This window comes from Tachypleus tridentatus, chromosome 9, assembly GCF_004210375.1.
Source record: "Tachypleus tridentatus isolate NWPU-2018 chromosome 9, ASM421037v1, whole genome shotgun sequence".
In the NCBI taxonomy this organism is placed as follows: domain Eukaryota; kingdom Metazoa; phylum Arthropoda; class Merostomata; order Xiphosura; family Limulidae; genus Tachypleus; species Tachypleus tridentatus.
In genome coordinates this window covers 14,775,973-15,060,134 of record NC_134833.1, presented here as the reverse complement: position 1 = coordinate 15,060,134, position 284,162 = coordinate 14,775,973, and the positions used below count along the sequence as shown (strand labels likewise).

General features: G+C 33.7%; 1 protein-coding gene and 1 pseudogene across 6 annotated transcripts; both read right to left on the bottom strand.

The window, feature by feature from the left end:
- Positions 1-46,510: 46,510 nt before the first annotated feature.
- LOC143227003 (voltage-dependent T-type calcium channel subunit alpha-1I-like) lies at positions 46,511-87,120 on the bottom strand (annotated as a pseudogene). The gene is made up of 16 exons (XR_013014823.1): positions 86,887-87,120; positions 80,562-80,659; positions 74,076-74,250; positions 71,078-71,360; positions 68,225-68,310; positions 65,775-66,011; positions 65,460-65,586; positions 64,633-64,763; positions 62,686-62,775; positions 62,251-62,434; positions 60,339-60,490; positions 59,623-59,726; positions 57,800-57,921; positions 54,588-54,740; positions 51,443-51,564; positions 46,511-46,964 (listed from the first exon to the last, which is right to left on the bottom strand). The product of XR_013014823.1 is annotated as a voltage-dependent T-type calcium channel subunit alpha-1I-like (transcript).
- A 1,902-nt stretch (positions 87,121-89,022) lies between these two features.
- On the bottom strand, positions 89,023-248,835 carry LOC143224772 (guanylate cyclase 32E-like). 5 transcript variants are annotated; one of them, XM_076453044.1, is made up of 21 exons: positions 247,804-248,835; positions 200,592-200,901; positions 193,813-193,959; positions 183,802-183,977; positions 172,688-172,823; positions 171,168-171,322; positions 168,540-168,630; positions 165,011-165,089; positions 162,192-162,300; positions 159,699-159,878; positions 157,479-157,583; positions 155,826-155,897; positions 152,978-153,149; positions 126,812-126,961; positions 121,916-122,096; positions 120,108-120,248; positions 117,222-117,345; positions 114,757-115,000; positions 108,298-108,396; positions 103,897-103,988; positions 89,023-90,075 (listed from the first exon to the last, which is right to left on the bottom strand). In XM_076453044.1, exons 1-21 carry the CDS (start codon positions 248,185-248,187, stop codon positions 89,473-89,475), a joined length of 3,750 nt encoding a protein of 1,249 aa, XP_076309159.1. In that variant the 5' UTR covers positions 248,188-248,835; the 3' UTR covers positions 89,023-89,472. The 5 variants fall into 5 exon arrangements, with proteins under 5 accessions (XP_076309159.1, XP_076309161.1, XP_076309162.1 ...); XM_076453046.1 differs by lacking the exon at positions 247,804-248,835 and adding an exon at positions 203,754-204,067; XM_076453047.1 differs by lacking the exon at positions 247,804-248,835 and adding an exon at positions 203,936-204,067.
- Between the last annotated feature and the right edge of the window lie 35,327 nt (positions 248,836-284,162).

Below are 284,162 nucleotides of genomic sequence, written 5' to 3'. Positions count from 1 at the left end.
GGGGCTGGTGGTTTTGAGGAGAAATCGTATTTTTCAATGTTTGGAGAAAAAAAAATCTGACCGCCATCTGGGAGGCAGTCTCGTTTCGTCTCGTTGGGTCTCGTGGTCTGGTATCGTGTGCATACCAGACGATAAAATATTCTCTACGCTCCAAAGAAACAACAGCGATTGAAATGTTTAAAAGGAAAGATGTTCATTTTGATCCTGTAGACAAGAGAATGTGTAAGGACATAAGATCAGCAGCTTCAAAGTATACCTCAAAGCTGAGGGAGAATCAGAAGAAAAGGGCAGAAAGGCTTGAGGCCTATGGTTCTGTGAAATCTGGCCCAGCCACCTTGGCTAAAGAAAAAGTCCAGAAAGCCGCAGAGGCACAGAGAGCTGCCCATTCAGAGAAGAAGAGAGAAAAAGCTCGGAAGAGAGCACTGGAAACCCTTGTCTCGAAAAAGAGGAAAGTAGCCAAGATTGATTAAAGGAAATTAAGTGATTTGAAATTTGACTGTAATTTATGCAGCAGAGCAGAAGTTAATATCAGTGACTGAAAAACATTTTATTATTATCTGCAGCATACAGTGCCAGTGGTTTATTTTAAAGCATATCATTAATTTTATTTTAAAGCAATGTCAAAGCTTTCCTTGATTTGCTGTTTCAGTTTGTATTGTGAAAGAATGAAAAATATACTGATATTGAGGTACCAGTAATTAACTGACAAGATTGTATAGATGAACAAGTTTTACTGTAGGTAGTCATGTAGAGTAATTTTAATTTGAAATTTTAATGGAATACATGCAGCAGAGCAGTAGTTGTTGATGTCAGTGACTGTACAAACTTTAATTTCTGAGGCATATCACTGATATCAGTAGTTTAATATTGAACCATATCAGTAGTTGAATTTTTAAGCAATGTCATAGCTTTCCTTCATATGCTGTTTTAGTTTGTATTGTCAATTTGTGAAAGAATGGAAAATTCACTGACATTAAGGTACCAGTAGTATAATGACAAGATTGCATAGATGAACAATTTGAACTGTAGGTAGTCATGATTAGTCAAAAGAGTAATTTTAAGTAATTTGAAATTTTAATGGAATATATGCAGCAGAGAAGTAGTTATTGGCAATGACTGTAAAACATTTAATTGGCAGCATACCAGTAGTTGATGATGATGATGATGTTATTGATGACAAAAAGGATAATAATGAAATGATTTGTATTTGAAATATTTACTGAGTTATTTTGGCTTTATTAACTCATATTACTAATATATTTTGATTTAGAAAAAAATTAAACTGAATAAATAGCAAATAAACAATCTGAAATTTCATTTATTTACTTTTTATTTTATTTGTTAATTTTAGATATTTTGATATATCTTCTGAAAAATGAATGCAAATTAAAGGAATAAATCAATCTGATAAAAACTGTAAATGAAAGTTATAGTTTTTATTAGTTTGATTTAGTCTTTTAATTTCCTTTTGTTATTTTATATGATATATATTGTGTACTTTTCCAACATTGCAATGTCAAAAAACATAAAGAAATTATGTCCCAGGTTGCACCAAATCATACCAAATAGCATCCTTTTTTTTTTAAATTTCCCGGGGGGGGGGGGCATGACCCCGGACCCCCCTAATCAGGTGGAGGGCTGCGTTGCGCTGTAGCGCCTCTGGCGCCAGGCTATATACCTTTTCCTCTTTTTTTCATAAATGTCATTGGCATGCTTGACTTAATTACTATAACACTTATCATAACTTTCTTGAATATAGTGTAACCTGTATATATATGTATGTATGTATGTGTTTCTTAAAGAACGTGTTATCAGATAAATATTAGTTCCAAAACACACAGAACCGAAGTAATTCTTCGTGCTTATTTGTTTGTATTTAAGCACAGAGGACATCTGTGCTGTGCCCACTGCGACTATCGAAACCAGGTTTCTAGGGTTACGTGTATGTTGTGCCGCTGAGGGACAGTTCTTAGATATTTTTTTTAATGTGGTACGTGCACACTGTAAACAGTTCTCCTGGTTTTATATAGATTTCAGTTCATTAACTTTTTTTTTCTTATTTTAAGTTTATTTATAGAATAAAGCTGATAGTAGGCTTAGAACCTACGAAACGTAGCTCAAAACTAAAACATTTAATAACTGGAGTTATCAGTTTTCTTTCTATATGGATTTTGATTAAACAGTAAGTTGAAAATTCGTCTTCATAAAAAATATAAAACTGGGATAAAACTTCAATATTAAAAAAATACATTTTATTTGAATCTCAAATGCGTAATACATCATGAGCATTCAGTAGTGTCTTTGTATTAATTTTAAGTATAATCTACAATTGGGTTGCAAAAAACAAAAAACAACAGCACAATGAAACTATAAAAGTGACGTCATTTTAAACAGTTTTGTGTAACGAATTTTAAGGGACGTATACTTAAGTACCTACTGATGTACGTTACATTCACATTGTATGTTACGTTCACATTGTATGAGATCACGTATTAGTTTTATATGTAGTGTTATCTGCTAAAGTAAAGTATTTTTTGTGTACAAATAAAAGTAACTTATAACTTTATGACTTTAAAGACAGCCAATTTATAAAGGAATATATTATTCATTAGGATTGATGTCATGAGATCTCGTGATGACGAGAAACCCACTTGAAGTAATAATGCATCTCAGGACGGCTGGTATGGGTATTAACACTTTTACTAATAAAGCAAAGAACAACGTTTGGACCCTGAAGATGACCTATCAAGGTACGTTGTTATGCGATCTACCTACTCCCTTATGTAATGTACAGTTGTTGGACTTTTCAATCAAGCTTTTGTACCAGTTGAGTTGGAAATGCCAAAAATCACAAACCTACATAAACGGTGTTTATACAAACCGTTCCTTTTCTTTGCTAATAAAGAAGTGGCATTTCCTATCATATTATAACACGTCTCCACGACTGAAAGACCAAGTAGATTGTCAGTCCAACGTCCTAACCATCAGATCACGCTGGGTCCCGAAACGTCAAAAAGAGACGCTATAAAAGAAAATCAGAAAGCCACATCTATCCGTCTCTGTTCCATGCATGTATGCTGTATGGTTAGTATATGTCCTCACTTTTGGTCAAAATTAAACATTTTAGATTCGGCATATCAAAACCAGAAGTGCTTGGAATGCTGCAAAGGATTTTTTGTTTTGTATTTTTGCGTCTGATCGAGACCGCAACACAAGAAGGATAACAAAATTTTTCTCGTTAATAAACTCGGGTAACACTGAAGGCTTAAAATGCTAAAATCTGGGTTTCCAGGTTTAAACATCTCTGAGAACTGAGAACGTTTAACCTGGTTTAAACATCTCTCAGGACTGAGAACGTTCAACCTGGTTTAAACAAGCCTGAGGACTGAGAACGTTCAACCTGGTTTAAACAAGCTTGAGGACTGAGAACGTTCAACCTGGTTTAAACAACCCTGAGGACTGAGAACGTTCAACCTAGTTTAAACAAGCCTGAGGACTGAGAACGTTCAACCTGGTTTAAACATCTCTCAGGACTGACAACGTTCAACCTGGTTTAAATAACCCTGAGGATTGAGAACGTTCAACCTGGTTTAAATAACCCTGAGGATTGAGAACGTTTAACCTGGCTTAAACAACCCTGAAGACTGAGAACGTTCAACCTGGTTTAAACAAGTCTGAGGATTGAGAACGTACAACCTGGTTTAAATAACCCTGAGGACTGAGAACGTTCAACCAGGTTTAAACAACCCTGAGGATTGAGAACGTTCAACCTGGTTTAAACAACCCTGAGGACTGAGAATGTTCAATCTAGTTTAAACAACCCTGAGGACTGAGAACGTTCAACCTGGTTTAAACAAGTCTGAGGATTGAGAACGTTCAACCTGGTTTAAACAACCCTGAGGACTGAGAACGTTCAACCTAGTTTAAACAACCCTGAGGATTGAGAACGTTCAAGCTGGTTTAAACAATCCTGAGGACTGAGAATGTTCAATCTAGTTTAAACAACCCTGAGGACTGAGAACGTTCAACCTGGTTTAAACAAGTCTGAGGATTGAGAACGTTCAACCTGGTTTAAACAACCCTGAGGACTGAGAACGTTCAACCTAGTTTAAACAACCCTGAGGATTGAGAACGTTCAAGCTGGTTTAAACAATCCTGAGGCATGCATGCAGCTAACGTTTGACAGTAAAGACTATTTTTCACTGTTAGATAAATCAGATCACAAAAGTGGTACTCTTCAGAAGTTACGCATTTTAACAACAACCAGTTTTGCGTGCGTTTCATACAAAGTGTGTAATTAAAACGCACAACCTTGTTCTTCAGTACACTTGTTTCATTGGCATACCATCTCAGGATGGCATTGATCCTACAGAACAGTGTTAAGTGTTTGAATCAAGGTGGCATTGGTTTACAGAATAGTATTAAGTGTTTGAATCAAAATGCCATAGGTTTTCCAAAATAGTATTAAGTATTTGAATGAAAATGTCATTGGTTTTAAAGAATAGTATTAAGCGTTTGAATCAAGATGACATTGGTTCTACAGAATAGTGTTAAGTGTTTGAATTACAATGCCATAGGTTTTACAGAATAGTGTTAAATGTTTGAATCAAGATGGCATTGGTTCTACAGAATAGTTTTAAGTGTTTGAATCAAGTTGGCATTGGTTCTACAGAATAGTGTTAAGTGTTTGAATCAGGATGACAGTGGTTCTACAGAATAATGTTAAGTGTTTGAATCAAGATAACATTGGTTCTACAGAATGGTGTTAAGTGTTTGAATCAAGATGACATTGGTTCTACAGAATAGTGTTAAGTGTTTGAATCAAGATGACATTAATTCTACAGAATAGTGTTAAGTGTTTGCATCAAGTTGGCATTGGTTGTACAGAATAGTGTTAAGTTTTTTAATCAAGTTGGCATTGGTTCTACAGAATAGTGTTAAGTGTTTGAATCAAGATAACAGTGATTCTACAGAATAGTGTTAAGTGTTTGAATCAAGTTGGCATTGGTTCTACAGAATAGTGTTAAGTGTTTGAATCAAGATGGCGTTGGTTCTACAGAATAGTGTTAAGTGTTTGAATCAAGATGACAGTGGTTCTACAGAATAGTGTTAAGTGTTTGAATCAAGATGACAGTGGTTCTACAGAATAGTGTTAAGTGTTTGAATCAAGATGACAGTGGTTCTACAGAATAGTGTCAAGTGTTTGAATCAAGATGACATTGGTTCTTCAGAATAGTGTTAAGTGTTTGAATCAAGATGACATTGGTTTTACAGAATAGTGTTAAGTGTTTGAATCAGGATGACATTGGTTCTACAGAATAGTGTTAAGTGTTTGAATCAAGATGACATTGGTTCTACAGAATAGTGTTGAGTGTTTGAATCAAGATGACATTGGTTCTACAGAATAGTGTTTAGTGTTTGAATCAAGATGACAGTGGTTCTACAGAATAGTGTTAAATGTTTGAATCAAGATGACATTGGTTCTACAGATTAGTGTTAAGTGTTTGAATCAAGATGACATTGGTTCTTCAGAATAGTGTTAAGTGTTTGAATCAAGATGACATTGGTTCTACAGAATAGTGTTAAGTGTTTGAATCAAGATGACAGTGGTTCTACTAGTGTTAAGTGTTTGAATCAAGATGACATTGGTTCTACAGAATAGTGTTAAGTGTTTGAATCAAGATGACAGTGGTTCTACTAGTGTTAAGTGTTTGAATCAAGATGACATTGGTTCTACAGAATAGTGTTGAGTGTTTGAATCAAGATGACATTGGTTCTACAGAATAGTGTTAAGTGTTTGAATCAAGATGACATTGGCTCTACAGAATAGTGTTAAGTGTTTGAATCAAGATGACATTGATTCTACAGAATAGTGTCAAGTGTTTGAATCAAGATGACAGTGGTTCTACTAGTGTCAAGTGTTTGAATCAAGATGACATTGGTTCTACTAGTGTTAAGTGTTTGAATCAAGATGACATTGGTTCTACAGAATAGTGTTAAGTGTTTGAATCAAGATGACATTGGTTCTACAGAATAGTGTTAAGTGTTTGAATCAAGATGACATTGGTTCTACAGAATAGTGTTAAGTGTTTGAATCGAGATGACATTGGTTTTACAGAATAGTGTTAAGTGTTTGTATGAAGATGACATTGGTTCTACAGAATAGTGTTAAGTGTTTGAATCAAGAGGCATTGTTTCTACAGAATAGTGTTAAGTGTTTGAATCAATGTGACATTGGTTCTACAGAATAGTGTTGAGTGTTTGAATCAAGATGACAGTGGTTCTACAGAATAGTGTTAAGTGTTTGTATGAAGATGGCATTGGTTCTACAGAATAGTGTTGAGTGTTTGAATCAAGATGACAGTGGTTTTACAGAATAGTGTTAAGTGTTTGTATGAAATTGACATTGTTTCTACAGAATAGTGTTGAGTGTTTGAATCAAGATGACAGTGGTTCTACAGAATAGTGTTAAGTGTTTGTATGAAGATGGCATTGGTTCTACAGAATAGTGTTGAGTGTTTGAATCAAGATGACAGTGGTTCTACAGAATAGTGTTAAGTGTTTGTATGAAGATGGCATTGGTTCTACAGAATAGTGTTAAGTGTTTGAATCAAGATGTTATTGGTTCTACAGAATAGTGTTGAGTGTTTGAATCAAGATGACATTGGTTCTACAGAATAGTGTTAAGTGTTTGAATCAAGAGGCATTGGTTCTACAGAATAGTGTTAAGTGTTTGAATCAAGATGACATTGATTCTACAGAATAGTGTTAAGTGTTTGAATCAAGAGGCATTGATTCTACAGATTAGTGTTTAGTATTGGAAGAAAAATATTTCCTTAAACAGCTCATCTCTTTGAACAGTGTTACTGGTAGAGTAAAACTTATGGTAAAACTTTTTATTAAGGTTACACTTGAACTGTAAAATAAAGGTTTTTCGAGTTTGTTTCATGTTAATGTGCTTAATACCAATGTAATGTTTATGTGTGTAGTGTCACTAGATTATATTTACATAATCTCGCTGTTTGGTTTGTTAAATTTCGCGAAACGTTAGAATAAATATAATAAAACTCCTACATTCATGAAATATTCTACGACATCCAGTTGGTTCAATAGAATTTTTACATTTATTAAATAATGTACGACAACCAATTGGTGCCATAAAATGCTTAGATTCATTAAATATTATACGACAACCAATTGGTCCATTAAAACGTTTGCATTCATTAAATATTATACAACATTCAGATATGGACGTTTTCCAGATTGGTGTTATTGAATTTAATGTGTGCACAGAAAACATAATTTTCTATACAAACATGAATGTAGTAAAATTAGTACAAGTATTTGTCAAGGCCGCGTGGTTTACTTCATGTTGAATACTGATAGGTTAGTATTAAGTATTATAGCTGGCATTGTTCGTATTTTAAATTTTGTTCTGTTAGATGTTTTGCTAAGTCGTAATTAGATAAAGTTTGTAGTTGATTTAGTTGTCAGTTGCCTACAAATGTTCGTGTCTTTAAGTTACTTTATTTCGTCTCTTCAGAATCTTAGCTAGTTTTTCAGGAACGGTACACTTTTTATTTGATATTATTCGTTTTTAACGATAGCTTTAACAAATACGCTATACACAAACCTGAACTACACCATCAATCCGTCGCAAGGAGTGCGAGACCTCTTGACTTCGGCTGTGATAGACTTTTTTCGAAGAATCCGCGTGCGTCTGCCTTCAAAACAACACAAGCACGTGCGTTAAGTTCTACATATTTAAAACGTTAAACTTGCGCATTTTTGCTGTTTTAAACCAGTTAGCTTATATGATTGAGACATACACAAAGAAGAACATTCATGTATGGTACTTCTGCCGTATAATCAAACAGTGAATACACCACCCGCCGAACATGTGCCTCGCGCTGTGTAAGAAACGCCGCCTCCTATCAGCGCAGGTGCAGTACGTTTCTCCTAGTGGCGAGGGAAGAGAGCCATGTATTTGCGAGGTGTGGCACCGAATTTACAGCTTATACACTCATCCAAAGCCAGATGAAATTGTCATATATTATTTGGAAATGCAATTATCGGGAAAGCCTATTTTATTACATAATAGCTCTTTCTACAATGTACACTCACCACCTGACCATGCCGGGGCTCCACGAGCTTGAAAACAAACTCAAATACAAATTTACTTTAAACGACGCACGAAAATTTAAACGAGTAACATATTGTGGTTTCTATTTGTTCTTGTACGAATATACTATAGTTCTTGATACAAGCGCTTAACAGTTTTTATCTTTATGTCTTCTAAGTTCACGTTTCAAATAATTCGATTTAAAATTCGATATTTAGAAAATAAAGATAGAGAACCTGTATATATTGGTGTCTAGTCTCTTATGGACGTAAACATAACCTTTTAAATACATAGCGTTCCCCACAACTTTACCATGTATGAAGAGTTTCCAAGAATAGAATGTTTGCCAACAATCTAAAAGATAAAATAAGATCCTTCAAGACGTTTCCCTGAGCTGCACTTCTCTGGAAACGTTTTAGTTGAATATTGAGAATCGAAACATAAACTTTCTTTATTTGTTTTTGTGGTTTTTCTCGGCTGTTTAGTTCTCGTTCTGTGCGCTTTGTAACAACGTGTTAATCGACAATCAGTGGCGTAAGGCAACCATAAGATTCTCATATTCTATTGTTTTGGTTTTTAAGGCTTTCGGATGTGTTTTTAACTTTAATAGATAACTAGATACGTGGCATTTTGTATTCTGATTGTTTTCTGCAATGCTTGTGAGATATTATAAAGTTGGAGACAAAATGTTGAACATATTTCAATTGTTTGTAGCATAGAAAGAATTATTTGTCGCATTTTCATCTTTTTGCATCTAGTACACATAAATAAAGTTACTTCCTGGTTTGTAGGCAGAGACTCTTCCAAAGTTCGAATGGTGTTAAAAAATTCGATGTCTTCTTCAAGTTAATCTCTCCCTGCCATGTAGTATTTTTTTAAAGATATCAGATTATCAACCGATTAACCTTTTGTTTGTCTGTCTACTTACTGTTAAGCACATAACCACACAATGGACTATCTGTGCTGTGTGTGCCAACAATGTTTTTAGAGTCATACGTCCTTTGAGTCACTGGGGTGGGGGGTGATTAACAAGAATAATTATGCGGGTTTTTTTACAGGATGATAAGAATTCTTGGTTTCGAGAGTATGGAACTAAAATAAGCTAATTTTACTTTTGCAAAATACAGTCATGTGTATTAACAATGACGAAGCCAAAATGGTGAAACATTGGTTCAAACAAACATATGCGTCAAACGCTACAACAAGAATTGTTTTCTCTTCAGAAGTTCACTTAAACACTATTTCCACTTGAAGTTTCAACCTGTTATGTCCAACATAAACCTTCCATCATATTTCAGTCCTTAATTAATTAAATAAAATATTCTGCAGATGTTTATGTTAGAGCTAAATTTACGTACACTGTAGGCATTATAAACCGTTACATTTAAAAAAGTTGTAATGACTTGAAAAGATACTTGGACAAATTCTTAAAACCAAACATTTAAGTGATTGGTTCGGTCTCGTGAGTAAATTGTACGAAAGGAAAATGTTAATCAAATGATTGATGTTTCCTCAGAGCTTCTTGATGCGAATGAAATCATACTAATAATGTATTAATGTTGCTCTTAAATAATTTATTTGTTCGTCATACATGCCCGTTGCTAGTACAGCGGAAAGTCTACGGATTTACCACGCTAAAATTACGGATTCGATTCCCCTTGGTAAGCACAGCAGAAAACTCGATGTGGATTTGCTATAAGAAAACAAACACAATTGTCATACATATGAAACCACACTAGTAGTGTATTAATGTTCTTCTTAAATAACATTTGTTTTTGATACATAAGAAACCATACTAATGTTGCAAATAAATGATTTATTTCTTCTTTATTCCTATCAGACCTTACTAGTACTGTATTAATGTTGCTCTTAAATAATTTATATCTTCTACATACATGTGAAACCACGCTAATAATGTATTAAAGTTGGTATCAAATGACTTATTTCTTTTTATGCATATGATACTATACGAGTAATGTCCTAGATACATTGAGTTTTGTTGTGTTTTATTCAAGGAAACGTCCTAGATAAAAAAAAACGTTTCACTCTAGTTAAGTTAAGAAACATCCTAAATACATAAAGTTTAACTGTCGTTTATTCAATGAAACGTTCTAGATATATAAGATTTTTCTGTTGTTTACTCAAAGAAATGTTCTAGATACATAAAGTTTAATGTTGTTTATTCAAAGAAACGTCTTAGATACATAAAGTTTACTGTTGTTTGTTCAAAGAAACGTCCTAGATACATAAAGTTTTACTGTTGTTTATTTAAAGAAACGTCTTAGATACATAAAGTTTTACTGTTGTTTATTCAAAGAAACGTCTTAGATACATAAAATTTTACTGTTGTTTGTTCAAAGAAACGTCCTAGATACCTAAAGTTTTACTGTTGTTTATTCAAAGAAACGTGTTAAATACATAAAGTTTTACTGTTGTTTATTCAAAGAAACGTCTTAGATACATAAAATTTTACTGTTGTTTATTTAAAGAAACGTCCTAGATACCTAAAGTTTTACTGTTGTTTATTCAAAGAAACGTGTTAGATACATAAAGTTTTACTGTTGTTTATTCAAAGAAACGTCTTAGATACATAAAGTTTTACTGTTGTTTATTCAAAGAAACGTCTTAGATACATAAAATTTTACTGTTGTTTGTTCAAAGAAACGTCCTAGATACATAAAGTTTTACTGTTGTTTATTTAAAGAAACGTGTTAGATACATAAAATTTTACTGTTGTTTGTTCAAAGAAACGTCCTAGATACATAAAGTCTTACTGTTGTTTATTTAAAGAAACGTGTTAGATACATAAAATTTTACTGTTGTTTGTTCAAAGAAACGTCCTAGATACATAAACTTTTAATGTTGTTTATTCAAAGAAACGCCTTAGATACATAAAGTTTACTGTTGTTTGTTCAAAGAAACGTCCTAGATACATAAAGTTTTACTGTTGTCTATTTAAAGAAACGTCTTAGATACATAAAGTTTTACTGTTGTTTATTCAAAGAAACGTCTTAGATACATAAAATTTTACTGTTGTTTGTTCAAAGAAACGTCCTAGATACCTAAGGTTTTACTGTTGTTTATTCAAAGAAACGTCTTAGATACATAAAGTTTTACTGTTGTTTATTCAAAGAAACGTCTTAGATACATAAAATTTTACTGTTGTTTGTTCAAAGAAACGTCCTAGATACCTAAAGTTTTACTGTTGTTTATTCAAAGAAACGTGTTAGATACATAAAGTTTTACTGTTGTTTATTCAAAGAAACGTCTTAGATACATAAAATTTTACTGTTGTTTATTTAAAGAAACGTGTTAGATACATAAAATTTTACTGTTGTTTGTTCAAAGAAACGTCCTAGATACCTAAAGTTTTACTGTTGTTTATTCAAAGAAACGTGTTAGATACATAAAGTTTTACTGTTGTTTATTCAAAGAAACGTCTTAGATACATAAAGTTTTACTGTTGTTTATTCAAAGAAACGTCTTAGATACATAAAATTTTACTGTTGTTTGTTCAAAGAAACGTCCTAGATACATAAAGTTTTACTGTTGTTTATTCAAAGAAACGTGTTAGATACATAAAGTTTTACTGTTGTTTATTCAAAGAAACGTCTTAGATACATAAAGTTTTACTGTTGTTTATTCAAAGAAACGTCTTAGATACATAAAATTTTACTGTTGTTTGTTCAAAGAAACGTCTTAGATACATAAAATTTTACTGTTGTTTGTTCAAAGAAACGTCCTAGATACATAAAGTTTTACTGTTGTTTATTTAAAGAAACGTGTTAGATACATAAAATTTTACTGTTGTTTGTTCAAAGAAACGTCCTAGATACATAAAGTCTTACTGTTGTTTATTTAAAGAAACGTGTTAGATACATAAAATTTTACTGTTGTTTGTTCAAAGAAACGTCCTAGATACATAAACTTTTAATGTTGTTTATTCAAAGAAACGTCTTAGATACATAAAGTTTTACTGTTGTATATTCAAGGAAACGCCATAGATACATAAAGTCTTTTACTGTTAATTACAGTATTGTAAGGTTTCTTAATTATTTTCAGAGACTTACAGAACATTCGTTATCTGGTGCCTGTTCACCAACGTTTCTGTTATTATTGTGTTATGACTTTACTTACGTATCGTCAGGAACTTACAGAACATTCGTTATCTGGTGCCTGTTCACCAACGTTTCTGTGATTATTATGTTAAATTTCGTGTAGTTATTCTCGTACTTAATGTTAAAATTTACGACATCATGTTTACTGCGGCTTATGAAACACACACTTCAGGCGACTTATGGAAAACTGTTTTATATGCGTGACTTCTCAGAACAAACTTCCAGTTTTCTGTCCGAAGATGACGTCAGCAGACTACGCCTTCAACAAAATTATGGTACTGTGAGCGATCAGCATGTACGATATACTTGTATTATGCATGAACGTGCATGGATGGTTTATCGTATGGAAACAGTTATATAGAAACTAACACACCTAAACGTTTCGATACCTTATGCCTGGTACTGTTGTTTCGTGGCATAGTATTTATTGTAATTGAACATGAAAAATCAATATAACTAGCGGCAAGCATAGATAGAATAGGTAGAAGTGTCTGAAACGAGGGTGTATTTAATGTACACCTACACAATGCAGACTCACTGATATTAGATTTAAAGTTGTCTTGATATTTTGGGCAAATATGCGCGATCAAATAAGAGTTTATGAGGCAGTGTATCGCTCAGACGTTACTAGTTGTAGCCTGATGGTGATTATACCTAAACTGTGCATCTGAGAATTTATGGTTCACGACCCGTTGTCGCAAAAACGAGCGCCGTACTTTGACACCGGAGGTGCAATATGAAGCTGGCTGTCAGATAACAGTATTGGATCAGACAGTGATATTCAAAGTTTTGGCTTCGAGTATTATTGGCTGTATGTTTTTCCTCTTATTTTAGTGGTAGAGACGACTATGCACAGATAGCCAATGTGTAGTTTTGCGTGAAAGAATCGAAAAGTTTGAAACATTTACCTGTAAATTAAAACAGAATCTGTTTAAGCTTGGTGTACAATTACTTAATAAACATGTTGATTATTAGAAGTCTACCTCATACAGATAGGAGGTGGTAACGAAGAAAAGCCATATTTAAAATTATTGTATTTTAAAAACTACTTGTATCAGGGTTTGGTTTGTTTTGAATTTTGCGCAAAACTACACGAGGGTTATCTGCGCCAGTCGTCCCTAATTTAGCAATGTAAGACAATATGAAAAGCAGACAGCCATCACCGCCAACTCTTGAGCTACTCTTTTAACTCATTATAACGCCCCCACGGCTGAAAGGGCGAGCATGTTTGATGTGACGAGGATTCGAACCCGCAACCCTCGGATTACGAGTCAAGTAGCTTAACCGCCGGGCCATTATATTAGGGAGGTTGTCGCAAAACTTGAATTTAAGAGGAAGAAATGTCTAAGAGAATAAGAGTATAAAAATAATATAATTCAGTTTCCAAACATCTTGTACCAACATGTTCAAGTTGTTCCGTATAGTAAAGCCACAAAGGGCTATCTGCTCAGCCCACCGAGGGGAATCGAATTCCTGATTTTAGCGTTGTAAATCCGGAGACATACCGCTGTACTAGCGGGGACAAGTTGTTCCGAATAAATGTATAATTCTAAACGTGCATAAGTCATTTTTTTCAGATATAGTCGTTTCAATTGTGAGTGTTTAGTCATAATTGCTTCTTATGCAATTTTCAAGTTCAGCCAATCGAAACTGTTAGACTCAATTTTAAAAAGTTATTGAACCATCGCTATTTTGGAACCTAACAAACTTAAATACCCATTTTATTCTGACTAACAACCAAATGTATGTCAGGTTTTAATTTTCAAAACCATGTTGTAGCTCTTGTTTTCTCGAGTGCTTCTATTTGAGAAGCTTGTATTAACTATATATGAGAAATCGATGTTATTTTATAATAAATTAACTTCCGCAATATATTTTCTTTTTTTTATTAGATTAAATTTTGACTGTGATATAAAGCTTTAGTTTACAGCTGGAAATTTAATTTTATAATATTATAATAATTTATAATAATATAATAGAATATGTTTTTGTGTGTCATGTTTTTAATTTCACCCTTATTACCATTGTTTATTTAACAACAGAAAAATAATAAATTTTATTTGTTTTATTGTTAAGCGCAAAGGTACACAATGGGCTCTCTGTGTTATGCCCACCACGATTATCGAAATCCGGTTTTTAATGTTAACGATATACGCCTTCAAACTTGTATGTGAGTAACTGAGGAAGGGAGGTAACAAACTACTTAATTAACTGTGCAATATATAAAGTGCAATGTTCTGATTGAACTCTATTTTGACAACAAAACTAATTGTATACTCTGAAAGTATAACGAAACCGTGAATGAAAATACAACGAAGTAAACAAAGATAAATGTATATAATAATAATGTTTACCATATTGGCCCGAATATAAGGCGATGTTGTTTTTTTATTAATAGTTATGCTGTAAAGTTTATAGTTGCCTTATAATCGTTGCCTCTCAGTCTCAGTACTCCTAATCTAGTTTTTTCACATCCCTGAATGTCCAGATAACATCTGTCTAATCATGCACGCCAGATGTTTGCTCAAAGTTATCACTAATTCCTGCAACTAATCCATCTGCAAGCTGTTCAATTATGCTATTGATTTAGTGGTCTTAAAAAGGATGTTGGAAACACATTTTCTTCATGTTTTTTTTTGAAAATGTGGGTCGCATTATATTCGAGATCACTCTATAATCAGGCCAGCACGTTGTTTTGTTTAATAGCAGAGTTGCACAATGGATTATCTGATCTATGCGCACTATTGAACCCCGAATTTTAACTTATCTATGAACCACTACAAGCGACAACATTTATTTACAATGTTACGAAGTTTAGTCTACGTGCGTAAACAAAACTTTCAGATTTGTCTGAAATAATTCACTTCCTTTCGATCAATATCATAAAGTATAACCTGACTTGGAAGTTTGAAATACCACACACGTCTAATCACCAAACTGCCACCTAAAGACTTTTAGCCCTAGCAGTATAGTAGGATACTCAAGTTCTCATTGTGAAAGGCTGTTTTGCCAACCCCTATGTAAGTTTCAAAATAAGGTGTTTATATTTCGTTTCTACAAAGGGACAGGAGATTACAGTAAGAATACCAATACTGAACACTAATAGAGTTAACGTGACAGTGCGAGTCTGCGCTCTAAACCAACTACAGCTAGTGTTGACTCATCCATGACGTCATTTTGTTCCCCACATTGTAAATTAACTTTCGCGTTTGAAACTGTGTCCGATGTGATGTTGATGACATCAAGCAATGCTTACAGATATCACGTTGAAGCGTTCGGTCGTATTTTGGAAGATAAAACCGAAAAATTGCTCTAACCATATGAGTCACAGACGTCATTATGGGGCATATAATAGGCTTAACTCACATTACATTATTTGCAGCTGCTGATAGGTGGTGCCACCTTTTCGAAATTTATCCATAAATTTTTTTCTGGTATAATTCAGGTAAAATTAATATTATATGGGTATTTTCACCTGCGTCTACATTGTGGTTTTGTTCTTCTAAAATAGCCCTGAACAATCATTATATTATATAATATATATAATACAAAGAATTTAAGAGTGCTAACTTAAATATTGATAATATTTCTTCGTATTGATAAATATTGATAATATTTGTTTTTAAGTTAGCACTCTTAAATAATAGATCTTCGTATTGATGTGCAAAGTTTATTGTTAAGCATAAAGCTACACAATGGACTATTCGTGCTGAGTTCATTACGGGTGTCGAGTCCAGGTGTTAACGTTATAAGCTTACAGACTTACCACTGTGCTACGGTCGAGAAAATAAGGTGGGTGGTACAACTGGGGGTGAGAAATACATGCATCATGACTGTAATTACATTAACAGTTAACACGATTAAAAACATGCTTTTGAGAAGGGTATCTCAGGTGAGTTTTGATAAATAAAACCTGAAAACAACAAACTGCTACGAACTGGTCAACTTAGTTTTTGACACACATAATAATCTGGAAACTCATACGTTGTCACAAAAGGATTATAGCAAAGTTTTACTTCATATTTTACTTAAACATTTCATATAGTATTACATCCATTATTTACTTCTTGTAACAGACAGATTAGAATAAATAAATAAATATCTGTAAAGTTCATGAACTTTACCCTCGGTGGGTCAGTGGTAAGTGTGCTGGCTGATAGAGTTTCCATACTCATGAAGGGCATAGTACAGGTAGCCTGTTGTGTCGCTTTACATCAAACAAACAAATCAACAAGTATTCATTCTGTTTAGAGTTAAAATTATGACAAATTTAGCGACAGTATTTTCAGAACGACGGTAAGCAATTTTATCAGTTGTCTTTTTATAGATACAGTTTTATTATTGTAATGTTCTTGTTTTATCAGTTGTCTTTTTATAGATACAGTTTTATTATTGTAATGTTCTTATTTTTCTCGTGACGACGAAAAACCCACTTAAAGTAAAAATGTATTCTAAAGACGGCTGGTATTGGTATTAAAACTTTATTAAAATAGTACAGAACAACGTTTCGATCTGAGATGGCCTAAGATGGTCGAAACGTTGTTCAGTACTTAATTTTAATTAAAGTTTTAATAACGATACCAGCCGTCTTGATAATACGTTCTTATTTCTTTATTAATAGTATTAAAATAATGCAAACAAATATATTATTGTGTTGATAAAAACACAAGATATAACACTGAATCATTTAACGATTGTTTGATTACTTGGCATGGACTTACCGGGCTGAAATGAAGCCCAGGACCTCACATTAATTAGGGGGCCTCAAGCTATGGCTATAAAAGTAGTGAACGTAGAGGTTCTGTCTCGAGGGACCTCGATAAGTTAAGAAGCCTAGAGCCAATAAGACCCTTTATCGGGCCTTGGTTAAAGTAGAAAGAATGCCACATTCTAGACGACTGAGATGAATAAAAGTTAAATCAACACCGAGTTAAGACTTCAACACATGTTCATTCTTAGGTATCTCTCTCCCCCTTGACGATAGTCCTGCAGCGTAGTTTCCATTTCAAAGGACCAAATGCGGTCCAGTGATTAGCGTGCCAGACTTTGGATAAAAAGTTCTATACTTTGCACCCTATTGTTAGATTGTTCGGCAAATAATGACGAATTTTACTTTTGTAATTTAACATACGCATTGTAACAAAGAGGGATTGCTTTATGTCATGACTTGCATATTACAGGAAACTTGAATGTATCATCTGAACATCAGTTATTCGTTTTTTTAGTGTTCGTTATCGGTATTCAAGAGCTGTTGTGTCAAGATGGAAGAAACGTATTTAAGAGTCATTTTTCTGCATGAACTCACACTTGGTTATAGTGCTGCTGAGGCACTCGCAGTATAAAGCAAGATAGGGAGATGAAGCCACTTCTGAAAGAACAGTTCAGCATTGGTTTTCAAAGTTCAGAAAAGGAAACTTCATTGTCCAAGATGAGGAGGGTAGAGGGCATCATTTTGCTGTTGAAAACGAGAACTTGAGGGTGTTAGTGGAAGAAAATTCACAACTTACTGTTTGAGATATGTCACAGGAATTGGGTGTTTTTATCTTTATAATATCAGGTGATCTCAGTGAAACTGGCAAGGTGAAAAGCTGGACAAATGGGTTCCACATTAATTCATTCCCTTTGTACTGAACGAGACACTTCTTAATCGTTTAGTTACGTGTGATAAAAAGTGAATACTTTATAACAACAGAAAACGATCTGCTTTTTGGGTTGACTGTGATGAACTCCCTAAACACTTCCCAAAGCCACAGTTGCATCATAAGATGTTTATGGTCACAGTATGGTGGTTTCTAAAAGGCATCATCTTTTAAAACTTTCTTGAACAGGACAACAGAAGAGCAGACGTTTACTGTGAACAGTTGGAAGAAATACATAGGAAGATGTGTGAAAAAAGCCCTAGTATTGGTCAACCGTAAGGGACCGATCTTGCTCTATAACAATGCTCGACGACACGTTGCACAAGTGACCCGCCAATAATACACATGCCACTGGCTATACAATGACGAATCAGTATTTGATGGTATTTGTATTGTTTTATTATTTTATCTATTCTGCAAATATCGCCTGCACCTCAGCAGGAAAACACCCTCAAACCATAACACTACTTGTGCTTCATGGTAGGTGCTATGCGTTAAGGTAGGTATCTTTCAACTTTCTTCCGCTGCACGTGCAAGTTACACATTGAACCAAATATTTCACCCTTTACAATAATTAAGAGTACAGTTGTGTACTTTATAACTAAGTTGTAGAGTGCCGTAAAGGTTGTTTAACAGCTACATGACCACATATTTCATTATAATGACTCTTCTTGATACTGTAGATGTGGACACTTTTCTATCATCTGGTACATGGTTCTTTATTTCTTGTTTTAGATCAGTAACATACTTAACATCAGTATCGCTGAGTCTAGATGTTCTGTCTCTTCCTTTGTTATTTTCAAATTTATTTGCTTCAGTCTTATAATCTAATGTGTATTTGACAGTGTTTGGGGATCACTTTAAGTTTCCAGCGATTTGTTAGAAAGTCCAACCAGCATCACATAAAGGTTTCATGTGATCTCTCTTCTCTACTGACAATTGTCTGTTTTTTTAAGGTGTGGCATGACAACAAAATTTAATATATAGAGTTAAACACTGTTTTTATCCAGGTTTATTTGTGGAGTATTATTAAATTGATTCCTTCTGTCGCATGCTAGCTTCTTTCTATATAGTTTAGACACTGCATGGTATACCATGACCTACATTTGACTAGTATGTCCATTCGAGCAAAATCCTTATGTCATATCCTTGGTACAAGTATATGGGACTTCTAAGGAATGATAAATATTTTCATCCTGGGTCATTCAGTTGTCAACAGGGATCAGTGAAACATTACTATATTGTTGAAAGTTGCATTCTGTAATGGGATGATATAATTAAGCCACAATATGAAAACAATAACAGTGTCCTAACAATACTTTAACTCTTCATCATCTATTCCTGGAATTCATCAAACAACAACAACAGCACTTTACAAAGGACCCCACGATAAGACTGTCCAGGACCCCACGATAAGCCTGTCATGTCCAAAGCTATCGTTTCTAGACTGTGATGCTTGTATAATGTTGCCTGATATTGCTACCACTTATATTTGCTTACCAGGTCAGGACGTGACCTCTTTACCTCTCTCGGACTTGTCTTTTGCATCAACTTGGTTCGTGTTTTACAATACATTCAGATACAAACGTTCACTCCGCTTCATAAGGATTTTAAATCCTTGAATCACACAAGACTGTCACATACCCTTCTCAAAAGTGACAAGAATTGTTACAATATGATATAGTTATCTCTTTGTAATATCTCAAACATTCAACAGCCCTTAAGTTAATAAATTCCACATTTTAGACACTGTTGTGACTGTCCAGGATCAACATGTCTAACTGGTTAGCTTGCCGGATTGTGAATTTGGCTGGTTCATGGTTCCTGTCCCTTAAATGCATAAGCATGCTTCAAACTTTGAGACGAAGGTTACAACATAAGAGAGACAGTAGAATACAGTCATTCGAACAGCTGTAACTAGGTGCCTTCCATGTTGTCTTATTAGTCCTACATTAAGTGGTAACTAGGTGTTTTCCGTGTAGTCTTATTGCTCCTACATTAAGTGGTGACTAGGTGTCTTCCATTTAGTCTTATTACTCCTACATTAAGTGGTAACTAGGTGCCTTCCGTGTAGTCTTATTACTCCTACATTAAGTGGTAACTAGGTTTCTTCCGTGTAGTCTTATTACTCCTACATTAAGTGGTAACTAGGTGTCTTCCGTGTAGTCTTATTACTCCTACATTAAGTGGTAACTAGGTGTCTTCCGTGTAGTCTTATTACTCCTACATTAAGTGGTGACTAGGTGTCTTCCGTGTAGTCTTGTTGCTCCTACAATAAGTGGTAACTAGGTGTCTTCCATTTAGTCTTATTAGTTTCACATTAAGTGGTAACTAGGTCCCTTCCGTGTAGTCTTATTACTCCTACAATAATTGGTAACTAGGTGTCTTCCGTGTAGTCTTATTACTCCTACATTAAGTGGTAACTAGATGTCTTCCGTGTAGTCTTATTACTCCTACAATAAGTGGTAACTAGGTGCTTTCCGTGTAGTCTTATTACTCCTACAACAAGTGGTAACTAGGTGTCTTCCGTGTAGTCTTATTGCTCCTACATTAAGTGGTAACTAGGTGTCTTCCGTGTAGTCTTATTAGTTTTACATTAAGTGGTAACTAGGTGCCTTCCGTGTAGTCTTATTACTCCTACAGTAATTGGTAACTAGGTGCCTTCCGTGTAGTCTTATTACTCCTACAATAAGTGGTAACTAGGTGCCTTCCGTGTAGTCTTATTACTCCTACAATAAGTGGTAACTAGGTGCCTTCCGTGTAGTCTTATTACTCCTACAATAAGTGGTAACTAGGTGCTTTCGGTGTAGTCTTATTACTCCTACAACAAGTGGTAACTAGTGTCTTCCGTGTAGTCTTATTGCTCCTACATTAAGTGGTAACTAGGCGTCTTCCGTGTAGTCTTATTACTCCTACATTAAGTGGTAATTACGTGCCTTCCGTGTAGTCTTATTACTTCTACAATAAGTGGTAACTAGGTGTCTTCCGTGTAGTTTTATTAGTTTTACATTAAGTGGTAACTAGGTGCCTTCCGTGTAGTCTTATTACTCCTACAATAAGTGGTAACTAGGTGTCTTCCGTGTAGTCTTATTACTCCTACAACAAGTGGTAACTAGGTGTCTTCCGTGTAGTTTTATTACTCCTACAATAAGTGGTAACTAGGTGTCTTCCGTGTAGTCTTATTACTCCTACAATAAGTGGTAACTAGGTGTCTTCCGTGTAGTCTTATTACTCCTACAATAAGTGGTAACTAGGTGCCTTCCGTGTAGTCTTATTACTCCTACATTAAGTGGTAACTAGGTGTCTTCCGTGTAGTCTTATTACTTTTATAATAAGTGGTAACTAGGTGTCTTCCGTGTAGTCTTATTACTCCTACAGTAATTGGTAACTAGGTGCCTTCCGTGTAGTCTTATTACTCCTACAATAAGTGGTAACTAGGTGCCTTCCGTGTAGTCTTATTACTCCTACAGTAATTGGTAACTAGGTGCCTTCCGTGTAGTCTTATTACTCCTACAATAAGTGGTAACTAGGTGCCTTCCGTGTAGTCTTATTACTCCTACAATAAGTGGTAACTAGGTGTCTTCCGTGTAGTCTTATTACTCCTACATTAAGTGGTAACTAGGTGCCTTCCGTGTAGTCTTATTACTCCTACAGTAATTGGTAACTAGGTGCCTTCCGTGTAGTCTTATTACTCCTACAGTAATTGGTAACTAGGTGTTTTCCGTGTAGTCTTATTACTCCTACATTAAGTAGTAACTAGGTGTCTTCCGTGTGGTCTTATTACTCCTACAATAAGTGGTAACTAAGTGTTTTCCGTGTAGTCTTATTACTCCTACAACAAGTGGTAACTAGGTGTCTTCCGTGTAGTTTTATTACTCCTACAATAAGTGGTAACTAGGTGTCTTCCGTGTAGTCTTATTACTCCTACAATAAGTGGTAACTAGGTGTCTTCCGTGTAGTCTTATTACTCCTACAGTAATTGGTAACTAGGTGCCTTCCGTGTAGTCTTATTACTCCTACAGTAATTGGTAACTAAGTGCCTTCCGTGTAGTCTTATTACTCCTACAATAAGTGGTAACTAGGTGCCTTCCGTGTAGTCTTATTACTCCTACAATAAGTGGTAACTAGGTGTCTTCCGTGTAGTCTTATTACTCCTACATTAAGTGGTAACTAGGTGTCTTCCGTGTAGTCTTATTACTCCTACAATAAGTGGTAACTAGGTGCTTTCGGTGTAATCTTATTACTCCTACAACAAGTGGTAACTAGGTGTCTTCCGTGTAGTCTTATTGCTCCTACAACAAGTGGTAACTAGGTGTCTTCCGTGTAGTCTTATTGCTCCTACATTAAGTGGTAACTAGGTGTCTTCCGTGTAGTCTTATTACTCCTACATTAAGTGGTAACTAGGTGTCTTCCGTGTAGTCTTATTACTCCTACATTAAGTGGTAACTAGGTGCCTTCCGTGTAGTCTTATTACTCCTACAATAAGTGGTAAATAGGTGCCTTCCGTGTAGTCTTATTACTCCTACATTAAGTGGTAACTAGGTGTCTTCCGTGTAGTTTTATTAGTTTTACATTAAGTGGTAACTAGGTGCCTTCCGTGTAGTCTTATTACTCCTACAATAAGTGGTAACTAGGTGTCTTCCGTGTGGTCTTATTACTCCTACAATAAGTGGTAACTAAGTGTCTTCCGTGTAGACTTATTACTCCTACAATAAGTGGTAACTAGGTGTCTTCCGTGTAGTCTTATTACTCTACAATAAGTGGTAACTAGGTGTCTTCCGTGTAGTCTTATTACTCCCACAATAAGTGGTAACTAGGTGTCTTCCGTGTAGTCTTATTACTCCTACATTAAGTGGTAACTAGGTGTCTTCCGTGTAGTCTTATTACTTTTATAATAAGTGGTAACTAGGTGTCTTCCGTGTAGTCTTATTACTCCTACAGTAATTGGTAACTAGGTGCCTTCCGTGTAGTCTTATTACTCCTACAATAAGTGGTAACTAGGTGTTTTCCGTGTAGTCTTATTACTCCTACATTAAGTGGTAACTAGGTGTCTTCCGTGTAGTCTTATTACTTTTATAATAAGTGGTAACTAGGTGTCTTCCGTGTAGTCTTATTACTCCTACAGTAATTGGTAACTAGGTGCCTTCCGTGTAGTCTTATTACTCCTACAATAAGTGGTAACTAGGTGTTTTCCGTGTAGTCTTATTACTCCTACATTAAGTGGTAACTAGGTGTCTTCCGTGTAGTCTTATTACTCCTACATTAAGTGGTAACTAGGTGCCTTCCGTGTAGTCTTATTACTCCTACAGTAATTGGTAACTAGGTGCCTTCCGTGTAGTCTTATTACTCCTACAGTAATTGGTAACTAGGTGTTTTCCGTGTAGTCTTATTACTCCTACATTAAGTGGTAACTAGGTGTCTTCCGTGTGGTCTTATTACTCCTACAATAAGTGGTAACTAAGTGTTTTCCGTGTAGTCTTATTACTCCTACAACAAGTGGTAACTAGGTGTCTTCCGTGTAGTTTTATTACTCCTACAATAAGTGGTAACTAGGTGTCTTCCGTGTAGTCTTATTACTCCTACAATAAGTGGTAACTAGGTGTCTTCCGTGTAGTCTTATTACTCCTACAGTAATTGGTAACTAGGTGCCTTCCGTGTAGTCTTATTACTCCTACAGTAATTGGTAACTAAGTGCCTTCCGTGTAGTCTTATTACTCCTACAATAAGTGGTAACTAGGTGCCTTCCGTGTAGTCTTATTACTCCTACAATAAGTGGTAACTAGGTGTCTTCCGTGTAGTCTTATTACTCCTACATTAAGTGGTAACTAGGTGTCTTCCGTGTAGTCTTATTACTCCTACAATAAGTGGTAACTAGGTGCTTTCGGTGTAATCTTATTACTCCTACAACAAGTGGTAACTAGGTGTCTTCCGTGTAGTCTTATTGCTCCTACAACAAGTGGTAACTAGGTGTCTTCCGTGTAGTCTTATTGCTCCTACATTAAGTGGTAACTAGGTGTCTTCCGTGTAGTCTTATTACTCCTACATTAAGTGGTAACTAGGTGTCTTCCGTGTAGTCTTATTACTCCTACATTAAGTGGTAACTAGGTGCCTTCCGTGTAGTCTTATTACTCCTACAATAAGTGGTAACTAGGTGCCTTCCGTGTAGTCTTATTACTCCTACATTAAGTGGTAACTAGGTGTCTTCCGTGTAGTTTTATTAGTTTTACATTAAGTGGTAACTAGGTGCCTTCCGTGTAGTCTTATTACTCCTACAATAAGTGGTAACTAGGTGTCTTCCGTGTGGTCTTATTACTCCTACAATAAGTGGTAACTAGGTGTCTTCCGTGTAGACTTATTACTCCTACAATAAGTGGTAACTAGGTGTCTTCCGTGTAGTCTTATTACTTCTACAATAAGTGGTAACTAGGTGTCTTCCGTGTAGTCTTATTACTCCTACAATAAGTGGTAACTAGGTGTCTTCCGTGTAGTCTTATTACTCCTACATTAAGTGGTAACTAGGTGTCTTCCGTGTAGTCTTATTACTTTTATAATAAGTGGTAACTAGGTGTCTTCCGTGTAGTCTTATTACTCCTACAGTAATTGGTAACTAGGTGCCTTCCGTGTAGTCTTATTACTCCTACAATAAGTGGTAACTAGGTGTTTTCCGTGTAGTCTTATTACTCCTACATTAAGTGGTAACTAGGTGTCTTCCGTGTAGTCTTATTACTTTTATAATAAGTGGTAACTAGGTGTCTTCCGTGTAGTCTTATTACTCCTACAGTAATTGGTAACTAGGTGCCTTCCGTGTAGTCTTATTACTCCTACAATAAGTGGTAACTAGGTGTTTTCCGTGTAGTCTTATTACTCCTACATTAAGTGGTAACTAGGTGTCTTCCGTGTGGTCTTATTACTCCTAAAATAAGTGGTAACTAAGTGTCTTCCGTGTAGTCTTATTACTTTTACAACAAGTGGTAACTAGGTGTCTTCCGTGTAGTCTTATTACTCCTACAATAAGTGGTAACTAGGTGTCTTCCGTGTAGTCTTATTACTCCTACATTAAGTGGTAAATAGGTGCCTTCCGTGTAGTCTTATTACTTCTACAATAAGTGGTAACTAGGTGTCTTCCGTGTAGTTTTATTAGTTTTACATTAAGTGGTAACTAGGTGCCTTCCGTGTAGTCTTATTACTCCTACAATAAGTGGTAACTAGGTGTTTTCCGTGTAGTCTTATTACTCCTACATTAAGTAGTAACTAGGTGTCTTCCGTGTAGTTTTATTAGTTTTACATTAAGTGGTAACTAGGTGCCTTCCGTGTAGTCTTATTACTCCTACAATAAGTGGTAACTAGGTGTTTTCCGTGTAGTCTTATTACTCCTACATTAAGTAGTAACTAGGTGTCTTCCGTGTGGTCTTATTACTCCTACAATAAGTGGTAACTAAGTGTCTTCCGTGTAGTCTTATTACTCCTACAACAAGTGGTAACTAGGTGTCTTCCGTGTAGTTTTATTACTCCTACAATAAGTGGTAACTAGGTGTCTTCCGTGTAGTCTTATTACTCCTACAATAAGTGGTAACTAGGTGTCTTCCGTGTAGTCTTATTACTCCTACAATAAGTGGTAACTAGGTGCCTTCCGTGTAGTCTTATTACTCCTACATTAAGTGGTAACTAGGTGTCTTCCGTGTAGTCTTATTACTTTTATAATAAGTGGTAACTAGGTGTCTTCCGTGTAGTCTTATTACTCCTACAGTAAGTGGTAACTAGGTGCCTTCCGTGTAGTCTTATTACTCCTACAATAAGTGGTAACTAGGTGCCTTCCGTGTAGTCTTATTACTCCTACAGTAATTGGTAACTAGGTGCCTTCCGTGTAGTCTTATTACTCCTACAATAAGTGGTAACTAGGTGCCTTCCGTGTAGTCTTATTACTCCTACAATAAGTGGTAACTAGGTGTCTTCCGTGTAGTCTTATTACTCCTACATTAAGTGGTAACTAGGTGCCTTCCGTGTAGTCTTATTACTCCTACAGTAATTGGTAACTAGGTGCCTTCCGTGTAGTCTTATTACTCCTACAGTAATTGGTAACTAGGTGTTTTCCGTGTAGTCTTATTACTCCTACATTAAGTGGTAACTAGGTGTCTTCCGTGTGGTCTTATTACTCCTACAATAAGTGGTAACTAAGTGTTTTCCGTGTAGTCTTATTACTCCTACAACAAGTGGTAACTAGGTGTCTTCCGTGTAGTTTTATTACTCCTACAATAAGTGGTAACTAGGTGTCTTCCGTGTAGTCTTATTACTCCTACAATAAGTGGTAACTAGGTGTCTTCCGTGTAGTCTTATTACTCCTACATTAAGTGGTAACTAGGTGTCTTCCGTGTAGTCTTATTACTTTTATAATAAGTGGTAACTAGGTGTCTTCCGTGTAGTCTTATTACTCCTACAGTAATTGGTAACTAGGTGCCTTCCGTGTAGTCTTATTACTCCTACAATAAGTGGTAACTAGGTGCCTTCCGTGTAGTCTTATTACTCCTACAGTAATTGGTAACTAGGTGCCTTCCGTGTAGTCTTATTACTCCTACAGTAATTGGTAACTAGGTGCCTTCCGTGTAGTCTTATTACTCCTACAATAAGTGGTAACTAGGTGCCTTCCGTGTAGTCTTATTACTCCTACAATAAGTGGTAACTAGGTGTCTTCCGTGTAGTCTTATTACTCCTACATTAAGTGGTAACTAGGTGTCTTCCGTGTAGTCTTATTACTCCTACAATAAGTGGTAACTAGGTGCTTTCGGTGTAGTCTTATTACTCCCACAACAAGTGGTAACTAGGTGTCTTCCGTGTAGTCTTATTGTCTCCTACAACAAGTGGTAACTAGGTGTCTTCCGTGTAGTCTTATTGTCTCCTACATTAAGTGGTAACTAGGTGTCTTCCGTGTAGTCTTATTACTCCTACATTAAGTGGTAACTAGGTGTCTTCCGTGTAGTCTTATTACTCCTACATTAAGTGGTAACTAGGTGCCTTCCGTGTAGTCTTATTACTCCTACAATAAGTGGTAAATAGGTGCCTTCCGTGTAGTCTTATTACTCCTACATTAAGTGGTAACTAGGTGTCTTCCGTGTAGTTTTATTAGTTTTACATTAAGTGGTAACTAGGTGCCTTCCGTGTAGTCTTATTACTCCTACAATAAGTGGTAACTAGGTGTCTTCCGTGTGGTCTTATTACTCCTACAATAAGTGGTAACTAAGTGTCTTCCGTGTAGACTTATTACTCCTACAATAAGTGGTAACTAGGTGTCTTCCGTGTAGTCTTATTACTTCTACAATAAGTGGTAACTAGGTGTCTTCCGTGTAGTCTTATTACTCCTACAATAAGTGGTAACTAGGTGTCTTCCGTGTAGTCTTATTACTCCTACATTAAGTGGTAACTAGGTGTCTTCCGTGTAGTCTTATTACTTTTATAATAAGTGGTAACTAGGTGTCTTCCGTGTAGTCTTATTACTCCTACAGTAATTGGTAACTAGGTGCCTTCCGTGTAGTCTTATTACTCCTACAATAAGTGGTAACTAGGTGTTTTCCGTGTAGTCTTATTACTCCTACATTAAGTGGTAACTAGGTGTCTTCCGTGTAGTCTTATTACTTTTATAATAAGTGGTAACTAGGTGTCTTCCGTGTAGTCTTATTACTCCTACAGTAATTGGTAACTAGGTGCCTCCGTGTAGTCTTATTACTCCTACAATAAGTGGTAACTAGGTGTTTTCCGTGTAGTCTTATTACTTCTACAATAAGTGGTAACTAGGTGTCTTCCGTGTAGTCTTATTACTCCTACAATAAGTGGTAACTAGGTGTCTTCCGTGTAGTCTTATTACTCCTACATTAAGTGGTAACTAGGTGTCTTCCGTGTAGTCTTATTACTTCTACAATAAGTGGTAACTAGGTGTCTTCCGTGTAGTCTTATTACTCCTACAATAAGTGGTAACTAGGTGTCTTCCGTGTAGTCTTATTACTCCTACATTAAGTGGTAACTAGGTGTCTTCCGTGTAGTCTTATTACTCCTACATTAAGTGGTAACTAGGTGTCTTCCGTGTAGTCTTATTACTTTTATAATAAGTGGTAACTAGGTGTCTTCCGTGTAGTCTTATTACTCCTACAGTAATTGGTAACTAGGTGCCTTCCGTGTAGTCTTATTACTCCTACAACAAGTGGTAACTAGGTGTCTTCCGTGTAGTCTTATTACTCCTACAATAAGTGGTAACTAGGTGTCTTCCGTGTAGTCTTATTACTCCTACAATAAGTGGTAACTAGGTGTCTTCCGTGTAGTCTTATTACTCCTACATTAAGTGGTAACTAGGTGTCTTCCGTGTAGTCTTATTACTTTTATAATAAGTGGTAACTAGGTGTCTTCCGTGTAGTCTTATTACTCCTACAGTAATTGGTAACTAGGTGCCTTCCGTGTAGTCTTATTACTCCTACAATAAATGGTAACTAGGTGCCTTCCGTGTAGTCTTATTACTCCTACAATAAGTGGTAACTAGGTGTCTTCCGTGTAGTCTTATTACACCTACAATAAGTGGTAACTAGGTGCCTTCCGTGTAGTCTTATTACTCCTACAATAAGTGGTAACTAGGTGCCTTCCGTGTAGTCTTATTACTCCTACAATAAGTGGTAACTAGGTGTCTTCCGTGTAGTCTTATTACTCCTACAATAAGTGGTAACTAGGTGTCTTCCGTGTAGTCTTATTACACCTACAATAAGTGGTAACTAGGTGCCTTCCGTGTAGTCTTATTGCTCCTACATTAAGTGTTAACTAGGTGCCTTCCGTGTAGTCTTATTACTCCTACATTAAGTGGTAACTAGGTGCCTTCCGTGTAGTCTTATTACTCCTACAATAAGTGGTAAATAGGTGCCTTCCGTGTAGTCTTATTACTCCTACATTAAGTGGTAACTAGGTGTCTTCCGTGTAGTTTTATTAGTTTTACATTAAGTGGTAACTAGGTGCCTTCCGTGTAGTCTTATTACTCCTACAATAAGTGGTAACTTGGTGTTTTCCGTGTAGTCTTATTACTCCTACATTAAGTGGTAACTAGGTGTCTTCCGTGTGGTCTTATTACTCCTACAATAAGTGGTAACTAAGTGTCTTCCGTGTAGTCTTATTACTTTTACAACAAGTGGTAACTAGGTGTCTTCCGTGTAGTCTTATTACTCCTACAATAAGTGGTAACTAGGTGCCTTCCGTGTAGTCTTATTACTTTTACATTAAGTGGTAACTAGGTGTCTTCCGTGTAGTCTTATAACTCCTACATTAAGTGGTAACTAGGTGTCTTCCGTGTAGTCTTATTACTCCTACAATAAGTGGTAACTAAGTGCCTTCCGTGTTGTCTTATTAGTCCTACATTAAGTGGTAACTAGGTGTCTTCCGTTTAGTCTTTCTAGTCCTACATTTAGTGGTAACTAGATGCCTTCCGTTTAGTCTTGTTAGTCCTACAATAAGTGGAAACTAGGTGCCTTCCGTTAGTCTTGTTAGTCCTACATTAAGTGGTGACTAGGTGTCTTCCATTTAGTCTTATTAGTTTTACATTAAGTGGTAACTAGGTGCCTTCCGTGTAGTCTTATTACTCCTACAATAATTGGTAACTAGGTGCCTTCCGTGTAGTCTTATTACTCCTACATTAAGTGGTGACTAGGTGTCTTCCATTTAGTCTTATTACTCCTACATTAAATTGTAACTAAGTGCCTTCCGTGTTGTCTTATTAGTCCTACATTAAGTGGTAACTAGGTGCCTTCTGTGTAGTCTTATTACTCCTACAACAAGTAGTAACTAGGTGCCTTCCGTTAGTCTTGTTAGTCCTACATTAAGTGGTAACTAGTTATCTTCCGTTTATTCTTTTTAGTCCTTCGTTAAGTGGTAACTAGGTGTATCTTGTTTAGTCTTGTTAGTTGTACATTAAGTGGTATCTAGGTTCCTTCCGTTTACTCTTGTTAGTCCTACATTACGTAGTAACTAGGTGTATCTCGTTTAGTCTTATTAGTCCTATATTAAGTGGTAACTAGGTGCCTTCCGCTAGTCTTGTTTGTCCTACATTAAGTGGTAACTAGGTGCCTTCCGCTAGTCTTGTTTGTCCTACATTAAGTGGTAATTAGGTGCCTTCCGTTAGTCTTGTTAGTCCTATATTAAGGACTGCTATCAGTTTAGCCAACCCTTCGCTAGTACAGTAGTAAGTGTATGGATTTGCGGCACTAAAATCAGGGATTCGATTCCCCTAGGTTTGCTCAACAGGTAACGTTATGTGGCTTTGCTATAAGAGAAACACCCGTTTAGTTTTGTCAGTTCAATATTAGAGACTTTAGGGACTGCTGTCCCCAAACATTTTTATGTGATTTTGCTATACATGTTTTCGTGTTAATGTTTCTTTTGTTTGTTGTTGTTTTAATTTCGCGCAAAGCTACGCGAAGACTATCTTCGTTAGCCATTCTTAACTTAGCATTGTAATGATAGAGGAAAGGCAGCTAGTTATCACCACCTTCCGCCAACTTTTGGGTTACTCTTTTACCAACGAATAGTGGGAGTGACGCCCCCACCAGTAATAGTGCGAGCATGTTCGGTGCGACGGGGATTCGAACCCGCGAACCTCGGATTTCGAGTCGAGCGCTCTAACCACCTGATCATTCCGGGTTTTCCTTAATCTAATTTGGTTTCAGGTTTCTTTTGCTTTAACTTCAACGTCTGGCTAATGAAATACATTTTGTGTTAAGATGTGCTGTGGACCTAGTGTGGAAAGTGTACATATACATGTATTTTCACACCTGTGAAATAAAATAAAATAAAACATTTCTTGTTTCATTTATTTTATTATTTGTTGTACACTCAAAATTACTGTTTGCGTATGTGTAACAAAAATGGCTTTAAATTTACATACCAAACGAAACACGGGACCTTAAAATTAAGAAATTTTGTGGTCAATACGGAATCTGTCTGTTTGTGGTTAAGTTTTGCTTATTATATAAGGGCAGCTTGCTGTTATGGGCATTTGAACCCAGACCTGAAGGATGACCTTGTTGTCACTGTTCTACTGTATATACAACTTTTTAAACATCAGAAATATGATAAAAGTTTTAAAGCTCAACTTATGCATATCTTTCTACGAAAGTTATTTCATTAGGCAGATGTTGAAGTTAAAGCAAAACAAAACTGAAACCAAATTAGATTAAGGAAAACCTAGCGGCAATATAAATAAATAATCTGCGGATTGTTGAGGGAGATTAGAATCCTAATGTTCAAACAAACAGCTACACGATTGCTCCTATACTCTGAACTGTCACAGCTTTCATTGGCTTCAAAAACATTCGCACAGAGTTTCATCGAGAAGGAAATTTAAAAAGCCGCTCTTGCCTTTGTCTAAATAGATTCTATGTCTACGTGATTCATTATTTGTCTTACGTGTATTATGAGTTTTATTTTTAAAAATGGCCCGGCATCTCCAGGTGGTTAGAGTGCTCGACTCTTAATCCGAGGGTCCTGACTTCGAAATCCCGTCACACTAAACATGCTCGCCCTTTCAGCCATGTGAGCGTTATATGTTACAATAAATCCCACTATTAATTGGTAAAAGAGTAACCCAATAATTGGCGGTGGGTGGTGATGACTAGCTGCCTTCCCTTTGATCTTACACTGCTAAATTAGGGACGGCTAGCGCAGATAGCCCTCGTATAGCTTTCTGTGAAATTCAAAAACAAAAAAAACTTTTAATGAAGTCTCTATTAAAGCTTTCATCGTTTCTGATTTACAGAGTTCTTCATTAGGATTACCCGGTGTTTATTTGTTGTTTTTTTGTTATTATTTCGATCAATGAGCCAATTCATGACACGTCTACTAGCGAAAGCTAAATCCGTTCGTCACCAAATGATTACATTTATATGAAGCTCGTTGCAGATGATCGAAACGTCTCTCCAACCCGCCAACTGCCCCAGGCTTGTTGCTCAAATAACTGTTAAATTACATTATGTTAAAAAGGAAAGAAAGAATTGAGCACCTAAAACCATTATTTTCTGTAACAAAACAACTTATATCGACTTATCAATTACCTAAGGCCATTTTAGATTCCCTATTTTACTCTTTAAGTTAAATGAAGATGGGTCATAGGTCTCACTGCTCAATTTTCCAAAACTTATCTCGTCGTATTATGGTTTTGAGTTAATATCGAGGTAATGTATTTAATTTACAAACGCATAATGCGCTGCCATTACTACATGAACATCGGTGTAACATGCTATTTTGTCTTTACCGTTTTCAAATATTTGCATAGCTTTAAGTAACAGTACTGTTATAAGTACCACAATATTATATCCAGCATGATTGGTTATTAATTGTTGTCATAAATCACTGTGTATTGATTACTCCGGTGGTTTAATTGTCTTTAAATTTTACATGTTTTACAGTAATTACTATACGCTGAGTTCGAAAATTATATCCGTTTTTCTCCATCGTGTACAGATTTTTTTCACAAAATGTCGTACGTACTCTTACGTAAGTGAATCGTTTTAACTGGAATCGGGTCACGTTTTGGTTACGCTTGACAACCACTGACTATAAATTTTTCTAAACCAATCAAAACGTGAGAGTCTTATCGACCGGCCTTCCCTCCCCTCCAGTGGTACAGTGGTATGTCTACGTACTTATACCACTGGAAACCGGGTTTTGATACCATTGGTGGGCAGAACACAGATAGCCCATTGCGTAGCTTTGTGCTTATCTCAAAGCAAACAAATTTATGGATCGTTCTAGAACCCAAACACAACAACAGAAATGCATGGTCATCATGGTAAACGAAACAATATTTTGATCTAAGTAAGAGTTTTTCTTCCCGATTTGTAAAAGATTCTTTCGTGATAGGACAAAGGAAACAGTATTATTTTCCTTAGCTGAATCATGGAAAAATCCGTTATTAAAAACAAATCAATTTTATTATGAATGTTTAAAAACACATAATCATTTTAAAACAATTTACACCCTTGAAGATGACGAAGTGATATAGAGGCCCCGGCATGGCCAGGTGGTTAAGGCGCTCGACTCGTAATCCGAGGGTCGCGGGTTCAAATACCCGTCACGGCAAACATGCTAGTCATCACCACCCACTGCCAACTCTTGAGCTGTTTTTTTACCAACGAATAGTGGGATTGACCGAAACATTATAACGCCCCCACGGCTGAAAGGATGAACATGTATAGGATTCGAATTTATGACCTTTGGATTACGAGTCGAATGCCTTAACCACCTAGCCATGCGGGGTTTGTAACAGATAGAATATTGAAACACGAGAGACAGTTAGATATATTTTTATTGGTGTGATATTTTAAAGCGTTACATACTTTATAAGAAGCCTGCGGTTTAAACATAGGTGTGGTTTTTTTTTAGGAAGGTAATTTGAAGATAGAATAAGACGATACGTTTTGATAACTCAGCTTGTTATTTCATTGAGAAAGTGCACATTAACATTTGACTTGTCTTTCACTCAGGGGTATCATTGAGAAAGTGCACATTAACATTTGACTTGTCTTTCACTCAGGGGTATCATTGAGAAAGTGCACATTAACATTTGACTTGTCTTTCACTCAGGGGTATCATTGAGAAAGTGCACATTAACATTTGACTTGTCTTTCACTCAGGGGTATCATTGAGAAAGTAAACATTAACATTTGACTTGTCTCTCACGTGTTTAAAACTCTTTTTAAAATAATGTTGTTTCTCCGTAAAAAAGCCAAAGGCCTTCTTAAGAGTTCACCTGTTTTAAACACTCGCAACTCTGTACAATAGCGTGTTGTCTGTCAGTCAACCAGTAGACTAAAATGACGTCACTCATGAGAATCTTAATGTTGCATCGCATTCTTTTTACGGAATATATATACATGTATACTGCTGACCAAAATCTTAAAGCCAATGAACATAAGGAAAAAATATGCATTTTGCAATGTTAGACTCAACCACTTATTTGAGTAAAACTTCGAAAGATGAAAATAAGAAAAGGGAAAATAAAATTTAACATTTAAGAAGGAAAATGTGAACACTATGAAATTAGTCTAAATACTACCTGGTCAAAAGTTTAAGACCATACCAAAAAGAAGTTCTAAACAGGGTAGGAAATGCCCAACAAGAGGTCTCAGTAGTGAGTTGTATGGCCGTCATTGCGAATAACTGCAAACATTCGCTTTGACATGGTCGATATATGCGTTTGCAGAAGGCTGGCTGGAATGTTATTTCAAGTAGTGAAGATGGCTTCACGAAGATCATGCACTGTTTGGAATTGACGTCCATTTCTATAGATTTTCCTTGCCATTCATCCCAAACATTTTTAATGAAGTTCAGTAATGGCGAACACGCTGGATGGTCCAAAAGAATCACGTTATTCGCCATGAAAGTCCTTTGTCCTACGGACATTGTGGATTGCAGCGTTGTCCTGCTGAATGATCCAGTCATTTCCTCACAAGCAAGGGCCTTCAATCAATAAGGATGCTCTCTCCAACATGCCAATGTAGCCAGCTGCTGTTTGACGCCCCTGTATAACCTGATGCTCCATTGTTCCATGGAAGGAGAAAGCACCCCAGATCATGATGGAACATTCTCCACTGTGTCGTGTAGACAATGGGATATCCTTATCGTGCCAGTAACGTTGGAAGCCATCTGGATCATCCACGTTAATTTTTTTCTCATCAGAGAACAAAATCTTCTTTCACTTTTTTACGTCTCATGTTTGGTGCTTCTCGGCAAAGTTTAACCGAGCTGTTGAAGGAGGGATGGCCTTTGAAGACGTTTACGGTTTTTAAAGTCTTTTTCTCGTAGATGCCGTTTTATTGTTCTTGAGCTGCATTCTGCGTCTCTAAGAGCCTTAATCTGATTCGACGATTGGCTGGTGTCTTGGCAGACAACCCCTCGAATCCTCCTGCTCAACGCCGGCGAAATTTTCTTGGGCCGACCACTTGAAATTCTCGTTCCGTATCCCTCAGGGTCTTTTAAAAAATTTCCAACAGCAGTTTTACTACGCTTAATCTCACCAGCGATGGCACGTTGAGAGAGACCTTGCTTTTGTAGCTCAACAATATAGCCACGTTCAAACTCTGTCAACGTTTTAGCCTTTGCCATGTTTTTATCCAATGTAACACAGGAGATGTCAGTGGGAGATGTTGACAACGCTAATGCTTGAACACAAATGACTAAATTTCGTTACGTGTTTACCGATTAACGCTTCGTTTCAGTATGCTCTTGAACTTTTGACCAACTAGTATTTAGGTTAATTTCATAATGTTTACATTTTCTTTATTAAATGCTAAAAAAATATATTTTTATTTTCCCTTTTCTTATTTTCATCTTTCGAAGCTCTACTCAAATAAGTGGTTGAGTCTAACAACATAAAATGCATATTTTTTCTTTATGTTTATTGACCTTAAGATTTTGGTCAGCAGTGTGTGTGTGTATATATACACTAATGAAATATGAGATTTTCCTTTCCTTCACCAAGATTAATCTTCACGTCTTTCAGAAGTCAGTGCAAAAAAATCTAGGAAACAGTAAATGACGTAAAGTACACAAGAAATTCCAATTCGTGGTTCCATCTTTGACTACTTTTTAGTACAACAAATGAGAACACATAGAACTTTGATCTTTGGTGTAGGCTTACCACACACATACATAAATCTTGCAGTATCAGCTGAGCAGTTCGTCCTAGAATAAAAGCTAAACCCAGCAGTGAAGGCGTTGTTATTGTAAGGCAAAATCCTTTAAATATTTCAATCTCCAAAATCGCCTGTGGGAATTAGCACGTGACGTTATTCTATACTTCTGATATTTTTCAAAAGAAATATGTGTGTCTCGTGCTTCGTTAAACGCCATCTGTTTAGTTCCATCAATTTTAACTTTTAAACATTTCCAAACACTTACATAAAATAAGAAGTTTGTCAAACAGAATATTTACTCAATATTTTTATTTAGTCTTAAATTTATTCTGTTCTCTTTGATCTATTCGCATCACTTTGCTCCTCGAAAGTGGCGCTACCTGCAGATTGTTATACTTGTTTTTTTAAAAAAGTGATATATATACATATAACAATTCGTGTTTAATAAAAAAATAATATAAAAAAAATAAAAACGACGCCGGAAATCACTTTCACAATTCCATTGTTTTAGTAATACTTTTTTAAATATTATTTTATTGTGGGATTTCATATTGAATCCCGTCAAATTGTACAACCAGTGATATATTTTAGAATCTGACGGGACTTTCGAATTAGTTCCGTTTGAAACAAAATTCCGAATCTCCTTTTCCTAGTTGCCAGGTTAAAAACCCAAAGGCTCGAAATCAGCACCTGTTATTGACAAAGGAAATAACTTTGAAGTTCGAAACATTAAAGCGTCAAAGATGTAGAAATGCATCCAGTGTTAAGATATCTTTATAGACTGTATGTTTGTAGGGTAGGAGGGGGTCTTTGTTTATGTGTAGTTGTATCACCCCCGAAGATTATTCTGTACAAACAATAATCAGTAAATGTTACTCATTACTGATTGAGTTAAAAACCGAATGTACTTTTAACCTTCGACAGTCTATGTTTTAATTCGTGCCAGAACAACTGTTTCTCACACCTGTTCTCTGCACAATATATTTTTTTAAGACAAAGTTCGGTAGCCAGATATCATCAAATTTACTGGACTAAACTTGACCAATTAATACTGAAGAAACTGTATGAGACTACCTTAATGCCAGAAATTTCGATTACCACATGTTGAATAAATCACACATATATATGTTGTATTCAGTTACACAACACAGAGTTTGTACTGAAGAGACGTTGGTAATACAGGTAACATTTCAACTTAAAATGTGGCATGATAAAGTTTAGGTTGAAGTAGGGGTCAAGTTAATTCATGAACTAATGTAGCATATTTTATTTTGAAAAACAAATCACCTGCCGAATGCTAATGTATATTTACACCAGATTAATACAACCTTTTCGTAAAACTACCTACTTCCGGTAATGGACACCTTTCAGCCGTGAGGGCGTTATAATGTGACGATCAATCCCACTAGCTGCCTTCTCTCTAGTCTTACACTGCTAAATTAGGGATGGCTAGCACAGATAGCCTTCGAGTAGCTTTGTGCGAAATTCCAAAACAAACTCTTACTTTTAGGTCACTGTGGGTCAGCGGTATATTTGAGGGCTTATAACACCAAAAATTGGGTTTCGATACCCATGTTGTACACAGCACAGGTAGCCCATTGTGTAGCTTTGTGCTTAACAACAAATAAACAAGTTTATTAATTTGCTGTTAAGCACAAAGCTACACAATGGACTATCTGTGCTGTGCCAACCACGGGTGTCGAAACGTGGTTTTTACTGTTGTAGGCATACAGGCTTACCACTGAATCGTTGGAGGGCTATTAATAAACTAATATTTATATTATGCATTAAGAATAAGTATATATATTTTTTATTTAAGGGAAGTCACATATTTCTTCTTCACGAATCGTGTTTTCCAACTGAACAAATGATAGTTTGAAAGGATATTTCAAGGTTATTAAATATGACGTTCATTACATAGCAGTCTAATAATTTTCAATTAAAAAATATTTATTTACAAAGTTAAACATAAATGGAACTCGATAAAGTCACACCAAGAATGTTTGTTTGTTTGTTTTCAAATTTCTCGCAAAGCTACTCGAGGGCTATCTGTGCTAGCCGTCCCTAATTTAGCAGTGTAAGACTAGAGGGAAGGCAGCTAGTCATCACCACCCACCGCCAACTCTTGGGCTATTCTTTTACCAACGAATAGTGGGATTGACCGTAACATATAACGCCCCCACGGCTGAGAGGGCGAGCATGTTTAGCGCGACGCGGGCGCGAACCCGCGACCCTCTGATTACGAGTCGCACGCCTTACGCGCTTGGCCATGCCGGGCCCACACCAAGACTGCCCAACACAAAGAGAAGTAGCCGCAAACCTCTAAAGAAACAAAGTTTCTGTCCCTAAGAACAGTGATCTTAGCTGTGGAAGTATTGAGCCACATAAGTAAAATACAGTTTTAAAATCTGTATTTATCTCTCACAGTATTTCAGTCTTTCCGGGAAATATATAATTAAACCCTGGAATTAACCAATAGAGATCAAGACATTGTTTTCAAACACATTTTGTTAAACTATTTAGGTCTTTGTTTGTTTCTTTATGGGTTAGACTCGCGCAACAACACAATAAATATTATAAATACTACAAATGTTTGTATCAGTTCTTTATCCTGAGTATTAAAACATTCAAAAATATAAAACTGCTGGATACAGGACCCACGCACTCTGGTGGCGTTATAAAAATTTGTTACTGATCACAAAATTGCACAATGTTTTTAGAATATTAAGAATTTTTAGGGTTTTCGGATTATAATCCCTCGTACTCATTGCTTTGCCACCTGGTGGTGGGTTAAAATGGCGGTATCTAAACAAACCAGTAATTGGGGAGTCCGTTAATTTAAGAGTTACAGAACACAGACTGCGGTAGTGCGTGATATATATCTTGACCATTGACGTAACGTTGAAGTATTTTAAGGGAATAGCTACTACTTTCTTTGAACTGAACCAATGTTTCTTATAAATGCGAATGTGTACTACCTTTAAATTACATCGCTACGAAGGAATTTAATTCCAATTGGAGCAAAAGAATGAAGTCAATAACGTTACCAAATTTCAACGCTACGTGTCGCTATTTCCTTTCTATTAAAAAAAATATACCCTGAAATTTCGAATTCTTAAACCTCGTGTCTTTCTTAATGTTCAATAAAACTATAAAAAAATGAACTCAATTAGAGCCTTATACCAGCGAGACAGACACCGTGTGAATTTAACTACATAATAGCATCTGAACTACTTTTTTGTCCACCTTCGATTGATGTAAAAATTATTACAATATGTACATAAAGTACTAAAACATGAAAATTTGAAAAAGTGGATAACGTGTGTTAGTGTGTTTTTCTTATAGAAAAGCCACGGCGGGTTATTTGCCTTGCCCACGGGGGGATCGGAACCCTGATTTCAGCGTTGTAAATCCAAAGAATTACCGCTATCCCTGCGAGGAACTAAATGGAGAAAGAAAGATGACACAATGATCAATTTATTGACACTTTGGGAACAATGGGAACCTCATTGACATAAGCAGAGATCCTAAAACAATGTGTATTTCATAGTAAGCTTGAGGATTCTTTAAAATATAAGAAGGAAATACTCAACGCTAGGCGGACACTTCATGGGTTTTTACAATCATGTACGATTATGAGATCTAAACTTATGACTCGCAATTTGCTTGTCGAGTGCCCTCACCGTCATGACCTATTTGTACATCTACCAACTACAATTTTGGGAAGTTTAGGCTCTTGAGGTTCAACAGAAAAAGATGTTTGTTTTTTGAATTTCGCACAAACCTACTCGATGGCTATCTACGCTAGCCGTCCCTAATTTAGCAGTGTAAGACTAGAGGGAAGGCAGCTTGTCATCACCACCCACCGCCAACTCGTGGGCTACTCTTTTACCAACGAATAGTGGGATTGACCGTAACATATAACGCCCCCACGGCTGAAAGGGCGTGCATGTTTGGCGCGACGGGGATGCGAACCCGCGACCCTCAAATTACGAGTCGCGCGCCTTAACATGCTTGGCCATGCCGGGCCTAACAGAAAAACAAGAAATTAAAAAGAAACTATGTTTCTGTAGAGACCCTCGAATCCACAATCCGTCACGTTAATCATTGATACCAAACCTGGCCTAGCAATATGTAATAGCGTATAGTAGCTTTACGCTTACAAATTAGTTAGGGCATTTATTGTTACGATATACGTGGAAATACTATACATCTTAAATTATAACAGAAAATCAAGTTGCAAATTTCAATAATTTATTTTATCCAGTCAATATTTTAATTGCTTGGTGTTTCCTTAAAGCAGTTATCCACTACGTTTAACACATTATCATATCATGCTTTATTAATTAATTAAATACTTTTATATTCACCTGAACACCATTTTATAATCTATCTTGTTATTAAGTAGAGTGCCGCCATCTATTGACGATGTAAATCTCTTTAGATAACATTTTTATTTATATCTTTGTGTTAGTGTTTGTTTTTGGAATTTCGTGCAAAGCTACACGAGGGCTATCTGCGCTAGCCATCCCTACTTCAGCAGTGTAAGACTAGAGGGAAGGCAACTAGTCATCAACACCAACCGACAACTCTTGTACCAACGAAGTGGAATTGACCGTCCCATTATAATGCCCCGATTGTTGAAAGGGCGTGTTAGTGTGTGAAAGTTTTTTAAACACCTGTGAAAATTGATAAATTTATTTAGATTTCAGAAACGTCTGAATACCGTTTTATATCGTAATCTGTTCTGCATGTTATAGTGCTGTCCTTTATCAACCATTTTATTTATTTTAAGTAATATTTTATACTGATATATGCATATATAACTTTTGCAATATTTGTCAAAATTGGTAAACTTATCTACATTTTTGAAACTTTCATAAGAAATAATATTCTTCATTATTTAAATGCTGCTGAAACAGTGTTAAAATTTTAGAAGACAAGAAAATTATAATTCGAATTACGATTTACTTTTTTTTACATTTCATAACGAAAACCTGTTAAGGCTAAGCCTAATGTTTTCATTAAACATCGTATACATTACTGAATTGGAATCAGCGAATCACAGCCAGAGATGTCAACCATTACGATTTGAGTGTATGCATTACGACTATACACTCATAGTTACGACTTGTTGCAACTCCCAAATTATTATATATTATATAGGCCTATACAATAAAGTGATAAATTGTTCCTCCAGGGCTTGAAAGGGGTGAAAAGAAAATTTCTAGTGAGATACAAATAAATGTTGATAATAAATAAAAGACATAGTCCAAATGGCTACTTGTGATAATCATGTTTGTGCTTGAAATAATAAAAAAAATATTTGTATCTCCGACGTCTACCAATAGTTTGAGTGCGGTGCTTCTCCATACTGGACACGTGGGGGAATCCATAATTACGTCATCAGTGCTTGTCAGCCAATCAGCGCTCGCGTAGATGGGTATTTCTCACCAACAAAAGGCTGAGACGAAAACATAAACGATGCAGATAACGACATTTAGGAGTAGGAATTCAGAATATGAAAAGAATTTCAAAATAATTTTATTTATTTATTTATTAAATACAAAACAGTCATAAATAAGCAATCTATAGCAGTAATAAATAATAATAGTTATAATAATAATATAATCATAAACAGCTTAGAGACATTGGTCAGGCCTAGTAGCCGCAAATGATAAAGGGCTCTGTCTACAATCATTTGAAATAGTTGGCATCTCTGTGGCACCCTAACCATTATACCACACTCGGCTTAGCAATACGTGATGTAGGTTTAACACGTAAGAAATTGTTAGAGTATTAAATCGATAGAAGGTGGATACGAGTTTTCGTTGTCATCCATAGCAGTAAGTATTTATGTTGAAATCACAAAAGCTTGTTTGTCGTACAATGTTTCACTAAATTACTCATTCAAACATTGTCCAATGTTACAGACAAACCCTGGGACAGAACATGTTTAAAACAGTGCCGTCGTTGAGAGTTGTAACAATGGCAGGAAAGTAAAATGTGGCTTACAGTGATTTGAGTGTTACACAAACTACTCATTGGTACAAGAGTTTCAGATAAAAGAAAACGATGAGTTAAAAAACTGTGACCAATGTGTAGTTTAGTTAGAACAACTTCCTCCTTCCGATCCTTACAGAAGCAAGACGGCCAAAATCCAATATAGGGTTTTATTTTGAAAAGGTTGTTTTCGCGTTGCCTACTCTAAGTCGACTGCCAGATGGCACGGAGCTGAGCCTTGAATACAGGACCATAGTCCAAGTATGGGACAGGCACAGTAGTGACAGTGCCAGAGCAAATAGATTTAACTGCGGTGTCGGTGAGCTTATTACCGCGAATACCAATATGGCCTGGTGTCCAGAAAAACTGAATAGAAGTAGATATTAATGAGAAATGGGCCAGTCGGTTTTGAATATCAGGAGAACAGGGTGTGAGCCAACATGAAGCGATTTCAGGACCAGTAGAGAACTAAGTGAGTCAGTATAAATAGTGCAGTTGGAGTACTGCTTAGCTTCAATATGATCCAGGGCAAAAGAAATGGCATACAGTTCAGCAGTGAACACAGAAGCTGTAGAGGGGATTTTGCGTGCAACTACCGAACCACAACAAACCATGGCAGAGCCCACAGTCACCCGATTTTGAACCATCCGTATAAATTGGAATGGAAAGATTGTTCGAAAGATGTTCAGTAAATAAAAAACAGTACTTCCAATCGGGAGTATTTGCTTCTCTCAGATGACTTAAAGAAAGGTCACATTTGGAGACTGTAATAAGCCATGGTGGGATGGGCTGACCAGTGGATTCTGCAATGATATCCAAGGACAGATCCAATTAATCCAATTGCGCCTGGACACAAAGGCCAAAAGGAGCAATGGCAGATTTTCTGTTGTGAAAAAGTACGGCCCACTGAGGAAGGAAAACACAACCCCTGGTGGGATGCTTTGGTAAGGAATGAAGTTTCAAAGAATATAGTAAAGACAGTTGTAAACGGCGAAGGTGCAGAGAAGGTTCAGCATATAAGCTTTGAACTGGGGAGGTGTGGAAAGCCCCAGTGCAGAGTCGAAGTCCTTGTTGATGAATGGGGTCCAGCATCTTTAAGGCCTAGGGTCTGGTAGAGCCATAGACCAGTGATCCATATATAGTCGAGTTTCGATCGAATAAGAGCACGATATATCTTTAACATATAACATCAATCTGCTCCCCAATTGGTGGTAGAGAGGACACGGAGGATGTTCAGTGCTCTTGTGTATTTGACCCGTAGCTGTTTAATGTGTGGTATAAGGGTCAGCATACGGTCAAAGATAAGCCCAAACAACTTGGTCTCAGGGACCACAGGCAGTGAAACTTCACAAATACGGAGTTCAGGATCAGGGTGAATACCCCGTTGGTGGCAAATGTGCATGCAAATGATTTTACAGAAAGAGAAATTAAAGCCGTTCGTCGTGGTTCACTTCAGTACATGATCGAGGGCAGTTTGTAGTTGCCGCTCAATATATCTCATGTTCGACGACTGACATGAGATGTGAAAGTCGTCGACATAGAGCCTGTTTGCAACTGTGAGAAGGAGATGTTCAGTGATGGCATTAATCTTTATACTGAAAAGTGTGACACTCAAAACACAGCCCTGAGGGACTCCACGTTCCTCCAGAAAAGCACGGGAAAGTGTCGAACTTGGAATCTCCTGTCCATTAAAATTTTTTGATAAACATGGGTAAATGGCCACGTAACCCATATATATGGAGTTCTCGCAAAATGCCATACCTACATGTTGTGTCATAAGCCTTCTCAATGTCAAAGAATATTGATACAAGATGTAGTTTGAGAAAGACTTCTCTGATTGATGTTTCAAGTCGAATCAGGTGGTCCATGGTGAAGTGCTGTCGTTGGAACCCACATTGGGTGGGCGAGAGTAAGTTGTTTGATTCGAGGAACCAAGCAAGACGAGCATTAACCATCCTCTCTAAGGTCTTACAGAGATAGCTCGTCAAAGGAATTGAACGGTAGTTTGAAGGAATCTTGGGATCTTTACCAGGCTTAGAGAAAGGTAAGATAATAGCCTGGCGCTTAGGCATTAGGAAAAACATCCTCCTGCCGGATCCAGTTAGAAACAATCACAAAAAATAGCAAGAGAAGCAGGATAGATAGCGCAGCATGTCATAGTGTACATCATCTGGTCCAACAAATGTACTGCCAGATCGATGAAGGGCCAGTTTCAGTTCCACCAGTGTAAAGAGACGATTATAGTCATAGAGACAGTCAGTTCGAAAGAAAGGGTGAACGCTCTGCCCGAGTCTTGATGGCTAAGAAGAAGGAACAAACAGAAGTGTTAGATACCCGGCAAAAGCTTTCACCTAGAGTATCGGTGATGCTCCGGACATCAGCTACCTCTTGGCCATCAGAGAGTAAATCGAGATGGGGACAGAATTGTAGTGCCCACTGACCTATCGAACCCTGTCCCATATGACCTTTAACTGGTGGTAGAAGATATGACAGTTGTGAACTTAATCCAAGATTCCTTCTGGCTTTGACGTCTTACCCACCTAGCATGTGCACGGACCCGCTGGAAAGCGATGCAGTTTTGAAGTGTTGGATATCTACAGAATGTATCGCAGGCCCGTTTTTGAGCCTTCCATGCCATGTGGCAGGCAGGATTACACCACGGACGAGGATATAGTTGAAAACGTGTCGAGGATTTAGGAATACATTGAGCAGCTGCTTGTATAATAGAGTCAGTTACTGCTGCCACACAGTCGTCTAATGATGGCTGATTTATGATGGCAGGATCAAGTTCTGAGAGAGCAGTGAAAGTGGACCAGTCTGCCTGATCAAGCTTCCACCGGGGTACGTGGGTAGGGTGGCATCGACCACGGCCAGTCTCTCTCAAAAGTATAGGAAAATGATCACTGCCTAGTGGATTACTGTCAACCCTCCATGAAAAATGGGAGAATAATGAAGGGGAGCAAACTGAGAGATCAATAGCGGTAAAGGACTAACTAGGTGCATGAAAATAAGTAGAAAAACCAGTATTGAAAAGAGAAAGGTTGTGATCAGAGAGCATACACTCTACGGAGCGACCCATCCTATCAATAACAGCACTTCCCCAGAGGGGATGATGTCCATTAAAGTCCCCCACGATTAGAAATGGAGACGGCAACTGTTCAATGAGAGTATCAAGGTCTGATTGATCATATGTCTCTCTCTAAGTGAAAGGTAGAATGAAAAAACTGATGGTATGACCCAAGGAAACACAGATGGCTACGGCCTCCAACGGTGTGTTGAGTGACAAAGACAGGGTGGGCACATGCTGATCAACTAACAGTGCCACCCCTCCATGTACTCGTCCATCACACAGCCTGTCATTTCTGTACAGAGAAAACTGCCTAAAGATGTGGTAGTTAGCCATTATATCCACGCATATACAGTGAATACAATGGACTGTATCGGCAGGTTTCAGAAACGTTTCTTCTAAGGAAAGACATACAGGATGGTAGGAAGCAATCAGTTTTGATGTTATCCAGATTAGAATGTAAACCTCGACAGTTCCATTATATCAAGGTGGCCATTTTTAATGATGTGTAGGTGAATTGGCTGGAGAGGGCTGGAGAAGCCTTCTGTTTACGACCACGTCTTTTTTCCTTACTGTCCTTATGTGGGGGAGGTCTATTGACCTCCATGGATCCTGCCCTGGGTCGATTGGGCTTTGTTGTTGGAAGGGGATTCCAGTGACTGAGGACGCGAACGAATGATTGTTTTGCATCTTGGGGTGGGAGAAAAAGATGTATCTGAAGAAATGCCTGTATTTGAAACCAAAGGATGTGGATCTTGGGGTTTGTTGGAATGTATGTAAGGGACAGAGATGGGTGTAGAAGTTTATTCATCAACTTTTTTAACCATGAAGGCACAGAGAGATCTGTCTGCACTCCCACTGTAGTAGTGGAACGAAGTGCAGCAGGATACATCTGAGATTAAGTGGTGGACAGCAACTTTCGAGCCTCAGGGTAAGTAATGTTTTGAAACGTTTTCAAATGCTTTACCTCTTTTTCTTCCAACCATTTAGGGCAAGAATGAAAGTAGGACGGGTGAGAGTCACCGCAATTGACACAATGTGTCACACTCATAGCCATCGTGGTTCACCACAACGAGCACATGTTAGGGAACCACGACATGACGTCTTTGAGTGGCCGAACTTCTGACACTGGAAACATCGGAAAGGGTTTGGAACGTACGGCCGTACCCTGCAATTTAGATAACCTGCCTTGATGGTGGCAGATGCACATGGTGATGTAAATGTGAAAACAAGGATATTTGTCGGAAGTGTAACTCCATTTTTGCGAGTGGAGATGCGCCTCACTGCAGAAACTCCTTGAGTGGAGAAACCAGCGAGAATCTCTGACTCGGGGACATTCTTCAAATCTCTCAACAATGACTCCTCGTGATGAATTCAAAGTAGCATGAAGGGTAACCTCAATAGGTATATCACCAATTGCCTTAATATATTTTTTTTATCAGTCTTATAGTCCTAAACAAATGCACAAAATAGAGTCAAGAGTATTGTGTTAACTTCAGTAGTCTTATAGTCCTAAAACACAAGCACAAAGATAAGTCCAGGGTATTGTGTTAACATCTGTTTTTCAGTGGTCTTATAGTCCTAAAACACAAGTACAAAGTAGAGTCAAGGGTATTGTGTTAACATCTGTTTTTCAGTGGTCTTATAGTCCTAAAACACAAGCACAAAGTCGAGTCCAGGGTATTTCAGATATTCTCAAGATGTATTTAAAATAATCAAATTCACCCCAAAAAACATAAACTAAACACTTTTTTAGTGTTTTATTTTAAATCAATGATATTCTCATGGTTTTTAAAGTAATATAATATATTAAAGCTCTTTGATTTGTGGAAAATGTTTGATTCCACTCAAAAAATTATTTATATTAGAAGATTTGACACTTAAAGAAAACTGTTGTTAAGTGTAGTTGAAAGTGTATTTTTGAAATTCAATAGTAAAATATTCATTGTACTCAAGATAATTTCTATCTGTAAACTAACAGTATTAGCTACTCAATAATTTTTAGTAACTCTGTAAATTTATTTTTATTACTAAGATCAAGTTACATCCCTGCACAGAAAGTCATTTCATCGTACGGAACATTTTGTGAGCTACCTGTTCAAGTATTTTCTCCAGTTTCAGTTCTTGGGCCTCTTTTACTTCAGCTTCCAGTTTCTGCTCAATTTTCTTGTCCATCTCAATATCCTGATCCATCTGTTTATGTGATTCTTCTGAATGTTTCATTAGAACAGCCACCACCACGTTTTCCAGAACAAATTGAGCCATTAATACGAAAATCACAAAGTACAGCGGAGCAACAAGTGGTGTCACACAACAGTTGGTTAAGCAGTCACTAGACATATCACAGTTGTCACGAAGAGTGTCCTAGTAGAAAACAATAAATGTATGTTAATGCTCTCTGCTTCTGGGATCACAGTATTATTCACAACTAGATCGAGGCTCGATCCCAGGTCAACACATTAAATGTCAACAAGATGAAGAGAAAGCAGATACCCATCTGAATTAGTTTAAAATATAGATAAAGGAGAAGTGATGTCCAAGCTTGTAAAACGTGCCATTACTTAAATAACTATATTTAGTGAATAAAAGCTAACAAAACTGTGACTCATCTAATCCAGATATACCTCTTTATCCTGGTCCTCACAAAGTATAATTGGGCAAACACCTTACTTGAGAGTGAAACTAAAACTCAGTCTGGTACTAAGTATAGCTTAGTATGATAAATTTAGTATACTTTTCCTTATAAACATTATAATACTTTGTTTTATCAGTTGAGTATTCTTACTGTTAATGGTATTTTTAGTTATAAGCTCAATAATATCTCAGGAGGTTCAGTCAGCTTAATGGACTGAGGTTATTAATAAATAAATATTAAGCTAACAATGCAAAGAATTCTGTATGACAAAAGTATAATGATTAAAATTAGAAATAATCAAATTATGTACACACATAAAACATTCTAACCAATAAATTATGTACACATAAAACATCCTACCCAAAAAATTATGTATATACATAAAACATTCTAACCAATAAATTATGTACACAAACAAAACATTCTAACCAACAAATTATGTACACACATAAAACATTCTAACCAACAAATTATGTACACAAACAAAACATTCCAACCAATAAATTATGTACACAAACAAAACATTGTAACCAACAAATTATGTACACACATAAAACATCCTAACCAATAAATTATGTACACAAACAAAACATTCTAACCAACAAATTATGTACACAAACAAAACATTCTAACCAATAAATTATGTACACAAACAAAACATTCTAACCAATAAATTATGTACACAAACAAAACATTCTAACCAACAAATTATGTACACACATAAAACATTCTAACCAACAAATTATGTACACAAACAAAACATTCTAACCAATAAATTATGTGCACAAACAAAACATTCTAACCAACAAATTATGTACACAAACAAAACATTCTAAACAAATTATGTACACAAACAAAACATTCTAACCAACAAATTATGTACACACATAAAACATTCTAACCAACAAATTATGTACACACAAAAAATATTCTAACCAACAAATTATGTACACACAAAAAACATTCTAACCAAATTATGTACACACATAAAACATTCTAACCAACAAATTATGTACACACATAAACATTCTAACCAACAAATTATGTATACACATAAAACATTCTAACCAACAAATTATGTATACACATAAAACATTCTAACCAACAAATTATGTACACACATAAAACATTCTAACCAACAAATTATGTACACACATAAAACATTCAAACCGACAAATTATGTACACACATAAAACATTCAAACCGACAAATTATGTACACACATAAAACATTCTAACCAATAAATTATGTACACATAAAACATCCTACCCAAAAAATTATGTATATACATAAAACATTCTAACCAATAAATTATGTACACAAACAAAACATTCTAACCAACAAATTATGTACACACATAAAACATTCTAACCAACAAATTATGTACACAAACAAAACATTCCAACCAATAAATTATGTACACAAACAAAACATTGTAACCAACAAATTATGTACACACATAAAACATCCTAACCAATAAATTATGTACACAAACAAAACATTCTAACCAACAAATTATGTACACAAACAAAACATTCTAACCAATAAATTATGTACACAAACAAAACATTCTAACCAATAAATTATGTACACAAACAAAACATTCTAACCAACAAATTATGTACACACATAAAACATTCTAACCAACAAATTATGTACACAAACAAAACATTCTAACCAATAAATTATGTGCACAAACAAAACATTCTAACCAACAAATTATGTACACAAACAAAACATTCTAAACAACAAATTATGTACACAAACAAAACATTCTAAACAACAAATTATGTACACAAACAAAACATTCTAACCAACAAATTATGTACACAAACAAAACATTCTAACCAACAAATTATGTACACACATAAAACATTCTAACCAACAAATTATGTACAGAAACAAAACATTCTAACCAACAAATTATGTACACAAACAAAACATTCTAACCAACAAATTATGTATACACATAACATTCTAACCAACAAATTATGTACACAAATAAAACATTCTAACCAACAAATTATGTACACACATAAAACATTCTAACCAACAAATTATGTACACACATAAAACATTCTAACCAACAAATTATGTACACAAACAAAACATTCTAACCAATAAATTATGTACACAAAACATTCTAACCAATAAATTATGTACACAAACAAAACATTGTAACCAACGAATTATGTACACAAATAAAACATTGTAACCAACAAATTATGTACACAAACAAAACAATCTAACCAACAAATTATGTACACAAACAAAACAATCTAACCAACAAATTATGTACACACATAAAACATTCTAACCAACAAATTATGTACACAAACAAAACATTCTAACCAACAAATTATGTACACACATAAAACATTCTAACCAATAAATTATGTACACAAACAAAACATTCTAACCAACAAATTATGTACACAAACAAAACATTCTAACCAACAAATTATGTACACACATAAAACATTCTAACCAACAAATTATGTACACACATAAAACATTCTAACCAACAAATTATGTACACACATAAAACATTGTAACCAACAAATTATGTACACAAACAAAACATTCTAACCAATAAATTATGTACACAAACAAAACATTCTAACCAACAAATTATGTACACACATAAAACATTCTAACCAATAAATTATGTACAGAAACAAAACATTCTAACCAACAAATTATGTACACAAACAAAACATTCTAACCAACAAATTATGTATACACATAACATTCTAACCAACAAATTATGTACACAAATAAAACATTCTAACCAACAAATTATGTACACACATAAAACATTCTAACCAACAAATTATGTATACACATAAAACATTCTAACCAATAAATTATGTACACACATAAAACATTCTAACCAATAAATTATGTACACAAACAAAACATTCTAACCAACAAATTATGTATACACATAAAACATTCTAACCAACAAATTATGTACACACATAAAACATTCTAACCAACAAATTATGTACACACATAAAACATTCTAACCAACAAATTATGTACACACATAAAACATTCTAATCAATAAATTATGTACACAAACAAAACATTCTAACCAACAAATTATGTACACACATAAAACATTCTAACCAACAAATTATGTACACACATAAAACATTCTAACCAATAAATTATGTACACAAACAAAACATTCTAACCAACAAATTATGTACACACATAAAACATTCTAACCAATAAATTATGTACACAAACAAAACATTCTAACCAACAAATTATGTACACACATAAAATATTTTAACCAATAAATTATGTACACAAACAAAACATTCTGACCAACAAATTATGTACACACATAAAACATTCTAACCAACAAATTATGTACACACATAAAACATTCTAACCAACAAATTATGTACACACATAAAACATTCTAACCAACAAATTATGTACACACATAAAACATTCTAACCAACAAATTATGTACACACATAAAACATTCTAACCAACAAATTATGTACACACATAAAACATTCTAACCAACAAATTATGTACACACACAAAACATTCTAACCAACAAATTATGTACACACATAAAACATTCTAACCAATAAATTATGTACACAAACAAAACATTCTAACCAACAAATTATGTACACATATAAAACATTCTAACCAATAAATGAGAATTTTTCAAAATGGTCAAATGTGGATGAAACTCTAAAAAAATATCCTTTTGAAGTTCATAATTTACAAAAAGAAACTGATTATATCTATGCTTTCTAACAGCATTATGATGTTTATGGCGTGTTAAGTCATTGTTTAAAAATTTTTAGTTGTTGAACAATTAGCGGTAGTATTTTATAACAACAGTATTTAATAAATTATATTTTACAAGATGTCACTACGGAGCAATGACCACTTATCAGATTCCTTGGGCTATTTAGTCTGCAGTCCAACACACTAAACATTAGGTAACAACTGGCATATGCTTTATGCAATAAAAACATAAACACTTTTGTAAAGTTTATGTTTTATTATTTGTTTGTGGTGTTTTAAATGTGTGTTTTCTCCCTCGTCCTACTATAACTTGCGAGTACAGAAAACTGTGATATCGAAAAAATTAAATTTTTAATTATTATAAAAGATGTTGACACCTGCCAGACTTGTTCCTTTAATTGTTGTAAAATACATGAACATTATTTACCTTCGTGACTCCATTCCAGTTATCTCCAGTTGCACTACGGAACAAAGTTAGAAAGGCCATCCCAAAGTTATGAAAATGTGCATGTTCTCCTAAACCTTGACAAGGGAAATCGTCATTGCACTCTAAAGAAAAACAGAATCAGAGTAGAAACATAAGATACTGTATATTTATCGCATGTGTATTAAGTTTTGGGAGCTCCACTCCAACATAAATAATAGAACTTTAACAATTACACCATGCAACAAAATTTTTTACTTTTACTTGTTCCTGGGCAGAAAGTGTTATTTCCCAATTGTTTATGCCTAAAGTAAATGGAAAAGACATATTTTCCTCTTCAAATTTTGCTTTTGTGACCTGGGAAAGTGTAACGAAAACATAATGGGAGACTATATTTGGGGGCTGATACGTGAAAGTGATTTACATTACAGTAACAAGTCTCAAAAAACTACTCACTTCTAAAAATTTTTATATAACTTTAGTATAAATACATGTAAATCTTGATTCATATGTTGTTTTATTCAAACCTTATGTAAAAGAAAATGTGGAAATTTGGCCGTTTTTCATAGAAAATAGGTTAATTTCTAAATATCATTATCCAGATCACAAAAGCAACGTTTGAAGGGAATAATGGTCGTTTTCTGTACTTTTATAACATAAGTAATTAAGAAATAACACATACTATCCAGGAACAAAATTTGTATTACATAGTGTAATAAACAAAGTTGATTTATAAGTACAAAACATTGGTATAAATTGTTATGTGATTTATTTATAGGCAACACAGATTATTACTTATCAGTAAATACTCAACAACAGTTATTAATGTTAATAATACAATGAATTATTAGCACCAAATCAACTTAAAATGGTTTAAAATGTAACATTTTATGAAAAACTATTTGTAATTACTGACTCAGTATTAAAGAAACCAATAGAAGTTCTTTAACATTTTAACAAACTAAATCAGTCTACATTTCTAAATTTGATACTTATTAGAAACAACAGCAAGAAAGTATTACTTCAAACATTTAATTATGCTCAAGTGAATGAATGAAAGAAAGACTTTTTTTTACTATCTAATTCTCTTTGAAATTGCAATGTTATAGTGAGAATAATTCACAAGCACAAACAGAAGTAAAACTTGAAATTGTGTTATGGTTTGTCTGTAATAGTTGTAGCAAAGGCAATTCTTAAACAGCTCTTCAATTTCTAAATGGTTTAGTTTTGTATTTCGTGCAAAGTTCAACAATAATTATCTGCACTGCCTGTTCCTAATTTAGCAGCAAAAAGGCTAGAGGGAAGCAGCCAGTGATCACCACCTACTGCCAACTCTTGGCCTACTCTTTTACAAATGAATAGCAGGATTGACCAAAACATTATAACATCCCCATGACTGAAAGAGAGAGTATGTTTAATAGGATGGTGACTCCAATCTACAGATTGTGGGTCGAGTGCTCTAACCACCTGGTCATGCCAGGCTATTCAGTTTCTAAACGAAGAACATAATTTGTAGGTTTAGGTATAATTCATTCTACCAAAACTTAATCCTTGGACAGGTTTATAACAGCAGAATAAATAATGCATTATATGTCATATAGAATAAAATTCTATGGTGTTCTCTTCTCATGCTTACACAATAGTATTGGTAAACTGATATTACATTTACACATGATGAGCACACAGATATCCTGATCATGAAAACAATTTCTATTATCTTTCCTAAATGTAAGCACCACGTAACACAGAATGACAACCAATACAGTATACAATAGGCTTTATCTGCATCCACATACTACAGACTTTTAACAGAGACCCTGAAAACCATAAGAAAAGTTAAGTGATAAAAAAGTAATCAGGGATTATAACCTGAACAGCAAAAATGAGCAAGATAGATAAATGTTACAATAAGATACAATTTTTATGGCGTTGTTATATTACATATATAATACATAAAGTGTCTGACTTTATAAATTAATTTCAGTTATACACATACTCTAGTTAGGCTAATAACACATTTCTCACATACTAAGTTTTACAAGGATAAATCACATACTGTCTATATGTGATAAAATTTAGAAAATAAAAAATTATATCACTGAAGCTTTTGGTCAGTTTTAGTCTTTGACAAACATATCAGTCACACTTGATCAAGCATCAAAAATAAACCAACAAATCTTAGATGTCTCTTAGTTCTGTGCTGACTCTAATGAGTGTAAAATACACACATAAAGCTTCATAATTTAATATTTATCTTTCTATACAACTGATGTCTTTACATGTTTCTCTTCAGTTGTTACTTTTTTGGATGAAAACAAAAATCAGTCTTTTTAGCAAATCTAAACAGATGACTGTACGTAAAAGCCCCATATGCTTACACCTTTCTTACTACAGTAAACAGAGCTTAATTCTTAAAATGTAATTAATCAAACTGTTACATTTGTTCTACACAACTGAGAATCCTGTACATCAAGTAATTATATATTTCTGTTTGCCATATTAAAAGACTCCTTTTTGACCTAACTTTGTTTCTGGATCATTGACTGGTATACATGTGGTGGTTTTAGTGGTAAAGTTAACCACTATTTAACTGTATGTATCCATGAGTAGAATTGGTTACCTTTATCACCTACCTCCACCTCTTCTATCCACAAACACACCCACACACAAACTACTGTGCACAAGTTCTCCTCACCAATGTTTTAGATACGAGATATGCAGACAGACAGATTTTATTTATCAAACAAAATCTCCCCAGCTTGAATAATAATCTCTTCTGCTTAAGTCTATTCTAATTATATATATATATATATGCTTTTACAAATAAATCATTTAATATGGATTAATCTATGTTATTTTCAAGTTTCAACCAATTTCTTCTACAGTTCTACTTCACGTATGGTTGTTTACTCTTTAGTGATCAACTGTAATTTTAGTTTTTGTGTTTACTACAACACTTTATGTGTTATGTTGAAGAACAGTTATAAAAGTAATCGTGGTCATAAGCCAACTTCTAGTAATAAGTAAATGCTGAGATTACTTGTGTACTTGCTATTTGAGGTAAAAGTCCATCTTTCTTAATTTATACAAATGTTAATTACTCAAATTCTGGCAGTAAGTTATTCTAAAGGACAAATGTTTATCTCACCTTGTCGACCAAACAGTTCCACTCCAAGAGCAGCGAAGATAAAAAACAGAAGAAAAAACAAAAGCCCCACCAGGTTGCCTACTTGTGGTAGTGCTTGCATTACCATATCTAGTAAAACCCTGATACCACTGGTCATCTTCAGCAGTTTAAAAACTATGATAAAAAAGTCATCCCCTGTTCACTCACACGACTATAATAGCCTTTTAAAACCATTTAGATATTGGTGTAACAGGAAAACATGTGATGAAATTCTAATAGACTGAAAATTTGAATACTAAAAGTAAGAAAGTCTTAACTGTACTCTAGTTAAACTAAACTATTAAACCTTTCAGCCAGCTTACAACGTTACTGAATTAATACTGTATCATTTAAACTTTCCAGCCAGCTTACAACGTTACTGAATTAATACTGTATCATTTGAACTTTCCAGCCAGCTTACAACGTTACTGACCAGCCAGTTTACAACGTTACTGACCAGCCAGCTTATAACGTTACTGCATTAATACTGTATCATTTAAGAATATTAATTTAGTAAATTTAAGAAAAATGTTAGTAATAAAATACGATAATAAGGTATAGCAGGAAACAAAATCATTAGTTTCATAACATATGCAATAGTTCCCAAAATATACATGTATGATTAGAATATACACACAGAAGTCTGGGCATTCAAATATCGTATATCTACCAATGTTAATTTATCACTACTTTATAATCACGTACAGAACTTGTAATATGTTTACTGTAATTACAGGTTTTCCTAGAAAGTTATTTTTGTTGTTTGGACGGAAACTTGTTAATTTGAAGAACATTTAAGCATGTGTACTGTAATAACACAGCAAAATACAATAAGTTGGTTGAAGGAAATTCTATGGTTGACTTGTGCCATCTATTCGGCATTAGTCTATATTTAACCATTACATAGTGTTTCTCAGTTAAAGTACCAGCTGAATACATTTATAATACAACTAATAGATATAATAGGGAAAAGCTGGGCTGAAGAGAGGTTTTATGTAACCACTTGTTTAACAAATTAATTTTAAACCAAAGGAAATAAACCTTAAATACATTGTCCAAAGAGCAAGTCTCTTCACTAACATGTTACGTGTGAAAGTGGTAAAATGTGAAAACATTCCTTCTGCAAAGAACTGACAGAGAAATAAACAAAAGGTTACTGCTAGGTTACGTAATGGTTTTACACTTGTTTTTATACAATACATGGAAACCACTTTCATTTTAAATGGAAGAACGTTTAATATCGGAACTGTTAAATTTGTGATAATTTTATACATTGTTTTTTTACAGCCACACCTTATTTTGTAAAACTAGCTAATGAATGCCTAATTAAAGAAAACATCATAAGTACATAATATATAATACATAATAGCTACAATTAATGGTAATTTTCTTACCATTAAATATATTAAAACAAAATGTTTCTTGCTAGTCACCTGTTTATGCATAAATACCTATAACTGTTTCTTTGCACAATAGCTAATTTAGGTCGTTGTGGATTGTCATGTTATTTTTTTCCCATACCAACAGTTACGTTTTAAATATTTTGATATCGTTCAGAATGTGTACTGCACCCTGAAGGAGTACAGACATTTTAACAGAAAATAACCTTTACTCTTCCAGTAATAATAACACTTTTCATTTCATCCATTGTTTCACCTGTTCTGCTAGTAGTATTTAATTAATTATTTAAGTAGTTAGACCGCTAGCTAACTCACGTTACTTTATGTGTAGAGATGCACACAAATTCTGATTAAAATTGGGCAGGTTTAGTTGAGTAATCTTGCAAGTGTAGTTTATCTCTAGACCACATTTGACAGATACTCGAGGGACGTAATCAGTTATCTGTGTACTAAATCCATGGAATTCAAGCATGCATTTTTTATCAAATAAAGTTTCCATGCTTTTGTTGCAAAGAAAAAAAAATGAATTCAATCAAAACTGGAGATTTTATTCATCATGTATTTCTTCATGGACTGCCTTGAAATTTGGTGTGTGAATTAAGTAAGGGTCCATTAGAACACACCCACTTGAAGTGTATACATACGATAGTTTGGATCACAACAGTCTGAGATCCAGAAGGTGTAATTCACTAAACTGCCACTCATGTTAATAACACAGTCATGCGTTTTTCAGGTTGTTTCGGCTACACGACATACTACTTTGCGTTTCGATGAGGAACTACCCTTGTACTACTAACCCTAATGAAGCCACAGTAGCAAAATGTTGATTGAAATAAAAAGTATTTTAATTATAATCTAAGGGAGAAGGTTTTTAATTTATAACATTGTTGACAAAATATATTCTCACAGTTTCTACTTATGTATATTCTATGATAAATCCAAACTCACGGACAAGCTTCAAATGAAGGAACAACAGTAGACTGTTTCAGGTTCATGTTTCATTAATAATAATCATGAACCCAATAGAATAGCAGACAAGAGCACTGCTAAATGTTCTCATAATACAACACTAGGAGTGAACTTGAGTCACTTTATTTTAGTCTAGTATTTCCCTATTAAGTGTTAATATAGTGCACAACATAGAATTGAAATTACTTTTGGGGAAGGGGTGACAATGAACCTAGAAACCTTTGAATTAATTACGTTCTATCCTATGTTATACACACACACTAATAACATATGTATGTCTCGTACTTAAGTGTGATGTACAATATAAGCTAAAAAAACGGTGGGATTTCTTATGAATTCACATTATAGTAAGGTTATCTTGTGCTATATTTACAATGAGGCATCACCGTAATATTCATAAGTCAAGGCTGTACATGACAAAAGTTTTCAGTTCACATTTGTATTATTGAGTGTTTAGGACTGAACTTAGGAAAGAGGAGTGCAAGGGACCCTTTTGTGTCAATTCTGAAACACGTTAAAAATATTAAACTCGAAAATTTGCATACTTGAAAAGTTTAAACCAGTTTATTTTCTTGTTTTTATTATTATACTTATGTTTCCCTATATCAGTGTCTGTATACGTATTATTTTCATGTTATTTTATTTGTAATTCCTTGGGGACACTTGGCAGTTGCCCTTTTTGCCCTACTTTTAATTTAGCCCTGAAACTATAAATCAATACACATCTAATACATTTCAAGTTTGAGATATTGTGACATCTGGTATTTCTACTGTTAACACTTATCATTTAACTGTGAATAACATTAATTACAAGACATACACTACCTCTTGTTATCCTCATTACTCGCATAACACGAATAATAGTTGGATTAATCTTGGATTCCATCTCTTCCAAACATATCCCCACAATGGATAAAATTACAATGAGAACATTAAGCTGATTCCACCTAAAATTTATAGAAAAAATCTCTAGTTTCTGCAACTAACATAACACAATATGCCCATACATAACAAAACTGTGAAACATAAGGTATCCTCCCGATTGTCTTACAACAGTATAACACAATTGTGAAACACGAGATGTCCTCCCGATTGTCTTACAACAGTATAACACAATTGTGAAACACGAGATATCCTCCCGATTGTCTTACAACAGTATAACACAATTGTGAAACACAAGATATCCTCCCGATTGTCTTACAACAGTATAACACAATTGAAACACGAGATATCCTCCCGATTGTCTTACAACAGTATAACACAATTGTGAAACACGAGATATCCTCCCGATTGTCTTACAACAGTATAACACAATTGTGAAACACGAGATATCCTCCCGATTGTCTTACAACAGTATAACACAATTGTGAAACACGAGATATCCTCCCGATTGTCTTACAACAGTATAACACAATTGTGAAACACAAGATATCCTCCCGTTTGTCTTACAACAGTATAACACAATTGAAACACAAGATATCCTCCCGATTGTCTGACAACAGTATAACACAATTGTGAAACACAAGATATCCTCCTGATTGTCTTACAACAAGTATAACACAATTGTGAAACACAAGATATCCTCCTGATTGTCTTACAACAGTATAACACAATTGAAACACAAGATATCCCCCCGATTGTCTTACAACAGTATAACACAGTTGTGAAACACAAGATATCCTCCCGATTGTCTTACAACAGTATAACACAATTGTGAAACACAAGATATCCTCCCGATTGTCTTACAACAGTATAACACAAGATATCCTCCTGATTGTCTTACAACAGTATAACACAAGATATCCTCCCGATTGTCTTACAACAGTATAACACAAGATATCCTCCCGATTGTCTTACAACAGTATAACACAAATGTGAAACATGAGATATCCTCCCGATTGTCTTACAACAGTATAACACAAGATATCCTCCCGATTGTCTTACAACAGTATAACACAAGATATCCTCCTGATTGTATTACAACAGTATAACACAAGATATCCTCCCGATTGTCTTACAACAGTATAACACAAATGTGAAACACGAGATATCCTCCCGATTGTCTTACAACAGTATAACACAAGATATCCTCCCGATTGTCTTACAACAGTATAACACAACAGTATAACACAAGATATCCTTCCGCATATTAACTGCACTGAATACACATCATTATTTGCATTTAGTACTTTGTTATATTTTGTAGATTTTTGTCATTAATACAAATATATTCTCAAAGAGAACTTTGAATAAAATAATTCATACATAAATATATCTCAGTTTAAACTACGCAAATATTACAAAAATGTTCAATATTATTTCAAAAAATAGTTTCCATATAAAATATGAATGTGCATATGTAGTATCCTATCACTTTGAAATAAGTTACCAAAAATCTCTAGTAAGAGATTTTAGTGGTTGGTAAATTACGTTTAGTAATAAGTTACTTAGAAGTATGTATTTAAACATTAAAGATATACATATCACATATACATACATTATAAAAGAATTTTATATTAAATGATATATTTACTACAGATTATTCAAAGTTTTAAATTTCAGTTATATATAGTGAACCAAGAATCATACATGAGCCATATTTATATTCTAAAAGCATAAAGTACTTGAAACTGATTTATGTCACTAACTTATCCTTTAGGTATCTTTTGACTCCAAGGGCAACTATTTTCATGACAGCTTCCAAAATAAATACCGCAGTGAAGTTAAATATTTTCAAGGTATAAATAAGTTCCTAAAAAAAGTGTTCATTTTCTTTTACAATCTTTCAAAAACTTGGTGTTCAATTTACATAAACACATACGTACACATGTAAATTAAAACATATAATACAAAATAGAGATGGTTATAGTTAATAAACATACCTAAAGGATAGCACCTATAAGAATCTAAAGTAACCATATAAATGGTAATTCACTTACAGAAATTTATTTGAAAGAACATTAAAGCATGAAAACGAAATAAAGAATTGAAAAATTAGACAAAATCTAATTTTACGTCGTGAAACTTTATTGTGCAGTAAATCACACTGAGAGCACAAATTTAATGTTTGTCTAAGTACATATTTATGTACATATATATTTAGATGCAGCTCTTTAGTTCTTATAAATATTGATTCAGTTATTTGTGTTTTATTACTGAAACTTCTGTGATACGAAGGAGGTTTGAAGTCAGACCTACAGTTTTTGTAATTAGTTTCATAAGGAAGATATTAAGGAAAGACAAGAGATGCAACTATTATACATGTATTATAATCACATAATTGGAAAAAACAGATTTAAAATGTGCTCAAGTTACAAATTATTAAAGTACAAGAAAGGTTTCGTACAAGGATCTCAACACGTACCATAGGCATCATATAAAACTCCATTGCCATAGTAACTACGTTTAAGCCAATCACGGCTGCAATAGCTAGATCAACATATTTGCTGGTTATAATGTTGTGTGTGAAAAGTCGTGGTTTCGAGTAATTTGTGTAATATGGCAGTTCCCGCATTTCTGAAAGAAGATACAATATTTTGATTAAATTAAAGAATAATATATATGTAAATTTATTTCTCAATTAATATAAAACTTTACTTTCACAACTCTTTAAAAATATGACAAAAATTATGCATCTATCCTGAACAATTTAAAACTTGAAAATAATGAAGGCAAATATATTCATGTGATTAAACTAAGAGAAATTCTAAAATACTGAACGTATTTTCACAAACAAACGATTGTTAATTGTGTATTTTATTGTGAACATACTCAATGAAAATCACTATATCAGATAAATTATGCTACTGTAATGTAAGCTGGTTGGTTCACAGGTGACTTTAACTGTTTATGTTAGAATGACTAGAGTTAGATACTGAACTTCAAGGTGTGGGGTAACTGAAGGACCAAGAAAACTACGAAGGCATCCCTGGCTCGATATGCATGAGTACTGTGCATGTCTAGTTCCCATCATCTACAGGGGCTACAACTTTGATTAATCTGTTTTTCAGCGCCATTACAACAAAAGTTGATTCAGTGTGAACATGAAAAACTAAAAATTATGAGACATGAAACTCTTGTATATACCTGATTATATATAAAATATGTTAGCCTCTTTAACCACAATTATTAACAATAACTAAAAACGAGTTATCCAAATATACAAACATAATAACAGATATCTTAACATTCAGTACTAGAGGCATAATTACACTGACTTTTCAAACATTACAAAAAAATATTCATATTTAAATAAAATCTATAGAGCATTAAACTATGACCCAGAAAGGTCATTTTAAGGTTTTAAATAAATTTGTCCTATGAAAATATGAGTAACCACAAATTGTGCATGTGTTATCCAATTAATAGCGACACACAAGGCTGTCTATTCACTCTGACTGGTTACAGTTCTAGCGAGTTTGAATTACACTCAAGCACATAATATGAATGCAGTATCAAGATCCTGATGAAATTATACATAAATCAAATACAATTATATAAATGGCTGCTTGTATTTTCTCCACAAAAGTAATAAGAGCCACCAGCAGAACCAGAAATTAAATACTCAATAGACAAATAATTATCCAAATAACACATCTTAATATAAGACTCACATATATTTACTTTTAAAAAATAACAATGAAAAAACAAAATAGAATTGAAAACAAAAACCTTAAATGACCAAACTGTCAAAAGGATTTTGACAGAAACTTTGCAAGGCTGAAGATGTACTATTCTAACAATGTGTATGGACAAATGTATGTTTTTAAACATCAATCAAACCAGTGTTTATTCACAACTAAATTTTGAGGCATATTTACACATGGTTTTGTAGAATAACTAACAAGAGGTGTTAGTAAAACTAATAATATAATTATCTGGACTATTATTACTCTCTTTACTATGTAGATTATTATTATTTCCACAACGTTTCAAACAGTGAATTCTCCAGTCAAGTGTTACATCAGTCTTTTTTTGTTTCTCATGCATCACAACCAGAAAGTTTTTTTTTTGTACAACTACTGAGATTCAAACTCCAAAAACTTTGATCGTAAATATAAGCACTCTAATTGCTCAGTTGTATAAACTCTGACAATGACTGGAGAACCCAAAAGATTAAAATATATTCTGAAAATAATAATACACATAAGAAGTATGACAATAATAGTTTAAACTATAACATTCATAATATTTAGATATATTTTCCAAGCTTTGTCAGGGTAAAGTAGGCTTAACTCATGACAGAGATTCCAAATCACTTAGTTTCATTTCCATACTTTTCCGTTTCTTTTCCAACTTGTGAGCACATTTCACAGCTCTCTGAACCTTCTCCTGTTTCTCTCTACAGCAATGAAAATTTTCAACCACAACTCTTACGAACATGTTAAGAACAAAGAAGGCAACAAGAAGAAGGAAAGATATGAAGTACAGTAATCGCCATTCATTATAATTCTCACTGGGCTGCAAAACATTCAAGGAAAAACAATTAGACAATATTCAGTACAAATACACAAACTAATTAATTGGTATTATTTTCAAAAGGCAATTCACGTTCACTACTGTCGTTTGTAAGTACCAAACACACAACAATGATAATTATTATGAAATTTTATTCAACAAACAGCCGAGATAATACACTAAAAAATGTTAGTTTTGAAAGTGTTAACACAAATAATGTTCTGCATAAACATTTAAAGAAAGTAATTTCTTACTTGTTGGTCTACACCGACAGCATCAAGTCCAGTGTACATAATATTAACCCAACCATCCATTGAAGACAAAACAAACAGTGCCATAGGAGCCTACAATATAAAAATAAACAATGATATACTTTCAGAACAATGATATACTTTCAGAGCTCACACATGTATCATTTAAAAAAATCTTTGTTGTTCAGTAATTATTGCATACCTGTGTATCTTTTATATACTTTGATATTTAAGGACGAAATAACACTATTATAACATAAGTTAGCAAAGAACACATAATAAACATAATGAAGTCATTTAAGTTTTTGGAGAACACACGTTTGGGTATGATAGAAAAATTCCTTTTATACCACAAATAAAATACTTCACAGAATGCTAGAATACATAGAATGATAGAACAGTATCTTATATGATGTTAGAATGGTAACCTTTATAGGATGAGAGAACTGTATCTTTTACACAATCCTAGAACAATAACCTATATAGAATGATTGAACAATATCTTTTATAGCATGCAATAAAAGGTATTTTGTTAAAATGACAGAAAAATAATTCATAGAATGATAGTAAGAACATGGTTTTATATAGGTTGTGTATAGATTCATAAATATAAGAGGTGTTGGCAATTATTTGATAATTAAAATTACCAACGTCAGTGGTTACCCAAGGCTTCACATTAACAATAACAGATTTTTCCAGCTTAGTTAAGTAATTAATCACTCAATTAATTAATTAATCTTTCATATGGAAAGTTCTCAGTTCTGCTGTTTAGTACACATTTATTGATCAACTATTTTATGAGTTAAAAAACTACATACAGATACATATAATTCTAGAATGGAATAGCAAGAATTAAAAACTACATACAGATACATATAATTCTAGAATGGAATAGTAAGAATTAAAAAACTACATAGAGATACATATAATTCTAGAATGGAATAGCAAGAATTAAGAAACTACATACAGATACATATAATTCTAGAATGGAATAGTAAGAATTAAAAAACTACATAGAGATACATATAATTCTAGAATGGAATAGCAAGAATTAAAAAACTACATACAGATACATATAATTCTAGAATGGAATAGCAAGAATTAAAAAACTACATAGAGATACATATAATTCTAGAATGGAATAGTAAGAATTAAAAACTACATTGAGATACATATAATTCTAGAATGGAATAGTAAGAATTAAAAACTACATAGAGATACATATAATTCTAGAATGGAATAGCAAGAATTAAAAAACTACATACAGATACATATAATTCTAGAATGGAATAGCAAGAATTAAAAACTACATACAGATACATATAATTCTAGAATGGAATAGTAAGAATTAAAAAACTACATAGAGATACATATAATTCTAGAATGGAATAGCAAGAATTAAGAAACTACATACAGATACATATAATTCTAGAATGGAATAGTAAGAATTAAAAAACTACATAGAGATACATATAATTCTAGAATGGAATAGCAAGAATTAAAAACTACATACAGATACATATAATTCTAGAATGGAATAGCAAGAATTAAAAAACTACATAGAGATACATATAATTCTAGAATGGAATAGTAAGAATTAAAAACTACATTGAGATACATATAATTCTAGAATGGAATAGTAAGAATTAAAAACTACATAGAGATACATATAATTCTAGAATGGAATAGCAAGAATTAAAAAACTACATAGAGATACATATAATTCTAGAATGGAAGAGCAAGAATTAAAAAACTACACACAGATACATATAATTCTAGAATGGAATAGTAAGAATTAAAAACTACATAGAGATACATATAATTCTAGAATGGAATAGTAAGAATTAAAAACTACATAGAGATACATATAATTCTAGAATGGAATAGTAAGAATTAAAAACTACATAGAGATACATATAATTCTAGAATGGAATAGCAAGAATTCTGTACCTGTCCTAGGTTGTCAAAATTATATTTATGATTCACCACTTATTACGAGAATCAGCTGCTGAACATTCAGATTTGTTTTTCACATTCATCACTCTGGATCCATTGCAGTAGTAAAACTTTCCTTTGAAAAGCTTATCGTATAGGAAATAATTAACAATTATTTATCAGAATTTATGTTTTTCTTTATTCACACATAAACTAATACACAATACTGAGTTAATTTTACTTATAACTGATTCAATAAATCTCATTAAATCATATTCTGATATGAGAAACGTTTTGAAGTATAAATTACGTAACATTAGAAAAGTATCAGACATGTGAACAATCAGCACAACATTGAAACTTTAAAAATTAAACACCAACTATTTTGTACATCAAACAGTATTTACAAAACATCTCTATATAATGTATATTAACTTTCCTTAATGCATGAACACTTAATTAAATATTTAGTTTATGAACTTTCCTTAATGCATGAACACTTAATTAAATATTTAATTTATGAACTTTCCTTAATGCATGAACACTTAATTAAATATTTAATTTATGAACTTTCCTTAATGCATGAACACTTAATTAAATATTTAATTTATGAACTTTCCTTAATGCATGAACACTTAATTAAATATTTAGTTTATGAGCTTACTTTTCAAGAGATTTCTGATACACAAACGTTGATGAAATAAAATTATTTAAAATACTGTTGTTTTTCAATAACTCATAACAAGTTTAATTATATAATTAACAATAGTTCATTGTCACAGCTATTATTGAATGTACATTGTTGTGCAAGGGAAACATCACGTGTTGATGATATATCTCACCTGAACTCCCAAAATACCAAATATAATGAAGAAAGTGCAACAAATAAGAACAATATTTCCAATGGGACGAAGAGAGGACAAGAGAGTTTGAACAACTAGTTTTAATCCTGGTGCCCTATTTATCACCCTGAAAAATAAATAGATATACAAACCCAGTACAAATACCAGAAAAAATGTATCATACAAATAATAATTTAATACATTGAAGTAAAAACGAACTAGGTTACAATAAGTACAATAAGGCATTTAACGATTCAGTAACTTTTTAAATGGTTAAATAAATATATATGTAACATTCTACCTATTAATACACACCTTAATGGCCGGAGGGAACGAAGAAGTCGAAAAACCCGTAAGATTGCAAAGATCCTAGGACTACTTTGAGCTACAACGGATAAAATAAAGTCCAATAGTGAAATGGAAACCAGAGTTCCATCCATTATGTTCCAGCCACTTTTCAGGTAAGCATGGTCTCCACACCACAAGCCTTTGTAAACATAAGATAATCGTTTGTGCAGGTGCACATATGTACAAGAGTTACGTGCTGTTTTCATTTACAAAAAAAAGTGCCTTTGTATATAAATTCTAACAATGATAGTAATAATTAAACAAAAATTATACCAATATTTCAGGTATTAAGTAACTTAGTGTCTGGGATAATTAAGCAAGACTTCAATAGATCAATGAATAGATATTATATTCAATTAGAAAGATCTTTTCAACATGTTTTACCTAACATTAAAAAGAAACGTTTGTTCATATAAAACTGTTGTTGCTCTCTACTAATGATCTAAAGCCAGAGCAGGTGAAAGAAATCTTAGACCACTGTTCACCACTGCATGTCTCTTATTGGTTTTTTATCTACATCATTTATTCCTGCTTCGTCTGTCAAGATGCACCTTTGATTACATCTGAATTTAACTGTAACAGACAATTACCTCTCTGCCATCCTATATCACGGTCAAGGATTATTGTCAATTAGAAAGATGACAACCAGATGAAATGAACAATCAGAGTAAATACATGTTTTTTCAACAACAAATGAAAAGCATACATATGAAGTTAAGAGAGACTTCTTGTTGACATGAGGAATGTTTAGATATCTCACTTGTTTCTGTTAAGGTTTTAGCTGCAATTATAGTTTAATGATGAAGGAATCAGGTGATAACTAAGTACCAGATCGCTAACAATGGAATGGCATTCAGTTCCCACAAAAAATATTTTCACCTAAAGTTCCGGCTTTTCCTTTTACGCAATTATTGAGACGCATTCATATCTGACTCTTTTCATACTAATCGTTATCAGGCACATTAAACCAATTGCATGTATAAACACTTTGTAGTTTTCAAATATATACCTACTACAATGTACATTACAAATATGAAACTGTGAAGTGAAATCTTCAGCAAGTACATATCAAAGAAGACTGTTTGACCTATGATGCAAAAACACTTTTAGTTATGATGCAAGAACCTTTAGTGAGTTTAGTTAAAAAACAATAGAATGGATAGAGATTGTAAGTAAAACAACCTAGGATCAAAAATAATGGTTTAATGGGGCAGTCAGAATTGTGAATGTTAGGTAACCCATAAAGTATGCCTGTATGGGAACCAACTGGTTTAACGTTGTTGTAACTATATCCATCCGAGGTATTTCTTCAAATTGAGCAAGAATTTGATCACTTTGTCATGTCGTGAAATGGTAGAAACCTGTTTTAGAAACCTTGGTATAGTATGTTTGTTTGTTTTTAATTTCCCTAATTTAGCAGTGTAAGACTAGAGGGAAGGCAGCTAGTCATCACCACCCACCGCCAACTGTTGGGCTGCTCTTTTACCAATGAATGGTGCAATCAGCACCATTAAGGATAAAACTTAATACATAAATGTTTAGTTCTAGTCAAGAAGTTAATTACCAAGTGTAATGTAATCATGTTATTTGTACAAAAACGTTTGACGATGCTACCATGGTAATCACTTAACCAATTGTGATTTGACCAAGATAACTCGGGTATCCTACATGCTTCAAAAATATTTGCCCCATTTATGTTGGAGAAAACATATCTCACAATACTTTTGATAATTTGCCCATTTTATTCACAACATAGTATATTATGATAGGCAATAAAAAAAACAACTCTCTTTTTGGACCCACTTTCCAGAAACTGATTTGGAATGATTTACCAACTGGGAAGTGTACATGCCAGTGACTTAAGACTGCATGTTATTATTATGTAACAACTAACCTCATTTCCAGTTGAGATTAGAAATTAATCACATTTGAACAATTGTATTACTTTTATTCATTCATGAATAAACGTTTGATTTTATGTTGAATGTGATCATACACAATCTTCCAGTATCTGTGGAGGGACAAATGATGGACTAAAAACAGTATTCTTCAGAGGTCAAACTTGAGTTTCATGCTATGACTTCCTCCTTATGTGTATCTTTGTGAATAAGTGAAGGAAGCCAAAAAGAACCAAGGATATGGCCTTGATCTAGTCATAAGTAGTTATGACTTCAGGTGGAAGAGCCTAAGATGCCTCTGATAGACCAGTCTGAAGATTAGCTTCCAGGTGGCAGAATGACTTTTCAAAGAAGACTATAAGTTCAAACCTGACAGTCAATTTACATATTATAAAGATTACTGCAATTATATTAATGGTGTTATAGCATTAGTTTATCTGTAAAATGTTTCTCACTGTACGGAACATATTTCAAAATGTACATCATAAGAACTAGAATAAAGTAGTACATACTGCTTACCACGATAAGAAACATATCCAATCCCAAAACGAATGAGAATCCTGTACGTAATACATTATGTTCGTCCATCCCTCTAAACTTATCACCTAGTTAAGAAAGTAAAAGAAACTCAGTTTAAACTCATACAAATAACTAACAACAAGCATCTCTATTTCTAGTAGACTATGAAATGTAAGTAATGATTGTAAGTGTAGAAGACAGATAAAGCAAGAAACAGAATGGAACAAACAGTAATGTTAAGATTAGGGCTTAAGAATATTTTTACGTATCATCAGTAATACTCTATGGGAGATGAAACTTGGATCCAATCTGTTTTGATAATATACTGGAATATGCACATTGAATAGTGTTATTAGAAACAAAGGAAATCATCCAATTTACATATATATTATTTATTATAGCATAACATTGCCAATTTGTTTCAAATAGTTCACAAACATATATGTATATAATGGATAACTATCACATAATTTTTACATTTTCCCCATTGCAAAAAACTACCGCATCTTACTAAAGAAAAAGACTAGCTTTAAAATGTATTTTTTCATTTGTTCCATTATTGAGTTCTAGTTTTTTTACGAAGTCACTCTAAACAGAAAATGTGTAGTTAGAAAAATGTTAGCAAATCTAAGTCTGTATACGTTTTTTTTATACCATTTAGGATATATTTAAAGAAACTAATTACAAGTTTTGGAATTAGGTTATTTTTTGTAAACAGTATTTATATGCATGTAAACTGGATATCAAATGCTAACACAACATATTTACAGTCAAATAATTATCTATTCTTCTTTAAATAAATTTGTCAATAGCATAAAACAATTTAAGAAATACCTACAATGCACACTTCAATATGTGAAACACAAAAAGCAGACCAAATCTCATTTTACAAATAAGCATATTTACATGTCCTTTCTAGATCTATTTATGTACAATGTATATTATTTTGCAACTAACCTACTTTTTAGAAAAGGAATAAATCAAAGACACTATATTTCACTGAAGATTTTTGTCAGTTTTTATTTATTAAATTATGTGTGTAATTATAATGACACTAATGTGACAATGTTATTTTTTTCTATGAATAATTAATCAATCATATAAATATACAACACTTATTAAATATCACATGTGAGAAGACTAACAGAATGACAGCATGAATAACACAGGTATAACTAACCAAGGTCACCTTGTACTTTCAACATTATGGACATTCACACTTATGTAATTTAAACCCCAAATTTTAGAGATATAACTCTGTCTTAAAATGAATCCACCTGGGAGAAGGAAATGTTTACTTTTTTAAAACATTCCTCTTTATTGTAATCATTACATGTAAAGAAAAAAAATAATTACGAATTATTGATATATTAGAAATATTATTTTACTTACCTACGTACAATTTAGAAACAAAATAAGTAAAAAAAAAAGATCTGTCCTTTTAAAATTACATGAGATAACTAAATCTTTGGAAAGAGGTGACACTTATTCATAATAAAAAGTGAAATGTAATTACATGTGTCACTGAAATCGATAACTGCCCTTCTAACAATTTTATCTTCACATTAAAGGTTTCATATAATTATAGCAGACCACCTAATCTGACAATTTTTTTTCACAAAAAATTAACAACTCCATTAAAAAAGAACACATTGATTCAGCATATATAAGTGCAAGGTCGTAGAGGTTAAAATTTCATTCTCATATTAATTTCTTGAGTCAGAACTTAAACACAGTAAACACTAATATATCAAAAATTCTAACAACTTAGGAACCCACCTCTAATATAATAAGATCTACACAGCCAAACCAGTCAAAGAATTAAAAGTATAACTGGGAAATGAGTAACAAGTGTTACGTATATGAGTAAATTAATATTCTTCGATCACAGCAATTTATTGAGATAAAATTTCATCCCAACTCACGAAAATAGTGATGTACAAATGATAAACTTTAACAGAAGAAATATATCACCAGTTTAAACACGCACTCAATTTTTATCATCAGAAACATTACCTAAATCTAAAATACCTGAAACTAGGGTTCATATAGCAACCCTTAGTAACTTTAAACTAAACTCATTAATAATTATTTTATTAATTTCAGTTGTTTAAAAAACATTTTCACTAATTAACATTTTTATATCCTAGGTATATCATACGGTGAAAATTAAAGTTATTAACCATTTAAAATTTTAATCTTATGATTTCTGAAACGTTCAATATTATATGGAATATGTTAATAAATTAGTTAGTTATCACCATTAGATTCCATCAAGGAACATAGGGCCGCAATCGCTTGCGGATTCTTCAACAGGTATTTAAGTGAGTAGGTTGTTAGCCCACTGCACCGAGCCGTCCCTAATTTAGTAGTGTAAGACTAGAGGGAAGGCAGCTAGTCATCACCACCCACCGCCAACTCTTGGGCTACTCTTGTACCAACGAACAGTCACATTATAACGCGAGCATGTTTGGCGCGACGCGGGCACGAACCCGCGACCCTCGGATTACGAGTCGCATGCCTTACGCGCTGGGTCATGCCAGGCCTGTTAATAAATTAGATTTTCATTATTTTTTGAATACTACTAAGTAGATGAAAAATTCATTCTAATTATTAATGCTGATGGATAGAAAGATTAGGGAAATGATTGGTCAGAATCATGAGTTTTATGGTCATTTTTATCATATGATAGATCTTATATACAACTCTATAAGTAACATCGTGAAACCCATTAATAAACAGACTGTTAATAATAAAGTTCGATTAAAAATAAACTGAATAATAATACATGAAACCTAAGTTAATAAGTACAAAGTTATGTTTACAAAATTACACTAATTAATAAATGCCTACCAAAAATATAGTTACCCAAGCTGATCCTATATTATCAAACAATATTGCTCCCCGAAAAGGATTCTTATCACCCGCTCGGCAAACTTTGTAGTACTGATTCCAGTTCACACAAGAGGAGTCAGATGGTGTGCTGTTGCTGCGAGGCAAAGCCGAGCCATAGCACATGATTTCATTATATCGATATCGAGGATGTTTATCACACTTATACAACCCGTTCTCTTTTTCCATGCTACAGAGGTAGTCTTTATGCGACGCTTGTTTTTGGTAGTAATAAGACACTGGGCTGAAAAACATGAAATGCGATAAATGTTACTTGAATTTCAAGCATATGTTAAAATCAAACGTGTTTTTATACAGTATACTTTTTACACTACCTCAATAAAACTTTATTTATTGTTATTTCATTTTATGAAAAATTTAAAAACAAGTTTAACAATGGCACTAGTACAATATTACTAAATTTATTATTATCATTTTAAAGAAAGTAAATATTACTGTTGCGGTTTCAAATTTTCAAAATTTTATAACTCCTGTGGTTCAGTCATTTCTTTAACAAACATTACCATTGACAGCATGGTATATTAAAGAGGACCAAACGACACAGTCCAAGTTTTAGGTAAATAGAATTATCAAGACCATGATTAGTATACTAACAGCGGGCATGTTTTACGTGATGACCACCATTTAAGGGTTAAGAAAACAGAAAATTTTTTAAGATGGTCAGATCTTATCGGCTGCAATGTTTTTTGTCCTTTAATAATATGCAAGATTTATTTTAAGTTTGAATAATATAGATGCTTTAGTACTTAAAGTTGAACTACACATTTCTAACCAAGTCAATTGTTATAAGTACTATTTTAACATAAATGAGAAAATGGCACATTAGAAATATCAATAAGCCAATAGATTCAATGTTTACGACATTCAAATATGGCGCCGTCATACAAAACATTTCCCCTAGATGGCAGCACAATTGCACGTTAACACTAATAAGACAATATACTGGAACATTCTCTGCCACTATATCACGCTTTGATTTCTTTCTTTTTTATATCCTTTCAAAGTAGCAAACATAATTAAAATGAAATCTGACTAAGAAATTGCTTTGTTTTATTAACGAACGAATAAAATTCTTACTTAACAGTTTTCACTTTTTCAACGTAATACTCAAGTACGTTTCTGTGAAACAAAGTAAGTTATCAAAAATATAACATAAAATTTATTAACTATTTTATATCTTTATTGAAAACATATCAACTAAATATTTACTAAAAAAAAGTACAACTGATGTTTAATAATAAAGTAATAATTAACTCTGTTTAATTTACTTCCATTACATTTTTTCTTACGCAATAAAACTAATACTTAAAACCAACTTCAAGCTTGGAATGGTTTTAGGACTTGTTAACTAACATATCAGTAATGTAGCTGAACATTATAGTGACTTATTGGACATTTTAAAGAATAATAATGGACGTATTGTCACAACTTATTACACACATGAAACTACTGTGAGAATGAATTAGCATTTCTTTAGAATTTCAAACTCATTGAACGCATAATGAGGCCCAGCATGACCAGGTGGTTAAGACGCTCGATTCGTAAGCCGAGTGTCGCAGATTCCAATTCCCGTCACACCAAGCATGCTCGCCCTTTCAGATGTGAGGACGTTATAATATTACGACCAATATTACTATTCGTTGGTAGAATACTACACCAAGAGTTGGCGATGGGTGGTGATGACTAGCTGCCTTCCCTCTGGCCTTACACTTCTAAATGAGGGACGGCTAGCTCAGATAGCCCTCGTGTTGCTTTGGGCGAAATTCAGAAACTTTCTAAATAATGTTGTTTGGGATATGATTAGCAAAAGGGCGCTATATAAACAGTTATTATTATCGAACATCTGTCTTGAATGTTATGTTATGATGAACATTTCGGAATACTTACTGTTTCATTATTTAAGAGAAACACAACGTCTCTAAACCTAGTTATAACCTAATATTCCAGATCAGATGTCCCACAGGAAAACTTCACAGTTTAATATTTTTCTTGTGGAATGAATGTGACATCGTCAATGGTTTGGAATCATTGATGAATTAATACATATTATAAAAATAAAAGAAAATATAAACACTTGATGACTTGCTGAACTGCACTGTTAATTTACTTAAATGCTAATAGGCGTTTAGGAAAAGAAAAAAAAACTTGTTCGTTTGAAATTTTTACGAAAAACTATAGGAAGGCTATCAGTTCATACTTCCTTTTAAACTAAAAGGAAGACAACTAGTTAACAACACACATCGACCAATCTGGGGCCACACTGAAAACAAAACAAGGCCTCTAATATGAACACATCAGTGTAGCACATCACACTCTGTATGGAAATTATATTAGTTGCTACTTGACATTATCGAGTGCAGGAAACAAATTATACCAAAGATAAATAAAATCAAATGAAAGCAGTAACTGCTTAACCTGAGTTATAGGCACGAGGTATAATATTTTAGATGTTTGTTTGTTTTGTATTTCGCGCAAAGCTATTCGAGGGCTATCTGCGCTAGCCATCCCGACTTTAGCAGTGTAAGACTAGAGGGAAGGCAGCTAGTCATCACCACCCACCTTCAACTTTTGGGCTACTCATTTACCAACATTATAATGACCCCACGGTTGAAAGGCGAGCATATTTGGTGCGATGGCGATTCGAACACTCGATTATCAGATTAGGAGTCGAGCTTTTTTTTTTCATTTCTTTCTTTATTAAACCTCCCTCATAGAGGGGGTATAAACAAGCAATGCAACACTGAAAATTGATATTTGCTATTAGACTAAAAAGTATATTTTAATTTTTAAGCAAACAATAATAACAACTCAGTAACACATTTTAAAATCCCTTTATTTGAAATTTATTCTAAGTGAATTATAATTTGATAATTTTCATACTATTAATTTCATTAACACAACTGGATAAAAATTGTAATCCAAAATGACCAATTATTACCCGGAGCGTTTGTCTCCTGGAGGAAGCTCTTCCATGAAACATCGCTGTCTGAGAAGACCTGCCCACAGTTGAACTCCCACAATGTCAAATATGAAAAAGACAAAGAAACACAGAAGGAGAACGTTGCCTAACATTGAAAGAGTATCCAATAACAGCATTACCAGGATTCGCATACCTATATAGAAGAGTAAAGAAACCAGCCTGAGGAATCTATGTATTAGAGTAAAGAAACCAGCCTGAGGAATCTATGTATTAGAGTAAAGAAACCAGCCTGAGGAATCTATGTATAGAAGAGTAAAGAAACCAGCCTGAGGAATCTATGTATTAGAGTAAAGAAACCAGCCTGAGAAATCTATGTATAGAAGAGTAAAGAAACCAGCCTGAGGAATCTATGTTTTGAAGAGTAAAGAAACCAGCCTGAGGAATCTATGTATTAGAGTAAAGAAACCAGCCTGAGGAATCTATGTATTAGAGTAAAGAAACCAGCCTGAGGAATCTATGTATTAGAGTAAAGAAACCAGCCTGAGGAATCTATGTATTAGAGTAAACAAACCAGCCTGAGGAATCTATGTATTAGAGCAAACAAACCAGCCTGAGGAATCTATGTATTAGAGTAAAGAAACCAGCCTGAGGAATCTATGTATTAGAGTAAAGAAACCAGCCTTAGGAATCTATGTATTAGAGTAAAGAAACCAGTCTGAGGAATCTATGTATTAGAGTAAAGAAACCAGCCTGAGATATCTATGTATTAGAGTAAACAAACCAGCCTGAGGAATCTATGTATTAGAGTAAAGAAACCAGCCTGAGGAATCTATGTATAGAAGAGTAAAGAAACCAGCCTGAGGAATCTATGTTTTGAAGAGTAAACAAACCAGCCTGAGGAATCTATGTATTAGAGTAAAGAAACCAGCCTGAGGAATCTATGTATAGAAGAGTAAAGAAACCAGCCTGAGGAATCTATGTTTTGAAGAGTAAAGAAACCAGCCTGAGGAATCTATGTATTAGAGTAAAGAAACCAGCCTGAGGAATCTATGTATTAGAGTAAAGAAACCAGCCTGAGGAATCTATGTATTAGAGTAAAGAAACCAGCCTGAGGAATCTATGTATTAGAGTAAACAAACCAGCCTGAGGAATCTATGTATTAGAGCAAACAAACCAGCCTGAGGAATCTATGTATTAGAGTAAAGAAACCAGCCTGAGGAATCTATGTATTAGAGTAAAGAAACCAGCCTTAGGAATCTATGTATTAGAGTAAAGAAACCAGTCTGAGGAATCTATGTATTAGAGTAAAGAAACCAGCCTGAGATATCTATGTATTAGAGTAAACAAACCAGCCTGAGGAATCTATGTATTAGAGTAAAGAAACCAGCCTGAGGAATCTATGTATAGAAGAGTAAAGAAACCAGCCTGAGGAATCTATGTATAGAAGAGTAAAGAAACCAGCCTGAGGAATCTATGTTTTGAAGAGTAAACAAACCAGCCTGAGGAATCTATGTATTAGAGTAAAGAAACCAGCCTGAGGAATCTATGTATTAGAGTAAAGAAACCAGCCTGAGGAAAATATGTATTAGAGTAAAGAAACCAGCCTGAGGAATCTATGTATTATAGTAAACAAACCAGCCTGAGGAATCTATGTATTAGAGTAAAGAAACCAGCCTGAGGAATCTATGTATTAGAGCAAACAAACCAGCCTGAGGAATCTATGTATTAGAGTAAAGAAACCAGCCTGAGGAATCTATGTATTAGAGTAAAGAAACCAGCCTTAGGAATCTATGTATTAGAGTAAAGAAACCAGTCTGAGGAATCTATGTATTAGAGTAAAGAAACCAGCCTGAGATATCTATGTATTAGAGTAAACAAACCAGCCTGAGGAATCTATGTATTAGAGTAAACAAACCAGCCTGAGGAATCTATGCATTAGAGTAAAGAAACCAGCCTGAGGAATCTATGTATTAGAGTAAACAAACCAGCCTGAGGAATCTATGTATTAGAGTAAACAAACCAGCCTGAGGAATCTATGTATTAGAGTAAAGAAACCAGCCTGAGGAATCTATGTATTAGAGTAAAGAAACCAGCCTGAGGAATCTATGTATTAGAGTAAAGAAACCAGCCTGAGGAATCTATGTATTAGAGTAAAGAAACCAGCCTGAGGAATCTATGTATTAGAGCAAACAAACCAGCCTGAGGAATCTATGTATTAGAGTAAACAAACCAGCCTGAGGAATCTATGCATTAGAGTAAAGAAACCAGCCTGAGAAATCTATGTATTAGAGTAAAGAAACCAGCCTTAGGAATCTATGTATTAGAGTAAAGAAACCAGTCTGAGGAATCTATGTATTAGAGTAAAGAAACCAGCCTGAGATATTTATGTATTAGAGTAAACAAACCAGCCTGAGGAATCTATGTATTAGAGTAAACAAACCAGCCTGAGGAATCTATGCATTAGAGTAAAGAAACCAGCCTGAGGAATCTATGTATTAGAGTAAACAAACCAGCCTGAGGAATCTATGTATTAGAGTAAAGAAACCAGCCTGAGGAATCTATGTATTAGAGTAAACAAACCAGCCTGAGGAATCTATGTATTAGAGTAAACAAACCAGCCTGAGGAATCTATGTATTAGAGCAAACAAACCAGCCTGAGGAATCTATGTATTAGAGTAAAGAAACCAGCCTGAGGAATCTATGTATTAGAGTAAACAAACCAGCCTGAGGAATCTATGCATTAGAGTAAAGAAACCAGCCTGAGAAATCTATGTATTAGAGTAAACAAACCAGCCTGAGGAATCTATGTATTAGAGTAAACAAACCAGCCTGAGGAATCTATGTATTAGAGTAAACAAACCAGCCTGAGGAATCTATGTATTAGAGTAAACAAACCAGCCTGAGGAATCTATGCATTAGAGTAAAGAAAACAGCCTGAGGAATCTATGCATTAGAGTAAAGAAACCAGCCTGAGGAATCTATGTATTAGAGTAAACAAACCAGCCTGAGGAATCTATGTATTAGAGTAAACAAACCAGCCTGAGGAATCTATGTATTAGAGTAAACAAACCAGCCTGAGGAATCTATGTATTAGAGCAAACAAACCAGCCTGAGGAATCTATGTATTAGAGTAAACAAACCAGCCTGAGGAATCTATGTATTAGAGTAACCTTTGTGATGAGTAACTAAATTTTAAAGCCTTCTTTTAAACTTTATAAAAACATTGAGTAACAATGTAAAAACGCAGAATTATTACCTTGGCTTTCGGAGTTTGTATTCATATTTGTATGTGGACAATATAACTTGAAGACTTTCCAGATAGATTGATCAAATATAATACAAAGTTTTAGTGTCTGATTTGGATCGACTAAACTGTTTAACTTTGGTAGATGTAAATTAAAGGTCAACGTCACACTGAAGGTCAATTATATTTGTTGCTACGGTTACAAACTAGGATTTTGAAAAAAAAAGAAGATAAAATAGTCGAAAATAAATTCAGATATAAAAAGAATGTTGAAACCTGAACCTAAATTATTGAGGGTAAGTAACTGTTGAGTGTAAAGTTTAGATTGGTTACTGAAAAAAAAAATGCTGGCCAGAGTTGTACACTCTGAATACCTGTTTAAATGAGTTCAAGAAACATTTTCTTTAATACAAATATAAACGTATGCTGACCCGAAAAATACTTACGTAAGTAAGATAGAAGACTTAAGGATCAATCCAAGATTCCTATTTCTATCAGTTGAACAGAATTATGATGTTAGTAGTTATGTCGTTTATTAACTTTTCTTACGTATATCGTTACCAAATACCAAATATTTTACTCTCCTTTAGCAGATAATTCTTACCTAGGTATTTTTCAATTTTTCTGAGTTCGTTTGTTTTGTTTTGTTTTTAATTTTGCGCAAAACTACTCGAGAGCTATCTGCGCTAGCCATCCTTAATTTAGAAGTGTAAGACTAGAGGAAAGGCAGCTAGTCATCATCACCCACAGCCAACTCTTGGGCTACTATTTTACCAATGAATAGTGGGATTGACCGTCACATTATAACGCCCCTACAGCTGAAAGGGCGAGTATGTTTGGTGCGACCGGGATTCGAACCTGCGACCCTCGGATTACGAGTCGAACGCCTTAATACACTAGGCCATGCCAGGCCCTTTTCTGAGTTCTTTTATCGAAAAATACACAAATGTGGTTGAGATTAGGTGCAAAACTTATCTGTTGTTACCATTTAGGAAGATGCTTTGGATTGGTCAACTACAAGAGAGAACGCGCGCTTTGAGATTTCAGTTTAGCTCTTTTGAAGACTTCCTCTATTTCTCTATAAGTGTACTCTCCTCAGTGGCTCAACGATAAGTCTGTGGACTTATAACGCTACAAATTTGGTTTCGATACCCTTGGTGGGCATAACACAGCTACTCCTTTGTGTAGCTTTGCGCTTAACAACAAACAGTTTTATTTTTGTAGGACTGCTCCTCAGTGGCATAGCAGTATGTCGGTGGACCGCTAGAAATCGGGTTTTCATACTCGTGGTAGGCAGAGCACAGATAACTCTTGATGTAGCTTTGAGCTTAATAACAAAACAACATAAACATCTGTAGGTACAAGACTTTCTAATGAAGTTTTGTCCAAGTATAAAAGGTTTTAGCCGCGACTTTTGCTGATGGGATAGGTTAACGTCCATTAATGTTTAAATACAGTCAAACCGCTTCCAGCTGGACGATGAGCCATGTTCCGGTTTGATAAATCAAGTGTTTATTTTACATGAGACTTCGAAACCGTGTCCTGTCCCTTCCAATCCATCTCTCGTTTTTGCGAGAATTAGAATATTTTTTTTGTAATTATATCCTTATATAAATAACCACAAGTATTATTACAGTCAAATAATGAAGACAAGTGTTCAAACGTCTCAATAAAAGTTAATGAATAAATAGAAAAACCACAGTTGAGTAGCCATTGTTAATAAGGCTAAGAAGTGACAATTCACAATTATGTATTTAGAAGTCACAGAATACTAGCGAAGAAATTGATTTCTCGATGAATAGTTTGTTACTGTAATTGTTTTGCAGATAATAGAAAACTAAGTGTCACAAGTAAACATTCTGTTCTGCAGTGATATGCAGGAAGTGTTGTAATAAAACACTACGGAGAAGAAATCGGTATCCAGTTCATGCACTAATAAATTACATTTGGAATTAATATAGAATAATGTAAGTTTTAATGCATAAGTGTTTTTAACATTTTCGTATCAAACAATAAAAATACTAAATGTGTATTAGTGATAACTAAAATAAATGATTTTTGTACTAAATTGTACTGAACATTAAAAGTCAAACAACTGTCTGGTGGCAATATAGCGTAAAGACTCTATTCATTTGACAGTATCAGTTGCATATTTAATACATTTTATATATATACATATTAAATTTGTTATTAATTAAATTATTTCAAATTGTTAGCTTATTGTACGTATTTAAGAATGACTTAAAACTACTGAACAGGCCAAACCTCTTCAGATATTGTTAGGATTATGGACGAAAATGTCGTTAGCAGTGAGTGTACACAACCAATGAATTTATGCACTCTAACCATTATACGTAAGAACGAGGTAATAAATTGGTCATATTATAAGGCTGTTGATTTTTATTTTTTACCTATGAATTTATTTTGTTTTGATTGGAAAATGGTAACAGAATGTGCAACAAGGTTTAACATTTGTACTGGTAGGGAAACACTATAAGTCACCATCATCAAAAGGTTTCTCACAGTTTAAATAAACTTCATACTTGAAACACTATAAGTCACCATCATCAAAAGGTTTCTCACAGTTTAAATAAACTTCATACTTGAAACACTATAAGTCACCATCATCAAAAGGTTTCTCACAGTTTAAATAAACTTCATACTTGAAACACTATAAGTCACCATCATCAAAGGTTTCTCACAGTTTAAATAAACTTCATACTTGAAACACTATAAGTCACCATCATCAAAGGTTTCTCACAGTTTAAATAAACTTCATACTTGAAACACTATAAGTCACCATCATCAAAAGGTTTCTCACAGTTTAAATAAACTTCATACTTGAAACACTATAAGTCACCATCATCAAAAGGTTTCTCACAGTTTAAATAAACTTCATACTTGAAACACTATAAGTCACCATCATCAAAGGTTTCTCACAGTTTAAATAAACTTCATACTTGAAACACTATAAGTCACCATCATCAAAAGGTTTCTCACAGTTTAAATAAACTTCATACTTGAAACACTATAAGTCACCATCATCAAAAGGTTTCTCACAGTTTAAATAAACTTCATACTTGAAACACTATAAGTCACCATCATCAAAAGGTTTCTCACAGTTTAAATAAACTTCATACTTGAAACACTATAAGTCACCATCATCAAAAGGTTTCTCACAGTTTAAATAAACTTCATACTTGAAACACTATAAGTCACCATCATCAAAAGGTTTCTCACAGTTTAAATAAACTTCATACTTGGTATCCTTTTAATGGCGCGAAGAGGACGAAGGACACGGATAGTTCTAATGGCTGAGAGGTTCATATTTCCAACATCCAAACAGTACTCGAGGGTCCTATAAAATACAATAAGAAATAACCACTATAGTAAGTAAAACATACATTTTACCAAAACATTCATGTTGGATGTGTTCTGTATTATCTTTGATATTTATACAGTTATATTAATATGATCAGATATGAACATGCAAACTTGCTTATTGGACTGTGATGACAGTGAACAGTGGATACTGTAAGCTTCTGGGATATAATTAAAATTTTACTCCGGTCCAGGTTCTTATAGAATTCCAAAAATAAAAAAAGTAAATGCCAAAAATTATATGGCTGGCAAATTTAGGGCAAGTGGGTAAACGTTGGAGAACAGTATGGTGTATAAATATGTTTTTATATATATTTAGGCTGTTTTAAGTGCATTGTAATTAATTTACTAAAAAGTTACGTCATCTTCATTGGGCGAAATCAAAAGCGTAAAGGAATTATGTGTGTGTGTGTTTTCTTATAGCAAAGCCACATCGGGCTATCTGCTAAGTCCACCGTTTAAAGAAAATACCTAATATTGATATATAAAGATTAAAATGATGTATACAACTGAAAGGCGCTCCTGAGTGTATATAGTACATTTAGAAGGAACTAATATAGTTAAGCTTTGAGTTCAATATTTAACCATACACATACCTTCAATTGTATTTTTAAGTAAACATACTCATAAAAATGAGTTATAATATATTTAAGCTCTTTATCCATTGTATAAAATAAACAGTTTTATTACGATAGATAATTTTTTCAGCAAGTTTCAAACTTAGAGATATGTTGTGGTTGAAACACCAAACGAATCTGATAGATTTAACATGAACAAAGTTTGTTAGTATGTGTTAGAAATGCTTTTATATTCGGAGTAACCAATTAAATCTCTTCCAGTGGCAAAGCGGTAGCTCTGAGGATCTACAACCCTAGAAAACGGGTTCTGATACCTCTGGTGAGCAGAGCACAGATAAAACAATACGTAGCTTTGTGATTAACTTCAAACAAATCAATTGAATACACTTTTTATTTTTTACACGAGGACTATCTGCCCTAGCCGTCCTTAATTTACAAGTGAAATACTAGAGGGAAAGCATCTAGTCATCACAACCCACCGCCAATTCTTGGACTACTCTTTTACAACAAATAGTGGGATTCACCGTTACATTATAACGTCCCACTCCTGAAAAAGCGAACACCTTTGGTGGAACGTGTATTCGAGCCCGAGTCCCTCAAGTTGCGAGTTTAGCGTCATAACAGTCAAGCCATGCGAGAGAGAAAACAAAAGTACAAATCAACAAACCTTGTGGAGATTCGTCAAAGTTCTTTACAAAATATGTCATATGAGTTTAAGGCAACGTTTTGTCATTAAAAGTTGTTTACGTTTCCTCCAGTATTAGTCCAACAAATTAATCCACCTTATCATAAGCACAAGTTCCTCACGAGTACACCGATATGTCTGCGAACTTAACAACATTGGAAACAGAGTTTCGATATCAGTGGTGGGCAGAACACAAACAGCCCATTTTGTAGCTCTGTGCATAATTACAAATAGGCCTAAATACACCTTCAAGCACCTATAAAGTTTACAGAAACATAACTGGGAAACGGAATATATGTTATTTTAAGTCCTATGTTTATATAATTTTTAGGCCTATTTGATACATGGACTACTTGTAATCAAGTATTGTCTTCTACAGACAATAAGTTTTAAATTACATGAAACTTAGTTTTTTGAAGAACACTTTATTGTTCAGAAACCAACCAACCAAAGTGCGCGCATCAATAGAACTTTTATTATCACTTTTTTGTGATTTTATTCAAATTTTAACGTATTTTTAATTAAATGTCTCGCAGCTGCTGCCTTCTCAGTAGGTACTTTAATGAAATAACATTTTAAAGAATTATACGACTGAGAAATCATTTTCCAAACTTTTGTGTGACACCATGGACACTTCACATGTTCCTATAAATAAAAAATATAAAGATACATTTAAATAGGATAAAGTAATAATGATTTAACTCTTAGGTAATTTCTTTTCTAAACAGTTTTGATTGCATAATAAACTAAAATCAAGATAAATATTTTATTATTATGTTTTACTTCAGCAAATAATCAAGTAAAGTTAGAGATGCTTTGTTGTTTTTTATATTTACTCATGGATCATTTTTATCAAACCCTTTACCACGTTTTTCAGGTGAGTATTCATGTTAGTATGGAAGTAAGTACAAAGCGACATAATGGGTTATCTTTGCTCTGCACCACTACGGCTATCGAAACCCGGTTTCTAGCAGTGTGAGTCTGTAGACATACCGCTCTGCCACTAGGGGATATGTGTGTTTGTGTTGTTTTTTTTATATCAAGGCCACATCGGGCTATCTGCTCAGCCCACCGAGGGGATTCGAACCACTGATTTTAACGTTGTAAATCCGGAGACATACCGCTGTACTAGCGGGGGGGGGGGCGAAAATGTTACCTCGTAGTCAGACTGTTCATAAAGTTAAACAAGGTTATTTGTTTGCTCTAAACATGTTTACTCATTAAATAGATATTTTATTTGTTCTTTTCACTAGGACGAATATCGTTGAGTGTTCTTCAAAGCCTTTTTTAAATGCATTTTACTAAATAAGTGAAATTACTTTTATAGCTTATCAATATAAATATGAAATGTTGTTATCTTCAAAAAAATGTGTTTGTTTGTTTTGAATTTCGCACAAAGCTACACGGTGGTCATCTGCGCTAGCCGTCCCTAATTTAGCATTGTAAGACTAGAAGGAAGGCAGCTAGTCATCACCACCCACCGCCAACTTTTGGGATACTCTTTTACCAACGAATAGAGGGATTGACCGTAACATTATAATGCCCCCCACGGCTGAAAGGGCGAGTATGTTTGGTGCGATCGGGATTCGAACCCGCGACCCTAGGATTAGGAGTCGAACTCCTGAACACACTTGGCCATGTCGACCCTAAAAAAATGTGAAACTAAAAAGCATTTACTTCATGGGCAAAATCAAGAACAAGTTTTGAAGATGACTTGTCAATTAGAAATACAGTGGAGCCCGTCATTAACGACTTCAAAAATGCCTCGACAAAAAGGTCGTTAATGAGGGGGAGTCGTTAGTGAGGGGTGGATACCCAATTCGTACCAAGATTTAAATTATGCACGTTTTTATAATAGGCAAAGTGTTCAAATACTGACTGGATATACGATCGTAAACTAAAGAAATCACTAATGTTCATGCAGACTTAAAATACGATCATAAAAGACATTTTCTTAAATCACTAATGCTCATGCAGACTTAAAATGCGATGATAAAATACATTTTTATAAAGAAATCACTGTAGAAGAAATGCTACACACGCACAAAAATGATCAAATACAGACTTAAAATACGATAAGAAACTACATTTTCTTAAAGAAATCACTAATTTTTGTTTGTTTTTTTCTTCGAAAATTGTACAGTTTCAATGTCTTTGCTCACTGCTACCATGCAATCTACAATGTCCATTTTGCCGTGTTTGAGACCAAACTGTAAACGTTTTTCTGCATATGACATTGCAGTGGCTCAGTCAATTGGCTCGAAAGACTCTACAGTTGTGTCGTCACATTCTTCACCATCATCACTCTCGATTTCTTCAGGACACGCGATAAAATTGTCAGAAACTGAATCATCACAAACTGGAGTTTCTTATGCAAAAACGGCTCGTTTGGGTTGAGAAAATATTTTACATAGAAGAGCGAACAACGTTTCGACCTTCTTCGGTCATCGTCAGGTTCACAAAGAAAGAGGTAACTGACCGGAAGCTGACCACATGTTTGAGAGGGGTTGTGTAACTGTGTGTCGAAATGTAGAGGGCGGTATTAGATGTTTGAATATATAATTTTATTTATATTAATATAGGTATAAAGGCGTTCCTTTATATTGGTTTATTTTGGGTTTAAGTTGTTGTATAAGTAAGGCTTCTTTAATTTTGCGTTTGTTTATGTTTGTTTCTTTATTTAGTATTTGAGTGTTTTCTATGGTTATGTTGTGTTTATTTGATTTGCAGTGTTCGAAAACGTGTGAAGGTGACTTTTTATGTTCTCGACATCACTGAAACTGGAGTTTCGTTGTCGAAGTTGATATATTCGCCAAGAGTTACACCATTCAAGACAGGCCTGAAGTCGGGGTCAGATTGGTTTTCTGAAACATTGTCTTCACTTTCGTTTGACACTTCGCCTAAACAGAAGTTAAAGCCGCATTTCAAGAAACACTTTTGAATTGTGGAAGTCTTAACTCGAAGCCAAGCGACGCGTAACCACACAATTGCGTTCAGAAGAGTGATTTTTTTGCACAACTCGAGACCTGTAGCCGTCTGGTCGTTATCCATGTGAAACAAAAGTTGTCTCAAGAATGTTTTGCGATACAGCAGTTTGACGGTCTGTATAACTCCGGCGTCACAAGGCTGTAGCTTAGAAGTTGCATTAGGAAGAAGTAGGCTTTTCGGTTGTGATAATAATCTACACCATTGAATTCATATCAGAATTACGAAAGCAACGCGGCTTAGCACTATGACCAATAACAAATGGCCGAACTTTCTCTCCCGACATGCTACAGCAAAGCATTACGGTAACTCTTTCTTTCGAAACTTTTACACCGGATGTCGTTTCTCCCTTCTTGACCATTGATTTCGTTGGAAGTGATCTGTATTGTATCCCAGTCTCATCAGCGTTAAATATGTCATTAGTGGAATAGCCTTCACAGATGGATGGGAGACGATTAGTCCAATCTTCAACTGCTTCTTGAGAAACTTCAGCACTTTCACCACAGTGAATAGCTGCTTTGATATTATGCCTTTTTACGAATCTATCTAACCATCCATTGCTAGCAGAGAAGCCTTCATTGCCAAGCTGAGACGCCAATGTTAATGCTTTTTCTTGAATTAGTTTCCCGGTAGATTCCTGGATCTTGTATTCACAAACCACTGCCACACCTTCACATCCAACTCGTCGTATAGGCATCTTCTCTTGTTCTGCTTTTTTTCTGGATTTTCGCCTGTTTCCCACTTTTTCAAAATTGTTTCTTTCTCTTTAATAATTGTCTGAATTTGGGTTTTACCAACTCCAAGATCCGTGGCGATTTTTATTGCAGTTTCCCCTTTGTTGTGTCGTTTAATGACGGAAACTCTCTCTTCTAAGTTAAGCAACTTTCTCTTCGACATTCTGGTGAAACATGAGTCTGTGTTATGAGGAATCTTCATATTATGCACACTAATCCTGTCTGTTAAATAATCCGATTTAGTGTTCCTAATTCATTATGTACTATAGAATAAGCGCACTGAGCGCATTGAGAATAAGATTAAGTTACCAATGAAAATTAATCTTCTTTTCGATTCGACGCACTGGAAATAGATTTATTGTTGAAGTAGATTACGTAATACTGTTTAACTACGGAATAATTAAACTCATTTGTAATATGCCATAAATGAGAAGGCAGACCGCTATGTAACTTCACAGAATATGCCACATAATAATGCCACTTAGTCGTTAGTGAGAGGTAAAATAATCACAATTGTTCAATTTGGTAGGTCGTTAGTCGCGTTTGAGGGGAAGTCGTCCACGAGGGGTCAATTTAATGCGAACAGGGTACCGTCAAAATTTTCCGGTCGTATGACAGGGGAAGTCGTTAGTAAGGGGGTCGTTAGTGAGGGGCTTCACTGTAGTAAACATTTTTACAAGACAATTTTATTTACAAGTTGTATTTAATCACCACACATTTTTTAATTGGATTTGGAAATTTTGGTTAATTGAATTGTACATTACGACTCTTGGAACTTGGATTCGTTTTTCTACACTGAATGTTTCAAAATGTTTCTTTCTCCAACTTACCCAGTCGCTGCAATGAAGATGTCTAGTCGGTTCCACGTGTCTGTTAAGTAGGTGTTTTTGCCAATAAGTCCAAGTGCTATGATCTTCATCAGTCGTTAGTCGCGTTTGAGGGGAAGTCGTCCACGAGGGGTCAATTTAATGCGAACAGGGTACCGTCAAAATTTTCCGGTCGTATGACAGGGGAAGTCGTTAATAAGGGGGTCGTTAGTGAGGGGCTTCACTGTAGTAAACATTTTTACAAGACAATTTTATTTACAAGTTGTATTTAATCACCACACATTTTTTAATTGGATTTGGAAATTTTGGTTAATTGAATTGTACATTACGACTCTTGGAACTTGGATTCGTTTTTCTACACTGAATGTTTCAAAATGTTTCTTTCTCCAACTTACCCAGTCGCTGCAATGAAGATGTCTAGTCGGTTCCACGTGTCTGTTAAGTAGGTGTTTTTGCCAATAAGTCCAAGTGCTATGATCTTCATAACGATTTCAATGGTGAAGAAAGAAAAAAATGAGATGATCAAATGACTGAAGCACGTGACAACGAGTTGATGTGCACTTTTCATCGACACATGGCTGACACATTCCTAATGTGTTCAAAAGGATGGCCATCATGCTAAGCCTTTCGAACCACGTGGAAGCCACGTTAAGGATTGTACTTATTTCAAGAAAAAGTCACATGGAATATTAAAGAAAGTGTTTGTTTGCTTTTAGAATCAAATTTATTCTTTAAAAAATAACGTCTAATGTTAGTTATTTCCATCCTACCCACATGGACCACGCTTCTTAGTGGATAAAACTGGGTAATAAGACTGATTCATAGTTAACTTAAAATGAATCGGTAAACCTACCCTTGAAGCAGGGTGTTTTACATATAACAGACTTCTTGAGTTGAAGGAAATTGTCATTTAATCAGTAGCTGGTGATTAAAAGATGGTGACAAAGAAAAGGTATCTTCGGTTCGTTTGTTTTTGAACTTCGCACAAAGCTACTCAAGGGCTATCTGCGTTAGCCGTCCCTAATTTATCAGTGTAAGACTAGAAGGAAGGCAGCTAGTCATCACCATCCACCGCCAACTCTTGGGCCTCTCTTTTATCAAAGAATAGTGGGATTGACCGTCACTTTATAACGCCCCCACGGCTGAAAGGGCGAACACGTTTGGTGTGACGGGAATACGAACCCGTGACCTTCAGACTACGAGCCGAACGCCTTAACCCACCTGGCCATGCCGGATCTTCGCAAAGCTACACGAAGGCTAACTACGCCAGCAGTCCCTAATTTAGTAGTGTCAGAATAGAGGGAAGACAGCTAGTCATCACTACCCACCGCAAACTCTTGGATAATTCATTTACAGACAAAGAGTGGGATTAACCATAACTTATAATGCCTTCTACAGCTGAAAGGGCGAGCATGTTTGGTATGGCGGAGATTCGAACCCGCAACCCTAAGATTGCGAGATGCCATGCCTGCACTCTCTTCTTTCTATTTCAAAGCAAAAAGGCGCTAATAGCCTATACTCTTTCTACCTCAGGTACTGAAGCGCAGTCTTTAGAGTTTAAGCCAACAAAGAAACATTACTAATTTAAACGGCCTGGCAAAGACAAATATGCGACTCACGTGATAATAGAACGAAATATAATTTGAGCTAATTATGATGAAAACAAAACATGAAATTAAAACAAAATTACTAATATGCCTTTCTTCAATCATGTTAATGTTGTAATATGAGGAAATAAAACAGATGAGAAAAATAGAGAATCATTTTTCTGCAGCACAGTTAGGTTTAAAACATCGTAATAAACAAACGGTTCAGGTGTGTATATACATAATCACGTGTACTTAGTGAAGCCTAAACTTAATATTACTTTGCCAGTTTTAAAGGACTTTCTTTGTTGAAACTATAAAACAGAGTATTTCGTTTATTAAAAATAAATACTGTATTAGATGTATGTAATTTTATTTTCCTGGTAGAATGAAAACACTATTGAATATTCTATTCTATATCATTGTACTTTCTTTTTCTCAAAGAGTATATCTTTAAATAAGTATAATAAATTTATTAATTTACAATGGTAGAGTTAGTCTGTTCTTCGACCACGTATACTTGTCTAGTACAGTAATAATAATAATAAAAGTCAGCGAGTTCAGTTGAGTAACTTTGAAGTTTAAATATTAAATCATTCTTTTTACTATTAATTTTACTTTGTAGTGCTAGATGGCAGCACATTTTAAGTTTACCTGAGGTCCCTTAGATATATCTACTACAAGAATTTTTAGTGAAAATAAATTTAATAAAAACCTATAGTGAGGAAAGCAATTATAACTATGTGTTAAAACGAAATGTACTAGAGTATTATCACGTGTTGATATCTTAAACTGTGATAGGTTGGCTGCCAACCAATCATAAATGCCACCTCAGCATAAACTCTGAAAAGTATAGCAACCAAACACTGCCCAATGGCAGTAGTGTAATCTAGTAATGGTTTCCAGGAGTAAAATAAAGCAAGATAAATGTGTGAAAGTTGAACGTTTAGTTGTTAAAGGAAACTTTATTTTCGCTGAGTTTTCGTTTCATGTTTATATACCAATATTTCTAATTAATCTGTCGAAAGTTTGGTTCAAAAATCACTAGTATGTACATAACTCAAAACACTTTACTTTTCACAAGAACACCAACGATCAAATAATTTTTCACAAATAAATACCCTTTATAACTTATAATAATACTGATGTGATTTCCTTCACGTTTTGAAGGAATATAAAGTAAATTAAAAGTAAGAACAGTACACAATAAATTAATTAAAACTGGTGAATTATTAGGAAACTTTTTTACTTGAGGGAATGATTGGACCATATGAAATAAGATATTGGTTTCATATTGACTCGTAGTTTCTGTAAAAAGATTTGCTATAAATTTAAGTAAAATTACATCTTTTTCTCTATGCATGTCAATGAATTTATAAGTAAGTGCGCGATCTATCACATAGAGCTTTCTCTATGCAACCCAGTCAATCCCAAAATTTTAGGAAGAAATGGTTCACTTTCTGACTGGGTAAACATTAACTGTTTCTTATCAAATGGCGGAAAACGCAATTTATTTCCTAGAATTGTCTCACATGTTCCTATTGGACGCTTCTTGAGAGGTTTTGATCCAATGAGGAAAGTGATAACTGAATCATCCACGGGAGAGTTTAGAAAATAAAGATCTTTTGTCTGTTTGTCAATGAACACATCTTTCAAACAACGCATACAACTAGGACCTAAGCAAGGACAGGAGTGCTGTTTGTCTCTCAGATACAATGACATTAAGGGACTGTAATTAGAATGAGAAACTGTATTGGAATTAACACTAAGTTCTTCTCTCTTCAACAGATCCTTCTGTTTACTATCGTCTTTCGCAAAACGTAATTTTTTGGGCGATTCTAGCGACATCCTGCGGTCGTGACTGTACCCAGATCGTATTTTTTTCAAGGAACTCCGCGGTTCTCTCAGACAGCCTGTTTTCTTCGAGTTGCCTCGACGTGTAGAACGTGGATGTTCCTCCTCACCCATAAGCCAATATGTTATCATTTCTCCTTTCCCCTGTCGGAAATAACAAACATTATTACAGATATATCTATTTTCTGGCAGTATTTTTATCAGAAATGTGTACAATTTTTGCACACCAAGAAATGTGCAGGATTGCCGTAGCATTATGCGCTTTCTGAAATCCTACGTTTCTCAAAAGGAAAACAAAATTGTCTTTTGTATAATGCCTCGTTTAGATAGAAACGTTACTTAGGGCTTTTCAGCTTGCTTAAAACTATCGACCTAAACATTATTTTCAGAATATAAGAACTACTCTACAGCAAATTGTTGTTTATTGGTTAACTGACACATAAAATCAAGGCAAAAAATTTCTAAGCGAAATTTGACAATTAAATAAATTTTAAAGATTGGTTAATGACAATAAAATAGTGTGAAAGAAATATCAAATCAGGCTTAATTTATGGTATTCTAAGACTTAAATATTTTCGGTTACAATTGGAATGCTCAAAACAAGCGAACACTGAATGCTCTTGGACCATAATTTAGTTAATTTAATAAAAAATTAGACAGTTATTTTGATAACAAATTAGACAGTTATTTTAAATAAAAAATTAGACAGTTATTTTGATAAAAAATTAGACAGTTATTTTGATAACAAATTAGACAGTTATTTTGATAACAAATTAGACAGTTATTTTAATAACAAATTAGACAGTTATTTTGATAACAAATTAGACAGTTATTTTAATAACAAATTAGACAGTTATTTTAATAAAAAATTAGACAGTTATTTTGATAACAAATTAGACAGTTATTTTAATAAAAAATTAGACAGTTATTTTGATAACAAATTAGACAGTTATTTTGATAACAAATTAGACAGTTATTTTGATAACAAATTAGACAGTTATTTTAATAAAAAATTAGACAGTTATTTTGATAACAAATTAGACAGTTATTTTGATAAAAAATTAGACAGTTATTTTGATAACAAATTAGACAGTTATTTTGATAACAAATTAGACAGTTATTTTGATAACAAATTAAACAGTTATTTTGATAACAAATTAGACAGTTATTTTAATAACAAATTAGACAGTTATTTTGATAACAAATTAGACAGTTATTTTGATAACAAATTAGACAGACAGTTATTTTGATAACAAATTAGACAGTTATTTTGATAACAAATTAGACAGTTATTTTAATAACAAATTAGACAGTTATTTTGATAACAAATTAGACAGTTATTTTGATAACAAATTAGACAGTTATTTTAATAAAACATTAGACAGTTATTTTAATAAAAAATTAGACAGTTATTTTGATAACAAATTAGACAGTTATTTTGATAACAAATTAGACAGTTATTTTAATAAAAATTAGACAGTTATTTTGATAACAAATTAGACAGTTATTTTGATAACAAATTAGACAGTTATTTTAATAACAAATTAGACAGTTATTTTGATAACAAATTAGACAGTTATTTTGATAACAAATTAGACAGTTATTTTAATAAAAATTAGACAGTTATTTTAATAAAAAATTAGACAGTTATTTTGATAACAAATTAGACAGTTATTTTGATAACAAATTAGACAGTTATTTTAATAAAAAATTAGACAGTTATTTTAATAGAAAATTAGACAGTTATTTTGATAACAAATTAGACAGTTATTTTAATAACAAATTAGACAGTTATTTTTATAACAAATTAGACAGTTATTTTGATAACAAATTAGACAGTTATTTTAATAACAAATTAGACAGTTATTTTAATAACAAATTAGACAGCTATTTTGATAACAAATTAGACAGTTATTTTGATAACAAATTAGACAGTTATTTTAATAACAAATTAGACAGTTATTTTGATAACAAATTAGACAGTTATTTTGATAACAAATAGACAGTTATTTTAATAACAAATTAGACAGTTATTTTGATAACAAATTAGACAGTTATTTTAACAACAAATTAGACAGTTATTTTGATAACAAATTAGAGAGTTATTTTAATAACAAATTAGACAGTTATTTTGATAACAAATTAGACAGTTATTTTAATAACAAATTAGACAGTTATTTTGATAACAAATTAGACAGTTATTTTAATAACAAATTAGACAGTTATTTTAATAACAAATTAGACAGTTATTTTGATAACAAATTAGACAGTTATTTTAATAACAAATTAGACAGTTATTTTGATAACAAATTAGACAGTTATTTTGATAACAAATTAGACAGTTATTTTGATAACAAATTAGACAGTTATTTTGATAACAAATTAGACAGTTATTGTTATAGCGTTAAATGATGTGATTGTACAATCGTATTTAACAGAGAGAGCAGTCTACCACATAAAGATCTCAACTTTAATTTATCAGAATTAATTTGTGTGTGCCAAAAATCTTTTCACGAAAGTTAGAACTTCCATTATTAATAAGAATGTTTATTTATTGGTTAAAATTTACTGAGTTTCGGAAAAAATAAACAAGAAGACTTAAAGTTAAAAAAAGTGAAAGAAACTAAAATCTGAGACGAAAAACTTATTAATACAATAATATTAGCAAGTGCCATCTAGTGGCCAAATAATAAATAATAATAATAAATAAATTTAGTATTCCGAAAGTTGTTTAATTTCAAAGTCTAAGTATAAGGAAGTTTATTTCAATGTACACCTAGATCAACGTGTGTTATTGGGTTATATTAGTTTAGGAGAATTTCGCTTCTCATCAGTAACCCTGAACAAAAGTTAAGGAAATAGAGATAAGCTGTTGGTATGAACTTGCTTGGTACTGACTTCACTTATCTAATGTATAGGTTTTTCTAGCAGCGACTACAAAGCACGTTAGCACCAACAGCATATTTGATATGTTTTATATGACACACAGTATTCTCTGTTGTAGCAGTTCAAGACAGAAGACAGATTTAAGACAAAGTAAAGATCTGAACATAAGCTATCCTAAGTCGCTTCTGTTCTTTGGAGGCACAAAGTAAACTTATTAGGATTGGTGAGAATCAGTGGTGTTTTGCCAGCTATAAGTGGACACATAAACATTTTATAACAGTTTATATTAGAGAGATGGTTTAAGTTTTTGTTGAAATAAACCTTCCCCTAGTGGCTCAGCGGTATGTCTGTGGACTCACACCCCTAAAAACTGGATTTATAAATCCATGGTCAGCAGAGCACCGATAGCATTTTGTGTACTTTTAAACAAACAAACAAAAAATAAATATACGACAAGGAAGAAAACATAAAGAAATATTTTCATGGCTTGATCGTTGGGGTGTTTAACTTGAGATGAAAACCCGTCCACGAACATTCTTGCCATTTCAGGCGTGAGGGTGTTACAATGTTACGGTTAAGCTCACTATATGTTGGTAAAAGAAAGCTCAAAGTTAGCAGTGAATTGTGTTGACCAGCTGCTTTTGTTTTAGCCTATTGCTTTAAAAGTAGTAACGGCTACCCTGAGTTACTAAGCGCGGAATTAAAAACAACAAGAAACAAACATTTATTCAATCGTTTGTGAGAAAGTTATTTATCAATTTACATGATCTGTATACCAGTGTGTAACAAATCAGATATCTCATAAATTATGTCTTTTTGGTACTTATCCAACCAATAGGAATGATGCACTCAGACCTTCATCAGTAAATATCATTTGTTTATAAAATCAACCAATAGGAATGATGGACTCAGACCTTCATCAGTAAATATTATTTGTTTATACAATCAACCAATAGAAATGATGCACTCAAACCTTCATCAGTAAATATTATTTGTTTATAAAATCAACCAATAGAAATGATGCACTCAGACCTTCATCAGTAAATATTATTTGTTTATAAAATCAACCAATAGGAATGATGCACTCAGACCTTCATCGGTAAATATTATTTGTTTATAAACGTAATGCTGTTGGTTTAGGTTTACCATTATATTTCACTCCACAAAAAACAAACAAACAAATAAACAAAAAACAAACTCAATTTGTTTTTATTTATTTGTGTGTATGTGTTTGTTTGTGTGAGCATAATTTGAGTACAACGAAACAATTTATGTAAGTGTATCAACAAAATATTACAGAGAAGTTAGTGATAAGACATACAAAATCAACAATACCAAATCAACAATTTCATCTCATAAGACGAAGCTTAAGATACGGTCTTTATGGTTCTACATATTACACTAGCGCAACGTTTAAAACTCGAATGATGTTAATTTTAAAAATCGCTGGTTAACTTCAGCGCCACCTATGTCAGAATATTTCAAACTAAACTTTTAAGACCACAATCGAGTAACATCTGGACAGTCATTTTCTTTGTAGCTGAAAGCTTCTACTCACTTGAAGACAAACAAATCGATACATCTAAAAATTAGACCAACTTTGAGAAAACTAGGCCTAATTACTCAGAACTTAACATATTTACTTGCTAGAAGTTTTAACACAAAAAAATATTATGCAGGCATTGAGTGACACCTTTAAAAAATTATTTAGAAAACAAAATTGTTATGGTTAAATTAATTAACTTTGTTTTTTTTTTGGTTCGTTATCAGTTAGTCAGTAAGTTTAATTAATTAACAATATCTAATTTTATTAATGAGAAAATATACTCTTCACCTGTATACGCACACAGCAAAGGAAACAACTAACAAACAGACTAACATGGCTACGCGGGTAGGGGAGTTCGAGTTGCAACCTGACAGTCTCGGGTTCGAATCCCCGTCGCAACAAACATGCTGTGGGAGTTTTATATTTTGTGCAGTCAATCTCATTATTCGTTGGTAAAAGAAAAGCCCAAACAATAGCGATGGGTGGTGATGACTAGCCAGTCGCTTTCCCTATAGTCTTACAGATGACAAGCCAGTCGCTTTCCCTATAGTCTTACAGATGACAAGCCAGTCGCTTTCCCTATAGTCTTACAGATGACAAGCCAGTCGCTTTCCCTATAGTCTTACAGATGACAAGCCAGCCGCTTTCCCTATAGTTTTACAGATGACTAGCCAGCAGCTATCCCTATTGTCTTACAGATGACTAGCCAGTCGCTTTCCTTATAGTCTTACAGATGACAAGCCAGCCGCTTTCCTTATAGTCTTACAGATGACTAGCCAGCCGCTTTCCCTATAGTCTTACAGATGACTAGCCAATCGCTTTCCTTATAGTCTTACAGATGACTAGCCAGTCGCTTTCCTTATAGTCTTACAGATGACTAGCCAGCCGCTTTCCTTATAGTCTTACAGATGACTAGCCAGCCGCTTTCCCTATAGTCTTACAGATGACTAGCCAATCGCTTTCCCTATAGTCTTACAGATGACTAGCCAGCCGCTTTCCCTATAGTCTTATAGATGACTAGCAAGCCGCTTTCCCTATAGTCTTACAGATGACTAGCCAGCAGCTTTCCCTATAGTCTTACAGATGACTAGCCAGCAGCTTTCCCTATAGTCTTATAGATGACTAGCCAGCCGCTTTCCCTATAGTCTCACAGATGACTAGCCAATCGCTTTCCCTATAGTCTTACAGATGACTAGCCAGCAGCTTTCCCTATAGTCTTACACATGACTAGCCAGCCGCTTTCCCTATAGTCTTACAGATGACCAGCCAGTCGCTTTCCCTATAGTCTTACAGATGACTAGCCAATCGCTTTCCCTATAGTCTTACAGATGACTAGCCAGCCGCTTTCCCTATAGTCTTATAGATGACTAGCAAGCCGCTTTCCTTATAGTCTTACAGATGACTAGCCAGCAGCTTTCCCTATAGTTTTACAGATCACTAGCCAGCAGCTTTCCCTATAGTCTTACAAATGTCTAGCCAGCCGCTTTCCCTATAGTCTTAGAGATGACTAGCCAGCCGCTTTCCCTATAGTCTTACAGATGACTAGCCAGCAGCTTTCCCTATAGTCTTACAGATGACTAGCCAGTCGCTTTCCCTTTAGTCTTAGAGATGACTAGCCAGCCGCTTTCCCTATAGTCTTACAGATGACTAGCCAGCCGCTTTCCCTATAGTATTACACCATTAAATTACAGACGGCTAGCGCAGATAGCGCTCGTGTAGTTTTGCTCGAAATCCAAAAACGGATAAACAACTAATAAAAATTTATAGGTACTTCCTACCTGCTGTTTCTTCTCCCACGACAGAGAAAGATCCTCACAGTTGATCAACAGGTATCGACGGTCAAAACGTATATATATATATATATTTAAAATTTCGAAACGATTTATTGTTTCACTTATATCATTTTTAAAGAAGACAAAAATTATCATAAAAAACACACGAACATCCTAGATCAATGAAGGAAGCCTCCTTTGAACCGTTAAGTTCTTTGGTTGTACATCATTTAGTATATATTTACAGTAATACATTTGCCAGTGAGGGATTGTTTGGACTTCGTCATGATCTATGTGTATACAAGTTGTTTGCAGAGAAAGGCTTACATCTGTGACGTCACGTACATCTATTGGCATGTACAAATATACACGTATCATGTAAGATATACTTAACTCTCCACGTAATGAAAATATTGTATAATTTTGATACTCTGAGTGGGATTTCAAAAATCATGTGAGCTAGGGTTTAGTAGGCTGGAATAAATGTCAGTTTTGAATAACTGCAGATCGACGCGAAAGTTAGAGATATTTATAGACAACAGTAAAACAGTCTAAGTAAACCTTGTAATTAATACTGTTAAAAGAAAGTTAGGTTTATATCATTACGATCGTAAATACACGAAATAATATTTCTAACAGAAGATAAAGTGAACAAAGCACAACCCGAATTGAAGAAACTACAACCCGAATTGAAGAAACTACAACCCGAATTGAACAAACTACATCCATTAAAGTGAAGCAAACAAACTACAACTGTTTTAAGTGAAATGAACAAACTATAACCTTTGAAGTGAAGTGAACAGTTGTAAAACTGTTTGAAGTAAAGTGACCAAATTACAATCGTTGAGGTGAAGTGAAGAAACTACAATCGTTGAAGTGAAGTAAACAAATTACAATCGTTGAAGTGAAGTAAACAAACTACAATCGTTGAAGTGAAGTGAAGAAACTACAATCGTTGAAGTGAAGTAAACAAACTACAATCGTTGAAGTGAAGTGAAGAAACTACAATCGTTGAAGTGAAGAAAACAAACTACAATCGTTGAAGTGAAGTAAACAAATTACAATCGTTGAAGTGAAGCGAACAAATTACAATCGTTGAAGTGAAGTAAACAAACTACAATTGTTGAAGTGAAGTGAAGAAACTACAATCGTTGAAGTGAAGTAAACAAATTACAATCGTTGAAGTGAAGTAAACAAACTACAATCGTTGAAGTTAAGTGAAGAAACTACAATCGTTGAAGTGAAGAAAACAAACTACAATCGTTAAGTGAAGTAAACAAATTACAATCGTTAAAGTGAAGTAAACAAACTACAATCGTTGAAGTGAAGTGAAGAAACTACAATCGTTGAAGTGAAGAAAACAAACTACAATCGGTGAAGTGAAGTAAACAAATTACAATCGTTGAAGTGAAGCGAACAAATTACAATCGTTGAAGTGAAGTAAACAAACTACAATCGTTGAAGTGAAGTGAAGAAACTACAATCGTTGAAGTGAAGAAAACAAACTACAATCGTTGAAGTGAAGAAAACAAACTACAATCGTTGAAGTGAAGCGAACAAATTACAATCGTTGAAGTGAAGTAAACAAACTACAATCGTTGAAGTGAAGTGAAGAAACTACAATCGTTGAAGTGAAGAAAACAAACTACAATCGTTGAAGTGAAGTAAACAAACTACAATCGTTGAAGTGAAGCGAACAAATTACAATCGTTGAAGTGAAGTAAACAAACTACAATCGTTGAAGTGAAGTGAAGAAACTACAATCGTTGAAGTGAAGAAAACAAACTACAATCGTTGAAGTGAAGTAAACAAACTACAATCGTTGAAGTGAAGCGAACAAATTACAATCGTTGAAGTGAAGTAAACAAACTACAATCGTTGAAGTGAAGTGAAGAAACTACAATCGTTGAAGTGAAGAAAACAAGCTACAATCGTTGAAGTGAAGTGAAGAAACTACAATCGTTGAAGTGAAGAAAACAAACTACAATCGTTGAAGTGAAGTAAACAAACAACAATCGTTGAAGTGAAGCGATCAAATTACAATCGTTGAAGTGAAGTAAACAAACTACAATCGTTGAAGTGAAGTGAAGAAACTACAATCGTTGAAGTGAAGTAAACAAACTACAATCGTTGAAGTGAAGCGAACAAATTACAATCGTTGAAGTGAAGTAAACAAACTACAATCGTTGAAGTGAAGTGAAGAAACTACAATCGTTGAAGTGAAGTAAACAAATTACAATCGTTGAAGTAAAGTAAACAAACTACAATCGTTGAAGTGAAGAAAACAAACTACAATCGTTGAAGTGAAGTAAACAAATTACAATCGTTGAAGTGAAGTAAACAAACTACAATCGTTGAAGTGAAGTGAAGAAACTACAATCGTTGAAGTGAAGAAAACAAACTACAATCGTTGAAGTGAAGAAAACAAACTACAATTGTTGAAGTGAAGCGAACAAATTACAATCGTTGAAGTGAAGTAAACAAACTACAATCGTTGAAGTGAAGTGAAGAAACTACAATCGTTGAAGTGAAGAAAACAAGCTACAATCGTTGAAGTGAAGTAAACAAACTACAATCGTTGAAGTGAAGCGAACACACTACAATCGTTGAAGTGAAGTAAACAAACTACAATCGTTGAAGTGAAGTAAACAAACTACAATCGTTGAAGTGAAGTGAAGAAACTACAATTGTTGAAGTGAAGAAAACAAACTACAATCGTTGAAGTGAAGTAAACAAACTACAATCGTTGAAGTGAAGCGAACAAATTACAATCGTTGAAGTGAAGTAAACAAACTACAATCGTTGAAGTGAAGTGAAGAAACTACAATCGTTGAAGTGAAGAAAACAAACTACAATCGTTGAAGTGAAGTAAACAAACTACAATCGTTGAAGTGAAGCGAACAAATTACAATCGTTGAAGTGAAGTAAACAAACTACAATCGTTGAAGTGAAGTGAAGAAACTACAATCGTTGAAGTGAAGAAAACAAACTACAATCGTTGAAGTGAATAAAACAAACTACAATTGTTGAAGTGAAGCGAACAAATTACAATCGTTGAAGTGAAGTAAACAAACTACAATCGTTGAAGTGAAGTGAAGAAACTACAATCGTTGAAGTGAAGTAAACAAACTACAATCGTTGAAGTGAAGTAAACAAACTACAATCGTTGAAGTGAAGCGAACACACTACAATCGTTGAAGTGAAGTAAACAAACTACAATCGTTGAAGTGAAGTAAACAAACTACAATCGTTGAAGTGAAGTGAAGAAACTACAATCGTTGAAGTGAAGAAAACAAACTACAATCGTTGAAGTGAAGTAAACAAATTACAATCGTTGAAGTGAAGCGAACAAATTACAATCGTTGAAGTGAAGTAAACAAACTACAATCGTTGAAGTGAAGTGAAGAAACTACAATCGTTGAAGTGAAGAAAACAAACTACAATCGTTGAAGTGAAGAAAACAAACTACAATCGTTGAAGTGAAGCGAACAAATTACAATCGTTGAAGTGAAGTAAACAAACTACAATCGTTTTGGTGAAGTGAAGAAACTACAATCGTTGAAGTGAAGAAAACAAACTACAATCGTTGAAGTGAAGTAAACAAATTACAATCGTTGAAGTGAAGTAAACAAACTACAATCGTTGAAGTGAAGAAAACAAACTACAATCGTTGAAGTGAAGTAAACAAATTACAATCGTTAAAGTGAAGTAAACAAACTACAATCGTTGAAGTGAAGTGAAGAAACTACAATCGTTGAAGTGAAGAAAACAAACTACAATCGTTGAAGTGAAGAAAACAAACTACAATCGTTGAAGTGAAGTAAACAAACTACAATCGTTGAAGTGAAGTGAAGAAACTACAATCGTTGAAGTGAAGTGAACAAACTACAATCGTTGAAGTGAAGTAAACAAACTACAATCGTTGAAGTAAAGTGAACAAACTACAATCGTTGAAGTGAAGAAAACAAACTACAATCGTTGAAGTGAAGTAAACAAATTACAATCGTTGAGGTGAAGCGAACAAACTAAAACTACCTCAGTAAAAACCTTAAGTCTAAAACAAGATAACCGTCCAACCTTCTGTGCATGTTCCACTTGTCCCCAATCCTTTCTTTTTATCTTCCATCCGATTACGAATGTAGCGTGCTAACCACCAGAACGTATATTAAGCAATATCAACCCCTCTGAACAGAGAGTTTAAATGATTGTGTCTTGTTCTCTCTCCTTCAGAATCTATAATACGTCCCTTTCCTGGTACAAGAAGAACAATTTGTATTTTGTTCTTCCCAGATATCGCTGGAAAGAACTCAAGTTCTGTGATCAACACATTGAGTTAATCACGGCTGATTTCACAATAAATGGTAAACTTGTGTTTAGAACTCAAGTTCTGTGATCAACACATTGAGTTAATCACGGCTGATTTCACAATAAATGGTAAACTTGTGTTTCTTTTCTTTTTGTTGAATCTTTTACAAGTTTGTATCTTTACCTGAAATTTCTGATTTAGAGCACAATTATTTTTACATGTTATATGATCGGGCTCTTGTTAAACATAAAGTTGCACATTGGGATGTTTGTAGTCTGCCCAAAACGGGTATCTAAACCCAAATTTTAACATCGTAAGCACAGTAAAAAAAAGAAAGAAATCCGCATCGGTAATAATTTATAATAGTTTGTAATTAACCACAAAGTTATACGATGGGCTCTCTGTTTTCTTTAATTTATAATAGTTTGTTTGTAATTAATCACAAAGTTATACGATGGGCTCTCTGTTTTCTTTAATTTATAATAGTTTGTTTGTAATTAATCACAAAGTTATACAATGGGCTCTCTGTTTTCTTTAATTTATAATAGTTTGTTTGTAATTAATCACAAAGTTATACAATGGGTTCTCTGTTTTCTTTAATTTATAATAGTTTGTTTGTAATTAATCACAAAGTTATACAATGGGTTTTCTGTTTTCTTTAATTTATAATAGTTTGTTTGTAATTAATCACAAAGTTATACAATGGGCTCTCTGTTTTCTTTAATTTATAATAGTTTGTTTGTAATTAATCACAAAGTTATACAATGGGTTCTCTGTTTTCTTTAACTTATAATAGTTTGTTTGTAATTAATCACAAAGTTACACAATGGCTCTCTGTTTTCTTTAATTTATAATAGTTTGTTTGTAATTAATCACAAAGTTATACAATGGGTTCTCTGTTTTCTTTAATTTATAATAGTTTGTTTGTAATTAATCACAAAGTTACACAATGGGCTCTCTGTTTTCTTTAATTTATAATAGTTTGTTTGTAATTAATCACAAAGTTATACAATGGGTTCTCTGTTTTCTTTAATTTATAATAGTTTGTTTGTAATTAATCACAAAGTTACACAATGGGCTCTCTGTTTTCTTTAATTTATAATAGTTTGTTTGTAATTAATCACAAATTTACACAATGGGTTCTCTGTTTTCTTTAATTTATAATAGTTTGTTTGTAATTAATCACAAAGTTACACAATGGGCTCTCTGTTTTCTTTCTACCGTAGGTATCGAACCCCCATTTCTAGCGTTGTAAGTCTGCAGACACTCAGCTGTGCCACTGGAAAGGATTAAAGTAATTTTTTTTTTTTTTACCATAGATCGTTTGTGATTAAGTACAAAGCTACACGATAGTTTATCGATTCTTTGTCCACCACGGATGTGAAACCTGGTTCCTAGCGTTAAATTACAAGAGTTGAAGAATCCAAGAAGAAAGAGTTAGATGACTCTGGTTTGATTATACATAAGAAGCAACTAATTTTGAGTGTAAAATATTTACTGAAACCTTAAAGTCAATTGAGTTTTAGTTTCCGTTCGTTCTAATGTAATCGCTAAAGATAAATTTTAATACATTTATTGATCTCTTCCATTACGTTTGTTTGTTTTGAATTTTGCGCAGGCTGTCTTCGCTAACTGTATTTAATTTTAGCAGTGAAAGACAACTAAATGAAAGGCAACTAGTCATCAACACTCACCGCCAACTCTTGGGCTGCTCTTTTTACCAATGAATAGTGAAATTAATCGGATATGATAGCACTCCCACGGTTGAAAAGGCGAGTATGTTCCGTGTAACAGGGATTCGAACCCACGACTCTCAAGCACCATAGCCACCTGACTTAGTCGAGTCCTGAATTGCATGAAGAAATGAAAAGTCCATTAGAAACTTTCGATTCTTAATCTGAGGTCGCGGGTCCGAATCCCTGTCACACCAAACATGCTCGCCCTTTCAGCCATGGGGGCGTTATAATTGCTGGTCAATCCCACTATTCGTTGGTAAAAGAGTAGCCCAATAGTTAGCGGTGAGTGGTAATGACTAGCTGCCTTCCCTTTAGTCTTACACTGCTAAAGTAAGGACGACTAGCGCAGATAGCTGTCGTGTAACTTTGCGCAAAATTCAAAACAAACAAACTTTAGTTCGTAACTTCATCTGTTGTCCGATTTGAGATCTAATTTTGACTGTGGCTACTGAATATTTATTCTTGTTTGTTATCCATCATCCATGTTTTTTTGTTGCAAAAAAAAGACGTTTGAAGCTATTTGAAGTCCCGGATAAATGGCTCATGGACCAGCTATGTTTTTGTTCTTCAAGTACAAACGTTTATCTCATATCTTCAGCTTTCGTCCAATTTGTGATCTAACTACAGTTTTGGACCCAGAAAGTGAAACCTTTTCGATTAATGCGTTTGATAGATTAACTTATTCTATTTATGCCTAAAATAATTTCAACTACAAGGAAGGCTGGTAGAGATCCTAATTCGTAATAAAATTAAATACAGTATATATAGCCCTAACGGTGGATATTACTATTGCAATAAAATATAGCTAATTAAAGAAAACAAATTCATGGATTAATTTACTCTAATTTGGCCTAAAAGGATTTCAAGCACCGCGGCTATTGAACATTCACATTTTTTTCATAATAAGAACGTTTGATGGAAGGAATTTCGACAAACTGTCAGCTGCATTCTTTGTTGTCTCTCTTTGATTTATCACGTGACTATCGGGGGGTGGGGATGCTGGTTGGACGTAATAAGACGATATCTTTAACATCCTAGTGCTTATAATAACTGATATAACATTGTGACTACAGGCTTACCCAAACTGTATTACTTATGTATAAATATGTACACCTTAATATATCACGAGAAGCAATCCGAAGCAATCAGTAAAATTTCAGCTAAAATGGTTATTTTAAAACAATACGTTATACAATACACCAGCCGGCATAGAAATATGTCACACTTAGAAATATATATATATATATCCTTGAAATTTGGGTAACATTAATTTCATAAATAAGAGTTTTTTATGGTACAGCATATTTTGAGCCGTTGATTTTAAAATTACCACAACCAGAAACTGTAATAAATATAACCGACGATAGATGGCAGCAAACGATGGTAAAGCGAACTTACGATGTTTGACGTTTGAACTATTATTTACATTGTAATAACAAATATTTTTATTTGCTGCTTTTGAAGTTCATAAGTCACGCTGTATTGCAGCGACCGATACAGCGCACAATTCTTCTCGCACCCATGTTTTGCTAATATCACGACATGTCTACTGACTGACAGACAACACATTGCTCTAAAGTGGTATGAATGGTTAAAACATGGTGATCCCTAGAGGAGGTTTTTGGCCCTTTCCGGGGGAGTTGGAGGAACATAAGTTATCTTTTCTCTAACACAATTGTACTTACACACACACAGATGTATTATCTAAACTTAAGTTACCTTAATGTTAATAATTCCTCTCTCTTCCAAATGGTATCCTCCAATTTTTTCTAGTATTTTCTTGGTTTCAGAGCTACAATGAATCTTGAGAGCTGTGTATAATAAAAAGAGTTATCTTAGAAAACAATGAGAACAACAAAGAATATCCTAAGTGGCTTCCAAAGTGACACTGAATTTATTATCACTCAATACCGGGCTCCAAGAAAGATTCAACTCATTTGCTTTCTATTTGCATTGTGGTTTAATATAAATCGATGCATTTTTATAGGTGGCGTAGTAGTTTTGATAATTTCTTTTTTGGAATCCCTCTACGCTTTATGACTAGATGTAACTAATATTCGCTGTGGTAAAAGTAACTATTTCACATATGATTGTTGTACAATGCTATTATTTAATTAGTGAAACCACGATGGATTTTTATTAAAGGTACACAATATGTGGTTTGTCCATCACGGGAACTGAAACTCAATTACAGTATGTGACAAAATTTTTACTATTTCTTGTTCCTGGGCAGAAAGTGTTATTTCCCACTTGCTTATGCCTAAAGTAAATAGAAGAGACCTATTTTTCTCTTCAAACTTTGTTTTTATAACCTGAATAATGAAGTTTTCAAATTTATCAATTTTCCAGAACATTCCAAGTGGATTCAGTGCTGAGTAGCTGATAGAGAATTTTCTCGAACTTAAAAGAATTTTCTCGAACTTTCTAGAATGTTGTAGAACTTACGAGAATTTTCAAGAACCTTTTAGAATTTTCTTGACTTTCCATAGTAATATATATATATATATATATACAGGGAATCACCACTTCAGTTTAGTTCTAGCTGCCTAAGTGAACACATAGACCTATCTAATTTTATCCGAAATTGCATCAAGAAGCTGCAAGCAATCTCCAGACGCATCCAGCTATGTATGTGGCCAATTTATCAAGATAAGAGTGAAAAAGTACTCTAGGACAGCATTTTACCTGCGAGCACAAGCTCTAGAAGGTAAGACGGTCAATTTTTGTTTGCTTGAATAGTGAGATTTTATATTATATAAATTTTAGACTTTTAAAAATTTAAATATATTTTTAATTTTTTAATATCCAATAATATAGAAAAAATATCACATATAAAATATTTTGCATGAACCTCTTACACATTAGTTGTGGATGAAATAAATTTATTCTTCATAATAATTTTATTTTGCTCTTCTGCAGGATGGTACAGAGGGGAAGAGAGAGCCATGAAGTTCGCTATTCCAAGAATTTGGTGTGAGCCCACTGACCACAAAAGCAATTGCTATTTCTGCATGGTGAACCCTTCCAAACATTGGGCTGGCATAAATGCGTCTGCTATCATGTATCCGGACCTTCCATCATCCATCGTCCCAGTGTCACACTGCCCTGAACTCCCTGTACCTACTCTGTCAGAGAGAAAGCAGCCATCCTCAGAAGAGAGCAGCAAATCAGAAGAGGAGATAGACGTTAAAGATCCAGATTACAATTTCAGAGGTGCAGCTGGTGAGAGAAACCTACACTATCCCAACCAAAGAAACCTCAATGACTTGATCAGAGAAGTCTTGGTCTAACAAAGTTGAATGCCGAACTTTTGACATCGAGGATAAAGGAGTGGGATTAGTTAGATGAAAGTGTGCAACTCGCAAGTCAGAAGAAGTGTCACCAACACTTCTAAACATTTTTGTTCATGTTTGTATAACTTTAGTATAAATACATGTAAATCTTGATTCATATGTTGTTTTATTCAGACCTTATGTAAATGAAAATGTGCAAATTTGCCCGTTTTTACATATAAAATATGTTAATTTCTAAATTTCATTATCCAGGTTACAAAAGCAAAGTTTGAATGGAATAATGGCCATTTTCTGTACTTTTACAACATAAGCAATTAAAAAAATAACACATACTATCCAGGAACAAAATTTGTGTTACATAGTATTATTATCAGCATGTGCTTCCTAACTTTCCTTTGAGCCACTCTCAGCTTGAAAATTGCAAGTAAAAGTGAAAATAGCAAACAAATAATCAGACAAAAACGTGCACAGTGATATTTGAATGCACAAAATAATATCTTATATATACCAGACAGATTTGCAAATACTAAGACAAAGTAGTTTCAATTCTTTCCACCAGGGGCTTCATGCACAAAGAGAACTCTAATATCGACTAGTTTCGATTAACTCAAATGATGACATATCGGTAAACAAATCTAAAGGTTTGATTCAGATAGAGAAATATTGTAAAACTCTTAATGATGGTTCAAAAGAAAATATCTACTTCTCTGAAAGTTATTTATGGAAAATATTTTAAACAATGAACATTGTGAATGTTTTTTGTTTTTCTCCAATGTAGGAACAAAATCTAACAAGTGTAGAGAGGGCAGTATATATCGTAAGTTTTCCATGTTGATTTGATAAGTAGTCAAATCCATCAGCCATAAGGACTTAGACAATAGTAATAATATTAATACCTACAAGGTTAGACAATAGTAATAATATTAATACCTACAAGGTTAGACAATAGTAATAATATTAATACCTACAAGGTTAGACAATAGTAATAATATTAATACCTACAAGGTTAGACAATAGTAATAATATTAATACCTACAAGGTTAGACAATAGTAATAATATTAATACCTACAAGGTTAGACAATAGTAATAATATTAATACCTACAAGGTTAGATTTTTATAACTTCTAGTTCTATATTTGTCGTCAAAAGTTTGTCAGTATCATTGAAATGAAGTCTTTTATACATTACGTAATTATATCAACCCTGGTGTCTAGATTACATCCTTACCTTACACGACTTTGAGAGTATAATTTAAGTATGTACCAGCTAAAGGTTATTATTACACAACAAAACTTGATGTGAGAGTCATTTGGTTTTAAATTTTGTGATAGTTACAGAAGAGGCATTTTAGGGCCTGGTTTTTTTTGTTTTTTTTTCAAACTGAATATAGTACCTCTACCATCAGTGAACCAGCACTTGGAAGCGTTATACACACTAAAAATTATACTGAATATTCTGCTTCCCCTCTAAGACGCTCGGCTGTGAGTCTGTAGACTTCTACCACTGAAAATTGAGTTTCGATACCTGCAGTGTGCATAACGTACATAATGAGCTTAAGAAAAAAATATATATCGAAAACGCGAAAAGCATTAATTGAATCCAAACTTACTAACTGCTACTACGTAAAGTTACTTGGTATCTGCAGTGAAACGTGTTATATGAAACATGCAAACACTAGACAGAAATATTCGTGTGTGCGTTTTTTCTCATCGGACTAGCCTGGCATGGCCAAGTGTGTTAAGGCGTTCGACTCGTAATCCGAGGATCGCGGGTTCGAATCCCGCTCGCTCTTTCAGCCGTGGGGGCGTTATAATGTGACGATCAATCCCACTATCCGTTGGTAAAAGAGTTGCCCAAGAGTTGGCGGTGGGTGGTGATGACTAGCTGCCTTTCGTCTAGTCTTAAACTGCAAAATTAGGGACGGCTAGCGCAGATAGCCCTCGAGTAGCTTTGCGCGAAATTAAAAAAACAAACAAACATTGGGCTATCTGCTGTGTTCACGGAGGGGAATCGAACCCTTGATGTTAGCGTTGTAAATCTGAAGACTTACCGAGGCATGATAATATTTGTGAGTGATTAACCATTCCAAGAGAATGAGGGTGAAGAAGATGCATTTATAGACTTACAGCACCATCTTGCGGATCATTCTGGAGTTAAACTTGCTCTTGTTTTATTGCGTGTTTAAGGCTAAGCACAAAGCTACATAATGGACTATCTGTTCTATGCCCATCACGTGTATCTAAACTCGATTTCTAGCGGTGTAAGTCCGCAGACATATCGTTATGTCACTAGGGGGCGTTCTTTCCTGACTAAAAAAATAACAGTCAAACTTTTTGAACACATATATTTATTGAAGTATTTATGACAAACTATTACACAGATACTTCTAGAATTTAAGGGAATTCTGCAAGATATGTGTAGCTGTTTCGGCAACTTGGGAGAAATCAAATACCATCTTCTTCTGAGGACCTCATTTAGAGCAAAAGCATGAGATATAGAGTAATGCTAAATAGACAAATTGTTGCTCATTTGTCCACAGTTATTAAAGTATTATAAAGTGTCCAGTGGATAACCTGATTCTCTAATGATCCTGTGGTACCACAAGTATGGTAAAGTGACCAGTAGACAGCTCGCTTGTCCCCGATAACTATTTATCTAATCCTGTGGAACCGTAGGTGTGGTATTTCAATGTCCAGTGGACAACTCACTTGTCCAGTGAACAATCAATTTGCTTATCTTGTTTAACTATTTATCTAATCCTACAGCACTGTAGATGTGATACTTCAGTGTCCAGTGGACACATGCTTGTCTGTTATAGCTACTTACCTAGTCCTGTGGATTCCATCCTAGATGCGGTGTTCACGGTATCACCGAACAAGCAGTAACGTGGCATTTTCAGTCCTACTACACCAGCACAAACCGGGCCTGAGAAAAGTAAACAGAAGTCTTTATCTGTCCAACTCTAGCTGGATAACAAAACGTAATAAAAACACAAACTGAAACAAAATTATTGATTTATTATATTCACGTAATTAAGAGGTGGTAAACAAAAGGGACTAATTATTAATACACTTAAAACATCTGATACTTTTATTTTATAAGGCTTTTAATTATTTATATTTTCAGTTCAAAATTCATGAGACTTCTCGGATGTTAACTTTAGACTAACACAAAGGCGAAATTTATATTCCTGATTTTTCATGTTTTGTTTAAGCTACGACCTTCAAGGTTGTCACTATATAAACACTAAAATACGTATGTCTAAACAATAGCTTAAATAAACGTATAAAACTAACAAACATAGTTATAAGTTTAAATTACTCATACAAACTGTAAGCAAATATGACAACAACATTTTTTGTTGTTGTTAAAATCCTTTGGTTTTAGCTTGCACCTTTTAAAAGGTATAATAACTAATTAGAATCCCGTGTGAAGCGTTATATTATTGGATTCATGACTGGAGAAAAGTGTAATATTAATAGCCATTCGAATGGGAACAAGAAATCAAAGTTATTGGTAACGTACACAAATGATATGAACTAAAATATATCTACAGTCCGGATTTTTTTCTAATCATGAAATTATAAAACAAAAATTTTGTGTAAGGGTAAAAATTTGTTCAATAGGAAGGAAAGTACAGAACTGATTCTGTATTGTACTGTGCACATTAAAAGTGTATCGTTGGCTAGAACATTCGACCTGTTGGTTCGCAGCTTAGAATGTTAACGATTAGATGTTACGTAGCCTTATTTACAACTCGTTTGTTAACGATTAGATGTTACATAACCTTATTTACAACTCATTTGTTAACGATTAGATGTTACATAACCTTATTTACAACTCGTTTGTTAACGATTAGATGTTACATAACCTTATTTACAACTCGTTTGTTAACGATTAGATGTTACATAACCTTATTTACAACTCGTTTGTTAACGATTAGATGTTACATAACCTTATTTACAACTCGTTTGTTAACGATTAGATGTTACATAACCTTATTTACAACTCGTTTGTTAACGATTAGATGTTACATAGCCTTATTTACAACTCGTTTGTTAACGATTAGATGTTACATAACCTTATTTACAACTCGTTTGTTAACGATTATATGTTACATAACCTTATTTACAACTCGTTTGTTTATTCTAGAGCGAAGCCACATCAATCTATTTGCTGTGTCCACCGAGAGGAATCAAACCCCAAATTTAGAACTGTAACTCAGTTGATTTACCATTATCTCACTTTGAAACAGATAATTTAAAATGAAATTAACCAGAACCCCGTTATAAGTACAGAGTAAAAGAGATATATATGGATTATATGCTTAGTCAAATAGAAATGTGTATATCGACCTACCTTCTTAAAAAAAATGTTAGTCAAAATGTTGGGTGTTGGTCAACTAAAACAAAATTTAATTAGAATGTTTACTGATTGAGAATATAAAAATAGCTTGTAAGGTTACATCAGGGTCAGAATAAATGAAAAGAAACGTTGTTATTAGAAACGAAAAAAGAAAACATTCTTCTGACGAGATGAATGGTTGGGCGAAGTATTTCTTTGGTTCTTTGAGTTAATCACCAAGCTACAAAACTGGTTATCTGTGCTCTGCTCACCATGTACTGAAAACCGGTGTTTAGTGTTGTAAGTCCGCAAACGTACCACTAGGGGGAGTAGATAAAATAACAAATCTAGATATCTTTGATGTCGAGAAACCCACTTGAAATAAAAATGCATCACAGAACGGCTGATATGTTTCTTAACCTGATGATGACCTAGGAAGGTCGAAACGTTGTTCTCTGCTGATAAATAAAAGTGTTAATACCCATACAAGCCGTTTTGAGATACAATTCTGTATATCCCTCTTACCAAGATGAAAATAAGCTAGGCAGTCAGGTCTGAAAAACTAGGCCTAGACAATGTCGCCACTAATCTAAAACTACTTATCATGAAGACAGAGGGCATAACCAAACAGGAGCATGCATAGCTCGTGTAGCTATTTGATTGAAATATTGACTGTACGTGTAAAACTGGAAGTGTTTAGTTAAAACACACACACGTATATATACGGCACCAAATACCGAACTTGGATCTTTGAATTGTTTAGACCATGGTGATTTAAAAACAACGAAAAGAAGATATAAACACGATCCAGTTTCACACGTACCGAGTGAAAATGAGCCCCATGGTGCCAATAAGGGACTAAAGATATAAAGACCTGGAAACAAGCATATTTTAAATATCATCTAAACATTAAGAAGAGATATATTAATTATATAGGTATATTAATTACATAGATATGTTAATTATATAGATATGTTAATTACATAGATATATCAATTATATAGATATATTAATTATATAGATATATCAATTATATATATATATATATTAATCATATAGATATATCAATTATATAGATATATTAATTATATAGATATATCAATTAGAGTGGTGGGCTGGCAAGCGCGTAGGAACACACACTGCAGAGAAACGTGTTGCCAAATTACACCAAGAGTGAAATGAAGGAAACCACAGCTAATGGATGAATTCAACCAGTTGCAGAGATTGTGAAAACCAAGTGGATTAATGTAGCGACATTAATAATACAACCAGTGAAATGAAACTAAATACATCGCGAGGTATCAATCACATTAAGGATAAACAACATGTTAATGGTATACTAATATTGAAATAAATATTATAATGATATAATGTTATAATGTTATACCATTGAAGAACAAAGAAATAAACGAAATTTCAGAGGAATCTAAAATCATGTCTGGGTAGAGGACAACATAACACAACGAAGAGATAACTGTAGTACCACTAGCATATAACTTATATATAACTATAGTACCACTAGCATATACCTTATCTATAGCAGTAGTACCACTAACACAACTTGTATATACTTCTTGTGATTCTGAGTTTTGTTTCTTTGTAATTAAACACAAAACTACACAATGGGTTATCACGTTTATCAGAATCAGGTTTCTAGCCTCAGATATGTCGTTATGCCACTAAGAGGACTTATCCTGAGTTCATAGTTTCACTATTTTTATAATTTTCATCATAGATATAGCGTAACACGAAATACAAGAAAATATAATAATATGGTATTTGTACGTTACGGCAAAGCATGTTTAATGTTGTGAAAGTCTTAGCAGCATATTGACTGGTGTGTCAATACGCAGGTCGAAACGCCCATAGCTCGAGACTACACACTGCAATTTTAGTTGTGGGCTCATTAGAAAAGTGCCAATCAATTTCTTTATCCATCTTCAAATCCTAAAAAAAACAACTGATGGCGGCAGGTGGTACTGGATAGCTGTTGACGCTCTGGACAATAGTTCAAAAATACGGACTGTTATATCATGACGTTAGATGTCTTTTATTTGGCCATCACTACGTCATGCAGACAATATGGTTCAGATTAAAAATTCAAAATCAAATTCCTAAATATTTAATGAAAAATGGTTTCCGGTATCTGTATGTATGTTACAAAACTAATTTTAGTTTGTGTTACTTACATCATAACAAAGTCACATTGGGTTGTCTGCTGTGTTTGTGTTCATAACAAAGTCACATAGGGTTGTCTGCTGTATTTGTGTTACTTACATCATAACAAAGTCACATAGGGTTGTCTCTTGTGTTTGTGTTACTTACATCGTAGCAAAGTCACATTGGGTTGTCTGCTGTGTTTGTGTTACTTACATCATAACAAAGTCACAATGGGTTGTCTGCTGTGTTTGTGTTACTTACATCTTAACAAAGTCACATTGGGTTGTCTGCTGTGTTTGTGTTACTTACATCATAACAAAGTCACAATGGGTTGTCTGCTGTGTTTGTGTTACTTACATCTTAACAAAGTCACATTGGGTTGTCTGCTGTGTTTGTGTTACTTACATCGTAGCAAAGTCACATTGGGTTGTCTGCTGTGTTTGTGTTACATCATAGCAAAGTCACATTGGGTTGTCTGCTGTGTTTGTGTTACTTACATCATAACAAAGTCACATTGGGTTGTCTGCTGTGTTTGTGTTACTTACATCATAACAAAGTCACATTGGGTTGTCTGTTGTGTTTGTGTTACTTACATCATAACAAAGTCACATTGGGTTAACTGCTGTGTTTGTGTTACTTACATCATATCAAAGTCACATTGGGTTGTCTGCTGTGTTTGTGTTACTTACATCGTAACAAAGTCACATTGGGTTGTCTGCTGTGTTTGTGTTACTTACATCGTAGCAAAGTCACATTGGGTTGTCTGCTGTGTTTGTGTTACTTACATCGTAGCAAAGTCACATTGGTTGTCTGTTGAGTTTGTGTTACTTACATCGTAGCAAAGTCACATTGGGTTGTCTGCTGTATTTGTGTTACTTACATCGTAGCAAAGTCACATTGGGTTGTCTGTTGTGTTTGTGTTACTTACATCATAACAAAGTCACAATGGATTGTCTGCTGTGTTTGTGTTACTTACATCATAACAAAGTCACATTGGGTTGTCTGCTGTGTTTGTGCTACTTACATCTTAACAAAGTCACATTGGGTTGTCTGCTGTGTTTGTGTTACTTACATCGTAGCAAAGTCACATTGGGTTGTCTGCTGTGTTTGTGTTACTTACATCGTAGCAAAGTCACATTGGGTTGTCTGCTGTGTTTGTGTTACATCATAGCAAAGTCACATTGGGTTGTCTGCTGTGTTTGTGTTACTTACATCGTAGCAAAGTCACATTGGGTTGTCTGCTGTGTTTGTGTTACATCGTAGCAAAGTCAGATTGGGTTGTCTGCTGTATTTGTGTTACTTACATCGTAGCAACGTCACATTGGGTTGTTTGCTGTGTTTGTGTTACTTACATTGTAACAAAGTCACATTGGTTGTCTGCTGTGTTTGTGTTACTTTCATCATAACAAAGTCACATTGGGTTGTCTGCTGTGTTTGTGTTACTTACATCGTAGCAAAGTCACATTGGGTTGTCTGCTGTGTTTGTGTTACTTACATCATAACAAAGTCACATTGGGATGTCTGTTGTGTTTGTGTTACTTACATCATAACAAAGTCACATTGGGTTGTCTGTTGTGTTTGTGTTACTTACATCATAACAAAGTCACATTGGTTGTCTGTTGTGTTTGTGTTACTTACATCGTAGCAAAGTCACATTGGTTGTCTGTTGAGTTTGTGTTACTTACATCGTAGCAAAGTCACATTGGGTTGTCTGCTGTGTTTGTGTTACATCATAGCAAAGTCACATTGGGTTGTCTGCTGTGTTTGTGTTACTTACATCGTAGCAAAGTCACATTGGGTTATCTGCTGTGTTTGTGTTACTTACATCGTAGGAAAGTCGCATTGGGTTGTCTGCTGTGTTTGTGTTACATCGTAGCAAAGTCACATTGGGTTGTCTGCTGTATTTGTGTTACTTACATCGTAGCAAAGTCACATTGGTTGTCTGCTGTGTTTGTGTTACTTACATTGTAACAAAGTCACACTGGTTGTCTGCTGTGTTTCTGTTACTTACATCGTAGCAAAGTCACATTGGGTTGTCTGTTGTGTTTGTGTTACTTACATCGTAGCAAAGTCACATTGGGTTGTCTGCTGTGTTTGTGTTACATCGTAGCAAAGTCACATTGGTTGTCTGTTGTATTTGTGTTACTTACATCGTAGCAAAGTCACATTGTGTTTTCTGTTGTGTTTTTTGTTACTTACATAGTAGCAAAGTCACATTGGGTTGTCTGCTGTGTTTGTGTTACATCGTAGCAAAGTCACATTGGGTTGTCTGCTGTATTTGTGTTACTTACATCGTAGCAAAGTCACATTGTGTTTTCTGTTGTGTTTTTTGTTACTTACATAGTAGAAAAGTCACATTGAGTTGTCTGCTGTGTTTGTGTTACTTACATCGTAACAAAGTCACACTGGGTTGTCTGCTGTGTTTGTGTTACTTACATCGCAGCAAAGTCACATTGGGTTGTCTGCTGTATTTGTGTTACTTACATCGTAGCAAAGTCACATTGTGTTTTCTGTTGTGTTTTTTGTTACTTACATCGTAGCAAAGTCACATTGAGTTGTCTGCTGTGTTTGTGTTACTTACATCGTAACAAAGTCACATTGAGTTGTCTGCTGTGTTTGTGTTACTTACATCGTAACAAAGTCACACTGGGTTGTCTGCTGTGTTTGTGTTACTTACATCGCAGCAAAGTCACATTGGGTTGTCTGCTGTGTTTGTGTTACTTACATCATCACAACTTTATTCTACAAAATCATTTCTGTTGTCTTTAAAAGACAACATACCAGAATGGATTCCTATTCTCAACATCAAAGTATCATTTGGTCGATGTCTAATCGTAAAATTCCTTATAGCATTCAACAATTGTAGTGCCATTGATGCAATTTCTCCAGCGTGTTGGTCACCATTTCGAATAGGCAGACCACTGACCACCATATATGCATCACCGATTGTCTCCACCTTATACACGTCGTAGTTTTCAATGATGGAGTCGAAACACGTGTAGAGGTCATTTAGGAAGTCAACCACCTAAAGGATAAAACTGCGCTTGAGTAAGGAAGAAATAACACATTAATACACAGACATATATGTAGACAGGGTAAAAAATGATAGAAGTATCCTAAGTTGATCTACTAAATGTACGTCAACTCTGAAATATTATTTTGTTATAACTGTGGATTTAAAATTTACAGGGACCATGGCTCACAGCCCAGTATCTGACCAAACAACGATGCCAATCAGTAAATGGCATAGACTTTTCATGGTTTCTCCAACTCTTAGGAGAACCTTCACAACTAGAAATTCGTTAACAGTAACCTCTTTTGACAATCCAGAATAACACTGTCTGTGGAGCAAGTGTCAATATGTGACACAACTTTCCCTTTACCCACTGACTCTTTGGCAATTCTTCACAACTGAATATTAAAAATGATTACTGATGATAACCTAGAGGTTGTGGAGCCAGTATCAGTCAAAATATGACATAACATGATTATGGTTCTCCTAACTCTTGGGCATATACTTTGCCAGTTACGAGATATCTGTATTTATTCCAGGTGAATATTGTCTGTTCACTTTATTTAATGATTCTCAATGTTTGAGAGACGAGCTCCTAACATTCGATTAGATTTATTTTTTTCACTCATGAATACAGAACCATCGTAAACCATATGAATAACCATCTCGTTTTGGTTCTAACTGGTACCACGTGGTCCAGTTCTCTTTCTTAAGTCTTACGTTTCTGCACCCAAAAATCGTTTCAGCTTTCACTCGAAACGTAAAGAACATTTCCGATGTTGATTCAACAGAATTTCGTAGACGTTTTATGTTTCTTTCGTTGTGCTTGAATATCTTTGTTAATTAATAGTGATTTTAGTTTCACAGCAACCAATTTAAAATTCTACTAATATTCTGTTTAAGTGGGCTGCCCATGTTTTTACCTTGAATTACATAAGTGAATCTAATCACTGATTCTTTGGTACACTTTACGGTTAAGATCTCTTTAGTAATGTCTGTTAAATTTTCTTTCTATCAGCACTCGACTCGTGATACTTTCTTATAACAATTTATGTCAAACACAATAACTGGTAACTAGTCTTTTTCTGGTGTGATAAACTAATCAGATTTTTTATTACTAGAGATTTCATGTATACAGTAAGTCAAAATAATTTATTTTTTATCCTCAATATGTTTGCCTTGGATGAAAACCTTTAATCAAGTCGAATATTTGTCTCTCTGTTTTCCTGTATCCATCTGTTATTTTCGTTACGGGGCCGATAAAAACGGGAGTTGGGATTAATTTTGTTTGGTTATTGATTCAGGATATGATTACAGCAGCAACTGGAAGTTGGTCAGAAATGTAATAAATATATCTAAGAAAAAAAAAACGTAACCGTCCATGTACATGTAGTCCTAATTTCAGGTGAATTCTTCTTGGATATTACAAACAGTTGGACACCTTGTATTATAGTATTAAATATATAAATATATATACATACACACATGTATATTCACAACATGATTAAAATGTGTTTTTAAAACAAGTTTTTAGAATCAAACACTTGCTTACATTTAAAGACAGTAGACTACATAAAGAGCATTCATTGGTTGTTCACGAATTTGCACGCTCATGTGCGGCGCTTAACACGTGTCAGGGACACTTTGTGCTAAGATTTGAGAATACGTCTAGTTATAACAATTTGCAATACCGACGTAATTTTTAGCCATCTATAATGTTACTGATACAAAACTGATCGAAACTTTAGCCGTGTTCAATGTGAAGTGATAAAAACCGATTTAACCTTTAGCCATTTATAATATCACTGATACAAAACCGATTTAACCTTTAGCCATTTATAATATCATTGATACAAAACCGATTTAACCTTCAGCCATTTATAATATCACTGATACAAAACCGATTTAACCTTTAGCCATTTATAATATCACTGATACAAAACCGATTTAACCTTTAGCCATTTATAATATAACTGATACAAAACCGATCTTATTTTTAGTTGTTTATAATGCTACTGATACAATACTGATTTAATTTTTAGCCATCTTTAAAATTCTTGATACAAAACAAATAAAAAAACAACTTAGGATAACAGACCTTAAGGTCCAGTATGGACCAACATTGCTCAACCGTTTCAGTTTTAAAAGTAGTTTTTTCCCCGAGGTTTATAGTAACTTTTTAGATCTCGTCCGTCTGTACATTTAACAAAAAAATTAAAACGCCTACACTTACTTGTAATGGGCTGCTCTCTGCAGACATGACAGTGAAGCCAACAATGTCGCTAAAGTAAACAGTTACACAATCAAAGGATTCGGCTTCCACTTTGTTTCCACGTTTCAACTGTTCAGCCACGTATCTGAAGTGCAGGAAGATAATACACGTGATTTATCATTCGATATAAAATCCACATCACGTTTTTAGAAAGCGAAACTGTGGCAAGTACACCAGTTCTGCTTGTGTGTCACGATGGTCACTCACATTCTTTGTAATGCCAGAATATTTATAAGTTCTAAGTTATTAGACACACGCAGTAATTTTTAACGAATATCCATATTTAAAGTGGCTCTGCTTGTTTTAAAGGGGGTGGGAAAGAAAAATACGGTATCGTAAATTTTATAAGAAAGATGAGTTAAAATTAAGTTAGAGCTACCCTTTCTCAGTAACAGAGAGTTAAAATTATACCCTTTCTAAAATATTTTCTAACGTAATTAAATTTGTTGTGAAAAATAGCAAAAACTCTTGAAACTATATATAGACAGTCGCATAAATATAAATATTTTTACATATCGATGAGTTATATGGTAATATACATAAATGTGCACTTTTATTTCTTGTTTGGGCCTGTTTTATTAATTACTTGTTTGGGCCTGTTTTATTAATTACGTGTTTGGGCCTGTTTTATCAATTACTTGTTTGGGCCTGTTTAATTAATTACTTGTTTGGGCCCATTTTATTAATTACTTGTTTGGGTCTGTTTTATTAATTACTTGTTTGGGTCTGTTTTATTAATTACTTGTTTGGGCCTGTTTTATCAATTACTTGTTTGGGCCTGTTTTATCAATTATTTGTTTGGGCCTGTTTTATCAATTACTTGTTTGGGCCTGTTTTTTAATTACTTGTTTGGGCCTGTTTTTTCAATTGCTTGTTTGGGCCTGTTTTTTAATTATTTATTTGTGCCTGTTTTATTAATTACTTGTTTGGGACTGTTTTATTAATTACTTGTTTGGGCCTTTTTTATTGATTACTTGTTTGGGCCTGTTTTATTGATTACTTGTTTGGACCTGTTTTATTACTTACTTGTTTGGGTCTGTTTTATTAATTACTTGTTTGGGCCTGTTTTATTAATTAAAGTGACATTTATCATAGGTTTCGATTGCTGTTTTCAGGTAGTCCTTATTTCATTTTGTCTAACTCTTTATTTATTGATTTTCTATATATTATATTATATCATTATATATTTTGACTACGAGGATTATTATATTTTTGCATTTTAGCTGAGTATACATTTATATATTTAGGACTAACCTAAATCTAAGCTTTCGGAACCATATGGGTCCGGCATGGTCAGGCGGTTAAGGCACTCGACTCTTAATTCTAAGGTCGCTTGTTCGAATCCCCGTCGCGCCAAACATGCTCACCCTCTCGGTCATGGGGACGTTATAATGTTACGGTCAATCCCATCAATCCCACTATTCGTTGGTAAAAGATTAGCCCGAGAGTTGGCGGTGGGTGTTGATGATTAGCTGCCTTCCCTCTAGTCTTACACTACTAAATTAGGGACGGCTAGCGCAGATAGCCTCGTGTAGATTTGCGCGAAATTCAAACCAAACTAAAAAAGAACCAAACCTTATGAAATATTATTGGGATTACGGCCAAACATTTCGCTATCAGCGAAGATACCGAACTGACAAATCTATGCATTCTATTCTTTACAAATAAGAACATAAGAACAACTTATGAAATATGCTACACTTATTGTTGGAGAAATTTAAGACATTATTTATACCATTTTAGTATTACTTTTCTATACATATACCACTATTTGTGTGTTTGTAATTAAACACAATGCTATACAATATGCTATATGTACTCTGCTCATTTTGGGTATCGAAACCTGAATTCTACCATGGAAGTCTGAAAACATTCCGTGTATGTAATATTAGGGCCAGGTAACAATAACAACTAGAATTCCAAACAACGAAAGCTTTTCTTACTGAAGTTGGTTAGATCATGGTTACACTTATTTCACTCACAGAAACTTGTAAAGTGTAGAAAACAGAGGTGTCATTGAAAGAGTGACAGCAGCGCCCCCTCTCAAGCCCAGGAGTTTTGAATTGCAGTATTTGTAAGACACCTCTAACTACGTTGGATTTATGCACACAATTGCAGTATTTGTAAGACACCTCTAGCTACGTTGGATTTATGCACACACACAAGTTGAATGGAAGAGTTGAAGATAGGCCAACCTTCTTCCCCTTCAAGCCTTTTGTGAAATGACATTCCTGGTAGACAGGTGTATGGTTAACTACAATTGTGTAAGATATGAATCTCAGACGTTTGACTTAATTTTCTAAACATAGTTATCCTAAAGGGCTTGTAAAATTACGTTATAACATACATATTTTTCTTTACTTTATTTTAGGAACGCCCCATAGTGGCACAACGGAATGTCTGCGGACTCACACCGTTAAAAAAAATCAGATTTTGACAGCCGTTGTAAGCACAGCTCAAATATTACCCATTGTTAACTTTGTGCTCGATTCCAAATAAACAATATTTTAGGAACATTGGATCATATAAGTATTTTGTTCGAGTCCTTTAAGAAAGACGAAAAAGGAAAAAATAGAAATGTTAATACTCTATTTGTTTTGTATTTCATATAGATTTCTGTTATTAGCTACGTATCACTAAATGTTAATACTCTATTTGTTTTGTATTTCATATAGATTTCTGTTATTAGCTACGTATCACTAAATGTTAATACTCTATTTGTTTTGTATTTCATATAGATTTCTGTTATTAGCTACGTATCACTAAATGTTAATACTCTATTTGTTTTGTATTTCGTATAGATTTCTGTTATTAGCTACGTATCACTAAAAAGAAAGAAAACCACACCTGGGCAACATTTCGTGTAACAAAGCTTCTGTTTTCTTTTTTTCTTCTATGAGCTGGTCAGTTCGTTCATCGACGAGTGCTTCCAGGTTATTAGCGTATTTCTCCATCATTACCAACATATTATCAAATATATTAGGCTTCCTGTTGGAGGATAAGAAAACAAGAAAACGTTTCGCTTATCCGCGTGATCACAAAGATTTCACTTATGTCGTTATGTTCCACGTGCATGTGATTCATTGTATTACAGTATTATTTTGACAATGATTTGGACCAGGAAAATACGTGATAAGTGGCCCAGAAACGGAAAACCATCAAAATAAAATTACATTAGAACGAAATCCTTGCCTTATGTTGATTATTTACTGTACAATAACTTACATATTTCTGTATCTATGAGGCACTTCTTTACAATTTTGTCTATTTATTTTATGATGCGTCTGATATTAACATTTATTCATTTTACATCATATAATATTCTCTGCTTCAAATCTTTGACCTTATTTATATTCTCAGATTTCCGTAACATATACTTATAATAAGATACGTCACCGATCGATAGAGGTGTTTCCAAAATAGAAAACCAAAATGGCGCCAAATATAAAATATTTAATGAGTCATGTTGAGAATCTAATTGTAATACAGGACTTGTATTACAATGAGAACATGAAAGAATACAACAGTTAGTTGTTTCACTAGTTATAAACAAGTTCCAGTTCAACAGTTTTACACGTCTTCAAATTACCTTCAAACCACAAATATAACTTCTGAATACACTTCTAATATATGTTTACTACCAGACGCTGCAAAATTTGTAGGTTTGATTTATCTTACAGGTTAGAAGACTTTTCACACTTTGCAAAATTTGTAGGTTTGATTTATCTTATAGGCTAAAAGACTTTTCACACTTTGCAAAATTTGTAGGTTTGATTTATCTTACAGGCTAGAAGACTTTTCACACTTTGCAAAATTTGTAGGTTTGATTTATCTTATAGGCTAGAAGACTTTTCACACTTCGCAAAATTTGTAGGTTTGATTTAACTTACAGGCTAGAAGACTTTTCACACTTTGTAAAATTTGTAGGTTTGATTTATCTTACAGGCTAGAAGACTTTTCACACTTTGCAAAATTTGTAGGTTTGATTTATCTTATAGGCTAGAAGATTTTTCACACTTTGCAAAATTTGTAGGTTTGATTTATCTTACAGGCTAGAAGATTTTTCACACTTAAAAACAGCTAAAAATGAAACAACAATCAGTGTTAAGTTTACGATAAGTTTTGTATTTTTTAGAAAAAGGCCTAGCTCTCATACAAAACACAACAAACAACACAGAGGTTTAATAATGTTGTCGTCAACGTTTTTGTTACAGTTATTACAAAGTTAAAAATTATCCAATAAATTAGGGGAAATAAAAATAAGTACAGACATCTCTGTTTCCAAAATATTTTTGTTGCTGCAACATTAATGCTTTCTAAATAAAATTTTAAAGACGAGGTGAGGTGTCTATGTAAATGTATTAAACAATTCGCTCATAGTTGGCGAATCGCTGAATCGATTGTCACCACATTTGGCTTGTATTCTTGGAGTCTCAATAGTGAGTTAAATCTTTGGAGTCGAACCTTGGGGTCTCTGGTTTTTCCTATGCGTCGATTGGGTACGCCAGCAAGTTATTTGATACTTGTCGAAGACATCAAAGACAATTTTTAAATCTTTAATAATAATAACATGCAACAACTGAATATTGTATATTTCAGTTTCATTTCCTGCTACATAGTTTCAAAACTAAAATAATAATGACAATACAACCTACATTCCCTTTCTCATTGGTCTAAGTTTGGTTCGAATAGTTTTGAAATCTGGCCTCTCTTCTGGGTTTTCGGCCCAACATTCTTTCATACACTCTCTAGCACAATCGAAAACACAGTCTAATGATTCCGGTGGTGGCCGGAACGGAGGGCTTGGTTCTCGCTGCATCACTCTTTTAACGATTTCTGAAAAATAAAAATGAAAATAATCAAAATATTATTACTGACTTATTAACCCATTCGTCCTCGACGGGCTTATTAACCCATTCGTCCTCGACGGGCTTATTAACCCATTCATCGTCGACGGACTTATTAACCCATTCGTCCTCGACTGACTTATTAATCCATTCGTCCTCGCCTTTAATATTTCCATCTTTCATATAGCAACATAAAACGTTTATTTTACTAGTGATATATGATGCTTGTTGTTCCTTTCTAAGTTCGAACTTTGTTCTCTCATGCGTGAAACATTTATGAAACGACCAGTATGTGCTATTAATTGTTATTTGGTTAGAAACCCTTTGTCTTGTCAGATTGGACTACTTTGTACACTGAGAACAGTCTGTGTATGATGCGTTGCTCGGTTGATGCGTGTGTGTAGAGAGATGTGGTCTACATATGGTGGTAGTGTACAATGTTGCTCAGGTTCGTTCTAACGATGGTCAGTTATAATGAGATTCGGTAGTTGTGCTGACATTTGTAACAATAACGCATCAGTTTCCGATAACATGGGTGAAGTGTATTGGTGCGATTTTGTGGTGGCGAAACTCTTGTTCATCAGGATAGAACAGCACTGTGAATTTGACCTGGTCAAAACAGACTTCAGCCATTCGCTTGCTGCTGTTTGGACTTATAGAGGTCTCCAACAGTCCAACTCACATGAATGTTTGTCCATCATGTCACAACCAAAAAGCTCGCCGTGTGGGGTATTTGTTCACTAAAACCATGTTTTTTATTTGTACTTGTAGTCGGTCTAGCTATTCATAAGATATGACAAGCATTGTAACTTTCTTGGAATGATTGCTTGTTTGTTTATTTGTTTTCTGAAGTTCGCACAAAACTACTCGAGGGTTATCTGTGCTAGCCGTCCCTAATTTAGCAGAGGGAAGACAGCTAGTCATCACCACTCACCGCCAACTGTTGGGCTACTTTTTTTACTAACGAATAGTGGGATTGACCGGAACATTATAACGCCCCCACAGCTGAAAGGGCGAGCATGTTTGGCGCGATGGGGATGCGAACCCGCGACCCTCAGATTACGAGTCGCACGCCTTAACCCGCTTGGCCATGCCGGGCCCTCTTGGAATGAAAGAGTTCGATGCAGTCGAATCCTGACCAGTGGTAAAAGAATTGACCAATTTAGATAAAGTTGTACATGTGTGACAGTCTTACAATCCTAGCCAAATATCTATTCCTTAAATCAGTCAACGTGCTCAGGAACAATCTGTCATCACCATCTCTGAGGTCTAATTACAGATATCTTTCAATAGCTCCTTATGGAGACTAAGACCATACCTAATAACAACGTTACTGCTCGTAGCATGTCCCAGAATGGGTCAGCGGTAAGTTCACGGACATTAAAATTGAGGTCAGACTCCTTTCGGTGGACAGAGCGTAGGCAGCCTATTGTGTAGTACTGCGTTAAAAGCGACAAGAACAGATAGATACTTCAAATCTCTTCTTTAAAAAACTCATTTGGCTTTCTCGCTGTATTGTGAAAGAACTATAATACTACTACGTGAAACTAAAGCAATCATACGACACGCCGTAAGATCAGCCTAATTAAAATATGCCATTAAAGAGAGTGTATTTTCAGTATTTCAGTAAAGTTTCTAATGAAGACGATAAACTATTGAGTGTATACCAAAAAACGAGATATTATTGAAGTAACAAATATATGTTTTAAACATTACTTAACTTTCACATTGATTTCTGAATTGCTCTCAAAGAATAATAATATTATAAACGAACTTAATAACAAGTATGTTATGCAGTATGCTATAAAGATTGGTGTCGTAAGATATTTCTTGTTGTTAAATAGGGAGCTGTTTAATGAACTATCTGCGTTATTTTCACCGTTAGTTTCAAGCTCTGAAATTTAGTGTTATATGCCTCACGCTTACTGCTATACTAATAGGAAGTACATAACTTTAACTGAGTGGTTGAGTTGATTATTTTTAAACTTAATGTTAAACAACGGGTTGTCTGCGCTGTGTTCATCGCGAGGAATCTAATCTCAGATTTTATCGTTATAAACCTTTAAGCTTGCAACTGAACAAGCGGGGATATAATTGAATGAGGAAGTTGTGGTTAGATATTTTAGAGGGCGTGGACCGATATTTACAAAACAATGGTAGCATAGTTTGACTTTGAAACAGAAATCTCCTTGGAAACTCTTCTACAGAAGAATAAGAGTAATAACCTACTCTTATCATACAGATTTGTTATCAATGGAGACTTGGAACTTTCAAGATAGGCTTGTTTCTTGTGCTTATTGAAGCTGAGAAATAAAGGAATGTGGATCAGTTTGGGACACAAGGACTATCAAGAAACGGACTTGTAATAATTTGTACCCAAGCTGTAGTAAGCAAAGTGGGAAATCTTGTAACAGTTTGGAATCCACAAATAGTAAGATCAATGGCGAAAGCTGTCCACGTATCCAAGGTAACACTATATATCATTGTCTAAAAGGAGTTTCACCTACAAATGCAACACAAGTCATGTTTCACAAGTTGTTTCCACAACATAGCCATTCAAAGATTGTGTATATATGAAGAGAGCTGGAAAATGAGACATGTATTCATGTTATTCCATACAAAGACGTAATAGTCATGTAGTTTGATGCAGTTCCTATGAAGTTCTGTAGAAATGTAATTTTCGAAACTAAGAGAGATCGTGTAAGATCTGTAGAGTAAAGAGTTGTGCTCTTATTATAACAACTTTACAATGGAGCCTTTTGCAATGAAATCGCCCTGCAGGGCTAACATCAAAGTGCATGGTCATCATGCAGAGCATGACTGAACGCAGGGACTTGGGACTGTAACAAAGCGGGGAGGCTCTAAAGTAATTTTAATATAAGTACTTAATAATAAATCACTGAAACCGTCACTCTACAGGTTTGTAAACAGTTATGGAAACTGAGAGGAAGAAGGGTAAAACAAGCAACTACCATAGCAATGGTAGTTTATCATATGAAAATGAACTTTACCAAAGTAGGATATTGATACTTTCAATTGTGACTGGTGGTCACCCAACCAACCAGGAAGTGATACAAAATTATGAATCCGATAAAAATCCAGTAGTAAAAGTAGGATGATTTCATGACTCTAAAAACTAGAATACCAAAGGAGAAACATATAGAAGTCACAGTTTTGGCTGATGGAGGATATTACAGACGAAGAGTTGTGACAAAACTCCAAGTTTAAAGGAGCGCTACGTAAGACATTGAAGAAGGTTCGTGAAATTGGCACAGAAAATAATACAGAAACCGCTGGATATAAGTGAATAGACGGCTAACTCTGAAAGAATACAAGTTTATTCTGGTGTTATATATAGAAATGACAATACATGAAGAGTTTGATAGTTGGTTCCATTGGTTCTGTGCAGAATAACAAAACCACATACACATTGTTCGTACAGGGTTGGGAATCCTGGCTTGCGAGATTGCACATTATTCTTGGCATAAAATTTGCATAAGGAAATTCATGTAAGTGAGTTTACTGGGACACTATGACAGAAATGATTGAGGATAGCTCTGGTGATTAGTGAGGTCATGTCAAAGTGATTGGTGAGGTCATGTCAGAGTTGAGAGTTCTTAATTATCTTTCCATTTTTTCCCATGCCAGGGGTTTCCTGTTTACATATGTCACGATATTTTACTTGAATATCTTTTCAACAGGTATATACGCCAACATATATCTTCAAAAGAAGAAGATAAGTGAATATTTTTTCAAAGAAGAAAATCCTGTAATGCTTACTAAAGAGAGTATATCAAGTATCTTTCTCAAAGAGGGCTTTACAAGTACCCCTTTCAAAGAGGGCGTGACAAGTATCCTTTGTAAAGAGGGCTTTACAAGTACCCCTTTAAAAAAGGGCGTTACAGGTATCCTTTCAAAAAGAATGACATATCTTTTTGTGGAAACATGACGATTTTCCTTAAACAAAGCCAGGATATCAAAACCATGCTGAATAACTTGTCTCTAGTTGTGTTGTATTGACCCATGGCACATAAACGATTTTTATGTTTACAGTGATTTCTTCAGCGTTAAAGGAAAGAAAATTAGAGTCACACGTCAGATTGTGTATGGATGACTTTGTTTTTGGTGTTTTTTCTCAAATATTCATCCAAGTGATTTTGAATACATGAAGAAATATCTATGTGCATGCAAAATCTGTTAAATTTTAAACAAATAAAGAATCCGATGATTTAACAGATTATTCTGTTGCAAAGTGTTTTGTTTTAATGTTAAATAACATGCCTTGAACTGAAGAATATTTAACATGTTTTAAATAATTTAATTCTGTGGATTTAATAAACATAAAACTGAAGCATAACTATGATTGGTTGTTTGGTTCGAATTTCGGGCAAAGCTACACAAGGGCTATCAGCGCTACTCGTCCCTCATTTAGAAGTGTAAGATTAGAGGAAAGACAGCTAGCCATCACCATCTACCGCCAACTGTTGGGTTACTCTTTTACCAACAAATAGGAGGATTGACCGTTACATTATAATGCCCCCACGACTGAAAGGGCAAATATGGACGTGACAAGTTTCAAAACCAGTGACCCTCAGATTAGGACTCGAACACCCTAACCACCTAGCCATGCCAGGCCAGTCATAATGATAATGTACATCCACTTTGGTTCGAAATATTTAATCATATAAGCAAGATCAAACTTACCTGATGGTGTCATGTCAGTTTTTCCATAGGGTCCATTCCTTCCTAACACTTCGTAAAGGATGATTGCAAAAGAATATACGTCTCCACTCTGTGTGCCGCTAGATGGCGCGTCAGGATTTCTCAGCAATTCTGGGGCGCGCCACAAGAGACCTATAATAAATCAAACTGTTTTATTTTTTGTTTTATCAAGGCTACAATGAGATGATACCTGCTGTGTCTTCTGCGGATAATTGAACGAATTGCTTTTCCATAAAGATAAAATATTTTTAATGTTTCTGACGGCGATTTCACAAGGTTTCTGTTTCAGTTCTCAACAGTGATTCAGCTAAAATTTTACAAATTCGTACTGTAAGGGAAAATGTTTTTTGTCTCTGATATGCAAATGATACAACATAGTCGTTGCCAAAACATTCTGACATCACAAGATGTTAACCAATAAACTGGAAACAGTAAAGAGTAACCAACAAAAATGTCTGAAAGCTCAGAGGTTATCCATGAAAATGGCCTGGCATGGCCAAACGCGTAAGGCGTGCGACTCGTAATTCGAGGGTCGCGGGTTCGCGCCCGCGTCGCGCTAAACATGCTCGCCCTCCCAGCCGTGGGGGCGTTATAATGTGACGGTCAATCCCACTATTCGTTGGTAAAAGAGTAGCCCAGGAGTCGGCGGTGGGTGGTGATGACTAGCTGCCTTCCCTCTAGTCTTACACTGCTAAATTAGGGACGGCTAGCACAGATAGCCCTCGAGTAGCTTTGTGCGAAATTCAAAACAAACAAACAAACAAATCCATGAAAATACAATTAACAAACAAACTGAAAACAATAATGGATAGCTAACAAAAAGGCATGAAAAGCCGTCCTGACATGGCCAGGTGGTTAAGGCAATGGACTCGTAATCTGAGGGTCGCGGGTTCGAATCACCGTCACACAAACATGCTCGCCCATTCAGCTGTGGGGGCGTTATAATGTGACGGTCAATCCCATTATTCGTTTGTAAAAGAGTAGACCAAGAGTTGGTGGTGGGTGGTGATGACTAGCTGCCTTCCCTCTAGTCTTACGCTACTAAATTAGGGACGGCTAACGCAGATAGCCCTCGGACAGCTTTGTGCGAAATTCAAAAGAATACTTTGAAATTCAAAAGAAGCCTGAAAAGTCAAAGTTTACACACGAAAAATAAAAAGCAAGGTAAATTAGAAGAAAAATGAAAACGATAAAATAAACTAATCAAAACATATTACAGTAAAACTAAACCTTCTTATGACAAAGGACATTTTTGTATACTGTAAAAATTAGTATTTATAACCTCTTATAGGAAACTTCGTCATGATCTTTGATACTGATTTTGAAGCCAACAAAATGTGTAAGGCTTAAACTAAATTATCACTCATGTCTCGGTTTGTCTCTGATTGCTAGTAGTTTTGCCAGATTTCATCGCACCTGTTCCGGATTTGGTGAGAGCAGAAGGTATATTTTCTGTCACAACACGGATTTCCAAGTGGTTCGACAGCCAAAACGTCTGAATTATAGTTTCTGAGCACAGTGGGATTTACCGTCACATAACGCCCCTACGGCTGAAAGGACGAGAATGTTTGTTGTGATCGGGATTCAAACCCGTGATCCTCAGATAATGAATTGAGCACCTTAACCACAATAGGTAAACTGACTTACGTGTTGTCATAACAGCGTTGTTTCAGATGATAAAAGTTAAGACATGCGTGTTTCTGTTTTATAGACAAATGTGAGATATAAGAACCTTACCCTGTAAACATTGTAAACATATGACTACTTTCTTAATATAGACTTTTCTTTTAGAATGAATTAACTATAACTGTATTAGTTAATTAATAACAGTATTAATTAACTATAACTGTATTAATTAACTATAACTGTATTAATTAACTAATAACTGTATTAATTAATTATAAGTGTATTAATTAACTAATAACTGTATTAATTAACTAATAACTGTATTAATTAACTGTAATGGTATTAATTAACTAATAACTGTATTAATTAACTATAACTGTATTAATTAACTATAACTGTATTAATTAACTAAAAACTTAGTACTAAAAATGTTTAAGTTGTTATTATTTTATCGTCTTTTTTATGATAAATTAAAGTCTTAAGTGTAACTGATTATAAATGATTGTTTGTTTGTTGTGAATTTCGTGCAAAGCTAATCAAGAGCTATCTGCGCTAGCCGTCCCTAATATCAGTGTAAGACTGGAGGGTAGGCAGCTAGTCATCACCACTTACTACCAACTCTTTTACCAACGAATAGTGGGATTGACCGTTATCACATTATAACGCCTTCACGGCTGAAAGGGTGAGCATGTTTGATATGACGGGGTTCGAACCCGTGACCTTCAGATTACGAGTCGAGTGCCTTGATCCACCTGCCCATGTCGGGCCTTATAAATTATTTAATTAAATCAATAATTAATTAATTAGTCTTAAATGTTATTTGTATGACAGTTTGATTATAAATTACTTAAATAATTAAAAGTGACTTAATTAAATATATACTCTTCAAAAAAAGAGACGCAAAAGGCAAAATTTGAGACATATTCTTAACAAGTTTATTCCGGGTAGTTCTGTATGACATGTGTGAAACTTTGCACACTCACTGCAAAGTCTGCAAAGGCGAAGTCCACACTCACTAGTTGAAGTTTAACGTCACTCAACGTCAATAACGAGTATGCCCCTCGTGAGCATCAATAACTGCTTGGCATCTTCTGCCCATGGAAGCGATGAGATGACGAATCACATCCTGTGGAATGGCTGTCAACTCAGCCTGCAAAGCTGCTGCAAGCTGGGGTAGAGTGTGCGGTTGAGGTTGTCGCCGTCGCAGACATTGGTCCAACTTGTCCCAAAGATGTTCGACGTGGTTTAAATCTGGTGATCTGGAGGGCCAGGGAAGAACGTTGATGTTGTGGTGTCTCAAGAAGACAGTGGTGAGTCGGGCTGTGTGAGGACGGGCGTTGTCATGTTGAAAAACGTCGTTGACGTTCACCATGATGGATTGCACATGGGGCCTAAGAATCTCGTCGACGGTTACGTACGGTCTTATCGGAAATCCTACGCAGTTCTGGTATGGTTGAGGCAGTAGACGTCGCAGTGGTGGTCCTATCCCGAAGGTGACGTAACCGGATGTAGCGATCTTGTGCGGGCGTGGTCACACGAAGTCTGCCAGATCGTGGACGGTCACGATTTGATCCATGTTGTTGGTGACGATTCCATAGCCTTGTGATGGTGCTTGGGTGGACGTTCACAGCTCTGGCAACATCTGATTGAGATTCGCCTGCTTCCAAGCGACCAATGGCGTTGTTGCGTTGTGCTTCAGTCAGTCTTGGCGTAACTGTATTGCGTGTCGGTGGCTTAACACTGAACTATGGAAACCGAGAACCTGTCACTTTTATAGGGATTTTGCACATGTTGCACTTGCAGAACATGCAGATCTCTCAAACAAATTTATTGGACACGAATGCGTTTTGGAGAAAAATCCGATGTTTTCCTCCGTTTTCAAAGTGCACAACTTTTATTGTCATTTTGGTCTGACAATCAGTGCCTTAACACGTGTAACATCACATACTCTGAGCTTGTCACGTTATTACATATATTTCTCTTTAAAATAACAAAAATATCCCTTTTGCATTTCTTGTTTTGAAGAGTATATAATTAATTAATCTTAAATGTCTTTATTATGATAATTTGATGATAAATTATTTAATTAAGTATATAATTAATTAATCTTCAATGTCTTTATTATGATAATTTGATGATAAATTGCTTAATTAAATATATAATTAATTAATCTTAAATGTCTTTATGATAATTTGATGATAAATTGCTTAATTAAATAATTTTAAGTTATTTAATTAATATTAGGCGTCCTATTTAAGACGATTAATTATAAATTAATTAGTATTTCTAAAAGATCTAAAAGATACGTGACTTTCATTAGATTTTCCTTGGTCTATATCACAAGCAATTATTTTAATAAAAATATTTTTTATTTTTATTTTAAGTTTTTATTTACTATAATAATAAGCTTGGGTCGAATGTGACCAAGTAGTTCGCTTGCCTGAATGTGAATTTGAAGGTTTAAGTTTGCGCCCCGTTGCTTTAATATTACAACTAGCACTTTGTTGCTGTGGGTGTGTTATAAGAGTGACGGTTAGATCTAAGGCCATGGGTCCATACAAGAGTAACCATGAGTTGGTGGGGGTATTGCTTGATAGCTGCCTTCCATTTGCTCTATCACTTCAGCCCCCCCCCCCGTTGGTACAGCGGTAAGTCTATGAATTTACAACACTCAAGTCAGGAGTTCGATGCCTCTCGGTGGACTCAGCAGATAACCTGATGTGACTTTGCTATAAGAGAAACACACACACACTTTCACTTCAGAATTAAAAACGACTTGCGCAATAGTCCTCCAGTACATTTGAGCGATATCCAAGAAAGAAACAAACAAACTGTGTTATATGTGCCAAAAACTTAATAGCAGAGTGTAATTCAACTTCGAGTCTATTTCAATTACTGCATAGTTTCATTGCATTACGTTAAATCTAATTGAACTTAAGTAATTTTGTTTCAACGGGTTTTCGCTAACAATTAACATAATCTTTCTAAAAACAGTTAATCTCCATATAAAAAAAGAAATCCGTGAAGATCTAATAATTAAACTAAACCTATAATGTTTTAAAAGTACCTTTTAAGATACTCCACAAAGGATTACAGTGTAGCTTCAAGTGATATTTGCTCTTCATTCTGAATCAGCTAATGAATTTTTAACCTGAGCCCAATAAGCAGGATATTGTGTTTTGCATTGTATTTCAACAAACAACGAAAATAACACAGCCATCCATAAGCTCGGGATCAAAGAACGAGTTATCTGTGTAGTTCAATTGTTAAGTTTACGTACGTACAACCCAGATAAACTCCATCAGAATGAAAAATCTAAATTATACATTCTACACCTCGGAAAAACTCAATGGAGTACAATTTATTTTACGATACCAGATCTATTGAAACGTGAACTTCTGTAAAACAAAATTAAATGCGAGACTTTCCTCAAAAGTCACGTTTTGACACGATTGTGTCTATTACAAGCATCACGTCTTATTTATCCAACTGTAAGTCTTAAATGAGATGAAAAGTTACTAACGGTCACTCACGGTAAATACATTTATCATAAGTTGGTTGAGAGATAAACAGAGGGACACGAGGAGTGAAAGGCCAATCTAAAAGCATTACTATGCGTATGGCCATCTATTATATCACACGTCAAACAAATGTGATTAAAAACTATATGTCCCTCAGTAACTCAGGGGTAAAGTTTCTAGACAGCGTTTCTCAACTGGGTGAATGATCCACCCACGAGTTTCGTTTTTTTTTTTGCATTAATTCTAGTTGTAGTTTGATGTTTAACTCGTAATAAATAATACGTAATACATAATACGTAATAAATAATACGTAATACATAATTCGTGATAAATAATACGTAATACATAATACGTAATACATAATACTACTTTTTAATTTACTACTAATTTTTTGTTTTTGTTTTTCTAATTTGGGTGAGTTATATGTTGTGAAAAAAACTTATAAAAGTAAATGATACTGTTCTCGTCTTATAATCCCAGCATGGCCAGGTGGTTAAGGCACTCGACTCATAATCCCAGCGTCTCGGGTTCGAATCACCGTCACACCAAACGTCCTCGTCCTTTTAGCCGTTTGGACGTTATAATTTAACGATCAATTATCATATTCGTTGGCAAAAGAGTAGCCCAAGAGTTAGCGGTGGGTGGTGATGACTAGCTGCCTTCCCTCTAGTCTTACACTGCTAAATTAGGGACGGCTAGCACAGATAGCCCGCGAGTAGCTTTGTGCGAAATTCCAAACAAACACAAACTGCAAAATGTATGATTCTGATATTTCTTTACGTGTTTTAATTATACCTTCAAGAAGTTAAGACTAGATATCTAACTTTGCACGCTATATTTAAACGACAAATCTGCGAGGTATAGAAATTTTGAAATGTTTTGTAGAATTTTTTAATTAAAGAAATCTTTGATTACTTGTCTGAAACGAATATTAATTACAGCTTATTTTATAAGATGATTATAGTAACTGATATTTTTGCTCAAAACACCGAACTACTGTTAACAAGCCTTTAATCACTTGGTTTTGTAGTATTATAAAACAGTTCTATGTGTGTTTCTTCCAAGTCTTTACTTGTCTATTGAAACTCCGTTCGTTCACTGTAAGTAAAGTGCATGGTTTAGAGTTTTTCATTAAATTTGTATAGTGAGTGCAGTAAATGGTGTTTTACATGCGATAAAAATAAATTGTTTGACTCATGTTATCAAAACCTTTAGGCCCGGCATGGCCAAGCGTGTTAAGGCGTGCGATTCGTAATCTGAGGGTCGCTGGTTCGCATCCCCGTCGCGCCAAACATGCTCGCCCTTTCAGCCGCGGGGGCGTTATAATGTTACGGTCAATCCCACTATTCGTTGGTAAAAGAGTAGCCCAAGAGTTGGCGGTGGGTGGTGATGACTAGCTGCCTTCCCTCTAGTCTTGCACTGCTAAATTAGGGACGGCTAGCACAGATAGCCCTCGAGTAGCTTTGTGCGAAATTCTAAAACAAACAAACCAAAACCTTTAATGACTTGGCTAATAATTTATGGTCATCATACTAGCTAGCCAGTTATTGTGAAAAAGACTTGGTCACTATAATCTTATGGTTTTTCTAATTTTGTATACTTTCTTATGTAAGATGGCCAGAGCCCTTGAATATTAAACACTTCTTACTGTGGTCATACTCTATTTTCAGGTTGCTTGAAGTGTGGACAATAATAATTTCAGTATTTTTGTTGCGGGTTTGTATACCCTATGTGCGTGAGAGGGGAAGGGTCATTTGGTGAACTTTGTAATTCTGTACCCAGAATGTATGCATGTGAAATAAAGTTTAACAGTATTAAGGTTTGACACTTCTAATCCAATGATTTTTCTGAACTTCTATAGTCTGTGATATTACAATAACTGCCTCTATGTCTATTTCAGTTTGACATCAGATACGAGCTCCTTTGTTTTATTAGCTGGTAATAGAAATGACATGTATAAATGTGTATTTGTTTTCGTGATAGACAGTGTGAAAGTTGTGGTGGTTTTAACGATAGCAATGAAAAACTCTTTCACTTATTATATTTAATTGTAGGGCGATTATTGACCATGTATGATTAGTAAAATATATGGTGTCCTACAGAACATGGAAGAAGATATGAACACTTGAAAATGTACTCCATACTTTCACAAGTTTTGTGTGCCTTTGGAGGTGATAATGGTTATATAGAAAATGGATGGGTACAGTAAGTCAATCATTTACTAATTTTAATATAATTAAATCTAGATGTTGATGACTTGTACTGTCACAGTGTATTTGTTTAAACCCTACAGAAACAATTGTAACCAAATATATATAAAAGTCCATCTTTTTAAATTATTTTTCACAAATTAGTAAAAATGTTGTTGTACAATAAACGTTTTATAGAAGATATAAATTGTGGTATAATGTATGAACTTTAGTTATTGCAGGGTATTAATTTAAAACTACAGATCTGTTTTGTGGGTCTGGTAAAATGTATGTTGTGATATTGTTACAGTAAATAATGTATGTTGTGATATTGTTACAGTAAATAATGTATGTTGTTATATTGTTACAGTAAATAATGTATGTTGTTATATTATTTACAGTAAATAATGTATGTTGTTATATTATTTACAGTAAATAATGTATGTTGTTATATTGTTACAGTAAATAATGTACGTTGTGATCATGTTACAGTAAATAACGTATGTTGTGATATTGTTACAGTAAATAATGTATGTTGTTATATTGTTACAGTAAATAATGTATGTTGTTATATTATTTACAGTAAATAATGTATGTTGTTATATTGTTACAGTAAATAATGTATGTTGTTATATTGTTACAGTAAATAATGTATGTTGTTATATTGTTACAGTAAATAATGTATGTTGTTATATTGTTACAGTAAATAATGTACGTTGTGATCATGTTACAGTAAATAACGTATGTTGTGATATTGTTACAGTAAATAATGTATGTTGTTATATTGTTACAGTAAATAATGTACGTTGTGATCATGTTACAGTAAATAACGTATGTTGTGATATTGTTACAGTAAATAATGTACGTTATGATCATGTTACAGTAAATAACGTATGTTGTTATATTGTTATAGTAAATAACGTATGTTGTTATATTGTTACAGTAAATAACGTATGTTGTGATATTGTTACAGTAAATAATGTACGTTGTGATCATGTTACAGTAAATAACGTATGTTGTTATATTGTTACAGTAAATAATGTATGTTGTTATATTGTTACAGTAAATAATGTATGTTGTTATATTGTTACAGTAAATAATGTACGTTGTGATTATGTTACAGTAAATAACGTATGTTGTGATATTGTTACAGTAAATAATGTACGTTGTTATATTGTTACAGTAAATAATGTATGTTGTTATATTGTTACAGTAAATAATGTATGTTGTGATATTGTTACAGTAAATAATGTATGTTGTGATATTGTTACAGTAAATAATGTATGTTGTGATATTGTTACAGTAAATAATGTATGTTGTGATATTGTTACAGTAAATAATGTATGTTGTGATATTGTTACAGGAAATAATGTATGTTGTGATATTGTTACAGTAAATATTGTATGTTGTGATATTGTTACAGTAAATAATGTATGTTGTGATATTGTTACAGGAAATAATGTATGTTGTGATATTGTTACAGTAAATATTGTATGTTGTGATATTGTTACAGTAAATAATATTTTATGTCATTAAAAATACTTGATTGATTAACTTTTAATTATTGTGTCATCTTTTTTAGGGCGAATTAATTATAAATGTATTAATTAACTCATAATTTATTACTGATAATGTATAAACAATAAGTTTTAATTTTTACTTCGTCCTTTTAAAGGTGACGTAGTTTGTCTTAAGTGTTCTGTTTGTGCCAATTTGATTATAAATGATTTAATTAACTAATTACAAATACGTTTGTGTTAAGTATACTTTTGAGAACAGACTAATTATAAATGGATTAGCGCTAAATTATTCAATTAGTTCATTATCGACATGATGAGACATGTATTATATGAGTTATATCCGTCAAAAAAAGGACATGTTCTCCACTTTGTGACATAATCATCCATTATGGCCGGCTGTCATGGCGGCTTAGCAACGCATCCCTAACCACACGCCCTCTTATGACAACAATTGGAACTATGGCATCATCATCTCTCTCCCACTCCCTCGACATATATGTGGCTCCCTCTTATGGTACGTCTGAAGTGCTGGTCTTACTACTAACATACGAGTAGAAGATATTCTAGACAACCATTATTTACGTCGAATGTTTCCTCCATCCATCTGATTTCCTCATGTCAAGATTTTTCACCCCCTTTTGGTTCTGTTTGGTTTCTCATTCAGGTTCAAAAGGCACAAGTATATGACACGTATATAAACTGGTTTTGTCCGTGGTATTTTTCTACAGTCATATAATTTATCTATCTTTTATATCTCAATAACCAAAGCAATAAGTGACACATGCACGATCTAACAAGTGCTGTTTTCATAATGTTTTGCTCTGATTGAAGTTTATATTAAATAACGGTATTCGACATTGTATATGACAAGTAGTAATCTGTTAACTTCAGTCATACTCCAGTTAAACATACTTGAAAACACTGTACGTGATGGGTATTAACCTGTTAATCTACGGTAAGTTCAGAATATTTAACAGAACTCATGAGCAACACCCTTATAACAGGAGAATATTTGATATTAGATTCTGTTTGACGCTGTTTGTTTTACACGTAGGTTTATTTTTGATATGCTTAAGGTTAAAGTAATGGGTTCAGAGTTTTTAACCTGAACAGCATCCCACATACACGAGAGCCAAAGGGTTAGGTCAAAAACACCTAGAGTTCAGATATATCGATTAATAATTTTTAACTGCAGACCAGAAGGAAGACAGCCATTCTGTAACATGAGCCACAATGGGGGCTCATTGTTCAAAAGAGTAACAGGATATATTGTTGATTTTATAAAATGTCGGGATTGCTTGTCTCTCTAGTACAAAGCCCATCGTGCTATCCGACAGACTAGTTATTAACCTACAGGGAGCATATATATATATAATAAAATAATATTTTAGTTATGATATAACATAAGTGTAAAGTTTACCTTTCTCATCGTCAGATATTGGAGAAAACCCTTACAGTAAACGTCTTAAACCATATTAAGACGTTACAAAAAAAATAACTAATCATATTGAACATATTACACAATCTTTCGATTTCAAATATTTTGTTTTTAAACTAAAACCTTGCTTAATCAGAGTTATCGTTGTTATATTTTATTGTGAAGTCACTTTGTTTTTCCCTTCACTGTTTTCCAAACACTCTCATGGCTTTGCCTCCCAGTGGTTTAGGGACAAACCTGCAGGCTTACAACCTTAAGATCTGAGTTTCGACACTGGTAGTGAGGAAATTACAAATATTGTCCACTGTGTAGATTTATGCTTGAAACAATAAATTAATACCTTTTCCATTATCTTACTTGTATGTCTATCGAATTCCTTCAGAGATTTTTATTTGTTTGTTTTTAACTTTCGCGCAATGCTACACGAGGGTTGTCTTTGCTAGCCGTTTCTAATTCAGCAGTGTAAGACTAAAGGGAAGGCTGCTAATCATAACCACTCACTGCCATCTCTTGGGTTACTCTTTGACCAACGAATAGTGAATTGACCGTAACATTATAAAACATTATGGTTGAAAGAGCGAGCACGTTTGGTATGACGGGATTCGAAACCGCGATCCTAAGATTACGAGTCGAGTGTTTTAGCCACTTGGCCATACTGGGTCCCTTCAGCTCTGAATCTAACTACCAAGGCTCCGCTCCCTCTTCTATAATAGAAAACAACAAACCGAACTTATATGTTATGACGTTTGAGAACACCAGTACTGGGCAAACTTTCTTTCTGGTCCAAAGCTTTCCTAAAATATGTTATTTTTCCAACTTCTTGTCTTTCATGAAGTTTCTTTAATTAATTTTGAAAGTCAGAAATTGCAATTGGGTTTCATTAATGAAACTTGAGTTTATATCACTACTATACTCGTAATCATAAAGATTACTTAAGTTTAAGATACCCGTTTGGTAAGCAGCACATAGGTGCTCTCTGTGTTAGTCACGTCTTATTCCACTGGATACATCAAACACTCCAACCATTAAAACTGTGTTACTAAAGTGGAGTAAAATCCTGTTAAACATGCTCTATAACACAATTTATACATATATAAACACTAAAACTGGGTTAGTAAGATGGATTAAAATCCCGTTAAAGTAGTTTTATAACACATGTTATACTATATAAACACTAAAACTGGGTTATTAAAATGGATTGAAATCCCGTTAAAGTAGTTTTATAACACATGTTATACTATATAAACACTAAAACTGGGTTATTAAAATGGATTAAAATCCCGTTAAAGTAGTTTTATAACACATGTTATACTATATAAACACTAAAAATGGGTTATTAAGATGGATTAAAATCCCGTTAAAGTAGTTTTATAACACATGTCATACTATATAAACACTAAAACTGTATTATTGAGGTGGAGTAAAATCCCGTTAAAGTAGTTTTATAACACATGTTATACTATATAAACACTAAAACTGGGTTATTAAAATGGATTAAAATCCCGTTAAAGTAGTTTTATAACACATGTTATACTATATAAACACTAAAACTGGGTTATTAAGATGGATTAAAATCCCGTTAAAGTAGTTTTATAACACATGTTATATTATATAAACACTAAAACTGGGTTATTAAGATGGATTAAAATCCCGTTAAAGCAGTTTTATAACACATGTTATACTATATAAACACTAAAACTGGGTTATTAAGATGGATTAAAATCCCGTTAAAGTAGTTTTATAACACATGTTATACTATATAAACACTAAAACTGGGTTATTAAGATGGATTAAAATCCCGTTAAAGTAGTTTTATAACACATGTTATACTATATAAACACTAAAACTGGGTTATTAAGATGGATTAAAATCCCGTTAAAGTAGTTTTATAACACATGTCATACTATATAAACACTAAAACTGTATTATTGAGGTGGAGTAAAATCCCGTTAAAGTAGTTTTATAACACATGTTATACTATATAAACAATAAAACTGGGTTATTAAGATGGATTAAAATCCCGTTAAAGTAGTTTTATAACACATGTTATACTATATAAACACTGAAACTGGGTTATTAAAATGGATTAAAATCCCGTTAAAGTAGTTTTATAACACGTTATACTATATAAACACTAAAACATGGTTATTAAGATGGATTAAAATCCCGTTAATGTAGTTTTATAACACATGTTATACTATATAAACACTAAAACTGGGTTATTAAGATGGATTAAAATCCCGTTAAAGTAGTTTTATAACACATGTTATACTATATAAACACTAAAACTGGGTTATTAAGATGGATTAAAATCCCGTTAAAGTAGTTTTATAACACATGTTATACTATATAAACACTAAAACTGGGTTATTAAAATGGATTAAAATCCCGTTAAAATAGTTTTATAGCACATGTTATACTATATAAACACTAAAAGTGGGTTATTAAAATGTTATTAAAATCCCGTTAAAGTTGTTTTATAACACGTTATTTTATATAAACACTGAAACTGGGTTATTAAGATGGATTAAAATCCCGTTAAAGTAGTTTTATAACACATGTTACACTATATAAACACTAAAACTGGGTTATTAAAATGGATTAAAATCTCGTTAAAGTAGTTTTATAACATATGTTATACTATATAAACACTAAAACTGGGTTATTAAGGTGGAGTAAAATCCCGTTAAAGTAGTTTTATAACACATGTTATACTATATAAACACTAAAACTGGGTTATTAAGATGGATTAAAATCCCGTTAAAGTAGTTTTATAACACATGTTACACTATATAAACACTTAAACTGGGTTATTAAAATGGATTAAAATCTCGTTAAAGTAGTTTTATAACATATGTTATACTATATAAACACTAAAACTGGGTTATTAAGGTGGATTAAAATCTCGTTAAAGTAGTTTTATAACACATGTTATACTATATAAACACTAAAACTGTATTATTGAGGTGGAGTAAAATCCCGTTAAAGTAGTTTTATAACACATGTTATACTATATAAACACTAAAACTGGTTATTAAAATGGATTAAAATCCCGTTAAAATAGTTTTATAGCACATGCTATACTATATAAACACTAAAAGTGGGTTATTAAAATGTTATTAAAATCCCGTTAAAGTAGTTTTATAACACGTTATTTTATATAAACACTAAAACTGGGTTATTAAGATGGATTAAAATCCCGTTAAAGTAGTTTTATAACACATGTCATACTATATAAACACTAAAACTGTATTATTGAGGTGGAGTAAAATCCCGTTAAAGTAGTTTTATAACACATGTTATACTATATAAACAATAAAACTGGGTTATTAAGATGGATTAAAATCCCGTTAAAGTAGTTTTATAACATATGTTATACTATATAAACACTGAAACTGGGTTATTAAAATGGATTAAAATCCCGTTAAAGTAGTTTTATAACACATGTTACACTATATAAACACTTAAACTGGGTTATTAAAATGGATTAAAATCTCGTTAAAGTAGTTTTATAACATATGTTATACTATATAAACACTAAAACTGGGTTATTAAGGTGGATTAAAATCTCGTTAAAGTAGTTTTATAACACATGTTATACTATATAAACACTAAAACTGTATTATTGAGGTGGAGTAAAATCCCGTTAAAGTAGTTTTATAACACATGTTATACTATATAAACACTAAAACTGGGTTATTAAAATGGATTAAAATCCCGTTAAAATAGTTTTATAGCACATGCTATACTATATAAACACTAAAAGTGGGTTATTAAAATGTTATTAAAATCCCGTTAAAGTAGTTTTATAACACGTTATTTTATATAAACACTAAAACTGGGTTATTAAGATGGATTAAAATCCCGTTAAAGTAGTTTTATAACACATGTCATACTATATAAACACTAAAACTGTATTATTGAGGTGGAGTAAAATCCCGTTAAAGTAGTTTTATAACACATGTTATACTATATAAACAATAAAACTGGGTTATTAAGATGGATTAAAATCCCGTTAAAGTAGTTTTATAACACATGTTATACTATATAAACACTGAAACTGGGTTATTAAAATGGATTAAAATCCCGTTAAAGTAGTTTTATAACACGTTATACTATATAAACACTAAAACATGGTTATTAAGATGGATTAAAATCCCGTTAATGTAGTTTTATAACACATGTTATACTATATAAACACTAAAACTGGGTTATTAAGATGGATTAAAATCCCGTTAAAGTAGTTTTATAACACATGTTATACTATATAAACACTAAAACTGGGTTATTAAAATGGATTAAAATCCCGTTAAAGTAGTTTTATAACACATGTTATACTATATAAACACTAAAACTGGGTTATTAAGATGGATTAAAATCCCGTTAAAGTAGTTTTATAACACATGTCATACTATATAAACACTAAAACTGTATTATTGAGGTGGAGTAAAATCCCGTTAAAGTAGTTTTATAACACATGTTATACTATATAAACACTAAAACTGGGTTATTAAAATGGATTAAAATCCCGTTAAAATAGTTTTATAGCACATGTTATACTATATAAACACTAAAAGTGGGTTATTAAAATGTTATTAAAATCCCGTTAAAGTTGTTTTATAACACGTTATTTTATATAAACACTGAAACTGGGTTATTAAGATGGATTAAAATCCCGTTAAAGTAGTTTTATAACACATGTTACACTATATAAACACTAAAACTGGGTTATTAAAATGGATTAAAATCTCGTTAAAGTAGTTTTATAACATATGTTATACTATATAAACACTAAAACTGGGTTATTAAGGTGGAGTAAAATCCCGTTAAAGTAGTTTTATAACACATGTTATACTATATAAACACTAAAACTGGGTTATTAAGATGGATTAAAATCCCGTTAAAGTAGTTTTATAACACATGTTACACTATATAAACACTAAAACTGGGTTATTAAAATGGATTAAAATCTCGTTAAAGTAGTTTTATAACATATGTTATACTATATAAACACTAAAACTGGGTTATTAAGGTGGATTAAAATCTCGTTAAAGTAGTTTTATAACACATGTTATACTATATAAACACTAAAACTGTATTATTGAGGTGGAGTAAAATCCCGTTAAAGTAGTTTTATAACACATGTTATACTATATAAACACTAAAACTGGGTTATTAAAATGGATTAAAATCCCGTTAAAATAGTTTTATAGCACATGCTATACTATATAAACACTAAAAGTGGGTTATTAAAATGTTATTAAAATCCCGTTAAAGTAGTTTTATAACACGTTATTTTATATAAACACTAAAACTGGGTTATTAAGATGGATTAAAATCCCGTTAAAGTAGTTTTATAACACATGTTATACTATATAAACACTAAAACTGGGTTATTAAGATGGATTAAAATCCCGTTAAAGTAGTTTTATAACACATGTTATATTATATAAACACTAAAACTGGGTTATTAAGATGGATTAAAATCCCGTTAAAGCAGTTTTATAACACATGTTATACTATATAAACACTAAAACTGGGTTATTAAGATGGATTAAAATCCCGTTAAAGTAGTTTTATAACACATGTTATACTATATAAACACTAAAACTGGGTTATTAAGATGGATTAAAATCCCGTTAAAGTAGTTTTATAACACATGTTATACTATATAAACACTAAAACTGGGTTATTAAGATGGATTAAAATCCCGTTAAAGTAGTTTTATAACACATGTCATACTATATAAACACTAAAACTGTATTATTGAGGTGGAGTAAAATCCCGTTAAAGTAGTTTTATAACACATGTTATACTATATAAACAATAAAACTGGGTTATTAAGATGGATTAAAATCCCGTTAAAGTAGTTTTATAACACATGTTATACTATATAAACACTGAAACTGGGTTATTAAAATGGATTAAAATCCCGTTAAAGTAGTTTTATAACACGTTATACTATATAAACACTAAAACATGGTTATTAAGATGGATTAAAATCCCGTTAATGTAGTTTTATAACACATGTTATACTATATAAACACTAAAACTGGGTTATTAAGATGGATTAAAATCCCGTTAAAGTAGTTTTATAACACATGTTATACTATATAAACACTAAAACTGGTTATTAAGATGGATTAAAATCCCGTTAAAGTAGTTTTATAACACATGTTATACTATATAAACACTAAAACTGGGTTATTAAAATGGATTAAAATCCCGTTAAAATAGTTTTATAGCACATGTTATACTATATAAACACTAAAAGTGGGTTATTAAAATGTTATTAAAATCCCGTTAAAGTTGTTTTATAACACGTTATTTTATATAAACACTGAAACTGGGTTATTAAGATGGATTAAAATCCCGTTAAAGTAGTTTTATAACACATGTTACACTATATAAACACTAAAACTGGGTTATTAAAATGGATTAAAATCTCGTTAAAGTAGTTTTATAACATATGTTATACTATATAAACACTAAAACTGGGTTATTAAGGTGGAGTAAAATCCCGTTAAAGTAGTTTTATAACACATGTTATACTATATAAACACTAAAACTGGGTTATTAAGATGGATTAAAATCCCGTTAAAGTAGTTTTATAACACATGTTACACTATATAAACACTTAAACTGGGTTATTAAAATGGATTAAAATCTCGTTAAAGTAGTTTTATAACATATGTTATACTATATAAACACTAAAACTGGGTTATTAAGGTGGATTAAAATCTCGTTAAAGTAATTTTATAACACATGTTATACTATATAAACACTAAAACTGTATTATTGAGGTGGAGTAAAATCCCGTTAAAGTAGTTTTATAACACATGTTATACTATATAAACACTAAAACTGGGTTATTAAAATGGATTAAAATCCCGTTAAAATAGTTTTATAGCACATGCTATACTATATAAACACTAAAAGTGGGTTATTAAAATGTTATTAAAATCCCGTTAAAGTAGTTTTATAACACGTTATTTTATATAAACACTAAAACTGGGTTATTAAGATGGATTAAAATCCCGTTAAAGTAGTTTTATAACACATGTCATACTATATAAACACTAAAACTGTATTATTGAGGTGGAGTAAAATCCCGTTAAAGTAGTTTTATAACACATGTTATACTATATAAACAATAAAACTGGGTTATTAAGATGGATTAAAATCCCGTTAAAGTAGTTTTATAACACATGTTATACTATATAAACACTGAAACTGGGTTATTAAAATGGATTAAAATCCCGTTAAAGTAGTTTTATAACACTAAAACATGGTTATTAAGATGGATTAAAATCCCGTTAATGTAGTTTTATAACACATGTTATACTATATAAACACTAAAACTGGGTTATTAAGATGGATTAAAATCCCGTTAAAGTAGTTTTATAACACATGTTATACTATATAAACACTAAAACTGGGTTATTAAAATGGATTAAAATCCCGTTAAAGTAGTTTTATAACACATGTTATACTATATAAACACTAAAACTGGGTTATGAAGATGGATTAAAATCCCGTTAAAGTAGTTTTATAACACATGTCATACTATATAAACACTAAAACTGTATTATTGAGGTGGAGTAAAATCCCGTTAAAGTAGTTTTATAACACATGTTATACTATATAAACACTAAAACTGGTTATTAAAATGGATTAAAATCCCGTTAAAATAGTTTTATAGCACATGTTATACTATATAAACACTAAAAGTGGGTTATTAAAATGTTATTAAAATCCCGTTAAAGTTGTTTTATAACACGTTATTTTATATAAACACTGAAACTGGGTTATTAAGATGGATTAAAATCCCGTTAAAGTAGTTTTATAACACATGTTACACTATATAAACACTAAAACTGGGTTATTAAAATGGATTAAAATCTCGTTAAAGTAGTTTTATAACATATGTTATACTATATAAACACTAAAACTGGGTTATTAAGGTGGAGTAAAATCCCGTTAAAGTAGTTTTATAACACATGTTATACTATATAAACACTAAAACTGGGTTATTAAGATGGATTAAAATCCCGTTAAAGTAGTTTTATAACACATGTTACACTATATAAACACTAAAACTGGGTTATTAAAATGGATTAAAATCTCGTTAAAGTAGTTTTATAACATATGTTATACTATATAAACACTAAAACTGGGTTATTAAGGTGGATTAAAATCTCGTTAAAGTAGTTTTATAACACATGTTATACTATATAAACACTAAAACTGTATTATTGAGGTGGAGTAAAATCCCGTTAAAGTAGTTTTATAACACATGTTATACTATATAAACACTAAAACTGGTTATTAAAATGGATTAAAATCCCGTTAAAATAGTTTTATAGCACATGCTATACTATATAAACACTAAAAGTGGGTTATTAAAATGTTATTAAAATCCCGTTAAAGTAGTTTTATAACACGTTATTTTATATAAACACTAAAACTGGTTATTAAGATGGATTAAAATCCCGTTAAAGTAGTTTTATAACACATGTCATACTATATAAACACTAAAACTGTATTATTGAGGTGGAGTAAAATCCCGTTAAAGTAGTTTTATAACACATGTTATACTATATAAACAATAAAACTGGGTTATTAAGATGGATTAAAATCCCGTTAAAGTAGTTTTATAACATATGTTATACTATATAAACACTGAAACTGGGTTATTAAAATGGATTAAAATCCCGTTAAAGTAGTTTTATAACACATGTTACACTATATAAACACTTAAACTGGGTTATTAAAATGGATTAAAATCTCGTTAAAGTAGTTTTATAACATATGTTATACTATATAAACACTAAAACTGGGTTATTAAGGTGGATTAAAATCTCGTTAAAGTAGTTTTATAACACATGTTATACTATATAAACACTAAAACTGTATTATTGAGGTGGAGTAAAATCCCGTTAAAGTAGTTTTATAACACATGTTATACTATATAAACACTAAAACTGGGTTATTAAAATGGATTAAAATCCCGTTAAAATAGTTTTATAGCACATGCTATACTATATAAACACTAAAAGTGGGTTATTAAAATGTTATTAAAATCCCGTTAAAGTAGTTTTATAACACGTTATTTTATATAAACACTAAAACTGGGTTATTAAGATGGATTAAAATCCCGTTAAAGTAGTTTTATAACACATGTCATACTATATAAACACTAAAACTGTATTATTGAGGTGGAGTAAAATCCCGTTAAAGTAGTTTTATAACACATGTTATACTATATAAACAATAAAACTGGGTTATTAAGATGGATTAAAATCCCGTTAAAGTAGTTTTATAACACATGTTATACTATATAAACACTGAAACTGGGTTATTAAAATGGATTAAAATCCCGTTAAAGTAGTTTTATAACACGTTATACTATATAAACACTAAAACATGGTTATTAAGATGGATTAAAATCCCGTTAATGTAGTTTTATAACACATGTTATACTATATAAACACTAAAACTGGGTTATTAAGATGGATTAAAATCCCGTTAAAGTAGTTTTATAACACATGTTATACTATATAAACACTAAAACTGGGTTATTAAAATGGATTAAAATCCCGTTAAAGTAGTTTTATAACACATGTTATACTATATAAACACTAAAACTGGGTTATTAAGATGGATTAAAATCCCGTTAAAGTTGTTTTATAACACGTTATTTTATATAAACACTGAAACTGGGTTATTAAGATGGATTAAAATCCCGTTAAAGTAGTTTTATAACACATGTTACACTATATAAACACTAAAACTGGGTTATTAAAATGGATTAAAATCTCGTTAAAGTAGTTTTATAACATATGTTATACTATATAAACACTAAAACTGGGTTATTAAGGTGGAGTAAAATCCCGTTAAAGTAGTTTTATAACACATGTTATACTATATAAACACTAAAACTGGGTTATTAAGATGGATTAAAATCCCGTTAAAGTAGTTTTATAACACATGTTACACTATATAAACACTAAAACTGGGTTATTAAAATGGATTAAAATCTCGTTAAAGTAGTTTTATAACATATGTTACACTATATAAACACTAAAACTGGGTTATTAAGGTGGATTAAAATCTCGTTAAAGTAGTTTTATAACACATGTTATACTATATAAACACTAAAACTGTATTATTGAGGTGGAGTAAAATCCCGTTAAAGTAGTTTTATAACACATGTTATACTATATAAACACTAAAACTGTATTATTGAGGTGGAGTAAAATCCCGTTAAAGTAGTTTTATAACACATGTTATACTATATAAACACTAAAACTGGGTTATTAAAATGGATTAAAATCCCGTTAAAATAGTTTTATAGCACATGCTATACTATATAAACACTAAAAGTGGGTTATTAAAATGTTATTAAAATCCCGTTAAAGTAGTTTTATAACACGTTATTTTATATAAACACTAAAACTGGGTTATTAAGATGGATTAAAATCCCGTTAAAGTAGTTTTATAACACATGTTATACTATATAAACACTAAAACTGGGTTATTAAGATGGATTAAAATCCCGTTAAAGTAGTTTTATAACACATGTTATATTATATAAACACTAAAACTGGGTTATTAAGATGGATTAAAATCCCGTTAAAGCAGTTTTATAACACATGTTATACTATATAAACACTAAAACTGGGTTATTAAGATGGATTAAAATCCCGTTAAAGTAGTTTTATAACACATGTTATACTATATAAACACTAAAACTGGGTTATTAAGATGGATTAAAATCCCGTTAAAGTAGTTTTATAACACATGTTATACTATATAAACACTAAAACTGGGTTATTAAGATGGATTAAAATCCCGTTAAAGTAGTTTTATAACACATGTCATACTATATAAACACTAAAACTGTATTATTGAGGTGGAGTAAAATCCCGTTAAAGTAGTTTTATAACACATGTTATACTATATAAACAATAAAACTGGGTTATTAAGATGGATTAAAATCCCGTTAAAGTAGTTTTATAACACATGTTATACTATATAAACACTGAAACTGGGTTATTAAAATGGATTAAAATCCCGTTAAAGTAGTTTTATAACACGTTATACTATATAAACACTAAAACATGGTTATTAAGATGGATTAAAATCCCGTTAATGTAGTTTTATAACACATGTTATACTATATAAACACTAAAACTGGGTTATTAAGATGGATTAAAATCCCGTTAAAGTAGTTTTATAACACATGTTATACTATATAAACACTAAAACTGGTTATTAAGATGGATTAAAATCCCGTTAAAGTAGTTTTATAACACATGTTATACTATATAAACACTAAAACTGGTTATTAAAATGGATTAAAATCCCGTTAAAATAGTTTTATAGCACATGTTATACTATATAAACACTAAAAGTGGGTTATTAAAATGTTATTAAAATCCCGTTAAAGTTGTTTTATAACACGTTATTTTATATAAACACTGAAACTGGGTTATTAAGATGGATTAAAATCCCGTTAAAGTAGTTTTATAACACATGTTACACTATATAAACACTAAAACTGGGTTATTAAAATGGATTAAAATCTCGTTAAAGTAGTTTTATAACATATGTTATACTATATAAACACTAAAACTGGGTTATTAAGGTGGAGTAAAATCCCGTTAAAGTAGTTTTATAACACATGTTATACTATATAAACACTAAAACTGGGTTATTAAGATGGATTAAAATCCCGTTAAAGTAGTTTTATAACACATGTTACACTATATAAACACTTAAACTGGGTTATTAAAATGGATTAAAATCTCGTTAAAGTAGTTTTATAACATATGTTATACTATATAAACACTAAAACTGGGTTATTAAGGTGGATTAAAATCTCGTTAAAGTAATTTTATAACACATGTTATACTATATAAACACTAAAACTGTATTATTGAGGTGGAGTAAAATCCCGTTAAAGTAGTTTTATAACACATGTTATACTATATAAACACTAAAACTGGTTATTAAAATGGATTAAAATCCCGTTAAAATAGTTTTATAGCACATGCTATACTATATAAACACTAAAAGTGGGTTATTAAAATGTTATTAAAATCCCGTTAAAGTAGTTTTATAACACGTTATTTTATATAAACACTAAAACTGGGTTATTAAGATGGATTAAAATCCCGTTAAAGTAGTTTTATAACACATGTCATACTATATAAACACTAAAACTGTATTATTGAGGTGGAGTAAAATCCCGTTAAAGTAGTTTTATAACACATGTTATACTATATAAACAATAAAACTGGGTTATTAAGATGGATTAAAATCCCGTTAAAGTAGTTTTATAACACATGTTATACTATATAAACACTGAAACTGGGTTATTAAAATGGATTAAAATCCCGTTAAAGTAGTTTTATAACACTAAAACATGGTTATTAAGATGGATTAAAATCCCGTTAATGTAGTTTTATAACACATGTTATACTATATAAACACTAAAACTGGGTTATTAAGATGGATTAAAATCCCGTTAAAGTAGTTTTATAACACATGTTATACTATATAAACACTAAAACTGGGTTATTAAAATGGATTAAAATCCCGTTAAAGTAGTTTTATAACACATGTTATACTATATAAACACTAAAACTGGGTTATTAAGATGGATTAAAATCCCGTTAAAGTAGTTTTATAACACATGTCATACTATATAAACACTAAAACTGTATTATTGAGGTGGAGTAAAATCCCGTTAAAGTAGTTTTATAACACATGTTATACTATATAAACACTAAAACTGGGTTATTAAAATGGATTAAAATCCCGTTAAAATAGTTTTATAGCACATGTTATACTATATAAACACTAAAAGTGGGTTATTAAAATGTTATTAAAATCCCGTTAAAGTTGTTTTATAACACGTTATTTTATATAAACACTGAAACTGGGTTATTAAGATGGATTAAAATCCCGTTAAAGTAGTTTTATAACACATGTTACACTATATAAACACTAAAACTGGGTTATTAAAATGGATTAAAATCTCGTTAAAGTAGTTTTATAACATATGTTATACTATATAAACACTAAAACTGGGTTATTAAGGTGGAGTAAAATCCCGTTAAAGTAGTTTTATAACACATGTTATACTATATAAACACTAAAACTGGGTTATTAAGATGGATTAAAATCCCGTTAAAGTAGTTTTATAACACATGTTACACTATATAAACACTAAAACTGGGTTATTAAAATGGATTAAAATCTCGTTAAAGTAGTTTTATAACATATGTTATACTATATAAACACTAAAACTGGGTTATTAAGGTGGATTAAAATCTCGTTAAAGTAGTTTTATAACACATGTTATACTATATAAACACTAAAACTGTATTATTGAGGTGGAGTAAAATCCCGTTAAAGTAGTTTTATAACACATGTTATACTATATAAACACTAAAACTGGGTTATTAAAATGGATTAAAATCCCGTTAAAATAGTTTTATAGCACATGCTATACTATATAAACACTAAAAGTGGGTTATTAAAATGTTATTAAAATCCCGTTAAAGTAGTTTTATAACACGTTATTTTATATAAACACTAAAACTGGGTTATTAAGATGGATTAAAATCCCGTTAAAGTAGTTTTATAACACATGTTATACTATATAAACACTAAAACTGGGTTATTAAAATGGATTAAAATCCCGTTAAAGTAGTTTTATAACATGTTACACTATATAAACACTAAAACTGGGTTATTGAGATGGATTAAAATCTCGTTAAAGTAGTTTTATAACATATGTTATACTATATAAACACTAAAACTGGGTTATTAAGGTGGATTAAAATCTCGTTAAAGTAGTCTTATAACACATGTTATACTATATAAACGCTAAAACTGGGTTATTAAGGTGGATTAAAATCCCGTTAAAGAAGTTTTATAACACATGTTATACTATATAAACACTAAAACTGGGTTATTAAAATGGATTAAAATCTCGTTAAAGTAGTTTTATAACATATGTTATACTATATAAACACTAAAACTGGGTTATTAAGGTGGATTAAAATCTCGTTAAAGTAGTTTTATAACACATGTTATACTATATAAACACTAAAACTGTATTATTGAGGTGGAGTAAAATCCCGTTAAAGTAGTTTTATAACACATGTTATACTATATAAACACTAAAACTGGGTTATTAAAATGGATTAAAATCCCGTTAAAATAGTTTTATAGCACATGCTATACTATATAAACACTAAAAGTGGGTTATTAAAATGTTATTAAAATCCCGTTAAAGTAGTTTTATAACACGTTATTTTATATAAACACTAAAACTGGGTTATTAAGATGGATTAAAATCCCGTTAAAGTAGTTTTATAACACATGTTATACTATATAAACACTAAAACTGGGTTATTAAAATGGATTAAAATCCCGTTAAAGTAGTTTTATAACATGTTACACTATATAAACACTAAAACTGGGTTATTGAGATGGATTAAAATCTCGTTAAAGTAGTTTTATAACATATGTTATACTATATAAACACTAAAACTGGGTTATTAAGGTGGATTAAAATCTCGTTAAAGTAGTCTTATAACACATGTTATACTATATGAACACTAAAACTGGGTTATTAAGGTGGATTAAAATCCCGTTAGAGAAGTTTTATAACACATGTTATACTATATAAACACTAAAACTGGGTTATTAAAATGGATTAAAATCCCGTTAAAGTAGTTTTATAACACGTTATACTATATAAACACTAAAACTGGGTTATTAAGATGGATTAAAATCCCGTTAAAGTAGTTTTATAACACATGTTATACTATATAAACACTAAAACTGTATTATTGAGGTGGAGTAAAATCCCGTTAAACTAGTTTTATAACACATGTTATACTATATAAACACTAAAACTGGGTTATTAAAATGGATTAAAATCCCGTTAAAGTAGTTTTATAACACGTTATACTATATAAACACTAAAACTGGGTTATTAAGATGGATTAAAATCCCGTTAAAGTAGTTTTATAACACATGTTATACTATATAAACACTAAAACTGGGTTATTAAAATGGATTAAAATCGCGTTAAAGTAGTTTTATAACACATGTTATACTATATAAACACTAAAACTGGGTTATTAAAATGGATTAAAATCCCGTTAAAGTAGTTTTATAACACATGTTACACTATATAAACACTAAAACTGGGTTATTAAAATGGATTAAAATCCCGTTAAAGTAGTTTTATAACACATGTTATACTATATAAACACTAAAACTGGGTTATTAAAATGGATTAAAATTCCGTTAAAGTAGTTTTATAAGACATGTTATACTATATAAACACTAAAACTGTGTTATTGAGGTGGAGTAAAACCTTGTTAAACGTTGTGTTTTATAACACAGTTTATACCTATTTAAACCCTAAAACTGTGTTAGCTGTTACATTACAACTATGTTATCTGGTATATTAAAACTATGTTAATCGTGATGTTTTCTAATTTAATTAAAATCTTATATTTGTATAATACAGAATTCAGTATAAAACCCTCACGTGTTGGTGATGTGACAACAAGTGTTGAACATTTGTGGAACATCAACGTAATGTTAAGTGTTTGTGTGCGTATTTCACTTCTATTTATTTCCTATATGTTATCACTATATAGAATACGTTAACCCTAGAGTTTAAGATCCCGGTGACTTTAAACTCAGTTAATCTGATTAATTAAAAATTAACAATAAATAGATACTTTCTGCTTGAATTCTTTATCGACCTTTTTTTCAGAGACATTAATGTGCACCGCATTAAAGGTGGATTCAAAACCTACGTTCACACTGTTTCTCCAGATCTGTGCTTTCCTCTCCAAGGTCAGATCCACTCTTAAGCTCGTGCAGTCCAAAGTCTGTAATCTTCACAACCCAACGACTGTCAACTAAGCAATTGGAGGATTTGAGGTTGCCATGGGAACGTATAGAGCTGTCGTGAAGAAATATCATTCCCTATAAAGGAAACAAAAAAAAATAGACAAGAGGAACGGTTCGTATTTACGTGCGTTTTAGATTTATCTTGGCAAACATGTCCTGACGCATATTTTTTCGAGATGACGCCTATTTTAGTTGAAGAAAAGCACGATGAAATCTATCCTAAAAATATAACATTAATACTATGTTCAATAATATTAAAATATAATATTTATGAGCTGGAAAGCAGTTAAAAGTGGAAACAGAAAATATTTCATGAAATCGTTGTTATTCAGATAAATTAGAGAAATGTTTCTTCAGTTGATTTCTACTAAAACGAAGGAGCTATCATACAAGGTACAAACTTGTCACAAAGATAAAATAGATATTGTTCATACGGAGAGTAGGTAGAGAGCACGTGATAATTCTTTGAACCTCACGTGAAAATACACTTCTTGTTCACGTGTAGTTTCAGTTCTAACGAATCAACTGTTTCCTTTAAACGTTTCACCGTGGAACTGATACGCGATTGGTGTACTGAAATATCACGACATAAATGTTTAACAAATAAATTGACGAGAAATTTCATAAACATTTTTTATCTTGTCATACAAAATACGGGGTTCGATTCCCTGCGTTGAACACAGCAGATAGTCCAACGTGGCTTTGTTTTAAAACAGGGAAAATTAACGTCATATAAGAAATATACTCTTCAGAAAAAGAAACGCAAAAGGCAAAATTTGAGACCAATTGTTAACAAGTTTATTCCGGATAGTTCTGTATGACATGTGTGAAACTTTGCACATTCACTGCTGAACGTCCAAAGTCTGCAAAGGCGAAGTCCACACTCACAAGGTAAAGATTAACGTCACTCAACGTCAATAACGAATATGCCCCCCTTGAGCATCAATAACTGCTTGGCATCTCCTGACCATTGAAGCGATGAGATGACGAATCACATCCTGTGGAATGGCTGTCAACCCAGCCTGCAAAGCTGCTGCAAGCTGAGGTAGAGTCCGCGGTTGAGGTTGTCGCCGTCGCAGACGTCGGTCCAACTCGTCCCAGAGATGTTCGATGGGGTTTAAATCTGGTGAGTTGGAGGGCCAGGGAAGAACGTTGATGTTGTGGTGTCTCAAGAAGACAGTGGTGAGTCGGGCTGTGTGAGGACGGGCGTTGTCATGTTGAAAAACGTCGTTGACGTTCACCATGACGGTTTGCACATGGGGCCTAAGAATCTCGTCGACGTATCGTTGAGCCGTAAGATTCCCTCAAATGTGCAAAAGGTCTGTTCTGGCATTGTAGGCGATAGCAACCCACATCATGACGCTGCCACCACCAAATCTGTCAACATCCTGCACACAGTTTGCTCCAAAACGTTCACCTTGGCGACGGTAAACACGGGTCCTTCCATCCGAAGCATAAAACGTGATTCATCGCTGAACCAAACATGCCTCCATCGGTCGATGAGGCCATACCCGATGTGCCCGAGTCCACTGCAGCCGTGCTTGACAATGTTGCTGGGTGAGGATGACGCCTCTGACTGGACGTCGAGGTCGGATTCCTGCATCTTGTAGACGGTTGCGTATGGTCTGATCGGAAATCCTACGCAGCCCTGGTATGATTGAGGCAGTAGACGTCGCAGTGGTGGTCCTATCCCAAAGGTGACGTAACCGGATGTAGCGATCTTGTGCGGGCGTGGTCACACGAGGTCTGCCAGATCGTGGACGGTCACGAGTTGATCCATGTTGTTGGTGACGATTCCATAGCCTTGTGATGGTGCTTGGGTGGACGTTTACAGCTCTGGCAACATCTGATCGAGATTCGCCTGCTTCCAAGCGACCAATGGCGTTGTTGCGTTGTGCTTCAGTCAGTCTTGGCGTAACTGTATTGCGTGTCGGTGGTTTAACACTGAGCTATGGAAACCGAGAACCCGTCACTTTTATAGGGGATTTTGCACATGTTGCACTTGCAGAACATGCAGATCTCTCAAACAAATTTATTGGACACGAATGCGTTTTGGCGAAAAATCCGATGTTTTCCTCCGTTTTCAAAGTGCACAACTTTTATTGTCATTTTGGTCTGACAATCAGTGCCTTAACACGTGTAACATCACATACTCTGAGCTTGTAACGTTATTACATATATTTCTCTTTAAAATAACAAAAATATCCCTTTTGCATTTCTTGTTTTGAAGAGTATATGATATGAATATAAACTACTGAATTTCTCTCGGTACATATGTCGTTCACCAAAATATTATTACAAAGTGCACAACGTGATAAATATATTTGAAAATTTTTTAATCAATTTCAATACAGATGTGGGCGTGATAATGTGTTTGTCAATCCCATTATTCGTTGGTAAAAGAGTAGCCCAAGACTTTGCAGGCCCGGCATGGCCAGGTGGTTAAGGCACTCGACTCCTAATCTGAGTGTCGCGGGTTCGAATCCCTGTCACACCAAACATTTTCGCCCTTTCGGCCTTCGGGACGTTATAATGTTACGGTCAATTCCACTATTCGTTGGTAAAAGCGTAACTTAAGAGTTAGCGGTGAGTCGTGATGACTATCTGCCTTCCCTCTAGTCTTACACTACTAAATTAGGGACGGCTAGCACAGATAGCCCTCGAGTAGCTTTGTGCGAAATTCAAAACAACAACAACAACCAACATAGATAAAACCTGGTAACACTAGGATAAACCATAACATCAACTTACTCTTACAATGTCTCCAATTAGAGATGCAATGAACATGTTGTCAAGTTTAACGTCTTCATTTTCCAAGATATCCTGTTTATAAAAGACGAGGGTCATATCTTTGAATCATATGTTACACAGAGTCGAGTACAAACAAGAACTACAATAACGTAAAACCACAACCTTCCACGGTTTACTTTCGCTTCTCTCTCCTTTGAAACGTTGAAATTAAATAAGACAGTGACTGATTGCACTTATGTGACTTATTCTGTTGAGTAATTAAAACGAATATTCAATCACAGTCTCTGTTACAAAAGCTTTGGTAACTAATCACTTTCAGGTATTTTCGACATTGTTTTTGTCATGACCCGTGAAAGATTTAGTACCTCATTAAATAATAGCTTAATAAAAATAGAAACCATGGAAATCAGAATTACTGAGTTACAAGTTGCTGTTTTTGTTTTGTTTTTCTCGAGGGAAAGCGAGCGAAGTATTACAAAGAAATGTTATTTTATTTTTTCATGACGGACGTCTTTCTTTTGTAGATATATATATATATATATTTTGGTATAGCGCCCCTGGAAATAGGATAGCTATTATCCTTGGATCAACAAACACAGTCGATAAGAAATGAGTATTGAACATTTGTCGTTTTTAGGTCTTATGAAGGAGCATTTGGAATATTGAACATTAAGTAAAAATAAGACGTGAGTCGTTAGATATGACCTGAAGAAACGCAGCTATCAAAAACAAAGTGAGGAGGGGGGTAAAAACATTTTGAGTATGCACTGTGTTTTAAGAATAGAATGCCAGGCAGATGACTTAATTATCCCACATCTTTTAAATTATCTCAAACGAAGTGTAAAATTAGCGACGAAACATTTACAATTAGCATAACTGAGAACATCGTAGTTGTCATTAATGGGTTCAATTTTCTGTTTTCGTTTTTTTTGGGGGGGAGGTGATTCAATTAGTGGAGAACGCGTGATCTACCATAAATCAGAAACAGCAATTACCTGATCTGTGATTGTTTTAATCACGTGGCTTTCAAATAAAAGTTAAGCTCTGAGCTGTGTCTGTTTCATGCGTACGTAAAAATGGACACATGCTATACGGTACGAGGGTACGGTATAGTAGAATTCAAACGAAAGAAAAACAAAATGAACGCATTTTTTCATGTTTGATGGCAGTCGTTACAACAGTTACGCTTCGATTAAAACGTTGTTACAAAACTGGAATGGTTTGTCTCTATTTTCAATTTAATGCAAGGAAACTGTTCCTTATAGTCTGACTATGTAGTTGTATGTAAGACGTATTTTAAAATGTTTTAAAATGGTTAAAATAGTTCTTTGTTTATTATTATCAAACACAATTATTCGTTTCAAATAAAAATGCATGTATTTTATTATATATCTTTAAAAAAATGTTTAGATCTCTTTGACGTAGAGTGTAATTGATTTTTATTGTTTGAAATCACAGAGACCGAAGACGTGTACCACAGAATGGAGTTTTGTATTTAAAATTAATTATTGTTTAGGAAACAAAAGATCATTAACCAAAGACACACGCACGTGCATAAATTTGAATATATTATATGAAAAATTCGAATACATCAAATGATTAAAGATATGGTTGTTATGTTTCTGCATAACATACTCGGTCTTGTTACCATACCTTCAGGCTTCCTCGTGAGCAGTACTCCGTAATTATACAGATATTTGGAGGATCCACGCATGCTCCGACGAAAGGATTAATATTGTCAAACTGAATATCTCGAATCTGTGAGAGAGAATAGGTTTCTGTTACCATGATTTGGTCAAACCTCAAACATTGTTTTTACTTAAATACGTGAAACAAATGGTTTTATTCAAAATTGTAGTTCTCGAATCATTATATACTTAAAACAAACGGTTTTATTCAAAATAACAATTTTTAAATCATAACTGTTGAAGCAAATATTTTCTTTATTAATACCGTTTGTTTCTTCGTTTGTAACTGAGCACAAAGCTACACGATGAGCTGTACTCTGCCTACCATGGGTATCAAAACCAGATTTATAGGTATGCAAGTCTGCAGACATGCCGCTGTGCCACTAGGGAGCTCGCCATAAAGTAGTTTTAATCAAATCATGGTTTAGTTCACTATCAGCCGTTAAAAGTGTCTCTCTTTTGAACTTTTTAACTTAAAAGTTTACACCTTTTTTCTCCATAGAAGGTCTTAACATTGTTATAATGATACAAATCTTCTCACTTAGCTTTAAATTTCCTTTTTCTACCTCTAAAACTCTCTTAACAATGTTTACTATAAATATACTAATATCTTCAGTTAGCCCTAATTTTCCTCATTTTTACCTTGGAAAATTTTCTTACCAGTGTTAAATGTAAATATACTAATATCTTCAGTTAGCCCTAATTTTCCTCGTTTTTACCTTGGAAAAATTTCTTAACAGTGTTAAATATACTAATATCTTCAGTTAGCTCCAATTTTCCTCGTTTTTACCTTGGAAAAATTTCTTAACAGTGTTAAATATACTAATATCTTCAGTTAGCTCTAATTTTTCTCGTTTTTACCTCGGAAAATTTTCTTACCAGTGTTAAATGTAAATATACTAATATCTTCAGTTAGCTCCAATTTTCCTCGTTTTTACCTTGGAAAAATTTCTTAACAGTGTTAAATGTAAATATACTAATATCTTCAGTTAGCTCCAATTTTCCTCGTTTTTACCTTGGAAAAATTTCTTAACAGTGTTAAATATACTAATATCTTCAGTTAGCTCTAATTTTTCTCGTTTTTACCTCGGAAAATTTTCTTACCAGTGTTAAGTGTAAATATACTAATATCTTCACTTAGCCCTAATTTTCCTTATTTTTACCTTGGAACGTTTTCTTACCAGGGGTAAATGTAAATATACTAATATCTTCAGTTAGCCCTAACGTTCCTTATTCTTCACGTGAAGAACCCCTTAACAGTAATAATTACAATAAATTTGTAGATAAAATCAGTACTTCTTTGTGTAACAGAAAACTTAAAATACGTAAGTCTTAAATCTTTCGATAATATAGTTGTAAAACAAATTAAATGATTATGTTTTATAGATTATTTGTCTTCACCGTATTTGTTATTGTTTGTCTTATCTTCACCGTATTTGTTGTGTATTTCTGTTTAACCTTTCAATCATATATAAAGATCTGCATAGCTTTTCTTAAGAATTTATTGGAATCAGTGAAGACTTAACACAAAGTAACATATCGTATCGTCTATTTAGTCGTCAAATTACGGTACTCTTGCAGACAGACGACACAAAGTAATCGGGTAATGTTGTTGTTAATTGTCAGCTATAGAAACTGTCATTTGTAAATTTTCTTTTACGCACTATTATTTATCTAGTACCCCCGTGGTACGGGGGTATGTCTGCGGACTTACACTGATAGAAGCGTGGTTTCGATACCCGTGGTGGGCAGAGCAGAAATAGCTCTTTGTGTAGCTTTGTGCTTAATAATAAATAACAATTACAAGATTATTGGTTTAAGAAACATAGAAGATAAAACATAAACATACTACTTGTGTTATCTTAGCTACAACTGTAAGAAGACCCTACAATAGTGTTGGAAGTTAAGTACACTTCATTCTTAGCTGATAATAGAATATGAGTCTTTGTTATAACGTTTTGTCGACGACACCAGAACTCGTTGTTCTAGCCGGATGAACAAAAACAACAAACTTAGTTCAAAAACGGATAATTCCGGGGATGAAGAAAAGCAAACATCGAAAACTAATCGGCATGTAATGGGCCTGTTAAGAATGTAGTTCAACTAAAGGCAAAATTATTAAATAATTCTGATGAAAGATTAATAATTTAAACTTATATAGAAATTAACCTAAGGTGATCCCTACCGTTTTCATTTCCTTTTTCATTTTTCTTGTAATATCAATACACTTCTTCCTTAGACGTTTGATTGCGCAGATGCGCCCTCTATATATGCCAATTTGGGTGTAAATTGTAGAATATCTGAAGTCAGACTCAAGATTGGAACTGAGAGAAACTTGGCTAGTACGGATGAAAGGGTGAACATTCTGTTGGTTAGAAAGTCTCTCATGTATACTTCTATCTGTTTTTTTCAGACTGCTAAACTTGCTCAAGTTTCAGTCATTTTTATCACATGAAATTACACTAAATCACGTCACATGTTTTATAAGATATTCTGTATATTTCAAAGAATCCACCTTCTTGCAAACTTTATTAATTGTATCAAGTTTCAAAATACGAAGCTTTCAAATATACCACATGTGGATAAAAAAAACATCAGCATATCTTAAGATAATTTAATATCACTAATGAAAACATAACGATTACGTTAAAATTCATATTCATAATTTCGATTTCAAAATCCGTGTTCTCCACAAGGATTAGCACAAAAATTTTCTTCTTGATTTATAACAATATATGATTGGATTTAACGTCACTATGATGCCTTACTTATGTTTAAAAATAACTAAACTGAACTGGAAGGCAAAAAATTATTTTCAATTACTATAAAAGTTGCTAAAAATAAGTGTGATATAAATTTCAGTTAATTTCTAATTAATTTAGAAATAAATAAACACCTTAATTATTCATATTATTATAATTGTTTATTGTAATATTTAAGATATGGATACATTTATTCCACGGTTTATACACTGTATGTGAAGGTATAAGACACACAAACTGGTAAAATTATTACATTTTTAAGGCCCAGAAACAACGAATTTAAGCCATGCTTATTCGTAGCCGAGTTCCTATGGCAATAAATAATGTTATACGAAAGATGTATTTAAGATTATATTTTTGCATATTCGTGCCTCGATATCTGCAATAAATTAATTAAGATAAATATAGGGAAGAACAATCCTATTGGTAGAAATGATTTTAATTAGTGTTGCTCATAACTGAAAATAAAAATAATAAATATTTGCTCCTATTTTTTGTATGAAATACATTTTAATCAAATAATTAATTGCTTTATTAATATCTCTGTAGTACAATAAAAAAGACGTAACTTATACGGCCTGTCACGTGTTTTTCTAGTGATTTCCTGTCAAAAACAAATAGAAGTTTAACGTCGTCATTGTTTTATAATGGAATCAAAGATTAGTTCACGTACGTACCCATGACACTTTACCTCCTGTTCTAATGGGAGTGTATACGTACCCATGACACCTTACCTCCTGTTCTAATGGGAGTGTATACGTACCCATGACACTATACTTCCTGTTGTAGTGGGAGTATATACGTACCCATGACACTTTACCTCCTGTTCTAATGGGAGTATATACGTACCCATGACACTTTACCTCCTGTTCTAATGGGAGTATATACGTACTCTTGACACTTTCCCTCCTGTTATAATGGGAGTATATACGTACACTTGACACTTTCCCTCCTGTTCAAATGGGAGTGTATATGTACCCATGACACTATACTTCCTGTTGTAGTGGGAGTATATACATACCCTTGACACTTTACCTCCTGTTTTAATGGGAGTATATACATACCCTTGACACTATACTTCCTGTTGTAGTGGGAGTATATACATACCCTTGACACTATACTTCCTTTTGTAGTGGGAGTATATACATACCCTTGACACTATACTTCCTGTTGTAGTGGGAGTGTATACATACCATTGACTCTATACTTCCTGTTGTAGTGGGAGTATATACATACCCTTGACACTATACTTCCTGTTGTAGTGGGAGTATATACATACCCTTGACACTATACTTCCTGTTGTAGTGGGAGTATATACATACCCTTGACCTCCTGTTTTAATGGGAGTATATACATACCATTGACTCTATACTTCCTGTTGTAGTGGGAGTATATACATACCCTTGACACTATACTTCCTGTTGTAGTGGGAGTATATACATACCCTTGACACTATACTTCCTGTTGTAGTGGGAGTATATACGTACCCTAGACACTATACTTCCTGTTGTAGTGGGAGTATATACATACCATTGACTCTATACTTCCTGTTGTAGTGGGAGTATATACATACCTTGACACTTTACCTCCTGTTTTCATGGGAGTATATACATACCATTGATTCTATACTTCCTGTTGTAGTGGGAGTATATACATACCCTTGACACTATACTTCCTGTTGTAGTGGGAGTATATACATACCCTTGACACTATACTTCCTGTTGTACTGGGAGTATATACATACCCTAGACACTATACTTCCTGTTGTAGTGGGAGTATATACATACCATTGACTCTATACTTGCTGTTGTAGTGGGAGTATATACATACCCTTGACACTATACTTCCTGTTGTAGTGGGAGTATATACATACCACTGACTCTATACTTCCTGTTGTAGTGGGAGTATATACATACCCTTGACACTATACTTCCTGTTGTAGTGGGAGTGTACTCATTAACTTGAATATCTTTATAATCAATTTTCCACAGCAAATTATCGAGCTCTCGTTCATATGCCCAGTTCCTATATTAACACAAATAAAGATAGATCTGTAAGTGTTCAGTTATTATAAAGATAGATCTGTAAGTGTTCAGTTATTATAAAGATAGAGCTGTAAGTGTTCAGTTATTATAAAGATAGATCTGTAAGTGTTCAGTTATTATAAAGATAGGTCTGTAAGTGTTCAGTTATTATAAAGATGGAGCTGTAAGTGTTCAGTTATTATAAAGATAGAGCTGTAAGTGTTCAGTTATTATAAAGATAGATCTGTAAGTGTTCAGTTATTATAAAGATAGAGCTGTAAGTGTTCAGTTATTATAAAGATAGGTCTGTAAGTGTTCAGTTATTATAAAGATAGATCTGTAAGTGTTCAGTTATTATAAAGATAGAGCTGTAAGTGTTCAGTTATTATAAAGATAGATCTGTAAGTGTTCAGTTATTATAAAGATAGGTCTGTAAGTGTTCAGTTACTATAAAGATAGATCTGTAAGTGTTCAGTTATTATAAAGATAGATCTGTAAGTGTTCAGTTATTATAAAGATAGGTCTGTAAGTGTTCAGTTACTATAAAGATAGAGCTGTAAGTGTTCAGTTATTATAAAGATAGATCTGTAAGTGTTCAGTTATTATAAAGATAGGTCTGTAAGTGTTCAGTTATTATAAAGATAGAGCTGTAAGTGTTCAGTTATTATAAAGATAGATCTGTAAGTGTTCAGTTATTATAAAGATAGAGCTGTAAGTGTTCAGTTATTATAAAGATAGATCTGTAAGTGTTCAGTTATTATAAAGATAGATCTGTAAGTGTTCAGTTATTATAAAGATAGAGCTGTAAGTGTTCAGTTATTATAAAGATAGGTCTGTAAGTGTTCAGTTATTATAAAGATAGGTCTGTAAATGTTCAGTTATTATAAAGATAGAGCTGTAAGTGTTCAGTTATTATAAAGATAGATCTGTAAGTGTTCAGTTATTATATAGATAGATCTGTAAGTGTTCAGTTATTATAAAGATAGAGCTGTAAGTGTTCAGTTATTATAAAGATAGATCTGTAAGTGTTCAGTTATTATAAAGATAGAGCTGTAAGTGTTCAGTTATTATAAAGATAGATCTGTAAGTGTTACTTCTGACAATAATTGTATTTTATTTTTTGACAATAGAAAATTATAACTTCTTACTGTACACTGTATTATATCCAGATTAATCAAAGCTACAACAATGTTGTTTAATACAGTTAGAAGGGTACAGAATATATAAGAGCACTATATCATTACAGAATGTTATTCAAGTGAAATAAATTCTTTGAACACGTATAGCTTGTTAGCGAGTGATGAATTTCATTTCAGTGACTGGGTACCACGAATTAGCGAAATGCATTAGACGTTTAAAACTGAGTAATGATGTAGTACATTTCAGTGACCAGATATCAATAATAAGCGAAATATGTTAAGTTAGAAAGAGTCGAAATGCAGGGTTAAGCTTGAAGACAGAAACAAATAATGAATGTATGTTGAACACCGAATACAAATTTTAATAAAATCATAAGACACTAAATTGTGTTTTCTCGAGTTGTCCTTTTATCTTGAATAGTTAATGCTAAATTAATGCAATATATCTGTATATATACATACACTTAATGAGAATTATAATAAAGAAAGTTCGAGAAAAGGAATTCAATAGTGTATTTCGAGATTACGTTTTATCTCTTGTGACCAGAAACATTTTAATTGGATATTTCATATGGTAGATTTAACGAAGCTTTATGAATAGAAATTATTATACGAGATAATAATGACAGTGTTTGCAACAGCTAAGGCAAACGATGGGTCAATTGTCGCGAGAAAATTGGGTAATTAAGAACGTATTAAAGACGTCTGTCTCTTCGCAGCTCCAGTATGTTGTGAAAGTAATAATCGTGTTTAAGAACATGTCCATTATCTCTGAATTCACGCCTTTCTATTGGTTCATTTACGCTCTTTGTTTCAAAGTACGTCTTATAAACACAAAGAACGAAACATTGGATGAATTAACTTTAATTAGGGTTTGAATGAATATAAAAAAAAAAACAGGACAATAAACTAACCTGTTTCGTCCATCTGAAATGTTCTATGGTCTAAAAAAACAACATATGGAGGGCCTGAGAGAAGCTTTGTGTACATCAGAATATTAGAGAAATTGATTTTGGAAGATTACTTTCGTTAAATATTATTTAGTTTAAACTATAGTATACAATGTAATAGATTTACGAATGTGTGGCCATACTCGTGATTGTGAGAAATTCACTTGAAGTAAAAATGTATTATCAAGACGGATGGTATGGGTATTAAAACTTTAATTAAAATACAGTGCTAATACCAATACCAGCCGTCTTGAGAATACTTGTGGTCATCCTGTTATATATATAAAAAGTGCGGCAGGTTCAGCTCGCTCTGAAAGCAACACAAAATGTTTGTTACAAAGAGCATATTTCAACAAAGATCTATTGCTGTAAAAGTAGTTGGATGAGCATGGAGTTAACGGATTTTCGGAGCTGAAATCTTTTTACTGAATCCCATTTGGATTATCCTCTTAATATTCTAATTTTTGTATTCTCTTATTGTTGAACCAATGCTAAAAGAACTTGAAACTGACACTTCAAAATAATGCATCACAGAACGTGCAATGGGGTACAATAGATTACTTATATTATGACAATATTTGAGTTAAAATACGGCCTAATCGATAACGTTAATTAAACCAACCTGTAAACAATGCACAAAATTACCAACAAGACCAAGGCCACTCCACCTGTTCCTCCGGCGACTGCTCGCCATACGAAACCTGTTGAAGTTGTTGAAACCAATCCATGATAACAAATAATAGCTGTTTTATTTCAATATAAAATCTGTGGTTCTCTAAAGTTAATGAGAAAACACAAGTGAATTAAAAGCTTATTTATTATTTTTAATTCAATATAAAATCTGTGGATTTTTAATGCTGATGAGAAAACGTAAATCTTAATTTCACTTTAAAACCGATAAATAAATCACAAAATAAAACATCACTTCCATAAATAACTGGATGGACATGTTACAAACAAACAAGTAATAGGAGAAAAATGTTATATCTTTCTTTGTCTGTTCCTAAAATAACGTGCACAGCTGCTTGAGAGCTACCTGTGCTAACTGATCATAATTTAGCAGTGTAAGACTAGAGAGAGAGTTTTGTTTTGAATTTCTTGCAAAACCACACGAGGGCTATCTGCACTAACCGTCCCTAATTTAGCAGTGTAAGACTATAGGGGGAGGCAGCTAGTCATCACCGCCTACCGCCAACTCTTGGGATATTCTTTTAACAACGAATAGTGGGACTGATTGTTACATTAGTTCCTCGCTGGTACAGCGGTACGTTTACGGAGTTACAACGCTAAAATCAGAGATTCGATTCTCCTCGGTGGACTCAGCAGATAGCCTGATGTAATTGTAAATTACACACATACACTGTTACACTATACTGCTCCAATGATTAAAATGTTGAGCATGTTTGGTGAAGAGAATCGAGTCGAGTGCCCTAATCCTCAGCACTTCTGTGACCCAAAACTTTTATATAAAATACACTCAGATTGCTCTTAAAATTTTGATTCAATATTACTGATTCGTCTGTGAATTAAGTTTTAAATGGTTTATTATCTTCTTTGAAATAATATGAATACTGCTACATTACATACTGCAAATAACAAGTGTAACGAATAACATAATATAAAGTATCCACATCTTGTACTTTGATTAGCTCTTGAACATATAATTAACTAATTATCTTCAGCCTTTGTGTATTCTAATACAAATTACACTGAGAAGATTATAATGTTTGTTTGTTTTTTCCAATTTTGCGCAGAGCTACACGAGAACTATCTGCACTAGCCGTCCCTAATTTAGCAGTGTAAGACTAGAGGGAAGGCAACTAGTCATCGTCACCCACCGCCAACTCTTTCTTGGGCTACTCTTCTACCAACGAATAGTGGGATCGACCGTAACAATATAATGCCCCCACGGCTGAAAAGGCGAGTATATTTGGCGTGAACCCGCGACCCTCAGATTAGGAGTCGAGCGCTTTAACCACCTGGCCATGTCGGGCTGACAAAGTTATATTTTCTTTATAGTTCGTGTCACGTTAGGTGATTAAATAGATACCGAATTACAGAAATTTAATCGAGGGAATATATTCGATTGATACTTAAAGTAATCGATTAATTTCTAAACTTGTCTATTTCCTATAACGGACAGAGAAGTTTTACACTTACTAGCTTTTACATAGTTTCTAAACTGATTTGTACGTTTAACAGATAAGTAATTTAAGCTTTTGAAGTTTACCTAGAGTGAAAGACTTCGTTTTAGTCGCTTGTACGTGTGTGTGTGGTTACAGAGATTCGAACACTTTTAAGCAGCTTACTCACATTAGGACAAGGTTGTCTTCATTTTCACACCATTTTAATCGTAAGTGTAGTAATTCGAGTAATTATTTTATTTATGTGGAGAGTTCTAGTTTTAAAGACCCAGTAGGCTTAATTTTTAACACGTAACATTTAACAACAGCTTCTGATATATAAAATTCGCCCACTTTAACATAAGAAAACGCTTTTAAAAATATCTTATGCAAACCAGGGGAGGATGACATAAAGGCCGACGAGAACAGTTATATCAGTTATAAAGATAACAGTGCGTTGTTTCATATGTTCTGGTATCCTTGCTGTCGAGAACATTCGTGGTCGTAAACCCAATATATTCTAAAGTTCAGTTTGTCTCAAATTCACAGTTATGTTAAACAAAAAACAACGGATTATAAAAGATATAATAGATCTACTGTATGTGTGTGTGTTTCTTATAGCAAAGTCACATCGGGCAATCTGATGAGTCAACCAAGGGGAATCAAGCCTCTGATGTTAGTGTTGTAGATCTGTAGGCTAACCGCTGTACCAGCGGGAAACAAAATTATTGGAGTAATTTTAATAAAAGCAACCCTGAAAAAAAATGGATCACATTAAACTAACTTGTGAATCCTGTCAACAATATAAAGTTTCTTTCACTATTAACCATGTAAAGTATAAATATAATTTAATTAATTAAACGTGTACACGTCAAAAAACTTTGACAATCAAGTAAATGTATTCATTACACAGAGAGGTCAGTGAACTCTGTTGCCGTAAGGCATTGGTTTTTCATTCTGTAACGCAATTTGAACTTTTGGTTAAGCGAATAACAAGATAATTTTATAACCACTTCGTTCAATTAGATATGAAAATTATAAGAATAATTAATAGTTATAATGTAATCATTTTAACACTGACTTTAATTTCAAACACAAAACGCTTTTTCGGGAGTGGAAGATAAATCACTGCGAAACATTAGAAACATAAAACTGGTGATTCTGAACGTATTTAATAATGAGATATGAATGAAATAAAAAACTGGATTTAGAATAAATTATAAAAACATCAAAACTGTAATTAAAACACAACTAAGTTACAGCAACAAAAACTAGAAATAACTTATTATATGTACTATAAATAATAAGTAGAAACACTGGGAAATTTGAAGCTTAAATAATAATGTATTCGAGAATATTATTACATAGCCCTCATTAATCATACTGAGAGTTAAAACTATCACGAAGTAATTCTCAGTGGCCCATTATTACCTTAAACAACTGTTAAGGTATTATGTTGGAGATGTGAACATTTCACAAAGGTACTAACATTATGTAAAATCTTTTATGCTTATAAACTATAACAAGACAGTCGTTTAACTTAAGTCGAGGCCCCCGCATGACCAGGTGTGTTAAGGCGTTCGACTCCTACTCTGAGGGTCGCGGTTTCGAATCTCCGTCGCACCAAACATGCTCGCCCTTTCAGCCGTGAGAGCGTTATAATGTGACGGTCAATCTCACTATTAGTTGGTAAAAGAGTAACCCAGAGTTGGCGGTGGGTAGTGATGACTAGCTGCCTTCCCTCTATTCTTACACCGCTAAATTAGGGACGGCTAGCGCAGATAGTCCTCGTGTAGCTTTGCACGAAATTCAGAAAACCATCAAACAAACTTAAGTCGAATTAATCGTCTCTTCGTTTGAGAGTAATTAAAAATTACAGCTAAATTATTTGTTAATTAATTATTTGTTCGTGAGAAAATAATGTAAATATTATTTTTGAATAAAGAACATTGAAGGGATTGAGTAACTAATTTGGCGGTTTGCTAGAAACTTGCTAAATTATTTGATTAACGTGAAAACTGAACTCACTAACACACTTTTCGTTATGGAATCCACAGTCTGGCTCGTCCTTTGGCGGTCCATTACCTACCCAGTCTACAATGTCGTCCAAGTAAAGCATCTGTCATTAAATGCATTTTATTATAATTAAAACACGACATATAATTAGTAGAAAATAATTAAAGTTAAAATCAAAAGTGATGATAAAACCGAAACAAAAGTTAGTTCTCATTTCGGGTTGATTTTAAATATAATTAAAGCACAAAAAGATAAAAATGCATTCTACAGGGTGTTCGGAAAGTCGCTGTGCACTTATATGTTTATTAACAGACATAATCAGTGATGTCGAGAAAACCCACTTGTAGATATATGTAAAAATATATATGTAAAAACAGCTCGTTTGACTCAAATACTAAATAAAGAAACAAACATAAACAAACGCAAAATTAATGAAACCTTATTTATACAACAACTCAAGCCCAAAATAAACCAATACAAAGGAACACCTTTATACCTATATCAAAAATAATAAAATAAATAATATAAAATTATATATTCAAACATCTAACACCTCCACCTACATTCCGACACTCAGTTACACAACCCCTTTCAAACATGCGGTCAGCTTCTGGTCAGTTATTTCTTTCTTTCTTTGTGAACCTGACGATGACCGAAGAAGGTCGAAACGTTGTTCGCTCCTCTACGTAAAATAGTTTCTCAGCCCAAACGAGCCGTTTTTGCATATATATTAACAGATATGTTTCAATATAGAATACAGGAGGTAAATATGAATGACAATTATAAACAATGTTGAAAGTGACCTCCTTTGGCATCAATGCAGGCCTGGATCCTTCTTACTTTGTTTCTAAACACTGCTATCAGTTGCTGGCTTGAAATAGACTGAATAAAATATGATTACAAAACTGCACAGTGACTTTCGGAACACCCTGTACAATTTTAATAAATATATAGTTCTCTGCAACTCTTCGCCCTTAGGCCCACTTCAAGAAACGAACAAATTATATTTTGCAAAGTACGTTTCTTTATTAAGACTACAGCACAACATTTACACCTATTGTTTTCGTTGTTTAATATTATTCATTAATTCTACCCTTAAATTTGGTTGATTTCAAATATTTAAAATCATAATAATTATTCCATCTACAACATTTTTTGTGGTGCACTATTGTTAATGAATTGTGATAGATAAGAGCGCGGTGAAAGATAATTTATCTTTGCTTTTGCAATTAGGATATATAAAAAAAGAAATCATTGTACTCTCGACCTCACCAACAGATGGCGCATTAATATATAATACTATGAAGTTTAAGTGAATTGTTTTTAACGATAAAATGAGAACCATTTTGAATCTGGAGATAAGAACATATCACAATCATAATTAACTTATTTTAAATATTGAAACGAAAAACTAAGTGTAAAGTAGTATATTAGTTTATTAGAATGAAAAGTTTCTTTATAGAGTTAATTTTTAATGATATTATCCACCATTTGTAAGGAAGTAATATCGTTATGTTTGATATGATTTAGTGGTAATAACGAACATATCTATAACTCATAATAGTTTGGGCTTTCAGACTCCTGACCCAACAGATTAAGTTGAAGTCAGTTACTGATAAATGTTATTAGTTGAAGACGAATATTGTATAAACGCATTATTTAGCCATCACGTGGCAACCAATAAGGTCACAATAAAGATGAAATCTCGTATGCTCAACTCTTAAGTCGTAGACCCCAAGGTTCAGACATAGCCACTCTAATATTAAAATTCTCATGTAAAAGAAGAACAACATTTGAGCAATACACGCCACCTACACGTTCAGTCTTAGCTAGATTGTGTTCACGGTTAAAATCTGTTACATCTAAGTGTACAAGGATGTTCAGGAAATATTGCTGCTCGAACCTTGGACCTTCCAGTACACAGCCGACCACAGTAAGAACTACGTATGTGTTAGATATTGGTTAATTAATACAGCGGTTTAAATAACAGCTTATTTAGTCGAATCGCCGACAGTGTGTGTGTTATACAGGGTGGGTCTATTTGGGTTATAATGTTGTCCATTTTAGAGTATTGTTCGGTTTCTATTGTTTATTACTTACTCTGAAGAAACACTTAGTTTTTATTGTTTCTATAATACTTCCTTTAATGCCAACCGTATTACACTCACTGTAACAACTTCATAGTATGAACTATGTCAACTTCATTCTAATTTTTGCCCTACCCTGTATATGGAAAATTAAATATGTCTTAGATTTTATTAGGTATTCAGTAATTCGAACATTTTCTATGCAGAAATTTTCACTAAAACTAGCTGTCTTACTATCAACAGATTAGAGTCTATTGAATCTATCTTACTATCAGTAGACTTAAGTTTATTGAAACTAACTTACTATCAGTAGATTTAAGTTCATCCAAACTAACTTACTATCAACAGTTTTGAGTTTATTGAAACTAACTTACTATCAGTAGATTTAAGTTCATCCAAACTAACTTACTATCAACAGTTTTGAGTTTATTGAAACTAACTTACTATCAGTAGATTTAAGTTTATTGAAACTAATTTATTATCAACAGATTTAAGTTTATTGAAACTAATTTACTATCAATAGTTTTGAGTTTATTGAAACTAACTGACTTACCGGAATCCCACTTCTGTTTTCAGGAAGCATGAATAAACCGACACGGAATATTCCGTATTCTTCTGGAATTCCAGGCAGTGGTTTCCTAGCGATAACAGTGTAGTTACCTTCTGTGTCACCGTTTTCATCCATATAAACCATGTATCCCATTGCACCTGGTTCATCCATGAAGAAAATGCACACGTACAGAGTTCAGTCACCATAAGAATATATACATATCGGAATATCCACACATATCTTGTTAAGTAATTTATATCCATCCTTATTTTATTTGTGTGTGTGTGTGTGTAATTAGGTCGATACCATGAAATTAAGCTTGTTTGTTTTTGTTCTTTTTTTAATTTAGCGCAAAGCTACACGAGGGCTATCTGCGCTAACCGTTCCTAATTTAGCAGTGTAAGACTAGAGGGAATACAGCTAGTAGTCACCACTAACCGCCAACTCTTGGGCTACTCTTTTACCAACGAATAGTGGGATTGGGCATAACATTATAACGCCCCCACAGCTGAAAGTTCGGTGTGGCGAGGATTCGAACCCGCGACCCTCAGATTACGAGATAAGTGCTTTAACCATCTGACCATACCGGGCCCCGAAACTAAGCTTTGAGGTGGATTTGTTGATGTGTCGGTATAACTAATAAGTGGACTTGTAGATGAGAATTGAGTTTTAAAAACATTTTAGACAGGGAAATTCAAATTAAAACATATTGCACCATTTGTTAAAGCGATAAAAATAATGTCCTAGTCTCAACTAAAATAACGCTTAAAGAATTAGTGGAACTATACATTATGTAAAACAAGGTAGGTTGTTAGAAATACGTACTTATAGGTTTAACGTATCTTTATGGCTCACAATGAGAGAACTGCTAGAAAGAATTAGTAAAAACGTAAATAATGAATACATTTCTGGATATATGTATAAAAATTATATAAAATTCTATTATAATGAATATAATATATTAAAGAAAACTATAGATAATATTACAACATTCTGATATTTAAAAGAATAACCTATGTGTATATTCTTTTTTTTTATATTCATATAAAACTAGTTCTGTCGATGTTATTGGTTATAAAGCTTCTTGAGGTAATTTTGAATCGTATATTTAATGTATGCACTTCTACAGGTCATTCTGTATGTGGCTTTACAACAAAACTGAATATACAAGGCTGCCTAAACTCGTGAGATATTATTGGGATTACGGCCGAAATTGTTGACAGTTTCGAAGTCAAGAACTGGTGAATTCTGTGCACTATAAATTTCACTATTCTTGTCAACTGATTTATGAAGTTAACTTATTAGTTATTTGTATATCCTATCTGTTTAATTAATTATGTTTGACTACAAGTTATTCCTGATCACAAAACTCATTCCTCTTTCATCAGTTTCATTCAGAATGGTTGGTTTAAAATACATTTTCATGAAACGTCTGTGAAAATACTTTATGATCCGGAGTTTTACAAACTTTGTGGTGTTTTATTATCTATTGTTAAACAATCTTCCAGTTATTTTACGCTTACTTTTATACGTTTTGCTTTTCATGTACTCCAAAATCAACTTTCCATCGAAAGGGTTCTGTTTATCCGCTAAACAGCTATTCAATGCTCGAGCATACACGTAAACTGCATCGTAGAGGTAAGCTCCCTCTGCCGGAACCTATTAGAATAATAATTCTGAAATTGAGGAATTTTACTTTCAAAAAACATATACAACAAATCTAATCACTTTCACCTAGGAATGACAAACATACAAATGTATTATTTTCTTGTATATTACAAATATGTGACATTTTCGTCGATGCCAAAACGCCCTTCTAGTGGCTCAGCGATAAGTCTGCCTGTTTACGACACTAAAATTCCAGTTTCGATAGCCGTGGTGAGCAGAGCACGGATAGCCTATTGTATAGCATTTTGGTTATCGTCAACCAAAGTAAACCAATACGAGACGTCTACACAGCGGTCATGACATTTGAACGACAGTATGTATTACCACCCATTCCTTTGTGAGAAGGGATAAGTGCTTATAATTAAGTTATACGTATCATTTTCGAAAAACCAAAAGTTTCACGACTACAGCTTTTACAGATGGCTGTTTAAACTTTTATGGAAACGAAAAGTTAGATATTCTGTAGCAGGAAGTGATATTTTTATAGAATATCTCACTTCATATACTTCTCTCTCTACTTAAGAAAGAAAATATTTATATGGAATTATGAATATTTAGAGTTTCAGTTTCATTGTTTCAAACTCACTTCTAAGACACGCTTAAGCAGACCAAAAATACGAAAACATTAGGACTACTTCAGGTGAATTGATAGGTCTGTGGTCGAATGAAGTCGCCAGAATTCTAATTTCATTAGTCACATACCTCAAGAAACCGTTTTCTGATTTCTAGGTCTTCGTTGGAAGCTCGTGAACCTTGGTTAATAACGTCAAGGCTTTACTTACTTATTTTACTCACGATACTAGAAAACATGTTAAACTTTATCGCAACGACATTTTGGGCAGAGGATTCTGTTTCGCAGTCATTATCTTCATTTTACGCATTAGGACGTTTGTTCTGATTCGATTGGTTAAATATTTATCTTTCGCTTTACTTCTTTGTTGTCGTAAGAATGTACTTTTCAGTCACATAAAGGGGCCGCGTATCCCTCCAATCAGCAATCAAGTTTTGGAAGCATTTTACAAGACTAATGAGCAGGCGCATTCGGGCACGTGACTTGGGTTCCTTAACAATCACGATGTTCGTGTGGAATAATAATCCACAAGTATTTACATAAAATACAAATGTCTCTCAGTATACTCTATTTACATAAAATACAAATGTCTCACAGTATACTCTATTTACATAAAATACAAATGTCTCTCAGTATACTCCATTTACATAGAACACAAATGTCTCTCAGTATACTCCATTTACATAAAATACAAATGTCTCTCAGTATACTCCATTTACATAAAACACAAATGTCTCTCAGTATACTCCATTTACAGTAAACATAAAATACAAATGTCTCTCAGTATACTCCATTTACATAAAACACAAATGTCTCTCAGTATACTCCATTTACATAAAATACAAATGTCTCTCAGTATACTCCATTTACATAAAATACAAATGTCTCCCAGTATACTCCATTTACATAAAACACAAATGTCTCTCAGTATACTCCATTTACATAAAACACAAATGTCTCTCAGTATACTCCATTTACATAAAATACAAATGTCTCTCAGTATACTCCATTTACATAAAATACAAATGTCTCTCAGTATACTCCATTTACATAAAATACAAATGTCTCTCAGTATACTCTATTTACATAAAATACAAATGTCTCTCAGTATACTCCATTTACATAAAATACAAATGTCTCTCAGTATACTCCATTTACATAAAATACAAATGTCTCTCAGTATACTCCATTTACATAAAACACAAATGTCTCTCAGTATACTCCATTTACATAAAATAAAAATGTCTCTCAGTATACTCTATTTACATAAAATACAAATGTCTCTCAGTATACTCCATTTACATAAAATACAAATGTCTCTCAGTATACTCCATTTACATAAAACACAAATGTTTCTCAGTATACTCCATTTACATAAAATAAAAATGTCTCTCAGTATACTCTATTTACATTAAATACAAATGTCTCTCAGTATACTCCATTTACATAAAATACAAATGTCTCTCAGTATACTCCATTTACATAAAATACAAATGTCTCTCAGTATACTCCATTTACATAAAATAATAATGTCTCTCAGTATACTCCATTTACATAAAATAAAAATGTCTCTCAGTATACTCCATTTACATAAAATACAAATGTCTCTCAGTATACTTCATTTACATAAAACACAAATGTCACTCAGTATACTCTATTTACATAAAATGAAAATGTCTCTCAGTCCATTTATTGTCTCTCAGTATACATAAAATAAAAATGTCTCTCAGTATACTCCACTTACATAAAATACAAATGTCTCTCAGTATACTCCATTTACATAAAACACAAATGTCTCTCAGTATACTGCATTTACATAAAACACAAATGTCACTCAGTATACTCCATTTACATAAAATAAAAATGTCTCTCAGTATACTCTATTTACATAAAATACAAATGTCTCTCAGTATACTCCATTTACATAAAATACAAATGTCTCTCAGTATACTCCATTTACATAAAATACAAATGTCACAAATGTCTCTCAGTATACTCCATTTACATAAAATAAAAAAAATGTCTCTCAGTATACTCTATTTACATTAAAAAACACAAATGTCTCTCAGTATACTCCATTTACATAAAATACAAATGTCTCTCAGTATACTCCATTTACATAAAACACAAATGTCTCTCAGTATACTCCATTTACATAAAACACAAATGTCTCTCAGTATACTCCATTTACATAAAACACAAATGTCACTCAGTATACTCTATTTACATAAAATACAAATGTCTCTCAGTATACTTCATTTACATAAAACACAAATGTCTCTCAGTATACTCTATTTACATAAAATAAAAATGTCTCTCAGTATACTCTCATATTCCATTTACATAAAATACAAATGTCTCTCAGTATACTCCATTTACATAAAATACAAATGTCTCTCAGTATACTCCATTTACATAAAACACAAATGTCTCTCAGTATACTCCATTTACATAAAACACAAATGTCTCTCAGTATACTCCATTTACATAAAATACAAATGTCTCTCAGTATACTCCATTTACATAAAACACAAATGTCTCTCAGTATACTCCATTTACATAAAACACAAATGTCACTCAGTATACTGGATTTACATAAAATACAAATGTCTCTCAGTATACTTCATTTACATAAAACACAAATGTCACTCAGTATACTCTATTTACATAAAATAAAAATGTCTCTCAGTATACTCCATTTACATAAAATACAAATGTCTCTCAGTATACTCCATTTACATAAAATACAAATGTCTCTCAGTATACTCCATTTACATAAAACACAAATGTCTCTCAGTATACTCCATTTACATAAAACACAAATGTCTCTCAGTATACTCCATTTACATAAAATACAAATGTCTCTCAGTATACTCCATTTACATAAAATACAAATGTCTCTCAGTATACTCCATTTACATAAAACACAAATGTCTCTCAGTATACTGCATTTACATAAAACACAAATGTCACTCAGTATACTCCATTTACATAAAACACAAATGCCACTCAGTATACTCCATTTCACTCACTCTTATTTTTGGAAAATATTGATCTAGTATTGGTATTTCTTAGGTTAATTCTTGAAGGCTCAAAATGTTGATAATATGGCGAAGTGATGCCTTATGAATAACTGTAGGGAGTGTTGTCTGTTAATAGTATTATTTAGAGGAAAACAGATCTAATCAAGACGTCTTGATATACGATTACGATATAGACCCTTTTGTAATTTATATCTAGTGTTAGAAATATTGCAAAAAGGCTAAAATAAAGCAGCGTTATAGTGAACTTTGTACACAGTTTAAGTATTATTAGAATAGGTTTTATGATTATCGTATACCCAGAACAATTCCTTCACAAAATACATAGATTATCCTATCCTAAATGATCTACTTGGAATGTTTATTTACAAGAATGTTCCAGATAAAACTTTTCTATTTCGTTATAGTTTGTTGTTGTTGTTGTTTAAACTGATTGGTTAGATGACTAACTTTTGTGGTTGATGAAACAAAATGAAATTGTCCATAGGAATAAGCAGTGTTTGTTTTCAAAATGAACAGTACTGAAAAGAGTTCGTTCAAAAAGTTTCCCGTGTAAAACAGTTCGGTAAAAATTCAAGACGCACAACACATGATTTATAACAAGTTTACATAAGGAATAGTTATTGTGTCTTCTAAATAAAACCGAAACGTTATACGATTCTACTACTCTTTCGATTTCTCGGTAATAAAGACATAATTCGCTCGATATTTCATCTACCATCTGCTTGCTACGCACGTGCTAAAACAACACGAGAGGTAGAATTTTGCAAACTACATAGCTCAATCCACTCACCCACTTCTTACTCTTCGGTGACGAATAGGATGCGTATTTGGAGGAGTCATGATTTTTTGTTGTTATGAGAATTGAACCCGAATTGGTTTTCAAGTTATCAGCTGGTGTGTTTATAAATTTCGTGTTGTTCAGCTCTCCGAGGAAGGAGTTTCTTGCCCTGTGGGAAGTCGTATCTTTCCCTGTGTAATTCACACATTTGCGTGTTAAAGATTTGATTTGTTTTGAATTTTGCGCAAAGCTACTCGAAGGCTATCTGCGCTAGCCGTCCCTAATTTAGCAGTGTAAGACTAGAGAGAAGGCAGCTAGTCATCATCACTCACCGCCAACTATTGAGTTAATCTTTTAACAACGAATAGTGGGATTCACCGTCATATTATAACGCCCCCATGGCTGAAAGGGCAAGCATGTTTGGTGTGACGGGGACTCGAACCGCGACCCTCCGTTTACGAATCGAATGCCTTAACCACCTGGCCATGAAAGTAAAAATATCTTTAGTAATATTTGTTATTTTTTTAGGTATTTTAATAGTATTATTAAGAAATACAATGAAGTTACAAAGGCGATAACAATTAGGCTTTTAACACATTATCTGCTCTGTCACGTGATTGCAGATCGACTAAATAAAAAACAGTGCACAAGGAATATAAAAATACCTAGTATTTTTTCATGGCACGTGTATAACGTACGCTGACAAATGAGGGCCAGCAATAATAAATGAGTGAACGTCTACAACCACGCCCAATTAAGTGACTCTCTTCTTGAATACGAGACACCTTTAACAAGTTAAACAGTCTCGTGAGTGAGTTCAACTACGATTTTTTTGTTCAACTTTCTAGAAAGGTAGATAATGTTTCAGCTCTGCCTGCAAATTAATCTGAAAATGCAAATATTGTTTGTTTTTTAAAACACTGAATGAGAGAAACTAGTACGTCAATAAAAAAATTAAAGATTTGTATTTTGGGAGAATTTATCCATTTTGGTAAAAAGGTTTACAGAAAACGACCTTTTCATTTCAGATATATATATTATATATATATATTAACATAACCAACGTTTCGCCTCTACGACCTCATAAAGAACTTTTCTTAATGTTAGTTGAATGAAATGTGGTGATAGATTTTACTTTAATGTTAGTTGAATGAAATGTGGTGATACAAGTGTGTACCTTAAATGAGCGAAACGTTGGTTAGATATTTATATCTGGAATGCAAAGCTGATTTTTCTAAACTTTTTACCGAAATTTTGCAATACTGAGTAACACCACTGAAGAGAGTTGGTTAATTACATTGTACTATAATATTTTCCTTGGGGTATCGAATTAGTCGTGAAGACCCGAAAAACACGGTAAAAAAAAACAAAACTCCAGCAGTGCTGTATTTTTAGATGCTTAACCTTTCTGTCTCTCGAATGTGTACTTTGAAGATAAGTGAAACCTTGGGGCCTACAAACAAGCTAAGACTACTTATGTGTGTATAGAGATTTCAGTCACGATTCTGTCTTATTTATTCAATGTTTTCAGTAATACGAAATATTGTATTGTTTGTTTCTGAACGACATACATATCGGAAAGTTTTAATATGCCCATGAGTTACACTGTCTTTTATCAATTCTTTTGTACTGCTTCTCTGTAGGTAAAAGGTCAAATAAAACAACGTTACGACAATTATTAAACGGTACTATAATCGTTTTGCAGTTTCGAAAACAAGACGTAAGTTATAATTCTACTCTAATGTGTTTTCAAAGGGCTTCAAGTATTGTTAAAGTCCAGAAATGGAACTATTTTATATTTCTGAACGTGGGCTACAACAAAGAGTGAATCATAAGAACTATAATATGGTTAGTTTACATATTGTATGTTCTGTGTGTTATATACTCCCTGGTTAGATTCATATTGTGTTATTTGTTTGTTATGAACTCCCTGGTTATTTTACATATTGTGTGTTTTGTTTTTTATCTACAGGTTAGTTAGTTAGTTTTTATCTTATTAGTGTGTTTTGTTTTTTATCTACACGTTAGTTAGTTTACTTATTGTGTGTTTTGTTTTTTATCTACACCTTAGTTAGTTTACTTATTGTGTGTTTTGTTTTTTATCTACAGGTTAGTTAGCTTACTTATTGTGTGTTTTGTTTTTTATCTACACGTTAGTTAGTTTACTTATTGTGTGTTTTGTTTTTTATCTACACGTTAGTTAGTTTACTTATTGTGTGTTTTGCTTTTATCACGTTAGTTAGTTTACTTATTGTGTGTTTTGCTTTTATCTACACGTTAGTTAGTTTACTTATTGTGTGTTTTGTTTTTTATCTACAGGTTAGTTAGCTTACTTATTGTGTGTTTTGTTTTTTATCTACACGTTAGTTAGTTTACTTATCGTGTGTTTTGTTTTTTATCTACACGTTAGTTAGTTTACTTATTCTGTGTTTTGTTTTTTATCTACACGTTAGTTAGTTTACTTATTGTGTGTTTTGTTTGTTATCTAGTCACTCATTAGTTTTCATATTATGGGTTTTGTATGTTATCTATTCACTCGTTAGTTTCGTATTGTGTGTTTGTTATGTACTAACTGATTAGTTTCATATTGTGTGTTTTCCTTTTTATCTACTCACTCTTTAGTTTACATATTGTGTGTCATGTTTGTTATCTACTCCCTTGTTAGTTTTGTATTGTGGGTTTTATTTATTATATACTAACTGGTTAGTTTCATATTGTGTTTTCTTTGTTATGTACAAACTAATTAGTTTTATATTGTGTGTTTTGTTTGTTATCTACTCACTGGTTAGTTTCATGCGTGTTTTTTTTTGTTATCTACCCACTGGTTAGTTTTATATTGTGTTTTCTTTTTATGTAGTAATTGGTTACTTTCATATTATGTGTTTTGTTTGTTTTCTACTCACTGGCTAGTTTCGTATCGCGTGTTTTGTTTGTTTTTTCTACTCACTGGCTAGTTTATTATTGTGTGTTTGTTTGTTTTCTACTCACTGGCTAGTTTCGTATCGCGTGTTTTGTTTGTTTTCTACTCACTGGCTAGTTTTGTATTGTGTGTTTTGTTTGTTTTCTACTCTCTGGCTAGTTTCTTATCGCGTGTTTTGTTTGTTTTCTACTCTCTGGCTAGTTTCGTATCGTGTGTTTTTTTTTTTTTTTTTCTACTCACTGGCTACTTTTTTTCGTATTGTGTGTTTTGTTTGTTTTCTACTCTCTGGCTAGTTTCGTATTGTGTGTTTTGTTTGTTTTCTACTCTCTGGCTAGTTTCGTATTGTGTGTTTTGTTTGTTTTCTACTTGCTGGATAGTTTCGTATCGTGTGTTTTTTGTTTTTTTCTACTTTCTGTGTCTAGTTTTATATTGTGTGTTTTGTTTGTTATCTACTCACTGGTTAGTTTCATGCGTGTGTTTTGTTTGTTATCTACCCACTGGTTAGTTTTATATTGTGTTTTCTTTTTATGTAATAATTGGTTACTTTCATATTATGTGTTTTGTTTGTTTTCTACTCACTGGCTAGTTTCGTATCGCGTGTTTTGTTTGTTTTCTACTCACTGGCTAGTTTCGTATTGTGTGTTTGTTTGTTTTCTACTCACTGGCTAGTTTCGTATCGCGTGTTTTGTTTGTTTTCTACTCACTGGCTAGTTTTGTATTGTGTGTTTTGTTTGTTTTCTACTCTCTGGCTAGTTTCTTATCGCGTGTTTTGTTTGTTTTCTACTCTCTGGCTAGTTTCGTATCGTGTGTTTTGTTTGTTTTCTACTCACTGGCTACTTTCGTATTGTGTGTTTTGTCTGTTTTCTACTCTCTGGCTAGTTTCGTATTGTGTGTTTTGTTTGTTTTCTACTTTCTGGCTAGTTTCGTATTGTGTGTTTTGTTTGTTTTCTACTTGCTGGATAGTTTCGTATCGTGTGTTTTGTTTGTTTTCTACTTTCTGGCTAGTTTCGTATTGTGTGTTTTGTTTGTTTTCTACTTTCTGGCTAGTTTCGTATTGTGTGTTTTGTTTGTTTTCTACTTGCTGGATAGTTTCGTATTGTTTGTTTTGTTTTGGCTAGTTTTTGTTTGTTTTCTACTTGCTGGATAGTTTCGTATTGTGTGTTTTGTTTGTTTTCTACTCTCTGGCTAGTTTCGTATTGCTTGTTTTGTTTGCTTTCTACTTGCTGGTTAGTTTCGTATTGCGTGTTTTGTTTGTTTTCTACTTGCTGGTTAGTTTCGTTTTGTTTGTGTTTTGTTTGTTTTCTACTTGCTGGATAGTTTCGTATTGTGTGTTTTGTTTGTTTTCTACTTGCTGGTTAGTTTCGTATTGCGTGTTTTGTTTGTTTTCTACTTGCTGGTTAGTTTCGTATTGCGTGTTTTGTTTGTTTTCTACTTGCTGGTTAGTTTCGTATTGTGTGTTTTGTTTGTTTTCTACTTGCTGGTTAGTTTCGTATTGTGTGTTTTGTTTGTTTTCTACTTGCTGGTTAGTTTCGTATTGTGTGTTTTGTTTGTTTTTCTACTTGCTGGTTTTGTTTTCTACTTGCTGGTTAGTTTCATATTGCGTGTTTTGTTTGTTTTCTACTTGCTGGTTAGTTTCTATTGCGTGTGTTTTGTTTGTTTTCGTGTGTTTTTGTTTGTTTTCTACTGCTGGTTAGTTTCGTATTGCGTGTTTTTTGTTTCTACTTGCTGGTTAGTTTCTATGGTGCTTGCTGTAGTTTCGTATTGTGTTTTGTTTGTTTTCTACTTGCTGGTTAGTTTCGTATTGTGTTTTTCGTTTGTTTTTTGTTTGTTTTCTACTTGCTGGTTAGTTTCTGGTTTTGTTTGTTTTCTACTTGCTGGTTAGTGTTTTGTTTTTTTCTACTTGCTGGTTTTTTCTGTGTTGTGTGTTTTGTTTGTTTTCTACTTGCTGGTTAGTTTCGTATTGCGTGTTTTGTTTGTTTTCTACTTGCTGGCTGGTTTCGTAGTTGTTTTGTTTGTTTTCTACTTGCTGGTTAGTTTCGTATTGTTGTTTTGTTTGTTTTCTGGTTAGTTTCGTATTGTGTTTTTGTTTTTTTCTACTTGCTGGTTAGTTTCTATTGTGTGTTTTGTTTGTTTTCTGGGTTAGTTTCGTATTGTGTGTTTTGTTTGTTTTCTACTTGCTGGTTAGTTTCGTATTGCGTGTTTTGTTTGTTTTCTACTTGCTGGTTAGTTTCGTATTGTTGTTTTGTTTGTTTTCTACTTGCTGGTTTTCGTATTGTGTGTGTTTGTTTGTTTTCTACTTGCTGGTTAGTTTCGTATTGTGTGTTTTGTTTGTTTTCTACTTGCTGGTTAGTTTCGTATTGTGTGTTTTGTTTGTTTTCTACTTGCTGGTTAGTTTTGTATTGTGTGTTTTGTTTGTTTTCTACTTGCTGGTTAGTTTCGTATTGCGTACTTGCTGTGTTTTGTTTTTTGTTTTTTTCTACTTGCTGGTTAGTTTCGTACTTGCTGGTTAGTTTCGTATTGTGTGTTTTGTTTGTTTTCTACTCTCTGGTTTTTCTACTTGCTGGTTAGTTTCTGGTTAGTTTCGTATTGCGTGTTTTGTTTGTTTTCTACTTGCTGGTTAGTTTCGTATTGTGTGTTTTGTTTGTTTTCTACTTGCTGGTTAGTTTCGTATTGCGTGTTTTGTTTGTTTTCTACTTGCTGGTTAGTTTCGTATTGTGTGTTTTGTTTGTTTTCTACTTGCTGGTTAGTTTCGTATTGCGTGTTTTGTTTGTTTTCTATTTGCTGGTTAGTTTCGTATTGCATGTTTTGTTTGTTTTCTACTTGCTGGTTAGTTTCGTATTGTGTGTTTTGTTTGTTTTCTACTTGCTGGTTAGTTTTGTATTGTGTGTTTTGTTTGTTTTCTATTTGCTGGTTAGTTTCGTATTGCATGTTTTGTTTGTTTTCTACTTGCTGGTTAGTTTCGTATTGTGTGTTTTGTTTGTTTTCTACTTGCTGGTTAGTTTTGTATTGCGTGTTTTGTTTGTTTTCTACTTGCTGGTTAGTTTCGTATTGTGTGTTTTGTTTGTTTTCTACTTGCTGGTTAGTTTCGTATTGTGTGTTTTGTTTGTTTTCTACATGCTGGTTAGTTTCGTATTGTGTGTTTTGTTTGTTTTCTACATGCTGGTTAGTTTCGTATTGTGTGTTTTGTTTGTTTTCTACTTGCTGGTTAGTTTTCATATTACGTACTTCTTGTTATATACTCGCTTGTTAGTTTTTGCTATGAAACTATTTTCGTTATGATTCGATTACATCCGTCTGCTTTGACAAGTATTTAAATCGAAGTACTAATTTGCTAACTTAGAGTTTGTAGTAAGTTACTAATTAAAATGGGTCATCCTTACATTAATTTTTGTTGTTAATTGCAACAATTCACTGATATTATTATTTAAAATTGAGATAAAAATATCTAACCAGAAGATAGACGTCCCTTAATTATCATATTAAATCACATCACATTTTCTGGACATATTAAAATTTAAAACTGATATTGTAAAGACCGGACTGTATTGACATGTTTCGTAAGTTGTATTGTCGTTCTCTTGAGATTGCTAACTCTGAAAGAAATCAAACATTTTTAAAATATATTAATATTTTCCGTCGTTAATTCATATACGTACCCTTTTCATCCCTCCAAAAATTCCAACGGGGTTTTTAAAGTTGAATGGAGGAAGTTGCATATATTCATTGACCTTAACTGTAAAATTTTCGTATCCCACAGGGGGAGACCCGACCACTCCCAAGTATGACTGGAAAGCTTTTTTTGCTGTATCTTCAATTTGGTCACGAAGCAAGCCTGTAATGATCGGAGAAAATAGGTTTAATAATTTGCTTTTATGAGATATTCCAACTGATAAATGATTCTGAAGGCTTACAACCCTGAAATTTTAGTTTCGATATCCGACATCATAGACAGCAGCTTTTGTAAACACTAGAAATAAATAAACACATATGTATGTAAAACTTATATTCGACTTTCACATATATACGTATTATATTTCCCTAATATTTGTACATCAACAAGGCCTCGCCATGTCTTCTCTTGTTAACGTTTGATCATTTTTGTTCCAGAAACTTACATAATATCAAATATATAAGTTTTATTGTAGCAATTTTTGTTTGGAATCAACCATACTAGCACCAAAAGGGTTAGTAGTTATGTTTTGGAGTAAAAACAAACATACTACGAACATGATGGTGATTAGTTAAATTTGAGGTCAGACACAAACGTACTAGGAGTACAAAGGTGAGTATGATAAAGACCCACAACATATTAGCTGTAGAAAGGTGTTCACTTTTGTCGCCAATAAAGGTTCCAAATAATATTTTATTTCGTAAGAATAACATTTCATCCAAAGGATGAAATATTCATTTTGTACAATAGAAGAACTTGAAAGTCTAAGTAAATAAATCAATACATTTTTACACGTTTTGTTAAGCCTAAAAGTTTCATACGAGGTTCCAGAAAGTCTCTGAGTTGAATAAACCTTTATATACATCTCTATATATATATTACTCGCTGTGTATCTTCCCGTGAGTCAACGCTAGGTTTAAGGTAGGATTTTAAAGTCCAGGAATCGATTCTCTGCAGTAGACAGAACACAAACACCAACAACAAGAGCTACTAGCTACCGAAAATTTGTTGCCTTCTATATATGCACATGCGAGAAATTTTATGAATAACACAAAGTTATAAATATTAGAATACTTTTACTCGATTCATTTGTTTGTTTGTTCTTTGAAGTTAAACACAAAGCTACTCGATGGGCTCTCTGCGCTCAGCCCACCACGTGTATCGAAACTCAATTTTACTCCTGACAGATTCTAAAAAAATAATGTACTTATGTCTCAGAGAAGCAGGTTTCATTTGCTGGTGAAGCTGTGTGTGCTCAGTATTAATAGATATTCCATCATGATTTACTAATAACTGTTGCTTCATTTTGAAACTATGGTTTTATCTGCTGGTGAAGCTGTGTGTGCTCAGTATTAATAGATATTCCATCATGTTTACTAATAACTGTTGCTTCATTTTGAAACTATGGTTTTACCTGCTGGTGAAGCTGTGTGTGCTCAGTATTAATAGATATTCCATCATGATTTACTAATAACTGTTGCTTCATTTTGAAACTATGGTTTTATCTGCTGGTGAAGCTGTGTGTGCTCAGTATTAATAGATATTCCATCATGTTTACTAATAACTGTTGCTTCATTTTGAAACTATGGTTTTATCTGCTGGTGAAGCTGTGTGTGCTCAGTATTAATAGATATTCCATCATGATTTACTAATAACTGTTGCTTTATTTTGAAACTATGGTTTTATCTGCTGGTGAAGCTGTGTGTGCTCAGTATCAATAGATATTCCATCATGATTTACTAATAACTGTTGCTTCATTTTGAAACTATGGTTTTATCTGCTGGTGAAGCTGTGTGTGCTCAGTATTAATAGATATTCCATCATGATTTACTAATAACTGTTGCTTTATTTTGAAACTATGGTTTTATCTGCTGGTGAAGCTGTGTGTGCTCAGTATTAATAGATATTCCATCATGATTTACTAATAACTGTTGCTTCATTTTGAAACTATGGTTTTATCTGCTGGTGAAGCTGTGTGTGCTCAGTATTAATAGATATCCCATCATGATTTACTAATAACTGTTGCTTCATTTTGAAACTATGGTTTTATCTTTATTTGTCTGATGCAAAAATTGATACTTAATGAATTTAATAAAGTGTAGATAAAATAAACTTATCAGAATAATAATTTTTATTAAACCTATTGCTTAACAATAAATGTAAACATGTAAAAATTGAGCATTGTTGTTTGAAATTTCTAATATTATCACCATTATGACACAAACATAAAAGTTCTTATAAAGAGTAGATAAAATTTGTAGCTAGGGTAGACTCTACGAGTAGGCTTAACTGGTGTAGATTGAAAGTAACGCTAGTTTAGATAACTTGGTTGGTTCCTTATACTTTTATGTGTGTGTTTTCTTAGAGCAAAGCCACATCAGGCTATCTGCTGAGCCCACCGAGGGGAATCGAACTCCTGATTGTAGCGTTGTAAATCTGGAGACATGACGCTGTACTAGCGGGGGGCTTTATACTTTTATACTAGTGTAATTTGTCTCCTGCCCTGTTAATTAGTTTATTGACTTTGGCATTTACTACTGGAGGTAAGTCACCCTTGTTTAACCCCAGTGGTAAGCCTCGTTCATTTTTGTTTTATTTTATATTTCTTTGGATAACAGTCTGCTGGCAGCAAAGGCGAGTATTGATGTGGGACGTTGTCGGAATTTTTTCTTGCATATTTTATGTGATGTGAGACGAGCGAACGGAGGTTAACACTGGTTGGTAGATAATAAATTCTCACCGCTATGCGGGTTCCACTTTCTTAGTCACCAACAAAACCCAGCCACGGCACATCTTATAGCCCACATTATAGTCTATACCCTGTTGGTTTTTTTAAATATATGTAGCATATGTTTTGTGGTTGTTAAAACCCGTTTAGATTTTTTTTCTTTCTTCAGAGCATTGGTCTAGTTATTTTTATCGCCGCCCTCCTTTCGATGTTTGTATTTACTTAACTGTTGAACAATCCTTTTCTACACACATAAATAAATATATAAAGTATCTAAAAATGTTTATTTGAAATGAAATAATTCTGTGTGGCAGAAGAGTACAGGGTGTCCATAAATTATTGAACCACTGTATTAATTGTTTATAGTAAGCTCTACAAGAAACAAACAATTGAGGTTTGTGTTATGATAAAAACTAACTCTTCAGGTTTGTCCACGAAGTTATTGCACGTACAGTACACCTCTACGTGAACTGATAGTATACGTTAACGTGAGCGTCTTTATGGTGATAACTGTTTTACACGTGCCAGCTTCTCTGGAGGAAGCATGACCATTATGTTGGTTATTTGACTGCGAAATGTTGTCATGTTAGGTGCCTTTGTCTTCTTACAGACAATATGTTTCACGTAATCTCTATCTACACTAGTTAGGAAAACTTCCCGGGAAACCTCAACTGGTAATGAGGTTCTCGGTTTCTCTTCTTTTCAGTAAGGAAATTGGTTTAATAATATATGAACATCTTGTATTTGTAAAACACAATTGTTCAATTCCTCTCCAGTGTTTATCCTATGCTGCTCAGCAATATGCCTGAGTGTTGACAGCACTACAAATCTGCTCGATATGACACAGGAGGCTCTCTGGGTACGATGGCTGTGCGGTTAGGGCGCTCGACTCGCAATCTTCGGGTCGCGAATTCAAGCAATCCTCATCGAACGTGCTTGCTTTCTGTGAGTAAATTATAATGTGACTGTCAATCCCACTATTCGTTGGTAAAAGAGCAGCTCAGAAGTTGGCGATGGACGGTGTTGACTAGCTGCTTTCTCTCTCTCGTCTATCACAGCTAAGTTATGAACGGTTAGCGCGATTCGAAGCAAAGCAATCGATACACGTATGTCTATGGATATACGAGGTCTGTTCAAAAAATACGCGGACTGACGTCATAAAACAAAATGTACTTTATTTAGAAGTTACAGGTCTGGGACCCCTTCAAAGTACTCTCCTCCCCAACGCACACACTTATCCCAACGGTGTTTCCACTTGTTGAAACAGTCCTGGTACGCTTCTTTTGTAATGTCCTCCAGCTCCTTCGTCGCATTTGCCTTAATCTCGGGAATCGTCTCAAATCTTTTTCCTTTCAAGGGTCTTTTGAGTTTGGGGAACAAGAAAAAAATCGCAAGAAGCAAGGTCAGGTGAGTAGAGGGGGTGGGGAAGAACAGTGATCGAGTGTTTGGCCAAAAACTCACGAGTTCTGAGGGCTGAATTTCGCAGCAACGCGGTACATCTTCAATTTTTTCGGTCAAAATCTCGTAACAAGATCCAACTGATATCCCACACTCTTCAGCAAGCTCCCTGACAGTCAGACGTCGTCGATTTGCCCGCACCAGGGTGTTGATTTTGTCGACGTGTGGGTCGTCAGTTGACGTGGAAGGACGTCCAGGACGCTCATCATCTTCAATGGACTGTCAACCATCCTTAAAACGTTCATGCCATTTAAAACATGCCGTACGCTTCATAGCAACATCACCGTAAGCCGTGTTAAGCATAGCAAAAGTTTCAGTCGCAGATTTTCCAAGTTTAACACAAAATTTCACAGCAAGTCGTTGCTCCTTCAGGTCATTCATTCTGAAATCCGCCAAACGAAAAAATCGCACTTCACTTAAAACCGCGTAGCTAATACACAAATGAAGATATCTGCAATCGGGAAATGGCGTCGTAATCAGCTGATCTGTGCGAACCTAGCGACACCAAGCGGATTCCCCTGGAACCAACTGGAGCCGCGCAATTCAAACAGTCCGCGTATTTTCTGAACAGCCCTCGTATATATATATATATATATATATATATAAGATTGATTATTTTAAGTATTGTTAAGTTTCATCGAGAAGGTTCTAAATCATCAACGCCACCAATTTCAAGTTGTTTATTGCGATCATACATAATTTTAATTATTCATAATTTTGTTCGCTTCAATGAAATGATTTTTAACAGTCGCAGGGATAAAAATATAACAAAGAATTTTCCAAAACAAAGTATGTACTTCCTTGTACCCCGTTAGTACAGCGGTATGTCTCTGAATTTACAACGCTAAAATCAGGGGTTCGATTCCCCTCGGTGGGCTGAGCAGATATCTCGATGTAGCTTTGTTATTAGAAAAACACACACTGTACTTCCTTGAATACCAAATTAGTTTTCGTTCAGCAAATTTTAAAATATTTCGGAGAAATTGTACAAAGAAAATAAATCGAGCGATGAATGTAAAAAAATGCGTATTCACAGAAATACCAGTGACAGTCATCTACTGAAATGTGGCTGATATTAAAGTTTTAAGAATTTGAAAATGCTGGTAATAACTAGCAACAACCCGTTTATCGAGTAGGTAACAACAACCGGAGATCTGGGTATTAGATTACCTTTATCGGTTCAGAGAGAGAAGTCATAACGATAAATCGTGCTTGGATCCTTCCCATGGTAACATTAATCACAATGTTTAATGCGTGGTTACTTTTCTGGTTTATAAAACTTTTGTGGCACTCGCTACCGTTCCTCAGTGGCATAAATTCAGTTATGGAAGCGTATAATGTATCTTAACTTCTTCGAATTAGAGCGTTTTTGGAACGTTTTGTGGAGGTGATAAATAGAGCAGAAATATTCCACTTAAATCAGAATTGTAATTTGTTCCAGAAGGTTCACACAGAAGTCTTTGTTCTTTGTTTTATTACCCGCCAGTGGTTCAGCGTTAAGTCTGAAAACTTATAGCGCTGGATTTCCATACCCCTGTCAGGTACAGCACACAGGTAATCCATTGTGCTTCAGGTACAGCACACAGATAATCCATTGTGCTTCACGACAACAACAATACAAAAACTTTACGTTTTCTTTGTGTGTTTCTAAAAATAGAAACGTAAAAATACTTGAGATAAGATAAAAGAGAAGTGGAAGAACCCTCGGATGAGACAACGACTATAGAAAACAGTTAACCTGAAAACGTTCTATACGCCTTATTCCTTGACAATGCACTCCGTTAGTACAGCGGTAAGTATTCGGATTTACAACGCTGAAGTCAGGGGTTCGATTCCCCTCGGTATTCTCAGCAGATAGCCCGAAGTCGTTTTTCCATAAGAAAACTTACATCCCTTGACTATGTACTGTTATCTCTATAATTATTTTGTAAGATAAAAAAATAACTTCTAATTGCGGATACGTCAATATTCATTAAATTTTTATTAACACCAGTATATCACTCATCCTTTAATCAATCTATATCCTGAAGAAAAATATTAATAGCGTTTCTATTTCACTATATATCATTTGGTATTCCTTTTATTATTAACACTAATCAATAACCTCAGTATGTGTGTGTGTTTGTGTGTTTTCTTATAGCAAAGCCACATCGGGCTATCTGCTCAGCCCACAGAGGGGAATCGAACCCCTGATTGTAGTAATCTCATTAACTTACCAAAAATTCAACGATAAATTATTTTTATCTTTAATGGAATCATATATTGTTTAGGCTAAGTGAAGATGTAGCAACTGTTGCATCTTTACTTGTATAATCCTCGCCGCATCAAAAAATGCTAGCCCCTTCGGCAGTGGGAACGTTATAATGTGACGGTCAATCCCACTATTCGTTGGTAAAAGAGTAGTCCAGGATTTGACGGTGGGTGGTGATGTCTAGCTGCCTTCTCTCTAGTCTTACACTGCTAAATTAGGGACGGCGGGCACAGATAGCAGATAGCCCTCGTGTAGCTTTGCGCGAAATTCAAAACAACCAATCCAAAGTTGGAGTTGTTGTTGGAGTTGTTTTGGAATTTCGCACAAAGCTACTCGAGGGCTATCTGTGCTAGCCATCCCTAATTTTGCAGTGTAAGACTAGAGGGAAGGCAGCTAGTCATCACCACCCACCGCCAACTCTTGGGCTACTCTGTTACCAGCGAATAGTGGGATTGACCGCCACATTATACACCCCCACGGCTAGGAGGGTGAGCATGTTTAGCGCGACGCGGTCGCGAACCCGCGACCCTCGGATTACGAGTCGGACGCCTTACGCGCTTGGCCATGCAATCCAAAGTTACTTGAATAATTGGAGGAAGGATAATTTGCATCCTACAGAACTAAGTATCACGAGATGGGGTAAGTGTATTCAACTATATTTCTATAATTTTAAGTTAATTTCTACAATGCATTTAAAACAAAATAACTGCTGTTTTCTTGATTTAGGGCAAAGCTACACTGGATTATCTGTTATGTCCACTGCAGGGAATCGAACCCGACATTGTAGCGTTGTAGGTCCATAAACATTACCATTTCCGTTAAGCAACTTTAACATAAGTGTAATGAAATTATTGTAACGTTCATTTATATTGGTAGAAATATTATTTCGAAATTGCTATCAAATTGAACATAATTAAACGTGTTCTTTCAAAGTGGGTCTAGCATTGTCGGGTGGTTATAGAGGTTGGCTAGCAATTTGAGGATCCCGGGTTCGAATCTGCGTCTCACTAAAGTGCTCGACCTTTAAAATGTCGGGACGTTATAATGTGACGATCAATCCCATTATTCATTGGTAAAATAGTAGCTCCCGATGGCGGTAGATGGTGGTGACTAGCCGACTTTTCTTTAGTCTTACACTGCTAAATTACAGATGGCTAGCAGAGGTCGCCCTCGCGTAGCTTTACGAGGAATGCAGAACAAACCAATCTATCAATGTACTCAGTATCTGTAACATTCATAAATGTGAGATGAAAAGGACAAGAGAGTATCTGACTTTTGCAGGTCAAAGAACCTAAATCACGATTAAATAGAATGTCAGTTAGATTCATCACAGCTATCATTTATAACGTATAATGCATCATGCAAGCCTGTAAGAATAGATGCTGGTTTATTTGTAACGCCTAATGCATCATGCAAGCCTAGAATTATTAGATACTGGTTTATTTGTAACTACTAATGCATCATGCAAGCCTAAAATTAATAGATGCTGGTTTATTTGTAACGCCTAATGCATCATGTAAGCCTGAAGAATAATTAATTATCTAAAAACTGACCATTCAAATGTCTCTTCGGGTAATTAGTTATCTAACAACTGACCTTTCAAATATCTCTTCGGGTAATTAATTATCTAACAACTGACCTTTCAAATATCTCTTCAGGTAATTAATTATCTAAAAACCGACCTTTCAAATATCTCTTCAGGTAATTAATTATCTAACAACTGACCTTTCAAATATCTTTTCGAGTAATTAATTATCTAACAACTGACCTTTCAAATATCTCTTCGAGTAATTAATTATCTAAAATCCGACCTTTCAAATATCTCTTCGGGTAATTAATTATCTAACAACCGACCTTTCAAATATCTCTTCAGGTAATTAATTATCTAACAACCGACCTTTCAAATATCTCTTCGAGTAATTAATTATCTAACAACTGACCTTTCAAATATCTCTTCGGGTAATTAATTATCTAACAACTGACCTTTCAAATATCTCTTCGATCAATTAATTATCTAAAAACCGACCTTTGAAATATCTTTTCAGGTAATTAATTATCAAACAACTGACCTTTCAAATATTTCTTCGACTAACAACTGACCTTTCAAATATCTCTTCAGGTAATTAATTATCTAATAACCGACCTTTCAAATATCTCTTCAGGTAATTAATTATCTAACAACTGAACTTTCAAATATCTCTTTAAGTAATTAATTATCTAACAACTGACCTTTCAAATATCTCTTCGACCAACCGACCTTTCAAATATCTCTTCAAATTAATTATCTAACAACCGACCTTTCAAATATCTCTTCAGGTAATTAATTATCTAACAACTTTCAAATATATCTTCGACAACTTTTCAAATATCTTTTCGAGTAATTAATTATCTAACAACTGACCTTTCAAATATCTCTTCGAGTAATTAATTATCAAACAACTGACCTTTCAAATATTTCTTCGGGTAATTAATTATCTAACAACTGACCTTTCAAATATCTCTTCAGGTAATTAATTATCTAACAACCGATCTTTCAAATATCTCTTCAGGTAATTAATTATCTAACAACTGACCTTTCAAATATCTCTTCGATCAATTAATTATCTAAAAACCGACCTTTGAAATATCTTTTCAGGTAATTAATTATCAAACAACTGACCTTCAAATATTTCTTCGGGTAATTAATTATCTAACAACTGACCTTTCAAATATCTCTTCAGGTAATTAATTATCTAATAACCGACCTTTCAAATATCTCTTCAGGTAATTAATTATCTAACAACTGAACTTTCAAATATCTCTTTAAGTAATTAATTATCTAACAACTGACCTTTCAAATATCTCTTCGAGTAATTAATTATCTAACAACTGACCTTTCAAATATCTCTTCGAGTAATTAATTATCTAACAACTGACCTTTCAAATATCTCTTCGATCAATTAATTATCTAAAAACCGACCTTTGAAATATCTTTTCAGGTAATTAATTATCAAACAACTGACCTTTCAAATATTTCTTCGGGTAATTAATTATCTAACAACTGACCTTTCAAATATCTCTTCAGGTAATTAATTATCTAATAACCGACCTTTCAAATATCTCTTCAGGTAATTAATTATCTAACAACTGAACTTTCAAATATCTCTTTAAGTAATTAATTATCTTACAACTGACCTTTCAAATATCTCTTCGGGTAATTAATTATCTAACAACTGACCTTTCAAATATCTCTTTGAGTAATTAATTATCTAAAAACTGACCCTTCAAATGTCTCTTCGGGTAATTAATTATCTAACAACTGACCTTTCAAATATATCTTCGGGTAATTAATTATTTAAAAACCGACCTTTCAAATATCTCTTCGGGTAATTAATTATCTAACAACTGACCTTCAAATATCTCTTCAGGTAATTAATTATCTAACAACTGACCTTTCAAATATCTCTTCAGGTAATTAATTATCTAAAAACCGACCTTTCAAATATCTCTTCGGGTAATTAATTATCTAAAAACCGACCTTTCAAATATCTCTTCGGGTAATTAATTATCTAACAACTGACCTTTCAAATATCTCCTTGGGTCCTTACTGTCATACTGCTCAATATCTACTCCGACTACAAAATATTTGCCGTCCTTAAGAAGTCCTCGATTCTCTAGGCTGACCATCAAACCAAGGTGTTCAAAGTAGTAACCCAGCACAATATATACTACAGAAGTAAAACAAATGTAAAATATGTAGCTTCCCACGTGTTTCACGTTTACCTCTACAACAGCAAATAAGAATAAAAGCTGAGAGAATATTGTGAAGTATTTCTTTTTAATATTAAAAAACATATTAACCTTACATTGTGGTTTTAAACTATCCTTTGGAAGATGGTAAACAACTGTTTGGATGCTCTTACATGGCGTGGCATATTTTGGTGTTTAGAGCATTCGACCTACAATCTAATGGCCGTGACTACAAATCACGTCCCATAAAATACCTGTCATTTGTGCTGTTTCTTTTTCAGAATGGAAAGAACCCGAATTGAGTTTTACTATAATGTTGCACTCAATCCGGTTTATTTTCATTTTTACCTTTCATCTATTCCTCGTACCTCGTATTATGAAGAAAACCATTGGAGATCCTGTAATCTCCGTACGAACCGAACTCAGAAAGATAACCCAATAGTTCAATCAATTTCCAATAATTAGACTCTAATTCCTTATAAACTATCGTTTTCTCAGCTGTGTAGGTGATATAATGTTTCAGTCAATCCCACTATTTGTTGGTAAAAGGGTAGCCTAAAAATTAGCGGTGGGTTGTGTAGACTAGTTGCCTTCCCTCTAGTCTCACACTGCTAAATTAGGGGCGGTTAGCGCAGATAGCCCTCGTGTAGCTTTGCGCGAAATTCGAAACAAACCAAACAAACAAATCCATCACAAGTGTCGAAAGTGTGCTCTTAGCGAGAAAGTCGCTAACCTTACTGCTAAGTCACTAGAGGGCGTTCTGAATGACAGTAAACAACCGAAGTATAAAAGTACAGTTGTTGTTTTTTAAATGGAAGACATGAAACATGTTTATCTGCAGTCGTCCACATGCAATTAAAACTATTCGATCTCCATTGTTTTAATTTTTTCCCCTACTGGTAGTTATTATCAATTGAACATACTGAGCAAGAGAATAACAAGTAAAAACAGTTAAAAAGTTGTAGAAAATATTATTTAACTCCAATTTAGTTCTCCACCTGACCTTAGCAAGAAAACAATCTTAAGGTGTAAGATAGGTGATGGAGGACTGACGGATACAGTTGAGGCGTTACCTATAAATACATTAACACCAAAGACCGATTTAGTCTTCTTATAATAAGTTCCAGATGTTCAGTAAATATGAGACATTTGTTTAATTGTAGAATAGAACAAACCGTTAAACTCCAATTCTTTCTGTTTCTATGTGAACGGACACTCTGTTTACTGAGGTTGAGATCTTTCAATGTAATAGATGAAGTAAATATGGAAACGAGATATCGGTGGTTTGTTTTCTGCTTATTTTATAAACAATGTATTTTGTAACATTCCTTCTCATTACATATCAACCGGTTAATATTTGTAATTTGTCGTGTATGAGACTTACACTGATTAACAATATTTTTAACTTTTATGATATACATGCGTAATTCTTTGTACAGTTTCTCTGAACCACTGAATAAATCTTTTCTGGTCACGTAACACCACCTATATTATAACCTATACAATTACTTGGGTCATTTCATGTCAACTCATCCACAAAACAAACAACTTTTTCCAGTTCGTGTCACAGATTTTCTTTAAAAAATTCAAGCACAACTTCATGTTGATTTATTCAGCCATGCAGTGCAGCTTCAGGATTTTGCATGAAGTTTTGCTGTGAGTTGGTATGGAATGATCCAGTTACGCATGTGCTCGTGTTTGTAGGTAGAATTTATAGATCAATATATTATATGTGTGTATATTTATGTGGCTATCGTTTTGGTCTTATTTATGCTAGTATATTGCTCTAACTTAAGTATACGTAAGGTTACGTCTTGTTTTAGCTGGGTTTTTTCTCGTGAGTTCACAGTACTGAGACACTAATTCAGTTGTGAATAGTTAAGTTTAGCTAATAGTTCTTATAATTATGCATTATTCTATTATTAAATTTATACGCCCTAAATAAATAATTAAGGTAATTAATAAACTGTCTCACAGTTTTATCTTATATTTCAGTTTGAAGAGATTTTAAAAACATTCTTTTTAAGGACCTGATAGATTCTTTATTTTTAGATCAATAGACAAAGAGACCATCCAATGTTTAGGTACAGCTGTTATATCTTTGTTAGATCAATAGACAAACAGACCATCCAATGTTTAGGTACAGCTGTTATATCTTTTTTAGATCAATAGACAAACAGACCATCCAATGTTTAGGTACAGCTGTTATATCTTTTTTAGATCAATAGACAAACAGACCATCCAATGTTTAGGTACAGCTGTTATATCTTTTTTAGATCAATAGACAAACAGACCATCCAATGTTTAGGTACAGCTGTTATATCTTTTTTAGATCAATAGACAAACAGACCATCCAATGTTTAGGTACAGCTGTTATATCTTTTTTAGATCAATAGACAAACAGACCATCCAATGTTTAGGTACAGCTGTTATATCTTTTTTAGATCAATAGACAAACAGACCATCCAATGTTTAGGTACAGCTGTTATATCTTTTTTAGATCAATAGACAAACAGACCATCCAATGTTTAGGTAAAGCTGTTATATCTTTTTTAGATCAATAGACAAACAGACCATCCAATGTTTAGGTACAGCTGTTATATCTTTTTTAGATCAATAGACAAACAGACCATCCAATATTTAGGTACAGCTGTTATATCTTTTTTAGATCAATAGACAAACAGACCATCCAATGTTTAGGTACAGCTGTTATATCTTTGTTAGATCAATAGACAAACAGACCATCCAAGAGAGATGTCCAAACTACTTCCAACAAGCATATGTTGTCGAGCAAAAGTAAATACTTAGAAATTAATTGTTTATAAGAAAATATTGTTTTGTTAAAAAAACACATGCAATTTTATGGCTCGACTTCAGATGAAACGGAGGAGCATATTTAGAGACATCACTCCCTGAACCTTGAAATTTTTGATTCGCAGCCTTACTCTCTATCCACTGAGCTTCGTCCGACCAAACTTTATAATAACAAATGCTAATATTCTTTGTTCATGGCGATAACGTATTTGTAAGCACGTTGGTACATTAATTTCGAGACTAGCACGACAATTCTTTAGTGTGAACACATTGTTACACAGATTTCGTCTCAAGAACGAAAATGTGGTTGTAAGCATATTGCCATGCTAATATCGAAGCTAGCAGGATAATTGTTTAGTGTAAGCACATTGTTACACTAGTTTCGAGGCTAGCACTGCAGTTGCCTAGTGCAAGAACATTGTTACACCAGTTTCGAGGCTAGCACGATAATTGTTTAGTGTAAGCACATTGTCACACTATTATAGAGGTAACCTGTAGAAAAACAAAGGCATTTTCTACAGTCAGAGGAAAGTTTGTCTTCTAGCTATATATATATATTTAACAGATGATTTGCTACTTTGTACATATAATTAGATTTCAGGGTACGTTGGTAGAAGTCGTTAAGACCAATGAAATCTCATCAGGTATATATGCGTCACACACTTGGTATTGCTAGCGCATGAAAATCATAATCATTGGCTGAAATTCACCATTACGTTGCTTGGTTGTCAAGGAGACATTGACGCAACATAATAAAACTTTGTCCAATCGGAACCCTGAGCTACAACTATAATAATGCATATGGTTTACCCGCAGCTCTTTTCAATTTTAAAAATTCCCAAAGTAAGGCGCGCTTCTTCAACTCAGTAAGTTAACAAAACCAAAACCAGAAATATAGTCTTTTAAAGAGAAGACCCTAAAATTCATAATAAAATTCACTGCTTTACCATCACAATTGATAATTTGTTGAGTCGTGCAGTTGGCCGAGTGAAGATATGTTTCTGAGAACCAGTTGTTTTTCTTAATATGTGTCAGTCTATAAGAACTTATCAAAAATAACATTTGAACATAACTTGGAAGTACACAGAAGATCAAATAGTAACTAAGCAACATTTAAATAAGATGAACAAATATACATAAAAAATAATATAATACGACAGCCATTCTCTATCCACATATTGTTACTAGATTATAATTCATTTTATAAAAAAGGTGTTTATAAAATATTTATTTAGATATAGTTTTAGGATATATTATTCATTGAGAACTCGAACCTACGTACTGTAGATATTTATATTTACTTGAATAAAAAGCTTCAATGCATCATTGGTTTTGATTGGTTTGTTTCGAATTTCGCGCAAAGCTACACGAGTGCTATCTGCGCTGGCTGTCCCTAATTCAGCTGTGTAAGACTAGAGGGAAGGCAGCTAGTCATCACCACCCACCGCCAACTCTTACGCTACACTTTTACCAACGAATAGTGGGATTGACCGTCACATTGTAACTCCTCCACAACTGAAACCATGTTTGGTTTAATTTTTAGAATAAAAAGGAGCAAAATAAGGTTAAGCCTAAATTTAAATCATTCCAACAGAAAGACGTGGGCTCGAGAGCTCAGTTGTCCTAGTTACTAATATAAATTGAATTTGATTTGTTTGTATTTAAATACAAACAACACACTATGCCATTTGTGCTCTGCCCACCACCGTTATCCAAATCCGGTTTCTAGAGTTGTAGTTCTGCGAACATACCGCTATGCCACTTGGAGAGGGGGGTTCTAAATCGGAAAATATTCGCTATAATTTAGGCATAGTAACCTGATGAATATAGAAAAATTATAATATTAACATTTTTTATTAACTCCATGAGATGCAAAATAGACGTATATGAGCCACTTTAATTTCTGTAAGAAATATATATCCGTGACACGTGGACAAGTAACGCACGAGACCCATCTGACCTAAGCCTATGAACTGTATTGGTTCGTAACACAGGCACACATAGACACACATGTTGTTAATTTTATTTGTTTGTTTAGAATTAAGCACAAAGCAACACAATGGTGCTGTATGTACTCAGCTCATCGCGGGTATCGAAATCCTGCTTCTAACGGTGTTGGTTCGTAGACATACCGCTGTGCCACTAGGGGGCACTTTGGGAATCAAATAATTAACCTGGATAACCCACTGTTTCCTGTCAATTAAATTTTACATACAAATTATATAGGGTTGGTAGGATTTCAAACAACCTAAAAACTGGAACTGTCTAGCCAGAAACAGATAGGATAGTAAATTATTTTAATGTTCTGTTGTTTTTTTTACTATTAACAAGTATTAAAAATTTCTCTCTACAAATTATTTCACTTGTTTCTTGATAGATGATAGATTGATTTTAGTTAGTTAAGTGATTGTTAGCGAAAACATGTGAAAAAGTTAGCAACTAGCAGTACGTGTGAAACTTTTTTAAAGCGGTGCAACATTTAATGGAAGTACAACAATAGAACCCTCTCTCCACACAGTGTTATGTCTGCGGACACACATTGCCAGAAACCGGGTTTTGATATCCGTGGTGGGCAGAGTACAAATAGCCCCTACGGTAGTTTTATGTTTAATTCCAACCAATCAGCAATAATAGATTAATACACACCAGTGATGAAACAGTCTGGTATTGATGGAGATTACCCTAAATAGTTAGAGATTCTGCGCAAGTGAGTGAAAAAAAATCTGTTAACCTTTTCAGGACTAGTAGGTGTGTATTACTGAGGACCAGTAGGTGTGTATTACTGAGGAGCAGTAGGTGTGTATTACTGAGGAGCAGTAAGTGTGTATTACTGAAGACCAGTAGGTGTGTATTACTGAGGACCAGTAGGTGTGTATTACTGAGGAGCAGTAAGTGTGTATTACTGAGGACCAGTAGGTGTGTATTACCTAGTTCATGGATTCTCACTCTGTCCCACCGCACACTACAATGAATGTTGTGCCATTCTATTTATAGCTTTACCCAATCCCATTAACGAGGGCGATAAATTCCGAGGGCACAACTCAAAGACAAAGAAATCCGCGAGAGAAATCTTCGAGGGGTACATTATAAATTTCACTTTCTACTTTCATATATTGCGTTGAACTAGTCTCTTGACGTGTTTTTACAAATGGAGTAACCAACTATCGTTCAGTCCATATAAAGATGACATTTCCTTGTAATACAAATCTCTTGTCATCACGTTACTCCGATAGTGAACACTCAGTATCGTCAGCTTTCTACGGTTGGTTTTCCTTTCTGTCATATGATTTAGCAGAATATTGTAAACATGACCTTTCTTTCAATTTTCAAGAAGTAATTCTTTACGAATCGCCCTTTTTAAAATTCAAAGAGTGGTTCCTGTATTGGGTTGTTGTTTTTTCTTGGAATACTCCAGATGACAGACTGTTCAGCTTTCTTCACTTGAATCACATCTTCCCTCGTTTCCTTCTACAAGTTTCAATACTACAGACAGATCTTTGTTGGAAACGCTAAAATACCTTACCTATCCCGCTTCTATATATAGGAAATAGGATAAATGTACACTGTTTCATTTCTGGTGTGTAAACAGTACAATTAACCACTCAATTTAGATTACTCTTAAAAATCTAATAATATTAGAAGTGGTCAATTCAACAAATAAGAAGACTTTCATTGGATTGCAAAAAGAAAAACTGAACTTTTAACTTATGCAATTATAAAGAAGCATACATACAAGATGCTAGTCACATAAGTCCGTTTTATATCTTACAAAACTACGTTTTAAAAATATACTGACTCCGAGCTATTTTATAAGACTCATCTACGAGTTTGTCGAAAGGATTTACTCCGTAACCATAGTGATACGTTTCAGGCCAAGTCCCTTCGTATTGTATCTCCACTCCAACATCTTTAATAGTTTGGAGAATAGTACCCGCTACTTCTCGAAACCCACGGTCTGGGGTCGTTGAGTAAAGGAAGGCGACCTTCTTCCAGTCGAAGTGCAGAAGGAGAGAAGCTACAGACTTGGAGATCTGTGTGTCCGGAGGTCTAGTCCGTGCAAATGTTGGAAACAAAATTTTGTTTGATGTCTCGTGGTGAGCACAGAACTAGAATGAAATAAGAAACAAACAATGAGAAACTATTGTGGTTAACCTGAAGATGGCCTAAGAAGATCGAATGCTGTTCTCTGCTTTATAAGTAAAAGTGTTAATACCCATACCAGCTGTCAGTTAAAAGTTTTGTTTCAGTTCGTGCTAAAAATCAGAACTGTTAGTTTCTTTTCAACAACGCTTTCATTGGGTCGAAATCGCATCTGGTTGTTACTAAGTTGACTGTCTAATAAGAATGCATATAGACAAGTCCTCCGCTGGTACAGCGATAAGTCTACGGATTTACAACGCTAAAATCAGGGGTTCGATTCCACTGGGTGGACTCAGCAGATAGCCCGAAGTGGCTTTGCTATAAGAAAATACACACACACAGAGATAGACAAAGAAAATGGGCCCTTCCGTGGTTCAGCTCTAAATTTGTAGACTTGCAACGCAAAATTCTGGGGTTTAATCCCCGTGCATAGCTTATTGTGTAGCTTTATGCTAAATCCAACACGTATATAACGTAGACTTACCACTGTCCCATCGTAAAGAGGGAAAACCATATTGCAACGCTGAAAGCCAGGGTTCGATTTACTAAAGTGAACATAGCAGATAGCCCTAAGGGGCTTTGCTCTCAAACAAACAAACAAAGCAATAAGTAATAGAGTATAATGCTTATGTTCAGCGAAATCTTATACTGTTTAACTTAATATTTAGAAACCGCTTTAAAACTATGTGACTAAATCGTAGTTTGCAAAATAATAATAAAAGAAATTAAATGCATTGAAATAACTTTAACCTGTTGACTGCCAAGTATTTCAGCTGCTACAATACAACTCTAATGCTTCTTCATTTTGTAACTTTTTTCGTGACGCCATTTTGGATCGAAAGTGAAACAATTTGTAAGTAAGTCAAATGCATGTATGGTAATGACATCTAGCGTTGAGGTTAGGTATTATTGAGAACGAATTAACTCGTCCGTGGCACTGTGTTACCGATCGGCTCTGAACAGGTCAAACTTATTATTTTGAAATTCACAATCAAATAGTATTAAAGCTTTCGAAACGGACAGCGTCTCTCTTTAATTCTGTTTCTTATCCTTTGTTTAAAGTGTAGCACAAAGCTACACAATGGTCTATTCCGTACTCTGCCAATCACAGCTATCGAAACTTGGTTTCTAGCGTTGTAAGTATGCAGACTGGCTGTTGGAGACTATTTCTTATACCCATTGGAATACATGCCCCATTTTACGCGTCTTACATGTATTTAGTCACAAGTTAAAGAATTGCATTCGTTAGCTTGTATGTTAATGTACAAAATAAAAATGCAGAATTAGACAAAATTACCATACATAAAAATCATATTTTAGAGAAAATTAATACTGACTAAGTTAAGTAAACAAAATCAAAAGAAAGGACTGAGTTAAAAACAGCAAATCCAACCCTCTGACTAATTATATTAGTTTGTTGTAACCTAAAAACAAGCTGAAACAAAAATAAATTAAAAATAATAAACAGAAAATGCTGCACTAATTAAAAAGATCGCACGGTACAAGCTATAATGTAGCTGAGGTTTTAGATGTGGCTAAAGAAGTAGGACTAACATTGCTTTGGGGGGATACACCGTGTATCAGTTTTAACTTCCATTCGCCAGTCTCACATAAGAAATAAGAGAGTTTGTTTTGAATTTCGCGCAAAGCTACAAGAAGGCTATCTGAGCTAGCCGTCTCTAATTTAGCATTGTAAGACTAAGTTATCACCACCCACCGCCAACTTTTGAGCTAGTCTTTTATCAACGAATAGTGGGAAAGACCGTCATATTATAACGCCCTCATGGTTGAAAGGGCGAGCATGTTTGGTGTGACGGGTATTCGAACCCGCGACCCTCGGATTATAAGTCGCGTGCCTTAACCACCTGGCAATGCGGGGCCAAATAAAAATAGTAGAAATAGATATAGAAATAGAAATTATGAGAGCGAGATGTAGGTGCTCAAGTCCACAACGTCCCACATCGCCCTTCACTGCCTCCAATAGTAGTTGTGGATTAGAAAAATCCAGGAGAAAATCACCTAATTTATTATTTTTATTTTGCTGGAAAAATTAAACTTAAAATCTATATTTTGCCACGTGCCTGTCATAATGTTGCTTTAACTGAAACTGAATGCTTATCACCAACAGTATTCATTGGATTATGTATGTAACGTTCCACAAGGTCTGTTACGGCCTGGAGGTTAGAGTGCTTTAGTTGTAACCTACGAGTCGATGATTCGAATGTTATAATGTAACGATCATTCCAACAGTTCATTGGTTAAAAAGGTAGCTTTAGAATTGGCGGTTTCGTGGATATTGACTAGCTCGGGGCTATAATTGTTACTTTATGCACTGTTAGAACAGATAGCTGTCGTGTAACTTTGTACGAAGTTCAACAGCAAACACACAAACATCACAAAAACTGAAATTAATTTCTAAAACTCTATAGTCTGAAATGATTTTTCCCCTAATATCAAAATTTTGTTTCAATTCTCTCATAATGACTCTAATTTTTAGGCACATTTAAGCTCTTAGTAATTAGGCACATTATTAATGAACGTGAGGTACCATAGTCCCTCACATAAATCCCTCATAACTATATTCTTTGAATAAGTGACACCTACACCTACAATCTTCACTTAGTTCAAACTGTAAAGACACCTAAGAACGAAAACAAAATGTTTAACAGTATTAAAACATCCGGAAGTAAAAGATTTGAGTGTGTTCTAATAATTATAACACGAACTGACATACACCTGGTTTTGTTTTAAATTCAGAAGACATTTACCGAATGGTACTGAATAAACTATGATTCCAATCGATAGCACAAATGTCTACCTGCCTTCCAATGGTACAGCGGTATGTCTACTTTTCAGCTAGAAACCGGGTTTCGATATCCGTAGTGGACAGAGCACAGATAGTCCTTTGTGTCGCTTTGTGGTTAATTACACACAAACAAACGTAAAACGTTTGTCTCGTATATTATACAACTGATTGTTACAGTTCAGCTTTTAACTCACGAGTAATTTACGTGTCTCTCAAAGATTCTTGATATTAGCTTTATGTATGGAGCGCAAGTGTTTTCTATTTCTCTGCGTCTTTTTTCACGACGGTCTCAGCCACATTTAGCATACAGCTTCATGGCTGCCTAGAGTACGTCACAGCTGTACGTGTGTGTGTGAAAGAGAGAGATGCCGTTAAGAACTGACTCTCCCAACCATGAACAACCAACCAACCACAGCAGAGAACGGGATTTTCAATTTCAACATGAATAAGCTCATCTCTTCCTGAAACGTAACATCAAGAAATTCCACTGTATTTCATTATCAGAAACAAATATATTACGATTATTTTTTGTTATCCTGTAACATTCACTTTCGAAGAAAATAAAACTATAATTGAACCCAAGTCTATTGGGTTTAACGTCAGCTATTTTTGTATTGTACCAACAGTATTTTATTTCGTTTTTTAAAAGAATTCTCCAAAGTTAGGGCTCTTGTTCCTTTTTGTTTACCAGTACTGCTTCAGGGGCCTCGGCATGGCCAGATGGTTAAGGCACTCGACTCATAATCTGAGGGTCGCGGGTTCGAATCCCCAGCACACAAAACATGTTCGTCCTTTCAGCCGTGGGGGTGTTATAAAATGTGAGGGTCAATCCCACTATTCGTTGGTAAAAGTTGGTGGTGGGTGGTGATGACTAGCTGCCTTCCCTCTAGTCTTACACTACTAAATTAGGGATGGCTAGCGCAGATAGCCCTCGTGTAGTTTTGCGCGAAATTCAAACCAATACTGAATTTTTCTTAGTATTTAAGTTTACACAAAGTCTAGTGTTTCTAATCGGTATTTGATGTTGTTGGAACATACAGTTAGAATTAACTGAAAAGTAGTTAACTTTTCACCATTCGTTTTTTACTGATAATGTTTATCTTTCCTATCTATTGACTACCGACTTATAACACTGTATTTGGAAAAAAATAGGTTTTAAATCTGTGACAAATGTTATTTCTAATCGATCTGACATCAGGAGACTTGGCACAGATATTTGTGTATAACACGGTGATGACGTCAGAGTCTTTCGTATCTACCGTGGAGTGACTTCAACCTTTCACTGCATAGTTGGATAAAAATATCTTAATCTTACTATCAAGGTTATATGTATATTTAGCGTTTGTGTAGTTATATAACAAACTAGCTGACGTACGCGTTCAAAGCGTTGGGAAGACAAAGAGGTCCCTGAGGAGAGGGAGAATAGTGGAGCACAGATCCGAACATTGACCGTCTTACGGGGTGCTCGAAGGTTGTCTTCGAAGTTTTTGTAAATATTAATAGAAAAGTAAGAAGAAATATAAAGGGAGGAATCCGGTGTGGGTCATTAATGTGGGGCAACATGTGAAGTTATATACAGATCAATAGAATAGTTTCTCTTGGCCATTCGTATAGTAAAATTTGACAGTTACTTTAATAACGCACCTTTAGCCTCCAAAGTGAGGCGCTTAATATTTTTTATGGTAACGTGTTGCGAACCATGGAACTTCGGCCTCATGGTCTGGTACGCTAACAACTAGTTCGCGCTCGGTTCCAGATTAAAAAGAAGCATATTTGAATTTCAGAATTTCCAGCTGTTTTGTGACGAAGTAATTATTAAATTTATGATAACTTATACAATCACATTACTGTTTATTGATCTGAGATTTTAGGCCCCCGCTAGTGGTATCGTTGGTATATCTGCAGACTTAAAATGCTAGAAACCAGGTTTCGATACCATTGGTGGCAGGAGCACAGATAGTCCATTGTAAGGCTTTGCGCTTAACTTCACCTACATTTACCTCTATTATTGTCATTAAGCTGAATTCATTCTTCGAGCAAATAAGGCTCAACACGTTCCTGATAACATACCATTCTATTCTGGTTTCAAATACTTCAATTATAAATGTTTATACTTGGCACAGTACACTGATTTCCACTTATCTAAAGTAAACTTAATAACGTTGTTTTCTCTCTGATTCTTAGAGTGTAAATCGGTCTTTTTTGGCACTTTTTTATACTTAAGAATTAGTGAAAAGAAACATGCTCATCCTTTCATCCTTGGGGGGCGTTATAATGTTACGGTCAATACCACTATTATTTGATAAAAGAGTAGCTCAACGGTTGGCGGTGAGTGGTGATGACTAGCTGGCTTCCCTCTAGTCTTACATTGATAAATTAGGGACAGCTAGTGCAGATAGTCCTTTAGTAGATTTACGTGAAATTCAAGAACAAACAAACTGTGAAAACTCGTATCATTGTGACATTGCATCAGTAGTCACGTGCCTGAGACAGTGTTGATTTGTTAGTCGCAACAGTTAAGTCGAAACAAGGCAGGATGTAATAGACCGCCAACAACTGTTCAATTTCTTCAGTTTAAGAAAAAAAAAAAAAAACTCCTTCCTTTTCTGTAGCGTCCTTTTCAAAGTTTCCATCACTACACACGTGACTTAAGACGTAATACGTAATTGTGAACGTGGCGGTATTCACCATTAGCATTAAATTATTTCTTCTAGTAATTTTTACTGTTTCCATCCTCTGTTGTGGTGTCACGATATTAAATGAAGCTGAACAAAAGAGATATTAATTTTTTAGATTCCTGGCTTACATTACGAGAAATATGCAAAATATGCAAAAATACCGTAAATGTAAAGTTCAAAATCATTGGTTTAAAATTGCATTCGGCCTTTTGGGTTTTGCTTCCATCTCATTACGTCACACGTTAATTGCTTGATATGTCACAGTGACATCATTTCTAACCACTGTTGCCTCCCAGTGGCCCAGCGCTAAGTCTGAAGGTTCATAATTCTAAAACCAGGATTTCGATACGCGTGGTAAGTGCAGTACGTAGACCCCTCTGTGTACGTTTGTGCTGAACAAGAAAGAAACAATAAAAATATTATTATTTTGAAAAAAGCTCAACACGATGAGCATTTGTTTGTTTGGGAATTTCGCACAAAGCTACTCGAGGGCTATCTATGCTAGCTGTCCCTAATTTAGCAGTGTAAGACTAGAGGGAAGGCAGCTAGTCATCACCACCCACCGCCAACTCTTGGGCTACTCTTTTACCAACGAATAGTGGGATTGACCGTCAATTATAACGCCCCCACGGCTGGGAGGGCGAGCATGTTTGGCGCGAGTCGGGCGCGAACCCGCGATCCTCAGATTACGAAGTGCACGCCTTAACGCGCTAGGCCATGCCGGGCCACCACGATGAGCAAACGTTGAACTCATTTATCTGGAAATATTTCGTGTACAACTGGGTAATTATAATACGAAATATATTTCGCTGACATACCAACATTAAAGGACTTGGCATGTCTTGAAGGTTAGAGCGCTTGACTCAAATTACTGAGAATCGTAGGCTCGAATTCCCGTCTCCAAACATTATAAATGCTGGTTGTAAGAGTTGCCCAGGCGTAAAAGTTCTTGGCTTAAACAAAATACCCGCATGGCCGACCCTTCACTGGAGAGGGATTGGAGTAAAAAAAAATCTATACTGAGGGATAAGAAAAGATAAAGTTCAATAACTCCATTATTAACAAAAGTAATTTGATTATTGTTTTAAAAATTAATCACAAAGCTTCACGATGGGCTATCTATATTATGTCCACCATAGGTATCGAAACGCGATTTTTAGCGCTATAAGCCTTCAGAATGACCGCTGGGAGAGAGTTAAAATTAAAGTTTTTTGTTGTTTTCTTTTAAGAACTTCAATGTGGTTTACTCTAAAAACCACAGTATGTTATATAAAATTATCTTGGCTGCAACAAGTTAGCTGAAACGGTTTATTTCAAAATAATTCTTTCTGAGTCTTGTATATTCTTGAAATACCATTCTGTAGAAAAACATAGGACATGGCTCATTTCTGTATCAAGTGTTTCTAATAAACAAACAAAGATAAGACTAAATCAGGATTTACATATTTTGTAAAAGTAGTTAAAAGTTTGTTTTGTTTGTTTTTGAATATCGCGCGAAGATGCACGAGGGCTATCTGCGCTAGAAGTAAAAGTGGCTGTACAGTTGTTAATTTGATGCTATTAAAGCCACCTGTAGGTAATTGTTTTATATTATCTGATTCATGCATGTTAGATTTGTAGAATTAACAATGTAAGAACGTAGAAAAACTAACATATTTATTTAACTATGCCCCATGGGCCAGTTGATTTTAAGGTTCACTCTAAGTAGGTTGCTTGCTCTGATTGGTTTGGTTTGTTTTGAATTTCGCGAAAAGCTACTCAAGGGCTATCTGCGCTAGCCGTTCCTAATCTAGCAGTGTAAGACTACAGGGAAGGCAGCTACTCATCCCCACCCACCGTCAACTCTCGGGCTATTTTTTTTTTACCAACAATTAGTGGGATTGACCGTCACATTACTACAACGCCCCCACTGCTGAAAGGGCGAGCATGTTTGCTGTAACGGGGATTCGAGCCCTCGACCCTCAGATTAAGAGTCGAGTGCCTTAACCACCTGGCCATGTCGGGCCTGCTGTTTGATGAAAGAGTGTAAAAAAGTATTATGAAATTTAAAAACAAGAAAAAAAAACTTATATTCTACCGCACATTTGTGTTCTGTACAAATATAATTCATGTTAGTAAGCTTTTATTTAGTATTAGAGAACATTTAATATTAGTCCAGCTGTACAATAAATAGAAAATAAATTGTAATATTATATCGAGAGTTTTGTTTCTAGAATACTTCTAATCAGACATAAAATACTGTACTGAGGGTTAGCATATGACTCATTATGCTCTAAGCTGTAACATACGACATAAATTGTTACATATCAGTCTATGCCTGAAATTCGTTTAGGTTCTTGCAATATGGCAATACGAATCGTTCTAAAAAATCGCATTTATATAACTTATGATACTAAGATATTAGATATATACATTTATATAACTTATGATACTAAGATATTAGATATATATTGTTTCCAGACTGTTAGTTCGTTTCCATGCCTGTCACCTGTAATCTAGAAGTAAAATATACCCTACATGTACTAAGCCTGCTTATATAGTTACCATAATACTTTTCTATTTCGCATATCATTTTCATTTATGTGGCTCACATACACCCAAAGTTTCTTGGTACAGTTTGACTTTGTTGTTACTGTGAATAGCTTTTTCTTACGTTATTGAATACAATTTCCTTCCCAATGTCTTGAAAATAACAAACAGTTTAACTCAAAACTAAAAACATAACTCCACTGAAAAAGCTTCCAACGCGTTTTATTGCGTTTCCCCTAAAAAGCTACTAAGTTTCTTCTTTATGCTGATACGTAATTTATATTAAGCTGCAATTTTCAGGACGGAAAGCAGTTCCGTTTCTGACGTCTTACATTTAGCCAACACTTTGAATGAACAAGGTACGTTTAGTGAAATAAACATTTTCTCATATTTGATGCATCACTGAGAAAGTACGTCAGGATACATGGTGTTATCGAAAGGCCATGTTGGCATTGGATATGTCGTGGCCTTATTACATGTTCTGTGCTTTCAGTGACACGTTCTTAGAATTATAATGTTTGAAAAGGCTTAACGGTCGGATCTGACGCAATTCCTGTTATTACTAAAGTACCAGCTCCACTTAACACTAATCACATGGAATGTGTCTCACACACTTCTGAATTATTTAACGTGACAACGTACTTAGTTTTAAGTTCGTAGTTAAAAAGAGAAACGCTTATTTTAGTGCTTTTGTAACAGCACACATAAGAAAAAATCAGGACAAAAATCACTGCAATCCTTATTTCCAAACTTAACAGAGCGAAGGGGCCAAAGGGTGAAAAACTATACTTTATGGAACCACTTTACTGACCAAAATAGGTTATAAAGAAAACTAAACTTAAATTAGTTGGTTATAATGCTATAATGCATTATTAAAATTACTAATGGAATATTTCATCATTACCCAACTAACTGGTATTCCACGTCCTGTTGCCCCCCCCTTTCACTTTTATATATATAATTTTTGTTTGTAATCCTAATGTAAATTTCACCTGTTAAACGCATTTCCATTATTACTTGTGTAATTAAACATGATTTCTAATTCTATGTATACATAATCTTGTAGGCCTGGCATGGTCTGGTGGAAAACGCGCTCACTTTGTAATCTTAGGTAGCCCAAGAATTGGCGGTGAGTGGTGATAACCAGCTGCCTTCCCTCTAGGAACGGCTAGCGCAGATAGTCCTCGTGTAGCTTTGCGCGAAATAAAAAATAAAAAAACAAACATAATATTGTTAGGTTTATGTAAGGTGTTCATTGTATTAACACGAGAAAAGGTCTATTGGTGAGCAACATACTTAACTCTGGGTGAATTTGGGCTTTCAACCAACTATGTTTAAACATAAAGGTAATTTAACATTTTAGTTTCGTAAACAATTTGTTTAGTTAAAATGTGTTGTTATAATAATGGATGATGCTTGATTTAAGCTCAGATTCACCACCAAAATAATAATCACACCTTCACAGAAGAGCAAAATTAATTGCATAACTTTATGTTGTTAAAATGACAGAAGGATGTAGATTGCTATTATATATATACGGTTACATTTAAGGAATTTTCAAAATCATGTTTTAGATAGGGCTAAGTTATAAAAAGGTATAAACCGTTAAAAATGGATTCCCTCACCGTTTGGGTTAAGGCGTTCGACTCGTAATCTGAGGGTCGCGGGTTCGAATCCCCGTCGCACCAAACATGCTCGCCATTTCAGCCGTGGGGGTATTATAATGTGACGGTCAATCCCACTATTCTTTGGTAAAAGAGTAGCCCAAGAGTTGGCGGTAGATGGTGATGACTAGCTGCCTTCCATCTACTCTTACACTACTAAATTAGGGACCGCTAGCGCAGATAACCCTCGAGTAGATTTCCGTGAAATCCAAAAACAAACAAACAAGGAAGTAAATATGCTCTAGATGTGAATAGAAATACGATAGACTTAATTTATGATCATTTGGTTTTAGAAAATAAAACATGAGAGAAAAAATAACCGAAATACGTATATGACTTAGAAAAAGAGATGAAAACAGTGATACAGGATTACCAAGAAGGTCCAGAAAAATACATATTTATTTGTATTTCTACTGCTTTTCTATAGAGTGAAAAATGGTTAGGAGTGATAAGTTTGAGAAATAAAATTTAACCAAAACTAACTGTGAAGCGAAGTTTGTGCAAAACTTCATATTGTTGTTAAGCACAAAGGGCTAACTGTGCTCTGCTCGCCACAGGTATCATATTCCTACGTCTGACAGTATAAGTCCACAAATCTACCACTGTGCTACTGAGCGGCACTCTAAGGCTTAATAAGATGCATTTTCTACACCTCTAATCTTATGAAATACGTGAATATTTATATTTTGTATGAATATGTATACTATGTTATTCGGCTAAGAACGTTTCTACAGTAGGTGTCTGTGACTTGTTGGTGATAAATTCAAAGATAAACGATCGGCACAATCACCACTTGCTTTCAAAATAATATATATATGTATAATCAAAATTGTTAAACGTACATAAAACAACTTATTTACACAACAGAAATCATAGGTATCAATTAACTACCATATAATTCAACAGCTTTAGAATTTCAAAATGACAAACCAAACTATCTTTCTATATTTCTATCACTCAAGTATTCTGTGTATAATTTATTTACAATGTGGTGCGAGTTCAGTCATATACTACTCTTCCAGCAATTGTTTGTTCTTTTTTCCTTCTAAGTATCCTCTGTTACTTTTCTCAAAGTGCACTCAAGCTGATTCAATTACTTTAAAACCACGTTTTGACGGAATAAATTATTCTTTATAGCTCACTTTTAAAATGTTAACCTTACTCTAATATATTAAACGTTAGGCTTATCACTATTGAAGTAACCTTCACACAGAACTTTCCTTGGCTGTTACTCTACTCTCTTCCGCTGTTTCCCGCTCAACTCATACTGTCTATATGTTTATCAGTAAATCGTCTGCTCGATATATTCTCGACATCAGTGAGTCACAAACACAACATCTAATAATCGTCTGCTTTTAACTCTCTTATAATAAAGAAAATCTAAACAATCATACAGTATCCATTCACAAATTAAATTAAACTAAATAACAATATTGACACTATACAGTGTTGTATATAAAGACACATGGTAACCATTAGGCCTCGCCCAGTCACATATTAATTACAAAAGAAAGGGACCTAAGTGTTAGCATATAAATAACAATATTGACACTAAACAGTCTTGTATATCAAGATGCATGGTAACCATTAGGCCTCGCCCAGTTACATATTAATTACAAAAAAAGGGACCTAAGTGTTAGCATATAAATAACAATATTGACACTAAACAGTCTTGTATATCAAGATGCATGGTAACCATTAGGCCTCGCCCAGTTACATATTAATTACAAAAAAAGGGACCTAAGTGTTAGCATATAAATAACAATATTGACACTAAACAGTCTTGTATATCAAGATACATGGTAACCATTAGGCCTCGCCCAGTTACATATAAATTACAAAAGAAAGGGACCTAAGTGTTAGCATATAAATAATAATATTGACACTAAACAGTCTTGTATATCAAGACATAGTACTGACTTATTATAATCTTTCCACATCTACATTAACTCAAAAGTCCAACATTTGTTCTCCGAGAGTCATTTTTTTCAAGACATCACCATTTTTCCCACTACTCTTATACCTTTATTGTTAAGTGCAAAGCCACACAATGAAATATCTCAGTTTTGATTAATGTTGGGAGAATCGAACCATTGAATTCAGCATCATAAGCCGTCAAACTTATCGTTGAGCAATCAGAGGCTTCCAAATGAGTTAAAATCTTAAAACGTTTTCTAGTTATCACTGGTTTTGGTTTGATTTTTCGTACTTGATATAATATCTTGTTTGTTTGTTTTTGAATTTCGCGCAAAGCTACACGAGAGCTATCTGCGCTAGCCGTCCCTAATTTAGCAGTGTAAGACTAGAAGGAAGGCAGCTAGTCATCACCACCTACTGCCAACTCTTGAGCTACTCTTTTACCAACGAATAGTGGAACTGACCGTCACATTATAATACCACTACGGCTGAAATGGCGAGCATGTTTGGCGCGACCGGGATTCGAACCCGCGACTCTCGGATTACGAGTCGAACGTCTTAACCCACCTGGCCATGCTGGGCCTAATATCTTGTTATTACTTTGTGAATTAATCATATTTCACTTATCGACACTCAGTAAACTTGTCCAAGTTTAATCTAAAAGAAATAGCTTCCTAGTAGTTATAAGCAATTACATGTTAAAAAGAGATGTCAGAATATCCTAGAGAAGTTAGATAAATCTGGGAATTACTTGGAGAACTATTTCAGAGGAAGAATCTACTATTTTTGCTAATGTTGGTCTGGACGAGGCTTGTGGAATTGAATGTTTTGAAACTTATTATTATTTTACTGTTTATCTCCATGTAATATATTATTGTTTGTTTATTTTTGAATTTTCCACAAAGCTACACGAGAACGTCCCCTATTTTAGCAATTTAAGACTCGAGGGAAGGCAACTTACTCTTTTACAAATGAATGTATGAGATCTTGGATGTGGTCAGATAAACAGATCTAAGGAATTGGCTCCACTGAATCCAAAACTCTAATTAGATCTCAAATCGGTCAAGAAATGACGCAGCTATGAGCTAAAAGTTTGTACTTGGAAATATCGGAGCTTATCTATGTGCCGTTTTGCCGCGGCTAAAATGTTAAAATAGCAAATAATCAATAAAAATTTCACAATCATTCTCTGGTTTATTAATAAGAAATATAACGTACTATTCATTGTTGTTTTGATTTTACAATCATTCTCTGGTTTATTAATAAGAAATGTAACGTATTATTCATTGTTGTTTTGATTTTACAATCATTCTTTGGTTTATTAATAAGAAATGTAACGTACTATTCATTGTTGTTTTGATTTTACAATCATTCTCTGGTTTATTAATAAGAAATGTAACGTATTATTCATTGTTGTTTTGATTTTACAATCATTCTCTGGTTTATTAATAAGAAATGTAACGTATTATTCATTGTTGTTTTGATTTTACAATCATTCTCTGGTTTATTAATAAGGAACGTAACGTAACGTAACGTATTATTCATTGTTGTTTTGATTTTACAATCATTCTCTGGTTTATTAATAAGGAATGTAACGTATTATTCATTGTTGTTTTGATTTTACAATCATTCTCTGGTTTATTAATAAGGAACGTAACGTATTATTCATTGTTGTTTTGATTTTACAATCATTCTCTGGTTTATTAATAAGGAACGTAACGTATTATTCATTGTTGTTTTGATTTTACAATCATTCTCTGGTTTATTAATAAGAAATGTAACGTATTATTCATTGTTGTTTTGATTTTACAATCATTCTCTGGTTTATTAATAAGAAATGTTGTTTTGATTTTACGTATTATTCATTGTTGTTTTGATTTTACAATCATTCTCTGGTTTATTAATAAGAAATGTAACGTATTATTCATTGTTGTTTTGATTTTACAATCATTCTCTGGTTTATTAATGAGGAACGTAACGTATTATTCATTGTTGTTTTGATTTTACAATCATTCTCTGGTTTATTAATAGTAAAGTTGATTTGATTTTGGAAATAGAAAGAGGGAAATAGATCGTTCAGATTCTTGAGTAAAATGTAATATTTATCAAATGTTCTTTCTCTTCATAAGGAAATTCTCAGAGATTTCTCGTTTCGAAATGAGGCACCGCTCTGTTTCTGGTACTAACCAAAATCACAAAAACAAATGAAATTATGAAACATGAGAATAATATCAAATGACATTTGTAAAATGATGAAAGATACGCCCAAGGAGAAAAGAAATACATATTCATTTCAACGCTTGCTAAATTTGCCGCTCACACATAATTATATGAACACACCGGAACCAAATGAACAAACGGTGTGACAAGTAAAAAGCGTTCATGAATTTTGAGACCAATTCACTTACACTAGTGGTCTCCTTTTTTTTTTTTACGTAGGTGTATATTAGATAAAATTATTCTAGCTTCTGTATGCAGACTCCCACCAGCGAGCGGGACAGGGGCCAAGAATACAAGATTCGTTCGCACAACGGATTCGTTGTTTGGTGCTAGCTGTCACCTGGTAACGAATGAGACGCGGCTATGGAACAACAGTTTTAGATACGCTGATAAAGTACAGAGATAAATATACTCTGGCAAAGTCTGGATTTTTATAACCACAATTCTTTGAGAAAATTACTTGTAACCTGTTTCTTGGTCTGTACTATGTTTATAAATCTATTAGACGATGTAAGAAAACGAAGGACGGATTCTTGGTTTATTTATTTTCTTTTCACTTACCGAGGAAAATAATAATTATTGTTGTCTGATACAAGAGATTTTATGGATCAAAAAAGAAAAAAGCGCCATCTATATACAAATTCAAAATTTAGCAACATTTTCAATTGAAAATATCCTAAGAACACACACAGCGGATGCTATCACACAAACAATTCAAATACAGAAGGTGTTTTGTTAAAGGACAAACTAAATAAAGTGTGAAAGAAAATTCAAATATTTAATTTGAAAAAAATCGCTTAAGGTAAATTTTGTACGGACGTCTTTCTTCAAATACAATATAATTAGTAATTTAACATATTAATTTATGTATTATTGTATGATATTTAGATGTGTGTGTTTAATTCATTATAGTGTACGATTTCTTTTTTCTATTAATTTTTATTTTCGTGTTTTATTTCTTATTACTTAGTGTTGCTGGTGTTGCTTTTCAATTCAGGCTTAATTATATCATGGAAATGTTATTTATTTATATATTAGGATTATCATACGTCTGTTTTTGTTTATTTTTTGTTAAGTACAAAAACTGAACAATTTGCTGTTTTGTCCTCACCATGGGTATCGAAACTCGATTTTTAGTATTTGTCTCCTGGGAAAAAATATCATATATTTACCGAACTATCTTTAATATACGATACACATAATATGTTTATTTTATTTTAAAATCACAAATCACCAGCCACATATTTTACAGATAAAAAATTCTGAAGCCTACTCAGAATGCATTTAATAATAAATCTTAATGGAATGTTCTCAGTTTTCATAACTGTACACATTTGTGCTTGTATGAACATACACATCTGATAATAAATCTTAACGGAATTATTCCAGTTTTCTTAACTATACTCGTGGTGGGCACAACACAGATAGCTCATTGTGTAACTTTCTGTTTAACTACGAACAAACAAAACAAATCTTAAAATGTATAGCTTCTGATATGTTGTATAAAACATTTGTAAACAAATGTACGGCCTTGCTAATTAGAATTACATTTCCGAAATCATTGTTGTCGCCCGTGATATGCATACCTCTACTGAATAGAAACCATTTCGATGCCAGTGATATAATACCTCTACTGAATATGTGCCCTTAGATCGGCATAGCCGTACTGGGATGTATTTATTCACTGTTTATCAGAACGAGTTTTTGCTTTAATTTAATGTTTCCCGTTGGTAATTTTTAAATTAACGTACGGTGGTTTAATATTATAACTACCCATTGATTGTTTGTTTGTTTGGATATAAGCAGAAAGCTACACAATGTGCTTTGCTCTTTACGGGTATCGAAACCAGGTCTCTAGCGGATTAAGTCCGTTGGCATTCCGCAGTGCCACTGAGTGGGGGTGGGGTACTTACTGAGAATCAAAATTGTTATAAAGGTTACATAAGCAGTACCGGTTACAGTTGGAGTTACAATAATAAGTTTCACTCCTACACGAGACGTAAGAAGTAACATTACCGACACTGACATCAGGCCAGAGTATGGAACAATGTAGTCTTTAATGAATTAATGAAAAGTGAAGAAATAGTTCCACCGGTACAAATTAATAATTATATTCAGAATTTCGGTTTTTCATTTTTTTTTTACTTTTTATCGTCGTCGCGTTTTAGCTGTTTAAGCAAAGTTTTCGCATCGTATTTAGCCATCCTGTAAATGTAACACTTTTTTTACTGCGTACTTACTACAGTAAGTTTCATTAAAAGCAGCTCTGTTCGTCTCAATCACAACTAGTGAGCACATTAAATTAAAGAAGCAATATAAGATGCAATTGATTATGCATATGGTAATACAATGTGCAAGTTAATGTACGTGAATACAGCGAATTTGCATTCAGTAAATATTGCCTCAAGTAAAAACAAAATTACGGTAAAAGGTAGGAGTGAGTGCACTACACGCACGCTCTGGATATTATTATCACAGAGAATATTTAGCCAAATAATTGACTGAATAGAAATAATATTAATGTACTGAGCTATATACTGATAGAATACGATAAAATAATTTTATTTAATCGTGTGAGCTTTCGGCTTTCTTACAGAAGTCTTTATTAGACAACAATGTATAAAAGAAATCCATGTAGAATTCTAATATTAATTCACCTAAGTTATAAGCCTTCAAACATAAAGTTTCGTATTTTCGTCCCTTTCTGGTCGTTGATTTTGAATAAATAGCATTATCTTTAAGCGCCTTGAGCTTTGACAATTAAGATTCTAGTTTAAGAAAGCGAGAGCTAAACATTTACCAGTGGCTAATGCCTCGGACTATGAATCCGTGAGTCCAACGTTCGAGTTCTTTTACTATAGAAAAAAAATCCCATTCTGTATTTTGGGACCGTGATGCGTTGTAAGAGTGACAGTCAAGTCCCACAATTCATTCCCGACAAAAGTTTTTGTTGTTGTTTTTTTTAATTAAGCACAAAGTTATACAACGGGTTGTCTATGATCTGCCCACCACTGATATCGAAACCGGTTTTAAGCGTTGTAAGTCCGTAGACATATTGCTGTGCCACTGAAGGGCGTGACAAAAGCAACCTGAGATATGGTGTCGAATTTTTTTGACTAGTACCTTCCCTATTACTTCAAATTAAGGAATTCCATGAGCATATAGCCCTCTGTGCAGCTAGCTGTACGTGAAATTAAAAACAGCAAAAGAACACCAAACCAAAACAAATTTCCATTCAAGTGGATTGTATTTGTTTTTGGTAATTCACGCAAACCTACACTATCGCTTTCAGTACTAGCTGTTCCTAATTTTGAGCTGATAAACGGAGGCACCCACCGTCACCTTTTGAGATACTTTTGTTTGATTAAACAGACTAAAGGGAAAGTATGTTGTCAATATTACGCACAGTTGTATCTTAGGCAGCTCTGGTCAAGGGTGGGAAGGGGAATTTAACTGTCACTCTTATAACGCGCCAATGGCTTCGAAGTGAGGAGAAAAATGTTTGTTTTGATCAAGGGATGCTAACTGCTGATTCTTAACTCCATAAACCTAACCAATGAAAAAATATTGTAAGTCAACTATATAAAGGAAATAGAAACCGAACTGACAGAGATATTTATGCTTTCCAATGAAAGAAAAGCTTTATATAACTTAAACATAAATGATTCTGTTTAGTAATTTTACGATTTTCCTCCTTCTGAAATTTCCAGTTCTGTAACCAATACATAGGCTCTATCCATACACAGGACCTTATTTTTTAACAACATATCTGACAGTCCTGTCGGAAAAACGACTATCTTTTGTTTTGTTTTTGAATTTTCGCGCAAAAATACACGAGGACTATCTGCCTTAGCCGTCCCTAATTTAGCAGTGTAATAAGACTAGAGGGAAGGCAGCTAGTCATCACCACCCACCGCCAGCCCTTGGGCTACTCTTTTACCAACGAATAGTAGGATTAACCGTCATATTATAACGCCCCCCACGACTGAAAGGGCTAGCGTGTTTGGTACAACGGAGATTCGAACACGCGACCCTCAGATTACGAGTCGAACGCCTTAACCACCTGGCCATGCCGGGACTGAAGAACGACGAACATTATAAATCGCCATGATTAAAGACTTACACAAACTTACTGAAAATGCATCAAAAAATATAGATATGTTATTTCCATTTTCGACAACTTTCCGGACAGAAAATATGTTTATATAAATTGTCTATGCAAAACATATCAATATTTTGCTAACACTGCTCGCATTGAGTTTATTACTAATACTTCATAACCGTGTTGTTATGCGAGACGTTTTTTGTCGCAGTACTATGATCATGAAATGTTAATAAAGTTGGACATCATTTAAAAGAGGAAAACTAACCATACAATCCTCTAAACCATCAACATACGCTAACGTAATTAATTGAGCATTTATGTTATATATAAGGCGTTAAATACGATAGGATCTACCCAACTTTTGATCTGCAAAACAGACATCTGCGTTAACAACAACAAAATTAATGGATCTTTACGTGTTGCGTCTAAATAGGTTTGACGCTTGGTGGACATATAATAACGAAAGTGTATCATTACATATAACTCACTAGGATACGATTACTTAATAAAGTTTTTCAACACAAAATATACGAAATAAGTTCCTACCGTACACTTGTTTTGTGCAGGGCGAAACTAACAACTCCAATAACTGACGTTATTACTTGGTGTTCTTATAACTTGATTAAGATTATAGTTTACCACTTAGACAGTCAGATAAACTGATGTGACCTCATTTGTTTAGTGCTCAGTCAGACGTTCTCGAGGAAAACATTGTTTTGTTATTGTTTTCTAGTGACATTTTAACTCCTGGATTTTTATGGCTGTTATTATTCTATTATTCTATTTTCATAGCGAATAATCTAGATGTAAGTTTGTTGAGAAACAGAACAGTTTTTCTTGGAGAAACTTGCGGATTACTTCCATTCTTCATCGAATATTGTTTAGGTTGTAAATGTTCGGTTACTCCAAAGGCCTTTTTGTATTTCCTTATTCGGTCAATTATACTGTACTTAGCCTTATGAAAAGCTCTATATACTTGATTGGATGCTTCATTTACTGGGAGAAAACAAAATACGAGGGAAAAAAAAAATGTGAAACGTCCTCTGTATATTGTCGGTTGTGCTCATATTAAATTGTCACTTTAGGAGAATGGAACTTAACGGAGCATAGATGTACGTTATTTCTTTATCGAATTAACGTAAGTTTTATAGCAAGTGGTTAGTATGGAAACGAGTACTTATCCAACAAATGCATAGCACATGTTTTCTGCACATAATGAAAGCAATATATTTCATTTTATGTTATAACAAGAATACAACATAAGTGCTAGGTTATAAAGTGTTCGTCGCACGTGAACTTGGATGGACAAAATCCCCCTGAATATCTAAAATCCGAAATTGTGCAATTCGAAAGTTTTTACTTTATTACATTACAGTTTTTTTTACGGTAAAAAAGATTACTTTTACGGCAGGTGTGACGTTTCGAACATCGGTGCGATCATTCTAAAGAATCGAAACGTGGGGCACGGCGTGGCCAGGTGGTTAAGACACTCAACTCGTAATCCGAGGGTCGCGGGTTCGAATCCCCATCGCACCAAACATGCTCGCCCTTTCAGCCGTGGGGGCGTTCTAATGTTACGTTCAATCCCACTATTCGTTGGTAAAAGAGTAGCCCAAGAGTTGGCGGTGGGTGGTGATGATAGCTGCCTTCCCTCTACTCTTACACTGCTAAATTAGGGACAGCTAGCACAGATAGCCCTCGAGTAGCTTAATGCGAAATTCAAAAACAGCAACGAATGCAAATCGAAACGTTTTATTGTAAAAGCTGCAACAATATAATAAAGTAAACCTTAGAGGAAACCCGAGAAACGAAACTATTAAGAGTGAAGCACGTTACGTCATAATACAGTACGAAAGGCAAGGGTAACGTGTTTTTATTTCTACTGGCCACGCAAGTCTAGATGTAGTAAAGCACTAGACTTTCAGTAAAGTTATAGTGTAGATTAGAATACGTAGAACGGCCCGGCACGGCCAAGCGTGTTAAGGCGTGCGACTCGTAATCTAAGGGTCGCGGATTCGCATCCCCGTCGCGCTAAATATGCTCGCCCTTTCAGCCGTTGGGGCGTTATAATGTTACGGTCAATCCCACTATTCGTTGGTAAAAAAGCAGCCCAAGAGTTGGCGGTGGGTGATGATGACTAGCTGCCTTCCTTCTAGTCTTACACTGCTAAATTAGGGACGGCTAGCACAGATAGCCCTCGAGTATCTTTGTGCGAAATTCTAAACAAACCAAACATAATGTGGTTGAAGTAATATTACAGATTATATTCCACCTTGGAACATACCAAAGGTTTAAATGAAGAATAGCGGGTTAAAAATATAATTACCCGAATAATAACGAAAGTTTATAGTGGTTTAAAATAGGAAGTAACTGTTGACCGTAATTTTAAAGAGCAAACTTAGAAGATAGAACTTTGTGGCTTGCAAAACAAGGGCGTTGTTCGTCCTATCAGCTGTAAAGCATTATAAAGTCACGATTATTTATTAGTAATCAGTAGCCTAACATTTTAACGTTGGTGCTGCCTTCTCTCTAGTGTATAACTTGACTATTAGTGATGACTAGGCCTGATGACCCTCGAGTTGCTTCGCGCGAAACTCAACACAACAAACAAAGAGTTCAAAGAAGGAGTTGGGTTAGTAGGTTGTGATTCGAGTTTCCGTTATGATAGCGAATATTGCTATATATCAGATGTCAGCGTTTAGGCCTAGTTCAACTTTCAGGAAGCTGAGGTTTGTGTTTCTTCGTGATAAGAAAGGAAGTAGAATTGCGTAATATAAGGAAATGGTTGAAGAAGCTAAAACGTCCGCTAACTGTTAAAACACCTATTATATTCTTTAACTCTTTTTATGTTTCTTCATGGTTCAAAGTGCTCATATTTAAAGAAAAAAGTTTGTCAAATATTGAAATGTAATTCGTGTTTTCGAAGCTCTTGGTTTGTTTTGGAATTTCGCACAAAGCTACACGAGGGCTATCTGCGTTAGCTCTTCCTAATTTATCAGTGTAAGACTAGAGGGAAGGCAGCGAGCCATCACCACCCACCGCCAACTCTTGGGCTAATTTTTTACCAACGGATAGTTGGATTAAGCGTCACATTATAATGCCCCCACGGCTGAAAGAGCGAGCATGTTTGGTGTGACGAGGATTCGAACCCTCGATTACGAGTCGAGTGCCTTAACCACCAGGCCATGTCGGACCAGGCTGGGATCGAGTCCGTATGATACCAAAAAATATTCTCCGCCTTTCAACATTTGGATGCGCTATAAGAGTTACTGTCAGTACCTTAGCTTGTTGGATGCTGTTTTCCGTTCTCACTTTCGCTGTTAAAAGAGTAGCCCAAGAAAAACTAGAATCACAACAGATTTATATTTTCTATTCAGTTATTTGTAATTTTGTTATTTTTATCTATGATAATATTTCAATAGAATAATTATTTCCTTGGCTTCACGTGTGATTCTATTTGAAATTTGTAAATAGGGCAGCTAAATCCGGACTCGTCGAAAATTATGCGTACAGTATGAAAAAATAAAATTTTTTTTGAAATAACTCAACGTTCTAAAAATAAGAAATAAAAAATATTAGGGCGAAAAAATCTACACTTCCCTAACTTGCGAAAAAAACGTCAAATAACTTTTTCACGTTCCTGGATTTTAGTTCATTGATTTCTGGCATCGGCTTTGATCCAAATTAAAAAATGAAATTGTCTTAAATATTAAGTAACAATTATTTATTATTGTAATCGTGATTAATGAAGCTGTAAACTTGAAGTTTAAGGAAAAAGTACCAGTAAACACATGATAAAAAAAGACTCGATGATTGGTTTAAATTTCGCGCAAAGTTACACGATGGACGTCTACGCTAGCAATCCCTAAATTAGCAGTGAAAGACTAGAAGGAAGGCGAATAGTCAACACCACTCACCATCAGTTTTAGGTTACTCAGAAAAGGACCAATGAATAGTGGGATTGACCGTAACATTATAACACTGCCATGCCTGAAAGAGAGAGCATGTTGGATGAAGAGATTTGAACTAGCAATCCTCAGTTCGTGAGTCGAGCGCCCTAATAACATGGCCACGCTAGGCCTGACAAGATAAGCAAACTTGCATGTTGTCTGATGCAAAAAACAAACAAACAAACGGGGAAGATGCGAGCAACGGAAAGTTTCTTAGAAGTTAAGCTAATTAAAGCTATAAAATAAAACTTTCGCTCTTCAAAAATTTAAACACGATTAGTTGTTGTTGTTTTGAATTAGGCACAAAGCTACACAATGGGCTATCTGTGCTCTGCCCACCATAGATATCAAAACCCGGTTTTTAGCGTTGTAAGTCCGCAGACGTACCGCTGAGTCACTGAGGGACAAATACGATTAGACACCATCGACTAAACAAACAACATGGCATTAATTTGCAATCCAGCTCGAATTCTGATTAATGTTCAAATGTAGTATCCATGTTGACAATTTTTATAAGCAACAAACTACTTACTACTCAATGTTTTTGTTAGTGTTGTTTAAACAAGTACCTTATTATCCTAATCATTGAGGAAAATCTTACATTTAACAAACGTTATGTACAAGATTTAAAAGTTTTGTAGTTTAGGCCTAGTTACTGACCTGCACGAAAAACAAACAAACTCATTATATAACAACGTCAGTTAGTTTGTTTGTTTTCTGAATTTCGTGCAAAACTACACGAGGGTTATCTACGCTCACGGACCCTAATATAACAGTGTAAGACTAGAAAGAAACCATCTAGTCACCATCATCCACTGCCAACTCTTGGGCTACTCTGTTATTAACGAATAATGGGATTGCACGTGACATTATAACGCCTCCACGGCTGAAAGGACGAGTATGTTTGTAGGACGGGGATTCTAATATTCGACCTTTAGATTGCAAGTCCAAAGCCCATGTCGGATAAAACAACAACAACAACAACAACAGAAACACAAAAACATGAAAATCGCAGAACAAAGCTTTGTTTGTATAGAGTCTCCCACTTCAATAAAAGAACGAAATTTCTGACAGTTGTTACCTGAGTGATCGAGTTTATTTTCGAATGGATCTGATGATACATAGGTTAAGTAAGAAAGATTGGAAACATTCTTTTTTTTTCAAATCTAAAAACAACAAAATTATTAGAATAATAACACCGCTAAAAACTTCGTTTTTATCTTAAATAAAAATATAAAGGATTGCAATTGAGATAATGAAATTTATTAGGATTGTGAAATAACGTTTTTTATAAATGAATTGATTCAATAACTTTTCCTCTATCTGTTTTGTTGTTTTAAATAAAACGCCCTCGTGTGGTATAGCAGAATGTCTGTGGTCTAACAACTCTAGATATCCGTAGTAAGCAGAGCAAAAATAACGTACTGTGTAGCTCTTTGTCTTTAACTACAAACAAACGAGACAAATCTTAAGAAAGGACTATAAGATGGCATATTCAGATAGTCATAATAAACCAAGTTGAATATTCCATTGAAAAGTTAGAGAAGAAAGTTTACTGGAGTAATATTTGAAACTATTTCATACGTAACGTAAAAGAAGAGAACATTTGGAAAATTTTAAAAATATAGACAGCTTATTTTCTAATAAATTACTACAGAATACACATTCTGCTCTAAAAACATACAAAAATACAAATAATTGACAGTTGTATTTTCAATGGATTTGGGTTGTATGTATAAGTATAGTTTGATGCATATATGTTGGTACTAAAAAAATGGAATTTTTTTTTGGTTGTATATAGTACTATAGTTTGATACGTATGTGTTGGTACGAAAGATGGAGCTTTTCAAAATAAAGTATTTGTTTTTCTTATGGTTTAATTTTGATTTCTTTCAAATTCGTGAGCTTCTGTTACATATTTATTAACTCTATCAATAAGTGAAAACGTACACGGTGTCTTTACTGAGAATACTTGCTGATAATACATTCATAATGCGCTAAAAACACGTAGGTCCAAGAAGTCCTGATAAAACTAAAGTAGCATTCCTCAACGGTTGATTAGTGATAAAACAATAACTACTAATCATTTTCCAGTGTAAATTAAACGGGAATTTTCAAAGTTTAACTTAGATGTTAAAAATCACAGTGAGTTTTAACGTTAATCGATACATTCAAAACTGGATTCAAACAGAAATACGGAGTTTCGTATCCATGCCTACAGGTCCGTCACATGTTGTCATGTTGTCCCTACTACACACGGCACTTAAGTTGGTTTGTTTGTTTTTTTGAATTTCGCGAAAAGCTGCACATGGGCTATTTGCGCCAGCCGTCCTTGATTTAGCTGTGTAAGACCAGAGTGAAGGAAGCTAGACGTTACAACCCATTGCCAACTCTTGGGGTACTCTTTTACCAACGAATAGTGAGATTGACAGTGATTTTATAATGCCCCCACGGCTGAATGGGCGAGCATGTTTGGTATACGGGGATTCGAACCCTCGATCCTCAGATTACGAGTTGAACGCCTTAACCTACCTGGCCATGCCAGGCTCGTACATTTAGATATATGTACGTATAATGCACACTTAAAACAAATATTAAATATGAAAGTATATATTAAGCTCGGCGAAGCTTGACCAAATGAGTGTGGAAGAAGAGGTTGAATGTTGTTGTTTATATTATTTATATTTGAAAATTCCATTAGTGTTGTCCTGTTTTAGATTGTTCAGTTGAAAAACAATAACTAACACAGCTGAACAAACACTTACACAAGTTTGCTTCGCTTTAACCACGTGATCGAAAGATCCAACCTCTTGGTTCGTAGCACAGAAGACTGGTTATTTGTTTATAATTAAGCCCAAACCTATAAAATGAGCTATATATGCTCTGCCTACTACAGGTATCGAAATCCGGATTCTAAGGATGTACCGCTGTGCCACTTGGGAGGGAGGGCATTCGATTGATTATACCCTACCATTCTCGCTGTTAGAGAAATAAAACTACTAACCCACAAATAGCTGGTTAAAAACTTTGTTTTATTTCAAACTTAAATAGTAAAAGTATTAAAGAGAAAATAGAGGCTGTTAGAGAAATCTGTTCCTTTAGGTCACTAACCTGGTGAAGAATTACTATATACGGGTACAAAGCAATCTATAGAAAAATAATAATTAGAGTAGAATAATACGGGTGCTAAAGAACTGAGCTAAATGTAAGTAGCGAGTCACATGACAAAACTCATGTTTTTCCTCTTTAGAAAGACTCCCTTTATTAACTTGGTATTATGATGCACATCCGCTCGATTCAGTAAAAAGATACAGTGACAACGCATACACGAACAGTTTTTCAATGTTTTGACAAGCAGCTTTGAGCTTTGAAATATTACTTTGTTTTGTCATTTGTTTTTATTCGTTCTAATTTCTAACGGACGTTTTATTCCACTCCTGTTTTGTCAGTTAGATAGATTTCAATTTGTTGTAGGTTCTAATGGACGTTCTGTTCACTGCTTTCTTTCTAAATATACATTTTCTAAAGACCTTATTATTAGTGAGCCGGAATACAGATCGTATGATCACAGGTCCGAGCTGTGATATTTTTCTGAATACATTCCACATTTTCAGCTTTGAGGGCGTTATAACTGTGACAGTCAATCCCGCATTTCGATGCAGAATAACCGTACGTACTACTTACTGGATGCCCTCACTCTCTTTAATAGTTTTAAATTGAGGTCATGCCTAAATATTGGGGTCTCTGCCCTATTTGTGCTATTTTAGACTTTCCTTTTAATTACGAGCGATAAGATTATTTATAATATATGTTTATAATAAATTATTGCAAACTAATCATCTTAAGTGATAAGTTTTCTTCTAGTCACTTATAATTATAACTAAACTTTAAACTAAAAGATTGGAATCCAGAACCTTTTAGTTGGCCCAACATGACCAGCTGGTTCGGGATCTCGAGTTGTAATCTGAGGGTCGTGGGTTTGAATCCCCTCACACCAAAACATGCTCGTCCTTTCAGCTGTGGGGGCGTTATGATGTTTCGGTCAATTCCACTATTTGTTGGTAATAGAGTAGCCCAATAGTTGGGGGTGGTTGGTGATGACCAGTTGTCTTCCTTTTAGTCTTACACTGATAAACTAGGAACGGCTAGTTCAGATGTCCCTCGCGCAGCTTTGTGCAAAATTCAAAACAAACAAATAAACAGCACCTTTTAGAAAGCCTACGAACTCATTGATGTAACTTAGTGCACAAGCAACATGCATATAAAGATGTCTCTTTAAGATATATAAAGAGATATTAATGCAAGCTACATCAGTGTTTAATAAAAAAACACTACTCAGTAGTCAGTTGGTTGTCTTTAATTAAAGATTTCACCAATGAAGACAAAGAGAACGACTTTTTTGATTTATGTTAGAAAATAGAAAACTGGTTTACTTAAACGACATCCACAAACCCTGCTTGACTGATGTACAAAACTCTTAAGTACATTTTTTGTAGTAAATGAAAGTCTAATTTTTCTAACCATTTTTCCATGTCAACTGGTTGGTCACAACTCGAGGCCCGGCATGGCCAAGCGTGTTAAGGCGTGTGACTCGTAATCTGAGGGTCGCAGGTTCGCATCCCTTCGCGCCAAACATGCTCGCCTTTTCAGCCGTCGGGGCGTTATAATGTGACGGTCAATCGCACTATTCTTTGGTAAAAGAGCAGCCCAAGAGTTGGCAGTGGGTAGTGATGACTAGCTGCCTTCCTTCTAGTCTTACACTGCTAAATTAGGGACGGCTAGCGCAGATAACTCTCGTGTAGCTTTGAGGAAAATTCAAAAACAAAGGTCACAACTCTGGAGGGCACGACCTACAAGTCGCATGTTAAGGTTTCTATCTATAGTTATTTCTCAAGACAACACATCTGTTTGCACACGAAGCCGAGAGAATAGTAAAATATAACTGAAATGAAATGTGCACATAGTGTTAACTGCTGTATGTTATTCAAGTTCTCTGCAGTTAACGTCATGAGTTATAACAGTCAAGTGCTTAGTGTGAGATGTTCTTCCACTTCTGAACGTCTGAACCATGTGCAGCATGTGCAATGCTTAGGAACTGCTACTTCTCTGAGGAACGTGTGAAGTTTGAAACACTAAAGCTTCTCTTGAAAAATGTGATTCTCATGTTTTTCTTCTATCTTCCTCCTGTCATCACGCAGGTTGCGTGATTCCCCGAGTCTTCAGTATGCTCTTTCTAGGTGCGTACCAGGATGTGAAAACTTACTGGTGGGCGAATGGTGAGGCGATAAAGCCAACTGGCATAGCGCCCACAGCGACCTGTAAGCCTAACCACTCGCTGAGTAACAGACTAAAAATAGAGTCAAATACTGTCAGCATTTTCAAGCACAAATATTTTTATGCGCATCAATGAACCAGACACAACGGCTACGAGTTTTTTTTATGATATTTTCTTTCACTGGTACGTGCTTGAATTATTCAAAGTCCGAATATTTAAAAAAATTAAATCTTAAAACCACACAGTAGGATAACTCTTCACTATGCACTTTTTCTGTTATTACAAACCTGAAAAAAAAATCGTGTATGGTAAAGACTGGTGAACTATTGAAAACGGTATTGTTGTTGTTTTTAAAGTGATCCTCAAAGACTATAAGAATGAACAATAGTAAAGGTTTATAGGTAAGAGTGTTGTGTTATACTTATTTCTTTCTTTATAGGTTTCTTTATTTAACAGCTAGATAACAAATAGGCTTACCAGTCAATGGAAATAAACATAATAGTTTCGCTTACAGTTAGATTATGTACATTCTTTAACACCTATCGCTTCTTTAGTTACCTACAAATCCGGCTCACCATGGCCAGGTGGTTAAAGCACTTTACTCCTAATTCGAGGGTCGCGCGTTCGAATCTCCGTCACACCAAACATTCTCGCTCTTTCAGCCATGGGGGCGTTGTAATGTGACAATCAATCCTACTACTCGTTGGTAAAAGAGTTGCCCAAGAGTTGGCGATGGGTGGTGACGACTAGCTGCCTTCTCTCTAGTCTTACACTGCTAAATCAGGGACGGCTAGCGCAGAAAGCTCTCGTATAGTTTTGCGCGAAATTCAAAACAAACAAAACCTGCAAGTCTACCGAACAAATCATTGAAATAAAAGTTACTTAAGACGTTTAACAGTTTACGAACGTTCTCAACTTTAGCTCTGTTCCAGAGACCCAGTGTAGTCCATGTCATGAAATCAGCCACAATGTAAGAAGACTTTGGACACAAATATTGACTCAAAACAAAGCTCCTCGTAAGTGTAATATGTGTTCTGGCCTGGTATTGCGAAAACATATTAGAACATTCCATAATTTAGTGAAAATGTATTAGAACTTTCAGTAACTTAGCATTCGTTTTTTCACATTCTCCAGCTGATACAGCGGTAAGTCTTCAGACTCAGAACGCTAAAATCAGGAGTCCGATTCCCATCGGTGGACTCAGTAGATAGCCTGATATGGATTTGATATAAAAAAAGATACAGTCATACAATCGTTTCTTGACGTTATTTCATATTTAAATTTTGTTGTTGTTTAAGCAGTGCCACCTGGACTTGTAATAAGTAACCATTCGGTTGCACAATACATTACTGTAATGAAAGGCCAGCTTCGTATAAAACAATGAATTAAGACATGATTGATTAGAGCAAAAGATCTAATTGATAGAAGCAGTTAACTGTAGAGATTCAATTTAGATTAAACTGTACTTGGATTGGAATCGAACAAAATTGCTTTTTTCATTTCGTTAGCAGGACGAAAACAGTTTTGTCGACTAAAAACATGATTAGAAAGTAGAAAGATAAATTACCTAATAACATTTGTTTTTGAAGAATATTGGAGTCATTAAATACTATGAGGATGACAGATTCAAAGGCTTAGCTTCAATAAATACTATGAGGATGACAGATACAAAGGCTTAGCTTCAATAAATACTATGAGGATGACAGATACAAAGGCTTAGCTTCAATAAATACTATGAGGATGACAGATACAAAGGCTTAGCTTCAATAAATACTATAAGGATGACAGATACAAAGGCTTAGCTTCAATAAATACTATGAGGATGACAGATACAAAGGCTTAGCTTCAATAAATACTGTAAGGATGACAGATACATAGGCTTAGTTTCAATAAATACTACGAGGATGACAGATGCAAAGGCTTAGCTTCAATAAATACTATGAGGATGACAGATACAAAGGCTTAGCTTCAATAAACACTATGAAGATGACAGATACAAAGGCTTAGTTTTTAATCACGGAAATTGTTGGCAGGATGGTTTTATCACCTTTAGCTAAAGCGTAATATGGAGCTTATTTTACTAATGATATGATTTTGCGAGTCTTGAAAACAACATGGCAACATTCGTTATCATACTTTAACTTTATTCTTCAGTCTTTACAGATTATCCAATTAAATTAAGCTCATTATTTCATTCACGTTGCTTCTACGTATTGAAAAGCGGGACTTATTTTGTTCTAACATCTTCGGTAACTCGAGGCAGTATCTCTTGTTGTTTTTTTAAAGAAAATTCACGTTTATCAAAATGTGACAGTAAAACGGATTCTTCTCATTTGAGTTATTACGATGCTAATATCCGGGGACCGACATTCGTACAACAAAGTTAATGTTAAAGGATAATATGTTTCAAAGAAATAAGTTTTCAACGTTCTTTACTGAAGCGGAAGAACACGCACTTTAGAATGTTAAGGACAACACAAGTTACAAAACCTCATTCCGAACTGATCCAAGGTGATGTTTTCACCTAACACTGAAGCTATGATTGTGGATAACTCCTTCTACCACTCGCCACAAAAAAACAACAACAAAACAAAATAATAAAAAATGATTTGAGGCTGACGGAGGTTTACAGACTACCAGCCGCTCCTTGGAATCAAAGGTACTTTTCATGAGAAAGACGACCAAACAAATTAGATTCACAATCACTGCATTAAAGCCGTCCGATAATGCACTTCAGTGGTTTTATTTGTGCTTTTGACACGATCAAACGCGGGCTTAGAAACCTTGGTTCACTGACAGTGATGGATACTGGAAAAGATAATTATGGGATGGAAAGATGATGAACGTAAAATTGGCTGTAATCGCTGATGATAAAAGTAGTTCCAAGGATTATTAATGCCACTGACGAAAGTAGTCCCAAGAGTAGTAACACTGCTGATGAAAGTAGTTCCAATAGTAGTAACACTGCTGATGAAAGTAGTTGTAATAGTAACACTGCTGATGAAAGTAGTTCTAATAGTAGCATTGCTGATGTTAAAAGTAGTTCCAAGAGTAATAATACTGATGATAAAAGTAGTTCTAAGAAGAGGAAAGAATGTGGTACATCTTTCTTAAGTCCTGCTTTTCATTTGTAATATTCTCCCTGGTTTAGTGGTAAGTCTTAAGACTTATGACTTAAAGATCGAATTCAGATACCCATGGTGAACAACCAGTACAAATGTCTAATTGTGTAGCTTTGCGCTGAACAACAAACAAATCGGTTGTGGAATACCACTTCAGAATACGTTTAATGATAACACATTTATATCAGGAAATAGTTTAAGGATTTTGAATTTTAAAGTGAGTCAAAGTTTAAACGTTGTAAAACTAACACTCCACATGCAGAAGCAAAGCCACATTAGGCTATCTTTAATGTCCGCCGCGAGAATCTAATTTCGTAAACTTACTGCTGTTTCTCTGGTGTACCTCCAAGAAGGTATAGGAAATAATAGATAAGTAAACAGTAAGTTTGAAAATACGTTACAGTTTTCCATTATGTGTTGTCTTAAACATAAGACGTTGTTTCTTATATACAATAATCAAGTCTCCCACTGAGTAAGCGGCTAGTTTACTGTCTTAAAACACTAAAATCCTGTGTTTAATTCACTGTGGCGGGCAGAGTTCAGATAACCTATTGTGTAAACAAAGAACAATAATAGTATTTATCAGTAGTATTTCTTTAATACAGCCTTACTTGACATTCGAAACATTATCGTGAACTGTCGAATACTTCATTAATTAATTAATTAATTAATTATAAACTAAAACGCGTCGCACGTTATTATTATGTGTCTTACTGGTGTAGAAATCTGTAACGTAAAAGAAGAACATTCATCGTTGTTCCAGTAACATTTCATACCACGTTTAGAGTTTTAGATCGTTCGAATTCTACAAACACGTCTTGGTAATTGTCAGTTTCGTTTTTGTTAAAAACGGAACAAACGCATTATATACACGTGTTTTGAAAGGTTTAGAGTTTAGACACTAGAAGGAATAATATAATCTTTAGACAAACTTCAGTGACTGAACTGTCGTGTTTGTTTTTTTGTTAATAAATTTAACATATTTACAAACGAGAAATATATCGGATATGAAAGAATTGTTACAATCCTACTAGGTACGGAACGTTTTAGAATGAACCTTGAAACACATACGGTAAAGGAAAGATATTCGGATAACATTAGCTTAGCTTCTACTGGGAAGTTTTATTCCTATTTATGACAAAACAACAGCCCCTAGTTTAAAACTACTGATCAGGAGAAACACGGCCAGATAACAGCATAATCACCCCCAGATATTACTTAATTATTTTCTTTCATACCATATTCTATGTAATTCATTACTTGTAAAGTTACGTGTGAAAATAAGTCGCATGCTGCGAAGAAATCTGCCAATAGTCTTTATCCAGAAAGTCTTAAGATTTACTGGTTTGTTGGTTTTTGACTTGAATGATGAAAACTTACAAATATAAAAACCTTTCATTCATTGATAATAATAAAATTAGTTTACATTCATGGAATCCTTGTTTTATCTAGAGTCATTGGTAACTTTGAACATCAGTGTGTTCTGGTTCATAGTCTAGATGGACGTACAGTTTTCTAAACGTTTGGTAACACTATGTAACAAAATTTTTACATTTTCTTGTTCCTGGACAGAAAGCGTTATTTCTCAATTACTTATGCCTAAAGTAAATGGAAAAGGCCTATTTTTCTCTTCAAACTTTGCTTTTGTGATCTGGGAGCACATAACAAAAACATGATGGGAGACTATATTTAGGGTCTGATACGTGAAAGTGATTTACATTACAGTCGCAAATCTCGAAAAACTACTCACTTCTAAACATTTTTGTATAACTTTAGTATAAATACATGTAAATCTTGATTCATATGTTGTTTTATTCAGATCTTATGTAAGTGAAAATGTACGAATTTGCCTGTTTTTACATAGAAAATATGTTAATTTCTAAATTTCATTATCCAGGTCACAAAAGCAAAGTTTGAAGGGAATAATGGCCATTTTCTGTACTTTTATAACACAAACAGTTAAGAAATAACACATACTATCCAGGAACAAAATTTCTGTTACATAGTATAATCACACAAACTATAGATTTCTGGCCCTTGTTGTGTTGTTCTTTTCAACCATTCAACAGACTCATTTGTCTCTGTCTGTTGTCTTTGTTCAAACGTTAGTTAACTAAGACTTAATAAAACAATAAATAATTTGTTTTTTTGGCTCGTGAGGGCACAATTCCAGGTTTAAACTTTGCTACAGTTTGGAAACAAAAGGACGTCTATGTAACAGTGGCCGATCGTTGTGCCAAAATGAAAGTAAAACAGGGAGGAAAAGGATCTCGACAAGTCAAGCTATATTTATCAGAAGGTAGAAACTCTCTACTTTAATGACTGTTGCCGGTAAATGAGCCGATTTGTTCAAGTTCGTCGGTATGAATTCCCCCTGAGTTTTCAGCCTAAGTGAAGTGAGTGCCCGTCTGGTTCCGGTCCTAGTATCTTTCCCAGTTCCATGGTTTGTGCCCAAAAATTGTGGTCCACGTATCTCTCCAAGATCTGTGGTTTGCCAAAAAAAAAAAATCAGAAGATTCTCTTGATAGAAAACATCCAATTAGCTCAGATTCAGACATACAATCTGTCTTCATTATCAGATATTGCCAGTCAGAAGCTGAGAATGGATCGTGGGTAACTCTATGTATGATTGTTTCCACCGAGAAAAACGACAAAGTGTGCTGTTTATACGTTTTATATGGGATTATGGGAAAGATGCTGTACGGGTTATGCTGATTGTAGACTAAAACAGGATGGCCTATTATTTAACACGGATACTCGAAACCACGTGATGCACAATATGACGTACATCACTATTTGTGCTAGGAGGAAAAAAAGAACGTTTCAGTCTAATTACATTAACAGCGATGTACATAAACTCAAATGACATCAAGGGTCAAGAAGGACCAATAACACGAATTCTTACTTGCAAAGCAGCATCAAACAAAATGCTAGATACCCTCCCTGTAATCTGGTCAGAGGGAGCAAGAGTGGCCCTCTGGTGAAAATGCCAAACAGAAGATTTGCAGAACCTCGTAGTTCGCGTTGCATTACCGCAGAACGAATAATAATATTTGCGCTTCGTACTTTAAGGGTCCGGCATGGCCAGGTGGGTTAAAGCGTTCGACTCGTAATCTGAGGGTCGCAGGTTCTAATCCCTGTCGCACCAAACATGCTCGCCGTCTCACCCGAGGGGGCGTTATAATGTTACGATGAATTCCACTATTCGTTGGTAAAAGAGTAGTCCAAGAGTTGGCGGTGGGTGGTGATGACTAGCTGCCTTCCCTCTAGTCTTACACTGCTAAATTAGGGACGGCTAGCGCAGATTGCCCTCGTGTAGCCTTACGTGAAATTCAAAAAAACAAAACAAACAAAAGCACTTTAGGGACGTGTATCTTTATATGGATGACAGTTAAGACTCACTATTTGGTTATTCAAGAGTGACTCAAAATTGGCCAGTATATACTGTTGACCAACAGTTTTTTTTTCCCTCTAATGAGTGTATTAGTTAAAAACTAGAGATGGTTGGATGATCATGATATCGTTAGATGGATGAATAATAATTGTCATGTGTGTGTATTTTTTTATGGAACATCCTGCTGTGTCCACCCGGATGAATCGAATCACTGATCTTAACGTCGTGAATTCGAAGACTTACAACAGTCCTACCGGAATACTTTTGTGGTGCTAAACTAGTCTTTAATAGATAAATGAAGGAAAATAGAAGTCAATCTCCGACTCAGTGAAAGCACTTTAAAAATAGAAATATTGCAGTTAGTTTTAATGTAGTTCTGCACGAAAAAAGAACAAAATAAAGTTTTGTAGCATTTCCATTTAAACTTCCTTCTTATACCAATACCTGTATTTTAGTAATACAACTTAAAGAAACGTAATGGTGTTTTGTAATTTGAAACTGGAGGGCACTTTGTTCACTGTAGTAATAAAGCCTTAAGAAACGTAATGGTGTTTTGTGATTTGAAACTGGAGGGCACTTTGTTCACTGTAGTAATAAAGCCTTAAGAAACGTAATGGTGTTTTGTGATTTGAAACTGGAGGGCACTTTGTTCACTGTAGTAATACGGCCTTAAGAAACGTAATAGTGTTTTGTGATTTGAAACTGGAGGGCACTTTGTTCACTGTAGTAATACGGCCTTAAGAAACGTAATGGTGTTTTGTGATTTGAAACTGGAGGGCACTTTGTTCACTGTAGTAATACGGCCTTAAGAAACGTAATGGTGTTTTGTGATTTGAAACTGGAGGGCACTTTGTTCACTGTAGTAATACGGCCTTAAGAAACGTAATGGTGTTTTGTGATTTGAAACTGGAGGGCACTTTGTTCACTGTAGTAATACGGCCTTAAGAAACGTAATGGTGTTTTGTGATTTGAAACTGGAGTGCACTTTGTTCAGGCATTGACTCAAAGATCATGTTTGATAATCCTATGGGGTCAGTTACTGGATTAATAATTTTAAACTACTGACTATAGGGAGGACAGTACACTAGACGGGTCTTACTTTTTGAACACTCTGACCTTTTTATCTGTGTCTCAGTAGCCTTACAGGTACGCCATGATCATAAACTGACCAATGACCATTTATAGGCGTAGTAAAGATAATTTTATGTAAAAAGCATATTACGTGTTTCACCAGATAAATGTTCTGTGTAAACATTTGGAATATTCTCTCCGTAAGTGTTAGATGTGTTTACAAATCGTTGTAAACTTACTGTTGTGATAGAATAATGTTCCTTTGTGCAAAAGAACACTGTGGTTACAATTTTTATACAAACTATACGTGAATAAATAAGACTGTTAACCACAAAACAAGAACAAATGCTATAATTTAAATAATGACTGAATGAGGTTGAGAGAATACTATATATCTTATATGTCTTCTATTATTTTATTTTTAACGGGTAATCTATTTTCGATTCGTCTAACTTGGGACGATTTAAGCCACAGATCTTAGTCCATAAATTTGTCACTAACTCCCCAGAGAACCTTTCTTTCTTGAAAACATCATGAAACTATATTATAATGGAAGACTAAGCTAAACCTATTTTAAAACATTCTGCACAATATTGACAACTGTCGAAATATCGATAAAACTGATATTTTCCTCAAAGTATTTCCTTGTAGAAAACTTAGCTTCTTCGGATTAGTTTTTTAAACCACTTATTCCTGACAGTAGTTTCGAACGTTAAAACGTTTCAGTAGGATTATCCGAAGAATGCTTTTTCAATATCTTAAGCCTAACCTTCAAGGGTAACGATATTAACACTTGTTAATGGTATAGGAATGTAGTGTAATATAAAACATAGATTTATTTTCAGGAATTTTTACACATGGTACTGTGCTGTGTTAAATTATCGAAAAATATGATATGATTTAATTTTAGTTATATTGCTGTTTTGTTTGCGAAAATTATTGATAAATAAACTATGTAATCATAGACTAAGAAACTAAAAACAAAGATAAGTGAATACATATTAATGAAAGAGTTAACACTAAAACTAGAGATAAGTGAATACTAAATATTAAAAGAGAAGTGAATATTAAATCTTTGACATTAATAATAACGTTACTACACCAGTCACTAATTAAAACGTTTAGTTGACCAAGTGTATTTCGCGCGAACGTTCGTAAACAGATCATTTTGTACTATTAAACGTAAAATTATTTAAATATATATTCAGACCTTAATGTGTATTCGGAAATTATATTTGGTTGGTGTAAGAAAAGAGTAGGTAGATATGTATATTTACGTGTCAGAGCGAAGTGCTAGATTAAAAAAAAATCGGATTTGAATCGAGTAACATTCTCACATTTGGTCAAGCACGAGATGTAAATACGTAACCAGCTAACTCTCGCGTATTCTCGAGATAATAACTACAGGAGAATCGGTCAAGCACGAGTTGTAAATACGTAACCAGCTAACTCTCGCGTATTCTCGAGATAATAACTACAGGAGAATCGGTCAAGCACGAGTTGTAAATACGTAACCAGCTAACTCTCGCGTATTCTCGAGATAATAACTACAGGAGAATCGGTCAAGCACGAGTTGTAAATACGTAACCAGCTAACTCTCGCGTATTCTCGAGAAGAATAACTACAGGAGAATCGGTCAAGCACGAGTTGTAAATACGTAACCAGCTAACTCTCGCGTATTCTCGAGATAATAACTACATGAGAATCGGTCAAGCACGATTTGTAAATACGTAACCAGCTAACTCTTGCGTATTCTCGAGATAATAACTACATGAGAATTCTACGCAAAGAAAATTGTTTTTTGTTTGTTTAAGGAATATTTCATAGGTAATGCGAATTCCTTTTTTAAAACTGTATAATTTTTTTGTCTTTGAATACCGCGCAAAGCTATACGTAGGCTATCTGTGCTAGCCGTTCCTAATTTAGCAATGTAAGACTGGAGGGAAGACAGCTAGTCATCACCATCCACCGTCAACTCTTGAGCTACTCTTTTATCAACGAATAGTGGGATTGACCGTCACTTTATAAAATTCCCACAGCTGAAACGGCGAGCATGTTTGGTGCAACGAGGATTCGAACTAGCAACTCTCAGATTGCGAGTCGAGCGCCTTAACCACCTGGCCATACCAGGCCTAACATTGTATGAGCAATGTAACATCTCGTCCAAAGATAGATATACTGCTCGATCCAAATATAGATTTTTTTTTTCTGTAGAATATCAATGCTTACCTGCTAATATTAAACTGATTACTAGCTAAAAGAGATACAAGTCAAACGAAGAAGTATTAGTTACAATAAAACAATACGGTGTGAATTACGTCATAAATATCAAACAATTTGTCTTTTTTTTTGCGAATTCTGCAAATTCGGTATTAACCTGTGTCGAACCTTTTTACCGTTCGTGTTCGCACTTTTAATTGTAGGGATGCTATAATATGAAGGAAAAGCCAATTATTCGTAGTTAAAGAGGTAATGATTGGTGTTACTGACTACCTGCTTTCTCTCTCTTTATCGTGTTATTTCAAAATTAAAGACAGCTGACGCAGATAGCCTTCAAATAGTTTTGTGCAGTATTAAACAGTCAAATTCTATTCACAGTAATTGAATGTGTTATTTCAAAATTAAAGATGGCTGACGCAGATAGCCTTCAAATAGTTTTGTGCAGTATTAAACAGTCAAATTCTATTCACAGTAATTGAATGTGTTATTTCAAAATTAAAGATGGCTGACGCAGATAGCCTTCAAATAGTTTTGTGCAGTATTAAACAGTCAAATTCTATTCACAGTAATTGAATGTGTTACTTCAAAATTAAAGACGGCTGACGCAGATAGCCTTTAAATAGTTTTGTGCAGTATTAAACAGTCAAATTCTATTCACAGTAATTGAATGTGTTACTTCAAAATTAAAGACGGCTGACGCAGATAGGCTTCAAATAGTTTTGTGCATTATTAAACAGTCAAATTCTATTCACAGTAATTGTCTGTCTTGCCGAAACATGTATTGTCTTTTTTATTTTGTTTAGAAACATTATAGCCCTTTCCTTATTTATATATAAAGCAAAATGTTTTAGTATTCAATAAGAAAAAAAATTCAAAGATTATACTGGTGGGGAAAAGCTCATGTATTTTAATTTTCGAACTAATGAATTTATTTAGAAATTATCAATAAGTAAACATTGGTTGTGAAAGTAGGGCCTAAAACAAATGTATTATTTTATAAAAGACTGACGATTTATTAGTAACATTAAAACAACAACAGTCGTCATTCAAGATTTGATGAATACTTCAACCCATCTCGCACAATCTATTCATCCCCTGAAGAAAAGTGTTACCCTCCGAAAGGCAATAAAGTTTTTTAAGTTTTATTTTTGGTTTTACTTGTTTTCACGGCTGTCTTTAAAGAGAAATTAAAGTGAGCGTTAGCGCAATAACATGATAATAAAATTAATCGTCAATTGTGGATGATATGAAATACGTTCTTTTATTTTTCAGCCGCGGCAAAACGGCTCATAGAGTGGTTGTGGGTTTTTTCTTGTTTTTTTTTTTTTCAGTTTCCAAAGCAAACTTTTAACTCATATCTCTGTCATATCTTGACTGATTTGAGATCTAATTACAGTTTTGGACTCAGAAATTAAAAAAAAAACCTCTTAACGGACGTATTTGACGTTGACCAAGGTCTTATATTAATTCTAATTTTGTCAAATGGAATTTGAAGTCCAAAAGCTATTGGAGATTCACTCTAGTTGTTATGTGAAATATTAACGTTTCTAACATTAATTATTTTAAGCAGTCTTTAAATAATCGTAAATTCAAAATTGGTTTATTTGAAACAAAACGTAAAGAAAATAATAAAGTATTGTAAGGGTTATCTTAATACCTAATACTGTCGAAGTATTATAATATTGTAAGGGTTATTTTAATACCTAATACTGTCGAAGTATTATAGTATCGTAAGGGGTATTTTAATACCTAATACTGTCAAAGTATTATAATATCGTAAGGGTTATTTTAATACCTAATACTGTCGAAGTATTATAATATCGTAAGGGTTATTTTAATACCTAATACTGTCAAAGTATTATAATATTGTAAGGGTTATTTGAATACCTAATACTGTCGAAGTATTATAATATCGTAAGGGTTATTTTAATACCTAATACTGTGAAAGTATTATAATATTTTAAGGGTTATTTTAATAGCTGATGCTGTTGTTATATTATAATATTTTAAGGGTTATTTTAATAGCTGATGCTGTTGTTACATTATAATATTTTAAGGTTATTTTAATAGTTTACATTCATGGAATCCTTGTTTTATCTATACTCACTAAGAACTTTGTGCATCAATGTGTTCGGGTACATAGTCTCTATGCACGTACAGTTTTCTAAGCGTTTTATAATCGGACTAGCTTCAGATTTCTGGCCCTTGTTTTGTTCTAACTCAGTTGTTTTCAGCCGCTCAATAGACTTATTATTTCTTAACAAGATCTACTACCAAAAATAACCATCTAACAAGCATTACGCGAACTTTTATGGGCATATTTATAAACATATATTCTAGGATATGCTACGTAACTGTTTAATGTGTCTCATCTTTCCTTATAAAATGTTGGGGCTTTCTAAGCCTTTTTGAAGATCATTGTTTATCCAGTGAAACTTATTGCGCCTTTCCCCGAACTAGAACAATAATTTCGTAATCACACGAAGTTTTATTTTATTTTTTACTAGTTAGAATATCCGCCCCCTAAACGGAAGTTATGTAGATTCATGATTAATGAAAGTTATCTTAAGACATGAAAAGTTGTTTCCCTTTATGTAATTGTAAAAAAACACCAATCTGTTTGTACCTCCGCACGGACCTAACAAATCTCCATCATACCAAGTTTACTGAAAATCCATTCACGTCCTGTGAAGTCGTTACATGGACATACAACATACAATACTATTATATTTATATAGATGACATATAACATACAGTACTATTATATTTATATAGATGACATAAAACAGACGGTACTATTATATTTATATAGATGACATACAACATACAGTACTATTATATTTATATAGATGACATACAACATCTATAGGAAATCTCTCTAGCCATCATTTATTGAAGAAAAATGAACGGAAATGTTGCCTGACTGTACGTTTTATACGTTGCCTAACTGTATGTTTTATATGTTGCCTAACTGTACGTTTTATATGTTGCCTAACTGTACGTTTTTATATGTTGCCTGACTGTACGTTTTTATTTCTGTGTGAAAGAGATTTTTCTAGTCCTGAAAGATAGGGGGAGCAAGCGCGTCACGTAATTAATGTTGGTTCGCAAAAAACATTTTACCAAATTCATTGATGTCGAGAAAACCCACTTGTAGAGAAATATATATATATTATATATATAATTTACCAAATTATTGAAAAACAAATTACATTTGAGTACTCAGAAAAATAGTATATCTTTATGATAAAATCCGACAAGAAAAATAAATAACTATTTTATCCATCCAAACAATTATAGTTTTAATGTTGGTGTACCCTTTTTAAGTAAATAACTTGTCCCCTGCTGGGACAACGGGTAATCTACAGATTTACAACGCTAAAAGCAGGGGTTCGATTCCTCTCGGTGGACACAGCAGATAGCCCGATGTGGCTGTGTTATAAGAAAACACACACGCTCAAGTAACTTATCAAAAATTCAAATATCTAATACCCTAGTTGTGGCAAATATAAGTTAGAATTAAGAAAATATACATATTTTAGCAGCACTTGTTTTGTCTGACGAACGCGTTTTAAATTATCCCCAGGTTTGTTATGGGAAAAACCAAGTTACTATCGATTCTCTTGTTTCAGTATAACAGATTTCCATTTCGGTTTTGCATAATTTTAGACGGAATCTAGCGGGTTCATGACGGTACTTTTGATGTTTGTATCACATACAACCATCATGGTCCAAACTAAATGAAAGCTACTTCCGCATAATTAGTGACAGCCGTCACTGATAATGACCTGTAATTATATAAGGGTTTCGTTGTGATGTGGGAATGTTCATGTCCAGTGACGTCATTTTAATTCACAACGCAGTTTCAGAGCATTAATCAAACTATATTTGTTTACTTGTTTTATGAATTTCGCGCAAAGATTTCTGCGCCATCCTTCTCTAATTTAGCAAAGTAAGAGTACAGGGAAGGCAGCTAGACATCACCACCCATCGCTAGCTTTTGGGCTACCCTTTCCCCATCGAATAGTGGGATTGGCTGTCACATTATAACGCCCCTTACTCTAAAAAAGCGGGCATATTTGGTGTGTTTGTTTTTGTTTTTCTTTTAATTTCGAGCAAAGCTACTCGAGGGTTATCTGCGCTAGCCGTCCCTAATTTAGCAGTGTAAGACTAGAAGAAAGGCAGCTAGTCATCACCACCCACCGCCAACTCTTGGGCTACTCTTTTTACCAACGAATAGTAGGATTGACCGTCATATTATAACGCCCCCACGGCTGAAAGTAACAAACGTTAAAGTTGTTACATAATGGGGTATTTTCTTTTTACACGTAACTAGGCCTGAGCCACAACATTTGTAACGTTTGTTAAAATTGGCACAGCGGTATGTCTGCAGACTTATACCGCTTGAAACCGGTTTAGTTTCGATACCCGTTGTGGGCAGAGCGAAAATAACCCATTGTGTAGCTTCGTGTTTGCCCTCTAGTGGCGCAGCTTTGCACTTAGTAACAACAACATATGGAAGTATTCTTTGAAGATCTGGACATAAGGACTACGTGATGTTTTTCCATATTAATTTAGGTCTATTCGTGAAATAAGTTAAATTTCTCAAATAATGAGATCGGGGAATTAGAAAGCCTTCACTAGAAGTACAGACATCGGATTTTCACGAGTTATTCCTCTAGATAAAACTAAAATAATGTATTATGCTTACGTAACATATAGATAATAGGTAGGCCTAGCGGTAGGAATTCTCAACTCTCAAGTAGAGGATCAGAGTTTCGAATTCACAGGTTAGCCGCCAGAGTGGAAACACTCTTGGTTAATAAAAAATATCAGACCTCAAACCTTGATACGTTTAAGGTCAGGTCAACGTAAATGAATATGATATAATGCAGGTATACACTTCTTCCGTCTCCGAGTTGAAAACTTCTTGGTTAACAAAAACACCCCACCACAAAACTTCTTGGTTAACACAAAATACCCCACCACAAAACTTCTTGGCTAATACAAAATACCCCACCACAAAACTTTTTGGTTAACACAAAATACCCCACCCCAAAACTTTTTGGTTAACACAAAATAACCCACCACGAAACTTTTTGGTTAACACAAAACACCCCACCACAAAACTTCTTGGCTAACACAAAATACCCCACCACAAAACATCTTGGTTAACACAAAATACCCCACCACAAAACTTCATGGTTAACACAAAACACCCCACCACAAAACTTCTTGGTTAACACAAAATACCCCACCACAAAACGTTTTGGTTAACACAAAATACCCAACAGAAAACGTTTTGGTTAACACAAAATACCCCACCACAAAACTTTTTGGTTAACACAAAATACCCTACCATTAACGCTGTTGGTTAACACAAAATACCCCACCACAAAACTTTTTGGTTAACACAAAATACCCCACCACAAAACTTTTGGTTAACACAAAATACCCCCACTACTGAAACTTTTGGTTAACACAAACACCCCACCACAAAACTTCTTGGCTAACACAAAATACCCCACCACAAAACAATCTTGGTTAACAAAATACCCCACCACAAAACTTCATGGTTAACACAAACACACCCCACCACAAAACTTTGGTTAACACAAAATGCCCCACCACAAAACGTTTTGGTTAACACAAAATACCCAACAGAAAACGTTTTGGTTAACACAAAATACCCCACCACAAAACTTTTTGGTTAACACAAAATACCCTACCACAACACTGCTTGGTTAACACAAAATACCCCACCACAAAACTTTTTGGTTAACACAAAATACCTCACCACAAAACTTCTTGTTTAACAGAAAATACCCCACCACAAAACTGTTGGTTAACACTAAATACCCCACCACAAGGCATCTTGGTTAACACAAAATGCCCCACCACAAGGCTTTGGTTAACACAAAGTGCCCCACCACAAAACTTTTGTTTAACACAAAATGCCCCACCACAAAACTTCTTGGTTAACACAAAATACCTCACCACAAAGGCTTTGGTTAACACAAGAATACCTCACCACAAAACTTCTTGTTTAACAGAAAATACCCCACCACAAAACTTCTTGGTTAACACTAAATACCCCACCACAAAACATCTTGGTTAACACAAAATACCCCACCACAAAACTTTTTGGTTAACACAAAGTACCCCACCACAAAACTTCTTGTTTAACACAAAATACCCCACCACAAAACTTCTTGGTTAACACAAAATACCTCACCACAAAACTTCTTGGTTAACACAAAATACCTCACCACAAAACTTCTTGTTTAACAGAAAATACCCCACCACAAAACTTCTTGGTTAACACAAAATACCCCACCACAAAACATCTTGGTTAACACAAAATACCCCACCACAAAACTTTTTGGTTAACACAAAATACCCCACCACAACACTTCTTGGTTAACACAAAATACCCCACCACAAAACTTTTTGGTTAACACAAAATACCCCACCACAAAACTTTTTGGTTAACACAAAGTACACCACAAAACATCTTGGTTAACACAAAATACCCCACCACAGATCTAGATAGGAATGAGGACAAAATGTTTTGTTTTTATTAAGCCCAAAGCTACACAATGGGCTATCTGTGCTCTGCCCACCACGGGTATCAAAAACCGGTTTCCAGCGGTGTGAGTCCGCAGACATACCTCTGTGTTACAGGGGATCAAATAAAGAATTAGGTGTGACTTTCAGTATAATAAAGTGTTGTGACTTTCAGTATAATAAAGTGTTGTGACTTTCAGTATAATAAAGTGTTATGACTTTCAGTATAATAAAGTGTTGTGACTTTCAGTTTAATAAAGTGTTATGACTTTCAGTATAATAAAGTGTTGTGACTTTCAGTATAATAAAGTGTTGTGACTTTCAGTATAATAAAGTGTTATGACTTTCAGTATAATAAAGTGTTGTGACTTTCAGTATAATAAAGTGTTATGACTTTCAGTATAATAAAGTGTTGTGACTTTCAGTTTAATAAAGTGTTATGACTTTCAGTATAATAAAGTGTTGTGACTTTCAGTATAATAAAGTGTTGTGACTTTCAGTATAATAAAGTGTTATGACTTTCAGTATAATAAAGTGTTGTGACTTTCAGTATAATAAACTGTTATGACTTTCAGTATAATAAAGTGTTATGACTTTCAGTATAATAATGTGTTGTGACTTTCAGTATAATAAAGTGTTGTGACTTTCAGTATAATAAAGTGTTGTGACTTTCAGTATAATAAAGTGTTGTGACTTTCAGTATAATAAAGTGTTGTGACTTTCAGTATAATAAAGTGTTATGACTTTCTGTATAATAAAGTGTTATGACTTTCAGTATAATAAAGTGTTATGACTTTCAGTATAATAAAGTGTTGTGACTTTCTGTATAATAAAGTGTTATGACTTTCTGTATAATAAAGTGTTGTGACTTTCAGTATAATAAAGTGTTGTGACTTTCATTATAATAAAGTGTTGTGACTTTCAGTATAATAAAGTGTTGTGACTTTCAGTGTAATAAAGTGTTGTGACTTTCATTATAATAAAGTGTTGTGACTTTCAGTATAATAAAGTGTTGTGACTTTCAGTGTAATAAAGTGTTAAAAGAATCTTCACATATACGATAAAGGTTTACACAGTTTCTCCGTGGTTCTTCAAACATACGATAACTGTTTACACAGTTTCTCCGTGGTTCTTCAAACATACGATAACTGTTTACACAGTTTCTCCGTGGTTCTTCAAACATACGATAACTGTTTACACAGTTTCTCCATGGTTCTTCACAGATACAATAACTGTTTACACAGTTTCTCCATGGTTCTTCACAGATACGATAACTGTTTACACAGTTTCTCCATGGTTCTTCACAGATACGATAACGGTTTACACAGTTTCTCCGTGGTTCTTCACAGATACTATAACGGTTTACAAAGTGTCTACATGGTTCTTCACAGATACTATAACGGTTTACAAAGTATCTACATGGTTCTTCACAGATACTATAACGGTTTACAAAGTGTCTACATGGTTCTTCAAAGATACGATAACGTTTCACATAGTTTCTGCATGATTTTTCACAGACATGAAAACGGCTCACACAGTTTCTCAGTGGTTCTTTAGAAATAGGATAATGGGTTACAGCTTTTTTCCATGGTTCTTTACAGATACGATAATGGGTTAAATAGTTTCTCCGTCTTTTTTTCTTTTTGTATTCAAGTCAGAGCTGCCCAATGGGGCTGCCTGTCTTTTGCCCTCAGCAAAGATAGAAAGCTTAATTGAAGCAAGATTACCAGAGACACTTGGGGGCCGTTTGTATATTAATGCTGTAATAAAATGCTATTATTTATATAGATTTTCATAGCTACACTTGTTATAAGGGTCTCGTGTGATATAAAGTATGTAAACGTAGATCACCATTCTTGCGTTACTAACTTGAATATATTCTATTTTCATCCAAATTAGCATTTTTACTATGAATCAAAATCAGATTTCAGATTGGTTTACAGTTCGTAACTAAAGCCTGTAGTGACGAATAGCAAGCTATCAGATAATATTTAAAATATTCTGTGACGTATGGCCGATAACAATAGTTTGATATATTATTATTTATTAGAATCCCTTGTTTATGTTTGTATCTAATCGCTACCTTTGTTAGAACTTTGAACGTATATTTTTCCTAGCTATTTCTGTATCAAATTATGAATGTTCCACGAACTTTATTGATTTAAGGTCCCATTATAACGTACACGCCATATAAACTATAATACTTTCAGTATTGAAGTTAACCCTACAGAGTGATTTTCCCATTTGTTATCACTAATTTTTTTTACATCAAGCAGTGTAATAAGAAAAACATAAAAACTGACCGATATATCGACATATATAAACCGTTCAGTTACTGAACAGTGCGCGAGCAATTTGATGGTTAATCTCAAACTTATAGTTGTTGTTGTTTTTCAAACATTTCGAAGCAATCGATTGGTTCAAACACAGAAAACTTTTCTGTGTTTTTTGGAAAGTTGTTCGAAGATATTTGTGAAGATATGACTCTAAGGTGATGATAATGCATAACGTAAACTTGAGTTTTGTTATCGACTTTCCTTTTAAAAACTCATTTATCCTGTTTGAAGATCATTTCCCTATCTATGGTGTACCCTGACATAGCTTAGCAGGTTCTAATTAATTACAGATATGTTAAAAAACACACCTTTATTGTATTACCACTTAAAGATAAATGTAAGATATTAGATTTTTAGAAAAATAAAGTTTCTTTCCACATAAAGACACTAAAATTACCATGTTGCGACTAGAAATAAATTAAATTACTATAGAAATCAAATACGAAACAAAACCGAAGTTTACAAACAGCTAGACGTGAGGTGATAGGTTTATTCCTGAACAACGTTTCGTTTGTAACGGTGAGGAATGATAACATACTCTGAACGTTGTAACTAATTGTACCTAACTTTTGAGACAAGAAACGTTGTACAGATATAGATTCACTACCCCTCAGGTTGTTTTGTACCTTAAACAAGTACCTTTTAAAAAGCAAATAAAATAAATATAAATTACCACAGAACTTATGAACCATGTGGTAAATATAGAAACAACGTTCTTTACGATGACGGGAAACTCAACTTAAAGAAAAAATGTATTCTCAAACCGGCGTGTATGGGTATTAAAACTTTAATTATAATACAGGACGACCTAAAGATGACGTAAAGAGGTTTTGTACATTATTTTAATTAAAGTTTTAATACCCGCCGGTTTGAGAATACATTTTAACTTATCAATATATACTATAGTTTCTTTATCACTATAAACAGAATAATACAGCACGTTAATTAAATAAAAATTATACGATTTCTTTTTAAATACATTTCGCTACGAGAAGGACTGATACTTTAACTTACGTAGGATATCATGGGCAAGTTGAAGCTAGCAGCCATACGAGCTTCGTGTATGCACGTTTCTTGAGGCCCGATGTATACCGAAACATTTTGGGTCCAGAGTTTAGCTGTTTGAAAGATGCTCTCTGTTTCTTCGCCGTAAGTCTCAGCTACGAATATGTCTAGCGTGTGGCTGTCACGAAGAGGGTGATCCTTATTTATCTCGTCTACGGCTAAGTTTATAGCGCCGGATATCGTGAGACCGTACCTCGGGTAGTCCTTGTTGCCTGGCCGACGCTTCGAGCCCGTCAAATATCCCATGGTAAAAATCGAGTGCTCCGGTGATGGACGTGTCGGCACGAGGAATATGGACAGAAAAATGAACGTAACAACTTTACGCGTGGTCATCTTCTTAAAAAAAACAAACAGCTCAGATTCTGACTGTTCAAACTATGCTTATGACTTTTAAGGAGGCGATCAGCAGCGAAATACGAGTTTACAAATAATTTATGACTCCATAACCCCATTTAAACGTGTTCGAAGACTGATAATTGTTCCAAAACCTGGAAGTTTTAGTTCTTTAGTTATGAAGAGAAGGGTTAGCAAATCTCCGAAGTCATCTACCGTTGAGTTCTTAAAGTTCACATATTTCCTTATATTTATTTTAAACTAATATCTTAACCCTGAGAACTTATATAAGTGACGTAATTATCAAGAAACAATATGATGGCATATGAGCACTTGATTCTTTACCGTTATTACAAAAGTGTTTATTAGTTGTTGACGAACTTTGTTCAGCACGTTTCGTTACCTTGAAACAAGCACTTGGTTTTAGCAAGTTCGAAGTTGCGTTCGTTTTTCTCTCCCTTCAAAAGTCGCGCTAAATCATACGTTGCAAATACACCAACCGCCAATCTTCAATCTACAGTTCAAAACAACTGAATACGTCCCGCAAGTCCTAATATTATAGGTTACAAAAAATATTAAGTGTGTTCAGTTGAGGTCGTCACTTGTCTAGCTCCGGAATGTCTTGATCTTTGAAAAAACAAAGCGAGACACATGAACCCTGTTGTGAGTGACAGACGAGTAAGCTACTGCTTTTAAATGAATACCGACTTCATATGACCACCAGATGGCGGTATGTACAAGCCAGTGAGAATACGTCGTCAGAGGCCAACACTTTTAGCTGAGCAAACCACGAGGTTGTGAAGTGAGACACTTTTTATTATTTAAAGACCATCTACGAGGCCTTACGTTGTATTATTCTTACACATTAATTACAGCGAAATAAATACCTTAAAATAATTCATTTTAGGAACTACTTCTATGGAAGTGATCTTAGTTTTCAAGTACATAACCGTGTTTAAAAGATGTATTTCATTGCCGGTATGACCAGGTGGGTTAAGGCGTTCGACTCGTAATCTGAGGGTCGCGGGTTCGAATCACGGTCGCACCCAACATGCTCGCCCTTTCAGCGGTGGGAGCGTTATAAAGTGACGGTCAATCCCACTATTAGTTGGTAAAAGAGTAGTCCAAGAGTTGGTGATGACTAGCTGCCTTCCGTCTAGTCTTACAGTGCTAAATTAGGGACGGCTAGCGCAGATAGTCCTCGTGTAGTTTTGTGCGAAATTCAAAACAAACAAATATTTTATTATTTACTCACACATCTGACGAGACATATCCCTTAAAATACATAACACTGACAGACGTGTTTACTTTTACAGTAAAACCAATTAAATTCTCCAACTGTTAATATTATATGATAGAAATATCCAGCTTCGAATGACATTAAAAAAAAAATAATGTTAAACTTATAGAAAAACCAACAACACAGTTTCAAGAAAAAAAAGGCTTTTCAGCATCTTTTTCTTCCCTAGAGGGCGCTATTTTCCCCCATATCTTTAGGACATGTCATATATAATTTAGGCCCTTAATTCTTATGGTCTTTGTGAATGTTTCCCTCCCCCTGCAAAACTTAACGAGTGCTACACACAACAAGAATAACACAGAAAATGCCTGTGGGTTACGTCTGGTTTAATAAAAGGACTAAACTCTCATAATAAGTTCAGCAACGTTACCACCTACACTTTATAAATACTTTATGAAGTACACTATGTTATGTTTACTTATTACTATGGCACCGGAACTTACATAATGCATTGGATGTGAAACGATGTCTTAACAGAGGATCTTCTAAAAATGCTAGAGACACGCCCCAAGCTACGTAATGAGAATGTCCAATTTTTAGACGCTACGTAGTTGAATTTGGGTGATAAGTTTTCAACTTGCCTAAAAAGTTGGTTTGTTTGTTGTTATTTTTAATTCTGTATAAAGCTACTGGAAACCATCTACACTATTTGATATTTGTCGGTGGTGAACTAGGGAAAAGGCTAGTAATGAACATCACCCTCCGCCAAATCTAGAGTTATTCTTTTCAGACCGAATAGTGTCACTTTTATAACGCACTCATGGCTCAAAAGTGCAGAATATGAGTTGTTGTTTTTTTACCACAGAGGGGCGCAATCCACGGAGCCCCAGATCCACAGTTTGGCAGGCTAACAACTGGGCACCAATCAGCCAGGACACAAAAACTTAGCAAAAATTAAAACAATATATTTCTGAACTTGTGTTTTATCTTGGAACGTGTAAATAAGAAATATAATAAAACACACGAAGCTCATAATGTAGTAACTGTGGTACTAAAGCACGTGTAGCTTGTAATGTTGTAGTGTCTGTAATAATAAAACACACGTAGATCATAATGTAGTAACTGTGGTACTAAAGCACGTGTAGCTTGTAATGTTGTAGTGTCTGTAATAATAAAACACACGTAGATCATAATGTAGTAACTGTGGTACTAAAGCACGTGTAGCTTGTAATGTTGTAGTGGCTGTAATAATAAAACACACGTAGCTCATAATGTAGTAACTGTGGTACTAAAGCACGTGTAGCTTGTAATGTTGTAGTGTCTGTAATAATAAACACGCGTAGCTCATAATGTAGTAACTGTGGTACTAAAGCACGTGTAGCTTGTAATGTTGTAGTGTCTGTAATAATAAAACACACGTAGATCATAATGTAGTAACTGTGGTACTAAAGCACGTGTAGCTTGTAATGTTGTAGTGGCTGTAATAATAAAACACACGTAGCTCATAATGTAGTAACCGTGGTACCAAAAGCACGTGTAGCTTGTAATGTTGTAGTGTCTGTAATAATAAAACACACGTAGCTCCACAATGTAGTAATTGTGGTGCCAAAAGCACGTGTAGCTTGTAATGTTGTAGTGGCTGTAATAATAAAACACACGTAGATCATAATGTAGTAACTGTGGTACTAAAGCACGTGTAGCTTGTAATGTTGTAGTGGCTGTAATAATAAAACACACGTAGATCATAATGTAGTAATTGTGGTACTAAAGCACGTGTGGCTTGTAATGTTGTAGTGTCTGTAATAATAAAACACACGTAGCTCACAATGTAGTAACTGTGGTACTAAAAAACACGTGTAGCTTGTAATGTTGTAGTGTCTGTAATAATAAAACACACGTAGATCATAATGTAGTAACTGTGGTACTAAAGCACGTGTAGCTTGTAATGTTTTAGTGTCTGTAATAATAAAACACACGTAGCTCATAATGTAGTAACTGTGGTACTAAAGCACGTGTAGCTTGTAATGTTTTAGTGTCTGTAATAATAAAACACACGTAGATCATAATGTAGTAACTGTGGTGCCAAAGCACGTGTAGCTTGTAATGTTGTAGTGGCTGTAATAATAAAACACACGTAGATCATAATGTAGTAACTGTGGTACTAAAGCACGTGTAGCTTGTAATGTTGTAGTGGCTGTAATAATAAAACACACGTAGCTCACAATGTAGTAATTGTGGTACTAAAGCACGTGTAGCTTGTAATGTTGTAGTGGCTGTAATAATAAAACACACGTAGATCATAATGTAGTAACTGTGGTACTAAAGCACGTGTAGCTTGTAATGTTGTAGTGGCTGTAATAATAAAACACACGTAGATCATAATGTAGTAATTGTGGTACTAAAGCACGTGTGGCTTGTAATGTTGTAGTGTCTGTAATAATAAAACACACGTAGCTCACAATGTAGTAACTGTGGTACTAAAGCACGTGTAGCTTGTAATGTTGTAGTGTCTGTAATAATAAAACACACGTAGATCATAATGTAGTAACTGTGGTACTAAAGCACGTGTAGCTTGTAATGTTTTAGTGTCTGTAATAATAAAACACACGTAGCTCATAATGTAGTAACTGTGGTACTAAAGCACGTGTAGCTTGTAATGTTTTAGTGTCTGTAATAATAAAACACACGTAGATCATAATGTAGTAACTGTGGTACTAAAGCACGTGTAGCTTGTAATGTTGTAGTGGCTGTAATAATAAAACACACGTAGATCATAATGTAGTAACTGTGGTACTAAAGCACGTGTAGCTTGTAATGTTTTAGTGTCTGTAATAATAAAACACACGTAGATCATAATGTAGTAACTGTGGTACTAAAGCACGTGTAGCTTGTAATGTTGTAGTGTCTGTAATAATAAAACGCATGCAGATCGTATTGCCAGAACTGGAATAGTAAAACACATCAAGCTCATAAGGTAACAGGTAACACAACTTCAAGATCTCATTTTACACATTTATCCAGAGACGGTACAGTACCATGGTAACTGTCTTACAACTACAAAATCTCTTTTGTATACCATAACCTTTACGATATCTTTATGATAAATGGTTTTTGATATCCATTCGAGGAAATAAACGACCCAGCACGGCCAGGTGGATAAGGCGTTCGACTTGTAATCTGAGGGTCGCGGGTTCGAATCCCGGTCGCACCAAACATGCTCACCCTTTCAGCGGTGGGAGCGTTATAAAGTGATGGTGAATCCCACTATTCGTTGGTAAAAGAGTAGTCCAAGAGTTGGTGATGACTAGCTGCCTTCCGTTTAGTCTTACAATGCTAAATTAGGGAAGGCTTGCGCAGATAGCCCTCGTATAGCTTTGCGCGAAATTCAAAACAAACAAACGTCTTTTGTTTTCGTAACTAGTGCGTATATGTAGTTGTTCTTAAATTTGTAGTGTTTCTGAAATTAGAGAAACGCATGAGCACAGATCGATTCAAGCTTGATTCTACAGAAGAGACAAGGACGTGTTATATCCCACGTTGAGAGATTGTGTTCTTTACGTCACTCGATAAAATGGTAACTAAAGGAAAGCTCAGCAGGTGGCCTCAGTTCGCTTATGCTCATTAGGCGATGGTTGGGCATGCGCAGTGGCAAGAAAATATCAGGACATTTGCTGAAAGCTAGAGTCCAGCTGGACCTCGAATGCTTGAAGAGTAAATCTAGAGTCACGAGAGCACGTGAGGTATTACCAGACTTAATTATTATTACTTATACCACAGTATACTCCTTTAACCTGCCCAGTGCCCTGGACGAGATAACTCGTCCAAGCCGATCGGTAACACAGTGCCACGGACGAGCTAATTCGTTTTCGATAATACCTAACTTCAACGCTACATGTCAGTACCATACATGCACTTGGCCTACTTACAAATTGTTTCACTTTCGATCCAAAATGGCGTCACGAAAAGAGTTACTAAATGAAGAAGCATTAGAGTTGTATTGTAGCAGCTGAAATAGTTGGCAGTCAACAGGTTAAACATATAAGTCGACTTTTCTACGGAAAATCAATAGTAGCAATATTAATTAGAATAATTCCATAATTCTCTAAACTTTTGTAATCCACACATTATTAATCATTATATGGTTCTTTGCAACTCTCCCTTTTAAAGAAAATGAATTAACTGATAAGAAGTTATATACTAATGCACTCTAAAATGCTATGAGTTTTGTAGTAATTACTTATTATTTTCTTAATTAAAGTATAATAAATACTTAATTTTAATAAATTAATAAAGCTTAATTTTGCATTATTATGTTATTAAATCTACTCTAACAACTCGGGTCCTCTCCGGCCGGGCATGACCATGTGGTTAAGACACTCTACTAGTAATTTGAGGGTCGCGGGTTCGAGTCCCCGTCACACCAAACATGCTCTCCTTTTCAGTCGTGAGGGCGTTATAATGTTACGGTCAATTCCACTATTAGTTGGTAAAGGAGTAGCCCAAGAGTTGGTGGGTGGTGATGACTAGCTACCTTTCCTCTCGTCTTAGACTGCTAAATTAGGGACGGCTAGCGCAGATAGTTCTCATGTAGCTGTGTGCGTAATTCTAAAACAAACGAGTCGAGTTTTCCTCCAGAGGTCGTTCTCTCAGTCTGTAAGCGGGCCTATCAATTTTTAAAATCGCTGCTCTAGGCAAAAACATTTCATGTGTTCTTATGAATAAGATTTAGAGAAAAATTAACTATTTAAAACCTCAACTTTTAAATCAGTGTTATTTCCCAATTCTTTTACTGCCTGCACGTATTTATGTTTGTTTGTTCATACTGGGCTTTCAGTTAACTTGAAAGTTAATAAGCTGACAATATTCTAGTCGGCTTTCAAGGCGGTATGACTACCATGGAAAGTATTTTATGCAATTTTAAAAGCGAAAAGTGAATCGAGGGTTTGAAAAGGTCATAAATTCAAAATCTCGAGGCAATGTGTCATATTCAAGGACACTACAACTAAGCGAAAGTTAGTTTCGAACATGTAGTCTTTCAAATACAAGACCAGTGTATTTAACCGCTAAGAAATGGTACCCCTATTTCTGTCTAATCGTCACCAGTTTTGAAATGAGAGAAAGAAGACCACTAGTCATTATCACCCACCGCCAACTTTTGGGCTACCTTTTACCAACGAACAGTGTGATTGACCGTCACATTATAACAATCCCATGGCTGAAAGGGCGAGCATGTTTGTTTCCACGGGGATTCGAACCCGCGACCCTCAGATTACGAGTTGAACGTCTTGACCCACCTGATCATGCCGGGCCGGTACAACTTGTACAGTATGTGAATTTGATATACAGGACGGATTATTCTCAACTGTTGAAGTTGAATGAGGGCCTGGCATGGCCTAGCGCGTTAAGGCGTGCGACTCATAATCTGAGGGTTGCGGGTTCGCATCCCGGTCGCGCCAAACATGCTCGCCCTTTCAGCCGTGGGGGCGTTATAATGTGAAGGTCAATCCCACTATTCGTTGGTAAAAGAGTAGCCCAAGAGTTGGCGGTGGGTGGTGATGACTAGCTGCCTTCCCTCTAGCCTTACACTGCTAAATTAGGGAGGGCTAGCACAGATAGCCCTCGAGTAGCTTTGTGCGAAATTCCAAAACAAACAAACAAACATGGACCTAAATCTAGGGGTATATGTGCATGTCCTGCTTTTATTGTTCCTAGTGGCGTATTACTACTTACGTTATCTTAACGTTCTACACTCATGTAAAATTTATAGTGCCACTAAAATGCTCAAAAATGCCATCAGCTAAGAACTTAATGTGTTTATGTTTCCGTGTGGATAATTATGAAATACAAAAAATGAAATTACTTCTTGCATTCAGTTATTAAGATAAGTTCTGATCGTTACATTTGCGTCTATTGTTTCTTTTATCTTGTAAACTAAAGTAACGGTTTTATTTCTCGCTAAACAAGAGCTTCGTAATGAACTAGGTTTATTAGTTTTATACGCAGAGCTACACACTGAACTATATTTTTTAGCGTTGTAATCTCGTAGAACAGTGTAGTTTCTGTCATATGTTAAAACATTAACAATTTATAGCAATAACTCTTCTGAAGGTTTATGATAGAGTGATATTTAACTCGTACACAGAAACGTATTTTACTACCTGTACACCAATTTCTGGTTCAACGGTAAGTTTGTGGACTTTCAACGCCAGAAACTGGATTTCGATACACGTGGTAGAAAGAGCACAGATAGCCTATTGTGTAGCTTTGCGCTTAATTGAAATTAATCAAACAAATAAACAAAATAATTTCGCTAATTAGGAAAAGCTTCTAATTTTATATTCGAGGAAATGCGAGAGAAATAATTTAAATTACCGTTTCTGTAATTACGATTACAAGCCAACTTTCATTTCATATATTGCATTTTTAACGGAACACTCGTGTTCTAAATTAAACGTTTTTCATTAAATCTATTTCCGGAAGGAAAATTAAAGTGCCTTTAATTTTTATTTTTATTCACACAACATGCACAATCGCGTGCACTTTTTTTTTTCTTAATGCTATATACTTCTGTAGAATCGTGAAATGACGTAAGTACTTCCATTATTCATTACTGCGAGAAATCAAAAAGCGCTCGTCTTCCATGGGTCTTCCTTCCTTCCACGGAAAACCTCCAGTGCTTTTTCTTTTTCGTTAATATATTAATAAGAAGATGGGGTTTTACAAGAGTTGGTGGAATTAATAGTCGTGAAAACTATTCGTTCATTACAAATGTATTATTGAGGTACGGCTCTAAACCTTTGTAAGATATCATACATATAGATGAATTCAAGATAGATCGGTTTATTTAATAACTATGATACACGTGTGTTTGTTTTTATGCTAAAATTTGTATATTACGTTTCGGTTTAATATACTGCTCACAGTAATTTTCACGTATAGTTCGATAAATAATTTCTCGAATTCGTCATCGCTGGAGCTATTTTTATGGTTGTTTGGCCAAGATACCCGAATCCGGTGACGTAGCTGGGGACGGGCAAAGGGGTACATCTGTCCCCGGACGCAGCATCAAGGGTAGGGGGCGCCAAATTAATGTTACATAATTAGAAATTATGGCTTACATTTTGTCACGAAGAGGCGCGAAAACTGACTTTGTGTCCGGGCGCTGAAAAGCCTAGCTACGTCTCTGCTCTAATCACGGCACGTTTTATTGTAATTAACGTCCTATAGAGGTTGCTTGTGGTTTATTATATAGCTATAATGACGTTTGGTTTCATTTTTGTTTCTATGCAGTTCTTTTTTGATTATGTTTTACAGACCGATAAGATAATCTAATCATTCTACCTGCTAATTTTATTATAAATTATAATGTCGATATTAATTATAATTTAAGGTTAAGACGATTGTTTAACCGGACCACAAGACGGCCGACAAGTTAAAAACATGACATGCCAATAACCTTGTCTTTTTAAGCAAGAGATTTGTTATAAACCGAAAAACATAACTGGCTTAGTCCATGTTTTCATATCAAAATCTCCGTTATCAATATGTCATAACTTCTAAAGTAACTTATAGTCGACCTATGGGTCAGCGACAAATTTGCGGACTTACAACGCTGAGATTTCCACACAACAGATAGCGTAATGTGGCTTTGCTCTGAAACTAAAACCAGTGAAATATTCATAAGGTTTGGTTTGGTTTCTTTGTTTGTTTGTTTGTTTTTTTAAATTTCGTGCAAAACTACACGAGGACTATCTGCGCTAGCCGTCCCTAATTTATACTAAATGGATTGTTTGTTTGTTTGTTTTGGAATTTCGCACAAAGCTACTCGAGGGCTATCTGTGCTAGCCGTCCCTAATTTAGCAGAGTAAGACTAGAGGGAAGGCAGCTAGTCATCACCACCCACCGCCAACTCTTGGGCTACTCTTTTACCAACGAATAGTGGGATTGACCGTCACATTATACGCCCCCATGGCTGGGAGGGCGAGCATGTGTAGCGCGACGCGGGCGCGAACCCGCGACCCTCGGATTACGAGTCGCACGCCTTACGCGCTTGGCCATGCCAGGCCTTTAGGTCCATGATGTTATCATAATGGACCTAAAATTCGTTTACACTTCGGAACCGTGTGTGCTTACCTTGAGCATTGACCAAAAGGTGATAGTTTAGTATTTTCAAGTTAAATAACACCTTATCAACGAATGAGCTAAATGGTAAATTACATTTGAGATTCAAGTAAAGTTCACTAGACAGTGGGCAACTAATTAACACTGCACCTGTACTACATGGTTATTCTTAACCGAACATCGAGACTGACTGTCACTTTTATAAAGCGCCCACAGCGGAAGGGTAAAGAGAATAATCATCAGGAACCTCTGACCTCCCAATACTGTGCCTGTTATACAGAATACTATTAAGTCACAGTCGACCTAAAGTGTCAAAATTACAAATGAGTTTTTAGTAACTGTTATCGTGTATCTTTTATTTCATTGATTAAACAACTAGTTTAAGTTAGAAACAAGATGTAAAAGTGGAAAACAGTGTGGTTGTCTTACTGAATAAAGAGAATCTCCAATCTAATGAATAATCAATGGGTGTTAGAAACCATCAATGATTGTTAGGATTGATCAGTGGTTTTTAGGATCAGTCAATGGTTGTTAAAAAAAATTAATAGTTTTTAGAACCAAGAAATGGTAATTAGAATCATATAGAAGTTGTTAAGAAAAACCAATGATTGTTAAAATCAAACAATAGTTGTTATAACAAATCAATGGTTTCTAGAATCAAGCAATAGTTGTTATAATAAATCAATGGTTTCTAGAATCAAACAATGGTTGTTATAACAAATCAATGGTTTCTAGAATAAAAAATGGTTGTTATAACGAATCAATGGTATCTAGAACCAAACAATAGTTGTTATAACGAATCAATGGTTTCTAGAATCAAACAATAGTTGTTATAACGAATCAATGGTTTCTAGAATCAAACAGTGGTTGTTGTAATGAATCAATGGTTTCTAAAAACAAACAATGGTTGTTATAATGAGTCAATGGTTTCTAGAATCAAACAATGGTTGTTATAATGAGTCAATGGTTTCTAGAATCAAACAATGGTTGTTATAACGAGTCAATGGTTTCTAGAATCAAACAATAGTTGTTATAACGAATCAATGGTTTCTAGAATCAAACAATAGTTGTTATAACGAATCAATGGTTTCTAGAATCAAACAATGGTTGTTATAACGAATCAATGGTTTCTAGAAACAAACAATGGTTGTTATAATGAATAAATGGTTTCTAGAAACAAACAATGGTTGTTATAATGAGTCAATGGTTTCTAGAATCAAACAGTGGTTGTTATAACGAATCAATGGTTTCTAAAATCAAAAAATGGTTGTTATAACGAATCTATGGTTTCTAAAATCAAACAATGGTTGTTATAACGAATCAATGGTTTCTACAATCAAACAATGGTTGCTATAATGAATCAATGGTTTCTAGAATCAAACAATAGCTATTATAACGATTCAATGGATTCTAGAATCAAACAGTGGTTGTTATAACGATTCAATGGTTTCTAGAATCAAACAGTGGTTGTTATAACGAATCAATGGTATCTAGAATCAAACAATGGTTGTTATAACGAGTCAATAATTTCTGGTATCTAACAATAGTTGTTATAACGAATCAATGGTTTCTAGAATCAAACAATAGTTGTTATAATGAATCAATGGTTTCTAGAATCAAACAATAGTTGTTATAACGATTCAATGGATTCTAGAATCAAACAGTGGTTGTTATAACGAATCAATGGTATCTAGAATCAAACAATGGTTGTTATAACGAGTCACTGGTTTCTAGAATCAAACAATGGTTGTTATAACGAATCTATGGTTTCTAGATTCAAACAATGGTTGTTATAATGAGTCAATGGTTTCTAGAATCAAACAATGGTTGTTATAATGAATAAATGGTTTCTAGAAACAAACAATGGTTGTTATAATGAGTCAATGGTTTATAGAATCAAACAGTGGTTGTTATAACGAGTCAATGGTTTCCAGAATCAAACAATGGTTGTTATAACGAATCAATAATTTCTGGTATCTAACAATAGTTGTTATAACGAATCAATGGTTTCTAGAATCAAACAATAGTTGTTATAATGAATCAATGGTTTCTAGAATCAAACAATAGTTGTTATAATGAATCAATGGTTCCTAGAATCAAACAATAGCTGTTATAATGAATCAATGGTTTGTAGAATAAAACAATGGTTGTTATAACGATTCAATGGTTTCTAGAATCAAATAGTGGTTGTTATAACGAATCTATGGTTTCTAGAATCAAACAATGGTTGCTATAATGAATCAATGGTTTCCAGAATCAAACAATGGTTGTTATAACGAGTCACTGGTTTCTAGAATCAAACAATGGTTGTTATAACGAATCTATGGTTTCTAGATTCAAACAATGGTTGTTATAATGAGTCAATGGTTTCTAGAATCAAACAATGGTTGTTATAACGAGTCACTGGTTTCTAGAATCAAAGAATGGTTGTTATAACGAATCTATGGTTTCTAGATTCAAACAATGGTTGTTATAATGAGTCAATGGTTTCTAGAATCAAACAGTGGTTATTATAACGAATCAATGGTTTCTAGAATCAAACAATGGTTGTTATAATGAATAAATGGTTTCTAGAAACAAACAATGGTTGTTATAATGAGTCAATGGTTTATAGAATCAAACAGTGGTTGTTATAACGAGTCAATGGTTTCAAGAATCAAACAATGGTTGTTATAACGAATCAATAATTTCTGGTATCTAACAATAGTTGTTATAACGAATCAATGGTTTCTAGAATCAAACAATAGTTGTTATAATGAATCAATGGTTTCTAGAATCAAACAATAGTTGTTATAATGAATCAATGGTTCCTAGAATCAAACAATAGCTGTTATAATGAATCAATGGTTTGTAGAATAAAACAATGGTTGTTATAACGATTCAATGGTTTCTAGAATCAAATAGTGGTTGTTATAACGAATCTATGGTTTCTAGAATCAAACAATGGTTGCTATAATGAATCAATGGTTTCCAGAATCAAACAATAGTTGTTATAACGAGTCAATGGTTTCCAGAATCAAACAATAGTTGTTATAACAAATCAATGGTTTCTAGAATCAAACAATGGTTGTTATAACGAGTCAATGGATTCTAGAATCAAACAATAGTTGTTATAACGAATCAATGGTTTCTAGAATCAAACAATAGTTGTTATAACGAATCAATGGTTTCTAGAATCAAAAAATGGTTGTTATAATGAATCAATGGTTTCTAGAATCAAAAAATGGTTGTTATAATGAATCAATGGTTTCTAGAAACAAACAATGGTTGTTATAATGAATAAATGGTTTCTAGAAACAAACAATGGTTGTTATAATGAGTCATAGTGATAGTTTTAGTAAAGATTCACTTCTGATTTCACAGGTTCCATGACAGATTTATTAAATAGCATTTCGATTGTATATGTTAGGTGATAGTTTTAGGAAAGATTCACTTCTGATTTCACAGGTTCCATGACAAATTTATTAAATAGCATTTCGATTGTATAAGTTAGAGGACAGTTTTAGTAAAGATTCACTTCTGATTTCACAGGTTCCATGACAGATTTATTAAATAGCATTTCGATTGTATATGTTAGGTGATAGTTTTAGGAAAGATTCACTTCTGATTTCACAGGTTCCATGACAGATTTATTAAATAGCATTTCGATTGTATAGGTTAAATGACAGTTTTAGTAAAGATTCACTTCTGATTTCACAGGTTCCATGACAACTTTATTAAATAGCATTTCGATTGTATAGGTTAGGTGACAGTTTTAGTAAAGATTCACTTCTGATTTCACATGTTCCATGAAAGATTTATTAAATAGCATTTCGATTATATAGGTTAGATGATAGTTTTAGTAAAGATTCACTTCTGATTTCACAGGTTCTATGACAGATTTATTAAATAGCATTTCGATTGTATAGGTTAGATGATAGTTTTAGTAAAGATTCACTTCTGATTTCACAGGTTCCATGACAACTTTATTAAATAGCATTTCGATTGTATAGGTTAGGTGACAGTTTTAGTAAAGATTCACTTCTGATTTCACATGTTCCATGAAAGATTTATTAAATAGGATTTCGATTGTATAGGTCAGGTGACAGTTTTAGTAAAGATTCACTTCTGATTTCACATGTTCCATGAAAGATTTATTAAATAGCATTTCGATTGTATATGTTAGGTGATAGTTTTAGGAAAGATTCACTTCTGATTTTACAGGTTCCATGACAGATTTATTAAATAGCATTTCGATTGTATAAGTTAGGTGACAGTTTTAGTAAAGATTCACTTCTGATTTCACAGGTTCCATGACAGATTTATTAAATAGCATTTCGATTGTATAGGTTAGATGATAGTGTTAGTGAAGATTCACTTCTGGTTTCACAGGTTCCATGACAGATTTATTAAATAGCATTTCGATTTATAGGTTAGATGACAGTTTTAGTAAAGATTCACTTCTGATTTCACAGGTTCCATGACAGATTTATTAAATAGCATTTCGATTGTATAGGTTAGATGATAGTTTTAGTAAAGGTTTCTGATTTCACAGGTTCCATGAGAGATATACTAGAAAAATACTTCCGATTGTAGTTAAACCCACCACAAGTATCGAAACCTGTTATATGTTCACAGACCTGCCATTGAGTCGTTTGAGGATACGACAGGTTTTATTAAAGACATATTTCTAGATTTGTAATTTGTGTCAGAAGAGTTTATTTTATGACTCAAATATTTTGGATAACAATGGTTTAAAATAACATAATTCCCTAGTCTGTAAACCTGAAAGACAGTTAGAAGGTTTTATCTCGCCATATAATAGTAAGAAACGTTGTTTCTGAAAGTCTGGTCTTTCACCTTTCATAGATTCTGAAAAGTTAGTTGGAAACAGTGATGTTTATATTATATGAGCCGACATAATTTTTGCTGAAATAGGGTCAAATTCCGCCGGTGGGGTCACCTGGTATAACCACTCTCGCCACTCTACAGTAGTGTTCTGTTAGTCAATCAGTAGACACTAAAATGACACCACCTAAACGATGCTTAAAATTGCAATGTGTACTGTTGTGACGTCAGTTGAAACGTGCGCATGTCGTGAATCATGAGAAGAATTATGCGCTCTGTATTGTAGATTACGGCATAACATATGAACTCCAAAAGCAAGGATTTTAAATGTTTGTTAGTTTTATTTACTATTGAAATAAACCACTTTAAAAAATTTTGCGAAAGTAGATCTAGCGTATCTATATGTACCTGAATATTTAGTAATAAAAACAACAATCTACAGTTCATACAGTTTTGTAAGTAAATAATTTAACTAGACAATAGTATCACTCAGAAGTTAGCTTTAGTCGTCCAAATTATTATTCTTACCTTTGTCAGCGGTAAGATAACGGACCTACAACTCTAAAATATGAGGTTTGTTTTTCTTCGGTTAGTGTATGGCTGTTAATTAAAATAAACCATTTTTTCTTGACTACTCGCTCAGAGTGATGGCTGAGAACATACGTTAAAAACGGGGATCATTCTGTCTTATTCAGAGTGACACTTTCTATTACTTTCAACATTTCTAGCTTCAACTGCCTTGAGTTTGGAAACTGGTGCTTTGTTGGTGGACTTAGTTTAAAATTATTTATTTATTTATTCACTTAGTTTGAAAATCAGATTTTTATTTATGGACTTAGTTAATTTTCTGGGAAAAAGAATTTGTTTACGCGATGCCACAAACCACCACAACACATGACTTGTCCAAATATAGGTTCTAACAGCAGTGTTAAGTCTCACACTAGTCCCTAGGTATTGCTTTCGGAGATTTCTCTAAAATAATGCATAGTCAGGTAATTAAGGAACTCGACTCGATATTTGAGAGTCGTGGGTTCGAATCCCAGTCACATGCTTGACCTTTCAGCAGTTGGGTGTGTCATGAAATGACGGTCGATCCCACTATTTGTCAGTAAAAGAGTGGCCCAAAAGTAGGCGGTGGATGGTGATGACTAGCTTCCTTTTCTCTAGTCTTACACTGCTAAATTAGGGACGGTTAGCGCAGATAGCCGTCGTGTAGCTCCGCGCGAAATTCAAAAGAAAAACTTAGTTATTACTTTTACATATTTTAAATTTTGTTTAAAAACATTTCAATTCCATCTTCTGTTTGTTATCAGTCATGTCCAAGAGTCCTTTTGTGCAACACCAGAGTTCGTCAATTGGGCTGGGTGATAATGTTAGCTAATATTTTGCATCATATCATTAAATTGTTAGGAATAATTGCGTAAAAACTCGCTAGAGTTAAGCATTCAACTCACCAATCGAAGAGAATCAGTAAGTCGTGTAATTATGATGATACAATTTAAGAGAATAATGGATTTTATAGAAAGACATCACAGCACACCGATTAGCATGGGTATACAGCTGTCTCTATACTGAAACGTGAGGTGTTTCAGAAAACACACTTCGACAAACATCTACACGTGGTTTAGACTCTTGTTATGTTCCAGCTTGTAGTTGTGTTAATTATTGTGTTTGACTCTAAAATCTGCCCCTGAATTTAAATATCCCTTATCTAGATATGTATTTGACAGTAACAGTTGAACTACGAACTAAGAAGTCGTTATGAGTTTTGTTTATTTCATTGGTTTATTGTTTCGTTTCTTTTGGATTTTGAACACAGATACACGAGGGCTATCTGCGCTAACCGTCCCTAATTTTGCAGAATAAGACTAGAGGGAAGGCAGCTAGTCATCACCCCCTACTGCTAAATATTGGTTACTCTTTTACCAACGAATAGTGGGATTGACCATCACATTATAACGCTCCCAAGGCTAAAAGGGCGAGCATGTTTGGTGTGACGGAGATTCGAACCCGCTACCCTCATATTATGAATCAAGTGCCTTATTCAGCTAGCCATGCTGGACCGTTTATTTCGTTAACTGGATATGAAAAACTATTTATCGTAAGGATTTTATATGTGCTATTTTTTTTTCCAAAAATAGTTAAGGAGGCATAAAATGGGTAAGAGAAACCCCCTTGTATTGTCTATTGTGTATTTATATATAACTGATTTTTTTCACTCAACACTGAATAACAAATTCCTAAAAAAGATGGCTCATCTCCATTGATAGTTGTTAAGTCAACACTAGACACACAATACATACAAAGATGACTCATCTTCATTGATAGTTGTTAAGTCAACACTAGACACACAATACATACAAAGATGGCTCATTTTTATTGATAGTTGTTAAGTCAACACTAGACACACAATACATACAAAGATGGCTCATTTTTATTGATAGTTGTTAAGTCAACACTAGACACACAATACATACAAAGATGGGTCATCTTCGTTGATAGTTGTTAAGTCAACACTAGACACACAATACATACAAAGATGGCTCATTTTTATTGATAGTTGTTAAAACAACACTAGACACACAATACATACAAAGATGACTCATCTTCATTGATAGTTGTTAAGTCAACACTAGACACACAATACATACAAAGATGGGTCATCTTCGTTGATAGTTGTTAAGTCAACACTAGACACACAATACATACAAAGATGGCTCATTTTTATTGATAGTTGTTAAGTCAACACTAGACACACAATACATACAAAGATGGCTCATTTTTATTGATAGTTGTTAAGTCAACACTAGACACACAATACATACAAAGATGGGTCATCTTCGTTGATAGTTGTTAAGTCAACACTAGACACACAATACATACAAAGATGGCTCATTTTTATTGATAGTTGTTAAATCAACACTAGACACACAATACATACAAAGATGACTCATCTTCATTGATAGTTGTTAAATCAACACTAGACACACAATACATACAAAATGACTCATCTTCATTGCTAGTTGTTAAGTCAACACTAGACACACAATACATACAAAGATGGCTCATCTTCATTGATAGTTGTTAAGTCAACACTAGACACACAATACATACAAAGATGGCTCATTTTTATTGATAGTTGTTAAGTCAACACTAGACACACAATACATACAAAGATGGCTCATTTTTGTTGATAGTTGTTAAGTCAACACTAGACACACAATACATACAAAGATGGCTCATTTTTTATTGATAGTTGTTAAGTCAACACTAGACACACAATACATACAAAGATGGCTCATTTTTATTGATAGTTGTTAAGTCAACACTAGACACACAATACATACAAAGATGGCTCATTTTTATTGATAGTTGTTAAGTCAACACTAGCCACACAATACATACAAAGATGGCTCATTTTTATTGATAGTTGTTAAGTCAACACTAGACACACAATACATACAAAGATGGCTCATTTTTATTGATAGTTGTTAAGTCAACACTAGACACACAATACATACAAAGATGGGTCATCTTCGTTGATAGTTGTTAAGTCAACACTAGACACACAATACATACAAAGATGGCTCATTTTTATTGATAGTTGTTAAAACAACACTAGACACACAATACATACAAAGATGACTCATCTTCATTGATAGTTGTTAAGTCAACACTAGACACACAATACATACAAAGATGGGTCATCTTCGTTGATAGTTGTTAAGTCAACACTAGACACACAATACATACAAAGATGGCTCATTTTTATTGATAGTTGTTAAGTCAACACTAGACACACAATACATACAAAGATGGCTCATTTTTATTGATAGTTGTTAAGTCAACACTAGACACACAATACATACAAAGATGGCTCATTTTTATTGATAGTTGTTAAATCAACACTAGACACACAATACATACAAAGATGACTCATCTTCATTGATAGTTGTTAAATCAACACTAGACACACAATACATACAAAAATGACTCATCTTCATTGCTAGTTGTTAAGTCAACACTAGACACACAATACATACAAAGATGGCTCATCTTCATTGATAGTTGTTAAGTCAACACTAGACACACAATACATACAAAGATGGCTCATTTTTATTGATAGTTGTTAAGTCAACACTAGACACACAATACATACAAAGATGGCTCATTTTTATTGATAGTTGTTAAGTCAACACTAGACACACAATACATACAAAGATGGCTCATTTTTATTGATAGTTGTTAAGTCAACACTAGCCACACAATACATACAAAGATGACTCATTTTTATTGATAGTTGTTAAGTCAACACTAGACACAGAATACATACAAAGATGGCTCATTTTTATTGATAGTTGTTAAGTCAACACTAGACACACAATACATACAAAGATGACTCATTTTTATTGATAGTTGTTAAGTCAACACTAGACACAGAATACATACAAAGATGGCTCATTTTTATTGATAGTTGTTAAGTCAACACTAGACACACAATACATACAAAGATGACTCATCTTCATTGATAGTTGTTAAATCAACACTAGACACACAATACATACAAAAATGACTCATCTTCATTGATAGTTGTTAAGTCAACACTAGACACACAATACATACAAAGATGGCTCATTTTAATTGATAGTTGTTAAGTCAACACTAGACACACAATACATACAAAGATGGCTCATTTTTATTGATAGTTGTTAAGTCAACACTAGACACACAATACATACAAAGATGACTCATTTTTATTGATAGTTGTTAAGTCAACACTAGACACAGAATACATACAAAGATGGCTCATTTTTATTGATAGTTGTTAAGTCAACACTAGACACACAATACATACAAAGATGACTCATCTTCATTGATAGTTGTTAAATCAACACTAGACACACAATACATACAAAAATGACTCATCTTCATTGATAGTTGTTAAGTCAACACTAGACACACAATACATACAAAGATGGCTCATCTTCATTGATAGTTGTTAAGTCAACACTAGACACACAATACATACAAAGATGGCTCATTTTTATTGATAGTTGTTAAGTCAACACTAGACACACAATACAAACAAAGATGGCTCATTTTTATTGATAGTTGTTAAGTCAACACTAGACACACAATACATACAAAGATGGCTCATTTTTATTGATAGTTGTTAAGTCAACACTAGACACACAATACATACAAAGATGGCTCATTTTTATTGATAGTTGTTAAGTCAACACTAGACACACAATACATGCAAAGATGACTCATCTTCATTGATAGTTGTTAAGTCAACACTAGACACACAATACATACAAAGATGGCTCATTTTTATTGATAGTTGTTAAGTCAACACTAGACACACAATACATACAAAGATGGCTCATTTTTATTGATAGTTGTTAAGTCAACACTAGACACACAATGCATACAAAGATGACTCATTTTTATAGATAGTTGTTACGTCAACACTAGACACAGAATACATACAAAGATGGCTCATTTTTATTGATAGTTGTTAAGTCAACACTAGACACACAATACATACAAAGATCAATCATCTTCATTGATAGTTGTTAAATCAACACTAGACACACAATACATACAAAATGACTCATCTTCATTGATAGTTGTTAAGTCAACACTAGACACACAATACATACAAAGATGGCTCATTTTAATTGATAGTTGTTAAGTCAACACTAGACACACAATACATACAAAGATGGCTCATTTTTATTGATAGTTGTTAAGTCAACATTAGCCACACAATACATACAAAGATGGCTCATTTTTATTGATAGTTGTTAAGTCAACACTAGACACACAATACATACAAAGATGGCTCATTTTTATTGATAGTTGTTAAGTCAACACTAGACACACAATACATGCAAAGATGACTCATCTTCATTGATAGTTGTTAAGTCAACACTAGACACACAATACATACAAAGATGGCTCATTTTTATTGATAGTTGTTAAGTCAACACTAGACACACAATACATACAAAGATGGCTCATTTTTATTGATAGTTGTTAAGTCAACACTAGACACACAATACATACAAAGATGACTCATTTTTATTGATAGTTGTTAAGTCAACACTAGACACAGAATACATACAAAGATGGCTCATTTTTATTGATAGTTGTTAAGTCAACACTAGACACACAATACATTCAAAGATCAATCATCTTCATTGATAGTTGTTAAATCAACATTAGACACACAATACATACAAAAATGACTCATCTTCATTGATAGTTGTTAAGTCAACACTAGACACACAATACATACAAAGATGGCTCATTTTTATTGATAGTTGTAAAGTCAACACTAGACACACAATACATACAAAGGTGACTCATTTTTATTGATAGTTGTTAAGTCAACACTAGACACACAATACATACAAAAATGACTCATTTTTATTGATAGTTGTTAAGTCAACACTAAACACAATACATACAAAGATTGCTCATTTTTATTGATAGTTGTTAAGTCAACACTAGACACACAATACATACAAAGATGGCTCATTTTCATTGATAGTTGTTAAATCAACACTAGCCACACAATACATACAAAGATGTCTCAACTTCATTGATAGTTGTTAAGTCAACACTAGACACACAATACATACAAAGATGGCTCATCTCTATTGATAGTTGTTAAGTCAACACTAGACACACAATACATACAAAGATGGCTCATTATTATTGATAGTTGTTAAGTCAACACTAGACACACAATACATACAAAGATGGCTCATCTCCATTGATAGTTGTTAAGTCAACACTAGACACACAATACATACAAAGATGGCTCATCTCTATTGATAGTTGTTAAGTCAACACTAGACACACAATACATACAAAGATGGCTCATTTTATTGATAGTTGTTAAGTCAACACTAGACACACAATACATACAAAGATGGCTCATTATTATTGATAGTTGTTAAGTCAACACTAGACACACAATACATACAAAGATGGCTCATTTTATTGATAGTTGTTAAGTCAACACTAGACACACAATACATACAAAGATGGCTCATCTCCATTGATAGTTGTTAAGTCAACACTAGACACACAATACATACAAAGATGGCTCATTATTATTGATAGTTGTTAAGTCAACACTAGACACACAATACATACAAAGATGGCTCATTTTTATTGATAGTTGTTAAGTCAACACTAGACACACAATACATACAAAGATGGCTCATTATTATTGATAGTTGTTAAGTCAACACTAGACACTCAATACATACAAAGATGGCTCAAGTTCATTGATAGTTGTTAAGTCAACACTAGACACACAATACATACAAAGATGGCTCATTTTAATTGATAGTTGTTAAGTCAACACTAGACACACAGTACATACAAAGATGGCTCATTTTTATTGATAGTTGTTAAGTCAACACTAGACACACAATACATACAAAGATGGCTCATTATTATTGATAGTTGTTAAGTCAACACTAGACACACAATACATACAAAGATGACTCATTTTTAATGATAGTTGTTAAGTCAACACTAGACACACAATACATACAAAGATGGCTCATTATTATTGATAGTTGTTAAGTCAACACTAGACACTCAATACATACAAAGATGGCTCAAGTTCATTGATAGTTGTTAAGTCAACACTAGACACACAATACATACAAAAATGACTCATTTTTATTGATAGTTGTTAAGTCAACACTAAACACAATACATACAAAGATCAATCATCTTCATTGATAGTTGTTAAATCAACATTAGACACACAATACATACAAAAATGACTCATCTTCATTGATAGTTGTTAAGTCAACACTAGACACACAATACATACAAAGATGGCTCATTTTTATTGATAGTTGTAAAGTCAACACTAGACACACAATACATACAAAGGTGACTCATTTTTATTGATAGTTGTTAAGTCAACACTAGACACACAATACATACAAAAATGACTCATTTTTATTGATAGTTGTTAAGTCAACACTAAACACAATACATACAAAGATTGCTCATTTTTATTGATAGTTGTTAAGTCAACACTAGACACACAATACATACAAAGATGGCTCATTTTCATTGATAGTTGTTAAATCAACACTAGCCACACAATACATACAAAGATGTCTCAACTTCATTGATAGTTGTTAAGTCAACACTAGACACACAATACATACAAAGATGGCTCATCTCTATTGATAGTTGTTAAGTCAACACTAGACACACAATACATACAAAGATGGCTCATTATTATTGATAGTTGTTAAGTCAACACTAGACACACAATACATACAAAGATGGCTCATTTTTATTGATAGTTGTTAAGTCAACACTAGACACACAATACATGCAAAGATGACTCATCTTCATTGATAGTTGTTAAGTCAACACTAGACACACAATACATACAAAGATGGCTCATTTTTATTGATAGTTGTTAAGTCAACACTAGACACACAATACATACAAAGATGGCTCATTTTTATTGATAGTTGTTAAGTCAACACTAGACACACAATGCATACAAAGATGACTCATTTTTATAGATAGTTGTTAAGTCAACACTAGACACAGAATACATACAAAGATGGCTCATTTTTATTGATAGTTGTTAAGTCAACACTAGACACACAATACATACAAAGATCAATCATCTTCATTGATAGTTGTTAAATCAACACTAGACACACAATACATACAAAAATGACTCATCTTCATTGATAGTTGTTAAGTCAACACTAGACACACAATACATACAAAGATGGCTCATTTTAATTGATAGTTGTTAAGTCAACACTAGACACACAATACATACAAAGATGGCTCATTTTTATTGATAGTTGTTAAGTCAACATTAGCCACACAATACATACAAAGATGGCTCATTTTTATTGATAGTTGTTAAGTCAACACTAGACACACAATACATACAAAGATGGCTCATTTTATTGATAGTTGTTAAGTCAACACTAGACACACAATACATGCAAAGATGACTCATCTTCATTGATAGTTGTTAAGTCAACACTAGACACACAATACATACAAAGATGGCTCATTTTTATTGATAGTTGTTAAGTCAACACTAGACACACAATACATACAAAGATGGCTCATTTTTATTGATAGTTGTTAAGTCAACACTAGACACACAATACATACAAAGATGACTCATTTTTATTGATAGTTGTTAAGTCAACACTAGACACAGAATACATACAAAGATGGCTCATTTTTATTGATAGTTGTTAAGTCAACACTAGACACACAATACATTCAAAGATCAATCATCTTCATTGATAGTTGTTAAATCAACATTAGACACACAATACATACAAAAATGACTCATCTTCATTGATAGTTGTTAAGTCAACACTAGACACACAATACATACAAAGATGGCTCATTTTTATTGATAGTTGTAAAGTCAACACTAGACACACAATACATACAAAGGTGACTCATTTTTATTGATAGTTGTTAAGTCAACACTAGACACACAATACATACAAAAATGACTCATTTTTATTGATAGTTGTTAAGTCAACACTAAACACAATACATACAAAGATTGCTCATTTTTATTGATAGTTGTTAAGTCAACACTAGACACACAATACATACAAAGATGGCTCATTTTCATTGATAGTTGTTAAATCAACACTAGCCACACAATACATACAAAGATGTCTCAACTTCATTGATAGTTGTTAAGTCAACACTAGACACACAATACATACAAAGATGGCTCATCTCTATTGATAGTTGTTAAGTCAACACTAGACACACAATACATACAAAGATGGCTCATTATTATTGATAGTTGTTAAGTCAACACTAGACACACAATACATACAAAGATGGCTCATCTCCATTGATAGTTGTTAAGTCAACACTAGACACACAATACATACAAAGATGGCTCATCTCTATTGATAGTTGTTAAGTCAACACTAGACACACAATACATACAAAGATGGCTCATTTTATTGATAGTTGTTAAGTCAACACTAGACACACAATACATACAAAGATGGCTCATTATTATTGATAGTTGTTAAGTCAACACTAGACACACAATACATACAAAGATGGCTCATTATTATTGATAGTTGTTAAGTCAACACTAGACACACAATACATACAAAGATGGCTCATCTCCATTGATAGTTGTTAAGTCAACACTAGACACACAATACATACAAAGATGGCTCATTATTATTGATAGTTGTTAAGTCAACACTAGACACACAATACATACAAAGATGGCTCATTTTTATTGATAGTTGTTAAGTCAACACTAGACACACAATACATACAAAGATGGCTCATTATTATTGATAGTTGTTAAGTCAACACTAGACACTCAATACATACAAAGATGGCTCAAGTTCATTGATAGTTGTTAAGTCAACACTAGACACACAATACATACAAAGATGGCTCATTTTAATTGATAGTTGTTAAGTCAACACTAGACACACAGTACATACAAAGATGGCTCATTTTTATTGATAGTTGTTAAGTCAACACTAGACACACAATACATACAAAGATGGCTCATTATTATTGATAGTTGTTAAGTCAACACTAGACACACAATACATACAAAGATGACTCATTTTTAATGATAGTTGTTAAGTCAACACTAGACACACAATACATACAAAGATGGCTCATTATTATTGATAGTTGTTAAGTCAACACTAGACACTCAATACATACAAAGATGGCTCAAGTTCATTGATAGTTGTTAAGTCAACACTAGACACACAATACATACAAAAATGACTCATTTTTATTGATAGTTGTTAAGTCAACACTAAACACAATACATACAAAGATCAATCATCTTCATTGATAGTTGTTAAATCAACATTAGACACACAATACATACAAAAATGACTCATCTTCATTGATAGTTGTTAAGTCAACACTAGACACACAATACATACAAAGATGGCTCATTTTTATTGATAGTTGTAAAGTCAACACTAGACACACAATACATACAAAGGTGACTCATTTTTATTGATAGTTGTTAAGTCAACACTAGACACACAATACATACAAAAATGACTCATTTTTATTGATAGTTGTTAAGTCAACACTAAACACAATACATACAAAGATTGCTCATTTTTATTGATAGTTGTTAAGTCAACACTAGACACACAATACATACAAAGATGGCTCATTTTCATTGATAGTTGTTAAATCAACACTAGCCACACAATACATACAAAGATGTCTCAACTTCATTGATAGTTGTTAAGTCAACACTAGACACATAATACATACAAAGATGGCTCATCTCTATTGATAGTTGTTAAGTCAACACTAGACACACAATACATACAAAGATGGCTCATTATTATTGATAGTTGTTAAGTCAACACTAGACACACAATACATACAAAGATGGCTCATTATTATTGATAGTTGTTAAGTCAACACTAGACACACAATACATACAAAGATGGCTCATCTCCATTGATAGTTGTTAAGTCAACACTAGACACACAATACATACAAAGATGGCTCATTATTATTGATAGTTGTTAAGTCAACACTAGACACACAATACATACAAAGATGGCTCATTTTTTATTGATAGTTGTTAAGTCAACACTAGACACACAATACATACAAAGATGGCTCATTATTATTGATAGTTGTTAAGTCAACACTAGACACTCAATACATACAAAGATGGCTCAAGTTCATTGATAGTTGTTAAGTCAACACTAGACAAACAATACATACAAAGATGGCTCATTTTAATTGATAGTTGTTAAGTCAACACTAGACACACAGTACATACAAAGATGGCTCATTTTTATTGATAGTTGTTAAGTCAACACTAGACACACAATACATACAAAGATGGCTCATTATTATTGATAGTTGTTAAGTCAACACTAGACACACAATACATACAAAGATGACTCATTTTTATTGATAGTTGTTAAGTCAACACTAGACACACAATACATACAAAGATGACTCATTTTTATTGATAGTTGTTAAGTCAACACTAGACACACAATACATACAAAGATGACTCATTTTTATTGATAGTTGTTAAGTCAACACTAGACACACAATACATACAAAGATGACTCATTTTTATTGATAGTTGTTAAGTCAACACTAGACACACAATACATACAAAGATGACTCATTTTTATTGATAGTTGTTAAGTCAACACTAGACACACAATACATACAAAAATGACTCATTTTTATTGATAGTTGTTAAGTCAACACTAAACACAATACATACAAAGATGGCTCATTTTTATTGATAGTTGTTAAGTCAACACTAGACACACAATACATACAAAGATGGCTCATTTTAATTGATAGTTGTTAAGTCAACACTAGACACACAATACATACAAAGATGACTCATCTTCATTGATACTTGTTAAGTCAACACTAGACACACAATACATACAAAAATGACTCATTTTTATTGATAGTTGTTAAGTCAACACTAAACACAATACATACAAAGATGGCTCATTTTTATTGATAGTTGTTAAGTCAACACTAGACACACAATACATACAAAGATGACTCATCTTCATTGATACTTGTTAAGTCAACACTAGACACACAATACATACAAAGATGACTCATTTTTATTGATAGTTGTTAAGTCAACACTAGACACACAATACATACAAAGATGACTCATTTTTATTGATAGTTGTTAAGTCAACACTAGACACACAATACATACAAAAATGACTCATTTTTATTGATAGTTGTTAAGTCAAGACTAAACACAATACATACAAAGATGGCTCATTTTTATTGATAGTTGTTAAGTCAACACTAGACACACAATACATACAAAGATGACTCATTTTTATTGATAGTTGTTAAGTCAACACTAGCCACACAATACATACAAAGATGTCTCAACTTCATTGATAGTTGTTAAGTCAACACTAGACACACAATACATACAAAGATGGCTCATCTCTATTGATAGTTGTTAAGTCAACACTAGACACACAATACATACAAAGATGACTCATTTTTATTGATAGTTGTTAAGTCAACACTAGCCACACAATACATACAAAGATGTCTCAACTTCATTGATAGTTGTTAAGTCAACACTAGACACACAATACATACAAAGATGGCTCATCTCTATTGATAGTTGTTAAGTCAACACTAGACACACAATACATACAAAGATGACTTATTATTATTGATAGTTGTTAAGTCAACACTAGACACACAATACATACAAAGATAGCTCATTATTATTGATAGTTGTTAAGTCAACACTAGACACACAATACATGCAAAGATGGCTCATCTCCATTGATAGTTGTTAAGTCAACACTAGACACACTATACATACAAAGATGGCTCATTTTTATTGATAGTTGTTAAGTCAACACTAGACACACAATACATGCAAAGATGACTCATCTTCATTGATAGTTGTTAAGTCAACACTAGACACACAATACATACAAAGATGGCTCATTTTTATTGATAGTTGTTAAGTCAACACTAGACACACAATACCTACAAAGATGGCTCATTTTTATTGATAGTTGTTAAGTCAACACTAGACACACAATGCATACAAAGATGACTCATTTTTATTGATAGTTGTTAAGTCAACACTAGACACAGAATACATACAAAGATGGCTCATTTTTATTGATAGTTGTTAAGTCAACACTAGACACACAATACATACAAAGATCAATCATCTTCATTGATAGTTGTTAAATCAACACTAGACACACAATACATACAAAAATGACTCATCTTCATTGATAGTTGTTAAGTCAACACTAGACACACAATACATACAAAGATGGCTCATTTTAATTGATAGTTGTTAAGTCAACACTAGACACACAATACATACAAAGATGGCTCATTTTTATTGATAGTTGTTAAGTCAACACTAGCCACACAATACATACAAAGATGGCTCATTTTTATTGATAGTTGTTAAGTCAACACTAGACACACAATACATACAAAGATGGCTCATTTTTATTGATAGTTGTTAAGTCAACACTAGACACACAATACATGCAAAGATGACTCATCTTCATTGATAGTTGTTAAGTCAACACTAGACACACAATACATACAAAGATGGCTCATTTTTATTGATAGTTGTTAAGTCAACACTAGACACACAATACATACAAAGATGGCTCATTTTTATTGATAGTTGTTAAGTCAACACTAGACACACAATACATACAAAGATGACTCATTTTTATTGATAGTTGTTAAGTCAACACTAGACACCGAATACATACAAAGATGGCTCATTTTTATTGATAGTTGTTAAGTCAACACTAGACACACAATACATAGAAAGATCAATCATCTTCATTGATAGTTGTTAAATCAACATTAGACACACAATACATACAAAAATGACTCATCTTCATTGATAGTTGTTAAGTCAACACTAGACACACAATACATACAAAGATGGCTCATTTTAATTGATAGTTGTTAAGTCAACACTAGACACACAATACATACAAAGATGGCTCATTTTTATTGATAGTTGTTAAGTCAACACTAGCCACACAATACATACAAAGATGGCTCATTTTTATTGATAGTTGTTAAGTCAACACTAGACACACAAAACATACAAAGTTGGCTCATTTTTATTGATAGTTGTTAAGTCAACACTAGACACACAATACATACAAAGATGGCTCATTTTTATTGATAGTTGTAAAGTCAACACTAGACACACAATACATACAAAGGTGACTCATTTTTATTGATACTTGTTAAGTCAACACTAGACACACAATACATACAAAGATGACTCATTTTTATTGATAGTTGTTAAATCAACACTAGACACACAATACATACAAAGATGACTCATTTTTATTGATAGTTGTTAAGTCAACACTAGACACACAATACATACAAAAATGACTCATTTTTATTGATAGTTGTTAAGTCAACACTAAACACAATATATACAAAGATTGCTCATTTTTATTGATAGTTGTTAAGTCAACACTAGACACACAATACATACAAAGATGGCTCATTTTCATTGATAGTTGTTAAATCAACACTAGCCACACAATACATACAAAGATGTCTCAACTTCATTGATAGTTGTTAAGTCAACACTAGACACACAATACATACAAAGATGGCTCATTATTATTGATAGTTGTTAAGTCAACACTAGACACACAATACATACAAAGATGGCTCATTATTATTGATAGTTGTTAAGTCAACACTAGACACACAATACATACAAAGATGGCTCATCTCCATTGATAGTTGTTAAGTCAACACTAGACACACAATACATACAAAGATGGCTCATTATTATTGATAGTTGTTAAGTCAACACTAGACACACAATACATACAAAGATGGCTGATTTTTATTGATAGTTGTTAAGTCAACACTAGACACACAATACATACAAAGATGGCTCATTATTATTGATAGTTGTTAAGTCAACACTAGACACTCAATACATACAAAGATGGCTCAAGTTCATTGATAGTTGTTAAGTCAACACTAGACACACAATACATACAAAGATGGCTCATTTTAATTGATAGTTGTTAAGTCAACACTAGACACACAGTACATACAAAGATGGCTCATTTTTATTGATAGTTGTTAAGTCAACACTAGACACACAATACATACAAAGATGGCTCATTATTATAGATAGTTGTTAAGTCAACACTAGACACACAATACATACAAAGATGACTCATTTTTATTGATAGTTGTTAAGTCAACACTAGACACACAATACATACAAAGATGGCTCATTTTTATTGATAGTTGTTAAGTCAACACTAGACACACAATACATACAAAGATGGCTCATTTTAATTGATAGTTGTTAAGTCAACACTAGACACACAATACATACAAAGATGACTCATCTTCATTGATACTTGTTAAGTCAACACTAGACACACAATACATACAAAAATGACTCATTTTTATTGATAGTTGTTAAGTCAACACTAGACACACAATACATACAAAGATGGCTCATCTTCATTGATACTTGTTAAGTCAACACTAGACACACAATACATACAAAGATGACTCATTTTTATTGATAGTTGTTAAGTCAACACTAGACACACAATACATACAAAAATGACTCATTTTTATTGATAGTTGTTAAGTCAACACTAAACACAATACATACAAAGATGGCTCATTTTTATTGATAGTTGTTAAGTCAACACTAGACACACAATACATACAAAGATGACTCATTTTTATTGATAGTTGTTAAGTCAACACTAGCCACACAATACATACAAAGATGTCTCAACTTCATTGATAGTTGTTAAGTCAACACTAGACACACAATACATACAAAGATGGCTCATCTCTATTGATAGTTGTTAAGTCAACACTAGACACACAATACATACAAAGATGACTCATTTTTATTGATAGTTGTTAAGTCAACACTAGCCACACAATACATACAAAGATGTCTCAACTTCATTGATAGTTGTTAAGTCAACACTAGACACACAATACATACAAAGATGGCTCATCTCTATTGATAGTTGTTAAGTCAACACTAGACACACAATACATACAAAGATGACTTATTATTATTGATAGTTGTTAAGTCAACACTAGACACACAATACATACAAAGATAGCTCATTATTATTGATAGTTGTTAAGTCAACACTAGACACACAATACATACAAAGATGGCTCATCTCCATTGATAGTTGTTAAGTCAACACTAGACACACTATACATACAAAGATGGCTCATTATTATTGATAGTTGTTAAGTCAACACTAGACACACAATACATACAAAGATGACTTATTATTATTGATAGTTGTTAAGTCAACACTAGACACAGAATACATACAAAGATGGCTCATTATTATTGATAGTTGTTAAGTCAACACTAGACACACAATACATACAAAGATGGCTCAAGTTCATTGATAGTTGTTAAGTCAACACTAGACACACAATACATACAAAGATGGCTCATTTTAATTGATAGTTGTTAAGTCAACACTAGACACACAGTACATACAAAGATGGCTCATTTTTATTGATAGTTGTTAAGTCAACACTAGACACACAATACATACAAAGATGGCTCAAGTTCATTGATAGTTGTTAAGTCAACACTAGACACACAATACATACAAAGATGGCTCAAGTTCATTGATAGTTGTTAAGTCAACACTAGACACACAATACATACAAAGATAGCTCATGTTCATTGATAGTTGTTAAGTCAACACTAGACACACAATACATACAAAGATGGGTCATCTTCATTGATAGTTGTTAAGTCAACACTAGACACACAATACATACAAAGATGGGTCATCTTCATTGATAGTTGTTAAGTCAACACTAGACACACAATACATACAAAGTTGGTCCATCCTCACTGATAGTTATTATGTCAACAATGAATAAATAATCCCTACAAAGATAATTATTTTTAATAAACTTCTAACCAAAGGTACAGTTTGTAAACATATTTGATAAGTTTCAAGTGGTGAAGTTATGTATTTAGATATAATTAAAAACCAGTTGAATTTCCAGATCATTTAGTGGCGAATGTTAATTTCTGTCTATAATAGATTTTATGTTATTTGGTTTACTTTTAAACCGTCGTAGTTAATGTAACATCAATGAAGAAAAAAACGTTCCACATGTATATACACATGGACTGATCAAAATGTTTGCATACTGTTTCATATGCATATTGTTGTTTACATGCATGTAGTAGATATTGAGAAAATACAGCAGTAGTAACGGAAAATGTAGCTTATGATTCGACAAATATACACGAATTGATATATATATTTTTTTTTCGCCAAAACTCGCATAAACATTTGTTTTGTATAAAAGGGTGTGCTTATGGTATATAATCTTTTTGAAAATTAATCAACGCTTTGTTCAGACAGATTTTCTGTATTTGGTATAGAGTTAAGCCTCGTCACGTGCCAGATGTAATAGAGCATCAGAAGTTTCAACAGAAATGCCATGAAACAAATGAACATTGATATAACAGTACAGTACCCCAAGTGTAGAGTATCTGAGTTCCTGTAAAGTCATAGGACTATAGGAAAATTTGTTCCAAGAAAGTCTTTTTGTAGACGTCGAAAAACTATTGTCGAAGATAACCGTGTTTTGACCAGGTTAACAGGTCAAGGTCGAAAAATGTCTTGCAACATTTTACGATGGAAGTGGCTTGAGCACATTTATTCCGAGTATCAAAAAGCACAGTGAATAGGATACCAATCAAACAAAGTTATTTTGCCAGATGAGCTATCCATAAATAAACCAATATGAGCCAGAATTCACCATCATTATTGTAATACTTGGGAAAAACAATGTGCCAACCTATATCTAGAACACTGGTGACATGTCTTCTTTTCAAGTGAATCCTGTTCGGATATGATATGATTCTTATTCGTCGTTTGCTTGAAGAACGGATGAGAGAGGACCGCGTTTCTTACAAGGAATGCGCAGAAAGTGGTGCAGTACACGTTTGAGCAGCTATTCATCATAATAAACAAACTGCCTTAATATCCTCTATCAAACGTCAATGGCGCCTTCTACAGGAATAACAGAGAGATGATATTTTTTTCCACATGGTAAGGCAAGAGTTGGTAATAAATTTTTCTTCCAGAATGACAGTATCATTGCCAACATTGTAGGTATATTACAAGATTGTCTATGTCTCGAAGACATTATAAGATTGTTATAGCCAGCAAAGTCCCTAAATTGTAATCTTATTGTGAACTATTGGGCAGAATTGAACTGGGGAATAGCTAACCACAAACTTAAACCAGCTTTTGTAGCTGAGCTGTAGCGTCTTCTTGTGACAACTTGGAACGAATCACAGTTTACTACATCAATAACCTTATCGACATCATACTCTGTCACCATGTAGAGGTTAATAGAGTACAAGGAAGACCAAACAAATACTGAATGCTTAATATGAAGTGATATAAGATTACAGAAACTATTTATAATAATTCGATACTATATATTGTCGTTACACATATTTTGGTAAGGTTATGTTATGTTAAGGGAAATGCTGAAATATACATCTTTACCCAAGTGTTTAATAAAATTGCTTACGATTCTAATAAATAGTTGATGATGTCTATAGAATCTGTCTCATCGTAAAAATTACCTTTAAGTAGATGTTTAGTATAACATGCAATTCTCAGTTTGACAACACCAAGTGTAGTTGTATTACAGCTTAATAATAATAATATTATTTGTTACAAAATATACAAACATTTGGTCGTGACTGTAGATGCTTACATCTTTCATCAATATTTATGTACGTTTTATCTTATGTACAAATGAGACAAATATATGAGTCTTTCTAAAAATGTAAATATATAATATAACAAAGCCACCATTTTTTGCTCGACGAATCATTTCTTTTCTTCAATAAGTAACACGGCGAATACATCTAGGCGGATCAATGATATTCAATCTTTATGAACTTAAGCACCGCCTACCGTATAAAGTTAATAAACATGGATAATTTACTATAATTCAAAACTAGAAGTTTACAGAAAATGTTTTAAAACCCAATATTTAAAATTGAGAAATAATTGCGTTATGTAAAAATTACAAATGAGACAGTAATTACCATGAAAAGTAAATGTCAGTTAATAAAGTTTTAATAATAATAATAATAATAAAAAATAATAACGTTTATAATAATAATAAAAATATTAATAATTATGATAATAATAAAAATAATAATAATTATAATAATAATAAAAATAATAACAATTATAATAATAATAAAAATATTAATAATTATGATACTAATAATAATAACAATTATAATAATAATAAAAATATTAATAATTATGATAATAATAAAAATAATAATAATTATAATAATAATAAAAATAATAACAATTATAATAATAATAAAAATATTAATAATTATGATAATAATAATAATAATAACAATTATAATAATAATAAAAATATTAATAATTATGATAATAATAAAAATAATAATAATTATAATAATAATAAAAATAATAACAATTATGATAATAATAAAAATATTAATAATTATGATAATAATAATAATAATAATAAATTATTATAACGATTATAATAATAATTATTATAAGAATAAAAATACAACCATGTTTAAAATACACTTTATTAAATTTATAAATTAATCTGAGATTAATTTCAGAATAATGTTTATAAGTTATTTTTGTCACATTTACGTAGATACAATTTGTAACACATGATAGCACAGTATTAATACTATAGTCATTTAGTTCATATTGTTGTTCAACTCGATGTTTCTAACAACGAAAGTATTAATACTATTACCATTAGTTTCATATTGTTGTTCAACTCGATGTTTTAAAGAACGACAATATTAAAACAATTCCCATTTAGTCTCATATTGTTGTTTAACTCGTTCTTTCTAAGAAAAGCAGTTTAACACAGTTTTGTTTAACACAAAGTTTCTAGCAACGCCACTATTAATACTATTGTCATTGAGTTTCATTCTGTTGTTTAACTCAATGTTTCTAGCAACGTCAATATTGAAACTACTGCCATTTTGTTTAACTCAATGTTTCTAACAACAAGAATATTTAGAAATATTTTCATTTACTTTCTCATTGTTGTTTAACTCAATATTTTTAACACCGTAACTAATAATACTATTGCCATTTAGTTTTATATAATTATTCAACTCAAAGTTTTTAAGAACCAAAATATTAATAATATTTTTATTTTGTTTTATATTATTGTTTAACTACACGTTTTTAACAACTTCACTATTAAGAGTATTGCTATTTAGTTTCACGTTGTTGCTTAACTCAATGTGTTTAGCAACCAACAACACTATTAATACTAATGCCGTTAATATCATAATTTTCCTTCACTCAGTGTTTCTAAAAACAACAGCATTAATACTTTTGAAGTTTAGTTTCATATTGTTGCTTAACTCAATGTTTCTAACAACGATAATATTACTATTTTATTGCCATTTAGTTTGATATTGTTCTGTAACTTAATGTTTTTAACAACGACTATATTAATACTACTGCGAGTTATTTTATATTATATGTTAGCTCCATATTTCTAACAACAATACTATTAATAATATTGCTATTAATTTCATATTCTTGTTTAACTCAATGTTCTTAAGAATGCTAATATTTATGCAATTCCCTTTGATTTTCATATTGTTGTTGAACTCAATGTTTCTAGTAACAATAGTATTAATACTATTTTCATTTAGTGTATGTAATACACTAAATATTCTCACGTGTATGTAAACCTAAAACTGTATATAGAAAACCCATACGGTTTCTTTATTCTTCATGTGTTTCGTTTCATACTCTTAGATTCTCTTGGTGGGTCAGCGGTAAGTTGACGAACTTAGATATTTCAAGTCAAGGATCCAAGGAGAGATCTCGGATAGTTCGCTGCATGGTTTTGCGCTAAAATAAATAAATCTCTTTATCCACTTAAAAATTACGTGTATCTGTTGAACAGACATTTTTAGTCGGAATCTTTAAAAAGAAACACATTCAGTACGACTCCAGCCATATCCTTGAAAGCTAGCTTATTGCATTAAACCAACTGTCGTAGAAACAGTCCAAGGTACCACAAATAATTCGTGATGACAAGAAACCCACTTGAAGTAAAAATGTATTCTCAAGACAAC

Bases quoted from the DNA above. Each gene is read 5' to 3' on its own strand.
- LOC143224772 (XM_076453044.1), bottom strand. From the start codon at position 248,187: ATGACCACGCGTAAAGTTGTTACGTTCATTTTTCTGTCCATATTCCTC. The intron at 126,962-152,977 runs GTAGGTTTTGAA...GATTTATTATAG, and splicing joins TCTGGAGAAACAGTGTGAAC to GTCTCTTGTGGCGCGCCCCA. The intron at 122,097-126,811 runs GTAAGTTTGATC...TTTATTTTTCAG, and splicing joins AACTGACATGACACCATCAG to AAATCGTTAAAAGAGTGATG.